The sequence below is a fragment of the Muntiacus reevesi genome, chromosome 2 (assembly GCF_963930625.1).
Source record: "Muntiacus reevesi chromosome 2, mMunRee1.1, whole genome shotgun sequence".
Lineage (NCBI taxonomy): Eukaryota > Metazoa > Chordata > Mammalia > Artiodactyla > Cervidae > Muntiacus > Muntiacus reevesi.
Genome location: NC_089250.1, coordinates 261,621,645 through 261,899,190, shown reverse-complemented (window position 1 = coordinate 261,899,190; position 277,546 = coordinate 261,621,645). Strand labels below are relative to the sequence as shown.

At 51.5% G+C, this 277,546-nt stretch overlaps 14 protein-coding genes and 1 long non-coding RNA gene across 36 annotated transcripts in view; 6 read left to right on the top strand and 9 right to left on the bottom strand.

Moving 5' to 3' along the window:
- RAB4B (RAB4B, member RAS oncogene family) overlaps positions 1-10,284 on the bottom strand; it is an 11,744-nt gene extending 1,460 nt beyond the window's left edge. Inside the window, exons 1-8 of one of the 4 annotated variants that reach the window (XM_065926153.1) lie at positions 10,111-10,284; positions 8,837-8,917; positions 8,459-8,573; positions 6,876-6,938; positions 6,639-6,793; positions 4,926-5,021; positions 4,703-4,833; positions 1,321-1,721 (exon numbers count right to left, since the gene is read on the bottom strand). In XM_065926153.1, the coding sequence (XP_065782225.1) occupies positions 4,718-4,833; positions 4,926-5,021; positions 6,639-6,793; positions 6,876-6,938; positions 8,459-8,573; positions 8,837-8,917; positions 10,111-10,126 (642 nt within the window). In that variant the 5' untranslated portion in view covers positions 10,127-10,284 and the 3' untranslated portion in view covers positions 1,321-1,721; positions 4,703-4,717. The other 3 variants (XM_065926155.1, XM_065926154.1, XM_065926156.1) reach the window with 3 other exon arrangements.
- Positions 10,285-11,017: 733 nt separating this feature from the next.
- Positions 11,018-14,752, bottom strand: MIA (MIA SH3 domain containing). 2 transcript variants are annotated; one of them, XM_065926159.1, is made up of 4 exons: positions 12,252-14,752; positions 12,027-12,160; positions 11,437-11,547; positions 11,018-11,098 (listed from the first exon to the last, which is right to left on the bottom strand). In XM_065926159.1, the coding sequence occupies exons 1-4, from the start codon at positions 12,376-12,378 to the stop codon at positions 11,075-11,077; spliced, it is 396 nt and encodes a 131-aa protein (XP_065782231.1). In that variant the 5' UTR covers positions 12,379-14,752; the 3' UTR covers positions 11,018-11,074. The 2 variants fall into 2 exon arrangements, with proteins under 2 accessions (XP_065782231.1, XP_065782230.1); XM_065926158.1 differs by lacking the exon at positions 11,018-11,098 and having other exon boundaries at positions 11,228-11,547.
- Positions 14,753-14,949: 197 nt separating this feature from the next.
- Positions 14,950-25,630, bottom strand: SNRPA (small nuclear ribonucleoprotein polypeptide A). The gene is made up of 7 exons (XM_065926152.1): positions 25,503-25,630; positions 24,936-25,030; positions 21,876-22,048; positions 19,438-19,617; positions 17,171-17,344; positions 16,657-16,745; positions 14,950-15,287 (listed from the first exon to the last, which is right to left on the bottom strand). The coding sequence occupies exons 2-7, from the start codon at positions 25,006-25,008 to the stop codon at positions 15,128-15,130; spliced, it is 849 nt and encodes a 282-aa protein (XP_065782224.1). The 5' UTR covers positions 25,009-25,030; positions 25,503-25,630; the 3' UTR covers positions 14,950-15,127.
- A 259-nt stretch (positions 25,631-25,889) lies between these two features.
- Positions 25,890-33,426, top strand: ACTMAP (actin maturation protease). Of its 4 annotated transcripts, XM_065926149.1 has the most exons (7): positions 25,890-25,917; positions 26,785-26,881; positions 29,119-29,187; positions 29,710-29,834; positions 30,604-30,733; positions 30,840-30,910; positions 31,643-33,426. In XM_065926149.1, exons 4-7 carry the CDS (start codon positions 29,732-29,734, stop codon positions 31,978-31,980), a joined length of 642 nt encoding a protein of 213 aa, XP_065782221.1. In that variant the 5' UTR covers positions 25,890-25,917; positions 26,785-26,881; positions 29,119-29,187; positions 29,710-29,731; the 3' UTR covers positions 31,981-33,426. The 4 variants fall into 4 exon arrangements, with proteins under 4 accessions (XP_065782221.1, XP_065782219.1, XP_065782220.1 ...); XM_065926147.1 differs by having other exon boundaries at positions 25,904-26,881; XM_065926148.1 differs by having other exon boundaries at positions 25,904-26,881; positions 30,835-30,910; positions 31,643-31,775.
- ITPKC (inositol-trisphosphate 3-kinase C) lies at positions 33,339-50,896 on the bottom strand. Its single transcript, XM_065926132.1, has 7 exons — positions 49,376-50,896; positions 45,025-45,124; positions 42,287-42,500; positions 40,653-40,857; positions 38,360-38,461; positions 37,676-37,747; positions 33,339-34,672 (listed from the first exon to the last, which is right to left on the bottom strand). Exons 1-7 carry the CDS (start codon positions 50,507-50,509, stop codon positions 34,469-34,471), a joined length of 2,031 nt encoding a protein of 676 aa, XP_065782204.1. The 5' UTR covers positions 50,510-50,896; the 3' UTR covers positions 33,339-34,468.
- Positions 50,897-52,276: 1,380 nt separating this feature from the next.
- COQ8B (coenzyme Q8B) lies at positions 52,277-71,106 on the top strand. Of its 10 annotated transcripts, none has more exons than XM_065926137.1 (15): positions 52,277-52,289; positions 54,295-54,399; positions 54,536-54,655; positions 54,800-54,866; positions 56,608-56,685; positions 59,765-59,887; positions 60,037-60,122; positions 61,350-61,490; positions 61,590-61,671; positions 62,638-62,731; positions 64,969-65,110; positions 65,259-65,366; positions 67,671-67,736; positions 69,854-69,940; positions 70,378-71,106. In XM_065926137.1, exons 1-15 carry the CDS (start codon positions 52,287-52,289, stop codon positions 70,657-70,659), a joined length of 1,584 nt encoding a protein of 527 aa, XP_065782209.1. In that variant the 5' UTR covers positions 52,277-52,286; the 3' UTR covers positions 70,660-71,106. The 10 variants fall into 10 exon arrangements, with proteins under 10 accessions (XP_065782209.1, XP_065782216.1, XP_065782213.1 ...); XM_065926144.1 differs by lacking the exon at positions 52,277-52,289 and adding an exon at positions 52,960-53,028; XM_065926141.1 differs by lacking the exon at positions 52,277-52,289 and adding an exon at positions 53,176-53,230.
- LOC136161350 (uncharacterized) lies at positions 65,104-71,046 on the bottom strand. The gene is made up of 3 exons (XR_010661708.1): positions 70,973-71,046; positions 68,840-68,921; positions 65,104-65,402 (listed from the first exon to the last, which is right to left on the bottom strand). It is a non-coding gene; the product is annotated as an uncharacterized lncRNA (long non-coding RNA).
- A 637-nt stretch (positions 71,107-71,743) lies between the features above and the next one.
- Positions 71,744-96,147, top strand: NUMBL (NUMB like endocytic adaptor protein). Of its 3 annotated transcripts, none has more exons than XM_065926136.1 (10): positions 71,744-71,880; positions 76,027-76,111; positions 77,954-78,093; positions 79,825-79,899; positions 79,986-80,060; positions 80,993-81,133; positions 86,291-86,480; positions 91,191-91,496; positions 93,557-93,679; positions 94,740-96,147. In XM_065926136.1, exons 3-10 carry the CDS (start codon positions 77,968-77,970, stop codon positions 95,384-95,386), a joined length of 1,683 nt encoding a protein of 560 aa, XP_065782208.1. In that variant the 5' UTR covers positions 71,744-71,880; positions 76,027-76,111; positions 77,954-77,967; the 3' UTR covers positions 95,387-96,147. The 3 variants fall into 3 exon arrangements, with proteins under 3 accessions (XP_065782208.1, XP_065782206.1, XP_065782205.1); XM_065926134.1 differs by lacking the exon at positions 71,744-71,880 and adding an exon at positions 72,083-72,276 and having other exon boundaries at positions 91,194-91,496; XM_065926133.1 differs by lacking the exon at positions 71,744-71,880 and adding an exon at positions 72,083-72,276.
- A 2,216-nt stretch (positions 96,148-98,363) lies between these two features.
- On the bottom strand, positions 98,364-104,511 carry LOC136157497 (uncharacterized). The gene is given in 4 exon segments (XM_065919365.1): positions 98,364-98,651; positions 101,669-101,739; positions 101,742-102,126; positions 104,368-104,511. Coding segments are annotated over 4 exon segments (888 nt in total).
- Positions 104,512-117,555: 13,044 nt separating this feature from the next.
- On the bottom strand, positions 117,556-144,078 carry LTBP4 (latent transforming growth factor beta binding protein 4). Of its 2 annotated transcripts, XM_065926130.1 has the most exons (33): positions 143,915-144,078; positions 142,049-142,107; positions 141,746-141,884; positions 141,132-141,241; positions 136,076-136,267; positions 135,674-135,921; positions 135,495-135,597; positions 135,066-135,140; positions 134,848-134,970; positions 134,155-134,319; positions 132,853-133,002; positions 132,620-132,727; positions 131,918-132,049; positions 131,707-131,832; positions 130,813-130,938; positions 130,070-130,312; positions 129,268-129,393; positions 129,060-129,179; positions 128,081-128,209; positions 127,736-127,861; positions 127,321-127,443; positions 126,962-127,093; positions 125,690-125,821; positions 125,485-125,610; positions 124,134-124,280; positions 123,093-123,359; positions 122,715-122,786; positions 122,323-122,451; positions 121,961-122,107; positions 120,857-121,009; positions 119,514-119,894; positions 118,977-119,129; positions 117,556-117,967 (listed from the first exon to the last, which is right to left on the bottom strand). In XM_065926130.1, exons 1-33 carry the CDS (start codon positions 144,061-144,063, stop codon positions 117,813-117,815), a joined length of 4,866 nt encoding a protein of 1,621 aa, XP_065782202.1. In that variant the 5' UTR covers positions 144,064-144,078; the 3' UTR covers positions 117,556-117,812. The 2 variants fall into 2 exon arrangements, with proteins under 2 accessions (XP_065782202.1, XP_065782203.1); XM_065926131.1 differs by lacking the exons at positions 141,132-141,241; positions 141,746-141,884; positions 142,049-142,107; positions 143,915-144,078 and adding an exon at positions 139,654-139,951.
- Positions 144,079-148,483: 4,405 nt separating this feature from the next.
- On the bottom strand, positions 148,484-160,859 carry SHKBP1 (SH3KBP1 binding protein 1). Of its 3 annotated transcripts, none has more exons than XM_065926127.1 (18): positions 160,731-160,859; positions 160,443-160,496; positions 160,281-160,326; positions 160,101-160,174; positions 159,496-159,554; positions 159,187-159,267; positions 158,058-158,219; positions 157,888-157,978; positions 157,601-157,791; positions 156,630-156,745; positions 155,527-155,614; positions 155,295-155,411; positions 152,777-152,947; positions 151,467-151,622; positions 150,952-151,048; positions 149,720-149,898; positions 148,984-149,098; positions 148,484-148,881 (listed from the first exon to the last, which is right to left on the bottom strand). In XM_065926127.1, exons 1-18 carry the CDS (start codon positions 160,814-160,816, stop codon positions 148,650-148,652), a joined length of 2,115 nt encoding a protein of 704 aa, XP_065782199.1. In that variant the 5' UTR covers positions 160,817-160,859; the 3' UTR covers positions 148,484-148,649. The 3 variants fall into 3 exon arrangements, with proteins under 3 accessions (XP_065782199.1, XP_065782200.1, XP_065782201.1); XM_065926128.1 differs by having other exon boundaries at positions 148,984-149,095; XM_065926129.1 differs by lacking the exon at positions 159,187-159,267.
- Positions 160,860-161,927: 1,068 nt separating this feature from the next.
- SPTBN4 (spectrin beta, non-erythrocytic 4) lies at positions 161,928-237,283 on the bottom strand. The gene is made up of 35 exons (XM_065920595.1): positions 237,112-237,283; positions 226,758-226,909; positions 225,469-225,642; positions 224,241-224,332; positions 223,102-223,182; positions 221,472-221,587; positions 218,668-218,780; positions 218,382-218,569; positions 218,187-218,304; positions 217,577-217,735; positions 216,539-216,841; positions 215,602-215,752; positions 210,921-211,860; positions 209,266-209,403; positions 205,277-206,027; positions 203,866-204,068; positions 200,083-200,173; positions 196,204-196,350; positions 194,375-194,638; positions 180,361-180,585; positions 179,371-179,460; positions 177,002-177,280; positions 176,767-176,897; positions 175,704-175,908; positions 174,551-174,931; positions 173,025-173,269; positions 169,368-169,506; positions 169,191-169,275; positions 168,642-168,838; positions 167,444-168,069; positions 166,311-166,380; positions 165,389-165,681; positions 164,057-164,230; positions 163,860-163,902; positions 161,928-162,269 (listed from the first exon to the last, which is right to left on the bottom strand). Exons 1-35 carry the CDS (start codon positions 237,281-237,283, stop codon positions 162,111-162,113), a joined length of 7,695 nt encoding a protein of 2,564 aa, XP_065776667.1. The 3' UTR covers positions 161,928-162,110.
- Positions 237,284-241,274: 3,991 nt separating this feature from the next.
- On the top strand, positions 241,275-257,331 carry BLVRB (biliverdin reductase B). The gene is made up of 5 exons (XM_065920594.1): positions 241,275-241,457; positions 251,189-251,353; positions 251,490-251,579; positions 252,832-252,960; positions 257,065-257,331. The coding sequence occupies exons 1-5, from the start codon at positions 241,379-241,381 to the stop codon at positions 257,220-257,222; spliced, it is 621 nt and encodes a 206-aa protein (XP_065776666.1). The 5' UTR covers positions 241,275-241,378; the 3' UTR covers positions 257,223-257,331.
- A 2,639-nt stretch (positions 257,332-259,970) lies between these two features.
- On the top strand, positions 259,971-263,432 carry SERTAD3 (SERTA domain containing 3). The gene is made up of 2 exons (XM_065926126.1): positions 259,971-260,126; positions 262,171-263,432. Exon 2 carries the CDS (start codon positions 262,177-262,179, stop codon positions 262,771-262,773), a length of 597 nt encoding a protein of 198 aa, XP_065782198.1. The 5' UTR covers positions 259,971-260,126; positions 262,171-262,176; the 3' UTR covers positions 262,774-263,432.
- A 6,964-nt stretch (positions 263,433-270,396) lies between these two features.
- Positions 270,397-273,313, top strand: SERTAD1 (SERTA domain containing 1). The gene is made up of 2 exons (XM_065920593.1): positions 270,397-270,554; positions 272,258-273,313. Exon 2 carries the CDS (start codon positions 272,258-272,260, stop codon positions 272,978-272,980), a length of 723 nt encoding a protein of 240 aa, XP_065776665.1. The 5' UTR covers positions 270,397-270,554; the 3' UTR covers positions 272,981-273,313.
- Positions 273,314-277,546: the final 4,233 nt, after the last annotated feature.

The window sequence follows — 277,546 nt, the reverse complement described above, 5'->3', positions numbered from 1 at the left end:
CCCCGCCCCTTTTGTGCGAGAGGAGGAACGCTGTTAGGAAGGGCTGGATCGGGCCGGGGGTGGGGGTGGGGGTGGGGTGGTGCTCGTATATGTTGTGAAGCGGGTGGGAGGGGCATGCAAATTACTCCATTTACATAGACAGGCCCGTCTCCTTAGAGCGGAGAACGCTGCGGGAGGACGTGAAGCGGGGTCGGGGAGTGGCATGTAGATCATCATATTATTTACATGAACAGCTCCGCCTTCTCACAGCCCAAGATTAGGATTACTGAGAAGAGTCTGGGCAAATAGTTGGGAAATGTATGTAAATTTGCACGACAGCAAGTAATTTACATAGGGACAGTTTATAAAGGAGAAGAAAAAAGCGGAACGTCTTTGACAGAAGGGAGAGAGGACTAGAAGGGATGTGCAGATTCTGACCCGCTCTGCTCTGCCCCTTCGGGACAACTGTGTGCAGTCCAAATAAAACCAGCTAGGAAAGCCAGTCAAAGAAGACGTTTTCATGATTGTCTCGAGTCTTTTGAACATTCTGGACGACCTGACTTGGGGGGGATAAAATGCAGATGAGATCATTTAAATGCCCCGCCCCCTCCACCAGCCCCCAGGCTGAGCAGGGCCTCGGGCCTCCCTTGAGGACGGTTTAAGGCCAGCCTGGGGGAGAGAGAGTCACTGGGAGTGTCCTCAGTGGGCTGCACCAGTCCCTGGCAGAGCACGTGCAGGTGTCAGCGGTCCACCTGGACACTGGAGGTAACATACTGATCTTAAGTATGCATGGGGGTCAAGGTAGTATAAAAGCCCACACAGTCCTCAGGGGCACACACAGGATTCATGATCACATACAGGTGTGTCAGCAGAGCCAAATACACACCAAAACACACACAGATCTAAGGGGCACATATACACAGTCAAGCAGTAACTAGACACTGCCTCAGACTTTCAGGCATCAGAAATGCCTAAGTATCACCCACTGGGCTGACCCAGGGCTCACCCACAGGCCTGAATTCTCATTTCCTAGCCTCGGTGTCCCAGACAACACCACCCTTGTAGACACAATCACCAAAGGCACAGAGCACTCACAAGCAAAGTGTCACATACACACACAAGCAGCACCCATTCCTACAGATCCCATCACACCCATCACAAACAGAAGGACCTTCATGTTACATATGTGGGCAAAATTCCTCCACAACAGACACCTGAGCCATGGAGTCATGGTGGACCCCCACATCATGTCCAACCCTAAAACATGGACTCCAAACATAATCAGGGACCTCGTCTGCCTCCCTTCCCTCCCCACCACCCCAAAATGACAGAGGCTATGACACAGGTGTAAACAATGCTTTATGGGGGGGAGGGGCGTTGGGACAGGACAGGCCTCCAGGTAATAAATAACACGTACTCGCAATGGCAGGGCCAGGGATACTGAGGCCAAATGGCCCTGGTCTCAGGCTTTGTGAACTCTCTGAGTATGTTCAAAGAGGAGTTAGGGGTTCAGGGGAAACAGGGGTTAGCCAAGACAGAGGAAGCAGCAGCAGGTACGGAGAGATTCCCCCTTCCCCATGGCTCAGTCTTGCCCCTCAGCCAGGCCCCACCAGGCCAGGGAAGGGAGGCCGGTGGCAGGGCAGCTTCTCTGGGCAGGTGGGGCAGGTGAGGGGCTCGGCCTCCCAGGGCCTGGGTCTGGGCCCCAGACGGAAGGACAGGGCTGGTCCTGGAGAGCAGGTGAGCTGTAAGAAAAGTGTGCGGTGAACTGGGGGGTCCCAGGTCTGTCAGCTGCAGCTTTGTCGCCTTTCTGGGTATCTTCGTGCCCTCCTATCTGTGCCCTTCTGTCTATACTTTTTCTCCCTAACTTGCTACATTTTCTGACTTTCTATTTCTTGTCTGCAGGTAATGTGCGGCTGTCACTCTGAGGGCACCCACATTCCCCTGTGTATTTGCCTCAGAGAGCTGTCTCCTTGAGTCTGTAGAGGGGCGTCTTGGTGTCTACATTCTGTATCCCCACATTTGTATCTCTGTGTTCCTCTGTGTTCCTGGACTACCTAAACTCTAGGTCTCATTCCAGTGTTTTCCAAGTCAGAGATATATTGGACAATCGGTTCTTGCTTTGTGGTTATCTGAAGACAGCATTACCTGTGAGCTTTTAGAAATACCCAGATCACTTCAGAATCTCTGGGGTAAGGCCCAGGCATCAGTAGCTTTTAAAGCTCTCCAGGTGATCCCAATGTGCACAACTGCATTAGTGGGGAGGGAAATCAGTTTGGTGGGCCTTGAGCAATTTTTCACTGAAATAGAATAAAATAAAAAATACCAGAGTGCTTCATACATAATAATGTTGGTCCATAGACACAGAAAGCAAGTGGGTGTAGGTCAGAAGCTGGAGGGGGAACAGAGAGTGAATGTTTAATGGGTATGGGGTTTCCTTATAAAATGATGAAAATGCTTTGAAACTAGACAGAGGTGATGGTTGCATAACCTTGTGAGTGTACTAAATGCCACTGAATTGTACACTTTAAAATAGCTAAATTTATGTGAATTTCACCTCTGTTTTAAGAATATTAGTATGAGGAAAATGTGTGTTTTAGTTTTCTATGTGGGTGACTGCATTAGACCAACATACAAAGTGTATTTCCTCCTGTATTGCAATCGACAGTTTCAAAATGCACTCATTAGATTTGATTCACTGAGAAAACCCTGAAACAGACTCAAAACTATGTCCTGAGGTGAAACCCATCTGTTTCTACACAGCCCAGAGTCTTTAAATTGGATATGAAGAAAAATAATAAACAGTCTTTAGTTTATTGAGTCTTAGTTTACTGACTGTCAGGCCCTGTTCTCAGCACTTTACATGACTTAATTAATCTTCTCAACACTCACTTGAGGTAGGTACTATTATTAGCCCCACTTACAGATGAGGAAACCAAGGCCCAGGGACGTTAAATAATTTGCCAACAGTCACGCAACTATGCAGTGAGAGTCGGAGTATAAGTGCAGGCAGTCCAGCTCTGGAATCTGTGATGAGTCACCTTCTCAGATGGGGGAGCCAAACACCACACAATGTAAGTAATGATGGAGGGGACAGAGTTGAACACTTTAAAAAGGAGGGACAGGGGCTTCCCTGGTGGTCCAGTGGTTAGGACTCTGCGCTTTCACTGCCGAGGGCGAGAGTTCCATCCTTGGTTGGAGGACTATGATCCCACAAGCCATTCAGCACAGCCAAAAAAGGGAAATAATAATAAAAAGGAGGGGCAGTGGTCAGACTGCCCATCTAGATAGAGTGACCCCTGTTGAGAAGAGACATTTTAGCAGAGACCTGATGATGAATGGGAGTTGGCCTGAGAAGGGAGGTAGGAAGACAGGCATGGCTGATGCAGAGGCCTGGAAGGAAAGGAGCCCCGCCCCAAGAGCTCGCCCTTGACTCATCTCTCTCAAATCCATTCACCTGGAAATTATGTTGGCCCTGCTGTCAAAGTACTGTGTCCAAGGTCTAACCACTTTGCTCCAAGGCCATCCTGGAGCTGCCAATGGCTGGGGGGCATGGGGGGGGGGCGCGGCAAGTGGGTTTGAAGCAGAGAGATAAGAACTGTCAAGACGTAGTCACCCACAGAGAGGTGAGGATGGGACCAAGTCTTTCAAGCCTGCCAAGGACTCTGAACCAAGCATAGGGGAAGCAAGGCTTCCTGGAGGAGGCAGGGGAGGGTACCAGAAGAACAGAGGGAAAGAAGCAGATTTGTGCTTTAGGAAGACCCAGTGATTACATCAAGAGGGGACATGCCTGGATGCAAAGATGATCAAACCTAACTCACCTTTCAACCCCTCCTCTGCCCCCACCCTGGTCCTGTCCACCACAGTCTTGACTTTGCAGTAGCCTCCTCACTGGTTTCTGGGCAACCACCCCTGCCCACCCCATCCCCACCCCACCCCCGCAGTCTGTCTGTTTGCAGCCAAAGGGGCCCTATGAACACCTGAATCAGATCCTGTCCCTTCTCTGCTGGTATAAGCCAGAGCCTTCCCCGTGGCCCACGAGGCCCTCACTCATCTGCTTCTCCCACCCCAACCTCATCTTTTGCTCACCTACCCCCCCAACACACTCACACACACACATCCACTCACTCTACTGCAGCCACACTGGCCGCCTTGACTTCCTCACCCAGGGGAGGCAGGACCCTACCACAGGGCCTTTGCACTGGCTCTTCTTTCTGCTTATAACACTCTTCCCCCAGGTCCCCACACGACCCCCTCCCTCACCTCCTTCAGGTCTTTGCTCAAATGTCACCTTCTCAGTGAGCCCTCCCCTCATCATCCCATTTGACCGTCCACTCCTCCACCTCCCCACCCTGCTTGATTCTTCTCCATAGCTTTTATCTCTCTGGCTGTTATACAGTTTGCTCCTGGGTCTTGTTTATTGTCTGTCTCTTCCACAAAGGCAGGGATTCTTGCCTGTTTTCCCCACTGCTGTTATCCCCCATGCTGTGAACAGGGTCTGGTGCGTAGTAGGTGCTCAACAGACATTTGAGGAAGTATGAATGGGAGGGTCGGAGATGCAGGGCAGAGAGCTGGCAGTGGGATGAGAAGAATGGGTGGATCTCCCGTGTCTGGGAAGACAGCCCCTTTTCCTGATTGTGTCTCCTTTTCTATGTCGCTGTCTCTGCTCTGTCCTCCCCATTGCTGGGAGACCAGCCCTGCAGCTCCCGGGTCCCCAGAATCCCACCTGACTCTGCAGGTCTCAGCAGCCACAGGGCTGAGGGGCCACGGCCTGGGCACTCCGAGGCTGCCGCAACTGGCGAAGGGAGGCATCACCGTACTGAATGCCGGAGCCCATCCTCTCGGGGTCCAGCTCACCTTGGGGGAGGGAGGGGAGAGGTCAGGACCAGTCCCTGGAAACCTCTGGGCTCTGCCTTCCACTCCCAGGCCGGTCAGGTGGGGGGTCTCACCTGAGTCGATCTTGTTCAGAATGGTGCGGGCACACTTCAGGAATGCCTCCTCCACATTCTCACCCGTGAGAGCACTTGTTTCCAGGAACATTAGCTCTGGTGGGGGCAGGGGGACAGACACTCAAGACGGTCAGGGCCTCAGTCAGTCTCCAACCTCCACTGCTACCTGCTCTGACCTGCTACCTCTCATTCTGTCCCCCAAGCCTTCACTTCGGGCCTCCGTACAATATGTTCCCCTGCCATGAATGCCCCCTTCCCCAGGTACCCACCGGGCTCTTCCTTCAGAACTCAGCTCCTATCTCCTCCTCCAGGAGGCCGTCCTGACTTCCCAGGGTGAATCAGGTGCCTCCCTGGGGCTCTCATTGACCTGTTCGCCTCCCCCTTCCCAGCCCTGACCTCTTTGCGCTGTCTCTCTCTGGAAATGGTCCTCCTCCCTCCGTCCCGGGCTGTGAGACCATGGGAGCTGGGCCCAGGGCTGCTTTCATCACTGTGTCCCCAGTACCGTCCTGCACAGGCCCCGTTCAGTCCACCCACTAGCCGTGTGGCAAGGCCTCCCAGTGAGTCAGAGCCAGCATGCAAACCCACGTCTTTCTGATAGCAAATCCTCTAAACCTGGAGGTTACAAAGTGAAGGCACATGGACAGACCCTAATTCAGCAGATGTGGGCCAACACAATGTTTTCAAATGAGTTTAGACCTGCATACCTCTTGTTGTAGTCACTAGTTTAGTTTTTGGATTCCACATATAAGTGATAACAAGCAGTATTTATCTTTCTCTGACTTACTTCACTTAGTGATATGTTCCAAGTCCATCTATGTTGCTGCAAATGGCATTATTTCATTCTTTTTTATGGCTGAATAGTATTCCGTTGTGTATATATACCACTTTATCCATTCACCCGTCAATAAGACACTGAGGTTGCTTCCATATCTTGGCAATTATAAATAATACTGCTATGAACATTGGGGTATCTTTTTGAATTCGTTTTTTGGTGTTTTTTCTTTTAAGATACATACCTAGGAGTGGGATTGCTGTGTCACATGGTAGTTCAATTTTAGTTTTCTGAGAAACTGCCATACTGTTTTCAAAAGTGTTGCGCCAGTGTACATTCCCAACAACAGCGTGCCAGGGGCTCATTTCCTCTAAATCCTCGCCAACATTTGTTATTTGTGGTCTTTATGATGATAGCGTACTTGCATACCTTTCAGTGTGGCTGTCAGTCTTGTCCATTCCCCTAACATCAGTGTCTGCTAACCTGAGGGTCTCCCCTGCCCTTCTCCCTTATTCACAAAATGTGCCTGTCCTCTATGGCATCAGGGTTTGCACTCTCCACCTTATACCAATATTCTATGCTGCCTCCCCATGGTGGCTGAAACCTTAGCAGCCAACATTCATCAAGCACCCATTCATCCAAGCCGTGCCAAGAGTTCCCCTGGACCAGCTCCCTTTAACCATCATACGCCATGTGAAGCAGAGTGTGTGATAGTTAAGGGAGATAGTCCAGGGGGGCACCTATTTTTCCAGATGGGGAAACGGAGTGGTCATATAGCCCGCTCATGGCCAACACCCAGATCTGAATGCAGACCTCTAAAGTTGCACATTGCCCTGCTAAGCAGAGCCACAGAGAGCTAGGGGGCTCTCCCAGGCTCCCCCTGAATGGCCCCCATTCCTCTGCTGGTCCCCTGCCCCACCGATCCGCCACCAAGACCTCACCGTTCTCCTGGGCAAAGCGGGAGGCCTCCAGGAAAGTGACCTCACGCTCCGGATCCAGGTCCTTCTTGTTGCCACAGAGAATGACCACGATGTTGGGGCTGGCCAGTGTGCGCGCATCCGTCAGCCAGGCAGCCAGCGAGTTGTAAGTCTCCCGGCTATGGAAAAGGGAGCCAGGAGGCAGGCAGGTGCAGCGGCAGGGGGCAGCCCGCGCCCACCCCACCCGCTCCGTGCACCCACCTGGTGATGTCATATACCAGCAGGGCTCCGGCTGCCCCTCGGTAATAACTCCGTGTCACCGACCTGTGGGGCCAGGGGGACCCAGTCACCCCCGAGGCTGGGGTCTGCCCCAAGACTGCCCCCCTCTGCGGAGAGAGACTGGTGGTTCGGAGGCCCCCCTGCACTGCTGGCCCCTCCTCCTAAACTTGGCCATGGTCTGGGTCTCACTACAGTTTCTCCCACTGGTAGCCTACTTCCCTCAATCTTTATCTTGGCTACCTGCCTCTGTCACAGTCTCTCCCTACCATTTGTTTGTCTTTGGCCACACCATGTGGCTTGTAGGATCTTGACCAGGGATGGAACCTGGGGACCTCGACAGTGAAAGTGCCAATCCTCACCACTGGACCACCAGGGAATCCCCTCTCCCCACTTCTGACTCTCTCTGTGTCCCTGTCTTCTGCATCTCTTCCTTGGTATGTACCGTTCTATGTCTTGTATGTGTATCTATCTTTAATTCTCTATTTCGCTCCATCTCTGTTGCTCTGGCTCTGTCACCCTTTCCCTTTCATTCATCGTTTCCCATTCATTCAACATTTTCTGTCATCCCCCCTTTGCCCAGTTTTGGGCAAGCACTACGCAACTACATCTGCTCAGCTCTCTCCTGCTGTTTGGGGAGGCCCCGTTCCCAGGGTGGTTAACTGTCTGCTTCTCGCTGTGTCACCAGGCTGAATCCCTCTGGAACTCGTGCAATCACACTACAACCATTTACAGAACACTTACTGCCATCTTGGAGCAGTCGCACACCTCTCTCCTGCATCCTCTCTGTGTCTCTGGGCAGCTCACAGAATGAACTCTCACGTGAATATTAACTCAGAAGCTACTCAGTGCTGACCAGGGACCACCCTTTCCCAGGAGCTGGATTCCCTTGTTTCTCTCTGCTGGCTATTTCCCACTCAGGGTTTCCATGTGTCTATCACTTTTTCTGCAGACATTTCCTGAAGACATACTGTGTGCTGAGCCCTCCACATTGGCCTGTGCCCCAGAAACATCCATTTCTCCATCTCTCTGGCCACACCTGTCCCATTCTCCCTGTCTTTGTCTCTCACCTCTATTTGAGTGTCCTAATCTCCCTCTTCTCTCTCAGTCTGCCTCTTCTTCTCCCTTCCTGAGTGTCTGTCCTCTCAACTTTCCTTTTCTGTTTCAGTCATTTTCAGTTACTCTCTGCTGCTTGCCCCACCTCAAGCATCTCCTCCTCTCCAGGCCTTACTGCTCCCTGGAAATAAGTCTCCATCCTTCCAGCCAAATGGGTCTATCCCACAGGGTCTCGCTAGGGTTGGTCATCCCTCCCTGGCCCTCCCACTCTTAATCATGCTTCCTTCTCAATCTTTTTGTCTATCTGCCATCCTCTCTCCAAGATACCTTCTTTCTTTGACTACATGGACCTGCTCATCACAGTCTCTCTTGCCCTCTCTCTCTACCTTGCCCACCCTCTCAGTGTGCCCTTGCTCCTGTCATTATGTTTCCAGGTAACTCTGCATGCCTCTTTCCCTTCTCTCTCCTCCCCTCTCCCCCACGCTTTCTCACTGGGAGCCCAGCCCACCTACCGAAACCGCTCCTGGCCAGCTGTGTCCCAAATCTGTAGCTTCACGGTCTTCCCACCCACGTTGACCACCCGAGATCCAAACTCCACGCCAATTGTGTGGTTGGAGTCCTGTTTGACTGGGAGTGGGAGGGAGAGAAGAGACAGGAGGGCGCTCAGAGGATTCCCCGTCCCTGAGGCCTGTGCAAACCCATTCTCATTGCTGGGTTGACTGAGGCTCAAGGAGGACCTGGCAAAGAGTGTATATCAAAGGACGGACCTGGCAGCCAGCACTGAAGTTGTACCTAAGGCCAGCCCCACCCCTGCCCAACAGCTGCCTACTTGCCCCCACCATGGCCCTGTGCATGGTTTAGTGCACCCAGAACCACTCCCAGAAACTCACATTTATTCTCAATGAACTGATGAAGGAGACATGATTTGCCTGTTCCTGCACTGCCAATCACCAGGAATTTGAAGAGGAAATCTGAGCGGATGGAGCCAAATTCAAGAAAAACCCATTCGGAGAGAAAGACATGGAAAGATGGAAACCAGGAGAACATCACAATTACAGGGAGAGAAACAGACACAAGCAGATACAGAACTGTGGGTAACAACCATTACAGATAATTCTTGCAGAGTGCTTACCACATACCCAGCACAAGTAAAAGTCTTTTCTTACATCAACAACTCACTTAATCCTCAGGAAAGCTCTGTGAAGGAGGTATACTAATAATTATCCCCATTTTCCAGATGAGAAAACGGAGGTCTTGAAAGGTTAACTGACTTGCCCAAGATCCCACTGCTAGGTACAGCCGGGATTCAAATTCAGACCAACTGGCTCCAGGGTCCAAGTAACTATTACTTTGCTAAAGCCTCTTGAAAACCATTTTATCAAGGACTACAGTCTTGTCCTTGCGCCCCCGCCGCCCCACAACTTCGCTTCCTACCACTTTCTGATTCATTCACCGCACTCCAGCCTCTGGCCTTGTCTACTCCGTGAAGACGACAAGCTGTTTCCTACCTCAGCCTCTTTGCATTGTTCCCTCAGCTTTTCTCTATTCGTTGAATGAATGCAGCTCCCTCTGACTCCTAATCCATTGTTCTTTCTATCGAACCCTGTTCTCCCACTTTCTACCCATCCATACATCCGGATTTTCCAATTCTGTCCCTTCTTCCCTCCCGCAGTCGGAGGCACTACAGCTAGTCTCAAGCTTAAGCCCCGCCCCTTGCCGCTAGTCCCACCCCCTAATTAAAGAACAACGCACCCGCAACCGCATTCCAGCCCTCTCCCAGGGTAATCCCTGGGTCCAGAGCATCCCTTCAGTATCCCCCAGCCCATCAAGCTTGATCTTTGCCATTCACAGTCAGCTCCGCCCCATCCACTCAGGCTCCGCCCAGACACAGTAAGGATCATCCTTTCCTTCAAGGTCTACCATGACCCATCCTCACTGCATCCCTTAAATCCCGCTCCAGATTTCGCCCACACCCCAGACCCTCAGACTCCGCCCAAATTAACTAAACTCAGCCTCACACCCACTAAACCCCTCCCAGCAGCCTCTAGGCTCTGCCCCATAATACCAGGCCCCGCCCCCTGACATATAAGGCCCCGCCCCATACACAGGCCGCATCCTTCCTGGGCCCAGACCCCAGACCCCAGCGTCCGCCCACCACCCTCACCGTAGGTCTCAGCCATGACTCGGTGGCGGCCGCTTAGGGCCGCAAAATGGCGACACGGCCGCGCCTGCTCCTCGGCTGGCAGCCGCTCTGCTCGGGGTGCAGCCCCGGCTCCTTCCTACTCCCGGGGCCGGCGCCGCCACTTCCGCCTCCACCCCCCTCCGGCGCGACCCGCTAACGCTGCGGGATACTAGGGAACGCTTCCCCAAGGCCGGGATTGGAGGACTCGGCAGGTAAGGGGCGGGACAAAGGCGCAGATTGGTGGTGAGAGGAGCAGGGTCTAAAGGGGCGGGACCAAGACGAGCTATTGGTGGTGCCACAGATGCTTCGCCCAGCTCAGAAACGGATTTGGTCAGGAGCCCAGGGGCAGAGTCGAGATTCCAGATTGGGTAGGAGCGGACTTGGGGGCGGGGATAAGGATGCAAAGAAGGGAATAAGTGTAAGATTGACAGAGCCTAGAAGAGGAACTACCTTGAGCTGGAAGTACTGATCTGAAAGGCAGGAAGGATGAAAACTGGGATGGTACGCACAAATTAACCTCCTACCTCCCTTTGCGGAAAATCTTACAAGAGAACCCAGAAAACCTCTGCTTTATGATTTGTGTCTTGCTCATGGTCCCATTGGCTCATTCGCAACAGTTCAATAGTTCTCCTATTGGTCTAGAGGACACTATAATTCCCCAATTTGGCTGTTCAGTTATTCCATCTTCTCATTTATTTGTCTGTAATAGCTAAGATTAGGAGCCCACCTCGACCGAGCTTAGAGCAGAGCCTTCAGTCCATGAAACTCTGCCTAGCAACCACTTCTGTCACCACAGTTGTGGGTTGATTGGCTAGATTCAGAAACCTGGGGGAAACATTTTTTTCTAGATCCCCACCACAAAGACCACAGAGACCCAGTTTGCACTTGGCTGATGTATTTGCATAAAGTCGGGGAGAAACAACAGCACTGACAGCATAGACTGAGCTCACTGGCAGTAGAAATCCCATATCTGAAAAAGAGAAAGGGGAAACAGTGGGGAGAAAACCAGTGGTCACACCACAAAGGATCTAGTGGTTTTAGCAAATGCTGCAGCCTCAGGGACCAGGTTTGGCTGCACAAGTGCTATGCAAATTAGCCTAGAGCGTTCAACTCTGCAGCTCTCAATTGAACTTGGATTTAGAAATCACTCATCTTTCAAATAAGAAAAGGCAGGGAGTCTGTTCCAGCGCACGCAGCGAGGCTGCCAGGGCGCCGAGGTTGCTAGGGTGCTGAGGTTAGGAGCATCTTTGCCTGTCACTGCAACCCAATAGTCCTCCCTCGATTCCTGCCAGCCCCCAAGATACTCACATCTGTCTTGACATCGGTTTTGGCAGGTTTCAGGGTCTGGTCTTCACGTACGATGCTACTTGGGAAATAGCCCAGGCGAGCAGCTCCGTCTCCATAGTAATCTCCCTGAACCTGGGGAAGAGGAGTTAAAAGCCGGGGTCTGGGAACATGGCAAGCTCATTCCTGCTCAAGTCCTGTGCACACTTGCTCCTCCCTGATCATCTAGCTGGCTCCATCCTTGTCAGTCCAATCTCAGCTTAAAGTCGCCTGCTGCAAGGTCCTCCCTGACCACCCCATGTGAATTAGTCACCCAGTCACTTTATACTAATTCTCAAAGCAGCACACACGAGTTGGTATTTTTGATGGCTTGTCTCCTTCATCAGAATAAAAGGCATCATTCTTTCTTGTACCTTCGGTGTCTATAGAAATTTGGCACTACAGGACATGCCCTAATAATTGCTAAAGAAAGAAAAACAGAGTGGATCACAGCAGCCACCCCCTGCCGACTGTATTTCAGTTCACTCTCTGGGATGTGCCCTGTAGGTAAAAAAGTAGGGTATGCTCCCACCCCAGCTCTCTACCCTTTCCTCCTCTGTTCTCCCAAGACTCACGCTGCCTCCCCAGAAGAGCCGCCCTCGGCCCTTGAGCTTGGAGAAGACATACACCACTTGGCCCTGGTGTATGGTCAAGAAACGGCAGTCAGGGGCCACGTAGTCCTGAAGGGCCACGGCCATGGAGATGGGGTCTGGAGAAGGAATATAGAAGGGAGTGAAAGCACCCTCCACACAGGCTAGCAACCAAAGCCCTCCACACACCCCGGGACCCCTAACGCTCACAGCTGCATTCCTCATCGGCACACATCTTCCGGTCAGCCAGCTTGGGCATGGGGCGGCCACCGGCACCAGGCCCCGGGAAGGCAGACAGCAAGACAACACCGAGAAACACCAAGGACCAAGCCATCATGGACTCTGGGCAAGACAGTGGCTAAGGCAGGAATGGGGTCTCCAGTTTCCTCCCGCCCTCCCTCGGCAGTAGCATAAGGAAACCTGTGTTCTGGGACTGGTCCCCTCCTTAAACCAGCCCCAGATTTTGCCCACACCACCTCGAGCCTGCTACCCAGGCAGAACCATTTCAAGGACAGGGTGAGGGTTGCCAGCACAAGGAAATACCCAGAGAGGCCCAAGGCAGCCCAGGCCACTCCAAGTAACAAGTCACCCCCCTCAACAGAGAGGCTCAGACAGGCAGGTTAAAATATCCAATTCCATCTTTTCTGAGTTGGCTTGGAGAACTAGGCCCCTCAGCTGTGCCCCCGGAGACAGAACAAGAGGAGCCAGTATGGAAAAACCACCTTGGAATTTCCTGTGCTGAGGGGCAGCAGAACAAGGCAGCCCTTTGATTGCCAGAAATAGCCCCAGCTCTCAAGTACGGAGTGAATATTATATGTTGGGCCTTAGGCTAGGCGATGTCCAACCATGATCACTATTTCTTCTCAGAAACCACTTCCTGACTGCCCTAAACTACTCTCAGAGCCTCACCTTTCTCATCTGGGATACTAGTTATTTAATAAAGAATTCACCATGCATATTTTTGTTTATTAGTTCAAATGCATATCCTGCACTACCTTGAAGGGGGACCATTATAATCCCATTCTAGGTAGAAATGGAAGCACAGAGCCTTAAGGAACTTGTCCAAGGTTAGTGTCAATAAGTGGAGAAGCTAGATCTGGCTGTAGGCCCATACCCATCACTACTGGGCTTGGAGCTGTCAGTTGCCCAAGGCCAGAATGAAACAGTGGCAGAGGATGTGAACTCAAGTTTCCTATCTAAAACCACGCTTCACAGAGATCCACTTGCCTGAAGACCCATCTCTTTCCTCAGGTATTCTCACCTCTGGCCAGCAAGTCCAAACTTTAGTTTTAGGGGAAGAAGATGGGACACACACAGGCTTGGGGTGGGGAAGGATTCCTCCTGGTCAAAGACTGGGCCTAAGCCATCTCCACACACACAACACCCAGCACCAACTACCATACAAGCATCAAATAGCTCTATTCATGTCACCTCCCAGAGGCTTCCCTTGATCACCCATTACTGCTCCCCAGCTCCACCACCCCATCACCCCATCATGTCAGTTCTATCAGAATTCAGCGTCTAAAATTAGCTTGTCTATTTCATTCACTACTGCATATTTTATGCCACAACAGTACCTGGTGTGTATTAGGTACTTGGCAAGTTATCTGTGGAATTTACTGAGTGCTTGCTAAGTACCTGGGGTGGGGTGCACAGCTCAGGAAGAAAGATGAAACTCAGAGTGGGGACATCAGTTGTCTATCGTGGGGGTCGGGAGAGACTGTCCAGAGACCCCACGTTCCCACGTGCTGTCTGCAATAACTTTATGTGGTGAAGATGACAATCACCCTCCCGCTTCCATCGTTTAGATCCTACAAGGAGGAAGTGTGCATGTGGTGCCCTAAGTCTTCAGCGTTTCCAACACCGTCGTTCCTCTTTAATGGAGAGAGCAGAGCAGGTGCAAGCTGGGGCTCAGAGCCTTAACACGGGAAAAGACATCCAGGGAGAATTTAACACTGTGCCTCATTGTATTTATTTTTGTGGTAATTTTCTATTTCTGGCAAGGGATCTCATTTTGCTATCTATATGGTGTGAGAAAGGGTTTTAAGCTATATATATATATATTTATACACACACACACATTTAGTCAACTTAAAAATTGTCAAGTCAGATCTGTGACAGACTGCTAAGCTTCAAACGTCCCCCATTTCATCTCCCCTTCTTATCCAGCTTCAGCTGTTCAGCCAGAAACCACATCTAGCTTCCACTGCAGCTGCAGCACTGGAGGGAGAATGAATCAGTCACCTGCCCGAAGCTCCTGGCTGGTGTCTCCCATGTGTGACCAAGTCAGCATGGACCTTCCCCACAGCAGCAGCAGGGACCTCTTCCTGAATTCCAGAGACTGCAGCTCAATCGGGGGCTGCAAAGTTGAACTCAGCATCTCCAACCCAAACTGCCATTCCTACCATCCTTTCAATGATTTCGTGAATACTTGTTTTCCTTCCATTTCTTTCGGAAGTAGCTATAGTGGTTTCTATGAGACTCCTGCTATGAGAGAAAGCATTTTTGTCTAGAAAAAGGTAAAGAAAAACCTCTTTCTTAACACTCTATCATGTCAGAAAATTATTGCAATCAACATACGAGTCTATAGTGAATGGTGTGCCATTAAAAGCAGCATCCTTGTGCAGTACAGAACCTGCCCAACTGTACTTGGCAGCCTGGGTTTTAACTTCTTGCCCTGAATTCTGATTTGAGACAAAACAGAAATCTGCCAAAAATAGTAAAAGCAACTTAAGTTTGCACAGTGTTGCTACACTATTCTGTATTTTCCCAAAGTTGCAATCCCCAATGTGCTGAGCTTCTCAAACACCAAGAATATTCTGGTGTGCAGGGAAGGGAAACACGGAGGACAAGAAAATAAAAACAAATGGTTGTGAAAAAACAAACCGCAAAAAACACTTTAATTCCAGCCTAACAGCACCAGGTGCAATGTCTGGGGACAGACTCTGGGTACAATGCTGTGTGGAGACCACTCACTCACACTCGGCTCCAAGGCCCCCAAGGGGGACTTACCTTCAGGGGGCTGAACCAAGGGGGGAGGGGGTGGCCCCAGAACAGGGGGCCGGGACAGGCATGGGGAAAGGGTGCTACTTCTTGGCAAAAGAGATCTTCATGGCATTGTTCTGGGTGATCTTGAAGCCCTGCAGGGCGTCTCGAGCGGCCCCTGCCTGCACCTCATTGTCAAACTCCACGAAGGCGATGTCGTGCCGCCCAGGAACCAGCCGGACCTCCTTGAACCCAGGGAACCTGAGAGAAAAGGCAGAGACCTCAGGGATCCGGCCTCAGCACTGCCCTCGAACATTCAAGAATCCAGTGAGTAGGGGCCAGGAATGCTGCTAAACACCCCATGATGCAGAAGACAGCCCCAATAACAAAGGATCATCCAGCCCAAAATGGGGACAATGCTAAGTTGATGTGCTCAGTTGAATCTGACTCTCTGCAACCCCGCGGACTGTAGCCCACCAGGCTCCTCTGTCCATGGAGATTCTCCAGGCAAGAATACTGAAGTGGGTTGCCATGCCCTTCTCCAAGGGATCTTCCCAACCCAGGGATCGAACCTGCATCTTCTGCACTGGCAGACAAGTTCTTCACCAACGAGCCACCTGGGAAGCCCCAGAATAACCACTACCCTCTACTTTTATGGTCTGCTGTTTCTTTCATTTCCCTCTTCTCATTCCTTACTTCCTTCCCCATTAGGCAACCATCCTCAGGATTACCGGGTATCCTTTATTCCATCAGCATTCTTAGAAACTATACACTGTTTTGTGAACATGGTATAAAACTGAATGGTATGATTTTTGTTTCATTCAGTTTCTCAAAATTTCCTCTCGACCCTGGTATAAAGAACCACGCAGCATGCTCTTCCTGTCCCCTCTAGCTGCGAGCACCTGCACTTGACCTCGCCTTTCTCCCAGGCTGCCTCCAGCTCCCAACCACACCATGAGGAATGCCCCACCCAGTCCCTTGGGCATGTTAGAATTTCATATAAACAGGAGCAGTCATCAAGTGTTGTTCTTTAGTCACTAAGTTATGTCTAACTGTGTGACCCTAGGCTCCACTGTCCATGGGATTTCCTAGGCAAGAATGCTGGAGTGGGTTGTCATTTCCTTTTCAAAGGGATTGAACCTGCGTCTCCTGGATTAGCAGTGGATTCTTTACCGTTGAGCCACCAGAGAAGTCTAGGTGAGCACTTGACTAAACAGTGGACAGTTACCCCACGCAATGGCCCGCACCCACCCACATCCCTGAGGGGTCGAGCACCCCCCACTCCCACACCTGCAGTCTGAACAGGCTGCCTTCTTCCAGTCTAGCCAGCATTCAGTGACATCTCCCTGTTGCTGGACTTGCACCTTGCCTTTGTCTAAGTTACAGACTGGAAAGATGAGATCCAGAGTCATCTCCCTAAAGGCAGAGGACAGCCTGCCCATCCTGGCCACTGCTGCCGTCCACGCCTGGCCGCTGCAGGGCTGGCCTCAGCCTCCTCCTTCTGACCTCCAGGCGCTGTCCCCGCCTGCACAGGCTCAGGCTCCACCAGCAGAACTATGAGGCTTGTCCCTGTGGTGCCACCTCGCGGCCACCACCCTCCGGGCCCAGCCCAGCCAACGGCCCCACTTACTGGTTGAAAAGCATGGAAAGCATGAGCTCGTTGGTCTCCTCCGGCAGGTTGGTGAGGAACAAGATGTGATTTGGTGGATTTTCTGAAAGCTGCAGGAGAGCGACGGGAGACCTTAAGTCTGGTCGGGGATCTATGGCCCTCCTGCCCTCCAGCCCCGCCCTACTTGAATTCTTTCTAGTCTTTCACCTAACAGACCCCGTGTTGTTGCCAGTCTACCCGACGGTGCCCTAGACTATAAGCCACAAGGGACCACAGTTGCATCCATAAGGGGGTGCTCAGCAGAAGTTCACAGAGTGAAGCGAGCTGCAGCCCACCCCCGTTCCAGCCTCCCCTTGACCTGCTCCAGCAAACACACCAACTCCTCTGTCCCAGGGCCTGACGCCACTGCTAAATCTTCATCCTCCAACAGCACCTCCTCAGGGAGGCCTGCCCAGACCACCCAACCTAAAACAGCGCCCTGCCTGCCATTCCTGTCTCCTGACTATACTAGACCCTGGGAGGACCAGACACTTACAGGCTGAGCAGGTGGCATCTGCCCCGGCATAAGCTGCTGTGGTGGCATGGCCCCCGGCGGGAGCTGGCCGGGCGCTAGTCCTGGAGGTGGGATCATGCCCGGCGGCGGCATGTAAGGGGGCTGGCCCGGCATGTGGTGCATGATGCGGGGCGCCTGAGTCATCGGCGGCATGCCCTGCAGGGAGAGGAGGGCAGGGCTGAGAGGGCACCAGCAGGTGGGAAGAGGTGTGATTTCAGTGTTGGGAGGAAACAGGAGAAAAGGTTGTTACAGGAAACCCCGGGTGTGAGACACAGAGAAAAGATCCAGACTTGGAAAAGGCAAGAAAGGCATTCAAAGAGGGATGGATGGAGCAGATCAGGCCCATGGTCACAGGGGACATCAAATTAGAAAGAGATAAAAATAAATAGAAACTTTTTTTTAACATATAAAAATTGGTTAGGGGAAATCCCTAGCCATCCAGTGGTTAGAACTTGGTGCTTCCACTGCAGGGGGAACAGGTTCAATCCCTGGTCAGGGAACTAAGATCCCACACGTCACTCAGTATGGCCCCCCAAAAAAAGAAAAGATAAATTGGTCAGAATGGCCTAACTTTGCTTGTGGACATATGAACAAATTTGGGGGCCTACTGGGGAAAAAAAAAAAGACTAGAAGAAAAATAAAAACATTATCAACTAAAAGGGGTGGAAATAAACACTATAAGCAGCATGGTACTGCTTTAAAACTTTATGGGGACTTTCCTGGTCTAGTGTTTAAGAATCTGCCTTGCAATGCAGGGGACCTGGGTTTGATCCCTTGTCTGGGAACTAAGATCACACATGCTGCCGAGCAGCTAAGGCCGCATACCACAACTGGAAAGTTGGTGCATCAAAATAGAAGGATCCCGCATGCCGCAACTAAGACCCGACACGACCAAATAAATAAATAGAGTGTATGGAGAAAGAAACAGGCCCAGAGAACAGACAGTGGAAGGCAGATAGATGGGGATGGTCAGGGCTGATGCAGAAAGACATGGTAAGGGATGACAGCAAGGGGAAGGGAAAGGCTGAAGGCAAAGAGCACGTGCTCCCAGGGGAGACAGGAGCTGAACCTCATGTGAACAGTCTAAGCTGGATGGAAAGCTGGGCACAGCAAGAGCAGAGGGTAAAGATGGGGCAGTTTAACCCAAGACACGGACACCGACACAAGACGACCCATCAGAAGGTTCAGAGGTTCGGAGACCAGAGTGGGTCCAATTCATTCATCTTTTCTTTAGTACTTTATGCTTTCTGTATCTTGTTTAGAAAACAGGATGTTTCTACTCTTATAGTCTCACCAAGGTCATAAAGACATTTTTGTTTTCTTCAAGAACTTTGATTACTGGAGCTGATACACTCAAGTCTACTGTTTATCTCAAATTAACTTATATGTAGTCAAGGCAGGGCTTAACTTTCCCCTCTTGCAAAATTCCAATTGGTCCAGTATGATTTATTAGGGGAAAAAGCCCTTTCACCCCTGGAGAGCAGTGGTACCTCAGTCACATACAGAGCAACCACATACACACGTGCAGGTTTCTGGACTCTACTCTGCCCCACTGGTCCATCTTCCCATCCTCAGGAAACCATACCATTCCTCAACAACAGGCCACTGCTTTGCCATCACAGGCATTTATAGACAGCCGGTCTGTGCCCACAAATACCTCTCGGGATTCTGATTGGGACAGAGCTGACTCTTAAACCAGTTTGGAAAGAAATGGCATCTTAATAGCACTGAGTCTTCCAATTTCTCTCAGCCGTGTTCTATCGTTTCAGTGGGCGGCCTTGCACACTTTTCTTGGAGGTGTTTTTCAATCTGAAGTATCCTTGTTTGTTGCTAATGTACAGAAATAAAACTGACTTTTCCATATTGATCTGGTGACCTTGTTAAATGAAATTCTTTTAATCCTAATAGCTGGTTAGTGGTTTCCTCTGGATTTGCTTCATCGACACTGACTTTAGAAGACACAGCAAAACCAAGGTCAAGGAGAGAAAAAACAAAAAGACTGAGACACACAGAAAAAGATCCCGAGAAATTGGCAGGGAGGCGTAGACATTAGACCTTTCCAAGTGGAGATACCATCATTCACATGCTCACCCCCCTATAGACAGGCACACAATCTCACAAGAAAAATGGAAGTGGGGGGAATGTCTGAATCCCCAAGGAGGTACCTCTCCCTACCCCACCCCGCGCCAGCCCACAAGGCCAAGGGAGACCTGGTGGTGAGAGGGCCGCGTCTGCGGGCCCTGGCTTACCGGGACAGGCCCTTGCACGGCGCCCACCACAGGGGCGGCCGCCCCTCCCTGCACGGCTTTTTTGGCAGCTGGGGTCTCCTGGCTCTTGGGCTTCCTCTTCTCCCGCTTGCGGTCCCGCTCCACGAAGGTGCCCTTCATCTTGGCAATGATATCCGAGTCGGTCTTGGCGTACTGGATGCGCTGCCCAACAGAGAGCAGAGAGGGTGAAGGAGACTGGACTTAGGAGCCAAAATGAGACCTTGCTTGGAGCTTGGTGGGAAACATCATCGAAATCCCTTGGCCTCAATGTCCCCACCTGTGAAATGGGTACTGAGGTATTTCCCACTTCAAAGGACGATCAGGACTAGTACCTAAAAAGTGCTCTAAACAGTGCCTGGCATGTAGCAAGCTCTCAGGAAGTGGTTGTTGGGATTTTTTGATAGGAAAATGGGATAGCTCCAAGCATCAGCTCAAGGTAGAAGGAAACAAGGCCAGGATAGGAGCACTATGCAGGGAGGTTTCCATCATACCTTCTCCAAACTCAATCTCATTCAGCGGTTTACAGAGCACCCAAATTTGCCCCGAGGATTCAGCAATGAGCCAATCACACAAAAGCCCTGCTCTTGTGGAATTAGTTCTCTGGGGAAGATATGACAGAGATTAAAAAGTGAACCAACAGGAGAAGGGGAGGTGAAGAGTTGAGAAGTACTGAAATTTTCAGAGTGCAGCCAGAAAGACCTCAGAGAGATAATGCTGGTGTAGAGACAGGGTGGGAGGGAGGCACGCAGGCATCGAGGGAAAAAAGCGTTCTAGCAAAGGAAGAGCCACTGAAGAGCTAGAGTATGGGGTGTGCTCAAGGAACAGCAGGGAGGACTACGTGGATGAGGAGGCAGGCGACATCACAGAGGCAACAGGGGGCCTAGGGACTTTGTCTTTTCCTGAGCAAGCCAGGAGTCACAGAGTGTTATAAGCAGGGGAATGACGAGCTCTCACTTGTGACTCCCAAGGAGCGCTGTGGCCACGGGATGGAGAGGCCTGGGAGGAGCAGGGGGTCAAAACAGGGAGAAGGGTCGAAGCTGGGACTAGGTGGGTACCAGGGGAGTGGGAAGAATCAGTGGAGGGTTTTTTTGGAGTGGAAGTTTGGTCGTTTTTTTTTTTAATTTTATGTTTTCAGCAGGTTTTCCAGGTAGAGTTGACAGGATTCCCTGACAGAACTCACAGTGGCTCAGTGCTTTCTACGGTTCAAGCACTGATGTCAGAGAAAAGCAGGGAAGGAAGGTCCACACAAAGTTATTTATGATTTTTAGTCCTCAAAAGGGAATTTCCAGATACTCCAGAAAAGCAATGGAAGACGTGGCAACTGTGGTCTCACACACCCACAACAGGAGACAACAGGCAGGAGTCAGAAAGCAGCCCCATCCAGAAAGAGGTGAGAGCACCAGGCCGCCTGTGCCCCTGGGGCCAATGTGTTCCACGTGAAATGACATGCCTGGAGCCTGCAGGCACTGACACTTGCTGTCACCACCCTGCTGGTTCAGGGAGCCATATTCCAAACAGGTGAAACTCAGAAGAACTGACAGAGGGAGAGAGAACTGACTGATATGGCAGGAATTCTGGATCAGGGCAGGGACTCTGAATAACAGAACCCCTGTCTGTTCAAGGCCTACTGAACATCTGTAACCCACTTCCTCCCATCCCATGGCCCATGTAACCATGATTTATACATGAGCACCTGGTACCCAGTGTTAGCCATCACCGTAACCCCTGATCCTAGATGAACTCTCCCCTTATCCCAGACCTGGGATCCTGACCCAGCCTCACCATCACAACTGAACCCCATCTCCCACAACTGAACTGTTGGGGAAGATCCCCAACAGCCACAGGCATTTCCCTAACCCTTGCATGGTTGGCCAGCAACCTTGGAATCAAATTCACCACCAGGATCAGCTCCTTAGCCTGACTTCTGACAACTCTCCAGGCCATGCCCACCCCACCATCTCCCACCCTCCACTTCTGCGGAATGAATTTGACTCACTCCCTCAGTTACACAGGTTCTTGCTTATCTCCCATTCTTAGTTCATTTGTCTTTCTCAGCTACTCTTCTCCAACTCTTACTCATCCAAAAAGGCTCCCCTGCGAACTCCCAGACGGGGTGAGAGTAAGCTCCCTGAGTTCTGTGCACTCGCTCGTCCCAGCCCTGAGCCCTCGGGTCGTCGCCACCTGGAGACAGGCATGTCTCTCCAGTGGCACTGTGGGTCTACAAGGGCAGAGCTGGGACTTCCCTTGATTGCTGTGTGTCCCCACATCCCCAGTACAGTGAACAGTGGATGCCGAGGACCAACAGGAGGAACTCCCATCCTTAAGGCTCTGATCTACAGGCGACAGTAGTCCAGACCCATCCAGCCTGCAACAGCACTTGGCACAAGCACATGCCCATACCCTCCACCCCCGGTGCTCACCATGGGCTTGTCGTAGAAGGGGAAGCCCTGCATGGAACGCAGGGCGTTGGTGGCGCTGCTGACCTCCTTGAAAATGACAAAGGCCTGGCCTCTCATCTTCAGGCTTCGTGACACCAGGATATCCAGGATCTGGCCAAACTGGGAGAAGATGGCGTACAGGGACTTCTTCAGCTCTGCAGTGGGGAGAGGAAAGACCCAGCGGTGACTGTAGGCTGGGGTATCGTGTCCTGGGGCTGGAGCTCCGCTTTTCAGAAGGGACACCATCAGCCCCCTGACAGAGTACTGAGCAATACCATCAGCAGCCTAGAACCACTCAGGTGGTCGTGTGCATTGACTCTGTAGTAGGTCAACAATCAAGATACCTACAAGGTCGCTGCAGGGGAACACGAGTCACACATACAGAGGGCACACAGTAAATACTCGATAAATGCAAGCACTTCTCCTCACTGTCTCCAGCACCTTGACATGAGCCCCTCTGATCTGGCCCTGGCTGACTTCTCCCACCTCATCTCTCCCCATGCCCCATCTTCACTCCTATAGCTCCAGCCACACTGGCCTCCCAGCACTTTCTCAGGCCCGTCACAGCAACCTTGCCTCAGGACCTTTGCACTGACTGCTCCCTCTACTAGGAGCAACCTTCTGATGTGCACATGGCTGCTTCCTTCCAGTCACCCAGGACTCAGCAGAGATGTTACCACCTGAGGCCTTCCATGACCACCCTGGTGAAATAAGAGCCCCCTCATGTCATTCCCCCCACTGTGAGAACCTACTTGCTTTTCTTTCAAGGCATTTCCCACCTCCTGACATTATGTTTGTTTCCTTTTTGTTTGGTCCTCTTTCTGAAGAGGTACAAGTCTATCCTATTTGTTTATCACAATATCCCCACAGGGAACTCCCTGGTGGTCAAGTGGTTAGGACTCTGTGCTCTTATTGACAAGGGTCCAGGTTTGATCCCTGGTCAGGGAACTAAAATTCTGTAAGCCCCTTGGTGTGAGCCAAAAAAAAAAAAAAAAAAAAAAACCTAAAGAATAGTGTAGTTGCCAGCACACAAATCTCTAAATACATTTGCCTGAAGAAACATAGCAATAAGTGATTTCTGGGAATAACTTCACCGAATTTTCACCTCTACTCTATGAGGTAGCAATTATAACTGCCCCAATTTTACTAATGTGGATAGAGGCTCTCAGAGGATCTGTCACTGGCTCGGGACCCAAGTCCATCTGAACCCAGGACCACCAAACCTCCCTAGCAAATGGACAGCCAGGAAAGGGTATCAGCCTTATGCAAAGAAGGTACCTGAGCTCAAGATACCCGGCCGAAGGGACATTAGGAAAGAAAAGGGGGATCAGGTAAAGAGGAAAGCAAATAGCCAAAAATCCTGATGACATTTCCGAGATTTGTCTCCACCTGCCATCCCCATGAACTCAGTGTGGGCCTTAGTCATTCCCCTAGGTGCCGGGCCTCTCCCCAGTCTTCTTTCTTGCCCACGCAAGTTCACCCTCCACAGTTGGAAAGATCTTCCACAATTAACTGCATCCCTTGCCTGGCTCCCCAAAGCCCTCAGGATGAAGTAAAACACCCCACCCAGCCCTCAAGGCCTCAGGAGCCAGCGCGCACTGCTTGCCTGAATGTTCTCCATGAATCACCAGCCTCTAGGTCTCAGGCACCCAAAACAGTACATGTGGTTCCCAGGATGCCCTGGGCTCTTTTGCCCCTGGACATTTGCACATGCTAGTCCAGGTTAGTCACTCTTCTGCCTCATTGTAATACAAATGCTGCTTCCTCTACCTGGTAGGCTTTCCCAAAATGTCTCCTGTTCTATGAACCTGAATACCTCTTTCCAAGTGCCCAATCCCAGCCTTGACTACTATGCCTCAACTTCCCCCTATTATGGCCATGGCTACTCTGGGCTATCACTGTCTGGGAGCAGGTCTGTCATCTCTACTAGACTGTGGTTCCATGAAGTCAGGACTAGGACTGTCTCAGTCACCATGTCCACAGCTCCCACAGAGAACTGGCTGGGCACAATGCTCTAATAGTATATGAGGAATTTACATGGCTTGTTTATTATCTTCAATAGCAACTTTATCGGTAACTTCAACTTAATGCCAGCAAGCTTCTTCAGTTCTCCTTACAGTTTTCTCGAGCAGATAATAAGAGCTAACACTTATATCCAACCCTTACTAACTGCTAAGTACCATAATAAAAAAAAAGCATGGAAGTTCAGTTCATATATTCCCCATAACACCTGCACAAAGATTTTGCCCAGTTTTCCTATATGATTTTGCCCAGCTTTCCTATATATAAAAAAAATGAAAAAAAAAAAAAAAAAAAAAAATGAGGTTCAATAAAAAGTGACAACTTGCTCAAGAAAAAAGAAAAGTATGTCACATCTAGAATCGAGTTCTTAACCAGAATTCCATATAGTGGTCTCAGCACTATTTCCGTGCTGTATGCCTTGGGCAAACCATATCCCTCTGCAGTCGCAGTTTCCTTATCTGAGAAATGGGAACAATAGGTCCTTCCTGCAGGGTTGCTGTGAAAGTTAAATGTAACCATTATTTATACATCAGCACCTGGTACCCTGTGTTACCCACCATCATGGTTCATTTCACTTTATTTTGAAATGAAACGTTTTCACTGTGGGCTAATCACTTGAGGGCATGACAGTGGCCAACAATTGCAGTTCTTACCCTCCTGGAGCTCAAAGGCCAGGAAAGAGACAGCCCCCTGATAGCCACATCAGGACTTGACTGGGGAGGTTAAGGGTTTTAGGAAGTCGGAGGCAGGCACGTGGGTGGTAAAGGGAAGGGGGAGGCATCCTGGAGGAGGGGGGGTCTTAAAGCTGAAACCGTGAAAGACCTTGAAAGACCAGGTTAACGGGAAAAGTGTAAGAGAAAATGAGGAAATACCAAACGCACTGCCTGTGCAAAGGCTGAAGGGTGAACTCTTAAAGAGTTTGGCGGGAGAAGGCTGAGGAACAGACATGGATGCTGGGGACAGAAGAGGGGACAGGCTCGTGTGGGATAGCCTGGTGTCCGGACTATCCCTAAAACTCACCATCCTTCTTGATCTTCTCATTGAGATTGTTGATATAAATAGTGTGGTTGGGGCGGGTCTCGGGAACTGCCATGGAGTAAGTTGCTGAGGTAGGTCTGAAAGAACGAAAAAGTACCACTCAGTCCTGGGTTTCGGAAAATCCTTTTGTCCCAACGCGGGCTGCTTAAGGATCTTCCTTCCAAGAGAAAGTCAAGTAAGGTAAAGAGGAGGGAAGAGGGAAGCACGGTTCGGAAAACAAAGCAAACGCAGAACACAGCTTCTCCTCCCCGCGTGGTGAGGGAAGTCTCGTGAGGTTAACTACGAGTCCCAGGATGCTCTACTCGACTTAGTAGGCGGAGCGGCCTAGGCTCCGCCTAGGTAGCAATTCCCACTGGCCCACGCGCTCAAAGGCCGGCCCAGGAGAAAAGGCCCGGATGTAAGAGCCAGTTAAAGCAGGCGGCACGCTTTTCCAAACACCCCCCTCCTCACGCAGAAAAAAAATAGTTCCCGCTACACAAGGCGTAGGAAAGCCCGGGCGCCAAGCGCTCCGCCGCCAGGCGCCCACGGCCGCTTCTGCCCAATGCTCACCGGAACAGTCTCAGATCCCGCAAGCGGTGCCTCCTACGCTGCTGAGCGCCGACCACAAAAACTTCCTCCTGTGGACCCGCCTTTGTCTGTCTACAAGCCAATCTCTGCGCTGAAACTTGGTAGCTTGGCCAATCAGAGTAAGGCTCGCTCCCGGATCCAGATTTTGCCAATAAAAACGGCAATTGGGTTCCCGCCTCAGCAGAGGCGCACGCGACTACGGACCAATCAGTGAAGGCCGCGCCCCCTCACCCGCTTCCTGCCAATCAGGACTCGGTTCTCGCGGCAGTCTCTTCCAAGGCCTTTCTTTGGCAGCCCGTCTCTGTCACGTGATCGTTAAAGGGGCGGACTTGAGTTGCGAGTTTTACCGCGGGATTTGGGAAAGGCTGTTCGCTGCGGCAGCCATTTTGCGGGAAGGGTAGGCGCGTTTTACAGCCCGACCCTGTTACCACAGCCGTTTAGGGGCTCCCAACGACCTGCAATCTGTGAGCCTTTTCCAGCCCACAAGACTTCCTGCTGCGCCCCGATTTCAGGACTTCCTCCACAATTAGGCTATTTTCCCTGCCAAGTGTCCTTTTGACCTCTTGACTCAAAGGTCAGCTCTAAGGTTCCAAACTCGGGTCTGAGATGCGAGGGGGTGGGATCTATTCTAAATTCTCCCAGTTTTTATCCCAGGGGTCCTAAATCCCACGCTTTAGGTGCCTTGCCCCAGGCCTGGGCTTTCGTGTCCCATAATTTCCCAAGTTTCTAAACTATCCCATAATAAGAAGTTAACTCCTACTAAGCCTCACTCCTTGAGCTCTGCATCCCAACTCTGTACCACAGATCTGTTTGCACATTAAAGGACCCCTTAACCCTCAGATTCCTTGTGATTTGCGTCAGCTTCAATCCCTGCTCCCAAGGTTCCAGATTTTAGCCCTGTTTTTTTTTTTGCAATCCTAACTTCAGCTCCCAGATCAGGAGCTCAGCTCTAAGACCGTCAGATTCTCCATCCCTGTGACCACATTTTGGAGGATCTGTCCCCTCTCTCCCATCCTCGATCTTTCAGCTTAAGTCACAGACCCCAAAATGATTTCTCCATGTTCTCCTCCTCTAGAGCCACCAATTCCTCCTCCCGAAACCCCTGCATCCCAGGCCCTTAATATCCCACTTCCTCCTCTTACCCCAAACCTCCCCGAATTAGCTTTTCCACCCTCGAGTTTCCAGGCCTCTGTTCCCCCACCACCTCCATTGCCGCCTCCGCCCCCCACCACCGGGTTTGCTCCCCCTCATGTCTTCGGCCTAGAGAAGAGTCAACTCCTGAAGGAGGCCTTGGAGAGGGCCGGCCCAGTCCCCGGGACCAGAGAGGATGTGAAGAGGCTCCTGAAGCTGCACAAGGACCGGTAGTGTACCAGGGCCCATCCTTCCCACCCGTGGTCTCACCCAACCACCTCTCCCCACATCACTTCATTCATCTTCTTTTGGTGTTTCCCATTTCCTCAAGGGCAAACAGTCTGCTTCAGCTCCCTATTTAGAGGCCTTCAGTGGCTGTGTGCCTTCAGCAATGAAGAAAGCTCCTGCTCCTTGAGAGCACCTCGTCCAGTGGGAGAAACCGATCGCTCCCTCCACCAGACAGCGACAGCCCCGAGAGGAGAGGTCCGACCCATCCCATCGGGAGGGCGTCCAGAGGGAGTGCCCCAGGAGTGGGGGGTCCCAGAGACTTGCCTGGAGGAGGGAACCCCCTGAGTGCTGTCGAGGAAGTTACTATTTATTTTTTTAATTGAAGTATAGTTGATTTATAATGTCATATTTTCAGGTGTACAGTACAGTGATTCAGATACACATACACATACATATATGTATGTGTGTATATTCATGCATGCATACATGCTAAGTCGCTTCAGTCACGTCCAACTCTTTGTGACCCCATGGACTGTAGCCCGCCAGGCTCCTCTGTCCATGGGGATTCTCAAGGCAAGAATACTGAAGTAGGTTGCCATGCCCTCCTCCAGGTACATAATAGTGTATCTGTGTTAAACTCAACCTTCTAATTTATCTCTCCCCGCTCAGGGCAGGAACTATTGTTACCCCATTTTTCAGATGAGGAAGCTGAGATTCACATTGGTTAAGTCACTTGGCCACAGTGCTTAGAAGAGGAAGGGCCTGGCGTTGGGGCTCGCTGCTTTTTGCCGGCGGGTGGGGTGGCGGTGGCCACGCCTTGCTTTTAACCTCTGTGCTGTGATATCTCCTCTCACCAGGAGGATGCCTCCCAGCCTTCCCCTTTCATTGGCTTTGGGATAGAGATGTAAGCACATTGCCCAGCTCTTCCTGAGCCCCAGCTGGGAGGGGGGAAGGACTGGAATCACCAAAATATTCTGAGTGGCTTCCCCTAGGATGGGGCTGGGCCTGACTCTATCGGTGATCTCTTAGGCCTGGAGCTATCACTTGGTTTTGCTCAAGGCTGAGTAAAGGGATTTCTATCCTGTCCAACTGCATGAAAAACAGGCTTGAGAGTGGAAAACATGCGGAGTTTAGGCATTGATGAAATTAAATTCTTGTTTTATGGCAAGACAAGAGAAAAATTTCTTTTTTTTTTTTTTTTTTGTTGTGGATCGTTTTTAAAGTCTTTATTGAATTTGTTACAGTATTGCTTCTGTTTTTTATGTTTTGGCTTTTTGGTTATTGAGGCTTGTGGGATCTTAGTTCCCCGACCAGGGATCAAACCTGCGTTTCCTGCTTTTGGAAGGCAAAGTCTTATCACTGGACCACCAGGGAAGTCCCAGCAAGATAAAATTTAAATGTAAAATATTTCTTTGCCTGTTTGGGCCTCCTCCCTCCTTAGTGTGCATTTATCAGACTTCCTTACAGAGTAACATTCCTTCTTAATCTCATCAGAAGACTTTCCTTCTTAATCTTGTTAAGTGGTCAAAATGACCCATGTCCCACAACTTGCTTTGTACTCAATCTGGATTGAGTAAACTGTCAATAATATTTTGACAACCCTTTGTCTCAAAAACTTAACACATGACTGTGTTTTTGACATCTGATGGGTGGAGAAGTCCTCAGAGCGTTCTGAAAGGCTATCTCCCAGGTTATAATCCTCAGGTTGGCTCCAATAAAGTTTTCCCTTTCTTTCTTTCGTTAATTTTTTAATCCATGGTGTAGAGCATGCATGTGTGCTCAGTCGCTAAATCCTGTCAAGCTCCTTGCAACTGTTGCCCACCAGGCTCCTCTCTCCATGGGATTTTCCAGGCAACAATACTGGAGTGGATTCCCATTCCCTTTGCTGGAGGATCTTCTCAACTGAGGGATCAAACCTGAGTCTCCTGCGTTGGCAGGCTGGTTCTTTACCACTGAGCCACTAAGACTCAGCATGATGTAGAGACATCCCTGCAAATAACTTCCTCTGACTCCTAGTTGCAAAGCTTTTGCACATTTGCTCTTTACCCCTTCAATAGCTGAGAAAAAGCAGGGAGTAGAAGGCAGAAGAATGATTCCCATTGAACAGATGAGAAAACAGAGGTGGGGAAGGGAAGTGTCTCATCAGGGATGAAGGCAGTCTGACCCAGCCAAGAGCAGCCCTCGAGGGTGAGACCCTAGGAACTGGTTGCCTCATGACCTGAATGCGCCTCTGATTCAGTTTCAGAAGTGACCTACAGTGGATCCTCTTCTGTGCTGACCTGCCCTCCCTCATCCAAGAAGGCCCTCAGTACGTACCCTGATTTGGGACCCCAGCCCCTTGGCCGGCTGTGCCCTCAAGCCTTTGCCCTCACCAGCCTCTGTGAGGATTGACCGGGGAGTGTGGGAAGAGTGGGTTCATCCCAGGCAGCCTAGGAGGAAGGAGGAGGGGAGGGAGAAGGGGAACTTACCCAGGTCAGGGTCCTGGGAGCATGCCCAGTAAACAGTTGAAACAAACAAGCAAGTGAACAAATGAATCTGGTCCCTTATCTCTGACTCCCCGTTGGCACCTGCTCCTCCTGGAAGCCCAGGTGGACATGTCTGCCTAACCTCCCACCCTCTCACCCCACCACAGCCCTCCAGCCTTGGGTTTAGGCCTTGGCCATCCTCTCTCCTAGGAGGAGGAAGTCAGGTCTCCCCACTCGCCCTGGGAGACAAGAAGGGAAATCCCCCAGGGCGGCAAACTGTTCCCCACACTCCACAGCTTCCAGGGCCGAGGGGGCCAGGAAAGACTCAAATTAGAGGTTGGGGGACTGGGCCTGTCTCTCCCCAGGTGTGGGCTGGTGGCCTTGTGGATGGCAGGCACCCTCCTGGCACCCCCCGGCAGCACCTCTCTGGAGAGACTCGTGCAGGTGGCCATCGAGAGAGGATACACGGCCCAGGGAGAAATGTTTTCAGGTAGGTTGGGTGTGGAAGGGTGTCACCCAGATGTCCTGCAGGAGGTGACTGGAGAGCTTGGCTGGTACACATCAGGCACATGGGGGACTTTGTTCCATTCTTTGTGCCCTTCACCCCCCCCCTCCCCCCCGCCGAAGTAGAGCAGAGTGTTACGAGGTGGACTCTGGAACCAGGCCACCTGGGTTCCCAGCCCAGCTCTGCCGCTTCCTGCTGTGTCACCATAGACAAGCAACTTATCCTCTCTGTGCCTCATGTTTTTTTTAAAATTTTTATTGCAATAGAGTTGCTTCACAATGCTGTGTCAGTTTCTGCTGGACGGCAGGATCGGTCAGCCATACACAGACATGTATCTCCTCTCTTTAGGACTTCCTTGTCATTCAGGTCACCATAGTGCATTGAGTTGAGTTCCCTGTTCTATACAGTAGATTCTCATTAGTTGTCTGTTTCACACATAGTATCAATAGTATACACTTGTCAATTGTGATCTCCCAGTTCCTCCCACCCCCGCCCCCTGGGTACCCACACATTTATTCTCTGCATCTGTGTGTCAGTGCCTCTGTTTTGCCAATATGATCGTGTGTACCAGTTTTCTAAATCCCACACACATGCATTAATACAGGATCTGTGTCTTTCTCTGTGGCTCATTTTCCACATTTGTACAGAGAGATGATGGTCAAGGTGAGGGTTATAGGCATTGATTCCTAAAAGCCTTTTTCCCAGTGCCTGGTGCACAGTGACTGCTCCTCGTGTGTCTGCTCTGTCCCTGCAGTGGCTGACATGGGAAGGCTGGCCCAAGAGGCACTGGGCTGCCAGGCAGAGGTGCTCTGCGGTGGCCTGGGCAGTCCCAACAGAGACCACGTCCTGCAGCACATTGTCGCCGGACACCCCCTCCTTATCCCGTATCCCAGGGTCAGGGAGGGAGTCGGGCTGGGAAGGGGGGAGTCGGCGAGGGGGGGGCAGGTGTCCCAGGGCCGCCCCGCAGCATTAGCCTTGACTGCAGTGCAGCTACGACGAGGACTTCAACCACGAGCCATGTCAGAGGAAGGGCCACAAGGCCCACTGGGCTGTGAGCGCAGGTGAGTTCCCCCGCCCCTGCCCTGGACCCTCACCGTGGGCCTCCCTGATCCCCAGTCTCCCCTCCTCACATGCTCACCCTCGTGCCAGCCCCTCCACGGTACTTCAGGCGGGAGCCAGGGTTGGACCACCTTTGTCCCTGCAGGGTGGTTAGCAGGGTCCTGGCCGGCAGCAGGTACTTCAGCATCTGTCAATCAGGGTTTTTCCCAAACAAGAAACTCAGAGCACAGAGGAGGATCAAACTGGACTGCAAACCTGGCCCAAACACTCCCAGGCTCTGTGACTCTGAGCCTCCAGGTCCCCAGCTGGAAATCAGGGTGACAACAGTCCCCAGGACAGAGGGCTGTTTGAATGTTCAAACTGTTTAAATGGTGCCTGGTATGTTCCACGTCTGTTGCTGTTAGCTATAGTCAGCACCTTTGTCTCTCCACCTGCCTGCTAAAAGGCGGCGCCCTGGTGTGCTCACCTCGGAGCACAGCTCTCCGGGACAGCTTGCACCGACTAGGCGGTGACGTCTGCTCTGTTCGCTGCTGCCAGGCTGTCGGCAGGATGTAAAATGCCTGCAGTTCTCTAGCCCAGCACCGTGGGTTCAGATCCATGCCCAGCTGTGCCCCTGCTGTGCACAGTGCAGGGATCTCGGCAGCGCCCCCCCTGAGGGCTGTGGTGGGACTCCAGGAGCCCCAGCCCCTCGTCAGGATTTAGCTCCTCCTCACAGCCTCCCCCTCTCCCCCCAGGGGTCCTGCTGGGTGTGCAGCGTGTGCCCAGCCTTGGCTACTCAGAGGATCCCGAGCTGCCAGGCCTGTTCCACCCAGTGCCCGGTACACCCCACCAGCCACCATCCCTGCCGGAAGAAGGCTCCCCGGGGGCTGTCTACCTGCTCGCCAAGCAGGGCAAGAGTTGGCACCACCAGCTGTGGGACTATGACCAGGTCCGGGACAGCAACCTGCAGCTGACGGACTTCTCGCCCTCTCGGGCTGCGGATGGCCGGGAGTACGTGGTACCTGCCGGCGGGGTGCGGGCCGGCCTCTGTGGCCAGGCCCTGCTCCTCCGACCGCACAACTCCAGCCATTAGGCTACTGCGGCCCCAGCTCAGCTGTGTCACCAGACAGCGTGCCTCAGCTTCTCCTGAGCGGCAGCCCAAGGGGTTGGACTGGACCTCCAACCAGAGATTCTTCATGCAGGGTCCCGCCGAATCCATCCTGGGCATCACCCCAACTCCCCCAAGCCCATCTGCCAGTATTGAGCACCTACTCTGGACTGGGGTTATAGCCAGGAGCCACACAGACCGGCTGCCTCTCTGCAGGGGAGAGACTGACAACCTCTGAGACCCCAGGACTTATCCACCCCCACCATCAGTGCTGCACCCACCCATTTCTGGATGCCAACCACCCTTTCCCTGCACCCCTCGCTGCCTCCCAGTGTCTTCAGGTCGAGCCGGGGAAGCCTTTTAAAACACAAACCATGGACTTGCTGGCGATTCAGTGGCCGAGACTCCGTGCTTCCACTGCAGGGGGCACGGGTTCTGATCCCTGGTTGGGAACTAAGATCCTGCATGCCACATGGTGTGGCCAGAAACAAAACCCAAACACAAACCACATTTCACCACTGCCTTCCAGAGAAGCTTCCAGCACCTCTTGTATGCTCCTCATGCAGCATCCTCCTGGATACTAAACTCCCCCCAGGCTCTTCCGTCTCACACTTTCTGCCACCACTGCCTGTGGTCTCAGGTGCCTGTGGTGTCCGGTCCCTGCACCCATCCTCTGGTACAATTCCTGAACTCCTCAGTCCTGGCTGCTTATCACTCTCTCAGGGAAGAGGCCCTCAAGCTCAGCACCTCTCCCACCTGTGTTCTCTCCTGATTTAAAAAGCAAAAGCTCCCACTGCTAGTATTTGTGCCAACCCTTTCACAACCCCATTAACTCATGTAAGGAGGGTACTAGGTCCTCCCAGTTTGAGAGAAAAACAGGCTGGAGAAGTGCCGTCACTGGCCTGAGGTCACAGGGCTGGCCAGTGGCAGGGACAGAGAGATTACCATTTAATGACTGCCTGCTGCATCCACTGAGAAAGGGGAGGAACAGGTCTGTCTCGGCCCATGCTGTGTCCCAGGGCCCGACAGGGTTTTATTAGACACTGTACAGTGGAGTGTTTCTTACCCATCCCACCCTGACACCCAGGTTGGCAGTGTCTGGTGCACCGTCCTGGGAGCCCTTGAACTCTGAGCTGTCTCGGTCACCCCTTTGTCCCCTGCACAGAGCCAGGCACAGGAGTAGCGACTCAGTGAAGCTGATGAATGAATCACCAGCTCTGAGCCCACTTCTACCTGAGACCTGTCATTATCCCCTCACCCCGTGCAGCGCTAATGCTCAAATTATGAGCTTTGAGCCCATAAGCTCCAGATACAAAAAAAAAAGAAAAAAACAGACCACAAAGTGGACTATGAATGTGTTTATTGGGGTGTTGTCACAGGAGGAAGGCAGTGAAGCGATGTTGCCTCCTGATCCCTAGCGCGGCCCCATCTAACAACTACCTCTCTCGTATAAATAAGTATAAAGATGGTCAGTAGAAAAGGAGCAACCCTCAGCCTGGAAGACCATGCAGAGCTTTGGCTAAGGGGGAGGGGGAGGGGCTCCACCCACCCTGCACCTCAGGCCCAGTCAAGCAGGGCATCTCAGCAGAGGCCGGAGAGGGGGCACTCCCGAGGAAAGTGGCTGGGTCCCAAGCCAGGCCCAAGTCTGCCTGGCGTCTGAAAGCCCTTCCTGTGACCGCAGCCCGCGAGGAGGAAGGAGACAGAAGAGGGCAGAGGGCAGGAGGAAGTCCCCAGGCTGAGGCTGGTGCCTGAGGGTCGAGGTGGTGCTGTCACGGTGGCGGCACGGGATGTGGCTGTGGTTTTGGTTGGCAGGGGGTCAGCAGTTCTCCCAGGAGCAGGGGAGGAACTCGTGGGGCCAAGGGCAGGTAGGACAGGGTGAACTGAGCCCTGCCCAGCAGTGTCAGCTCTCAGGCCCGACCCCCAGCGCCACACCCTCAGAGCCTCTGCCAGCCTTGGCAGCCCCCAGATGAAGAGTGGGGGCTATAACTGCTGGGTGGGAGGAGAGCTGCTGCGTTTGTTCACTAATGAGGTCTGGTTCTCCCGCCCGCCAGCAGCCAGCCCGCAGAGGGAGGGGCTGTGGTTACAGTCACTCATGTGGTGACAGGCCCGAGGTCACGCCTGTACCGTGCAATCATGTGCACTGTGTTCTTTCAGGGCGCGTGGTTTAGCTGCAGCCTCTGCATTCCCTCCTGGCTGGTCAGGGGCCCAGTCTGGTTCTGACTCAACTGCGGACCCCAGCCAGGTCACACTGCCTCTCCAGCTCTTAATAACCTCCCATCTCGTGGAAGGGTGGGGCGGGCATCTCCAGGGCCCTTCGGATCTTCCGCACTGGTCCTGCGTGGTGTGCAATGCAACCTCTCCCATCCCTGGACTTCAGCTCCCCTGTGGCTGACCTCAGGCCCCCTTGTATCTCAGGGCCCCTCCAGTCAGATGGGCACCATCCAGTAAATGAACCTGGTTGTGGACGAGCAGGTCAACTTCGGGCCAGGCCCTGGAGGAGGCAGATCATGTTGTCCAGGCCCCAGAGGTAGCCATCCTCACGGTTGCCCTCAGCCCAGGGCAGCCGATGGCTGAGCGTCTGGTGGTCAGGCAGGGCCACAGTCTTGCCGAAGTCAATCATCCAGACCTTGGCCAGGCCGGTGTGGTCGTGAACAAAGAGGAGGGAACTGCCTACCACCTGCAGAGGGAGAGACGAGGTTAAAGGGAGGGGCAGGCACGGCCAAGGTCCCTGACCCAGCAGACAGCTGAGAAGGTGGTTGATAGCATGGACTTTGGAGCCAGGCTGCCTGGGTTCAAGCCTCAGCTCTGCCACTTACAGGCTGCAGGGCTCTGGGCAGGGGACTTTTAACTCTCCTTATCTCTATATCATCACATACAAAGGGAATAATGGAAAAAGTACTATTTACATTGAAGACTGCTATGCATATTATATATAGGAAGTAATCCACATAAAGCTCTTAGAAGACAGGCCTGTATAAACAAATGCAAAATAGGGATTTCCCTGGTGGTCCAGTGGTTAAGAATCCACATTGCAATGTAAGGGACAAGGACTCGGGCAACTAAGCCCCAGTGCTGCAACTCCTAAGCCTGTGCACTGCAACTAGAAAGAAGTCAGTGGCTAGAGAAGCCCGAGAGCTGTAATTGAGACCTGACACAGCTAAAATAAAAAAATTTTAATGTAAAACAGTGTTAGCTGTTACCCCTTTTCAAACTGGGGTACAAAATTCAATGCCTGCAGGATCCTAAATGGGTCAGAGGAGCCTGGTGGGGACTGAGGGTGTGGATAATGCCTCCTCACGGTAAGAGGCAGCAGCTGCTCAGCCCCAGGGAATTGCTACTGGTGACCCAAGGCAAGGGGCTTCCTTTTTTCCAGGCTGTTTCCTCATCTGTAGAATGAGGATGATGGTAAGAGCCCCTCCCTCCTAGGATCATTGCAGACTGCCTTGTGGAGCTGGGCACACCGCCCTAGGGAGATACTGGGCTGTTTTTTCTTTTTTAAATTAGAAATACAGGGCTTCCCTGGAGACTAAGTGGTAAACAATCTGCCTGCCAATGCAGGAAACATGGGCTCGATCCCTGGTCCAGGAAGATCTCACATGCTGTGGACCAGCTAAGCCGGTGCGCCGCAACTAATGATCCTGTGCAGTAAAGCCCGGGAACCACAACTACTGAAGCACACGTGCCCTACAGCCTGTGCTCTACAACAAGAGAAGCCACTGCAATGAGAAGCCTGCACACCGCAACGAAGGGTAGCCCCTGCTTTCTGCAACTAGAGAAAGCTCGAGCAGCAGCTGTGAAGACCCAGCACAGCCAAAAATAAATAGATAAAACAATTTTCTTTTTTTAATTAGCAACACATTCCTTCCTCTTGTCTAACCAGGTTTGCAAGCCCCTCCCTTCTTCTAGTTGGGTTTCAAACATCAGTTCTTCCAGAGAACCCAGATGATGGGGCAGCTGAGCAGGTGGCTGTCAGGAGAGGCGCCGCCGCCCAGGTGTCGACGGCTGTTGGCATATAGGGAGGGGCCCAGGACTGCCACGTCTCCTGTGGTCCAAAGGAAGCTAGAAATCCCGGTTTTGGTGTGAAGTCTCAGATTTTAAATCTTGGCAACTCGTTTTTTTTCAGATTCTAGTCACCAGGCAAGTGAAACCAAACACGAGGATAGAAGAGACAGAGTCCCCAAGCCTCCTCTTTGTGCCTCACATGTGAAGCTCAAAGGCAGTGACGATGATGAGGGTGATGGTCACTGATGACAAATGTGACAGTAAAAACTGGCACACACTGAGGCTTTCCTGTGGGCTGGGCTTTACCTAAGTTAATCCACTTAACCTTCACAACACCCAGGAGGCAGGTGCTACTGGTACCCTGTCCTACGGGTCAGGAGACAGGCCTGCAGAGCCACTGCCCAGGCAGCTGGGCTTCAAACACGGGCCCACCCGACTCCCAGATGTGGCTCTTTCGGCAGTCAGTGACAACAGGAGAAAGAGGAGAGAGGGACTTGGATGAGAGAGATGGAAGAGCATGGAGATACACCTGGTGACATCACCACAGACTTCCTGAGACAGCCCCAGAGAGGTGACAGCTTCCAAAGAGACACAGGCTGTGAAAGGGAGGGGAAAGGGAGGGGGAGAGCTGCCAAAGGAGGAATGCAGGGAACAATAACTGTAAGTAATCATGGAGACTCCCCTGGCAATGCAGTGGTTAAGAATCCTCATTCCAGATCCCACATGCAGTGAAGCAGCTAAGCCCATGCATGTGCAACGATTAAGCCTGTGCACTAGAGCCCAGGAACTGTACTGACTGAGCCCACATGCCGCAGAGCCCACGCTCCGCAACAAGAGAGGCCACTGCAATGAGAAGCCCTTGCACCACAACTAGAGAGTAGCCCCTGCTCTCCACAGCTAAAGGCCCAGGGCAGCCAAAGATACAAAAATACATAAAATTATTTCTTCAGTGAGAGAAGAATCTGCCTTCCAATGCAGGGAACTTAGGTTCAATCTGTAGTTGGGGAACTAAGATTCCACATGCCACAGAGCAACTAAGCCTGAGCACCACCATCCCTGAGCCTGAGCACCACAACGAAGATCTCGCGTGCCACAGCTAAGACCTGATGCAGCCAAAAATAAAGAAAAATTATGTTAAATAATAATTATGGCTACAAAATCATCACAAGAGCTGGGAACTTTTCTGCACTCTGAACAGCACTCTGTATTCGCTCAGGTCCACCTCAGCAGCTCCATAAGGAAGGTACTATTTTCCCTTCCTGTATCAGGAGGAAACCAAGGCCCAAGGGGGGCAGGTCACATGCCCCAGGTCACATGGCCGGGCCAGCCTTCATCCCAGGCCAGCTGTCTGCAGTTCATGCTCCTAACTGGCCCCCTCCCTGAAATTCCTGATGCTGCTTACCCTAAAGAAGCAAACCCCCCAAACCTGGGGGAGGGGCCTCTTGTTTTTTTTGGATGTGCCACAAGGCTTGTGGGATCTTAGTTCCCCAACTGGGGGTTGAACCCAGGCCCTCAGCAGTGAGAGTCCTTACCACCAGACCGCCAGGGAACTCCCTCAGGGTCTCCTTCTATAGCTGTGGCAGGTGACCCTGTCAGCGGTTTCTCCTGAGGCCACCTGGACCCAGACGCCCTACACACACACACGGCCCTCTGTTCCCATGGCAGCTGGGGCTCGCACCTCGTGGGTCCTGAAGAAGGGGGAGCTCTCCAGAGCTTCACGAAGTTCTTCTAGGCGTGCCACGTACTTTCTCTGTGGGTGAGAGGGAAGATTTCTTATCAGTTCATGGACTTCGTGGGTCCTTACCCACCTTGAGATCTGACTCCATCTCATTCCCCCAAAGGAGTGGTTAGACCCCAGCCAGGATGGGGTAAGAGGAGCCATGGGGAAATGGGGGGGGGACAGGATTGGAGGCATCAGGGTGGCACAGACAAGAGTGTAGCTGGTAGATTATATGAATGCCCACAATTCCTAGCAGCTTTTCCTACCAAGAGGCAGAGTCTTTCCTTTATAATGTAGGCTTGGTCATATGAGTTGCTTTGGTCAATAGAACCTTGCAGGTATGAAGGTGGCCATTCTGAGCCCAGTCATTGAGAGAGCTTGCTTTTTCACTTGCTCTCTTGGCCTGCTGCTTCCACTGTGAGAACAAGCCCAGGCCAGCCTGCCGGGCGATCAAGCCAGGAGCTGAGACAGTGAGGCAGCCACCAGACATGACAGCAGGGTGCTCCTGGCCCTGCCAACCCTGACAAGACAGTGAGCAATGCCAGCCCAGTGTCAGCTGAAGCAAAAGATGGTTAACATGGGAGGAACAAAGATGTGGCAGTCCTACGCTTCTAAGTATGGGGGCATGGGTGTCCTGCTCACCAGGATTGTGTGGTTCCCGTCCACAAAATCCTCCAACACCTTTGTCACCTGCTCCAGCTTCTGCGTCTTCTTAAAGTTAGTGTTGCAGGTTCCATCGGCTTTCTGCAAGACGAGGGGTATCATGGCTTTTCCTTCCCACACCCAACACCAAGCAGCTCAGACACCTCTGGGGGGCAACTACCTGCCTCCAGGCTTACTTGCTGTTCAGGGGAAGCCAGCCCACCTGGTCATACTCCTGAGCAACCAGTCCTTTGGCTATGACCTTGAACCCCCTGGTTGAACTGGTCTAGCCAAGTGGGCTTTGGAGAGGCTTGGATGTGGCTTTGAATCATGGCTCTGATACTCCCTAACTCAGTGGTCTTGAGCAAGTCATTTCACCTGCCTCAACTTTGATTTCCTCATCTGGAAAATGGGATTGTGTTAATATCCACCTCCTAAAGCTGGTATAAGGATTAGGAGAGCCTGAGTGTGTAGGATCCATAGCACAGTGCTGGGCACCACTCAATAAAGTGCTCAGTCACTGAGTTGTGTCTGACTCTCTATGACCCCATGGACTGTAGCCCGTCAGGCTCCTCTGTTCATGGAAATTTTCAGGCAAGAATATTGGAGATGCTTTCTAACTGTGATGCTAGAGAAAACTCTTGAGAGTCCCTTGGACTTCAAGGAGCTCAAACTAGTCAATCCTAAAGGAAATCAACCCTGAATATTCATTAGGAAGGACTGATACTGAAGCTGAAGCTCCAATACTGTGACCACCTAAAGCGAAGAGCCAACTCATTGGAAAAGACCCTGATGCTGAAGAAGACTGAGGGCAGGAGAAGAAGGGGGCGACAGAGGATGAGATGGTTGGATGGCATCACCAACTCAATGGATGTGAGTTTAAGCAAGCTCTGAAAGATGGCGAAGGAGAAGGAAGCCTAGAGTGCTGCAGTCCATGGGGTCGCAAAGAGTCGGACACGACTTAGCGACTCAACAGCTCTAGGGGATCTTCCCTACCCAGGGATCGAACCTGCATGTCTTGCATCTCCTGCATTGGCAGGTGGATTCTTTACCACTGGGCCATCTGAGAAGCTCCCATGCTACACTTGATCTTAGTCAAAAGGCAGAGAAGCAATAAAATAAAGGAGAATAATGTTATTTGTTACGTCTGAGAGAGGTACAAAGGGCCCCCTGAGTCATCCTACCAGGCTATGCCAGGTGCCCTGTGGGCAATGGTAACATAGAGGTAACAGCACAGCTATAATCAGATGAGGGAGGCAGACGCTGAATAAGATCATCATAAAGGGAGATAAGATAAGGGAGTGTAGGAAGTTATAAGGAGGTAAAGAGAGGCCAGAAATCAAGGAGGGCTTCCCGGAGGGAGTGGAATTTGGAAGGAGACTGGAAAATAACTGAGAGTCAGTCAACCAGGGGAAAGGGGAAGAGTAGCCCTAGCACAGGAAACAGCAAGTGCAGAGGGCCTGTGGCAGGAGACAGGAGGACCCTTTCAAAGAAATGAAAGTACTTCACTGAGCCATCTATAGGGGCTTGTGGCACACCCAGAGAGAGCTAACACAGCGGGAAAAGAAAGGAAGGAACGAGGGAAGGAGGAAAATCTCTCTCTCTCTGCAGTGATAAGGAAAACTCTCCAGGACCATGCCATCTTTTTAAAAAAGGGAGGAAAATATAGGATACACAACTGCATTTGTTTGTATATACAGGAAGAAATATAAGAAACTGATCAAGTGGTTCCCCATGAGCAGGTGTGGGGCTGGGGGCGGGGGGCAGGCACAGAACAGGAAGGAGAGCAACAGGGTTGGGAGAGAGATTTCTTTTACATTATTTTGACTTTCAAACTGTGGTGGATAGCTATAGATTTAATTTACAAAAAGAAAAAAAAGAAGAAGAAGAAAGAGAAAACTTTTCTGCATAAGGAGGAAAAAGCCCATCCAGCTGCTGTGTTGGATGATGGATCAGAGTGGGTGAGTTCAGCATCCGGGAGCCCAGAGGGGCTGGGGTACGAGAAGATGGGGCTGGACTCGGACAGGGCCTCGGGGAGGGGGAAAGAAGATGGAATCAAGAGACTTTCAGGCGGGTGGATAAACAAAACTTGGTCTGTGACAGACATGGCAGGAACAGAGAAGCGGATCTCTCCCAGCCTGTTTTTCCATCCTCTGCATTCTCCTGCTCGCTCTCCAAATTGGGCATCTTTCCAGTTTTTTTCTGACATCCTAGTTGATTGGTTTTTCTGTCACTCTGTCTCAGACCTAGCTCTTAGCCCTCTGGAAACAGGCCAGCAGCTCCTGGGCCTCACCTTGATGCCCTCGATCCGGAAGCCCAGGGTGGACGTCGAGCTCACAGTCTCTCTCCACTGCATGTAGCGGGGCTTGGTGACCGCACACTGGGCATGCTCCTCGGGGGTGGGGGCCCCGGGGTCCACAGCCACCATCTTCTCATACATGTCCTTCCGGGGCCGGGGCCGTTCTCGCGCCTTCACCAGCTCCTCCTCCAGGTAGGTCCTGGGACACAAAGGATGTAACAAGGGAAACTATGAGGAACAAACCTGGAGGACTTTTACTCCCTGATATCAAGGAGTGTTATAAAACTACAGTGTGGCACAAGAATAGACAAATAGATCAATGGACTGGGACAGAGTCCACAAACAGACACACAAGTGCATTCACCCGATTTATGGCAAGGAAGGCACTGCAATTCAGTGGGGAAAGAGTAGTCTTTTCAATCAATGATACTGGGTCAACAGGATATCCCTATGGAAAGGGAAAATGAACCTCGATTCCTGCCTCACACCATATATAAAAATTACATCTAGATGGATTGCAGATCTAAATGTGAAAGTTAAAACAAAGCATGTAGGGGCTTCCCTGGTAGCTCAGTGGTAAAGAATCTGCCTGCCAATGCAGGAGATACAGGTTTGATCCCTGGTCCAGGAAGATCCCACATGCCACAGAGCAACTAAGCCCATATGCCACAACTATTGAACCTGTGCTCTAGAGCCCAGGAACCACAACTACTACTGAGCCTGCACAGCCTAGAACCTGTGCTCTGCAACAAAGAGAAGCCACTGCAATAAGAAGCCTGTGCACCACAACTAGAGAGTAGCCCCTACTCGCTGCAACTAGAGAAAAGCCCCCACGGCAACAAAGACCCAGCACAGTCAAAAATAAATAAATATTTTTTTTTTTAAAACAAAGCTTATAGAAGAAAACACAGGAGATCATTGTGATCTTAAAGTAGGCAGATTTCTTTAAAAGCTACTAACCATAATGAAATAAACTGATAAACTGTACTACATTAAAAGTACTTCTATTTATCAAAAGACATTAAGAGAGTAAAATGGGAGAGTTGGAGAGAGAGAGAATGGTGTGTGTGTGTGTGTGTGTGTGTATCTCCAGCAAAGGACCTGTATCCAGAATATATAAAGAATTACAAATCTTTATAACAAGAAGAGAGCCTGGTCAAAAAATGGGCAAAACGAAATAGTAAAATGGGCATTTTTCAAAAGAGAATATCCAAATGGCTAGTCAATGCTTAACTTCTTTGGTCATCAGAGAAACAGAAATTAAAAAAATAAAGAGATATTCACCAAGATAGCTAAAAGTAGTAAAACAGGAACTGGAATTCTCATACACTGCTGGCGGGAAAGGATGCTACTACAACCACTTTGAAGACTGGCTTAAGACTTCCCTGGTGGTCCAGTGACTAAGACTCTGTGCTCCCAGTACTGGGGGCCCAGTTTGACCCTTGATTAAGGAACTAAATCCCACAGGCCACAACTAAAGATTCCACATGCCACAAGTTGGACCACGTATGGCGAAATAAATAATTAAGTATTGTTTAAAAAGAAAAAGAAGAAGATCAGTTTGGTGCTATCTTGAAAAACATCCACCCAACCCTTCACCTCTGCCCCATGGCTGCCCCTGAACCTACCTGCTGCCCATCTTGCAGTCCATGATGGAGGGGTTCTCAAAGTCTGCCAGGAGATCTTCCATCTGATTGAAGGTCTGGCCATCCCGCTGCACCACACCATAGTAGGCTGGCACAAAAGGCCGCAGGGGGTCACGCATCAGCTGCTCCAGGCTGTGCTGCTCATACTGACAAAAACGCTTCAGAATCCAACCATCTTCTCCTGCCTGAAAGTTCCCTATGAGTAGCCATCAACAAGAGGGTCAGAAACTGGATGAGCCACCTCCCCGTGTGTCTCAGATCCTGGCCACCATCATCTTGCCTGTCCCGTCTACAATACTTTCTCTCCCTCCCTGCAGCTCTCAAAATCTTGGCCAGGGGAACGTATCTGAATCAGTTCTAATGAGGTGGACGAACCTAGAGCCTATTATATTGAAGTAAGTCAGAAAGAGAAATATAAATATTGTATACGGATGCATATATATGGAATCTAAAAAGACGGATTTATTTTCAGGGAGGCAATGGAGAAACAGACATAGAGAAGGGACCTATGAACATGGGGGGAGGGGAGAGGGTGAGATGTATCCATAGAGTAGCATGGAAACTTACAATACCATATGTAAAATAGGTAGCCAGTGGGAATCTGCTGTAGCACTCAGGGAACTCAAGCAGGTGTTCTGTGACAATCTAAAAGGGTGGAATGGGGAGGGAGATAGGAGAGAGTTTTGGGAGGAAGGGGACATGGCTGACTCTTGTTGATGTATGACAGAAAACCACAAAATACTGTAAAGCAATTATCCTTCAATTAAAAAAAAATCTTGGCCAGAGTTGGTAAAGGAAGGGCCTAGTTCTGCATTTTTGTTTAAACAGAGTCGGGTTCCCAGCACACTATGTCCTCATTTGTTTTGTAATTTTGGATTATGAGCTCACAATCAGCGGTGAGAACTTTTGTGAGAGCTGAGTCAAGAGCATGACTCTCCAGAGCACATTCGCATTTGTTTCAGCTTGGAGTCCCAGAGTGCTAACAAACGGACCTGGTCAATTCACAAATCTGGCATTTCCTGGGCCATGCAGATAGTGTAGATTAGAATGACAAATTTTTACAGAGGCAGATAGTATTTTCATATTATATTTTCCAAAATGTCTGTAACGGTAATCACAAACCCTTTTCCTGGGGCATTTGTTTTGTTTTCATCATATATATATGATGAGTAAAGAGTAACTCATGTACACATGCTCGTCTAGAATTTTGCCACTCCAATCAGGAAGTAGAATCTAATTCTTTAATTCTTTTCCCCTTGATTTTGACAGAATCTTGCTTCTTATGGCAGAAGCAACACTACGACTTCAGAGTCTGAGACGCAGTCTCCACTTTGTTGTCACAGACCCTTGCCTTTCAGTCCTCAGCTACCAAGTAAGAAATCTGACTGCTGAGGCCACCATACTGTGAGGAAGCCCAAGCAGCCACACAGAGAAGTCACATATGGACTTTCCAGCTGGCAGCCCCAATGGAGAACCAGCCAACAGCCAGCATCAACTACCTGGTGTGTGAATGAATGAATCTCCAAAGGTTTCTAGCCTGCAGCCTTTGACTGTCCTAGCTGAATTCCCAGGTATCATGGTGCAGCAATAAGTCATCCCTGCTATGCTCTGTCTGAATTCCCAGGTATCAACCCAAACTTACGAGTGTAATAATATGGTTGTTTTATTCCACTAAGTTTTTTTTTTAAACCACTAAGTTTTGAATTTTCTGTTTTCAGTTTTTTAAAACTCAGCAATAGTAACTAAGATACATACAGATGGCAGGCCTGTGTTGACAGTTTTGCAGGGCAGTGGCGGGGTGGGGGGTGGGGGGTGGAGATTTTGCCTTTCTCTGACTCAGATCTGAGGATGAACAGGAAGATAAGTTCCCTTCCCTTTGTTGATGGGAACAATTTGTCTAGCCCAGCCCACTGCCTATTTTTGTAAAAAGAAAAAAACAAAAAGCTTTATTGGAACACATTATCTATGTCTGCTTACGTGTTGCAACAACAGAGTTGAGTACTTTGCATTTATTATCTAGCCCTTTACCAAAAATGCTAGATGCTTGGCCTCATGCTGCTATGTGTTTAAGACACTGTGCTAGGTCCTGGGGGGGAAAAAACATTAAAGCTGTTGTTTTTTGTTGTTTAGCCACTAAACTGAGTCCAACTCTTTTCAACCCCATGGACTGTAGCCTGCCAGGCTCCTCTGTCCATGGAATTTCCCAAGCAGGAATACTGAAGTGACTTGCTATTTCCTTCTCCAGAGGATCTTCCCCACCCAGGAACTGAACCCCATCTTTTGCATCAGCAGGCGGGTTCTTTACCACTGAGCCAACAGGGAAGCCCCAAAGTTGTTGTTTCCTGGGGGCATACTCTGCTCCACGCACAGGATGGGGACAGGGGCTGGGACCTGCCATTTAGGAGGGAAAGTAACTTGCCCAGAGCCATCCACAAATAAAGATTGGGATTCGAGCTCAGGGCCCTCTGTCTCCGTGGTCAGAGATTTGCCCCCCACCACCCTGACGCCAGGCTAACAGGAAACAGCCCTCCATCCTGAGGGTTGGATGGCCCAGCCCAGGCCTAAGCACGTGCCACAACAGTCCCAGGAACTGGAGTCTGTCACTGAGCCCATTTTACAGATGGGGGACCTAAAGTACAAAGAACGGTTCCTTCCCCGCCCAGGCTTCTCTGCCCAGCCCGGCCTACCCCCCAGTCACCCTTCTCCCCACCCGCTCTCACCAGAGTGTCCAGACAGCTGGACCCAAGGGTAGTGTTTTCGGAAGGAGACCACAAAGGGTGAATACTTCAGAACCGTCTTCAGCTTCTTCCACGGCTTGTTCTGTGTAGGGCAGACAGGGTGGGGTCAGGGCTGAGGCCAGGTAGGGAGGGGGATGAGGTGAGTGCCCTGAGAAGGAGCCAAGGGGCAGCCTGGGGTCTTTCCAAGGGCCAGGGGGGCTTCCTGGGATCACTGGGCTTAAGTTCATTGGGGTGGGCAAAGCTCACTTACTTTAGTAATCATGAGCACCCCCAAAGCCTCAGCAAAGGTGAGAAGAGTCCCTTTCCATTTATCTCAGTGTCATCACTTTTTGGTTGCACAGCATAAGGGATCTCCCCCAGTCAGGGATCAAACCCTATATTGGGAGCACAGAGTCTTAACCACTGGACCACCAGGGAAGTCCCTCAGTGGGATCACTTTGTATCTGTGTCTCTCTGTCCTTCTCAAAGGAGTAAAGATAGGCTAGGTTTTATTGTAGTCACCAGCAACCCCCGCAAATCTTTCCACGACATACACACACCAAAAATGGGGAAGCCTGCTGTTCCTGAATGAAGGCAGATCTTCCAGGGAAAATGACAAAGGAGCTGATGGATAGAAGCCGAACAACAGAGAGAGAAATAGAGACAGGGGACAAAGTGATGACAGGGACAGAGACAGAGGCTGTGGCAGCGCCAACAGCTGCCCACCGAAGGCCAAAGGCCTGTCTCCCCGCCACGAGTACCCCTGCCCCCGTGAACTGAGCTTTGGCCAATGAAATGTGACTGCAAGTGTCACTGTTAGGTGGAGTCTTAAAGCCAGTGAGTGACTCCATGTTCTTTTTCCTATTAAAGAAGGAAGGGGGGCAGGGCACTGTGGGAAGAGAAACAGAAGCTGAGTGAAGACAGCATGGAGCAGGGGCCCCTCACCTCACCCATCACTGCTGAGGGCCTGTGTTCAATCCCTGGTCAGGGAACTAAGATCTCACAAGCAACACAGCCAAAAAAGAAAAAAGAAAAATCCTTTGTTGCTCCAAGTCACTAAGTTTGGGTGCTGTTTGTTACTACAGCAGTCCTGACCTCTTCCCACTGACACAGAGTTACTAGAAGAGAAAGAAACAGAAACAGAATGGGAGACACATGGATGACAGAGAAAGAAAATGAAACATAGATGCAGAGAAAAAGTGGTCACAGCAAATAAAAGAGAAGCAAACAGAAAACAAGGATTTAGTTGTATCCTATTGACTCAACCAAGAGCATCTTGAGAACTGGTTAGTGCCTGAGTTCACTGCATATGCACACACACGCCCATGTGCGTACACACACACATTCAGAGAAAAAAACCTACATGGCTCATCTCCCTCCACCTGAGGGTCAAAGCCATGTTATCTCCTATACCCTGAAGCTCCGTTACCTAGCAGACATCTAATGGATGGCGGGAAGGTCAAACACAGACCAGGGAGTGGGACTGCACGACTCAGGAAGGGCTCTTCCCTCCCCTCTCCAGCTGCCAGCCATGGAGAGGAGGTGATGAATGAAGGTTCCTGTTTACTAAGCACCTGGAACATTCCAGGCACAATGACAAAGGCTCGGCGTGGCATAACCCACCTAATCCTAAAAACACCACCCCAGGAGGATTGTTGACTGTGTTACAGGGGCAGAAACAGACCCAGAGGGGTGAAGTCACCTGCCTAAATCACACAGTGTAGTGTTGGGGTTCTACTTCTGGTCTGCCTTCACTGCCCTGGGCTTATCCACCACAGCCCTGCCAGATTACAAGCCTTGATTGAGGGCAGAACTGAGGTTGCCATGGTTACAAGCATGTCCTCAGTCATGGCCTGACACAGAATAAGTACTCCAAAAATATAGTTTGGGTTGAAGGAAGTTGATTGAAAGTGTGTTTCTCTTTCTTTTAATCATAAGCAGTATGGGAAGTTCTACACATACACTGAATCATAAGCAGATTCAGTATCTTCTTTATCTCTCTCTTTTTTTCTTAGATCTGATGGTTAATCTGGGCTGTCTCAGATATCATGCCCTCAGCTCACATGCCCCCCGCCCCACCTCCAGGAAGCCCTCTCTGATACCCTAGGTCTGGCCAGTCACCTTCTCTGGACTCCCATAACCCTGTGGACTCCCCCATCCCAGCCCTGACCCCTCCGAGCTATCACTACCTGGTGATGGATCTGTCTCCTCCCAGTGACCTGGGAGCTCCATGAAGGTAGCATCTGGGTCACTGCTGTGTTCCTGGCAAAACCAACATGGAGCCAAACACATAGCAGGGACTTGGGGACTGTCTGTTGCCTGATTAGGAGGATGCACGTGAGAAGGAAGGAAGCGGGGAGGAAAGGAAGAAAGTAGCTGGGTCTTTAAGGTCATATGGGATTTCAAAATGAAGGGAGCAGGGGTATTCAGGGCAGTGGGAATGGCTTGAGCAACAATCGGAGGCAGGATGGCAGCAGTGTGTTCGGGGAACAGCTCGTACTTAGGCTCCATTGCAACAGCAGAAGGCGTCAGGAGGGGAGAAGGGAAGCTGAACAGAGGAAGGAGCCTGGAGACAGGAAGCTCTGAACTCAGGACCAAACTCCTGATTGCTATCAGGAAAGCCCTGGGGAGCCATGGAAGACTCTGGAGCTGGGCACCTTCAAATGTTGGTCACAGCTGGGCCCTGGAGGCAGATTCTAGAGGATGAAGAAACACTGAAGACAGAAAGGCTCCAGAGGAAGGCAGATAAGGAGGAATAGATCCACACATTATGGGGTGAAAATGCCTGGGTTTTCAACTCAGTCAGAACTGAGTTAGAATCTAGGCTCCGACTGGACGAGGCCGACTCTAAGCAAGTGATCTCACCTCTCTAGGCCTTAGTGTCCCCTCTGTAAAATGGAGATAATAATCCCAAACTTACAGCACCGTTATAAAAATTGAACAAGTTAAGACATATACAGCACTGAGAAAAAGTGCCTAGCGTTCAGTAAAAGTTGGAATCTGTGTCTTCCAAGGTCTGTGACTTTGAATGAGTCTCTGTGCTTCAGTCTCCTCATCTGTAAAATGGGGATAATAGTATCTACCTCACAGGGCTGCTGTGAAGTTTAAATGAGTTGATACAAGCAAAGAGCTCAGCACAGAGACTTCCCTGGTAGACCAGTGGTTTGGACTCTGCACTCCCAGTGCAGGGGGAGCTGGTTTGATCTCTGATTGAGGACCTTAAATCCCTTGTGCAGCAAGCTGCAACCAAAAAATAAATAAATCAGTGAAAGAGCTTGGCACAGGGCTGGGCATGAGCGAGTGAGAGCTGTTGCTTTTTTTTTTTTTTTTTTTTGAGAGTTGTTATTTTTTTCCTTTTCTTCATTCGCTTCAGCTCAGCTGCTCTGAGATGGCAAGGAGGTGAGGGAATAGGGAGAGGGAACAGCAACAGCAGAGCCCCAGAGGGTCAGCACAGGCAAGCTGGGGCAGGTCTATCTCTTACATCTGCGGCCACATGTGTGAGCACGTTCAGAGAGTGAAGCATGTGGGGTGAGCAGGGCTCAGGGCAGACTCCAACCAGGGGCCCCAGGACAATGGGAGGGTCCAGCAGGTTGACCCATGGGAGGCTCTCATACCTGCCTCTGCACTGACCCTCCCTTCCTGAACCTGCCCTGCCAGCCCTCCTGATTCACCGGCAGAGAACCGCACCCAAGCTGAGGATGGAGAATGTAAACAAGAGATTGCAGGAGCACCCTGGGGAGCTGGGGCAATGCAGTGGGGAGATTGGAGAGTCCTTGGCTGGGGTCCCTTAGCGTTTGGGGTTCACATAGCCCTTTGAGAATGATAAGAAAAAAATACTGGGCGCTTGCTGCCTACAGAAGTGAATGAGCTTAGGGGTGTTGAAGGCTGATGATCCCTTAAGGCAGCTACGGGCCCCAGACTAAGCAAAGTGGGGTAGAAAGTGCACCCTTTCTGTCTCCCTAAACTAGTATTCTTTAAAGTCTGGGGGGATCACACACTGTCTAGAGGATCCAACAGAAGTCACAGACCCTTGCTGCAAAAGCATGTGTATATACTCACAGGACTCCCACAACTTTTAGGGGTTCCTGTGTGCCATGAAGTCAGCCAGCAGCCATCCATTTTAGACCCCAGGACTGGAGGCGGGGGAAAGGAGAGAATGAAGAGGAAGGCACCTGGAGAGCTAGGAACCCTGACATCAGAGGGAAGAGGTAGGTGGGTGGAAGAGGTGCCTGGAGATAAAACTGCTGGTGGAGTTCTAGAGAACTTCTCAAAGGAAAGGCGGGGGTAGGGGAGTCGGGGGTGGGCTATGGGCCCTGTGGGGGTCTGGTTCAAGGGCGGGGTGGGTCCCACTCACCCCAGACCTGTCCTCGGGGTCGCTGGCACCTCCGCCCCCAGCCACCACGTCATCCTCAGACTCGTCGAAAGAGGAGGCAGAGGAGAAGCCACCACTGCCCGCCTCAAGCTGGGAGGGAGGTCCCCCTGGCTGAGCCTCAGGCTCAGGGGTCTCCGGAGTGATAATGAGGCGGGGCACAGGGGTCAGGGGGCTACCCGCCAGGTGAGGGTACAGGTGAGTCACCAACTCCCTGTGTTCTGGTTCCTCTAATGAGTCATCTTGGTTGGGCTCCCCCAAAAGGCAGTCTGTCCTAGGCTCTGTCTGGGGTCCGTCAGCGCCGGGCTGTGACCACAAGCCATCGGTCTCTTGTGTTGGGAAACCACCGGGGTCAAGCTGCTTCCAGGCTGTTTCAGTGTCCTGTTGTGTCTGGGAGCCAACAGCGTGAAGCTCCGTCCAGGAGTCTTCGGTACCTTTTTGCGTCCTGGAGCCCTCGGTGAACGGTTCTTTCCAAGAGCTGTCAGCACCCGGCTCTGTTGAGAGAGGGACCCCCTCTGGCTGGGTCCGGACGCTTGACCTGTTCCGGTGGGTGCATAGGTTATCAGCCCTGGGCTTGGCCCTCTCTGGCTGGGTCTGTGACCCATGTATTTCTAGTTCTGTCCAGGGCCCGTCAACCCCTGGCTGTGCCCAGAGGTTAGCCCTATGGGGCTGAGACTGGAGGTCAGTCCTGTGTGGATCAGCCCAAAAGCCATCTGTCCCGGTCTCCGTCCAGTCACCGGCTGTCTCCAGCTCTGACCAGTGGCTGCTCCCTCCTGGATGTGTCCGGAGAATGAACTTGCCTGGCTCCGTCGTTGGATTGGGCCGCTCCGTCTCCGCTCCGAGGCCAGCTGCTTCAGGCTCAGCCCGTCCGTCGGCCCTCGACTCAAACCCGAGGCTGGCCCTCTGGGGCTCAGTGTGGAGGTTGGACTCCTCGGTCCGGGCCCGGGACCCGCCCCCTTCCGGCCGCCCCACCGAGCCCCCAGCTCCGGGCCCAGGTCGTTGCTGCCCTGGCTGCCGCCGCCGCCCCCCTCGCGGCGCCGCCAGTCCCATGCGGGCTGCCGCCGGCAGCGCCTGGGCCTCCGCCTCGCTCAGGCTTCCCCGGCACGGGCAGCGCCTCATGCCCGTTCGCAAGGTTCGGGCTTCGACCGGGCCCAGCCCCTCCTGTCCCTTTAAATCCCACGAGGGGTGTGGCTGGGGAGCCCCAATTCGTGGGTTCCGGCCCTCGGAGCTCCAGCCCTCCCAGCCACGGAGGGGTTAACCGATACTCCCTCCTCCATCCCGGGGAAAGCCCCGAAGCCCCGCCTCGCCGGACGTGACGTAAGGGACGAGCCTTGTCTGGCTCCTCCTACCTCCTTTGGCTGGGAGGACTGAGAGTCCCTGTCAGGTCGTGTTTGTGGTGCTGGTGTCCTGATCGCCGGCGAGTAGACCCCTCGCTACACCCCGCAACTAGTCCAAACTCGCCACGCCCTCGACTGGCTAGTTTAATCTCCCTGTAACCCCCTGCGACGAGTCCAGCAGCCCGCTCGTTCTTCACGCTGCGCCGGGAAGGACTTTCAGAAACTTGGGAATTCCATTTGCGTTGGTTGGGACCCGCCTCTGCTAGTTCCTAGCCGCGTCCCCTTGAGGGAGTAACTTCCGCTCCCAACCCCCAGTCTGAGCCCCAGACTCAGTTTTCTCATCTGTAAAATGAGGATCTGTTACTTTATTGTTTGGAAAAAGGTGTGTTCAGTGTCACAGGAGCCAATTACTTTTACCAATTGGGAAATTGTGGCCCAGAGCAGTGAAAGAAATTGTCTTAAGGTCAAATCCTGGTTCCAACACTGACTTCCAGGATGACCTTTCCCAACAGACTTGTCTCTTCTGAGCCTCAGTTTCCCCATCTGTAAAAAGGGTTGTTATGAGGATTTTTTATTTATTTACAATGACACATTTGTGTACTTGCTTTGTCCCAGGAGCTGCACTTACCATTTTATACCCAAAATCTTAAAAGGTGGGATCATCGTCATCCCCATTGCACCATCAAGGAAACAGAGGCACAGAAAGGCAAAGCAGTGAGTCCAGATCACACATCTGAGAATTCCCAATTTAGGGGACTCAGGCTTGATCCCTGGTCAGGGAACTAGATCCCACATGCCACAACTAATGAGTTCACCTGATGCAAAGAAGATGGAAGATCTTGTGTGCTGCAACTAAGATCCTGTGCAGCCAAAGAGGTTAAAAAAAAAACGGATCATACATATAAATTGTATAGATTTGAACCTTCAGTTCAGTTCAGTCATTCAGTCCTGTCCAACTCTTGAGTGACTCGTGAGTGCCTCCTTGTAGCATACCTGAGCTGGCTCCGTTTACCTCCCAGACCTCATTTTATCCTTTTCGCCCCTTTCACTCTGCCATTTAACCTCTTTCCTATTTTACTTCCATCGCAGGGACTTTGGACTGGTTGTTCCCTCTGCCTGAAACATTCTTCCCTCAGCTATTTCAATAGTTCCTTCCCTTACCTCCATCAGATCTTTACTCAAATGATGTCTGCTCAATAAGGCCTTTCCTGACCGCCCTATTTATTTATTTTTGGTCCACACCAAGTGGCACGTGGGATCTTAGATCCCAACCAGGGATCAAAGAATGAGTGGCCCCTGCAGTGGAAGTGAGGAGTCTTAACCACTGTACCATCAGAGAAGTTCCCTGAACCACCCTGTTTAAATGTACAGTCTTCCCTCCTCTCCCTGCCCTTCCCAGGTTTATTTTTCTCTTTAACAAGTGTCACCTAATTACATATGCTCATTTATTTATTTATTACATATACTTATTTATTGTGCCCCTCACCAGAAGCCAGTACCAAGAAGGCAAAGATTGTCTGTATTGTTTCTTGCTGTGTCCCCAGAGCCTAGAAAAGCATATGGTAAGCACTTCACAGAAATTTTGAAAAGAATGGTTTTACTATAAGAAATTTCTCTCATGTATAGAGCTCTTGTTCTGTACTGGCTCTGTGCCAAGCTCTTTACAGACACTATTTCACTGCATTTCTCTCTCACTAACCCTAGAGGGAATGCCATGACCCCACTTTACAAATGGGGATACTGAGGCTCAGAGCTCTGCCAACTTGTAGCCTTTGCTTGTGGTCACCAGGCTAGCTGATATGATCTCATGTACATGAGGCATGTGGTACCCAGCTTGGTACCATCAGTCACAGCTTTGTAGGATGAGTAATTGTCACAGGTGCTTTTTATGTATTTTGCCCCTCTGGGTGAGCTGCCACCTAGCTCCTGAGTCAGACCCTTGTGTCTGGTACAGTACAGGGGGTGGTTTCTGTCTTGAAACTGAATCACCTGGAAAGGGTGTTGGGCACAGACCTAGGGCTCTAAAATGAGTCATCTCTTTACAGACCAATGAGAATTCATAGCAGGGTCCCCCTAGTGCATTATACAGGCTGGGAAGTTGAAATTCAGAAAAGTCTAAGGCTCTTCTGAGGTCAAATAGCACAGAGACAGAGACTGGGAGGTCTGATTCCTGACCAAGGAGGATAGACACGGTTGTGGGGGGAGGGGGGGGGATTGTTCTGTTCGGTGTCTTATCCCTTCTACAAGTGGTAGGAGAGATGCCCCAGCCACCTCCTTCTTTTCCAGACTGTGAGAAGAGGGGTGAGTCAGCCCATTGTGGGGGGAGCATGCTTGAAGCCTGTCCTCCTTCCACCATCAACAACACACACGCCCAGATGGGCTGGGAGCTGGTTTTCTGGGATGCCGGGGCTCCTGAGTCAGCACAGGGAATCTTGGCTGAGTGTGTTCTGGGAAATGTCAGGCCTACAGGAAACAAACGGCTCCCACTCACACCATCCTGCAGGTGGGTGGGGAGCCAAGAGAGCAGGGTGTATGGGGAACGGGGGGCCCAAGTGTGCAAAGAGCTGAATGTGAGGGAGTTTTCACATGGGGCGGTGGCGGGGGGAGTCCGGGGGGGGGGGGCGGTGGCGGCGGCCGGTAGGCGGGAAGTTGGTGAGCAAGGAAGGGAGATTTTATGTGCAAGGGAGGCTGGGTACCAGGATATGGCTATTTGAAACAGAGAGTGAACTTGCAAAGTGGAAGGACTCCATGTGCAAGGGAAATGTTTGCTGGGGACATATGTGTTCAAAGGAGAGATGCGTTGAACCTACTGGGAGTACAAATAAGAGGTTGCCAAAATGTTCACGCAACGGAGAAGTGAGTTTCTACAGGAGAGGAAAGTTTGCAAAAAAGACGTGTAGAAAACTGAAAGGTTAAAAAAAAAAAAACTGAAAGGTCTGCTGCATACAAGGTTCTTTGAGGTGAGTGGAAGGCATAAAATGGCACGTGTGAGCTCCTGTAGTGCCCCTAACCACCCTTAGGCCCCGCCCCGTCACGCACAGCGGGGCGTATTTTGTGCCAGTCAGTGACCTACTCCTCCATCATTGGCTAACTGACCGGACGGGGCGGGCGTGAGGAGACTCCCGGAAGCGCAAGAGGCCCCCCCCAGCGCGTAGCTGACCCCGAGCGAGTGGGTGCTTAGCAACCAGGGGAGGTGCCCAGTAACGGGGTGGGGGGAAGACAGGAGGAATTGTGGGTGCCTAGCAACAGAGAGGAAGGCGGTGCCCAGCTACGAGGGGGTACTCAGAGCAGTGGAGAGGTAGCCCTGGAGGATCTGTGGGTGTCTAGCAACGGGGGAGGACCCTAGCAACGGCGGAGATGGGACTGGGGAAAGTGGTTCGGAGAGGTGCGCGGGAAGAGCCATGGGTTCTTAGCAATGAGAGGAGGAACCAGGTGTAACTGGGGTCCTATTAACAGGGAAGGAAGTCGGGCGGGTGAGGGCCTTAGGGTAGACACGGAGGAACGTGAGGCAAAGGAGAGATCAGTCCTACAACTCCTACTCATATAGTCCCTCCTCTTCTCCCCCAGACAATGTGGCAGGAGGTGGGGGGCCTACTGCGTGCGACCTGTGGACAGCTGGGCCGGACTATTGGTCTGCTTTATGGGGCCCTGCGGCCGGGGCCCCGCTGCTGGGTAAGAGTCTGGGGAGGGGTTTCCAAGGGGAAGAGGCTGAAGGCGGCTTCAGGGGGCCAAAGGACAGGGAGGGGTCTAAAAGGGCCATGCAGATACCATGTCCTCCACTCCTTACCAGTGTTCACGTCTCTTGCAGGGGCCATGTAGGGGTTCTTGGGGCCAAAAACTTCATCAAGATGGGCCTGGCAGGGGCCTGGGTGAGGAGGACATTCGCAAGGCCCGGGAGGCCCGGATCAGAAAGACGCCCCGGCCCCAGGTATCATTGGTACCAGTCAGCAACACCCCCATGAAGGCACCTGGCCTCCGGAACTTGGGGAAGGGTGTGGGGGCAGGTTTGTTGGAATGCCTGGGTGCTCTGTCCATCTTTTCCCTCTCAGACCTTCTTCTCCCCACTTCCCAGCTGAGTGACCGTTCTCGAGAACGCAAGGTGCCCGCCTCCCGCATCAGCCGCTTGGCCAACTTTGGGGGTAGGTGTGACTGTGGGAGACCGTGACCTAGATCAGAAGAGGTGACATTTACAGAATGAAGCAAGGGAGAGAGTGAATCAGAGAGAGAAGAGAGAGAGATGGAAAGAGAATGAAGGCAAAGGCCTGTAAAACCAAGAGGAACAGAGAGGAATGTTGTGTTTATTGAGAACCTGGAATGTGCGGGGGCCCCCTACACGTGGTCTGTGCAGTGAATCAGTGAGTGAGTGTTTCCATTCTATAGAGGAATCGGAGGCTAAGGGAAGTAAACAGGACTAAACCCTGGGTCCTGCACCAGGATTATTCAGACTTCAGGTCACAACCTGCATGAAATAATTTAGTAGGTTGCAACAAGCATTTAAAAGAAGAATGGAAAATATGAGTGCAGATGTAGAGTCAGGGAGAAGTCTTGTTTCATGAAACATTATGTATCACTGGTCTCTATCGGTTATAATGCAAATGTCTTCTTGACTATGAATCATGGTTCAAGTTTTAAAGATACTGATTCACAGTGTAAAGAAGGAGTCAAATGCACTGCTTAGAGCTTTGGCACCAGGCTGCCTGGGGTTCAAGGGGGTGATTCTTATGCATCCTCACTTTGTGAGTCTGGATAAGTTACTTCTCTGAGCCTCAATTTCCTTTTCTGTAGAATGGAAGTGTTTCTGTAAAGTTTCTCTCATGAGGGTGTGAGGACAAAATGAGTCAGTGCATAAAAGACACTGGGAATGGTTTTTGGCATGGAGAAAGTGCTCAGAAAATGCGAACTATGATTATTTATGGAAATGGTGAGAGTACAAGAGGCAGAGTGACTTTAAGATGTCTTTGAGGACAAGGAGACAGAGGAGGCAAAGGAAATCAGAGCTGGAGAGATAACATCAGAAGAAGGAACTGAGAGGAGGCCTAGACAGACATACTGGGTGGAGGGAAGGGCAGAGATGGAGAAAAAACTGACTTAGAAAAGGAGAGGTGAGCATGAAGAGAAACAGGAGTCATACGAAGACAGAGCGACCTGGGGGGAGAAGGGGATCGTTTCCAGGCCTTCTTACTCTTGGCTGTATGCTGGAATCATCTGGGATGGATGCCCAAAAGAAAAAGAATTCTGAGGGACTTCCCTAGCAATCCAGTGGTTAGGACCTTGCCTTTCAATGCAGAAAGTTTGGATCTAATCCCTGGTCTAGGAGCTAAGATCCCACATGTCTTGTGACAAAAAACACCTGAAACATAAAACAGGAGCAATATTGTAACAAATTCAATAAAGACTTTAAAACTGATCCACATCAAAAAATCTTAAAAAAAAAAAAAAAGCACTGGAGACGTCCCTGGTGGTCCAGTGGTTAAGAATCCAATGCAGGGGACTTAACGTTTGATCCCTGGTCGGGAAACTGAGATCCCACATACCGAGGGCTCGTCTCAGGCCAGTTTAGCCAGTACCTCAGTGGTGGGGACTGGGCATCATATTTATAAAAGTGCCTCACATGAGTCTGGGTGCAGCCAGGGGTGAGAAACACTGACCTGGGAGACAGAGACAAGGAGAGAGGGATGAAAACAGAACAGGAACCTCAAGCAGGGAGACAGTAAGAAACTGATGTAGAGTCAGAGGGATGCAGAGAGTTGACTACAAAGAGATGGGAGACAGGGGTACATAGAGGCAGACAGGAAAGAGGGTCAGGGAGGTGGTGAGAGGGTGGGGAAGGAGATCGCCCCAGGGCAAGCGAGCACTCAGGCCCTCCTCTCCCTTCCCCAGGACTGGCTGTGAGCTTGGGGCTGGGAGCACTGGCTGAGATGGCCAAGAAGTCCCTGCCCGGAGGAGGTGTACAGTCAGGTAAGTGAGCCATGTGCCCGGGTCCACACCCTGGCCTTGCTGTGTGTCCTGGGGCAAGTGGCTTCACATCTCTGAGCCCCCATTTCCTCATCCAGAGAATGGAGCCAATGATGACACAGCCACCTCTTTGGGTCATGGTGGAGTGCTCAGAGCAGGTGAAGCTGCTGTCAGGGTGGTGATGGGTAGAAACAGGTCATGGGAGAGAAAAATGTAAGCCATCCACAGTGGAGTTGCTAACTGTAAGCAGAAGAGGAAGCACAAAAATAGGAGAGCTGCTGAGGGTCTGCGGCCAATAGAGATGGACTGGGTAGTGTAGAGATCAGCATTTGTGGGTATGATTACCCAGCATGTCGATGTCTTGAAACAAAAACAGGGGTGGATATTCTAAATGCAAAAGAGACTAGAGAGACAATAATTGACAAAGGGAATGTGTGAGCCATGATTGAATGTTTGAAAAAAATGACTATAAAAGACTTTGGGAAAAAATAAAAAGACTTTGGGGGACAATTGGGAAAACCAGAATATGACTGGGTAGTAGATAGTTGAGAATTAGTGTTAGTTTTCTTTTTTTTAATGTCAAATTTATTGACTCTATTATTAATTTTGTATTTTTTGGTCACGTGGCATGTGGAACTTCTCTGGCCAGGGATCAAACCCATGAACCCTGCACTGGAAGCATGGAATCTTAGCCACTGGACCATCAGGGCAGTCCCAGTGTTAATTTTCTTGGCTGTGATTTTGGCATGGTGATTGTGTAGGGGATTATTCTTATTCTTAGCACAGGTTGAGTGCAGATCAGTCAGCAAAAATAATGGTCGGTGTCTGGGTACAGTTAAAGCAGGTAAAGGAGCATGTCAAAACTTTGAATCAGGTGTGTAGGTATTCACAGGATTGAATGCATCCTTTATGTCTGTTTGGATCTTTTTCAAAGCAAAAAGTTGGGAGTAGGTGGAGGAACAGTCTGGCTTTAACGTGAGCCCAGACTGAATTTACAACCTGCTTTGCCACTTCTGTGCTGTGTGACCTACAGCCAGGCAAGGTACCTTTCTGAATCTCTGGCTTCCTCACCTTGACATTTAAGGCATTGGCTTTTCTTACTTCCTGGGGTGATTGTAGAGATTCAGTCAAAGAATCCATAGGAACACTTAAAATTCTGCCTGGCACAAGGTGAGCCCTCAATTAAGAGCTCAATAACTGTTATGAAATAAGTAAAAGCTTAATAAGCACTTTATTGAATAATAGAATTTGCATATAGAACCACACACATTTAATTGTACAGCATGGGTCATTTTCACAATGTGGATACATCTGTGCACCCGTATAAAAAAACCCTAAAACAAGCAGTTCTCAAACTTTTTAATCTTAAGATCCATTTACACCTTTAAACCTGAAGAATGGATAGACCAAATGTGTTATATCCATACAATGGGATTTTATTCAGCCATGAAAAGGAATGAAGGACTGATCCAGGCTATTTGTGTGGTTGAATCTTGAAATACTATCCTAAGTGAAAGAAGCCAGACACAAAAGGCCACATGTTTTATGATTCCATTTATCTAAAATGTCCAGAGGAGGGAAATCTACAGAGATAGAAAGTAGATTAGTGGTTTCCAGGGGCTCAAGGGCAGGTGGGGTGAGGGAAATGGGAGGGAGTAACAGCTCACAGGCTTCCCTGGTGGCCCAGTGGTAAAGAATCCACCTTCCAATGCAAGAGCCACGGGTTCGATCCCTGGGAAGACCCCCTGGAGAAGGAAATGGCACCCCACTCCAGTATTCTTGCCTGGAAAATCCCATAGACAGAGGAACCTGGCGGGCTACAGTCCATGGGATCATAAAAGAGTCAGACACAACTTAGCGAGTAAACAACTGCTAATAGGTATGGGTGTCCTTTTGGGGGGTGAGGAAAAATGTTCTGTAATTGATCATGGTGATAGTTGCACAACTGAAAACACTAGAAGTCACTGAACTGTGTGCTTTAAATGGGTAAATTATATCATGTGTGAATTATATCTCAGTAAAACCATTAAAAAATAGAATGAGAACCCCAAGAACTTGTTTATGTGGGTTATATTTACTATATGTGCTGTATTGGAGATTAAAACTGAAAAATTTGGGAAGATTCCCCAGTAGTCCAATGGTTAAGACTCTGCGCTTTCACCACCAGTGACTTGGGTTCAATTCCTGGTTGGTGAACTAAGATCCCATTTTTTTTGGCACAGTTTTGCCAAAAAAAAAAAATTGAAATTTAAAAACTGAAAAATGTTGTAAACAAGAATATGCACACTCACTCAATCTGTCATCAGAGCAATTACAGCATCACAAGTCACAGAACTTCTAGAAAGCTCCACTGAACATTTATAGGCTATTAAGGGTAAAAAAGAGCAAATAATGTATTGGTATAATTATGAAAGTTCTGTTCTCACAGACTCTCCTAGAGGGTTTCAGGACCCCCAGACCACACTTGGAGAATTGCTGCGCTGGTTCTCCAGAAGCTCTTCTGTACCCATTCTGGCACGTCCTCCCCACATCAGGGGTCCCCACTGTCTTGGCTTCTGACCCTTGAGATTAGTTGTGTCTATTTTTGCTCCTTACACCCGTGTCATCGGACAGTGTATCCTTGCGTGTGTCTGGCCTGTTTTGCTCAGCATTCTGTTTAAGAGGTGCGTCCGTGTTACTGTGAGCTGTCATAGGTTGTTTATTCAACACTGTCCTCATCACCCTATGACTCTTCCACAGTCCCTTTGTTGGTTCTACTGATGATCCTTTGGGTTGTTTCCATTTTGAGACTGTTACGAACAGTGTTGCCGTGAACCTTCTTGGGGCATCTGTTGGTGGACACATTTATGCATTCTCTTGGGGATATACCTCAGAGGGAAATTGGGTACAGTTGTATGCTTCAGTGGAAACTTCCCAACTGTTTCCCAAAGGACTTGGGCTGTGGCACAGTCACCAGCAGTGTCAGCGCTCCAGTGTTCTATATCTTTGCCAACACTTGGTATTGTCATCTTTTTTTTAGCCATTCTGGTCATAATGATCTTTTTTGTGGTTGTCGAACTAACGATGATTCTCTCCACCCCAGAGGGAGGCTCCCAGCCAGGCTCCAGCCTTTTCCTGTCAGAGGCCAACGCAGAGAGGATTGTGCAGACCTTGTGTACAGTTCGGGGGGCCGCCCTCAAGGTTGGCCAAATGCTCAGCATCCAGGGTACAGCAGCATGATGACTCTCGACTCCTGACCCCTGACCTCAGCCTCACCCCACCCCACCTACCACCAAGCCCTGGCTTCAGATACTCCCACAGGGCCCCTCGTGGCCTCTCCTCTCACTGGCTTCCTTCTCCCCGCTTTCCCCCAAGACAACAGCTTCATCAGCCCCCAGCTGCAGCGCATCTTCGAGCGGGTTCGTCAGAGCGCCGACTTCATGCCACGCTGGCAGATGCTGGTGAGTGCTCCGAGCGGGAAAGACTGGTGAGGGAGGCCTGCCCTACCTGCCTGGCCCTCCTAGCTTCATGGCTCAGCTCCCTGTCTGACTCAGTGTTCCATTCGTTAAATGGGAATCACTAAAGCCCACATCTCGGAGGATGGTGGTGATGAGTCAGTGAGAAGAAGGCACAGAGCACTTCGTCCGGTTCCTGGCAGGCTCAGGGCTCTGAAAGAGGCTGTGAAGCACTGTGGTCAGAGGCCAGACTTTGGGAGTTCAGACCCCAGGTCTGCCACTTGCTACCTGTGCGGTCAGACACGTGGCCTGCCCTTTCTGCTTCAGTGACCTCATCTATGATTGGTGGTAGTTCTAACAATGCCCACATCATGGGGTTACAGGAACCAGTGTGTGCAAAGCACCTGGGAGGGCCCCTGACGCACCACGAGTGACATGCAAATGTTAGCTGTTCTTATTACCATTTTTTTAATTAAAGGAGAGTGTGTCTGTAAATAGGTTGGCACAGCGCCTGGCACTGAGTAACTGTCCAGGATATGAGCTGTTCTAATCACTGGGGCAAGGGTGTGGAGTCCAGGATCCAGTCGCCTGCCTTCTGAGCACTGGTGTCTCCCTCTCCATATGACTCTGGGCAATTACTGCCCATCTCTGAGCCACTCTGCACAGGGCCCAGCCCACAGGAAGAGCTCTGTAATTTTAGCTCTTTTTCATGTTAACTGTAGAGTTAATAAAACAATATATGGGTATATGGGTATAATGGAGGACAATTATCAATCTTGAGGTGAAGAAGTGTTAGTTGCTCAGTTGTATCCGACTCTGTGACCCCATAGATTATAGCCTGTCAGGCTCCTATGTTCGTGGAATTCTCCAGGCAAGAATACTGGAGTGGGTTGCCATTCCCTTCTCCAGGGGATCTTCCCGACCCAGTGAGCAAACCTGGGTCTCCCACATTGCAGATGGATTAACCATACATAATAGCATTCCCCACAGTAGCACACACAGCCTCGGGAGTGTGGGCCTTCCAGTCTGTCAGTGCCTGGCTTATCACCTTGGGCCAGGAGGCCTCTCTTTGAGCCTCAGTTTCCTCATCTGTAAAGTGGGGTAGCAGCCAAGAGCTTGGCATGGGGCCCTGCATGTGGCGAGTGGGGTTATTAACACATGAAGCACCCAGCACAGGGCGCGGACCCAGCTGCCTAAAACCACGATGACGAGTGTCATGACCACTCTCCCCAGAGAGTTCTCGAAGAGGAGCTCGGCGGGGACTGGCAGGCCAAAGTGGCCTCTCTGGAGGAGGTACCCTTTGCAGCTGCTTCCATTGGGCAGGTGCACCAGGGCATGCTGAGGGACGGTACAGAGGTGGCCGTGAAGATCCAGGTGAGAGGGGAGGCAGGGTGGGAGTGGGGTGGGCACCTGGCCACCCCAGGGGGTGACTCCCATCCTCCATCCCTCCTCCCCTCCCTTCTCCCCTCCCAGTACCCAGGCGTTGCCCAGAGCATCCAGAGCGATGTCCAGAACCTGCTGGCAGTGCTCAAGATGAGTGTGGCCCTGCCAGAGGGTGAGGCACCCAGTACCCCCGTCACCCCGACCCCGACTGTGGGGAGTGGCGCCCTGAAGAGATAAAGGAGGTGGGGGCTGGATGCAGCAGGGGTGGCCAGCAGCTCAGGGCAGGGTGTTTCACATGTGTGAGCCCGAGTGAGCACCCAAGTCTGGGTGTTTGAGACAGAATGAAGGGACACCAAGGTGGGGAGAGCCCAGGGTACAGGCGTGTGACAAAGTCAAGCTTGGACATGCCAACAGAGATCCTGAGAGACAGAAGCCCAGACAGAAATCCAGAAACAGACACATGGGATGTGCAGAGCGGGACAGGAGGCCTGAGAACGAGCCACAGAAACAGGAAGGGGTGTCAGTGGGGCCTCCCGAGTGTGTTGCAGTATGTAAGAGAGCACCTGAGGGAGATGGAGCAGAGTGTGTGTGAGAGAGGTGGGGGGAGGGGAGAGCGAGAATGAGACAGTCATGCCCAGAAGGAAGCTTCAGAGACACTGGAAGCAGCGTGAGAGTAAGAAATAGGGACAGAGCGGGACTTCCCTGGCCATCCAGTGGCTAAGACTCTGCGCTTCCACTGCAGGGGGCACAGGTTCGATCCCTGGTCGGGGAACTAAGATCCCACATGCCATGGTGTGTGCAGCGTGGCCAAAAAAGGGACAGAGAATAGGTGGCAGATGTGACTGTGAAAGGGGCCCAAGGACCGGTGTGTGTGCCTAAGAAAGAGACCCCAGCCGAGAGGCTTCCACAGAGCCCGCAGCTGTGTGAAGGGCTGAGGGGAGTGTGTACCCAGACCGTGTGGGTGAAAACATGGAGCAGAAAGAATGAGGGCTGGGGAGACAGAGTGACAGACACGACTGGCAAGAGAAGATGTCCCTCAGTGGGAGCCTGAGGGGTCAGGCAGGGGGCAGGAGGCAGGCTGTGGCCTTCGCTGCCTGACACGGCTGCACCGCCCCCCGCCCCCACTCCCCACCCCCAGGCCTGTTTGCTGAGCAGAGCCTGCAGGCCTTGCAGCAGGAGCTGGCGTGGGAGTGTGACTATCGTCGTGAGGCGGCCTGTGCCCAGAACTTCAGGTGAGCTGACGCCCCTACAGGCCCCTGAACAGGCTTCCCTGGTGGCAGTAAAGAATCTGCCAGCAACGCAGGAGACCTGGGTTCAATCCCTTGGTGGGGAAGATCGCCTGGAGAAGGGAATGGCTACCCACTCCAGTATTCTTGCTTGGGAAATCCCAAGGATAGAGGAGCCTGGCAGACTGCAGTCCATGAGGTTGCAAAGAGTCGGACACGATTGAGTGACTAACACACACACACACAGGCCCCTGGAGGCCCCCTTCCTCCCTCCAGATTCCTTCATGGGCTGAGAGGGAAGTGGGTACCTCCACAGCTTCTGGCAGCTGGAGTCCTAGGGTGGGGCTGGGAGACTGTTTCTCTCTTCATTCATTTGATCATCCATCCAGCCCTTCACTCATTACTTCATTCACACCCTGTGTCCTCTGTGCGCATTCTAAATTCCTCTCTCTAAACGTCTCTACTTTCTCATCTGTCAAATGGGACACTGAACCACTGCAGTCTGATGCAGAAGACAGACTTATCAACAGGCACTCAGTCACACGAGACACCATCACACCCACTGGACTAACAGCGATGATGCCGTCTGTGTGTGTCTGTGTGTCAAGAGCTGGGGGCTCCAGGGCATCCCTTATGCTCTGTGGGCAGGAGGAACAATGGATAGAAGCATTTTGGAGAATGGTTCGGCATCATCAAGGCTCAGGATCCACATCTAACCCAACAGTTGCCCTCCTGGCTAAATACTCTAGGGACACTTAGGGCAGTACACACCATCAGACTTTTCCAGAATACTCAGAACACTCATAGCCTCAAGTTGGAAACAACCCAAATCTATCAAACTTATCCAGCAGGGCAGATAAATAAATTATGGTATATTCATCAACACAGTATCACATAGCATCGAAAAGGAATGAACTACAGCTCCGTGGAACAGTGGTTGTATCTTAGGGGCATCGTGATAAACTGCAATTAATTACATCTCAGTGAGACCCTCCACAGTGCGAAGCATGGCCCACATGTTTACTGAGCCCAGCTCTGTAGATACGAAGGCAGTAGAAGGCAGTGGTTAGGGGCCTGGGCTCAGATGTGGGATCCAGTTTCAGGATTCAGTCCTGGGTCAGTCCTTAATGGACTGGGTAGCTTTAATCCACCTGGTGGCCTCGAGAGAGCATCCTCCTCAGGGGAAGTGAGGATAAAGGGGAATTATGCTGGGACTTCCCTGGTGGTCCAGTGGCTAAGACTCCCTGCTCCCAATGTAGGGGGCCTGGGGTTGGATCCCTGGTCAGGAAACTAGATCCCACACACCACATCTAAGGGTTCACAGGCCACAACTAAAATGTTCCGTGTGCTGGAACTAAGACCCAGCGCAACCAAATAAATATTTTTTTTAAAAAGAGGGAATTGTTGTGCTGACTAAATGCTCAGCAGAAGCCTGGCCCATGAGGAGCAGTTCAAACATCAGAGATCTAATCAACAGGCACAAAATACCAGTCCCCAAAGCAGAATGTCAATGCAGGAGACCTGGGTTAGATCCCTGGGCGGGGAAGATCCCCTGGAGGAGGGCCTGGCAACCCATTCCAGTATACTTGCCTGGAGAATCCCCATGGACAGAGGAGCCTAGAGGGTTACAGTCCATGGGGTCACAAAGAGTCAGATACGACTGAGTGACTAAGCATAGCACAGCCAAGTAGGACCTGGAGAAGGAGAGTGTCAAGTGGGCTGGGCCAGAGCACCCCTGTGTGGGGTATGGGGAGACCACCCCCTCCCAGAATTTCCCAGTGCTCTTAGGAGAAAACCCACATCATTTCCCCAGCTCCCTGTCCCCCCACCCTCAATGCCAGCCTTCCCACAGTGGGTCCTGTATATCAGTGACTTTTTCAGATAGATGAATTAATAAGTTGATGAGAAAGTAATGCTCATTGAGTTTAATACACTGAGCTCATCCTGGGGTGAGAAGTGTTTCCAGTAGGGAAGTGGTCCCTGGGTCTCCAGCCACACTTAGGGGCAGGCACAGAGATATTTGTTGAATGAATGCATGAGTGAATGAAGGAAATGTCTGAATGGGTGTCAGTCCAGCCAGGTATTGGCCATCACTCAGGGCAGAGAGGGAAGAAGAGGGCAGGAAAGAAGACGAGACACAGACTTTCCCGTGAAAGACTTCTCAGAGGAGGGGGAGGACTCACGCCAGGGCCACAGGGGCCTGAAGAGTGAGGTCCCCACCCCTACCCTCCCATCTGCCCCAGGCAGCTGTTGGCAGATGACCCCTTCTTTCGGGTGCCGGCCGTGATTCAGGAGCTGTGCACGACGCGGGTGCTGGGCATGGAGCTGGCTGGAGGGGTCCCCCTGGACCAGTGCCAGGGCTTGAGCCAGGACATCCGGAACCAGGTAATGGACTCATGGGGCAGTCAGAAGGGTGCTGCCCTGGGGCAGGGCTGGCCGGGTGGGGGAGATCAGAGCCACAGTCCCCCTCCAGGCTCCAGAGGGCTTTACAGGGGCACATGACTGAGATTTCTGTTACTCCTCTCCACCCCAGATCTGCTTCCAGCTCCTGAGGCTTTGTCTTCGGGAGCTCTTTGAGTTCCGATTCATGCAGACGGACCCCAACTGGGCCAACTTCCTGTATGATGCCTCCAGTCACCAGGTGGGTTTCTTGTGATGTGTCAGGGTGCGTCAGCTGCTGTAACAGATATTTCCCAGTGTGTCAGTAGCTCAGCACAATAGCTCCAATAGCTATTGTAGCAGGCTGGAGTGGCCTCCTCCATGCAGTGATTCAGGGACCCAGGCTCCTTCCCTTTTATGAGTGTGCCACCCCACCCCCCAACCCCGACCCCAGGCCTTGAAAGGCTCTCCTTCCAGTGCAAGGGGAAAGAGAGGTTGAGAAGGTAACCCCTGCCTAACTGCTTTGGCCAGAAATGACCCATCATTCTCTTCACCATTCTGTTGCTAGGAACCGGACACATGACTTATCTAGGTGCAAGGGATGCTGGGAAATCTCTGGCTAGGCAGTGACTCCTTAGTGGCAATGGAGAAGAGTCATTACCTCACCTGTCATTCATTTAGAACATCCCAAGTATTAACACCTACTGCCTCTTGACAGTGATGCCAAGACAGCGCCGACCTTTGCCTTCCCAGAGTTCCTCACCCAACACAGGGCCCCATCACCAGACAATGTGACCTGCAGTTAGTACCTTGGCAGGGAAGCACAGGCCACAGAGGGGTCAAGTGATGGGGGAGGCTCAGAGGTTGGTGGGAAGCCAGGAGAAGTGGCTAACCTGCCTGATGTGAGTGGGGCCAAGGAAACTGAAGCCAGAAAGACGGGAGAGGCACAGCCATTTAAGGAGCAAGGAATAAAGAGCTTTCCTGGTAAAGGACACAGGCCATCCAAAGGCCTGGGAGTGACAGGTTGCACTGAAAGGCTCTCGGTTGCTCAGTAACTTTCCACAGTGATCTGTGCCATTCTGTCTGCAGTGGGGTCCTTCTAAAACACAAGTCCCTTCCACAGCTTCCAGCACCATCCCATGTGCTAAGGATGACGTGGCCCCACTGTATCCAGCCTCTGTCCCTTGCCACCTTCTTCCCCCAAGTGCACAGACACCCTGCATCCCTCCAAGGCTCCCACGGCAGGGAGGGCAGTTTTCCCAACTTGGGGGCCAGGGTGGGGGTGGAGGGTGGGTGATCTGAGTCCTGACATCAATTTGTTGGGTCTCAGAAGCAGTTTTATTTTAAAGACATAGACTATGTTGCCAGTGGGAGGGATCATATTGTTTCGGGACACTTGTGTTTGATGTTTATGTGTGCATTCGCACTGGAGCCCAGAATAATCTGCATTTTCTTTTCTCTTTTTTTTTTTTTTTTTAAGTTGGAGTATAGAGTTTCCCTGGTGGCTCAATAGTAAAGAGTCCGCCTGCCAATGCAGGAGACGTGGGTTCCATCCCTGGGTTTCGGAAGATCCCCTGGAGGAGGAAATAGCAACCCACTGTAGTATTCTTGCCTGGAAAAATCCCATGGACAAAACAGCCTGGCAGGCTACAGTCCATGGGGTCTCAAAGGAGTCAGACACAACTTAGCGACTAAACAACAACAAATAGTTGCTTTACACTGATGTGTCAGTTTTTGCTCTAGAGCACAATGAATCAGCCATGCATATCCTTATATCCCCTCATTTTTGAATCTGCATTTTCTTATTGTGGATTGTGATCAATAGTTTGAACTCCACTGTTACAGAGAAATTTACACATGTGTTCATTCACTAGCAAAACCCCAAAATAACCACAGTGCCCATCAAGCAGATAAACGTGATATATTCACCCAACAGGATCTTAACTGGGCAGTGAAAAAATGAATGAAAGAGCTAGAACAGTGGGGGTGAATTGCAAAACCATGTTAAACACAAAGAATTTGCAGAATAACTATCGTAAATGCCATGTATGTGAAGTTTTAAAATATGCAAAACATGACTATGTATTGTTCATGGGTCCACATATATGTAGAAAATGTAGCAATGCATGCATGGGAATTTCAGGAAACAATAATAATTTCAGGAAAGTACCCTCTCTGAAAGAGAGGGTAGGGACTGGAGGAGGTAGAATCAGGCCCCACTTTGATTGATAGTAATTTTAAACTGGGTAGTAGGATTTGTGAGCATTGATTTTACTTTTCCGTGTATTTTCTTATTCTCTGGATGTTTTTTTTTTCTTCTGTGCCTAAAACATGTTATCAAAAAAACAACTAGAACCCCCAAAATAAAAACCAGGTCCCTTCAGCTTCATGTGAGGATGGATTGAAGTGTGGAGACCAGAGCCAGGAGTCCGGGAGGGGGCTGGTCAGGGACTCGGGCCGGAGGTGGTGGGGGTGGGGGACAGAGGGATGGGCCCTGGCACCCCCCACAGACAATGGGGAGCATTGGTGGACTCCCAGCATCACTTTCACCATCCCTCAATCCCAGGTGACCTTGCTGGACTTCGGGGCAAGCCGGGAATTTGGGACCGAATTCACAGACCATTACATTGAGGTGAGTGCCCCTCAGCCCTGGGGTCTCTGAAGGGCCAAGCCTCAAGCCAGATACTAAGGCTTGCAGAGAAGGAGAAATACAATATCTGGCATTAAGAAATAAATAATAAGGCTCTGGATCTCTGAAGCCAGGCTTTGCAGCTTGTACGGAGCAGGGGAGGGACATAGAATTAGGAAACTCCTGAATAACAAGTGGTTTTTTAAACCCTAGGAGGCTGGAATAGGGTGGGGGAACTGGCAGAAGAGAGGTGTCAGAGACAAGGCCCAGGGCTGTGACTTGAGGAGCTGGGCCTTGTGGTGTGGGGGTCCCCTTTGGATGGGGACAGGAAGGAGTTGGTTACCCCCCCCCAAACGCACACACACAGAGGCTCCCTGGGGTTCTCTCTGCAGGCCACTCTTGAGGCACAAAGCTGAGGCCTCTCTGGGTAGCTGAGACATCCCCTCCCCACCCCCACAGTCCTGTTTAGCATGACCCTCCTGCCACCTCCCCAGCCTTTTCCAATTTAAAAAAGCCCTGTCACACGGGTCCCCCGAGGACCACAGGCGTGACAGATGGCCAGACAGGCTGGGGCAAGGGGAGCCAGGACAGACCAGAACTGCCAAATTTAATCCTATATCCCCCTTCCTCCCAAGAAGGGGCAACCCAGTGGTGAAGGGTTCGTCTCCCTTCCCCTCCTCACCGTGCCGTTCCCCATTCTGAGCCTGGTTCCTCTTCTGGGAAGCAGGGACCCTCCTATCTACCTTTAATACAGTAAGTCCCCTACACACGAAACTTCAAGTTGCAAACTTTCAAAGATGCGAACCTGTGTTCACATGTCCGGTCACGTAAGTTAGTTCACGTGTCTGGTGTATACTGTCACCTCTATTGTCACCTGCGTGCATCCTCTACAAGGTTCTATGCTTTTGTTATACTGTACAGTATGGAGTACAGTAGTACAACATCTTTCTTTCAAGCCCAAGATGTCCAGAAGCAAGCGTAAAAGCAGCAGTATATAACTGATTGTGTTAACTGGGTACCCAGGCTAACTTTGTTGGACTTAGGAACAGAACTGAAGTTAGGAATGTGCTCTCAGAAGGGAACTCGTTTGTATGTAGGGCACTTACTGTAGTGATAGGAATTCATGATATTTACGGTGTTTCCTTCATGTGGGCAACTTCCCTGGTGGCTCAGTGGTAAAGAATCCACCTGCAATGCAAGAGACACGGGTAGACATGGGTTCAATCCCTGGGTCAGGAAGATCCCTTGAAGGAGGCAATGGCAACCCACTCCAGTATTCTTGCCAGGAAAATCCCATGGACATTGGAGCCTGGAGGGCTACAGTCCATAGAGTCACAAAAAGTCGGACACAACTGAGTACACACGCACACGCGTAGGCACCATGCGAAGCACTCCACAGATACACCTCCTTCATCCTCCCAGAGCCCCATGAGGAATACGCTTTCATCATCCCCACTTCACAGATGAGAAAGCAGAGGCCCCCAAAGCAAAGCAACTTGCCCAGAATCAGCCAGTGAGTGGCAGAGCTGGGATGGAGCCCAAGCAGGCTGGCTCCCGGTTCTGTCTGTCTGTCTCTGTGCCCTCAACTCCTGCCCATCCTACATGGTTGGAGAGCTGCTTAGCTCCAAACACTGATTTACTAAACAAGGGTTTTCACCAAGGGCCTCCTGAGTGAGTGCCAGACCCTGTGCCACTTGGAACTACACCCAACTGGGATCCCTGCCCTCTTGGGGCTCCAAATCCAGTATGGAAGCCAGACATCAAGTGATCCCAGAGATGGCAACCTCAGAGGCAGTTCTGGGTCATGGTCACACCCTTTAGCAACTAAGTGTTTGGACCCGTGGGCATCACTTGGCATCTGCTTTCCTCTGTCCTGCTTCCAGGCAGCCGCTGCCTTCCCAGCCAAGTGGGCGGGATGCCTGACCACCCCAACCCCCAGGCTCAGGAACAGTCTTGAGAGAGGCACAGACAGGGGTAAGGTGGGGAGGGAGAGGCTTCCAGGTGAGTGGGCTTAGGTGGAAGAGAACGGAAGTGGATCCGGGCAGGGCCAGGCTTCCAGCTCCCATCTCCAGACCCATCCTTGAACCCCTCTGCCTCTGTGCCCACATCCGCCTGTGCAGGTGGTGATGGCTGCAGCCAATGGAGATAAAGACCGGGTCCTGCAGAAATCAAGAGATCTCAAATTTCTCACAGGCTTTGAGACCAAGGTGGGGAGAGTTGGAGCTGGTGTCTCCTTGCGGGGAGTAAAAGCGCTTCTCTCTACTGGGGGAACTGTGGATGAGTGGGGGACTCTAGGGGGACTGCTTCTCTGTACTGGGGGCTCTGGGGAGGAGGGGTAAATGGGGTACCACTCATCTATTCTAGAGAGGGAGTGGGGGGCTGCTTGTGGATCCGGTGGGGCAGGGAGTTGAGGAACAGAAGCTGCACCTCTGTCCAAGAGAGTGAAGGCTATATGTCTACTGGAGGCCCTGAGAGGACAGGAAGAGTGCTTTGGGGAGTAGAGGAGGGCTGCTTGTCTCTTAGGGGCTCCGGAAGGAGTGGAGGCTGCCTGTTACTCTCTGGGGAATTGAGGGCTTGTGTTTGTCCTTGAGACTCTGAGGGCTATATATACACACTGGGTGCCTCTGGTCTCCCCGACCCCTAGGCATTCTCGGACGCCCACGTGGAGGCCGTGATGATCCTGGGGGAGCCCTTCGCCACCCAGGGCCCCTATGACTTTGGGGCGGGTGACACTGCCCGCCGTGTGCAGGGCCTCATCCCTGTGCTACTGCGGCACCGGCTTCGCCCACCACCCGAGGAGACCTATGCCCTGCACCGAAAGCTGGCCGGGGCTTTCCTGGCCTGTGCCCGCCTCCGTGCCCACATCGCCTGCCGGGACCTCTTCCAGGACACCTACCACCGCTACTGGGCTAGTCGCCAGGCATAGCCACGGCCCATAGTCTCCTAACCAGAGGACCCGTCAGAGACACTCCATCTCAGGACTCCAGCCCCATAGCAGGCCATCCCCTGCTACGAGGCCTCTTTCCCCTCTCTGCTCTAGGCCTGGGGACCCACCTTGGGCTTAGGAGTAGGACACTCCCAGCTTCATATCCCCGTGTCCTGCCCTCCCCACTCCAAAGGGAGCATCCAGGAATTCTACCTTGGTATTAATTTATTTCTGGAAACATTTGAGAGAGTCTTAGGCCCCTCTGCACTGCCATCATGGAGATGCAGAGGCAGCTAGAGGGGGAGCCCCTCACCTGCCTCAGGTCCTCCATAGATGTGGTCCGTGAAAGAGGAGGGGGTGGTGGTTGGTGGTGGCAGCCCTCACCTTTGCCTTGCTTACCCCTGCACCAAATGCCTTCTCCCTGGTGGCATCCCCTGTGTGTTTGGGGAGGGCATGGCGGGGGTGGGGGGTGGGGTGGGGGTGAATCTTCAGTCTTAATAAAAGTGACCCTCCCATTCCCCCAGTTCTTTTCTCTGCTAGGGGCGGGGCGGGGGCGGTCCGCAGGCTGCTTCCAGGTGCAGATGGCCAGCCGCCTCCCACCCTCTTGTCTGAAAGCCCCAGTCCTGCCTGGGCCATCTGTTGCCAGGAACCTCCTTCTCTCCTTTCCCTACCGCCCCCCACCCCCGCCCCTCCCGCACGTGCTGACCACCTGCTCCGAAGGCTGCGGCAGCTGAGAAGGCCTTCCTCCCCACCCCCCAGAACACATACACACACCACCTCCCAGCCTCCTGGCTCCCTCCGCTCGGCTCCCAGCAACCTCGCTTTTTTGCTAATGGGCCTTAATGCCCCTGCCAGCTGCTTTGCCAAACCCACAGGACTGGGCGGGAGCAGAGGCGCTTGGGCGGCCAGAAGCCGCTCCCCCGTCCCAGCCTGGCGCCCCCGCCCCCAAAGCTGAACCGACCGCGCACCACGACGTCGGGGTCTGTTCACTCCCCCTCCCCTTCCCAGCAAAAAGTGCCTCGTCACCGCTTCTGCCCGCCCCCGCTGGGCCGGGAGATCCGTGGGGTTAGCTGAAAGATTTGGGTATGTGGGGCGGCGAGGCGCCTCCCGAGGCAAATCTTTCGGACGCAAAACTTAAGGGGATCTGAGGTCAGGGGTCACTGAAGGGAAGGGAGCCCACGCCTGGATGGACCGAGAGGAACCAGTGTCCGCGAGATTCACGTGCGTGTTTAGCCCAGGACGGACCAATGGGCGTGACGGGGCGGTGGCCACACAGAAGTGGGCGGGGTCACATTTGCGTATAGGCGGGGCCTGCTGCTCAAGGGGCGGGGTCTCTCTGCATATCCAGCAGGCGGCGGGCCAATGGGCGGGGCTAGGGCGGGGAGCCGAAGCGGGAGGGGCGCTCCTCCGCCGCTGGAACGGAATCCTCCAGGGAGCGGAGCAGGCTAGTGAGCGTGCATCCCGCACCAACCCCCGGCCCCCATCCCCGGCCCGCGTCAGACAGAACTGCCGCCGCCGCCGCTAGAGCAGCAGCAGCACTCGGGGATCCGGGCCCAGCCAGGGCCGCGGGAGGCGTGGGCGCCCAAGCCCTGGATGTCCCGCAGCGCGGCGGCCAGAGTGAGAAGGGCGGGAGAGGGGGGCTGGGGTGGGGGGCGGCGCCGCTGCTGATGTGGCTGAGGGTGGGAGGTGGCCGCGGCACCCGGATGGAGAGGGTGCCAAGGCTGGAGAGGGTGGTCCTGGTTGGGGGGTGGTCCAGGAATACGCTCCGCTCCAAGCCGAATCTTGGGAGACAGGGGTCTCGGGCACAGGCCCTCTCTTGCCCAGGTTCTGAAGATAGGGATCCCAGAAAGAGATCTCCCCCTCCAAAAAATCAAGGACAGGGGGACAGCTTCTAGGTACAACTTCCTAGGCAAGATTTTGGGGATGGGGTCTAAGACACAACCTCCGTAGGAAGCCAAGGCCTCTAGGAGGGGATTCCACACCAGACACAATCCTTACCCCTCCCTGCCTGAAGGGGTCTCTGAACACAACAACCCTCTAGGCAAGGTCTTGAGAATGGGGTCCCTGAGCACAGCTCCCCCACCGAGGCACGGCCTGGGGGGATTCCAAGCACAGTCTGTCCCCAGGCCTCAGAGGCATCCCGGGCAGAGCATCGCCCCCACACTTGGGCGCTGTCCCAGGAACATCCCTTTCTCAAAACAAGGTCTCTGTGCCTGGGACCCCATCCCCCTCAAGCCTGAATAAAATAATGGGAATTTCAGGCAACCCCCCCCCACACACACACAAAAAGGCTTGGTCAAGGGTCCCAGGGCACAGGTCTCCTGGGCCACCCTCTTTGTCCCGTGGGCTGCCCAGCTGTCTGGGAGGGGCCCGAACCGCAGACAATCCACCACCTCCCTCTTCAGTTCTGGCCCCCCAGGCTCCAGGATTCAGGCTGGGCCAGGGGGCGGCTCCCCAGGGACCTGATACAGCCCTGTCTGTCTGCAGTGTCTGCCGTGCCGGTGACGGCGGCTTTGTGTGTGGTACCTGGGGGGAAGGGGGGGAAGCTAGCGATGGGGAGGTGGCTAAGAGTGTGACCCTGTGTTTTTGTGACTGTGGCTGCCTGTGTGTGTCTGTGTGAGCTGCTGCTGGGGACTGTGAGGAATCGTGTGTGTGTGTGTGTGTTTCATGCTTGTGGTTGTGTCTGATAGTGCCTGTGATTGTATTTGTGTGTGACCCCAGCATTTGTGTGACTGTGTTTGTATGTATGACAGCTGCTTGCTCCATGTGCAGAACCCTGTACTTTTCAGTTTGTCTCTGTTTGTGTGCGTAGTTGTGACTCTGGTTGTATCTTTGATTACATCTTTTGTGACCCTCACATATGTACCTTGGTAACTCTAACTGGGTATGTGACAGTATATCCATTGAGTCTGGGGTTGGGCATGTGTATGGCTGACTGAAGATGTGGGTGGAGTTGTGACTGGAAGTGGAGTTGTGTCTATGACTCTGTGTCCATGTGCGACTGTTCTAATGATTCTAGTCTTTGTGGTTGTGTCTCTAGCTGATTTTATATGTGTGTCACCCATGTGTTTGTCACAAACACATGGGTGACACAACTCTGCCTGCAGTTTGGGGTGTATGACTGCCTTTGTATATGAAGTCACATGGTGCTTATGTGACAGGTTGTGTTCTGGCACTGTGACTTGTATATTTCTGTTCACAACCACATCCATGTATGTGATCGGGGTTGTATAAATGACTACATTTAGGTCTGTGTGTTGATACTGACTCTGCATTGGTAGTTGTGTATGTGTGATTTGGGTTATGTATTTGACTTAAGAGTCTGGAACCCTGACTATTAATAGTGAGTTATTTAATTGCATGTGACTCAACCTATAGGTGGGTCTGTATGTGCTGGCACCAGGGGATTGTGTGTGTTTGTGGGGGTGTGTGTATGAGACTGTGACTTCTATATTTGTGTGTGACCTGCATGTCTGTGACCCTGGGTGACTCTGCCTGCTTGTGTCTGTGTCATGGTCTGTAAGATTGTGAGTCTGTAGCAGTGTGGCTGTTTGGGGTGGGTGAGTGTGTGTCCCTGCAGGCATGCTAGGCTGCTTTGTTGAATTTGTGTGATTTGGTGACAGAGTGAATGTCTCCTGACAGCACACATGTCTCCATCCGGAACCATGTCTTCTGTGTAAATGTAGCTATAACTGCTCCATCTGGGTGTGTGAGATGGAAGTTGTGTGCTGATGTTTCTGTGTGTGAGATATGGTGTGTCTGTCCACATGGGGCTGTGATTGTACATGGTCCTATACTTGTCTGTGTGACTTACGTGTTTGCAGGAACAGACTGTTTGTTTTTCTGGGATGATGTGACATAGTACAGCTGGGAGTTGGATGGTGGATAACTGCAATAGATGTACCATGAGTGTGATACATGGCTGGGTAATGGGGACACTCCTGGGGTGGGATTTTGGATACATGACCATTTCTGAAATGCCTGTGACTGACTCTGAGCCACCAACTGTCTGGCTGTGTCTGAGTGGGGCTCGGGGAGATCTTTCTCTGGATGGTTGTATGCTTGTCTTGAGTTTGTGTGTCTGTTTCTCTCTAATGCATGGGCCATGGCCATCAGGGTCCCTGTTTGTGGTTGCGTATGGAGGACCATCCATAGAAGTGTGGCTGATACTGTGACCAAAGGTATGTCTCTGACTGGGATGTATGACTGTGTAACAGTGTGTGACTAAAAAGGTGTGTTGGTGTGACCGATACAGTTGGGGTTAGGTGTCCTTGTACAGCCATGTGCTGGTCAATGACTAGACACATGTGGCTGCAGCTGGGTGTGACCAAATGTGTGTCAGTATGTCTACATGCGTCCCTGACCGGATGTCAACAGGCAGCAGGGGAGCTGTGTGTGAACACTGTGTGTGCCCCGGTGCTAATAGGTGACCTCCAGTAGGGTGTGATTCTTCATGGGTGGGTCTGTGACATGAATATCTTGGATGGGTGCCTGAGGAAACAGCTCTCGTTGGGTGTGGTTGTTCACGGGCTGCTCTGGTGAGTGTGCCTGGACCCGGCTCTTTGTATGTGGCGGAGAAAAGAGAAGTGACCGAGCATCAGTTGCTGGTATGACCAGACATTTGTGGCGCTGCCGAAGCAGCCTGGCACTCTGTATGTGTGTGTGTGCCTCGTTGCTCAGTCATGTCCGACTCTTTGTGACCCCATGGACTGTAGCTGCCCTCCCAGTCTCCTCTGTCCATGGGATTTTCCTGGCAAGAATACTGGAGTGGGTTGCCATTTCCTTCTCCAGGGGATCTTCCTGACCCAGGGATTGAACCCACGTCTCCTGCATTGCAGGCAGATTCTTTACCCGCGGACAAATGGTCTGTAGCAGAGACTGTGTGTCTGTGAACATGGATATGTGGCCAGATACTTACAGTGGCTGTAACTGTCGATGTCTATCTGTGTGATCCCATGTGTGTAGCTGTGGTTGTGTCGGTATGTAACTAATTGTGCAAAGCTATAACCAGGTGCTGGAAACAACTGGAGACCAGAGTTGCATGTATACCTGTGACTATGTGTGTGAGCAGCCCTGGACATGTGTCTAGAGGGCAGGGCCACTCCCACTCCGCACCAGTCCCTTGGGTACGGACGGCTTTCTGAGGCCAGGACACACCCAACGGATGCCCCCAAACACACCTACTCATTCCTAGGTCCTTGCAACCAGGTGGCTGATTGCCTTAGTAACAGTTGCTATAGCAACCAGGACTCTCATCAGGGATCCTGAGATGAAGGGGGGTTGGCTGATATCCAAAGAAGGGGTGAGGTAGAGGACTGAGCCCCACCCCAAGCCAGCTTCTCAACTTTCCCTCCCTTCCTCGGGCAGGGCGGACCCAGGAGGCCTGAGCAGCATCTGCCCCCTGCCCCCTGTGGGGCCCTGGGGCCCCCTGAAATCTCCAGGACGGAGCCAGGTGAGTGGCCAACTGGGGACTGGGTGAAGGATGACTGAGGGGATGGGTCTGCCTAGCACAGCCAGAGGAAATATCCCTGCAGTCACACAGGCTTAATCACACTTATGAGTGGACATCATCGAATGACTTTTGTCACATTCAAGTGACCTCCTTCACAGACTCACCTACCTAGACTGTGTCTCACACACACACACACACATTCAGACACACAGCAACATCTCTGCACGCACTGGTGTAGGGTCACACAAACATGCAGACACAATCCTGAACAACATCCAGACTCCCTCCCAGGTGAGTGCTACAGACTTGGGACTCTCAAGAAATGTCCTCTTATCCAATTTCTCCAACAACACGCACAGACCCACACTTTACAGACCACAGCCACACTTTCACAAGCAGATCCAGCCTCAGAGACAGCACCCATGTGCTCGTGCCTTTATAAGAGCTACACTTGCACACACAGTCTCACAAATAATAGTCAGCACTGTTATAGATAGTAGCCACATTCTCACACCATCACACCTTCATAAATAACACTCATAATGTCAAAGACAACAGCCTTATGTCCTCACATACCCTCACAGACACATGGCTGCATACAGACACACTCCCAGAACAACACTCACAGACCCACACTCTCTGTAACAACATGTGATCTGACCCAGACACACTGTCACAAACAACAGCCATGGAAACACAGCCTCACCACCAACAGCTTCACTCTTAGACAGACATGGTGTTTTGAGTATCTCTCACAGACACACATTGTCATGGGCAACAGTCATCAAAGACAACAGCCACATCCTCACACAGACACACAGCATCAAAGATGACAGTCATAGACATGGCCTTTCAAAGAAAACAGCTTCATGCTCAAACACAGACCCATCCTCACAGGCAACATTCCCTGACACACACTTACTGCCACTCTCTTTAGCCATGAGCTTCAGGGACATTCAGACAACAACCACAATCTTGGCCACAGACATCCCCTCAGACAGCATTCACACACACACTCTCATAGACTCATAGACACAACCATTCTCAGACCTGCATCCTTCCACACAAGCTTCAGCTTACACACACTCACAGACAGTAGTCGTCTGAGCGGTTATATCTGCATCAGAGACCAGCCCATCCTCAACACTCTTCTGGCCTGGGCTCTGAATCTCAACCCCTGGACCTTCTGTGTCCCCCAACCCCCATTTGGACCCATGCAACTCTCAACTCTTGTGCCCTCTGACCACCTCTGACCTTTTACCCCTAAACCCCCTGACCTCAGGGCCCCTGACTGCTATGCCCTCTACCTCCCAGGTCCCCCACTGCCTTAACTTCCCATCACTTTGGATCATCATGCCTCTTGACTGTCACATCTCCAAGCTCCAGACCCCTAAAAGCTGTGATTCAGGACACCCCATCCCAGTACTCCACGCCCCTTAGCCCGATGCCTTTTTTTTGGCCTCACCACAGGGCATCTGGGATCTTGGTTCCCCGACCAGGGGGAACCTGTGCCCCCTGTACCCTCTACGTTGGAAGCACCCAGTCTTAACCACTCACCACTGGACAGTCAGGGAAGTCCCTAGCCCCATGTCTTTTGAATCCCTGCTGCCAATTCTCTCACTCCCCTGCCTTCCAGGTGCCCCCTTGCCAGGATCCCCTAACCGCTGCTGACCCATGTCCCCCAAATGTCAGATCCTCTGACCCAGTGACCCCCTAACCCTGTAACCCTACTGCCATGTTACCTGACCTGCGCGTTACAATCCCTGCGCGTGGTTTTCCCCTCCTTGAGCCCCATGCCTCTGACCCTCGCCCTTGACCTGCACCCCTGTTTTGTGTCAGCAGACGGGGTGGGCACCATGAACAAGCTAAGGCAGAGCCTGCGGCGGAGGAAGCCAGCCTACGTGCCTGAAGCGTCGCGCCCACACCAGTGGCAGGCGGACGAGGACGCGGTGCGCAAGGGCACGTGCAGCTTCCCGGTCAGGGTGAGTGGGCGGGGCTCGGCTGGGCGTGGCTGCAGCTGTATGCCCGCGGTTTGATGTGCGCATGCGTTCCAGTGCCCAGGGAGGTGACTGAGACAGCCTGTGTGGAAGAGATTTGACACCCGCAAAGAACTGTGGATCCTGCAACATTAGCGCCCCCCTCCCCCACCTGGGTCCTTCACAGTTGGGATTAAAACCAAAGATACATTCTCTTGTGCCAGGAAAATATTACCTGCAGTGTGTGTTGGGGGGCGCGTCCCGCCTGGAGTCACGCTGTTCTGTGGGAGCTCACAGTTTCCAGGGGGGGCACCAGAAGGTCACAAAGATTCTGTAGCATTTGCAAAGCCCTCTACTGTTAAGTGGGCTTCCCCGATACCTCAGTTGGCAAAGGATCCGCCTTCAATGCAGAAGCCCCCGGTTCGATTCCTGAGTTGGGAAGATCTGCTGGAGAAGGGATAGGCTACCCACTCCAGTATTCCTGGACATCCCTTATGGCTCAGCTGGTAAAGAATCCGCCTGCAATGCGGGAGACCTGGGTTCTATCCCTGGGTTGGGAAGATCCCCTGGAGAAGGGAAAAGCTTTCTACTCCAGTATTGTGGCCTGAGAATTCCATGGAGGGTATAGTCCATGGGGGTCACAAAGAGTCCGATACTACTGAGCGACTTTCACTTTCACTACTGTTAGGTACTTTCTGGTTTGGACCACCACGACCCTTTACAACAAACACTAAAATTTATAAGGGAGATGGCAAGATTCAGGTTCAAATCTCCACTCAGTCTCTTCCTGGTTAGGAGACAACAGATGCTGGTCACAGAATGGGGGGTCCCCCACCCCACACACACATACTCGCCTCTCCTCCCCACCCTGCCTTATTTTCCCTTCCCCTAGAAGTGGATCTTGTGTGAGGGGCTATTGAGAGGTGCAGGAAATGCTGGAGAGAATGAGGACTGGAAGGCGGCCAATAAAGGGTGTTTTACTAAACTACAGTTGTGAGCGACTGAGTTTGATGCCACTGGGGAACTCTGGGAAATGGAACCATCCCACCCGGGGGTGAGGGAGCTGGAGCATGTGTACCCCAGCTCCCATCAGCCATTGCATGAGGCCAGTCCTCAGGCGCAGAGGCAGACAGTGTCACTCAGAAGGACACCGAGATGTGTTAAGAAAGCCCAGGGATACAAGAAGAGAGGTGCACACGTAGAGAATGGACTTGTGGACATAGCGGGGGAAGGAGAAGGGACCAATTTGGGAGAGTAATATTGACATACGTATACTACCATGAATAAAATAGATAGCTATTGGGAAGCTACCGTATAACCCAGGGAGACCAGCTTGGTGCTCTGTGATGACCGAGAGGGGCGGAATGGGGGGTAGGGGGTGGGTGGGAGACTCAAGAGGGAGGGGATATATGTACAGCTGATATATGTTGTTGTACAGCAGAAACTAACACAACATTATAAAGCAATTATATTACACACACACACACACACACACACACAAGCCCAGGGATAGAGGCAGAGTGAGAATCACTAGTGCGAGCTGTGCTTCAGTTTTCTCACTTGTATATCTGGGAGGAGAATGGAGCTCCCCACCTTGTAGGTCTGAGATGCAGAGTAATGAGTTAATACACACGATGTGCTTAGGACATTGCCTGATAGGACATTGCAGCGCAGTGAACACTAGGAATCATTGACGACTGTGCTTATTTCGTGTCCTCCCTTCCCTTCCCCACCAAGTACCTGGGCCACGTGGAGGTGGAGGAGTCCCGGGGGATGCACGTGTGTGAAGATGCTGTGAAGAAGTTGAAGGCGGTGAGTGAGGGGCTGGAGCAGGGAGGGAGCAAGGTCAGAGCAGGAGAGGCAGCCCTGACCACGCCCTCTGTCTGCCTGCATTTCAGATGGGGCGGAAGTCCGTGAAGTCTGTCCTGTGGGTGTCAGCCGATGGGCTCCGGGTGGTGGATGACAAGACCAAGGTAGGAGACCTGTGGGCCTGGGAGTGGGCACCAGCGGGCCCCCCTCCCCTCAGCCTGCTCGAATGGGGCCATCTCACCCACCGCTGGGGTGTCCCTCCCTCGGAGACCTTCGAGATTCAGCTGTGTGCTCCTGTAATACATCGGCACACCTCACAGTCACAATTCAGGATTGAGTCCTGTGGCTCTCTGTGAACTGGCATGGACTGGGTGAGAGCACAGGCTCTAGAGCAGTTGCCTCAGCTGGTCTTCCAGCCCACCCACTTTCCAGCTGGGTGACCCTGGGCATGAAGGGAGCGCAGGGTAAGGTATAACCCTTGTCATGCCTCACTTGCCTCGTCTGCAAAAATGGGGATAAAAGTGGAGCCTACCATTCAACGAGAATGTATGTGCAAATAGTTTAAAACCATGCCCGGTATAGCAGAAGTGTTCCGATCAATAAATGTTAGCTGTTATGTGCTTGTTGTCCATCTGCCTGGCCAGATGGAAGCACCGTGGACCAGGACCTGGGTCTCTGCTTACCATTGAATTCCCTGCCCCTAGCCCAGAGACTGCCCGGGAAGCCAGCCAGCACGTGATGACAATTAGGTTAATGACTGAAAAAGATTCACCCCCTCCAGGAAGCTTTGCCGGACTCCCGTCCGGCTTGGGTCAGGCACCTCATCTTGCTCCCAAAAGCCCCTGCACTTGCCGAATCCAGCCCTGAGCCCTCTGCCTATCAAGAACAGCATGGCTGGGACTCTGGCCTGTCTCCCTTGGGTGATGAGTCTGACTCCCGCCCTAAACTTGGGAGCCCCATGTAAACAGGGCCCACAGCCGTTTCAACAAATGCAGGGTCCCCAAGCCATTTGGGACGGACACAGTGCAGACACGAAGGGAATACTGAATGAATACACAGGAGACAGTTCATATTCCTTTCCTGGCCTCCCTCCCAGGACCTGCTGGTGGACCAGACCATCGAAAAAGTCTCCTTCTGTGCTCCTGACCGCAACCTGGACAAGGCTTTCTCCTACATCTGCCGTGATGGGACCACCCGTCGCTGGATCTGCCACTGTTTCCTGGCGCTCAAGGATTCAGTGAGTACCACCGAAGCCCAAAGCCACCTGACTCTTTGACTCCCATGCCCTGGTATTCCCAACTTCAGCCCTCTGTGTGCTATCAGGCAAGTCACTCATTTTACCTCTCCTCTGTCCTCATCTGGAAAAGGGGGTGTGTTCACAGTCCCTGAGTGCGTGCGTGCTATGTCGCTTCAGTCGTGTCTGATTCTGTGCGACCCTATGGACTGTAAGCCCGCCAGGCTTCTCTGTCCATGGGATTCTCCAGGCAAAGTACTGGAGTGGGTTGCCATGCCCTCCTTCAGAGGATCTTCCTGACCCGGGGATCAAACCCACAGCTCTTATGCCGCCTTCATTGGCAGGCAGGTTCTTTACCACTAGTGCCACCTGGGAAACCCATTCACAGACCCTAACAGAGGATTGTTGTGAGACTTGACGGGTTTGATACAGAACAAATTTGGAACAGGAATTTGGAACAATACCTGGCATATAGGAAGCACTCAGAAAAACATTATTTATCATCATCCTCCTCATTGTCAATAATTATTCATGTTTCTCTAGCTTTTCTCATTTGAGGAGCATATACATACAGTAACATGTACAGATGACCCAGGCACAGCTCCATGAATTTTTACTTATTTTGAAATTTTACTTATTTATGTATTTTTGTCTGCACCACGGGGCATATGGGATCCTAGTTCCCCAACCAGGGATGGAACCTGTGCCCCCTGCAATGGGAGCATGGAGACTTAACCACTGAACCACCAGGGAAGTCCCAGAGTAATTAAAGTGTACGATTTAGTGACATGTATATTCACAATGCTGTTTACACAATTCCATCACCTCTATCTAGTTCCAGACATTTTATTACTTCTAGAAGACACCTCATACCCATTAAGAAGTCACTACCTGCTTACTATCTCTATGGAGTTGTCTATTGGAGACAGTGTGTACAAACTGAGTCATATAGTATATGATCTTTTATGACTGGCTTCTTTCACTTAGCATAATGTTTTTAAGATTCATTCTTGTTGTAACATGACTCAGTATTTCATTCCTTTTATTTTTTATTTTTATTTTTTTATTTCATTCCTTTTAATGGACAAATAATATTCCCTTGTATGGACATACCACATTTTACTTTATTTACCCATTGATGAACATTTGATTTGTTTCTACCTTTTGGCTATTATGACTCATGCTTCTATGGACATTGGTATACAAGTATTTGTTTGAATACCTGTTTTTAATTCTTCTGGGTATGTACTTAGGAGTGGAATTGCTGGGGCACATAGTAAATTTCATTGTTTTAAACTGGGGTGTGGTTGCTTTACAACGTTGTATTAGTTTCTGTTGTACAGTGAAGTGAATCAGCTATATGCATACATATATCCCCTCTCTCTGGGACCTGCCTCTAACCTCTCATCCATCTAGGTCACTGCAGAGCGCTGAGCTGGGCTCCCTATGCTATACGGCAAGTTCCCACTAGCTATCTGTTTTACACATAGCAGTGTGCATGTTTTGAGTAATTGCCACATTGTTTTCCTTGGTGGCAGCACCATTTTACATTCCTACTCACACTGTATGAGGGTTCCAAGTTCTCCATATCCTTGTCAACACTTTTTTTTATTATAGCCATCCTATAGCTGTGAGGGGTATCTCATTGTTCTATTTCCCTGATGACTAATGATGTTGGGCATCTTTTCATTGCTTATTGGCCAACTGTACATCTTTTTCAGAGAAATATCTATTCAAATCCTTTACCCATTTTTAATTGGGTTGTTTGACTTTTTACTGTTGTGAGAGCTCTTTATATATTCTGGATAACCAGGAACTTAGCAGTTGTGTGATTTGCAAAACTTTCCCCTCATTCTGTGGAGTGTCTTTTCACTTTCTTGATAGTGTCCCTTGATGTACAAATGTACACATTTTGATGAAGTTTAATCTCTCAATTTTTTTCTTTTGTTATTTCTGTTTTGGGTGTCATCTATCATATCTAAGAATTCATTGCCAAATCCAAGGTCATAGAGATTTACCAAATGTCTTATTCTAAGAGTTTTATAGTCTTCTTGTTCAGTCACTCAGTTGTGTCTGACTTTGCGACCCCATGGACTACAGCACGCAAGACTTCCCTGTCCTTCATCTCCTGGAGCTAGCTCAAACTCATGTTCATTGAGTTGGTGATGCCATCCAACCATCCAACCATTTATAGCCTTAGCTCTGATGTTTAGGTCTTTGATCCATTTTGAGTTAATTTTTATAAATGATGTGAGGTAGGAGTCAGCCTTCATTTATTTTTCATGTGAATATCCAGTTGTTCCAGGATCTGAGCTCTCAGTTTTCTGGTCTATATGTCTGTCCTTACACTAGTATCACACTGTTTTGCAGTGACTGCTTTAGCTTTGGGTAAGTTTTTAAGCCGGAAAGTGTGAGTTCTTCTACTTTATTCTTTTTCCAAATTGTTTTGGCTGTCGTGAGTCCCTTGCAATTCCATAAGAATTTCAGGATCAGCTTTTCCATCTGTGGAAGAGCCCATTGAGATTTTAAAAGGGATTGCATTCAATCTGCAGAATGCTTTGGAAAATATTGCCCTTTTAACAATATTAGTCTTCCAATCCACAAACAGAAGGATGCATTTCCATTTATTTAAATCTTCTTAAATTTTTTTCAACAATGTTGTGTAGTTTTCAATGTTTACATCTTTTATTTCCTTGGTTAAATTTATTCTTAACTATTTTATTATTCTAATGGCACTGTAAATGGAGTTGTCTTAATTTCATTTTTTAATTGTTTACTGCCTATGTATACAGATATAACTGATTTTTTCATGTGTTGACTTTGTATCCTACAACTGTGCTGAATTTGTTTATTTGCACTAACTGTGACTCCTTTATGATATTCTAAGTATATGATCATGCTCTCTGCAGACAGAAGTAATTTTACTTCTCTCTTTCCAACTTGGGATGCCTTTTATTTCTTTTCCTTGTCTAGTTACTCTAGATAGAACTTCCATTACAGTGTTGAATAGAAATGATGAAAATGGCATCCTCATCTTGTTCCTGATCTAGGGGAAAGCTTTGTCTTTTACCACTGAGGATAATGTTAAGTGTGTTTTTCATAAATGTCCTTTATAAGGTTGAAGAAATTCCCTTATATTCCAACTTTTGTCATATGCTTTTCCTGTGAGAATCAAGAGAGTCATGTGGGTTGTTTTTTTTTTTTTTTCTTTCATTCTATTAATGTGGTTGATTGATTTTCATATGTTAAACCAACCTTGCATTCTGGAATAACTCTCACTTGATCATGGTGCATAACCCTTTTAATGTGCTGTTGGATTCAGATTGCTGGCATTGGGTTGAGGATGTTTGTCCTCAAATTTAAGAGGCAACTGAGCATCTTGTTTCTGGGAGAAGGAAATGGCAACCCATTCCAGTATTCTTGCCTGGAGAATCCTGTGGACAGAGGAGCCTGGTGGGCTGCTGTCTGTGGGGTCGCACAGAGTTGGACACGACTGAAGTGACTTAGCAGCAGCTGCAGCAGAGCATCTTGTTTAGGGAACAGAAGTCAGACATACCTCATCATACCAAACTCTGCCATTCACTTGTTATAATGGGCAGGTTGACCGAACCTTAGTTTCTTCATCTGTACAATAGGTTCACAAGGTTGTCCACCTCCTGGCACTCTTGTGAGGATTCTGTAAAAAGATGCGAACCAGGGCTCAACCCAGGGCTACACAAGATTTTTGCTGACATATATGTGGGTTTCCCTGTGCTTGGCTTTGTGCCACATGCCCTGCATAGATTCATTCACCTTTCTTGCAACAACCCGACGAAGCGGGTGCTATTACAGCCCTCATTTTACAGATGCGGAGGCTTGGATACTGGAAGTGATTTTCCTGAGGTCACACAGCTGAGAAATGGGAATCCAGCATCAATCTCAGGCTCTCTGGCCTTTGTTGTTGTTGTTCAGTTGCTTAGTCATGTCCAATTCTTTGCAACCCCATCAACTGCAGCACACCAGGCTTCCCTGTCCTTCACTATCTCCTGGAGTTTGCTCAAACTCACGTCCATTTGAGTCAGTGACACTGTCTCTGGCTTTGGAGCCTCTCAAGTAGGCAAACTTGAAAGACTTGTACGGTCACCGGTCACTTGTACACCCCTCTACCCAGATCCAGCAATTAACATTTGTCTGGACTTATATCACTTACCTGGAGATCAGTCCTGGGTTTTCATTGGAAGGACTGATGTTGAAGCTGAAACTCCAGTACTTTGGCCACCTGATGTGAAGAGCTGACTCACTGGAAAAGACCCTGATGCTGGGAAAGATTGAGGACAGAAGGGGACGACAGAGGATGAGATGGTTGGATGGCATCATCCACTCAATGGACATGGGTTTGGGTGGACTCTGGGAGTTGGTGATGGACAGGGAGGCCTGGCGTGCTGCGGTTCATGGGATTGCAAAGAATCGGACACGACTGAGCGACTGAACTGAACTGAACTGATATCACTTAACTACACATCTTATTTTTTGATGCATTTCAAAGTTGCAGACATCAGAATACTTCCCCCAAACACTTCAGCTTGCATACCAGTAAGCAGAATTCGTATTTGTTTCCAGCTTTCTTTTTTGACTTCAAGTTGAGGCACATGGGATCTTAGTTCCCTGGCCAGGGTTTGAACCTATGCCTGCTGCAGTGGAAGCATGGAGTCCTAACCACTGGACCACCAGGGAAGTCCCTCCAGCTCGTCTTCTTTTGAAGTGAAATTCATGCTGCCAACAAACCTTAAGTATACTTTTGTCGAGTTTTGACAACTGTGTACACTGTATAACGAAACTGTGTAACATCAAGATCTAGAACATCGCCACCAACCCAGATTGGCCCCCTCGTGCTCCATCAGTACCCATCCCACTCTGTAAGAAACAACCACTGTTCTGATGGTTTTTCATCACAGGCTAGTTTTGCCCATTCTGTAAGTTCACAGAGAGTAATACAGCTCAACAGAGCCATACAGTTACTACGCTCTTGTCTGCGGCTTTTGTCCCTCCTCGTGCAGTTGTGCCCGGAGGCGCAAGAGAGGTGAAGGGACTCGGGGTCACCCAGCTGCTGGAACCCGGGGATCCCGGCGTCCGGTCTGCACCACACAGAGTCGCTAAGCCCAACTCCACCTCTTCCCTCAGGGCGAGAGGCTGAGCCACGCGGTGGGCTGTGCTTTTGCGGCCTGCCTGGAGCGGAAACAGCGGCGGGAGAAGGAATGCGGGGTCACGGCTGCCTTCGACGCCAGCCGCACCAGCTTCGCCCGCGAGGGCTCCTTCCGCCTGTCTGGGGGCGGGCGGCCGGCGGAGCGAGAGGCCCAGGACAAAAAGAAAGGTGGGTGCTGCCCGGCGGGCGGGGGGCGGGGCGTCGGGTGGGGCGGGGCGTCGGATGGGCCGGGGGTGTGGCTAAGGGATGGCCGGGGGTGTGGCTAAGGGATGGCCGGGGGGTCTGCCTAAGGGATCCGGTTTGGGTGAGGAGAGCAGGGTTGCAGGGGCTCTACAGTTTACAAAGCAGAGGAGAAAACATACACAAAACAAACCCCAAAACAAGCCACCCCAAAAAAGAAAAATAAAAACAAAGCAAGGCACCGACCACCAAGTCTGGTTACAGTTTCTGCAGCGTTCTTGGGTTTAAGGAGTCCTTTGGGCAATATTCTACCGGCCACAAACCCTGGCAAAGCTCACCGAGCGCTTTATTATCTGCTAACCCAGGGAGGTTCCCAGGCTTTTCAAACTGTGTATCCACCCTGTTAATGGGTTGTCGAAGTCAAATTGCTGGGTTGTGGTTGGCATTTTAAGAAATAAAATGGAAAACGACAGAAAAATATCGGCGTAGGGGAATGTAGTAAGGGTAAGTGTAGATGGACTTTTATGTCAGTGGGTCTATGTGCGTGGTGGGGGAGGGGGGCGGGTTGCCAGGTAAAAAGTATTTCTTATTGTGGATTGCTGTCATGAAAGTTGGAAAAATATCTGGCAGGCTCTAACATTCTAGGTCACAGGCAAACAGTTTGTAAGTTCTCAAACTGTGTTTTTTAAATATTTGAGTGTATTATGTGTTGGGTCAAAACATAATTTTTTATTTTTATTTTTTACTGTGGATTTTAGTTTTTAAATTTTTAGAAAACACTGCTTAGAATTACAAAGAATTTACCATTGGGATTCAGGATAAAGGAGACTGAAGAGATCTGACATATATTATTAATAAAAAATGCAATGTTCGATCGTGTATTGGATCCTGGATATTATATAAATGTGTGTATTCAATGTTCAATTCAATATATATATTTTGAATATATATATATGTTGAAATATATATTAATATCCATAGAGAATATGAGTAGAAAGAAGTTGGAATATGGACTCTAGGTTACCGAATGGTATCATATCCATGTTTAATTCCCGAAGTGAGAAATTATACTGTGATAAAATTCTTTACAAATTATCTATTTTACATATAGTAGAGTGTATCTGTTAGTCTCAAACTCCTAATTTATCCCGCCTCCCACTTCCCCTTTGGTAACTATAGGCTTGTTTTCTGTCTGTGAGTCTATTTCGATGTCTGTTTGTTTGTGTTTTTTCCTAATTTTACTTATTTATTTATATTTGGCTGTGCTGTCTTCTTTGTTACCTGGGCTTTTCTCTAGTTGCAGCAAGTGGGGGCTTCAGATTGTGGTGGCTTCTCTTGCTGCAGAGTGCAGGCTCTAAAGCTTGAGGGCTTCAGTATTTGGAGCAAGAGGGCTCAGTAGTTTCTGCTCCTGGGGTCTAGAACACAGGCTCAACAGTTGTGGCACATGGACTTAGCTGCTCTGTGGCATGTGGGATCTTCCCAGATCAGGGATGGAAACTCTGTCTCCCGCATTGGCAGGCAGATTCACTGAGCCACAGGGGAAGTCCTAGTTCTGTTTTGTAAATAAGTTCATTTGTATCATTTTTTTAGATCCCACATATAAGTGACATCTTTAATATTTGTCTTTCTCTGTCTGACTTGCCTCACTTAATATGATCATCTCTAAGGCCATTCATGTTGCTATAAATGGCATTATTTCATTCCTTTTTATGGCCGAGTAATATTCCATTATATATATATATATATATACATACATACACCACATATTCTTTATCCATTCATCTGTCAATGGACAGATGGTTGTTTCCATGTCTTGGCTGTTGTGTGCAACTTAAATGTTACAGAAAGACAATTATGGAAGGAGAGACAGATCAAATACTGTAACAAGTTAATGCTGGGGAACATTGGTTAAGAGAACCTGTGTTCTCTGTGTTCCATTTTTACATCTTTTCTGTAAGCTTAAAACATTTCTAGCTAAAAAGTTTAGAAAAAGTTAGGAAAACAAGTTTTTATCACTTGCTATAATATTCAGGTTTACAACATCTGTTTTTCTTGGTAAATTATGGGACTGCTTACAAACCTCTTGACAAATTTAAAGATTTCTTCACAGCTTACAAAATATTTTCTGTTTACATCACCTATCAGAATTTGTAAAGAACTTTATCAGTGGCAAAACAGATTACAAAGTATAGTTAACAGAGGGCCTGAATATAGATATTTTATTGTTTACAAAAGAACACACGGGGTGGGTAAGTTTACTACTTATATAGGATATTAAATTTACCAAGAATATCATGTGCTTTAGAGTTTGCAATGGATTTTGCTGTTACCATCCAAAGGATACTATAATTTCCAGGTAGAAAGCATTTTATAGAGTTTGCACCGCAGAAATGAGAGTTTACAAAGTGTGGTATATGATTTGCTGAACACATCACCATATTTTGCCCAATGATGCACTGATTCACAGTCTGGAGGCACTGCAGATCTACAAAAGAGCTCTCTTCAGTTTAGGAGATAGGGAACAGTGCCCTTTCCACAAAGTTGTTTACCAAGCTTTTGTGGGATTCCAGAGCAATTGAACATTGACTGTCTCAACTGAGGCTCTCAGGAGGCCTGGGGAGGCAGCAGGGAGATATTTACTCCAGGTTCAGTTGGGGAACCTGCAGCCCAGGGATAGGAGACTTTCTGAGGCCCCAGGTGGTGGGGGCAGAAGTGGTTTAGTGGTTCTAACGCATCCCAGCCTGGTTCCACTGCCCCAAGTCTGACCTGGGGGAGGGCCTCATCGCCCCCTCGTGGACGATGGGAGAAGCGCTGGGCGGCCTCCCTGCCTTCCTTGTGCTTAGTCACTTCAGTCGTGTTGACTGCGACCCCATGGACGGTGGCCCTGATGCTGGGGTTCCAGCGCTGGGGAACGACGAGCTGATCTGCACGCACAGGGCACTGATGCTGTCGCTGTCGCTGGCACCAGGCGGCTCCATCCCAGGCTCTGGGAAGTCAGGGAACAGGCCCAGGCTCTGCCCTTGACCCTCACAAGGTGTGTGGGTCACTCTGCAGTAACGATATGGCCATGGCTGCAAAAATAACTGTGCGTGTGTGTGTGTCACACCTGAGTGGTACAAGAGCCAAGCAGTGTGTGACTTGGACCTCCGTGCACAACTGCACGATGGGGGATAAAACCCACAGGCAAGAGCATAATACCCTATGGCTCTGTTGAACTGTATACTCTGTGGGAACTTACAGAATGGGCAAAAGTAGTCTGTGATGAAAAAATACCAGAACGGTGGTTGTTTCTTAGGGAGAGGGGACTGACTGAGCATGAGGGGATGGTCTGGGTTGGTGGCAATGTTCTAGATCTTGATGTTACACAGTTTCGTTACACAGTGTATACAGTTGTCAAAACTCGACAAATGTAAACTTAAGGTTTGTAGCCAGCATGGGGCTCCTCTGTCTGTGGAATTCTCCAGGAGTGGGTTGTCATGCCCTCTTCCAGGGGATCTTCCAACCCAGGGATCAAACCCGCGACTCATATCTCCTGCATTGGCAGGCAGGTTTTTTACCACTAGTGCTGCCTGGGAAGCCCCTGAGTTTAACCTCACTAGCACTCATCTTCCCTGGTCCTCAGACAGTAAAGAATCTGCCTACAATGCGGGAGACCTAGGTTCAATTCCTGGGTCTGGAAGATCCCCTGGAGGAGGGCATGGCAACCCACTCCAGTGTTCTTACCTGGAGAATCTCCATGGACAGAGGAGCCTGGCAGGCTACAGTCCGTGGGGTCACAAAGAGTCAGACATAACAGTGACTAAGCACACACACATAGCACTCAGGCTGTGGCTCAGGTGGGGCCACGTGGGAGGGTGGTTGTGTGTTTGTGTATAGGCAGCCATTTTGTGCTGAGTGGGGAGACTGGGTACCCACAGAGGACAAAGAGCAGCCCCAGAGAGGAGCGATCCCAAGCTGAGGGATTGAAACAATCTGGAAAACTCCTCAGAGGAAATGTGCCAAGCTGGGTCTAGAACAATGGGTAGCAACTGAAGGAATGGAGGAGGTACTTGAGGCGGGAAGAATGGTGGGAGGCAGACAAAGAACAGAGCAGATGGAATGACGGAGGATGACAGCATCACATGGAGAGATGGAGCAGGCCAGAGGAAGAGGCAGTTTAGCAGAGTTGTTTGGAGCTCAGATTGTGGAATCAGCCTGCCCCTTCCTTCTCAGTGTAGCTCAGGCAAGTCTCTTGCCATTGCTGGTCCTCAGTTACCACGTCTGTAAAATGGGGTAAAATAGTTTCAACCTCTTTGGGTGGTGGTGAGGATTGAATGAGTTCATCCTTTCAAGGTACTTGGAACAGTGCCTGATACATTGGTCATGCACCAAAGAAGTGTTTGTTAAATTGATTAGAAAGGGAGACAGGAGATCTCAGAGGGAGAAATAGCAGAAGCAGCAGAGGAAGATGGATGGAGGACAGAAAGCTTGAGACACACAGCAGGTCAGGTTGGGTGATGACTCCCCATGGGCCTCCTGGGGAAAGTGGTCTTGGCTTGAGTGGGGACGAGGGACATTTCAGGGCTCTGACAAGCTTGTCTTAAGGCCAGAGCACATGGGGTGAGGAAGGCAGCATTGGAAAACAATCAAGGGGACTGAGGAGAGGCCCCCATGCCTAGGGGAAGTATCTAACCATCTCTCTCTCCCCCATGTCTCTAGCAGAAGCAGCAGCTGCCCCAACCGCGGCTCCTGGCCCTGCCCAGCCTGGGCACGTGTCCCCAACACCGGCCACCACATCGCCTGGTGAGAAGGGTGAAGCAGGCACCCCAGTGGCTGCAGGCACCTCTGCAGCTGCCATCCCCCGGCGCCACGCCCCCCTGGAGCAGCTGGTTCGCCAGGGTTCCTTCCGTGGGTTCCCAGCACTCAGCCAGAAGAACTCGCCTTTCAAACGGCAGCTGAGCCTACGGCTGAATGAGCTGCCATCCACGCTGCAGCGCCGCACTGACTTCCAGGTGAAGGGCACAGGTGAGCCCAGGACTCAGCAAGAAGGAACATTGGGATCAATGCCCCTGACTGTTCTGAGCAAGAGATAGGGAAGAGGTGGTACACATCATGATTGATTAGCACAGTCTGCCACAGGCAAAGGAAAGGTGGAACGCATCGTGATCAATTAGCAATGTCTGCCATCAATCTGGGCGAGGAGAGAGGTTGTGTAAGCTGTGATCCATTAGCAATGTCTGCTCCGGGTAAGGGATCGCACAAAGGTGGCTCAAGTGATGATCAATTAGTACTGTCTGCTGTAGTTAGGGACAGGAGAGAGGTGGCGTACATCATGATTGACAAGCAAAACTCCCGTGGGCAGGGCAGAGGAGAGCAGCTGGGCCCGGATGCCATGCTGTTGCTCAGGAGGAGACTGAAGCACCATAGGCTAATGCTCCCTTCCAAGCTTTTGACCAGTAGAGCCATGAGATACAGGTGAAGGATACAGGTCCAGAGCAATGTCTGTTTAGGGCAGGGAGAACTGAGTGATGATGGACATTACGGTCTCCTTACAGTGTCTGGCATGAACAAGAAAAGAGAGTAAGGTGGCACACCACGTGATTAATTACCAAAATTTGCTGTGGGTAAGCAAGAAGAGAGAGCAGGAGTACTACATTTTGCTCAAGAGATGACTCCCAGAATTTGGCTTATGGAAGCAGGAGACGAAGGGCACAAGTAGTCTGGGGATAATGGAATCAGGGAGCACGGTGACAGATTCGCCATGTTGCTTGTGGATAAAGGACTGTGGGAGGCAGCACCCATGTATTGATTAGACATGCCTTCCTAGGAGAGTGACAAGGCAAAAGGAAGTATGTCACCATTGATTAGCAATGTCTGCCACGCTGGTGATAGAAGAGAGCCAGTAAAAATGCCCTTTTGTGTTGGAGGAAAGATGGCATTACCAGTCCTTTCTTCCAGCATTTGGCCAGTAGAGCCACGAGGTCTGGCCGGGTGAGGGGTAAAGTGAGCAAAGAGTTTCACGGGAGAAAAGCATCGTGTTTGATTACTAACGTCTGCCGTGAACCAGGAAGGGGAGAGACATGGCATATGTCATGATTTAAAAACAACGTCTGCCATGGGGAAGAGAGAAGAGAGGCGGCGTGGAACTATGTTTTGCCCGAGGGAGACAGGCAGGAGGGCTGCCTTTCCTCCCAGCTGTCAGTGAAGTCATGCGGTCTGGCTCGCTCTCCTGTTCCCAAATGCCAGATCTGTGACACCTCCCCCTTATGCCCCGGGGATTGGTGTGGGAGGTGTTGATCTGTATCCAGGAGGCTGGGCTAGTCCAAAAGGTGACTGCAGAGCAGGTGCCAACGCTTGTTGGGAATGACGCATGCTCACTCCATATCCTGCAGCTCACTCCCGTGTCCTGCACACACCCTCGCATTTGCTGTCCTCATTAAGCAGCCTGCCAGTAAGCACACCCCCAGGGCTCTCACATCTGCTCTCTGAGGGGGCAAACACCCCAGACTTTATGTGGAGGCCTCGCGCGCCTGTAGCCACTTGCTTGGATGTGACTTGCCACCCAGAAATTTCATAGACTCACACAGATGTCCCAGTCTGCTGTGGGTGTCACGGTCGGAAGTCACACAGTGAGAGAGAGGAGCAACCGAAAATCACATACACACACAGAAGTTGCAGAACCAGGTGTGACCATTACACACACTTAGAAAACACATACCCAATACAAACTATTATATATAAAATAGGTAACCAAGGCCCTACTGCATAGCACAGGGAACTATTAATATATTCAATATCCGGTAATAAACCATAATGGAAAAGAATATGAAAGCGAATACACACACACACATATATATGTACAGATGTATGTATAACTGAATCACTTTGCTGTCACATACTCCTGGCTCTTGTACCACTCAGGTGTGACACACACACGCATGTAGTTATTTTTGTGGCCATGGCCACTTAGTTACAGCAGAGTAAATCCACCGATGCACACACCTTGTGAGGGCCACCCACAGGGCTGGGGTCAAGGGCAGAGCCTGGGCCTGTTCGCTGACCTCCACCCTTTCCTGACTTCCCAGTGCCTGAGATGGAGCCACCTGGTGCCGGCGACAGCGACAGCATCAGTGCCCTGTGCACGCAGATCAGCTCATCGTTCGCCAGTGCTGGAGCCCCAGCATCAGGGCCACCGCCAGCCTCGACAGGTAAATTCTGCCCTTCTCCTGAGGTGCCCTTCTCCCTGCAGTGCTGCTCCTGCATCCCCCCCTGCTCCTTTCAGGCCCACTGCAGAGACTCTGGGAATCTTGGAATCCCACAAGCTTGGATGGAACTCTGGGTCATCTAAGAGCTGTGAGATTACCACAGAAACATGGATCATTCAATATCATCCTAAAATCGTGGAATCAATCACTGTAGAACCATGGAATCATCTTAGAACCATGGATCATTTAAGAGCTATGAATCATCGTAGAATCATGGAATCTACCACTTTAGAACCATGCACCATCTTAGAACCACAAGGTCATCTCAGGGGCATGAATTCATCCTAGAACCATGAAATAACATAAGAATTATGGGATTAGAGCTTTAGAAGCGTGGGATCAATGTTTCAACCTTCCTGTCTTAGAACTGTAATCTAGACACCTACAGTCTTTGAATCACAAGATATTAGAGCCTAATAGATTTGGAGCCACAAAACCTTGGAATCTCACAGCCTTGAAAGCCAGCTCTCTGAGAAAATAATGCCTCGCAATCTCCCTCAAGCCACATGCTTATTCCAGAACTGGGGAAGCACCTTGGAATTCCAAACAATGTAAATCTCTAGAATCTTCAAAAACACAAACTTAAAACTACTGAAACTTACCCACCATGTTAGGATAGTACATTCTGAGAAAGAGTCATGCGATCTTAGAATCTTAGCCTTCTAAAACAATACTGTCAAAATATTAGAGCCAAGGGTAATATTGGAAAGTATTTAATAACAGATTTGTTACTGACCAACCAGAAGGGAAGCCAGCCTGTGTGATTGTCACCATTGCCTATATTTTTCCATCTCAGGACCTTAGAATCTCAGAACTGAATTTTCTGAGCGCTGTATGACCTTATGTGGTTCAGGAGGGGTCAAGTCATTTGTCCAAAGTCCGTGAGGTTAATGAGGGGCCAGGCTAGAGGCAAGGCAAGCAGCCTGGTGCAGAGTCTGGTCAACAACCTGGGGTTCTGTCTGCTGCAGCCCACGCCCGCTAACTGCCCCTCTTCTCTCTCCAGGGACTTCTGCCTGGGGTGAGCCCTCCGTGCCCCCTGCAGCTGCCTTCCAGCCTGGACACAAGCGGACCCCTTCGGAGGCTGAGAGGTGGCTGGAGGAAGTGTCTCAAGTGGCAAAGGCGCAGCAGCAGCAGCAGCAGCAGCAGCAGCAGCAGCAGCAGCAGCAGGCGGCCCCTGTGCCCACTGTGCACCCCGGCCTGCAGCCCTTCCCTGCCCCCGTGGGGCCATTCGACGCCACACCTGCCCAGGTGGCCGTGTTCCTGCCGGCCCCGCACATGCAGCCCCCTTTTGTGCCCGCCTACCCAGGCTTGGGCTACCCGCCCATGCCCCGTGTGCCCGTGGTGGGCATCACCCCCTCACAGATGGTGGCCAACGCCTTCTGCTCAGCCGCTCAGCTCCAGCCCCAGCCCGCCACCCTGCTCGGGAAAGCTGGGGCCTTCCCACCCCCTGCCACCCCCAGCGCCCCTGGGGGCCAGGCCCGTCCACGGCCCAATGGGGCGCCCTGGCCCCCAGAGCCAGCACCGGCCCCGGCCCCTGAGTTGGACCCCTTTGAGGCCCAGTGGGCAGCGTTAGAAGGCAAACCTGCTGTGGAGAAGCCTTCCAACCCCTTCTCGGGCGACCTGCAGAAGACCTTTGAGATTGAACTGTAGCCCGAGCCGCCCTGCCCACCCCCTCATCTCCAGGAACCTCTCCCCTAGTCCTGCTCCCTCCCATGGCCCCTCTAACCCCTTCTCTCGACCACCTCCCACAACCACTACGGAACTGACATTGTGATGCCCAGGTTGCAACGGGATGGAATTCAGGGACGGACCCAGCCTGGCTAAGGGACCCATTTCTCTGCCAGACTTAGGCTGACACAACCTCCTCTCCCCTCACTCCAGACACAGGGGGATGGCCACAGTCCCACTGAACGCCTTGGTTCGAGCTACATTTCCCTGTTTCTGTTGTTGACCTTCTCTACCTTCCAGTGTTGGGTGGGATGGAGGTGGGATACCCACCTCGGGGCCCTCCCGGGCCCCACACGAGTGCCCACACCCAGGTCTGATCATCCCACCCCGGTACACAGCACAAGCGAAGGGCTCCCTTCTGCCCACCCTCTGCGTTCACTGCCAATGCTGTGCTCACCCCCCACCCCTCCCCTCCCCTCGGGGCCCACCTCTTCTTTGGACCAAGGTCTCAAGGGGATAGGGGGCCAAGTCGGGGGGGCCAGGAGGTGGGGTAGGGGGAAGGGGAAAGGGAAGAAGAAGAAGCTCAGTTACCTCACGTCGGTGCCCGCTGGGGAGGGGTTCCAGGAAGAAGGAAGGGGTGCCTGGCGGGTACTTTTCTATCTTTTATTTCCAGATTTTTTTGTATCTAAACTTGCAGATTTGTATTATACAAGGACAACCAATAAAGGAAGAATATAATGGTGCCCCTCGAGAAAGCAGGGTGTGTATCCAGGGGAGACGGTGTGGAGACCGAGCCTTTCCTCCCAGTCATCTAAAACCAAAGGGAGTAAAAAGGATCTCCCTGTGTACTAACCTCTGAGTCATAGCATGGTGGCAGGTAACCTAGGACTCAGGAAGTGGATATTAGTGGGCACCCCAAATTAATCACCCCATTTCTAATTCTTACAGATTTTGAACCAAGGAATTATGTATATATATATATGTGTGTGTGTGTGTGTGTGTGTGTGTATAATCTGCTGCTAATAAGTTTAGTATTAATATTTTAAATAATTAGGTTTGGAATAGCACAACTTTGAGCTGACTTCTTGTTCCACCAATTGCATTTTCCGTAACAGGCCAAAGTGTCATTTGACATGGCAGCACGTTTTTAAGTTTCTCTGTTGTTTCCTGGGTTCCTTGATAACAATCTACAAAGTCATACATTTAAAAATACACACTATATAGATGACATGTTTAATCCTTTATAGCTCTTTAAAATGAGGAGGCTGGTCTCAAGAAACCCAACCCCATATCCCCATTTGATAAATCAGGAAATTGAGTCACTTACCCAAGGTCACACATCTGACTAGTGGGGAGCTGGGATTCAAGTCCAGCTTCTGGTTGACCTCAAGGCCAGTCATTCAACCACCAGGCTGTGAGGGGAGAAGCCTAGGATCTGCCCTCAAGGGTTTACATTACAGCCCATCAACCAGCTGGATCCTGGACTAGGGGACCTGTGACAGATGGTCTTCCTGGGCACCAAAGAGGGTTCCTAGGGAGCAAGCAAAGGACTCTGCTTGGAAGGAGCTGTGCTTCAAGCCTTTGTAAATGCCATTTCTTCTGCCTGCAATATCCTTTCCTGACACTGCACCTTCTCCAGGAAGAATGCTACTCATTCCTTTTAAAAACTTTTTTGTACTGCAGCTTGCTTTATTTTGGGGCTTCCCTGGTGGATCAGACAGTAAAGAATCTGCCTGTAATACAAGAAACCTGGGTTCAACCCTTGGGTCTGGAAGACTTCCTGGAGAAGGGAATGGCCACCCACTCCAATATCCTTGCCTGGGAAATCCCACGGACAGAGGAGCCTGGCGGGCTACAGTCCATGGGGTCACAAAGAGTCGGACACGACTGAGTGACTAACACTTGCTTTATTTTCCCCTAATAATAAAATGTCCTGGATATGCCATTTCACATCGATGAATCAGATATAGATCCTTGTCAGCTCTCGGTTAACAGTTCACAGGACGCTACTCATTCTTCAGGCCTCAGTTCAAAGATCTCCGTTTTTGTAGAGGTGGAGCCTCTTCAAGACCCCGCCCCCATCCAATCCTTCCAAAACTCTATCACCCTCCAGGGCAAGTCTGGAGCGCTCAGTCTCCAGTTGGGTCCTCCAGGGCCCTGAGCGTCTCCCCTCCTGGCCCTAACTCCTCTCTGTTTCTCCCAGACCAGGCCCGACCCGCTCTGCGCTGTCACTATCTGATCTCCCACTGGACTATGGGTGAGGGATGGGTCTGGGGCTGTTTTGGTGATTTTGACGTCCGGGCACAAGGCCAGGCCCAGAAGAGGCCATTTCAGCAATTCACCTCTACAAACCACGGGCGAGTGAGAGGGGCAGAAAGAGCCTAGGACTCGGAGGTGATTCAAATTATTGGTATGATGGGGAAACAGGCCACTCAGCACACAGAAAATCAAGGACAGAGTCAAGACCGTCGTCTCCCGTTTACAGAAAACCATTCTCCGCTGTGCCCAAAGCAGTCTTTCTCAGACGCCCTCCCTCTGCACGCGCGCGCTCGCGCGCACACACATGCGCGCACACACGAACCCCCTCCCCCCAATCCCCGTTGAAGCAGATGTGGAGTTCCACAGACCCGTTATCTCCCAAAGACCTCCCACGGCCTCCTCTTTGCCAGTTTCCCCAAGGAAGACTCTCAGAATAGACCCAGGGACGCGGAGTTAGCGCCACCGCCCTCCCCAGTGACCTCGTCCCACCTAACACCACGTGATACATCCCCCCCACCCCACGCCCGCATCGAGGTCATCTTTGGGGAGACGTGCAGCTCAGGCTGCTTGAGCGCCCCCTTCCCTGTTCTCTTTGGAAAACTCCGCCCCCCCAAACCCAAACCCCCGCCCCGGCGCCTCCTCTCCAGGAACCGTCGGCGGCGGCCAGATCTATTTTGGGAAATTCCACGCCAGACTGCGCTTAGCGCTGGGCCGCCCCCTTCTCGGAGCGCCTCCGAAAGCCGCTCGCTGCGCCGCGGGCTCCGGCGCAGGACCGAGAGCGGCCCTCCGCTCCGCTGACGATCAGCGGCTGCTTCCGCCACCCTACGAAGGGGACACGCGTCGCCCTTCGGAAACCTTTCCCCCAACACACAACCCCCATCTCCCCGCTCCGCCCTGAACGCGCCGCTCGGGTCTCCGGCTCCTGCAAGGCCAAGGCGATCACGGTAGATTCTCCCAGAGCGCAGTAGAACAGCGCCCCCTTGTGGCCCTGTCCTGCGGAACTCGCGGAAGGGCCGGATTAGTGGAGAGACCCGCCCGACCCGTGCTAAGGTTTTAATAGGAAAAGTGTTTAAGGAAAACAGCAAAACCCAAAAAATTAGTGTCACGGTCACGGACAACATGATCCTTTAGGGTCTGACTCAGTCGTTCATTCCGCCAGGAAGTCGTCTCTGACTTCTCATCTGAATCTCCTGCAGTCACTTAGGCTTCCCCCATCCCTGCCCTGACCCCTGTGCCTATGTCTCCCACCTCCCGGCCCCGAGCTCTGGGTGGTCTTAGTCAGCACCGTGTCCCCAGCATCGTCCAGGGCAGTACAGCGAAAGGCTCAGACGCCCTGCACCTCCTAGGGTGCCCATTCATCTGCTCCCCCACTCAGACGGTGCTTAGTTTTGGTGACGTGTGATCTACAGATCATAAAATCCACCTGTTTTAAGTGGGTGATGATTGTTTTCTACAGACTTATACAGCCATCGCCACAATCCAATTTTAGAACATTTCTGTCAGCCAAAAAGGATCTCTCCTCTCATGCCCTCTTTCAGTCCATTCCCATTCTGGCTCCCAGCCTCCGCCCCAGGCAACCACTGATTACTTCCCATCATTATGTATTCTTCTCTTCATTTTACAAGCATTTTCGAAATGCTTGCTTCTATTAGGTATTGAGTGTTGAGGATAACTTAATGACACACACAGGCCCTGCCCTCAGGGACCTCAGAGTCTTGTTGGGTCCCACGGCTAATGGGAAAATAGGTCTGGTCCCTCATTTCTTCCTTCAAAAATGTGAATTGAACACTTATGCCAGCTACTGTTCTAGACCCTGGGGATATAGCACTGGGGGTGAGGGGGAGGAAAAACCTTGTTTTGCTGGAGCTGATATTCTAATGAGAGGATTTTAAAAATAAGTATATATGTGATATAATGGCTGGTGATGAAAAGCATTGTGAAGACAATAAACCAGGGGAGGAGGTAGCGAATTTTTTTTTTTTTTTTGACCCACCGCAAGGCTTGTGGGATCTTAGTTCCCTGACCAGGGATAGAACCTGGGTCCCACGCAGTGGAAGTGCAGAGTCCTAAACACTGGACTGATTGCCAGGGAACTTCCAGTGGTTCAGTTTTACTTATTTATCGGCCCCCCTGCATGACATGTGGGATCTAGTTCCCTGACCAGGGATTGAACCAGAACCCCCTGCATTGGAAGCATGGAGTCTTAACCACTGGAGCACCAGAAAAGTCCCCCCAGGGGTTCAGTTTTACTTATTTATTGGCCCCCCTGCATGACATGTGGGATCTAGTTCCCTGACCAGGGATTGAACCAGAACCCCCTGCATTGGAAGCATGGAGTCTTAACCACTGGAGCACCAGAAAAGTCCCCCCAGGGGTTCAGTTTTAAGAGTGATCAGGGAGCACCTCTCTAAGAAGAAAACATTTGATCAGGGACCTGACTGAAATGAAGGAGTCAAGCCTGTATCTGAGGGAACAATGTATAAACACTCCACCAACACTGTTTATATGCAAGAGACCCCCTCCAAGTCACAGAAAACTGGGTGAAAGGGATAGCAATCCATCCAAAGGGGCACTTTGGACATTTGGGGCTGAATTGTCCTGTACTTTGCAGTCCATTTGGCATACCTAACCATACCAGGTTTATAAATGCCTTTAGAACAGGTCTCAAAGTTTGGTCCAGGGTACCCTGGGAGCTCCCCAGACCTTTTGTCCACAAAGTTAACATTATTTTGGTAATAATGCCAGGATGTTTTTTGGCCGGCCCACTATCTTTTTTCTCTTTAGTGTACAGTGGAGTTTTTCAGAAGCTCCGGGACATGTGATGATGTCATTGCTCTGCCAACTAATGGAATATGTGTTTGTGGATTCCTATATGTTCAAAGTATCAGCTCTAAGTTCTAATACAGTGACTTGACATTCACAATAGTAAATATCAATAGTTATAACTTTTTTGGCAGAGCCATGTGGCATGTGGGATCTTGGTTCTCTGACTATGGATCAAACTCTCGCCCCCTGCAATGGAAGCACAGAGTCTTAACCACTGGACTGTCAGGGACATCCTAGCCCATATAAATAAAAGCTCTTTGGGGTCCTCAACACTTTTAAGAGTGTAAAAGGGGCTTTGACATCAAAATTCCAGAACAGGGAAAGATGGGGGGAAGGAATAGTTCGGGAGTTTGGGATGGACATGTATACGCTGCTTCATTTAAAATGGATAACCAATAAAGACCTATTGTATAGCACATGGAACTCTGCTCAATGTTACATGGCTGCCTGGATAGGAGGGGAGTTTGGGGGAGAATGGATATATGTATAAGTATGGTTGAGTCTCTTCTCTGTTCACCTGAAACAATCAGCTATAGCCTAATAAAAAATAAAAAGTTTAAAGTTTGAAAAAAATCAAAAGATAGAAAGTGAAAAAAATAAAATGGATAGCCAATAAGGACCTACTGTAAAGCACATGGAATTCTGCTCAATGTTACATGACAGCCTGGATGGGAGGGGATCTGGGGGAGAATGGATACATGTATATGTATGGCTGGGTCCCTTCTCTGTTCACCTGAAACTCACACATTGTTAATTGGCTATGCATGTGTGCATACTAAGTCACTTTTTGAGTCCAGTTCAGTTGCTCAGTCGTGTCCAACTCTCTGCAACCCCATGAACCACAGCACGCCAGGCTTCCCTGTCCATCACCAACTCCCGGAGTTTACCCAAACTCATGTCCTTTGAATCAGTGATGCCATCAAACCATCTCATCCTCTTTGGTCCCCTTCTCCTCCTGCACTCAATCTTTCCCAGCATCAGGGTCTTTTCAAATGAGTCAGCTCTTCACATCAGGTGGCCAAAGTATTGGAGTTTCAGCTTCAACATCAGTCTTTCCAATGAACACCCAGGACTGATCTCCTTTAGGATGGACTGGCTGGATCTCCTTGCAGTCCAAGGGACTCTCAAAAGTCTTCTCCAACACTACATTTCAAAAGCACCAATTCTTTGGCGCTCAGCTTTCTTTATAGTCCAACTCTCACATCCATACATGACTACTGGAAAAACCATAGCCTTAACTAGACGGACAAAGTAATGTCTCTGCTTTATAATATGCTGTCTAGGTTGGTCATAACTTTCCTTCCAAGGAGTAAGCATCCTTTAATTTCATGGCAGCAGTCACCCTCTGCAGTGATTTTGGAACCCCAAAAAATAAAATTAGCTATTGTTTCCACCGTTTCCCCATCTATTTGCCATGAAGTGATGGGACCGGATGCCATGATCTTAGTTTTCTGACTGTTGAGCTTTAAGCCAACTTTTTCACTCTCCTCTTTCACTTTCGTCAAGAGGCTCTTTAGTTCTTCTTCACTTTCTGCCATAAGGGTGGTGTCATCCACATATCTGAGGTTATTTATATTTCTCCCAGCAATCTTGATTCCAGCTTGTGCTTCTTCCAGCCCAGCGTTTCTCATTATGTACTCTGCATATAAGTTAATAAGCAGGGTGACAATATACAGCCTTGACGTACTCCTTTTCCTTTTTGGAACCAGTCCTTTGGAATAAGTCGCTTCAGTCATGTCCAACTCTTTGCAACCCTATGGACTGTAGCCTGCCAGGCTCCTCTGCCCACGGGATTCTCCAGGCAAGAATACTGGAGTGCCATGCCCTCCTCCAGGGGATCTTCCCTACCCAGGAATCAAACCCATGTCTCCAGTGGCCCCTGCAATGCAGGCAGATTCTTTACCACTGAGCCACCAGGGAAGCCCCTAATTGACCCAATACAAAATAAAAAGGTTTTTACAAAATCCAGAACAGCTGCCCTTAGCAACCCTTTCCCAAGTCACTGTGACAATCACCAAATATCCCACACATTTTGAAAAGGCCCCCAGGCACTGCTCCTGGGTGAAAATCACAGCTATCAGTTGTTGAAAGCCACTTCAAGTCTCTGCCTTTAGGCTTCTGTCAGAGGATGTTAAATTGAACTTTCCCAGGATCTCCAGAATTGGTACTAGGTCCAAAGATGGGAACAAAAGCAGCCAACTACCCCACTGCCTCAGTTCAAGATCACCACAACAGGAACCAGTCACCTGCCCTGAAAACTCGACACAGGGTTAGCCTAACCTCTGTCATCTCCCCCAGAAAACGATGGAAGAGGGAAAGGAAGTGTCATCCTCTTTGGAGGGAAATGAAAGGGTAGAGTCCTCGGGAGAAGCTGGAACTTCCCTCACCTGTGAAATTTGAATCTGGTTTCAGCTGAAGTTTTCTTCCCCTCAAATACTTGTTAGGAAAAACAAATCTATGAAAGAGCTGAGAGAACGGTACAACGAACTCCAGCATACCCTCTGCTTTAGCAGGTACGCGTGCTGATTCAGCTGGTCTGACTCTTGGTGACCCGATGGACTGTAGCGCACCAGGCTCCTCTGTCCGTGGGATTCTCCAGGCAAGAGTACTGGTGTGGGTTGCCATTTCCTTCTCCAGGGGATCTCCCCAACCCAGGGATGGAACTCCCATCTCTTACATCTCCTGCCTCAGCAGGCAGGTTCTTTACCACTAGCTCCACCTGGGAAACCCAAGAATAAGCAGTTAACATTTCATGCTGTTCCCCTTCTTTCTCTGTATAGCCACACGTGCTCACACATATGTGAACATTTGCTGAACCATACTGAGGCTTGGCTGCTAAATACTTCAGCCCATATCCTCTAAGAATGAGGCCATTCTCTTAGAGAGTGAAAGTAAAAGTTGATAGAACCATGCTACTATTACACCTAAAAAACGGGAGCAATTGTTTCATAAAATAATCTAGTGTTCAAGACTGTGTTTTAAAATGAATGAAAATGAGAGAAACAGGGACTTCCCTGGTGGTCCAGTGGTTAAGAATCTGCCTTCCAATGGAGAGGACATGGGATTGATCCCCGGTCAGTGAAGTAAGATCCCACATGACCCAGGGAAACTTAACCCAGGGGCCAGACCTAGAGAGTCTGAGCCCTGAAACTCCTGAAGCCCGCACTCCCACAACAAGGGAAGCCCACACACCAAACTAGAGGAACCCTTCACGCTGCAATGAAGAAGCCACACGCCACAGCAAGGACCCAGCCCAGCCAAAAGCAGAAAGAAAATATGGGAAACATTAGAGAATCTGGTGACATTGTCATTAAGGTTCCCTATAGCCTTTGTGTTAGTCACTAAGTCATGTCCGACTCTTTGCGACCCCATGTTCTGTAGCCCACCAGGCTCCTCTGTCCATGGAATTCTCCCAGGCAAGAATACTGGAGTGGGTTGCCATTTTCTTCTCCAGGAGATCTTCCCAATCCAAGGATTGACCCAGGTCTCCTGTATTACGGGCAAATTCTTTACCATCTGAGCCACCCATAGCCTTTCTCTGGCAGGAAAAAGTAAATTAACAGAGCAAAGGTGGAGGCAGTCACTAAAAAACAAAAGGAAATGATAAGTGTTTTTGATGCCGAGGAGTTGAGACTTCTCAATAAACTATTTCCATTTAGAATTGGGGTTGGGAGAATGTGACCCACCTTGGGCACTGATTGTACCAAGGTGGGACTTAAGTTAGTACTAAAAGAAGCCAGACTGTAATTTCCAAAGAGGGCTGCAATGACGTTTCCCATCCCGCAGATTTTTCTAGAACCTTGACACTCCTCCCATTGAGAAGTGGGGTTTGCCTGCCCTCTGTTTGAACCTGAGCAGGCTTGTGAGTTGCTTATAACCAGTAGCACGTGCTGGAAGTGATGCCGCTTGGTCTCTGAAGCTAGATCGGAAGAGGTGAGGCTGTTTCCGCCTCCTGGGTGAGACACTGACACCTGAAGACCGGAGCTGCTATGCAGGAAGTCTGACTGCTGGAGGCCATTCATGATTTGAGGAAGCCCAAACCAGCCCACGTGGAGAGACCACTTGGAGAAACCCTGAGACAACAACGAAAGAGAGAGCTGCCCACCCACCTCCGGCTTTGTCACCGTCCCAATTTCAGCCACCAACTATTTACATCCATATGGGATCCCACGGCAGAACTGCCCGGCAGAACTGCCCAAAAATCTGATCACAGACATGGTGAGAGATAAAAAGCTGATTGTTGCTTTAAGCCAACCATGTTTTGGAGGGATCTGTTACCCAGCAATAGCAACAAGAAAGAGGGTGGAGTACAAAAATAAGAAACTGGCAGAGAATGGCAGCCTGGAACGCTGAAAATAATCGCCTAATGACAGTAATAGCAGCTAGCATTTAAGCGCTTTCTGTCTATGAGCACCATTCTAAGTGCTCAGCATTAATGAACTCATTTAATCCTTACAGCAATCCTAGAAAGTGAGTGTCATTATTATCTCTGTTTTACTGGAAACTGAGCAGAGAGGACAGTGGGGAATGGGATAAAGATGGATACAGATGGAATTTGAACCTCTGTTGTGGCTTCAAATAAAGGGTGTTACCTTTGAGGAACAGGTGACTTGGCTCAGCCAATCTGGGCATTTGGGTCCACCCCAGGCCACAGTGATTGGCCCTGGCACAGCATGTGACCTCAGCTGGCCAATCAGAGTCAGTCTTATTACTTTGCGTGTGGGGGAACCTGAGACAAAGGTGCTTCCCTTTAGCTGGCAGATATGAATGAGGGTCCCTGTGGCCCAAAGGCTGCTGGGGGCTCTCTTGGGAGATGCACCCTGGAAAAGGTGGGGTAGAGGGGTGAAAAGATATAGGGTCCTTGGTGACACTGCTGAACACATGTGTCAATTTTAGCTCAAGTCAGCAAGTGTGGAATTTCGACTTACAAATTTCCTGTACCCTTTAAGCCATCTGAGTCAGCTTTTCTGTTCTAGTATCCAAGATTAATCAAAATGTTTAACAACCAGTAATTTGGGCACTGAGCGATCAGAATGCTTTAATGTGCCTCATCGTAAGGTTCTTTTTCCCCTCTGCATTGTGGGAGGTCTGGGAAGTGGGGGAACTTGGAGTGGTCATAGTAGGGGAAATGTGCAGGTCTTGAGGCAGCACGATTTACCAACCAATTCAGAAATAATCTAGTATCTCAACATTCAACAGAGCAGGATAGCTTGTCCAAGCTGTGAAAATTAATAAACAGAAGCCTCACTTAAAATGAAGACAGGGAAAAAAAAAAAAAAATGAAGACAGGGTTCCATCCCTGGTCTGAGAAGCCGCCACATGCTGCAGAACAGGTAAGTCCCGTGAGCCACACCTACTGAAGCCTGGGAGGCTATGTTGGGCAAGGAAGAGGAGTCCTCCACTTGCCGCAACTACAGAAAGCCTGCAAAAAGCAGCAAAGATCCTGTGCTGCCAAAAATAATATTTAATTAAAAGTATGAAGTGGAGAGGCCAGAAGGGGGAGCTGTTATGCTCCACCTCTCTGGGGCAATTATAGACTGAACAGGAAGAGATGTAACTTTCTACTTCCAACAGGAAGAAGGTTACTGCTTTACTACCCAGTAGGAGGAAGGAAGAGTTTCTTCTTGCCTGGCAACTCCGTGGCCAGTGAGAGAAAGTTACAACTCAGCCAATGAAAAGCCGCTAAACTTCAAGCTCCCAAGTTTCCTCCAATGGACTTCCTCCAAGAGCTCCGCCCCTCTATAAAAGAATGCTCTTCTCCTTTGTTCTCACCACTTGCTTGTTCGTTGCTGTGGACTGCGTTTCCTAAGTTATAATTTCCTGTTCCCAAGCAAACCCAATTTTGCTGGTAAAATACCTGGCTTATTGTTTCAGGCCAACAAAACTGAATATTAGCTTTACTTGCTGGCTGACACAACCCTCTTCTGACATGAGCTGGTGTGAATGGATTTCTGTTTCCTGCAACTGGGGGAAAAAATAATACACCCTCTTGTGAACTCGAGTCATGAATCAAACTTTTAGGAAATAACAAATAGCAGTGAAATCTCACTTTAACCGTATGAGGTCATTTCAGCTTCGGGTCAGGCAGAAACACTATGGAGATTTTGCCAAGGGATCCGCACCCTTTGGCCCAGCAATTCCACCTCTGGGACGCACAAGGATGTGCATCGAGGCATTATTTATAATGGGAGGAAATTGGAAACAGCTTCAATGTCTGGCAACACTGCCCTGTTGAGTAAACACCATACAAACATTAGAGATTGTGTTTACACAAAGATGTTTTAACAAGGGAACAGCTTACGTTTTAAGAAGGGAAAAAGCAGGACTGTGTAAACAGTTTGCTCACACAGTTAAGTAAAACACACACACACATACCACTTTTAAAGCCTGAATAAAATAGAAAACGCTGAAAGGAAATACATCAAAATCTTAATTACAATAGTGATGTGGGATTAGGGAAGTAGTGTCTTTTTCTAGTTTTCTCTCTTTTTCAAATTGTGCTTAACCAACAATGAACTCTTCTTTTTAATTTAATTTTCAAAAATTTTAACTTAGGTCGTGAACATTTCCAAACAAATACCAAAAGCAGAGAGACAATAAAGCCACATAGGCCCATCAACCAACCTCAAGAAATACTAACATTTTGCCATTTTGTCTTCTTTCCCCTCTATTTGGGACCATTAAAAAAAAAAATACAAGTGATGGACATGCTCGTTCTTAAATACAACAGTAAACCTCAAAATAAAGAAGGGGTGCATATTTTTATATAACTACAATGCTTTATCAGAGCTAACAAAATTTAAAATATCACCCCTTGTGCATGCTAAGTCGTTTCAGCTGTGTCCGACTCTTTGTGACCCTATGGACTGTAGCCCTCCAGATTTTTCTGTCCATAGGATTCTCCAGGCAAGAATACTGGAATACGTTGCCATGCCCTCCTCTAGGAGATCTTTCTCACCCAGGGATCAAACCTGCTTCTCCTGTGGCTCCTGCATCACAGGTGAATTCTTTACCACAGAGGCAACGGAGAAGGACTTGTCATCTCCTAATTATTCTTTATTCAAGTTTTCCCCCACTGTTCCCAAAACATCGTTTTACAGTTGTTCTGTTTGAATTGGGATCCAGACAAAGTACATTCACTTTTAAAAATATTCTTGTTTACAAACAATATAAGTCATCAATGGCTAGGTATCTGTGTGTATTCCATTTTGACAAATGCATAGAATTGTATAACCACCACCGCAAGCAGGATTCATGGCAGTTCTGTCACTCCAAAAATTCCCTCAGGCTTTGTAATCAAACATGTTTGCTTTTTATGTTTCTGTATTTTTTTCCCCTAATGGAGAAAAAGCAGTAATCGGAGGTGATTGAAGCCCTGAAGTTAAGATTTCAAAGCACAAGATTAAGTAGGAGACCAGAGCTCAAGTCCTGCTCTGCAGCTTGGGGTCTTCCTCTCTTGGAGCCTCAGTTTTCTCATCTGTATAATGGGCACTGTGAGGACCCAGGTTGTAAGGAGGGGCGCCCTTCCTTACAATTATAGGAAGCACTCAATGATGGCAGCAGTTAGTCTGACCTGCCCTTCCTTCTTTATTCACAGCCCCGAAGGTTGAGCCATCTCCTGGTGTGGGGACCAGGTCGGCACAGAGCAGCCATGTCCTCCTTTTACTCTCTCCCCCGTTGCAACCGACATGACATTGTGTTCTGTGGTTTCTACTTTCAATGGGACTGGGATTCATCGCCTCCTCCAGCCCAGAGTCCCCAAGGCCTGTCCCACCAGGGGTCCCTGCCTGACCGCCTGTCTTCCCTTAAGTCATCTGGGCCCCCTCAGCACCCCACTCCCAGCCCCCCCCCCCCCCCCCCCCCCCCCCCGCTTCCTAAATGTCACCACACCCTCTGGCATGCTGCTTGGCTATCACAGAGACCGGCCAAGCACTTCCATTTGCTATACAAGATAATTTCCCATAATAATTGGGAAATGAATAATATTAATGGCCAGAAAAGAAATATGAAGGCTGAACTATTCTTGAACCTCATCTATATAAAATCGTGCCAGTAAAAAAGAATTTAAAAATAAACTTTACAGTACAAAAAAGAAAATAAAAAGCCCTGCTATTTATTCAAAGTTTATTGAAAGATTTAGAGTTGGAACGTGGTTCCTTTGGTTACAGTCTGATGTAATAAAAGTTTATGTAAATAGTTGTGAGTTTTTTTTCTTCTTGAGGAGAGAGAAATTGTGAAGGAGGAAGGGAAACAGGGAGGAAGACAGAGAGAGAAAGAGACACAGAAAGAGATCGAGAGAGAGTGTGCAAACAAGGAGGTTGCATTTCCAGTGTCTACTTAGCAGGAAGGGTCAGTGCTGAGTCCCACCTCCCAGACACTGGCCCTGAGCACTTGGGGGCCCCCTGCAAAGTGTCCCCCCATCAGTACTCAGGGCAAGGGCATCTCAGGAGCATTAACTTCCGGCTGCCTGGATGGGACCCGGAAATCCCATCCCTCTTCCCCCACCCCCAAGACCTCCCCATACACTCCCTCCCCGCTAGCTGCCAGAGTGGGGAGATGTGCTGAGTAAACTGGGGAAAGTAACTGGGGCGGAGGGGCTGGGTGTGTGGCTATAAAAGCCTATTGTGTAGGGAGAGCAGGGCCCTGAGGGCTGGAAATGTTTCTTAAGCCGAGTGGTGGGAACAGGGAGGGTTCATTGCATTTTGTGTTCTTTTGTTTCCTTCCTTGAAGTTGTTTATTGAAGTCGTCGCACATGCAACACAGGACAGACCATCAGTGCTCAGTAGAGTGAATTTTCACCAACTGAACACACTTCTGTCACCAGCTCTCCAACCAAGGTGGGCTCTTTTCAGCCCATCTGCCCTCCCATCAGAGTCGCCCTCATTCTGACTTCACAACATGGACTGGTTTTTCCTGTGTTGAAGTTGATGTAAATGGAATCAGAAAATGTATTATCTCAAATGTCTGGCTTTTCCCACTCAACACAATGTGGGACTCATTCTTGTAATCATGAGTGGTTATAGGTTATTCTGGTGGATCCTGCTGTGTGGCTGTACCCAGTTCATTTATCTGGTCTCTGTTGGTGAGGGAGTGAGCCAAGTGGAGAGTCCTCGAGGCAGAAGGAACAGCCAGTTCAAAGGTCCTGAGGTGAGAACACATCTGGTTTCTTAGAAACAGAAACAAGGAGATCCATGTGCCTGGAGAAGAATAAGCAGGGAGGGGAAGGAGGTGTGGAATGGAACCAGAAGCAGATGGTCCGATGGTCCTTCTAAAACTAGAAGCAGCGTCCTGTGGGCTGCAGTGGGGGCCCCAGCTTTTACGAGTGAGATACAGCAGGGGAGGGACTGGATCTGACTTAGGTGTTTATAGAGTCCTTCTAGCTCAGCGGTCAAAACACCAGGGACCGGTTTCATGGAAGACGATTTTTTCCACGGATGGTGTGGGGATGGTTTCAGGATGATTCAAGCACATCACGTTTTACATTGCGCACCTTACATTGTGCACTTTATTTCTATTATTATTACATCAGCTCCACCTCAGATCAGGCATTAGATCCGAGAGGTTGGGGACCCCTGCTCTGGCTGCTTGAGAAAGGGACTCAGGGGCAAGGGTGGGAGCAGGAAGTCTGGGTAGGAGGGTGGGACACAGGTGGAAGCAGTGAAGTAAACCAGAAGTGTCTTGACCCAGAACACACTTCTTCTCTGTGTGATTAGTGATGTATTTCATTCACTTCTACCATCTTTGTGGTTTTTAAAAAATATTTATTTATTTATTTGGCTGTGCCAGGTCATGCGCGCGCGCGTGTGTGTGTGTGTGTGTGTGTGTGTGTGTGTGTGCGTGCGCGCTCAGTCGTGTCCAACTCTTCACAACCCCTTGGGCTGTAGCCCACCACACTCCTTTATCCATGGAATTTTCCAGGCAAGAATACTGGAATGGGTTGCTATTTCCTACTCTAAGGGTTCTTCCAGACCCAGGGACTGAAACCGCATCTTCTGAATCTCCTGCAATGGCAGGCAGATTCATTACCACTAGCACCACCTGGGAAGCCCAAGTCAGGTCTTAGTGGGATCTAGTTCCCTAACCAGGGATTAAACCAGAGCCCCTTGCATTGGGAGCTCAGAGTCTCAACCACTGGATCACCAGGGAGGTCCCATTCCTTTGTGATTTTACTGTCCTCATTTTTTTTCTATGCTTCCTGCCACCCTTGCTCTTATTAAGACTTCTTTGAAGTGATTGTGCTTTTTGTGTACTATGTCATATTTTCTTACTCTTCCTTTTCCCTCTACTAATTTGGGATCTAGGTACCACTTGTATTCTTTTAGCAGTAATCCTTGAAACTTTACCATACACACTGTAAAGAAAATCAGATCTGAAGTTTAAGTAAAAGGTTAATCTTCAGACCAAATACTACCTGGAACGTAGAGCATTTTATCTTTAATCTCCTCAGTTCTACTTATATTGATATTGTTGTCCAGAATTTTAGATCTCTCATTTCTCAAAACATGTTTTTAACTTTTTTTTTTGAGATAAATTCACATTTACCAAACAAAAAGTTGCCAGACTAAGAATAGTATAAAGAACATTCATATACTTTTTACTCAGGTTCACCTCTTGTTAATATTTTTACTCTCTTTTAAAAATAATTGTATTTATGTATTTTTCAGGAGTACTGGGTCTTCGTTGCTGCATGGGCTTTTCTCTAGTTGTAGTGAGCAGAGGCTGCTCTTCGTTGCATTGTGTTGCTTCTCTTGGTGCAGAGCACCAGGTCTGGGGCAGCAGGCTTGAGTACTTGTGGCATATGAGCTCAGTAGTTTCAGTCCCCTTGCTCTAGACCACAGGGTCAATAGCTGTGGTGCACGGGCTTAGTTGCTCCAGGGAATATGCAATCTTCTCCATCCAGGGATCGTTGGAACTGGGTCTGCTGCATTGGCAGGCGGATTCTTTACCACTAAACCACCAGGGAAACCCCATTTTTACCCTCTTTAACATTTGCTCTGTGTGTGTGTGTCGGGGGGGGGGGAGTTGTATAATTTGAAGTTAAGATACACCATGGCCTTTCACTCCTAAATAATTCAGTGTGCATTTCCTAAGAATATCAATATTCTCTTACATAACCACAGTACAATGACTAACTTTCATAATTTAACATTAATATGCAAAAGTTTCCTACTCTAATATTTGTATTCCAATTTTGTCATTGACCCAATAATGTTTTAATTTATATCAAGAACCTAACTTTTCTTCCAGTACAGGGCAGGAAAATATATTGTACGACACAGGGAATACAGTCAATATTTTATAATAATGATAAATGAAGTGTAACCTTTAAAAATTTTGAATCACTATTGTACACCTGTAACATATAATACTGTATACATAACTATATTTCAATTAGGGCCTTCCCGGGTGGTTCAGCGGTAAAGAATCTGCCTGGAACGCAGGGAACGCAGGAGAAACCGGTTCAATCCCTGGGTGGGGAAGATTCCCTGGAGAAGGGCATGGAAACCCACTCCAGTGGTCTTGCCTGGGAAAATCCCACGGACAGAGGAACCTGGAGGGCTACAGTCTATAGGGTTGCAAAGAGTCAGACACGACTGGCGCGACTTAGCAAGCATGCACATACTTCAGTTAAAAAATACAGGATGGAATATCTTTTAGGGGTAGACCTGACAGAATTTGCTTATAGATTTGATGTGGGATATGAAGGAAAATGTCCAATTCCTGAAACATTCTGGGGATTCACTGGACCCAGAGGCACATATGTCAGGAACAGTGTTTCTATTCATCTCCCAGCCCTGCTTTCGCCTGTGTTGGCTTCACTTCCAGACTAGCTTTCCCTCAGGGAAGCCCCCAACTCTCCACGCCATCCCGCACAGCAAGTCTAGGAGGCCCCTCCCCGACAATCCCGCAATACTCGGAGGACTGACTCTCATTGGTCCGACTTCAGGGCCACGCCCACTTCTGAACCAATTGCAAAGGCTAAGGGGAGGGATTCACTTATTGGCCAGGCCGGGAGTCTTCCAGTGGGGTCAGCCTTATGGACTCAGAGTGAAAAAGGTAATTCTCCCAAAGAGAGAGATGAGCAATAGGCATACAAAACATCTGGTAAGGACCTGTATTCCTGAGGGCAGTGGTTCTCGGAGTCTGGTCCCCAGATCAGCAGCAGTCCCTGAGAACTTATTTGAAATCCAAATTATAGGTCCCTATTCCAGACTTACTGGGAGTGGAACCCAGGATTCTGCCTTTTAACAAGCCCTTCAGGTGATTCTGGTGCCCTAGTTTTAGGATCAAAGCGAAGTCACTACAACAAAGAGACTTCAAAATTGTTGTTCAAACAACAACAAAAGTTATTCTTCAGTTGCTAAATTGTGTCCGATTCTTTGTGACCCCATGAACTGCAGCAAGCCAAGCTTCCCTGTCCTTCACTATCTGCCTGAGTTTGCTCAAACTCATGTCCATTGAGTCGGTTATGCCATCCAACCATCTCATCCTCTGTCATCCCCTTCTTCTCCTGCCCTCAATCTTTCCAGCATCAGGGTCTTTTTCAATAAGTCAGCTCTTTGCATCAGGTGGCCAAAGTATTGGAGTTTCAGCTTCATCATCGGTCCTTTCAATGAATATTCGGGGTTGATTGCCTTTAGGATTGACTGGTTTGATCTCCTTGCAGTCCAAGGGACTCTCAAGGGTCTTCTTCAGCACCACAGTTCGAAAGCATCAATTCTTTGGCACTCAGCCTTCTTTATGGTCCAACTCTCACATTCGTAATGACTACCGGGAAAACCATAGCTAAGAAGTTTATTCTCACTGAATAGCCACAGATTAAATAATCCAAGCTAGCAACATGGTGATTCCGGGACCCAGGCTCTTTCCACTCTGACACACAGCTGTTCTGTGGAATTAATGTGAAGTAATCCCCAACCATCCTATTACTTCATGATTATTTTTGAACGGTTCAGAAAAGTGGCCTTCGGAGACAAGCTGCCTAGGTTCAACCCAGACTCAGCCACTTAGTAGCTGTGTGATCTTGGGTAAGTAGTTTCCTTATCTCTCTGTGCTTCAAATGAGGAAAACGGAGATGGTAACAGAACCCGTTTCACAGGGCTGATGTGAGGATTAAATGAGGTGATATAGCGCCAGGTACATACGATGCATTATTTATGTATTAGCTATGATGATGGTGGTGATGAAGAAGGAAATGACATTGACGACGGCGACGAGGATGACTCTAGCCAGCCGACCAAAGGTTGAAAAGGAGCGGTCGATGCTAGCTGATGACTGTGTACATTCTGAATAAGCATTGGCCACTAGGAGGCGAGGGCAGTTTGGGACGCGCTTGCTCGGTGACCGTCAGGGGGCGCTGCGGCGCTTGTCTGGCGAGAGTTGGGACAGTCTGGACCATTTCCCTCTGGACATTCCAGAGGAGAACGCGCTGGTCTCTGCACGTGCCAACGGCCCCGCAGCGCTGGAGCTAGAGGTTACTGTGGAGAATGTAGGCAGGAAAAAAAATAGATGTTCGGCACACCCTCCCTTCTCGGCGGTGGATGAGAGGGATATTTGGGTCTCTCAAAACCCCACCCCACACCCAGGATGCTGAAATTTCATCTCAAAGTTTTCCAGCACTATTGGCCATCCCCCAGACCCATTCTTGGGACATTTAGATAGCAAGGCGGTCGTGAGGGGGTCATCGGATAATTATGGGCTGCCTAGGCACAGGCGCTTGAGGGAATGATAGTATTTGGGAATTGCCCACAGCGTTTGTGTGTTTTTTCTTCTGTGAATGTCCAGAGTGTTCAACAGATTCTCAAACGGATCTTTGAACAGAGACTGTTCAGAACTCTATCTCTTCCTCCAGGAAGCCTTCCCTGATGTCTTCTCAGACCAGGTCAGGTGTCATCTCCCCTGAGAACCTACAGCCTCTAATCTTCCTTATCCCAGCCCTGACCCCTCACCTGTGACTCTCCCATCCCAGCACAAATGGTCACGTCTGACGATGCACTGTCTTTGTCTCCGACTGGAGCTCAGTGAAGGCAGAGACCAGGGATTGCTTGGGCACTGAAATTGTCACCAGCATCATCCAAACCAGCACTGTCCAACGCAAGGAGGGACATACAGAAGAAAGGGGAGGGACTTCTCTGGTGCTCCAGTGGTTAAGAATCTGCTGTGCAATGCAGGGGACACTGGTTTGATCTCTGGTCCAGGAAGATCCCATATGTCTCAGGGCAACTAAGCCCGTAGGCCACAGCTACTGAAGCCCAGTGCCTAGAGCCTGTGCTCCGAAACAAGAGGAGCCACCGCAGTGAGAAGCCCACTCTCGCTGCAACTAAAAAAGGCCTGCGAGCAGCAGCGAAGACCCAACACAGCCAATAAATAAATAAATATTTAATTTTTTTTTTTAAAGAAAGGAGAGGACATTTAAAAGACATTGCCTTCGTGACCTTTAGGCCTTTGCAGAAGCTGTTCCCTCCACCTGGAACACCCCCCTGCACTGCTTGGTCTGGCTCATTTCCCGATATTGTTCAGGTCTTAGCTCAGACGACTGCTCCAAGGAACCTCCCTAGATCCTACCTCCTAGGGCTGGGCTAAAGTTTGTGTTCTCAACACTCGCTTTTTACAAAGTAGGTATTATATAGAACATATTTGTTGAATGAATGAATGACAAGTCAGTGTCTGGGCTAGGTTCCCTGTGTCAACTAACAGGTCACTTCTTGACTCCTTCTGTGGAGTTTTCTTTTTAACTACTTTATTGAACTGCATCCCATGCAACTCACCCATTTAAAGTGTACGATTCAGGGCTTCCCTGGGGGCTCAGTGGTAAAGAATCTGTGTGCCAATGCAGGAGACACCAGTTCGATCCCTGGTCTGGGAAGATCCCACATTCCTCAGAGCAACTAAGCCCATGTGCCACAATTACTGAGCCCTGAAGCCCTCTTGCCTAGAGCCCATGCTTGGCAACAAGAAAAGCTGCTGCAATGAGAAGCCCGCACACCGCAAGGAAGAGTAGCCTCCACTCACGGCCACTAGAGAAAAACCCGCGCAATGGTGAAGACTCAGCACAGCCAAAAATAAATAAAATTATAAAAGAAATAAAGTGTACAGTTCAGTGGGTTTCAGTACAAAATTGTGCGACCATCACTGCCTTTGTTGGAGCTTTGAGCCCCTCCCAGCTAAGGTCCCTCTACTAGGTTTCTCACTGTCCCAGGTGTTTCTCACTGTCCCCCTAGAGGGGAAAGAGTCTGGCCTCAGGTGAGGGAGACTGAGTGAAGAACAAGATCTGGCCACCTGCGCTCACCATCTGATCCGGTTTATGATAACAATCACTGAGCACTTGCCAGATGCCAGGTGCAGTTGGAAGCACTTGACAGATGGCTCACGTGACTGCCGCCAGCACTCCTGTAGATCAGGCGCTATCTGTATGATCCTCTATGTGGCACCAGGGAGAAAGCGACCCTTCCTGAAGCTCATGTGGGGTCAGGTCAAGAAGGTGCCCCTGTTCCCCATTTACACAACTTGAGCTGAACCTGAAAGATCGAAACTGGTCTCTCATGGAGCAAATCCACAGAGTGGTTATAACAAGTATTTTTATTTAAAATAAGGAGGGAATTCCTTGGTGGTCCAGTGGTTAGAACTCTGTGCTTTCACTGCTGAGGGCCCAGGTTCAATCCTTAGTTGGGGAACTAAGATCTGGCAAGCTGCAGAGAATGGCCCCCAAAAAAAAAAATTTTTTTTTTTTTTTAATGGGGAGATTTCCCTATCTGTTCCATCCAGCCCTTAAGTAGAGTGTCCCTGGTTGTGTGTCCTTACCCTTGTACTTTGACTTTATTATCCTGCACCAGCTTCCATTTCACCTGGTCCCTGAAGCATTTGAGACCCTCACACTAACAGGTGGGTGAAGAATGACTCAGGTGCAATCTTTTATTCTTTTGAATCTATGTATTTATTTTGATTGTGCTGGGCCTTCGTTGCTTCATGGGCTTTCTCTAGTTGTGGTGCATTTGTGCACGGGGTTCTCATTAGGGTGCTTCTCTTGGTGTGAAGCATGGGTTCTAGGATGTGTGGAGGCTTCAGTAGTTGCAGCTCCCAGGCTCTAGAGCATGGGCTCAGTAGTTGTGGCCCAGGGCTTTTGTTGCTCTGTGGCATGTGGGATCTTCCTGGGCCAGGGACTGAACCTGTGTCTCCTGCACTGGCAGGGGAATTCTTTTTCTTTTTTTTGGGGGGGGTGGAATTCTTATTCACTGTACCACCAGGGAAGTCCAAATACAATCTTTCGTTGTTTTTTTTTTTTCAGTGTCAAAGAGTTCCCCCACTCCCAACTGTCCTCAATCCACTGAGCTTACTTCCATTCAGACCGTTTTTTGTTCTTTCAGAGAGAACTTTGGATTCCACATGTCCAGGAAGCAGGCAGGGACCAACGCAGAGGGGTTGTCTATACTAGGCTCTTTACCACCACACACAGAGTTCATCCCGGCTTCCACATGTCCTTGCACAGGCCACCCACCAAGAGTGCCACTCCCTGCCTACCACAGCCAAATTCCAGCTGGAGGCCTGGGTCTGGACATCCCCCTCCAGAGACTCCTGCTCCCACCTCCTCCCCATGGCCCACTTGCACCAGAGAAGCTTGAAACTTCTTTGGGAAGTAGAGGAAATCTGGGGTTCCCTCTAGCTGAGTAAAGAGGGACCACTCTGATCAGGGGTTAGGCTACCCTATCCCACCCCTTCTTGAGGCCTAAGGCAGGGGGAAGTTGAGGCTATGGATAGGATTATCGGGAAGGGCAGGAGTGCTAAAAATCCAGAGGTATGACCTCACCTCGAGATTAGAGAGAGAATGAAACAGAGAGGGAAACAGAAAAACACAGAAACAAAGAGAGACACAGAGAATTAGGCAAAGAAGCAGAAAGACAAGAGCCCGAAGGCAGAGACAAAGAAACCGACACAGGAGAAAAGCAGGGACCAAAGGAGGCAGAGATAGAGCAAGCGACAGAGGCGCAGGAAAGGGGAGAGGATGTAATTTAGTGGTTCAAAGAACAAACTGGAGCCAAACTTTGAGAAACATCAGGCAGACAGAGGTGGAAGGTACAAAATAGGTGTTTTTTAATTGAACATTTTTATAAAAAGGAGCAGGAATGTGAAGGGGACCGTGGGCTAAGCCTGGGCCCGTGGCGTCGGTAGGAAGGCTGCTCCTTCTGTCCATCTGTCCCACCGACCCGCCTCTCCGCCGGGTCCGACATCCCTGTGCGCATGCGCGCAAGCGGGCGGGTGGCAGGGTTGCGCGGCAGGGACCCCGCGTGCGCAAGCGCGGAGTTTGTGGCCCAGGGCCGCTGGGGACTCAGGCCCGGGGTCTGGCGGGCGTGCAGTGATGCGGCTCGTGTGAGGGTGCGAATCCTGGGCGGCAGATACAGCGGAACGAGCCATCGGTGTTGACGCAGCGCGCGTTGACACAGCGCGGGGCGGCCGCCTGGGCCTCATCACATTCGTTGATGTCTGGGGAGAGGGGATACCAGGAGTGCTATTCAGGGCTGGGGACCCAGGAGCCCGCCTCGCTGGCCCCTGAGGGTTGTGGATGCTGAGTCTCCTGTTGGAGTGGAGACTGTTGGCTGTGTGAGTCTGGACAGGTGACTTAACCTCTCTGCGCTTCAGCTCTGTGTTCTGTGAGATGGGTATGGTAGCCCCTAGGACACTGGGGTTTTGTTAGGAAATCAATACTGATGATGATATTAACAACCACAAACGCTTGTTGTGCCAGACACTGTTTTGAACATATTACCTGTATTAACTATCCTCCTAATAACCCTATGAGGTAGGTACTGGGCAAACTGAGGCTCAGCATGGGGAAGCCTCTCGCCCCCTGTCACACAAAAAGCCCAGGAAATTCTCAGACCAGCTCGAAAAGACTCTCGAGTGCCCAGCCCCCTGCTGTTTCTTAGCTCTTTGGGAAAGTCAGTTCCCTTCGCTGAGCTTTGGTTTGCACTGTCATTGCAAATCTATGTTCTCGGCTCTGTGAAATGACTTATGTAAGATATGCTCATTTTTCAGATGAGAAAAACTAAGCAAGGGACAGTGACCTGTCTGGGATCACATATCACGCTGCTGGACAGAGCCTGAGGTCTATCCAACTGCCCAGAGTCCTGGCTTGTAACCACTCCGCTTTCCTGCTGTCTAAACTAGGCAGACATGATTCATATTCCCATTTTACAGATGGGAAGACTGAAGGTTCTTCAAAGAAGTCAAGCAAATCGCTCAAAGTGGCCCTGGGAGTCCTTAGCAATCACGCCTGCAGGATTCTATTCTCTCCATCCAGCTTCAAGCCCAGCCCTGGCCCTGTGGTCACAGCCTGGCTTTCCTCCCAACCTGATCTTCAGGCATGCCCCATCCCTGTTCCCCTGCTTAGCCGTTTGGCCGGTCTTCCTGACGACCCTGATTACCCACCGCTAGTAAAGGTTTTCCACCCTATTTCCAAACCCTCGATGCTGGCCCTGGCCCACGCCCTCACCAACGCAGGACATGCGAGTCATGTCCAGGCGGTAGCCATCGAAGCAGTCGCAGGTGAAGCCCTCGGGGACGCGCACGCAGCGGCCGTGGGCGCAGCCATCCAGGATCCCGCATTCCTCTGCCTCCAGGCCCTCGTAGCGCCCAGCCTGGGCGCCTGCGGAGAGTGTGGGGATTCGGGGGTTCAAGTGGGGCCCTGCCCCTGATTCCCGGGGTCCCCTTCTAAACTGTCCATCCCGCTCCAGGGCTGTGGGCGGCGCTGTGGGGCTGGGATGTTTACGTTGCTCTGTTCTCTCTAGCTTTTCCCTCTGTCCGCATCGTTTTCTCGGTTCATCTACTGAGACGGCTCTGTTCCTCTTCATCTCTGCTCTCTTTAGCTCTCTCCAACAATATCTCTGTTTCCCTGTCTCTCTCAGCCTGTGTCTGCCCCGACTTCTCTTTGTTTCTATCTCTGTCTCTCCCTGTCCCTCCCTCCTTCCCTTCTCCTATCTATCGCCATCTCTGTACACTTGGCGCTCATCACTCGGGCCTCAGTACTCACCAGCATAGCTTCCACCTTCAGGCGACTCCTCAGGCTCTGGGAAGGAGCCACGGGTGTCACGGGACCGGTAGCGCCAGCGGGTGCCCGGGCCGGATGGAGCAGGAGCCTCGGATTCACCGTAGGGGCCACCATCGTCCTCAAAGTCCGGCATGTCGAAGGGTGGCGTCCCGTAAGGGGCCTCCCGTCGGGCGAAGGGCCCAGGTGGCGGTGGGTAGGGGTCATACGGTAGGACGGGTGGTGGGTACAACTCAGGCCCATAGGGAAGGCCCTGGTAAGGTGGACCTAGGTCTGGGCCATACTCGTAGGGGAGTCCAAAGCCACCTGGCCCCGGGGGTCCATATGCAGGGGGGCGCAGCACGTTGCACAGGGCCTCAAAGTCATCTGCGAATAGGAGCCAAGCCTAACAATCAGCTCGGGCTTCCCCGGCACCGGCTATTTATGTCCCCCCTCAGGGAAGAGGAGCCTGGAGGAGAGGGTGGGAGGGGCTTGGGCTGAGACATTAGATGGGTGTCAAAGGAGTGGGTTGGGGTTGCAGGGTTGGGATCAGGGGTTCTGGAGCCAGGTCCGAAGGTCTGAGGACTGAAACTGGGATTCCAAGGCACTGAGGTCAGGAGTACTGAGGACTACAGCTAGAAGTCAGGATCCAAGTGATGGAATTTGGGGACCCATGAGATCTGGGGCTAGGGGCCTATGAAGGTGGGATGGAGGTATTTTAGGACTGGTAAGTATCAGGGACCTGAGGGGTCAGGATGCATGGGAGTGGATCTGAGCCATGGGACCTGGAAGTCAGAGGACCAAGGACCTGGGGCTGGCACTGGTTTCCCAAGGACTGAGAAATGGGGGACTCTGGGCTTTTAAGAGACAGGGCAAGCGGGATCACTGTTGCTGTGGGCTGGCCTCTTAGGCACTTGGATGTGAATATCCAAGCCAGTGGAACTTGGAGGTTTGTGAGCTATGACCAGAGTCTGGGGGCTAGGATGGCAGGATCTGAGCAACTGGCATTTGAGTTCTAAAGGTCCAGGCTTTGGGGGAGGGTTCTCATGGGTTGTCTTGGGGTTCCAGAGACCAGGGGTTGAGGGTCTGAGAGCCCAGACCTCAGGGTCATATGGGACTAGAACTATGACACCTGCTGAGTCAGGCCTTGGGTTTTCTGTGGTTGAGGCTTGGAGGTCTTTGGGTTGTGACCTGGGGCCTAAGAAACCAAGATTTAGGAATGGGCTGGGACACAGGGGTCTGAGGGGCTGAGTTTGGGGGTGTCTTGAAGTCTAACACTGGGAGTCAAGGACTGGATTTGGAGCCTGAGGGGCAGAGTCTCTGCATGTGGCCCAGGCCGGTGGTGGTACCTGAGTCCTGTGCCGGGCAGAGGGCACAGTCCATGCCCCAGGCTTCGCCATAGAGGCAGCAGCATTCTGTGTAGGTGGCCTGGCGGTCCAGCCGAGGGCGACTGCACACGAGGTCAGCCCCCACTTCCTGCCAGCACACTCCCAGATTGTCATCTGCGGGCAGAGACAGCATGCAACAAGGCAGGAAGAAGACACTCAAGTCTTCCCAAGTTGCTCAATCTCCTTCAGCCCAGCCAGCCCCTTCCTATCATTCAGTCCTTCTCATCAGCTGTGATGGGCTTCTGGAAGTCCTCTGAAGTAGCTCCAGGTGAGTTCTGGGCTCGGCCTGGCATGAAGTCATCAAATAGGAGGGAGATAGGGTCTGGAGAGGAGGAATCTGGCCTCTGGAAGGCTCTGTGACCCCGGGGCAGTTGCTTTTCCTCTCTGAGCACTGTTGTTTGAATGACATCTTAGATAGAGTGTGGGAGGATGTTGTAGGAACAGGAAGCAAAAGAAGAGAGTTTGGCTCAATGGGCAAAAAGAGAGAAAGGACCCAGAGAAATAAAGACAAACACATCAAGAGAGATTCAACGAAACACAGGAAAGCGAAGGTGCAGAGAGAAAGACCTAAAAGCGAAGACAGATGCAAAGAGGGTCAGAAATTTAGAGAAAAGCCTAAAGACAGAAACTCATAGAGAGGTGCAAAGAGACAGAGACACACAGGGAAATAACAGAAAGCATGCTTTTAGCACTTAGTGAGACCAGGTCCTCCTTCTGTTCTTGAAAACAGAATTCTTTAGAACCACCCTCTTAAAGTACGGGCTACTGCCAATCTACCCAATGTGCTGGGGGTCCAAGAGCAAACGTGCTTGTGTACACGGGACCAGCAAGTGGCAGGGAGGTTCCTCTGAAACCTTCGTCTTTAACCACGCCAGCTGGCCTCTAGTTCTGAGAAGCAAATGCCAAGACCAGAGGCTAAATGGGGCGTTAAGGGGCGTGACCGAGCCACGCGCGAGGGGCGTGGCCCGGGTGTAGGCGTGAGGCTGAGCGGAGGTTAAGGGGCTGGACGGCGTGGGCGGGACTGGGGCGTGGTAATTGACGGGGCGGGGCGCAGGAAGACTTTACCGAGGCTCTGGCTCTCGTTGGAGACGCAGCGGCGCCGCGAGCCGTCCAGCACAAGTGGGGGTTCGCACGTGCAGTGATAAGAGCCGATAGTGTTGACGCAGCGGCCGCCCTCACAAGCTGGCTCCTCGTCCGCGCACTCGTCATTATCTAGGGAGGCATGGAGGGAGTGATTAAGAAGTAGCCTCCTCCCCTTTGCCCTTTCCCCAGTGCATTGACAATCTGATAAATGGAGTCTAGACTTCAGGAACGACTTCCTGCTGGTGGTGGTCACATTCCAGAGAGGCGCTGGCGTGACCAAGGGTTGGAAAGAGTCCCAGGCGAGGGTGGGGGTGATGGTGGAGGTGGGGGGGGGGGGCTCTTACCGATGCACTCCAGTCGCTGGGCGTGATAGTAGTAGCCATTGCTGCAATAACACGAGTAGCCTGGGGCTGTGTTCACGCACACGCCGCTCTTGCACACCTGATCTCGGAAGAGCTGGCACTCGTCCACGTCTGCGGGAAAGATGATCAGAGGCACGCGCCTCACCAGAGATGGGGGAGGGCCAGGTGGTGGGATGGGCTGGATGGGGGGAGGGGAGTGTGTGGCTGCAGGGCAAGATCAGGAAAGAGAAGGAGGAAGAGATGGTGACAAAGACCCAGAGACAGAGAGAAGATAGGGGTGGGAAGGGGAAAGACAGGAGACAGGAGAGAGAGAGAGGAAGAAAACAGACATGGTGAGACAGCTGGGCTGGAGACTGAGGGCGGGTGAGCCTTACCTCTCCTGAAGCTCAGATCTCCGCTGGGCGCCAGGTAGCCCCGGCCATGGGGGCACAATGACTGGTACTCAGCTGCACACAGAGACAAGGCTGAGCCCCCACACGCTGGCCCTGACACTGCCTTGGGCCTGCTTGTGCCCACTTGCCTCAGTGCTTACTCTTGCCCCATGCTTGCCCTTCACCGCCCAAGACTTCAGCCCCTGTGCCTATTTGTATCCACCTCCCAGCCTGATGCCCACCTGGCTGGCAAGTCACCCTTGCCCATGCGATACCAGCACCTCTGCCCCCTGTCCAAGTGTGTCCCCTTGTCCCCGTCCCATGTCCACCTATCTCTACCCAAACCCTCAGCCCTGCGTGCACCCCAAGGCCCATGCCCACCTGTCTCGGGGCTCGGGCACTGCTGGATGCGGCAGCCATTGCCCCAGCCCTCACCCGCGGTGCAGCAGCATTCCTGCCACGTCACGTTCCGAGCCAGGATGTTGTCACAGGCATCTGGAGCCGCCGTGTCAAAGTAGCACTCCCTGCGCCCGCTGCTCACAGGGCCCGGCCTAGGTGGGCTGGGCCGGCGAGGCGGGGGCGGGGGCGGGGGCCTGGCCGGCAGACTGGGGCTGGCAGGTGCATGGGGCTGTGCACCTGGGAATGTACCTGGGGAAACAAGGGGCTTTAGCCCATTAAGGACGGGGAAACTGAGGCCCCCGTGTGGCAGAACCTGGCTCCACACCCCTCACCATCGGCCATGGTCTCTTCCATTCTTGCCTCCTCTCATTTCTTTACCTCTTGCCTCCCTACCTCCCTCTCCCAAGCATCTGGCCCCTCATCCCACCTGCAGTTCAGGTAGGAGAAGAGGGCATTTCCCTGGCCTCCTAGAGGCCTCCCTGAGGCCTCCTAATCAACACATCCCAAACCGGCCTGGGAATCTTCATACTCAAACCCAGACCTAGGCCTAGACGCTGCTCCCCGACCTAGGCAGCCCCACAACCTGTCCACGTGGAGCTGCTAGAGCCCCTCTCTCACCTGCCCTCTCCTCCCCACCTACCCCATGGCCCGTGCCTCCATCACAGTCCTGATTTCTCTAGATGATCACTGTCAGGCTATATTGCTACCTGTCCCCATGGAATTGTGAGCTCCTTGGAGACAGGGTGGTCTTTTCTGGTCACTATAGTGTTCTCAGTGCCCAGAAAAGGGCCTAAACACAGTGAACATTTGTTGAATGGAGGAATCTGGTCAAGTCAGAACCATGATCTACTTCTCCTGACACTGAGTCCCACACCTAGGTTAACTCCTGTGTTTTGCAGATTTTTTCATGTTTAAAACAGCATCTAACTGATGGCAGCTGTCCACATCAGGAATGGTTAGAGCTCATGACTTTTCTGCAGGGCCAACAGCCATCAGTTAAGTAGACTTTGATCTCAGTCTCACCAGCAGAGGTCCGAGGGGGAACACAGCGCCCAGTCATAGGGTCAAACTCCTCAGGGCTGTTGGGGCAGACACAGAGGAAGGAGCCTTCCACATTCTCACACAGGGCAGCTCCACACACGCCCTGTAGTGTCTCACATTCATTCACATCTGTGAGCAGGAGACAACAGGAAAGAGGGAGTCAACTGTGGTAAACTTCTGGAATTCCATAAAAGTCTGAGCTTTCAAGTATTTTAATGGCTCAGATCCCATCCTCTATTTATGTTCCAGTGACAAACCCTGATTTCCCCACGGGAGCCCTCTGCTCCTCCATTTTTCAACCCATGTGTTTTGAGCAGATCAAGCAGCTTGATGCATTTCTCTGGTTCAGAGACAGGCAGTGACCCGGCTGGGCCAATCAAAGCCAGTCCTGGGACTTGTTCTAGAAATACGCAGAGCCTCCCTCTGTAGCTAGGGATGGCAAGCTGAGGATGTCAGCCAGAGGTGCGAGGGCCCCTTTCGTTATTGTGAAAAGAGAATCTGCCTGAAGATAAATGCAATAGAGGATAGCAGAGCTGGGAGACAGCAAGCCTCGTTAACTCCTATATTCACATATCCCCGAAGTTCAAATATTTCCCTGAACTTCACAGTTTTGATTCCCTTTAAAGAAATGAAGCCTGATGTGTTCATATTTGTCAAAAGTAAGCAAATGTATAATTAAGACTCATGCATTGCACTGTACGTAAGTTGAACCTCAAAAATATCTGTGAACACATATTGATCTCTGGTTAATGACATGCATTATGCACGAAACATTTGGGGGAGGGATATAGTGATGCCTGCAATTTAATTTTAAATCTCTCCAAAAAATTAGGTGGATGAGTGGAGAGACATGTGAGGAAGCAAGTATAATGATAACAGAATGCAGGTCATGGCTGTGCAGAGATTCACTCTACAGGCCTTTTAACGTGCCGTATGTTTGGAAGATTTTCTCATAAAATGTTGACAGACTTCCCTGGTGTCCAGTGGTTAAGACTCTGCCTTCCAATGCGGGGGACAGGGTTTCAATCCCTGGTTGGGGAACTAAGGTCCCATGTGCTGCCAAACATTTTTTTGTAAATGTTGGAGGAAAAAATTGTTTACATACACTTAAGGTTACTGCACTTCTACTCCCTTATGCATGAATTTTTTAAGCATACCCCAAATAAAATCTGAGTTAATAAGGGCTCCTGACTGACATGAAGATGATCTTATATTCCAAGATCTAAATTCCATACCCCTAAAGGTTACATGCACTCAGATCTATGGAGAAGAGCAGGGCTTGACCAGCCTCTTCCCCACCCTCTGGCCCCACCCTCCCCCAGGAGCCCCGTACCCACGCAGTGACGCCCGTCCCGCGCCCCCTCGTAGCCCTGGTCACAGAGGCACTGGAAGGAGCCAGGCAGGTTCTGGCACACGGCATGGGCCCCACAGAAGGACCGGTTCCGGCATTCGTCCACATCTGCAACCACCAGACAGTCAGATCGCGGCTGGAACTTCTGTCCCCTCCGCATCTCACCCATGGCCCCAGGGACACGCACCCTGGCATCCGCCCCCTGGCGTGGGCTGGTAGCCGGGGTCACAGGCTGGCGTGCAGCGGTAGGAGCCAGGGGTATTCTCACAGCGCTGGGCTCCACAAATCGCTGGGCCGTATTCCTGGCACTCATCTATGTCTGCAAAAGCGTGGGGAGGGCATAGGGGAAAGAGAGGGGGGTCACAGGCCTGGAGTCACAGGCTCTTGGTGCTGCTTCCAGTTCCTGTGCCTGAGAGGTCTCTGAATCTGGTATTCTACAAGTCTGACCAACAACCATTGATACCTCTTAAGGCAGGCAAAGCCTCATTACCATTTCTCAAATAGCCTAAACATGGCCCCACCTCAGGACCTTTGCACTTGCTGTTCCCTTTGTCAGGAACACTCTCCCCTCAGCTATCTGCATGGCTCCCACTCTTGCTTCACTCCACAGTCTAAGTCAAGCCCCCCTAAACCAGCCCCCCCACCCTTATCTAACGTGTCCTCTGTGTCCATTTATCCTGCCTTACTTTCCTTCTTAAACTTCTTATATCCATGTATTTATTAGCATGCTAATTGTCACCTCCCTAGAATCCAAGCTCCATGTTGGCAGGGGTTTGTGTCTGTCCTGTTCCTCACTGTATCCTCAGGTGTAGGTGCCCCTAAATCATTTGCTGAATGAATCAGAGTTATTTACATATTTATTGTCTGTCTCTCACCCCTAAAACATCAGCTCCATGAGGACAGAGATTTGTTTGTTTCTTTGTTTTCTTTTGGTTGTTTGGGGTCTTCATTGTGGCATGTGGGATCTAGTTCCCTGACCACAGATCGAACCTGGGCCTCCTACATTGGGACCGCAGAGTCTAACCCGCAGGGCCACCAGGGAAGTCCCATGGACAGGGATTTATTGTTGGACTTATTGCCTGTTCTGCCACCAGTGTCCCACACAGTAGGGCTTAATGAATTCTTGTGAAATTAGTGAATCCATGAAACTAGGTTTCCATGAATCAGGGGTCTGGCAACCCAAGAACCCAAGGCAGTCCACAGTCATTTCATCTGTTCCACAAAATGTTGACCTGCACATCATCCCCCCCACCCCCAAATCTGTGCTGCTTCTGGAAGCGAGGTTTGGTCTGTTTCCCGATAGAAGCGTCTTCCCTCAGCCTCCTGTCTCCCCACTACAGACGATGTAAGGACGCACTAGTAGCTTGTTTGCACCGATGGGGAGAGAGGTAAGTGAAGCCTGGAGCCCCTCCTTGGTCATCAAGAAAGCTCTTCGTGGGGGCGGGGGCAGTGGTCTCACCGTCACAGGTGCCCTCGGGGCCCGCGTGGTAGCCGGGGTCGCAGTCTCGGACACAGCGGTAGGAGCCCGGGGAATTTTCACAACGCTGGGACCCGCACAAGGCCGGGCCCCGCTCCCGACATTCGTCAATATCTGAGGGAGGAGGGGGGGGGCAGTCAGATGGGTGAAGCGGCGCGGGGGAAGAGGGGGGCAAGGAGGGAAAGGAGAGCGGGTGGGGGAGTCAAGGAGGGCAGAGCAGAGTCAGAAGGGGGAGGCGGGAGACGCAGGAAAGGGGAAAGGAGGAAGCAGCAGAGGGGAGGCAGATAGGGAGACAAATAGGGGAGAGGGATCTGGACGGGGGAGTGGGGGGGGCCTCGCACCGAGACAGGAGGCGAGGTCTGGGCCGGCGCGGTGTCCCGGAGGACAGATGCACTCGAAAGAGCCGTCGGTGTTGGTACAGATGCCGCTCTGGCAGAGGTCCTCCTCGCTGCATTCGTCCACGTCTGCGGGACAGTGTCGGCAACCGCAAGCCACTCTCCTTCCCTGCCTGACATTCCAGACCACGCCCCTCCACCGCCTTTTCCCCGCCCCTATGGCTCCGAGACTCTAACGCCTTCCCCCACCTGCCTTAGGCTCCTCCCTTTCCTGCAAGCCCCACCTTCCCGACGAGCTTGGCTCGAGCCTTTCCATTCACTGCCCAATTTATCCAGACTCCGCCTTTTCGCCCTTTCCTCTCCAACTCCGCCCCTCCCTTTCCCCACCCTTTCCCGGTCCAGGCCCAGCCTGGGTACCGACCGAGGCAAGAGGCTCCGCGGGGTCCGGGCCGGTAGCCGGGGGCACAAGTACAGGCGAAGGAGCCGTCGGTGTTGAGGCATTCACCGTGGGGGAAGCAAAAGTCGCCCTCCAGGCACTCGTTCACGTCTAGGGTACCCAGAGTTCAGACTGGGTCACCAGACCCGCCCCCGGTACCCAAGCCCCGCCTACAAAGCCGCAACCCTGCTCGCCAGGCACGCCCCAGACGGTCAATCTCTAAATTCCACCTATACAGTCCCTGAGTCCAACTCCCACCTCCCCCCAGGCTTTGCCCAGGAAGCCAGGGCCCACCCCAAGGCTGTCCAGTCCTTTCCCCACCCAGCCCACCTGCGCAGGGCCCGGGCCGACCAGCTGGCGCCCGGTAGCCTGGCTCGCAGCTGCAGTGGAAGGAGCCTTCGGTGTTAGTGCAGTGTCCATGGGGGCCGCAGGAGGCGCCCGAACTGCATTCGTCCACATCTGCGGGAATGGAGACTTCAGAAGAGGTTCTGCTTAGGGACAGATGGATGAGGGTCAGAAGGAAATGATGGGAAGTGTCTTGGGTTGGATGTGAGGTGAAGAGTCAACAGCAGAACTGGGTAAGGGAGACCAGGGCTCCCTAATCCTGGAGACTATCATTGGGGGATCCTGTGTCTGGGTTTCTGGGAACTTCCCGTGCCAGGATCCCAGGGGCAGGTGAAGGGACTGGGACAGGGGTCAGACATTAGTTAGGGTAAGGGGTCAGGTATTATAAAGCAGGATAATTGGATGCCATTCTGATGAGTCAGGGGTCCGAGTCTCTGGTCAGGGGTTGGGATCCAGGATCATGAACCCAATCAGGTTCCAGAGAAGGGACCCTGAGAAAGGGCAGGGGAAGTGATAAAGACAGGGTCAAGCATCACACAGAGTCAGGGGTTATGGTCAGGGTTACGGTTGGCAGTTATGGTTAGATCAGATGTCACAGTCAAGTTTAGGGGTCACAGGTCGAATACAGGGCCAGAGGACAGGAGCGGCACAACTGCTACCAGGGTTGGGGTCCCAAGGTTATCAGCAGGGTTCACGGCTAAGGTCAAATGTCACAGTCAAGTTGAAGGTCATTAATCACAGAGGCAGAAATCACATTCAGGGTCAAGGGTCATTGTCCAGATCAGAAACTGCACTCTGATCGGGGGTCAAGTCTAGGTCAAGAATCGCAGTCATGCTCTGTGTGTTGTGGTCCAGGTAAGGGGACTGAGATCCAGGTTAGAAGGCTGCAGGTCAGGTCAGAGGTCACGATCTCGGTCAGGAGTCATGCGGCAGGTTCAAGGTCACACCCAGGACCTGATCTTACCAGTACATCGGCCATGGTGCAGGTGGTGACCAGCAGGACAGGCCCTGCACTGGAAGGATCCTGGTGAGTTCACACACTCTTGCCCAGGACACGCCAGGTGGTTCTCACACTCGTCCACATCTGAGGAGCAGATAAGAGTGCGGCTTTGAAGGAGTGGCCCAATGCCCCCCTCATCCATCCATATTCCTCCCTCCCTCCCCGGCCTCACCCTCGCACTCGGAGCCAGCAGCATTGGGTTGGAAGCCTGTGGGGCAGACGCACTGGAAGCCACCTTCCGTGTTCTCACACCGGCCATAGGCGCAGGGCGGGGGACTACGGGCACACTCGTCCACATCTGGGGCAGAGGAGGCCAGTGGGGCTGAAGAAGGGGCCTGGACCCCCTACCATCACCACCCACCCCAACATTCCATTCTGGAGGCAGTGTCCTGGATCTTGCTCAGGCTGCCCCCTCCTGCCAGAAGGCTTTGCATTGCTTCCCCATTAATGGTCTCTCCAACTGCCACGAAGTAGCCAGGATACCACCTCCTGCATGATGCCTTCTGTGCCTCAACCCTGTCCCTTCCTCAGAGTTCCCACAAGCACAAGGTGGTGCTGTAACCCGCCGGACTCCTCTTTTCATGGGGTAGCAAGAATTCTCGGGACTGGATTGCCATTTCCTTCTCCAGGGGATCTTCCTGGCCCTGGGATCTAACCCATATCTTCTGCATTGTACATGATCTTCTGCATTGCAGATGGATGCTTTACTGCTGAGCCAGTGGGAAGGCCCACAAGCACAAGAGCATCATCCAGAAAAGGGGGGAGGAGTGGAGAGCACCCTCATATTTGGAGAAAGGGGAAAGACTCTGGAGCCAGACCCTCCCCACCCCCTCATTTTCCCCAGGCCTCTGTCCCTGTCCTCCTCCACTGCGTCTCATCCCTTTGCCTCTCTGCTACCCCCTCCCAAACCTGTCTGTCTCCAGTCCCCACAGCAAAGGGGGGAGGCGGAGTGACTTTAGACCTGGCCCCCTCACCTTGGCAGGGGGCCCCAGGCCCTCGGGAGCGGAAGCCAGCAGGGCAGGCACAGTGAAAAGAGCCCACTGTGTTGTCACAGCGGCCCGGCCCACAGGGCGGTGGCTCCTGGGCACACTCATCCACGTCTTCTTCACATGCCGAGCCTCGGAAGCCAGCCGGGCACACACACCGGAAAGAGCCAGGCAGGTTCTCACAGACCCCTCGGCCACACAGACCCGGGCTCTGGATACATTCATCTACATCTGCTCAGAACAAGGGACCCAGGTCATACCTCCTTTATGCCCCTCCCCCCATACTCTATTCTGCCTCCCTGACCTCCATCGCTCTGACCTTTCACCCTGCACCATCCTGCCACCCTGTCCTAATGCCCCTGCTCTCCATCCTCCTCACTCTGCCATCCTATCCCTCATCATCCTACCTCCATCTTCTATCCCTCTATTTTTTCAATCCCTATGAAGCTGCTTGTCTGCTTCCTAGAACTCTTTCTAGTCCATATCAGTCAGCCTCCTTAAACTCTGTCCTTCATAACTCTACCCTTTCATCTCCACCCACCTCCCTCTGTTTCTCCAACCTCCATGACTCAGCCTTTCTGTTTTCCATCACTTGGCCTCTTCGTCCCCAACCAAGCTGCCTGTCTGGTTCTCAGAGCCTGGCCTCTGTCTCGATTCAGCCTCCTGGCTCGGTCTCAGCATCCTGCACCGCTGCTGCTCTTCCCTTCCCCCCTACATGCCCAGTCCCTCACCCTGGCAGCTGGCTCCGTGGGGCGCAGCCTGGTACCCCGCGGGGCACACGCACAGGAAGCTGCCAGGCGTGTTCTCGCAGCGCCCACGGTCACACGGTGGCGGCACCCGGTGGCACTCGTCCACGTCTGCGGGCACAAACAGGGTGGCCGTGGCTGGGGCAGACACTCAGCCTCCTCCCCTCCCCCAGACGGCTTGGTGTGGGGGGGGGGTGGGTGTTGTGGGGACGGCAGGGGCGGAGTCAAGTTGGGGCAGGGACCAGGCTGAAGCGGGAGCCAGGGGCGGTAGAGGGGCTCAGAGTGCGTCGGTTTAAGGCTGCAGCGGAGCTTTAGCCCGGAGGACAAGACCTGAGTTGGGAACCCAGCTTGGGCAGAGGCAGAGAGGGGAATCGTGAGGGGGACCATTTGGGGGAGGGTAAGGACTGGGGAAGGGCAGCTTTGCAGACCCAGAAAAGGGAAGGCAGGAGCGGGGCAAGGGGTGAATTGGGGATGGGGCAATGGTGTGACAGGGCGGAAATCAGGAGTCATGGTGAGGAGGTGGATTACAGCAGTTGAGGGTCAGGGGAGGGGCCTTGGAGAGGGCAGGCACTAGTCTGGAACATAGAAGGGGCGGGGCTACGTGAGGGCGGGGCCAACGAAAGGGCGGGGCCAGGACCCAGCACCATAGAGAGGGCCAGGCTGTAGAAGGCAGGGACCCGCCCCGACCGGAAGGGCGGGCAGGTTGCGAAAGAGGCAGTGGTGGGGCCGGAATCGGTCTGGAGATTGGAGACGGGGCCGGGGGCCAGGCCAAGGCAGTAGTTGGGCTGAAGGGACGTGGGAAAGCGTGCGAGGGCGGGGACTGCACCAGAGGGAGAGCTGGAGCGAGACCCCGGCTGGGGTGGGGCCTGGATTTCTCACCCAAACACTCCGTACCCCGCGGGCCGGCTCGGAAGCCCGGCCCGCACACGCAACGGAAGCTGCCTGGCGTGTTTTCGCAGCGCCCGGGAGCACAAGGCGTGGGGACGCGGCGACATTCGTCCATGTCTGAGGGTACAGAAGGGCCTGGTCAGGAGGTGACAGCGTACAGCCTCCCGCCCCGCCTCCATGCTCCCCCCTCAGCCTGGCTCACCGATGCAGTGTGTGCCCTGCGGACTGAGTCGGAAACCGGAGTCGCACACGCAGGTGTGGCCACTGGGCCGGGGGATGCACCGTCCGCGGCCGCAGACCTGGGGGTTGCGCTGACACTCGCCTGCAGAGTGACCTGCGGGGGTCCAGTGAGCCAGGGTTCCCCACGTACGAATCCCGTCCCTTTCATCCCAGTGCAATTCCCTCAGATCCTCCACCTAAAACACCCTCCTGGGTGTCCCTCCTCAAACCCAGTCTTCTCCCTCTGACGCCCTTCTCTATCATGCGATGTTCTCATCAGATCTTCTGCCTGAATCCTCCCATACTGCCACCCCCAAGTCTCCATTTTTTTATTTTACTCTCCAGTCAGTCCTCTGTCTGAAATATGTTCTTAGTGTCCTCCACGAAAATTACTTATTTGTCTCACATTAACTGAGAACTTACTATCTCCTAGATACTTCACAGACAGGTTGCTTAATCCCCATAGTAATAACAGAGAACTTGTACCCAGGCCTGTCTGACTCCAGCCCCTGATGTAAACAACACCCCACCCAGCAAACCTTGATCTTTTCCCCCTCATTTCTTAACTCCTCTGGCTGTCACATTCCTATTTGTTCTATTCTAGAGTCTTCACAGTGGAGCCTCCCTCCCTGGAACTCTTGCCCATAATACCCTCCATCAGTGCCCTCACTTTCCTCTACCACACCTGATTCAGGGATCTCAGGACCAGTCCAGGCAGGGATGCTGGGCAGAGGAAGCTCAGGGCCTGGACGGGGCTCAGGCCGAGGTTCTGGGCGATGAGTGGGCAAAAAGCCTGGTAAAGAAGGGGTGTCAGCAGTGGAGACCTGGATTTGGGTGTCCCTGATCATTCCCCCTTTTCTTGGTGAGCTTCAGGCAGCCCCTTGGAGACAAAGCCCCCTCCTCCAGAAACCAGCTCACCTGAGAGTGGTCGAGAGGTGGAGGGTGGGGCACGGGGTTGGCTGAGGGACACCCGGGGTGGTTCCTGGCCCAGGGGTCTGGTGTTGTAGCGGAGGTCGGAGGCCGAGTAATGGTAGCCAGGGCCGGCTGGGCAGATCTCCCGAAATCCCTCTGGTAACAGGAGAGGGAGAAAGATGGGCAGAGAAAGGGCAAGAGAGTAGGGGGAATGAGACGGAAGGGCGGTGAAGGAGAAAGAGAAGAGGGAGTTGAGGGTCTGGACTTGATCGTGGGGAAGGCTTGGCCTGGGGGTGTGTAAGGGGTTTGGTTTGGATGCTGTGATGGGGTGGTACCCTGGCCAAAGAATGGGACATCTCAGAGGCTAAGGGTGGGACCAAGGACGTTTTTCCCTCTTTGGGATGATGGCAGGGACAGGAGTTGAAGGCGGGGTCTAGTTTGGGGTACACAGGGACAGGGTTGAAGGGCAGGAAACAATCAGGTCCATTGTGGGGTCTGGTTTTATGCAGAAAAAGATTGCCTGGGAGGTGTCTCGGAGAGGGGTGTCTTGGGCGGGGCCCAAAACTGAACTTGGATAGGAGTCGGTGTCTCAGGAGCTGGGGACTTGACCAAGCCTCGAGACAAGGTTGGGTAAGCAGCGTATCTCAAGGGCTATGAGAGGCTGAGACTGCGGGTGCGCTCCTGGGCCGCAGGTGTGGGTGTGGCCCAAGACGGGGTGGGGGCCCAGGCGGAGTCCACTCTGATGATAGGTTGCCTCAAAGGCTGGGGGTGTGGCTAAGAGTAGGGTCCAACCTGATTGGAGAGTCTGGGGGCGGAGCCTAGAAGGCCTGTGGGCGTCAACTCTGAAGAAAGGCGGGAGAGAGTGAAGGCAGGAGAAGGGGACGACAGAGGATGAGATGGTTGGATGGCATCACCAACTCAATGGACATGAGTTTGAGTAAACTCCAGGAGTTGGTGATGGACAGGGAGGCCTGGTGTGCTGCAGTCCATGGGGTCGCAAAGAGTCGGACAGGACTGAGCAACTGAACTGAACTGAACTGAAAGAAAAGGCTTCCAAGGTGGCCCAAGTGGTAAAGAATCCACTTTACCAACGAAGGAGATGCAAGAGACGCGGGCTCGTCCATGGGTCGGGAAGAACCCCTGGAGTAGGAAATGGCAATCTACTCCAGTATTCTTGCCTGGGAAATTCCACGGACAGGGAAGCCTGGCGGGCTACAATCCAAGGGGATGCAAAGAGTCGAACAGAGAGCACGCACGCAAAAAAAAAAAAAAAAAAAAGCTAGAGAAAGGTAGGCAGGAGGCACTCACCTGAGCCGAAGGGTGGGCAGAGCTGGCAACCCCGGCCCCAGGCTTTGCCTACACGGCTGCAGCAGCAGATCTGTTTGGTGATGTTGCGTAGAATGGGCAGAGAGCAGCCGCCGTCTCGAAGCACGCGGAAGCACGGCCCCTTAGCCTCTGAGATCACGTGCTGGGCTGGGGAGGTCGGGGAGGAAATTCTTCAGGGAAGGGTTAGCAGTGTAATGGACTAGGGGATCTGGAAGGTAGGGGAATGGTCCCAAGGAGGGCTCGGTGGGTGTGAAGGGCATCTGGGAAATCTCTGAGAGAGTCTGAAGAAGAGCTGGGGCGGGGGGCCTGGAGGTCTGAGAAGGGTTCTGGGCTTGGGGAGAGTCTGAGGGGGTGAAAGGGGGTCTGGGAAGAATCTCAGCATCTGAAGTATCGCGAGACATGAGGAAATATCGGGGCTTGAGAGGAGCTGATGAAAGTCTGTAGATCTGAGTTCAAAAGGTTTGAGGGGTTCTTAGAGGAGCCGAAGAGGCTCCAGAGAGTCGTCTGAGATGTGCGGAAGGGGAGGTACCAGTGACTTGGGGGGGTGGGGGGTGGGGCGGGACCAGGGAATCTGGGAGGATCTGGGAGGGTGTGGTCTAAGGGAATTAGACCTAGGGATGCTTGGCCATGAGGATAGGGTGGACACGGGACCAGCCTCAGACCCCGGCGGCTCACAGATGCAGCTGCTGCGGGACGAGTCAAGCAGAAAGCCGTCGGGGCAAACGCAAGTGTACCCGCCATGCGTGTTCGCACACTGTCCGTGCTGGCAGCGCCCCCCAGTCGCGCACTCATCCACATCTACGAGGAATGGGGTGATCCCAGAGGCGTCAGGGCCAGCTCCCCGCCAGCCCCTTTCCTAGACCCGAGCTCTTCCAACCCCTGCCCCAGCTCACCTTCGCAGGACCCATTAACCCTTTCAAAACCAGCTGGACACGGCCCATCTGGGGCGCCCCCCTGGCGGGTGTTACCTGTGGAGAGAGGAGAAGGGTGGGCCAGGGGCGGCAGGAGCGAGAATGGAGTGGGCGGGGGCGAAAATGGGGAGGCAGGAACTAAAAGGTGTTGAGTGTGGTTTGAGCGCAAGGTCAGCCTTAGGTTGGCGAATGGCGTGAAGGTCGGGTAAGAAGAGCGTAGCTAGCCAAAGTCAGAAAGTGGGATGGATGGTCCCAGCCGGTATGGGTGGGTCTAGACTGGAAACGATCCCCACAATGGGATAGGCGTGGCTAGAATTCGTGTAAGGGTGCATCTACGGGCAGAGTACAGGGAGCGGAAGGGTTCTCAGTCCTCCCCGGCTCCGAGCACCTTGGGGACATCCTGGGGCTTACCCAGGAGCTCCGAGCACGACTGACAGTCGTGAACGCCCCAGGCCAAGCCGGCCCCTCGGCAGCACACCTCCTGAGTCCGGAGCCCAGGCAGCGGGGACGCACACTGTAGGGAAGTGTAGGGTGAGCGCGCCCCCGCGCGGTGGCACGCTCCGGGCCCCTCCCCACCGGCCTCTTCTCACTTCGCCTCCGCGCAGCTCCCGAAAGCAGTAACCGAAGCCCGAAGCGTCCGAGTAGCCGTCCTCGCGCGGCGCGCTCTGTGCCAACACTGTGTAGGGCGCTGCCGCCTCCGATCGTGCCGCCGCCTCCGCTCGCGCCACTGCCTCGGCGTCCGCCTCCTCCCAAGGGCCGGACACACGCTCCACCTGGTGCACCACCACCGACGCCTCCTGCGGGTGCTCCACATGGACGCTCACCATAGACGCCACGCCTGGAGAGAGGCACCGCGGGGCAAAGCGCGAGTAGGAATGAGGGGAAAGGGCGCCATGGAGAAGGGTACTCAGGAGAAGGAAGGAAACACGGGAGTCAGAGGGACGACGAGGTGGCGGAGGGTACGGAGGGAACTCTGGCCGCACTCTCCTCACCATGTTCATCATCGCGGTGGTTGGCCAGCGGCATGGTGTACACAGACCGGGTGAAGCCTGGCATGGCCGGGGCCGGGGGTCGGGCGCCCGATGAATGCAATTGGCAGAACTTGCCAGCGAAGTCCGGGGGACAGAGGCAGCGATCAGGCTTCACGCACACTCCTCCATTGTGGCAGATCAAGGGACACAGGACTGGGGAGAGAGCGAGGACACTCAGGGTCGGCAACCCTCCTTGCAGCCTCCCTTGGGACGAGAGCACCCTCACTTAGCTCAGCCCCTAACGTTATAACTACAACTCCTCAGTAGCTCAACCCGTAACGTTATAACAACAGCCTCAAAGGTATCACTCAGTTCTAAGTCATTCAGCCTTAAGCCGTCTTGTGTCATCTCCCCACTAACCCTGGCCACTGGCATTGGCTGGGTCCAGCCCCTGGAGGTGTAGCTCCGCCCCCTGAGTCCACTCGCCACGCCCCCAAGCTCCTCCTTCACTTTCATATCGCCCCGCCCTCCCTCTCAAGTCCCACTTTCCGGCGGAGTCCGAGGCTTACTAGCCCCGCCCAGATAGCGTTGGCCCCGCCTATAGGCTCAGTCACGCCCGCTCTAACTCGTGCCTTCGCGTTTAGTCCTGCCCATATTTGGCTGGTCCAGTCCCGTCAGACCCAGCGCTTGTCACTTCCATTGACTAAACCTACACTTCAGTCACTCCTTGGCACCATCCCGTGCTCGCAACTCTGTCTCCTTACCGTTCTAGGCACGTTCGCACCCCTTGAGGCCGGTTCAAGCTCCACCCACAGGCTGTGCGTTTCTCCCCGCCCCCGCTTCTATGCGCCCCGCCCACATCGCGTTCTTCTACCCTAGGGATTGCAAACCCCTCCCATCGAAGCGTCTAACCTGCTGCGTTTAGCCCCACCCACCTTCCCTTCCTCACGTTAGTTTGCCCTGGCCCGCTCGCCCGCGCTCCTCTCATCCCACCTCCCCGCTATCTGCGCGTCCTAGCCCCACATCCCCGCGCTTTATCTCCGCCCACCTCCCCTCTGGCTCCCGCTCCGGGGTTCCAGCTCTGACTTCCCGCCTCCGGTAGCCCCCGGGCGGGGCCAGCGGGAACGCGCCTGCTCTCCCCTGTGCGCGTCCTCGCTGGGCCTCGGGCCACCTTGGGGCGGGGCGCTGCCAGCTGTGCGGCGGGGTAAACAAAGAGAGGGGTGCGGCGGGGGCAGGGCGGCGGCTCCTCGTTCTGGACCCTTGGGGGAGCCTCGGGCCCGCTGAGCCAAAGAAGGCCGAACACATCCTGCGAGGGCACCCCCTCCCTTTCTCCCCTGGGGCTGCCGAGAACAGCTGGAGACAGCTGTGCGGAGGGGAGGATGGGGCAGGCGGCCGGGGCCGTCCAGAAAGGCGTGTGGGATTCTGAGCCACACACTGGAGACAGGAAAACATAGAGGGAGCCCCCTCAACTTTATACGGGTACGGAGACTGGACTCCTGGGAGGAGATCAGTTAGAAGGCAGCACTCCGCCGTTTGAAGACCTCAGGAGGTTTCTGGAACAGAAACAGAGCCCATCCCAGAGGAAACGGAGGCAGAAGGAACCTCTTTAGTCCTTTTGGGGAGAGCTACCTACTAACGGAACTCTAGTGACTTCGAAAGAACGGCCAATTTGAGGGTGCTGAGAGCAAGGTGGAGATGGAGTAGTGGGATTCTTGGGAGTCCCCGGCCTCAGCTGTCTGGGAAAGTTCTAAGATATTGTGGAATGCTCCCTTCCCTCTCAGCTAAGGGATAAGGGACCCACGTCTTTAGATTAATGGCTGGTGGAGGGGAGCACCGTATCTGGAGTCCTCTTGGGAGAATCAGCTGATCAAGACCAACTTTGGGTTTCTCTGAAAATAGAGGGATCAGAAGTTTCTGGGGGAGGGTGTCAGCTGGGAGAGAAGGACTTGGATACCCAGCAATCGGGGATCTCTGACAGGATTCAGTTGGAAATAGAAGAAAATGGGAAACTTTTTCAGGAAGGGAATTTGGCTAGAGAGTAGAGTTATCACTGTACAGCCTTTGTAATCTGGGGTTTCCCCTGGAAGTGGGGAGGAGTAGCTGAGGGACAAAACTAGATTTCTCTGGTGAGGGGTGCAGTTTGGGGCGATTACATCAGAAGAGTGGGCGGGAACTTCACTGAAGGGGCTGGTCTCTGGAGTCTGTTGATAGCAGTGCGGAGGGGCATGGGGACTGGGGGCAGAGATTCTTAGTTCCTCTAGTTAGGGGGCTCAGGCCAGGACTCTAGGGTGCTCTAAGAGGGGTCCTTAACTAAGTGGCAGGCTTAGGAGAGGCTTAACTAGGAATCAAGATTCCAAAATAGGAAGAGTCTGTTGGGGGGCAGCTGTCGCGGGAGGGGGCATTTTCGAGCCATCAAAGACACTGCTTTGTCTTCTCTTGTCCTGAATGTAGGCCCCCCGGCCCAGCTCCCTGAGGGCAGGGCGGGCCGCTAGATGGGCACAGGCAACTCCATGTCCCACACCCCTGGAGGGGTGAGGAGCTGAGGACATCGAGGTCCTCCCGAGGTCAGCACCCACCCCCCCGCCCCTCGCAGTCCCCTCCTTGTGCCTCCAGGGGCTTGGCACCCGCCTGGGCACGGCGCCTGGCACAGGCCCGTTGAGGCTGGGCCGGGAGGGAGTGAGGGAAAGAGGGAGGAAGGGGTGGAGAGAGGGAGTGGCAGCGGGCGGGGGCTCCTGCGAGAGATGAGCTCACGCCGGCCAGGGCTGGGTTGGCCGGGGGCCAGGCTGGGCGAGTTCTCGGCGCCAGGGGCCCCCACTCCCCACTGCAGAGGGCCTCCGGGACTGGGGGCAGGTAGGCCCAGCCCCTGGGAGCCCACCCACCACCACGCCCTGGAGCCAACAGGTGGCCCACCACCCCTACCTCACCTGGTTCCCCCCGCCCCCGCCAGGGCTCTCCGTCTCCAGAGGAGCCTGGTGCGCAGACCCTCCTGTCCCCTCTGCCCCCAGGGGGCGCCTTTCCCCCCAGACCGCCTATTGGATTGCTCGTCCACGTGCGACCCTTGCAACTCGGGGTCTGGCAGAGACCCTCCTATGAACACCTTTCCTCTCAGCTCTCAGGATCGACTTTCCACACCCCAATCCCCCTCCTCACAGGCACTCCCATCCTAGACTTTCCTAATGCCTCCCACCCAAAGAAGCAGAAACGGGAAACCGCTTCTCAAGGCCCTGGAACTCTCCCTTGGGCTCTGGGGACCCCTGCTCACAATCACAGGATTCAAACCCCTTTCCCCCAAGCTCCAGAGCCTCTCAATTCTGAGATTCCCCACTTTGACTCAAAGGCAGGAAAGTCAGCCCCGGTCACCTCACATGGGACACCACAGGTCCCTGAGAACCTTCATTGCTTGCAGAATCAGAACTCTCAGGATCCAACCCCAAAAGTCAGGAATTTGAGGTTCTCTTCCTTAAATAAGCCGGGGATCCCCCAGCACTCTGGCACAAGGAATCTGGGATCCCTCTTCCTGGGGACTGTCTCCCTCATTCCCAGGGATCCTCCTCCTCCCCCCGGGAACCCCTCCCTCGGGACCACCACCCCGCACTCACAGGCGCGGAAGCCGGGTCCCCCCGGGGCCGCCCCGCCGGGCGCGCCGCTGTCCACGCTGGTGGTGTTGCGGGGCGCGCAGGTCGGGGTGCAGCGGGGGCCGGTGGGCCCATGGACGCAGCTCAGGCCGCACACGGCCGGGGTGAAGCGCACGCGGAGGCGCTCTCGGGGTCGACCTAGCCCGGGCTGCGGCCGGAGCAGCGCCAGCAGCACCAATAGCGACACCCAGAGCAGCCGCGCGCCGCCCGCCATGGCTGCAGCGCCGCGCTCCGCCGCGCCGCCGCCCCAGCCCGCCCGAGGGGCCCGGCCGCGCCCGCCCGCCCGCGGGGGAGGGCGGCCGCGCCCCCGCTCAGGCCCCCCCTCCCCACCACTCCCTCCCCGGCGGCCGCGCGGGGGCGCGTGGGGCTGGGCGCGCAGCCAGAGGCGCGCAGGCTGGGCGCTAGACTCGGAGCGGGGAGGGGGGCGCCCCCTCTGCTCCCGCCCCGCACCAACAAGTGAATGGGGCCCGCAGGGGAGCGGCGGGGAAGGCAACAGGTGGGGGCGGGCCGGTCCCCCCACACCCCACCCCAGACCAGGCTGTCCTTAAGGAGGAAAGAGGAGTGGGGGCCGCATTTGGGGAGAAGACTAAAGGCTGCCTCCGCCTCAGTCACAGAGACAGGGGCTTCATCTGGATAGGCGATTGTCATGGCACATCTGGGCAGCCAGGTGGCACATCTTGGGGGGGAGGAGAAGGGTCGGTGCACCTGGGCACACGAAGGGACTGGGGGTCTGCCCGGTGGGCAGGACGCTGGAGGGGCCCACTTGAGGATGCAGTCACGTCTGACCGGGACCCTCACTCCTGGGAGGAGAAGTCAGAATGGATTAGGGGAAACGGTGGAGGGAGATGGTGGGCGGGGGTCCTCACATCTGGCGGAAGGCCCACATCTGGAAGACTTTAGGGAGGAGGGGACACATCTGGGCTGAAGGCCACAGCAGGAGGGAGACTTTTGAGGGTAGCGGAGACTAGGGGGTGTGCTAGCCCAGGGGCTGAAAGCTGGAGCAGGAGGAGGGCGGGAGGAGGGTCGGAAGAGCAGTGGGAGGCCTTTGGCCCCTAGCCGCCCCGCAATTGGGGGCATTCGGTGACCTGGCAGGCGCCAACCCGCACAATCGCTTTTGTTGTCTGGGCTAGTTCGGGCGCTCTCGGCCGGGACAGCGCCCCCCTCTTCGGTCGCGGGGAGCCCGGACGCTTGGCTTCCTGGCCCCACCCCCGCGGGTCAGCGCCTCTGGCCCGCGCCTGGTCCTGTCCCGGACTCACCTCTCGCAGCCGGACGCCGGGGTCCCTAGAGGAGGCTGAGTCCTGGGGAGGGGTGCTGAGCTACAGTGGGGGGCGGCTAGGCGGCGGCTGCACCGTGGGAACCAGACGGCTTTATCTGGCCCGGAACCCCCCCATCCCCCCTCACCGCCCCCCCCAACCCGGCGGAGGAAGGGCGGATGTTCTTACCCCGGGACTGGCCGGCAGGGGCGCGCTCTGGGGGCCTCCTTCTCAGCAATGCCCGGGCCCCCGGCCCGCGGGGCCGCCGTCGCCTCAGCAGGGCTCGGGCCTCCTGCAGCCTGGGTGGGAGGGGGCAGAGAAGGAGTTGTCACCACGGTTAGGCTGACCCCCTCCCCCCAGCTCCCGCAGCTGGAAGGGACCTCCTACATCAGGAGGTCTTCCAGTAGAGGCTCTGCATCCCCCTTCCATCTCTTTCTGGGGATCAGGCCTGGAACATTCTTTAGAGGCTAGGAAGAACAAAGTCAGTGGGATAAACCGGGATGAGGGAGGGAGAGAGAGAGAAGACAGAGGAAAGAGGCAGGTAACTATGAGAGAAAGAGACAGAGGCAAAGAACCAATAGAGAGAGACAGATGCAAGGGACCAATAAGGACACGGAGACAGAGACAGAGAGAGAGAAACGGAAGGCCTAGAGACAGCAATAGGCAAGAAAAGGAGAAATAGAAAACAGAGACATAAGTTGGTAGAAAGAGAGAGCAAGGAAAAGGAGACCCAGGGAGCAGAGGGATATGTGCTGGAAATGGCGGGGTTGGGAGCATCTAGCAGGAGAGGGTCACACACTCACGTCAGTGGCTGCCAGTTAAGGGACACCTGTCTCTTCCTCACGCTGGGGCTGGGGCTCGGCAGCTCTGGGGGCCCTGGAGCCAGGCACCGCTGAGGGCCTGCACACTTTTCGGGCCGGCAGCTCCGGATCCTGCAGGAGGCTTCAGAGACAGCCAGGGACTAAGTGGAAAAGGAGGCAACCGAGTTCTTCTTTCATCCAGCTCTCCAGCTGGGGTGAGGGATGAGGAAGGGACCCCCCCACCCCCAGCTCCTCTGCTTCTACCATCTTTCCCCTCCAACCTATACTCCGCCTACAAGAACCCACCTCTAAAGCAGCGGCTCCTCCTGGGCGATCGGCTTGGGCAGCAGCGACAAGCAAGAACACTATAAATAGAGGGATGGAAGTCACTAAGCCCCTAGCACTATAGACCTCCCCAAAGGACAGCGGTGAGGGATAGGGGAGGGGAAGCCAAGATAAGGCTGGAGGGTGCTTGGGGTTGTTATGTGACCAATTTGAGGCACGTCGCTCGATGCCTCAGTTTCCCCATCTGTACAATGGGAGGCAAATTGGTTTGGGTAAAGGTCACAGCAACCTCACGTTTGTTTTTCTTCTGAAGTGTTTGTGGGTAAGGAATTATTGGAAAAGACATTTTAATGTCTTTTTTAAAAATGATTTTTTTTTTTAAAGAGAGAGAGACTCAGAGAAGGTTTCTAAGCGCACTTCCAAGCCGGCTCTGGGAATCTAGAACCCCGCCCTCCCCGCACGTCCCTGTCCTGGACTCAGCCGTCATCCCGCAGTTTGCCGGCAGATGGCGCCACGTCCACAGGCCTCAACGGCTGGGGAGGGAAGTCCTCTTTTGACTGTGGGTCCAGCGGGGTGCAGAGGTGGACAGGGATACAGGAGCCACAGCCCAGCACTGAGAATCCCGAGGCCTGAGTTCTAGCCCGTTCCTGCCCTTCCACGCTGTGTGTCCTGGAGCCAGAGTCTCCTGGTCCCTGGGCCTCAGTTTCCCGCCTGACCACGAGGAAGGAGTCGTTCTTCGGAGGAATCTCCGCGCCGGGAGGGTCTCCGATTCTGGCCGGCGGAGCCCTCAGCTTGGGCGCAAGTGTGTCGCAACCCAGGGGCCCCCCAGACAAATCCATTATTCCCAGGCTAAGGGGGACGAGGGCCGTGGGCGCGTGCGCAGGGCAGGAGAGAGGAGCAGCGGGGGATGCTGCGAAGGGGACGTCGGCCGTATGGACTCTTTTTAGACGGGTGGGGCCCGGTAGAGAAGGGGGCGGCCAGGGTGGGAGCCTCCCTGACCCCCGATCCTGCCGTCATTCCCTCCCGCCTTTTCTCCGGGTTAACCCCTTCCCAGCCCCGCCCCCGGCGCGGCTCGGGTTACTAAACGTATTCGCAGAGACCGAGGCGGGAGCGGAGCCCGGGGCCTTTGTAACGGAGCGCTGGGCCGCAGGGCGGGGGGTGGGGGTACTGGGCAGACTGTTTCCTCCGATCTCGTCACCCGTAGACAGGAAGAGTGGCTATAACTCCCAAATCTATACGAAATTCTGGATCTCTTGCCGCGAAATCACTGGTACCTCATTCAAGCCCGGAATCCTCTAATTCTAGGCAACTAAAGCATCCTTAACCCTCATGAAATCTGAGCACCCCCTCACCACACCTCCGCACAATTTCCCACAAGCCCCTCCGCCATCAACACCAAACTCCAAGTCTTATAGGAAAAGGTCTCTATTAATTAATTCAAGCATTCCCAAACCCCAGAAAACCAGGACGTCTCAACTCCTGCTTAAAGCGCCAAGATAACCTCCCATACTCTTTCTCCTTAAGCATCCCAGAAACCTGGGGACCCCATCCCAGCTCGGCCCCACCCATCTATCATCCTAGGAGAACCCAAAGCCCCATCCCCATACAAACTGGGACCCTGCTCCAAATAAACTCTAGAATTTCCTGGAGCCACATCCGTCTCTACCGCACCGGAGGGGAGTCCCACCGCTTAGAACCCCAATACACCTCGGATTCTAACCCCTACAAAATAGAGGGCCCTAATAAATCCAAGAGCCCTGGTTCTTCATCCCTATCACGAAGCAGTGGGTACATGTTCCCCTAAATCCGAAAGTCCTGGTCTTCCTGGACCGCCAGACTTATTGGGTGGAGGGGGCACAAGGACGAAGGGGCCGCAGCGGGGCTTACCCGGCCGGACGGCCCGGGATCGCCGCGACCTCGACGGCCTGGCTGGGGCTGGGGCCGGCGGCGGAGGCGGCGGTGGCGGCGGCTGCAAGGAGCGGCAGCAGCAGCACCAGCAGGAGGGGGCGGCGGCCGCTGGGGCCAGGCAGCCGCATCGTGTCCGGCGTGGAGTCGGGCTCCAGGCGGCCCGTCTGTCCAGCGGGTCCGGCTCGGCGCTGCCCCGCCTCCCGCCCCCGCCGGAGGTCGACTCATTTTCTCCACAATCCCCCTGTCGCGGGCTGCGAACTTCCCGCCAATCAGAGCCCGGTGCCGCTAGGGGGCGCTGCCTACACGGCCAATCAGGAGACGCCAGGGGTGGGGCTACGTGGACAGGTGCCGGGCGGGGGGCGCTGGGGCCCGAAGTTTTCAATGCCGAGGTGGGTAGTGGCTCAGTGAATCCTGCCTTAAAGGAGAGGCCACAAGTGTGGAGCTGCTGGGGCTCCTCTTAGTCGATGCGTAGGTGGCAGGCGTGAAAGCTTGCTAAGTCGCTTCAGTCGTGTCCGACTCTGTGAGACTTTATGGGCTGTAGCCCGCCAGTCTCCTCTGTCCATGGGATTCTCCAGGCAACAATACTGAAGTGGGTTGCCATGCCCTCCTCCAAGGGATCTTCCCCACCCAGGGATAGAACCTGCGTCTCCTGCATTTCCTGGTTTGCAGGCAGATTCTTTACCGTTGAGACACCTGGGAAGCCGGGTTCCCTTAAACTAGACTCCCTCTGGAAGACCTTATCTCTCGGCTCACAGTCCTGGGAGAAATCCATCAGAATTTGCTCCCCGACGAGGGTAGATTCCGGAAGACCCCACGGGTGCCCACTTCTTACGCGAGAGACTCAGGATTCTGGGGGCTAATTCTAATGCTGCACTGAGCTCCAGGTCCCGCCCCCCGGACAGTACCCCGACTCTACATCCTCCCACAGGATTGGTCCTTTCTCAAGGCCCTGTATTTCAGGGGTTCCAGACTTGACAAACAATAGCTTGTTCCTAGGAAGGTTGTAGCTTCTGCCCCTAATTCTCTGCTCCCCTATTTGCACCCCTCTCCACTCCCCCCCAGAGGGTACCACACCTGCTTCCCTGATTGAATTTTTAAAAGCTGAGAGCACGCTCCCAGAATTGCAGACTTTTTCTCCTTAAAGGATTCTAGTCCCAGGCCTTCTCTGGTGGCTCAGTGGTAAAGAATTCGCCTGCCAAAGCAGGAGACATGGATTTTATCCCCGATCCAGGAAAATCCCACATGCCTCGGAGCAACGAAGCCTGTGCACAACTATTGAGCCTGTGCTCTAGAGTTTGGGAGCTGCAGCTATTGAGTTCACATCCTGCAACTACTGAAGTTCGCATGCTATAGACCCTGTGCCTCACTAGAGAAAAGCCCATGCAGCAATGGAGACCCAGCACAGTCAAAACTAAATATAATTGAAAGGAAAAAAAAAAAAAAAAGAATTCCAGTCCCCTCCCTTTCTAGGGACCTCTACCACTGGGAGCACCAAGTCACAAGGGGCCTTAGTCCCCACCTGCTCCCACTTTAGTGGGTTTAGGGCTCCAAGCCTTGCTCACAACCCTGCAACACAGAGGGTGTCAAGTCCAGCCCAGTCCTTTCATTATAAATTCAAGGCTCCACTTTTCTTGGAATTAAAAACCCCGTCTCTCTTCTTCCAAAGGCATCAGCGCTTTAGAGCCTGAACCCCAGTTCCCCATCCCTTCTCCTTTGAGTTTCAGATCAAATCCTTTCCCACAAGAATTAGGCTGAGGCTCCACACTTAGGGTGCCAAACCCTACCCTCTTCTTGTTCCCCCTCCAGGGGTTCCAAACCCTAAGGTTTCCAGTTCTGTAAGCTTTGCCCCACCCTGAGTAGATCCCAGGCTCCACCCACACAGGGTACCAGGCCTGAGCAAAGGGCTGACCTCAGACTAAGAACAGCAATCAATTCAGCTTTGACCTCATCCCCAACTCCTTCTTCCAAGGGGTGTGCGAGGGGGACAGAGGGTCTCTTCACCCTCCCTCCTTACCTTGAGGCATACGGGCTGACTCACACAGCCACACGCACACAATCACCGCCACCCACAGTCTCCACCCAACACTGCCACCCAGAAGTCTGGACGCACACACACTGTCCAGGACACACAGCCTCTTGTAGCAGTAATGATGGCACTCAGGCCCCACTCAGGGACATCCGTGGGCTGCCCCTGCTCAATGATGGAGTGCCCGGCTCTGCCCACTGAATGTGCTGTGTCCCTGTCTTCGTGTGGCTCCCACGATCCCTGCTAACATGGCCCTGCAGGACGATGTGGCCCTGCTCCCGTTGCCCCCCTCCCCATCTCCTACCCTGTAGCTGGAGCATTTGCTGGGGGCGCTGCCGAAATTTCTCCCTTCTGCTTGGGATTCAGGGCATCTTCAATGCTCGTTGCTAGGCAACAGCCTCTGGCTCACCACTGCAACTTCCGGGGATGGCTTTGGCTTCCCCTCCCCCCAGAATTTGGAGTTCCCAGCTCCCAGTCCCTCCCTATCACTGCTACTATCCCCCAGGGTTGTTTCTATGTCGCTCCTGGATCCTGATCTGATCTCAATCCTTCAGAATCTCTCAGAGTTCTAGAGTCCTGGCATTCCAGAAGCTTCCTCCATTGTATGTGCTCACACACAGGGTTTTACCTTGGTATTAAAAACAAAAACAAACAAATCTCTTTTGTATTCTAGATTTTCTGACATTCTCACCTTCAATTCTAGGATCACTAGTATCCCAAAGCAGTGTTCTGGGTTCCCTGGCATGGAAAAAACTATCTCAATATTCCAGCTCTAAGAGCATCACAAAATACCCGCATATTCTAGAGCACAGACATTCCAGAACACTCATGTTTTAGACTCACTCCCCTTTTAGGGCTCCTCTTCATGTTCTAGATTCTCTGGAAATCCAGAGCCCATTGACGTTATGGATTTCTTAGAATGCAAACCAATCCTCTAGTGATCTAGAAGGGTTGACATTCCAGAATACCCCTATGCTCTAGATTTCCTAGTAATCCAGATTTTTTTCTGTGTCCTATAATTCTCAGCGTTCTAGAATCTCTGGCTTGTAAGACATTCCTACTGGGATAGGCATTCTAGAACACACTTCTGTTCTAGAATCATCAAATTTCCTGGTCTTTTTTCAGAAACTTCTGCAGTCTGGATTCTTTGATAGGCAGGGGAAAAGCCTAACATTATTCATCCACTAACACTATAGAATCTTCTTATGTTCTAGATCCTCTAACATTCTGCCAAGTTACATAAGTTCTGGCATCCCAGAAACTCTGGAATTCTAGAACTAGCACACTCTAAAATCCCTTGTTCTTAGTTGACCCACTTTCTCTTTTTTTCATTGACCCAAGGAAAAGATGCAGAAAACTTTCCTGAGGAGCTGCCAGAGGAATAGGTATTATCTGGAGGAAAACCTCAAGGATGTCAGGCTGGGGCGAGCTGATGCCATCACACCCTCTCTGTTATGAGCAAGACAGGGGTGAAAAACTGGGCAGCCGGGGATATGGATGGGCAAGGTGTTTGCAGCGGTGAGGTTTGGGGCACAAATGTCACCTAGTTGACAGTTTGTGTTTCTGCCAGCCTGTACCTATTCATCCCCGTTTGTGGTAATAGTATCCTGATTCACCTTTAAGGAACTCTTCCTTCACTCTGTCAGCATGGGGCTGACCTCACTGCCTGGCTTGTGAGGATACATGATCCCTGGAAGGACATAATGATTGCTTCAAGAATGGCCAGCTGATTCAGTTTAAACCAATAAGAATCAATCCTGTGATTTTGCTGCTACAAGGAGACACGACAGTCATCATGTACGGATATGAGAGCTGGATCATAATGAAGGTTGAGTGCTGCAGAATTGAGGCTTTTGAACTGTGGTGCCGGAGAAGACTCTTGATAGTCCCTTAAACAGCAAGGAGATCAAACCAGTCAATCTTAAAGGAAATCAACCCTGAATACTCATTGGAAGGACTGATGCTGAAGCTGAAACTCCAATACTTTGGCCACTTGATGTGAACAGCTGACTCATTGGAAAAGACCCTGACGCTGGGAAAGATTGAAGACAGAAGGAGAAGAGGGTGACAGAGGATGAGATGGTTGGATAGCATCATCGATTCAATGGACATGAGTTTGGGCAAATTCTGGGAGATGGTGAGGGATAGGGAAGCCTGGCGTGCTGCAGTCCATGGGGTCATGAAGAGCTGGACACGACTTGGAGACACAACAACAACAGAGACAAAAAGTTGCTAAGGAGCTATGTGGAGTCATCTTGGCACAGAGCGGGGAAAACCTGACTGAGAATGATCTCAGAGGAGACCAAAGTCAAAGGATGGAAAGACATTCCGGATGAGTATTTGAGCCCTGGATCCAGCCATGCCTGAAGCCAGAGTGTAAACCAATTCCCCCTCTTCACTTAAAGTGAGAGAGACAGATATCCCTGAATCTACAGCCAAGGACCTGATGGGGTACTGCTTCTCTCTTGCCCTTTCCCTAGGGGTCCCCAAACCCTCTAAGAATGTAACCAAAGCAATGGCAGTGAGAACTTTATTAAGGAAGGGTGACTTTGGCTCCAGACAAGGGAGATGGTGGAGATCTTGTAACAGAGGAGGCCCTGGCCCTCAACCCAGGGCTCTGACAGGAAGTGAGGGAGGCACCCGAGTCCCCCAGGACCTGGATATCCCAAGGCACCATGGCAGCTGTGTTCAGAAGGAAGTTTCATTCAGCTTCATCTTGGGGGGCGCGAGGGGAGTTCCCAGACCCGAGGAGGGCCGCGGGGCTGGTGTTGGTGGCCGCCGGGGCTCCGGTCCGCTCCGCACCAGTTCCTGGCAGCGTTCCACGAAGCTGCCTCCCCCGCGGCGCTGGGCCTCAGCCTGTGGGGGGCTTGGGCTCCCCCGACGGCTGGACAGGGAGGTGTTGCTGAAGGCCGAGTGGAGACTGAGGGGGTGATGAGGGTCAATGAAGGGCATCAGGGTGGAGCTGGCTCCCCCTCCCCTAAGGCCACCATGTTCTGCCCTCTCCCCCATTGGTCATGCTTACCTGGTGAGAGAGGTCCGGGGTGAAGGGCTGGGGAGAGAGCCCCTGGAGGAAGCCAGTGGGGCTAGGTCACACTGTTCCAGCTGTTCCATCAGCTCTTCCTCTGTCAGGCCCCCTGCTGGGGGGCAAGGAAGCAGGGTCAGGGGCAAGACAGGGGTCACAGGCCAAGGGACAAAGGTCATGTGCAAAGACTGAGGTCGGGATAGGAAAAAAAGTCAAGGAACAAGGGTCAAAAGGTCAAGGAACAAGGGTCAGAAGCTAAGACAGGTTAGAAAGCAAGGGCAAGGGGACTTCCTGGTGGCTCAGTGATAAAGAATCCGTCTGCCAACGCAGGAGACACAGGTTCGATCCCTGACCCGGCAAGATCCCACATGCCACGGAACAACTAAGCCCCTGCACCACAACTATTCAGCCTGAGCTCTAGAGCCCAAGAGGCTCAATGGCTGAAACCAGTACACCCTAGAGCCTGTGCTCTGCAACAGAGAGAAGCCACTGCAATGAGAAGCCAGAGCACCGCAACTGGAGAGCAGCCCCTGCTCATAGAAACTAGAGAAATCCTGCTCGAAGCACCGAAGACCCAGCACAGCCAAAACTAACCAACTAAATAAAAGTATATTTTAAAAGCAAGGGTAAGGAGAGGTTGAGGGTAAGGGGTCACAGGGCCAGGGCTTGGGGAGGGCAGTCATGGCGAAGGAGGTTGTGGAGAGGGGTTCAGGGTGAACCTATGCGGTGGGAGTACCAGGGGCCTGGCCGAGGCCGTCCATGGCGGTGGTCAGGTCCCACATGGCCAGGCTGCCGTTGGCCTGGCCGGTGAGCAGGTAGCGCCGGGGCCGGGAGCCAAGCCTCCGGGAGCCCTCACACTCCAGCACTGTGAAGGCGGTGGTGGGTGAGCCATCCACGGACCTCACGGAACACACCCTGAGAGGGGAGGGCGCAGCGGTTACCTCGGTCACACCAGAGCCTGGCCTGCTCCCTCCTCTCATCCTTGTTCCCTCCCCAGGCCTCAGGTCCCACCACTGTGACTTCCCCTCCTGCCTCTCCGATGAGCACCCAAGCTTCTCCATCGCTCCCAGGTCTTGGGTTCCAGCCCTGCGGGTCCAGTGGCCTCGTGGATGTCCCCAGCCCCACACACTCATCATGGGGCCTAAATGGGATTCTCCCCCAGACCTGCTGCCCTCCCTGTTCCTGATCCAGGAGAACGGTGCTCCCTCACTTGCCAGCATTACCTACGGTCGGCCCACTCAGCCTCCTGCCTCTCTCCTTTGGCTCTGCCTCCCCTCCCTATCTGGCCCTGGTCAAGCCCTGCCCTCTCCAGCCAGCCGTCTGTCCGAGCCTCCTCCCTGGGCTCTTGGCCTCCTCTCTTCCAACCTCCAGTTCATCCCCCCCGAGCGCACCCTTGGCTCCCAGACCACGCAGGACAGTCTTGTCTCTTCCCTACGATTAGCAAGGCTCCGCCCCACTGCAGCCTCAATGCTTACCTCCAGTTCTGTGCTCCAGGCCCCCAGAGACTACGAGCACATCTCTGGTTACCCTCTTTGGCCATTCCAGCCTTGGCACACGCTGCCTATTCAGCCAGGAACACCTGTCCCCTCCCTCCTTTCTTCTCTTTGCTCCTATTTATCCTCAAGGTCTTTGTTCAGAGGCCCCTCTTCAAGAGACCCCCGTTCCCAGGCTGACGCAAGCACCGCCTCTGGGATCCCATGGTTTCCCACCCTTCCCCCATCCCAGCCCTCACCACCCCCGGGCCCCATCCAGGCCACAACTACACAGGTACCTGGGGTTGTTCCAGCTTCACTCCCATTCACACCTGTCACACCTTTGATACCCCCCGGTTCCACACCTAGGGCCAGGCTTGCGCTCCTTCCCAGCCTCAGCTCCTGCTGTGCCCCCTTGGCTGAGATGCCCTTCTGACCTCTGTGCATCCCGCCTGTGGCTCTGACCACCCTCCCTGTTTGACGGGATGGTCCTCACCGCTGACCAGTGGATGAAAGACGCACGAACAGCTGGCTGGCACTTGGCACCACCTTCTGAATGAACACTTGCTGGTCATCTCGCTCGCCGTAGGGTCCTGGGCCAGGTAGACGGGGGCTGTCAGGGCCAGTTGGGGTCTCTGGGACCTCCAGACCCTAAGACTCTGCCCCTTTCCCCACAGCTGAATCTCCCAACCCAGGACTAGGTCTCCATCCCCAGGATGCTGGAGCTGGGCCAGGTCAGAGAGGGTCGAGGGTCAGCAAGAGTCAGTGGAGTTCAGGCACATCAGGGGGAGCGTCCTGGGTTGGCAGGGATCAGTGGGGGTAACAGAATCCAACTGTGGGGTGGCTGGGAGTAAGTGGCGGTCAGGAGGGGTCAGGTGGTGGTCGGTGGAGGTCAACTCCATCAGTTGGGTGGGTCAAGAGAGGTGTCCAGGGGTGAGGAAAGGAATCAGTGGAGGCGGGTGGAGGTCCGGCAGGGTCTCTGGGGGTGGGGGGCCAGGGGCTAGGAGGTACCGATGTCATTGCCAGCACTGCAGCCGCCATGCCCGTCGGCCGACTCCAACGCCAGGATCTTGAAGGAAGCGAGCGGGGTGGAACCAGGCTGGGTGGAAATCATGCCACGGAAGCGAGTCACAGACCATGTCCGCACGTGGTTGCTATCGGCACAAACTGGAGAGCCAGAGGGCAGCAGCTGGTCAGGCCTGGCGGGGGAATGGCCACTGCCCGACCTTCGACCTTCCTGAGCCCCGAGATGACCTCCTTTCCTTTCCAAGGTGTCAGGATTCCAGCCCCTGTGAATTCTTCCCTTTCTTCATCCTCTCTTCCCCAGAATTCTAAAGAGTTACCAATCCTGTTGGCTCTGCCTCCAAGTCATTCCAGAGGCTGATCTTACTTTTCTCTGCCCACTGACCCCAACCCACCCCCATCCTGGTCATGTCTGCCTCATCTTCTGCCTGGACCATCACAACAGCCTCCTCCCTGGCCTTCCTGCCCCCCAGCCTGTCCCCATGTGCAGTCAGAGGGACCCTGTGAACACCTGCATTGGGTCACAGCCCTCCTCTGCTGGGACCCCTCCTGCGGGGCCATCTCACTCAGGCTTAAGGGCCAAGTCTTCTCCACGGGTTACAAGGTCCCCCTGACCTACCCCATCACCTCCATCCTCTTCCTCGCCCACTCTACTCTGGGCTTCCTTAGGTATGTCGATCGTTCTCCCATCTGAGAGCCTTTGCAGTGCCTGTTCCCTCTGCCAGGAATGCCTGTCCCCACTGATCTGCGCTGCTCATTTCTGTTCAAAGCGCCTTCATCAGGAAGGCATTCCCGAACCATGCCCTCTCATGACCCTGGTGCTCTCTAGTCTCTCACACAGCCTTGTTTTTATTCGTGGCCCCCATCACTGTCAGATAGCGATTTATATTTGTATTGATTTATCATCTGCTGCCCCAACTAGGGGGCTTCCCTGGTGGCTTACAGGGTAAAGCATCTGCCTGCAATGCGGGAGACCCAGGTTCGATCCCTGGGTCGGGAAGATCCCCTGGAGAAGGAAATGGCAACCCACTCCAGTACTCTTGCCTATCAGCTCCACAGGGTAGGGACTTGGCCTGTCTTGCTTATCACGGTATCCCGTGCCTGGCAATAGTGAAATTGATGAATTCTCCCCTCTCCTGGCAATTCACTCTCCCCTAGACTGCTCCCCTTCTCTGGAGGCTACTCCCCACACCATGTCCCTCCCGAGTGGAGACCCTCATCTGCCTGGCCTCATGCTCCCGGCGGAGCCATCCATCTTGCAGGGACAAAGATGCCCGGGGCAGCTGGGTGAGACTCACCCGAGATGAGGTGCTTCTCCGAGAGCATGATCTTGGTGACAGGGCTGCGGTGCACAGTGAAGGTCTGGAAGAGCTGAGGTCCCGAGCCCACCGTCTCGGGGTGCTGCACAATGACCCGCACGCCCCCTGAGCTGGTGCCGTAGGCGATCTCAATCCAGTTTCCACTGTCGCCTGGTGAGGAGCCGGGGAGGAAGAGAGGGACGGGGTCACAGACAGACAGAAACTGGGGCAGACAGAAAGAGTCAGCAAGGAACAGACACGGAGTCAGAAAGTAAAGAAGAGGGGAGAGAACAAGGTGGCAAGACATGGGAAATGGAGGAACAGGAAGGGAAGACAGAGGGAAGGAGCAGACAAAGAGAACCAGAGATGGAAATGAAGACAGAGACAGAGCTAAGAGGAGTCGGGAGAGAGAGAAAAACAGAGAAAGAGGTAGACAAACAGAAACAGGGAGGGTTATAGAGACAGAGACTGGCAGAGAGAAAGACGGAACTTGAGAAAAACAGAGAAACATGGCAAGGGACATACAAACAGACAGATAGCAGTGAGAATTCCCTGGCAATGCAGTGGTTAGGACTCAGCACTTTCACTACCGTGGCCATGTTTCCATCCTTGGTTAGGGAACTAGGATCCTATAAGCTGCACAGTGGGGAAAAAAGAAAAAAAAGACAGCAAGACAAGAAAATGCAACCCAGTGTGCCTGAGGGACTCCTCCCCCATTGCCAACTTTCCACAGGGGAAAAGGTATGTTGTAATGTCACAAACTTAATGGGCCATCTTAAGGAATGTGGGTAAAAGGTGGTTTTAATATTTTGTGCAAGAGTTAAAAGCCATGACTTCAGGTGATGCGCAGCAACATGGATGGACATTTAATTTAAGGCAGGATAAGTGAAGTGAAAATCGCTCAGTCATGACCCCATGGACTATACAGTCCACGGAATTCTCCAGGCCAGAATACTGGAGTGGGTAGCTTTTCCCTTCTCTAGGGGATCTTCCCAATCCAGGGATCAAACTCAGGTCTCCTGCATTGCAGGTGGATTGAGTCACAAGGGAAGCTAAGGCAGGATGGATCAAAGTAAAATATATAAACTGAGATATATACTCAATACTATTTATGCAAATTCAAAAACATGTCCATAATGTGCATCTTTTAAGTGCATATACAAATGAAAAGATAAATGTTAAACATGCATGACAGAATAGTGGCATGTGGTGAGGAGAAAAGGAGTAAGTCAATGAAATAAGAAAAGGCCCTTGGGAATTCCCTGGCAGTCCAGTGGCTGGGGTTCCACATGCTCACTGCCAAGGACCTGGGTTTGATCCCTAGTGGGGAATTAAGATCCCACAAATTGTGAGGCATGGTCAAAAGTAAATAAATAAAGTTTAAAAAGAAAGAAAGGGGATTTATGTGATGCAGGCTGTGAAGTTAAGTGTATTATTAGTTTACTGCCACTAGAAAAAATGTACTGTGACCTCTACCTCACACCGCACATAAAAGTTAATCTGAAATGGAACAGAGACCTATGTGTAAAAGCGAAATATACAAAGCTTCTAGAAGAAAATATAGGAAAAAAATCTTTGCAACTTGCGGGGAGGGAAAGACATCTTAAGCTCCAGAAAGCACTAACCATAAAATAAGATTAATCATTATGCAAAGTGAAAAAAGTCAGACACAAAAAGCCACATACTGTATGATTTCCTTTACATGAAACATCTAGAACAGGCAAATCCATAGAGACAGAAAGTGGGTTAGCGGGCAGTCAGGAGGGAGAACTGGGGTGTGACTGCTAATGAGCATGGGGCTTCTCTTTCAGTGCTAAAAACATCCTGGAATTACATAGTGGTTATGGCGGCACAACTTTGTGAATCTACTAAAAATTACTGAATTGTGGACTTTATGGGATGGAGGTTATATCTCAACAAAAACAAATAAGAAATTAATCTATTTCTCTGCATTTGCGATCAAGAAAACAAAACACAAAGACCGTTCCAAGTGAGAGAACTCAGCTTCACCCCGTGGAAGACACATATCCTCTTTTTGTTTGTTGTTATTTTGGACTTTTTTTTGAGGGGGGGAGTAGAGTTTGGCCACACCCTGAGGCTAATGGGATTTTAGTTCCCTGACCAGGAATCGAACCCAGATCCTCCGCACTGAGAGCATGGAGTCCTAACAACTGGACGGCTAGGGAATTCCCAAGTGACACATCCTCTGTTTTAGTAGCATGCAAGCATCATGCCCTAATCACAAAGATGGGAAAGAAACACAAAGAACTACAAGAGGTCAGCTTTGCCCTTGGTGGAGAAGCCTGCCATGGCTAGCACCTAGCACTGTGCTTACATATAAATGGTGCTCAGTAACTGTGGAATGACTGAATGAGCTGAATCTGTCTCCCTCTCAATAAATCTCACTGGCCCATGCTACGCAAGTGTCAAGTGGTGGGGAGACTGCGTGGACTGGGGACGGGGCTGGCGCCGGGGCTGGCTGCTTGTGGCAGAGGGGCGAGGCTGAGCCATAGCTTACTGGTCTTGGGGGTGAGGTAGACGCTCAGGGCTGTGACCCCGTCCTCCGCCGGGTCCCGGTAGAGCTCGCTGACCAGGAGGTCGTTGTCCTTCATGCGCAGGGGGAATTTCTGCACATCTGTGGGCGGTGGGGCACGGAAGATAAACAGGTCGGTTCAAGGCAGCCCAGCCTTTCCCCTCCTCTCCCACCTCTGAGGGGAGGCTCTCTAGCTGGGGTGCTGGCCGCTGCTCACCCACGTAGTAGATGGAGCCGTTGTTGCAGCCCAGGAGGAGGAAGGAGCCTGCAGCATCGTAACTGGTGATGGGTTGCACCTCCTGGACCTGGGGGCGGGGAGGGCTGTGGCCATGGTGGCCCTCCCTGCGGCGCCCCTCCTGGCAGGCCTTCGCCTCTCTGCTCCAGCACCACCCCCAGACAGGGTTTCTAGGTCCACTCTCCCCTAGCCTTGCCAGATCCAGGTCTGCATCCCTGACGTCTGTCTCTGAACGGCTCTTGCTGGGCACTATCTCTTAGCCTCTCGTTGACTTTGTACTTCTGACATCCCAACATTTCTTTTTGTTTTGGCCAGGCTGTGCATCTTGCAGGATCGTAGTTCCCCAACCAGGGATCGAACTTGGACCACAGCACTGAAAGCTCACAGTCCTAACCCCTGGACCGCCAGGGTATTCCCTGACATTTCTTTTTCTGTTTAGTTGTTTTTTCTTTTATTTATTACCCCTGGCATTTCCTTATTCATCTCCATCTCTCTGTGGTCCCTTCATCTACCACAATCATTCAGTCCTGGTGTCTCTCCATCCACCCTCTTTCTCGCTCTCTCTCTTGCCTCTGACTTCCTGTTTCTATTTATTTCTCTCCATTTCTTTCTCTCTCATTTCTTTGCTTGTCCATCTATCTCACCCAACTCACACTTTAGAAAACAACACTGTAGGTGTATATATATGTTGTACACACACACACACACACACACACACATTTTACACACTGTCAGAGCTTGGGGTGAGTGCAAAGAGAATGACAGACGCTTGCACATCTGTCCCTGGGTCTCAGCCTCCTACAGTATCTCCCCTTACCCGCTTGGCCACCCCAGTGCCTGGAGATCCCTCTCTTCCTTTCCAAACCCACCCATCCTTCATGTCAGCTCAGCAGCCCCTCTTCCAGGAAGGCCTCCCAGATCCTCAATAGGCCTTTACCATACTGCACCTCGCTGTGACACTGCATCTGGCCCACTGCTAGATTCTTTGGTTCTTTGGGTCAGGTGGGCCAGAAAGGAGCCCCTCCTTGGGTCTGACTGGCCTGGACCCCTGGGAAAGAGGCGGCCAGGCTGGCCAGCTCCCTGACCTGCCAGTGCTTGGTGACAGCATTCCACACGCCGATGCGCCCTGTGTGGCTTGTGGCGATGAGCTGGTTCCCAACGAAGAACAAGGCCTCCACAGGCACCCCCAGGTGGAAGACTCCTGCAGAGGGTGAGAAGGGCTCAGCCAGGACCCCCTCTCACGGCGGGAGAAGTGGGGTGGCAGTGAGAACTTGAGAACTTGAGAACTCCGAGGGCCAGAGGATTCAATTCAGTCATAGAGTCTTTACAGACTAGAGGATTCCAGCAGGAATTAGAGAGGATTACGATGGGCTGGATTCCTGCTGGGGTGTGGGACTCTAACAGAGTGTGGAATTCAGCTGAGATTTTCAACAAAGGCAAAAAACCCTATGGGTGGCAGAGGATTCTCACGAGGATTAAGATTGGTCAGGGAACAGATTAGTCTAAGGAGTCAGATTTCTAACAGGAACAGAGTCTAACAGTTTCGGGGATTCTACTAGCATGAAGAATTCGACCAAAGCAAAGAGATCGAACAGGACCGTGAATTCTGACAGAGGAGAGAACTGTATGTGGGTGGATTTTTCTACCAGACCAAGGAATGCTAATGGGATACAGAATTTCAAAGGGTTGGCACATTGTAACAACACAAAGTCTTACAGGTATGAGAATTGTGTAGGGTGGCTGTTTCAACAAGCCACAGGTTGGAGCAGGATTATCAAGGGTGAAAGGGTTCTAGAAAAAGCCTGGGGCCATACCTATCTCAGAAAGAAAGTGAAAGTGTTAGTTGCTCAGTTGTGCCCGACTCTTTGGGACCCCATGGACTGCAGCCCGCCAGGCTCCTCTGTTCGTGAAATTCTCCAGGCAAGAATACTGGAGTGGGTTGCCCTTCCCTTCTCTGGGGGATCTTCCCGACCCAAGGATCGAATCTGGGTCTCCTCCATCGCAGGCAGATTCTTTACCGCTGAGCCACTGGGGAAGCCCAGGCTCCCTCTCGTACCTATCTCAGAGCCGCCGCCTTCCGGCTGCAGGGCCCACAGCAGGATCTCGCTGCCCGTGGCCGCTGCCACCATCTTGTCATGCTCTCCCAAGGCCCCACCAAGCACCCGGGCTGTGAGTGCCAGGCGCTCAATGGGCCAGTCCAGGCGGGGACTGGAGAACACCAGCTGCCAGCCGGAGGCTTCCTTCAGCCTGGAGGATTGGGGGACATCATCAACCTTCACCCTGAGCATCCCCTACCCGCATCAACAGGGCTCAAGGCCTCCTCCTACCACCCTCCCTGAGCACCTATAGCAGACAAGAAACTGGGCATAGGCCACGGCAATCCAGTTGTGGTGTCCACACACCAGGCGCACCATCCCCGGCTCCTCAGGTAGCCCTTAGGGGGAAAGGCAGGGATCAGGGCAGGGTCACAGGGCCCACTGGCCACCCCGATCTCCCATGAGGCAGAAATGTACCCGACGGGGAGGGAGGGGATTTCTCATCCAGCATTCGGCCCAGCAGCCCTGCATTGCCCAGGTTGGGGGGCATCGTGTTGCTCCGTCGGACAGGGGCTGGGCGACCCCCTGCTTGCTGGGGCCCCACCAGGCTGTGCCGGTTCCGCCGCTTCACCGGGAACACTATGGCAGAAAGAAGGGGCAGAGCAACAATCACTGTAATAACTGTAAAAACTGTCACAGAGCAAACACTTAAAATGTGCCAGATATTGGTTTTCCCACACAGGTAGCATCATCTCCTAGAGAAAAGATTTTTGGTGGTGCAAGGACATGGCATTAAGTGATACTGAATCACATAGTGAGCTGTTCCCTCATCAGTTCCTTTGAGCCCATCACAAAGAATCAGTTTGGGGCTGCGATGATAATGATACCTCTTCAATATTTGCTAATCTTTCCTTTTAAGAAATGGAAGCCTGTTCCCTTGGCTGGCAACAGCATCTAACCAGAGTTTAATTACACTCTTATGTTTCACATCCACTTATTTATGACATAAAAGACAGTGATATAAAGCTTCTATTTAAAATAATAATAAAAAAATATAGGATCAAACTAGGTTAAGAGAACAGTAGGTCTTCATATTTGGCAAACTTCATGAAGGTGACAGGTACTGACTGAAGTTAGGAAAATAAGTCATAAATTGAGCTCCCCAACTCTGTTCCTCCTACCAATCAGCAAAGCATAGTAGACTACAGTTCCCAATAACCACTGGGGCATATTTTCCATGACCAGTGGGCTGGTTGCTCCATGGGGATTACAGTCAATAACTCTCCTTTAATATTTCTCCCCTCCATGCAAAGGACACCAGTTCTCCCTAAGACTCTCTACAAGGAAATCAAAACTGGACTACAACTTCCACTGGGCTCCAAGGCAAGCTTGAGCCTCAAGGGGACTAGATTGGCCCACTGCCTCGTTGGAAACACAGTTTCCTACTTCCTTTCCAAGCATTAGTCAAAGCATCTGATATAGAACTACAATTCCCATAGTGTCTCAGGGATCACAGCTGAGGCTTGCAAGGGCTGCAGCCTTATGGGAAATGTAGTCTTTAATCCCCCACCTCCATTCCCACCCTATATTCCTTAGTAGTTCCCACCTGGTGGAGGCAGGTAACCATTAAAGAGGACGTTTCCACAAGAAGATCGATCCAACTCTTCAAGAAGCTGTAGACGACGAACTGAGGCAGAAGGACTCACAGGCTGGGACTTGGAGAAGGCTGAGGCAGAACCTTTCCCCCTCCCCCATCTCTTTCTCCACAGAATACCGCCCATCCCCTGAGACCAAGGACCACCAAATCCAGTGCTCTCAGCTCTAACCCCACCTTCTCTCAGAAGTGAGGAGAAAGAGGGAGCATCGTTAGAGGGCTGGCTTTCTATGAGGATGCTAAGCGGTTTGGGCCACTTACCCAGAGGAGTCAGCCCATAGAACTGGGCTTCGTGGAGGAGACTGGAACCGTGGACACCCCTGGGTAGTAGAATTGACTAGGTGTCAGGATCTGGGGAGTGGGAGTGGGCAGAGAATTCTGGGGACCAAGTTTTTGAAACTGCAGAGAGAATCTCAAGAGGTAGCAAATGTTGATAGTATCAAGATTCTAAAGAAGTAATGATCTGGGTGAAAGTGTGTGTGTGTGTGTGTGTGTGTGTGTGTTGGGGAGGGATATTCTAAAGGACTTAAGTGAACATGATCTGGGTGGTGAAAGTGTGTGTGTGTGTGTGTGTGTGTGTGTGTGTGTGTGTGTTGGGGAGGGATATTCTAAAGGACTTAAGTGAACATGATCTGGGTGGTGAAAGTGTGTGTGTGTGTGTGTGTGTGTGTGTGTGTGTGTTGGGGAGGGATATTCTAAAGGACTTAAGTGAACATGATCTGGGTGGTGAAAGTGTGTGTGTGTGTGTGTGTGTGTGTGTGTTGGGGAGGGATATTCTAAAGGACTTAAGTGAACATTCCGAGAGGAAGAAGAGACTTCTCAAGGGGTAAAGAAGTGAGGGACTCCCCATTATCTTCCATGCCCACCTAGGGTCCAACTCTTTGGTGCGCAGGAAGTTGAGGATGGGAGCGAAGACGGTGGGGTCCCTGTCGATGAAGATCTGCGGGGAAGGGAGGCATAGAATTGATGGGGCAAAGAGCGGGGCTGAGTGGGGCTCCTGTCCCTCCTCCTACTAGCCGCCCCGTTTCAGCTCTCGCTCTACTCACGGCTCCGGTCTCATCTTTCAGTGTCGAGATGCGTCCGCTCAGAAGACTGCAGGGAGGGGACGCAGAGCAGGTGTCACGGGCCGGAGTGTGTGTAACGGGGAGATGAGGTCTCCCCATACCCAACCCTCCCGTCCCCCACGCTAAACTCGCTTCCTCAATCACCTGGAGAAGAAGGAGTCTGGGATCCAGGTGAGAGTCTGGCGAGAGGTACTGAATCTGTGCGGGAACGGTGAGCGGACGCAAGATGACGGAGGGAAGATGAAGAATGCGGCCCCCAATCTCAGGACCCGGTAAGTTTCCCTCCCTCCCCCAGCATCCAGCCAGGCTCCCGCGCCTCCAGCAGGGGGCGGAGCAATCCTTGATGGACAGAATACCCCCCTGGGAGAGGCGGGTACTCCCAGCCCGGTCCCCGGTCCCGAGAGTAGTGACTCAAGAAACTCTTACACTCACCTCTTGCCTCCCACATTCAAATGAATCACCTCTCCAGGAGGCCCTCGACCTGGGATCCCGTCGACTGCAGGGGCCGCGGCCGCCATGGCCCCCGGGCTAGCCGGCCGGCCTGCACCCGCTTCCGGGTGTGCATCCCGCCCCCGCCCCCACCGCGTGCTCATTGGGCTGCGAACTCCCAGAGCAGCTAGCGATTGGGCAAAACGCTCGCCCATCGCGGTTCATTTCTCCGCCTCCTTAAAGGGTCCCGCCTTTCCTGTCCTGGACGGGGCGGACCGAGCGGCTCCTTTGGGGAAGTTTAGTTACCACGGATAGCAGACCGTTCCTCCATTCCTCCGGGGTTCCCAATTTAGGAGTGGCATCTAGGTGCTTAATCGGGAACACGAGTTTAGACCTCGAAACTAGTCCACACCAAGAGGGACATCTAAATGTCCGCTGTAAGACAGTTTCTTCCTGTCGTTCCACCCAATCCTCCTGGGTGCAGCCCATGAAACGGGAACAAACTCGCATAGACCGTCAAAGCCAAAAGATTTATTATAGGTACATAGAGTGTGCGCCTGCCACACCTCTCCTCACCCCTGGACCAGCGGCTTCTCCAAGTGGCCATGGGGGCTGCCCACAACCCAGTTCCCCCACTCCCCAGGGAGGTGCTCTAGCCAGAAGCATGCGGGGGGGGGGGGGGGGGAGGGCTTCCCCTCGCCCCTCCCCTCACCATGTCGTATTTACAACTGGAGGGGGGAGGAGAGAGGAAGACAGTTTTGAGCTTTGACGCCCCTCCCATTAAAAGCCTTCGCGGATGCGGGGCGGGGGAGGAGGAGGTCGACGTTTTGCAAAAATAAACTAAGGAATTACCGCATGGCTCTGAGACAGCGGAGTGCGGAGGCTAGGGCCCCTTTCACGCCCCCTTCCCAGACAGAGATCAAGGCAGCATTGGAAGTGAGGTAAAGGCGGGGAGGGGGCGTCCCCTCCCCACCCCCTAGCACCCTGGATGGTCCAGGGGACCTCACCAGCGCCCCCATGCCCGTCCCTAGGGCGGAGGGTGGGGACGGGAATTATCGCCCCTACCACCCCAGCTTCGTGGGGCAGGGGGCTTGGCTCAGCTGGCCCCTTACCCGCCCCCCGCCCCCCCAAGCTCAGTTATTGCATAAAAATAATAGAGCCCCAGCACCTGGGGTGGGGGTGGCGAGCGGGAAGGGGCCGAGATATGGCTATAGGGGCAGCAATCCCCCCACCATTTCTTAGGGGTGCAGGAGAAGTCCCCTCCTTTCCAGTGCCGGTCATGGCGCATCCTCAGTGTTGGTGGGACTAGGGGCTCCCGCCCCTACGGAAGAGAAAGTGTCTTTGTGCCCACGGTGCGGGGAGGAGGGTCGAGGAGGTGGAAAGTCACTTCCGGCGCCCGCTGGCCCTGCGCTCCCCTGCCTCCCGCTTGGGGTTGCCCTCATCTGTGGACGACGTGGTGGGCTGTGTCTGGCCCCAGCGGGCGATCTCGGCGTGTTCCCCAACGGAGGCAGCCACAGCCTCCAGCCAGCCGTTCATCTCCTCCTGGAGAGAGAAATAGGGCATATAGACTATATTTGGAAGAGAGGAGACTGAGTAATAGATGAGTCTGGAATCTGACTGCCCACTCTGAACCTCAGCTTCCTCATCTATTAAACGGAGTAATAATAAAAATAACAACAACGATGATGAAGTAAATAGTTACTTAGTACTTATTTTGTGCCTAGCTCTTCCCTAGTGGCTCAGACAGTAAAGAATCCCTCTGCAATGCAGGAGACCTGGGTTCGATCCCTTGGGTTGGGAAGATCCCCTGGAGAAGGGAATGGCAACCCACTCCAATATTCTTGCCTGGAGAATTTCATGGACAGAGCAGCCTAGCAGGGGACAGTCAGTCCATGGGGTCACAAAAGAGTCGGACACGACGGAGTGACTAACATACACACACTGTTCTAAGCACTTCTGTGGATCAACTCACTTAATCCAATGCAACTGGATTATATCTAACTCCCACTATAGAGATAAACAACAAGAAGCAATAATATCCGCAGACACTAAATTTCCCATCTTAGTAAGTATTCTACTTGTATCAACTTACTTAATTCTCACAATAGCCCTATGATGGAAAACTATTTTTACTTCCATTTTAAAGATAAGTAAAAGAGAATAAAGGCCTACTTCATAGCCTCTTGGGAAGATGAATGGGTAGCAAGTGTTACTATTTTCAACATCTCTTCAAACCAGCTCTGTGCCTGTTCCTCCTCCCCTTGCCTTTCCCCTTAGCCCCAGTCCCAAGGCCCGCTCACATTCCCCGCTCTCACCTGCCTCCTCGACCCCTCCCCACAGGCCTGTCCTGGTCCAGCCTGTGCTCTCCCGCCCAGGCCCCTGCCCTGCCCACCACCTGAGCCTCACTCCTCCATTCACCCTCTCCAATCTACCCTGCACACTGGTAGCCAACGGGGTCTTTCTTACGCAGCACTGCAACCTTCCCTTGCTCAAAACTCTGCCACGGCCTCCTCATGCCCTTAGAATTGTTTTTTTGTTTGTTCTGTTTTTGCTGTGCTGCACAGCTTGTGGGATCTTAGTTCCCTGACCAGGGATTGAACCCCAGCCCTCAGCAGTGAAAGCAGAGTTCTAACCACTTGATTGCCAGGGAAGTCCCTCTCTAGTGTACTTAGAATAAATGCCAGACTTCCCTGAATGACCCGCAGTGTCCTTAGAGATCCAGCCTCAGGGAACCTTTCTAAGAACTTTCTTCCTTGAACTGTCCTTCAGCACACTTAACCTTTTGCAATTCTGTACCTCTGTTTCCTTGTACTTGCAGTTCATCTTTCTTTCTTTCTTTTTTTTTTTTTTTTTAAGCTAATGCCCTCCTAACTTTTTAGTCTCATCTCAGAAGCCAAAGCAAGGAGGTTGGACTTTATCCTGGGGCCTCCAGGCAGCGCTTCTGATTTCTCCATCTCCCACAGTTAGGCTAGGAACTTCTGAAATCTCGTTGCCATGGGCTTGCCCATTCAGCTCAGGTAACTCTGGCTTGCACTTTCCCTCTTCATAGCCCCATCACTCAGGGCCAGGAGCCAGCCAGCCAGCCAGCTGACTCCTGAGGTTGGAATAAGGAGAGAAATGATCGGATCTCACCTCATCTTTAGCCTGGAGCAAAAACTCGCTGCCGTCCTGGGTCCTGTGGGAGAGGACACAAGACTTGGGGGCTCCAGGCCCGGGGGCACAGCCCACCCATCCACCCATCTACTGATTGTCCTCCAGGGGTGCAGGGTATTGTTGGGAGGGGGAAGCTGGGTCTGGGACCCTCCCGCTCGCCCATTGACGGGGCTCACTGGAGCTTGAAGACGTGCTTCTTTTTCTTGTAGTCACTAGCCACCTCGCTGGTGGCCTTGTGCAGGCTGAGCAGTGGCTCCCCGCCGTGTGTGCCCCCGGATGCCGGGCCCTTGGCGTCCTTGTAGAAACCCAGCTCCCCCTTGCTGAGCACGCAGTACAGGCTCACCCATGACCTGGGGCAATGAGATGGGGCTCAAGGCAGAGTCGAAGCACTCTGCCTGGGTATTCTTCATTAATACCCTTCGGGGGCTGAATATGCCTGAGTCTACCTCCCTCCGGGCCTTTCCCCTAGTTGAGCCACACGCTGGGAGTACGCTTCCTTAAGGCAATTGTGAAGCTGAGAGGAGTGTCCCAGTCTCTGGGAACCAAGCCTTTGCCCAGACTGGCCCCTGCTGGAACTGCTCTTCCTCATCCCCTCCCACACTGAAGTTCCTGAAGGCAACACTTAAGCTGTCTCCTCCACAAGCCTTTGCTTGGGCATGTTCCTTGCTACTCCTCCACCCCTGTTCACCCTCATCCCCAAATCCCCTGAAGGGCTGATCTACTAGCCTATGTCTGAAAAGAGGAATTCTATCTCCCCATTCAACCAAAGCCCCAACCAAGGAGGAAGTGTCCCACAAGCAAAATACCCGAAAGGTGCCCCTTGGTCTCAGCACAAGGAGGAAAGACTAACTCCAGACCCCACAGACAAAACCTCAATCTGTTCCGCCCAACTCATTCTGCTTGTTCAACTCTTCCCTTTTGGGCTCCACCTCTCCCTAGATTCTGACTCCCAGTTGAACAAAAAAGGGTTGGACAACCCCGAGCTGGACTCCCAAGAGTAGACACATCACTGTCAGGCCCCCCATCCGGAAGGAAACCTATATGAGGTACCCCCACTCCTTAGTTTGGGATCAGTCCCTTATCAGACCCTTCCACAATCTGAACTGAAATAAATTAACCCACCCTACTCATTGGCTGAAGGACCTCTCCAGGTTCCACCTCACAGATCTTGAGAACCCTCTTGATTAGACCCCACATCTAGTTTTCTGTTAGCTCTAGTTAACTCCTGGGTTGGTTGATCTGAGACTTGAGTAGCAATAACGTCTTCTTCAGGTCCCGTCCCATCTAAGCTCCGCCGGCTCACCCATTGGTCACACTAACCTTAAGCCCCGCTTCTCCGGTTCCTTGCTTGACTCTTTGAAGTTAAGGCCCCCTTCTCAGGCCCCGCCTACCCCACCACGGGTTGGGCGCCCTAGAGTTTGGCCCCACCCCCCTCTCCAGGCCCACCTATTCATTCATTGGACACTGCGCTTGGGACCCGCCTTCCAAAGCCCCGCCCACACGCTCACCGGTTGGATGACTTGCGGTTAGCGTCGAGCTCGCGCTTGCGCAGCAGGAAGCCCTCGTGCTGCACTGTATGAGTGGGCGGTGGTGGAGGCGCGGGGGCGGAGCCACCCTGGGCTGGGGCGGAGCGCGAGCGCCGGCTTCCCCCGCCCTCACCACCCTCTCGGGGCCGCGGCCGCCGTCTCGGCTTGGGCCGGTCCCGCGCCCGCGGCCGGTCCGGCCGAGGTGTCCGCTCGGGCGGCTCAAGCCCGTTGGGCAGGCGGCCGGGGGGAAGTTCGCGAGGCTGAGGCAGCGAAGGCTGTGTGAAGGGAGGGGGAAGAGGGGTGCTGTCCATAGTGGGGCGTGGGGGGCCATCTATCTGGGGGAACTCACAGGCCTGAGGGGTCCCATCTGTCTGCAGGGCCATCTGTCTTGGAGGCGAGTCTGGGAGGACCTCAGGGTTGGAGTCCCAATGCTTAAGGGCTCCCCGGATCTTGGGAGTGGGCCTGTCAGGACTCTTATGTTTGGAATCCCTCTAGATCTTGGGGGTAAGGGCTCTGGTCCTATGGAGGTGGGGATACGGGCAGGTGGGTGTCCCATCTATCTGTAGGAGGAATCTGGGGCCTTCTTTGTTTGTGTATTGTTGTCAGTAAGGAATATTGAGGCCCCTGCTGTGCTTAGAGAAAGGGTCTAGGACAAATGTGGAAAGTCTGGAATCTGTGTGTTTGTGTGTGTGTGTAGGGTGGTAGGAATCTCTTAGGTTGGTGGCCTCATCTTGCTAAGGGAGAAAATTTCAGATTTTGGTAGGTGTTTCAGGGCCGCTGCCCATCCCAAGAATCTCTGCACAGTTCAGATAGGGGGCAGGGCTAGGCTCCTGTGTTTCTGGAATCCTAATTCCTGCTCTGAGAGGGGCCCCCATACCCCCACCCATGCCGAGGCTCAACTTACCCCAACAGGGAGCCCTGGACCTGCCTCTTTCTCCTGCAGTTGCTCCACAATGTCAGCCAGGGTGGCCTTCCTGGGGGCAGGGTGCAGAAAGATTCACTGGGACTGGGATGCCTTCTCCCAGAGACCAGCCTGGCTGGCTGGAGGAGCCTCCACATCTTAGCCTGAGAGGCCAGGTCCCTGTCCACTTCCGCAGCTGCCTGTCTTGGCTGTCTGCCTTACACACCACGCGTGCTCAGCACTGTGTCTGCAAAGTGGACGAAGGAACCTCTCCGCCCTCTTGAGTTTTAAGCAACACAAAGACCAAAATGCAAACCGGTGCCTTCAAGCCTTTGAACACACTGTTGCCTTTTTCCACCCATCCCCTAAGCTTTCAGGCTCCCTGGATTTGCCCCCTCCCAGCCCCTGGTCACTCTGCGTCATACTCTCTGGTGACAAATCTGTTTCTCCCACTGGACTGTGAGCCACATGAAAGCAGGGCTGGAGCTGGTTGGGTCATCGCTCTCCCTAGCACATACCACACACAGAGTGGGTGCTTGGCCAGTGTTCATGAAATACAAAATTTAAAAGAGGTCTGGAAATCACTGTCACTGAAACGTCTTTGACCAAAGGCCTCTTTCTGGGGACACGGCTGATTGAAGTGATCCACATGACACATTCTCATTAATTCTGGATTCTGAAAGCTCTGGGTTCCGGTCCTGTTTCACCCAAACTGAGTGAATTGCCCTCTCTGAGCCTCAATTGCTCCATCCATAAAATCCCCCAGTTTATAAGGTGGAGATGGTGATGAAGGATCTTAACTCCAATCAGAGATGTGATGGTTCCACCGTTAGCCCCGTGGAGAAACTGAGATGCAGAGAGGATGAAATCCTTGCTCAGGGTCACCCAGGGGATTGGATGCAGGAGTCAGGACCCGGTACCTGACAACCTACACCTGAAGGAAGCCACTGCCACTGTGGGTTGTTAGGCAGGACTCCTACCCTCTTTCAGCCTCTTTCAGTTTACATCTCTGTACAATGGGTACCATGAATGTATCCGGGGAGCTAGGCAATTCTGAACCTGGAAACCCTCGCCTCTGGGCCTGCGCGACTCCAGGAGCTCTCCTTGTCCCCCTTCCTCCACTCCCTAGGCCTCACCCCTTGGCCAGGTCTCCTCTGATGGGCATCTCCTGTTCGCTAGACTCCTGCCGCTCCAACCGCCGCTCCCGCCGCTCCCGCCGCCTCTCCATCTGCTCGTAGCGGCCCAGGGTAAGGCTGTGTGCCACCTCGTGCTCCGTTGACTCCTGCCGCTCTGGTCGCCGCCTCCGCGCAGCCTCCTCAGCTTGATCGGCCGATTCCTGCCGCTCGGGCCGCCGCCTCCTGGGCAGCTCCTCCGCGCGATCAGCTGACTCCTGCCGCTCGGGCCGCGGCCGGACCTGCTCCGCTGCGACTACCGCAGGGGTCCCGGGGGTCTCAGCGGCGTCCTCTGGTGCCGCCGGCTGGGCCGTAGGCTCCACCCTCCCCGGGACCTCGGGCAGCCTGTCGATGCGCGGCTGGAGGCGCTCCGGCTTGAGCTCCTGCCGCACGTACCCCACCCGGGTCCGTACCTCGGCCGAGAGCGTGTCCGAGGCCCGGCGGGCCAGGGGCTCCAAGCCCCTCTCATAGCCCCCTGGCCGCCGCAGGGGCGCGGCCTTGGCCGCCAGTTCCGTAGGGTCTCCAAAGAACTTGCGCCCCAGGAGTGGGGTGGGCGGCTGCTTGCTCTGTTCTGCCTTGAGTTTCTCAATCTGGGGACAGAGGAGCAAGGCTCCAGTGGAGGGCCAGGGTGGAGGTGGGGACTGGGAAGGTGGCTCTGGGTCGTGTGCCTCACCGCCCAGTTTATTGGTTCTTATCAGTGAAAAAGCAGGGTTGGCTAGAAGCTTAATTCCTATTTTCTCCAGCAAGCACCTAGCGCTCTTTTAGTAACTGGTTAAATCATCGCTTTCTGTAGGTGCCTTTTCGCTCCCGCCCACTGCCTCCTTCCTTCAGGATCTTGAGACTTTTATTACAATGATCTCGTCATTCTTCAAGTATCAGATCAGACTCCTCCCAGGCCAGGACAAGTGCTTCTGGGCTCTCAAGCTCCCCTGTGCTTCCCCCATCCTAGCCCAGGACTGTCACTGGTGACAGGTGACAGTCTGTCCCCTCTCCCTTCAAAGCTCCCCTTGCCCCCAGGACTGGAAACACAGTGATGGTCTGTCTCAGCCCTCATTCAACACAGTGTGGAGGCCGTGTATTGGCCCATGTGTTTGTCTCATATAGAGAGATGGATGTGGGACCGTGGGGGGGTGGGGTCTGGGGCAGGAAATGGGGTGCTGACCGTGGTCAGGCGCCTCAGAGAGCTGAACCTTTCTTCCCAGGCTGCGGCCGCTTTGCGGAAAGCCTCGTGTCGCCGGATAAGCTGTTCCACTTCGTCCACGCTGCTGCCCAGCTCCCGGCTCTGCAAAAGTGGCTCCTGGGCCGTCAGCCAGGCATCGGCCACCACTGCCTCTTGGGCAAACTGGTGCACTTCCAGCACTGAGGAGAGACATTCAGGGGAAGGGTGCTGGGGGCAGCCGGGGGCCCTACCTGGGGGCTGTTTTCTCTGGCCTTCCACACCCGCTCTGGCTTCCTCCATCCCAGCCCTGGCCACTTTGGGCTTTGCAGGAAGGTGAAGGGCTGGGCTATTTCTGAGGACACCAGCTTCTCCCCTAGGTGTTGGGAGTCAGTGCCAGGGCAGCCCCCTTGTCCACTTGCCCAGGCCTTCATGTTTGCCGCTGGGGACCCCTGGGGTATGCAAGCATGACTGTCACCCTCTGGGCATTTCCTGACACGCTGGGGCATGATGTCCTTGTGCCCTTGAGCCGCGTGTGTCTGGGCCCACACTCACTCTGCTGCAGCCACTCCCAGTGGCGGTCCCACTTATCCGACACTTCCTCCTTCCTGGTCACCAGCTTGTCCAGCTGCGCCTGGATCTGGGAGTGGCAGGTGGTTGGGAGACGCATCAGGGCTGGCCCGCCACGCTGATGGGCACAGAGGACAAAGGGGAAGCCCCGGCCCCTCCCACCTCGTCAGCCACGGCACTCTTGTTGAGCAGCAGAGAGTGCCCCAGCTCCTGGCATGCTGTCAGCTCTGGCATCCGGGCCTCCAGTTCAGTCTTCAGGCCCTGGTGGTAGTTCATGAGCACCTCCACCGATGACACGTCCCTACAGTGGGTGGCGGGTAGGGATCTGAGCCACGGGCTGCCTCCCTCAACCCACCCCACATACACTTCTTGTGATGAGCCCAGATCCCTCAGGCTGTTGCTCCCCCTGCCCACCTCCCACAACCAGGTTCTGAGGGGCCAACCTTCACTGATTCAATGATTCCGACTTCTCCCAGAGTGCTAAAATGTCCCACTTTGGTGATTCTGAGAATTTCAAGATCCAATTTTTCTAACACTCTAAAGCTATACTTCTGAAGCTTCCACTAACCCGTGCTGTCCCAGAGGGTAAACATTAGACATGTGGCAGTCAAGCACTTGAAATGTGGCTACTCTGACTTGAGATGTGTTCAAGGGTCAAGCAGACACCATACTTTGAAGATTTAGTATAAAAAAAGAAGGAAAAATATCTCAATAATTTTAATATTCACTTCATGCTCAAGCAATCATATTTAGAGTATCCTTGGTTAAGTAAAGGGCTTCCCAGGTGGTGCTAGTGGTAAAGAATCTGCCTGTTAATGCAGGAAACTTAAGAAACATGGGTGATCCCTGAGTTGGGAAGATCCCCTGGAGGAGGGCATGGCAACCCACTCCAGTATTCTTGCCTGGAGAATCCCATGGACAGAGGAGCCTGGTGGGCTATAGTCCATAGGATCGCAAAGAGTCGGACATGACTGAAGCAACTTAGCACACACGCACGCATGAACGGGTTAAATAAAATGAATTACTAAAATGAATTTTCACTTGCTTCTTTTTACTGTTTCTAATGTGGTTACAAGAAAATCTTAAATTATATATGTGCATCACATTTGTGGCATGTGTTGTATAATTATTGGCCATTCTGAACTGTTATATGGCCAAAACAAATTCCAAATTTCTGAAAGTTCCATCAGTCAACAAGTATAGCCCTATAAGACTTAGTATGTCCGGGGACTTTCCTGGCATCCCAGTGGTTAGGATTCCACACTCTCACTGCTGAGGACCTGTGTTCAATCCCTGGTCAGGGAACTAGGATCCCAGAAGCCATGCAGTGTGACCAAAAAAAAAAAAAAAATTAATGTTGAATATGTTCAAATTTATTTCTGATCATCCACATTGTAACAATTCCTACCTAAGACTTAGTATGCCTAGAAGAGTCTCCCTGATCCTCCCGTCTCCTGAACGTACCCTCCCCGAAATTCTCTACCTCAATAAATTCACCCATTATTCATCTATAACTCCCTTTTCCCCCCTCAGCTCCAGAACCTAATCCATCAGTCAAGACTGGACATTTATAACTTTAAAACATACTCTGTGAAATGGGCTTCCCTGATGGTCCAGTGGTGAAGAATCTGCCTGCCAATGCAGGGGATACAGGTTCGATCCTCAGTCCAGGAAGATCTCACATGTCTTTGGGCAAATAAGCCTGTGTGCCAGAACTACAGAGCTAGATTTCTAGAGCCCATGAGCTGCAGCTACTGAACCATGCGCCTACAGCCCATGCTCTGCAATGAGAGAAGCCCCTGCAATGAGAAGCCTGCACACTGCAGCTAGAGAGTAGCCCCTGCTCGCTACAATTAGAGAAAGCCTGCAGTAACGAAGACCCAGTGCAGCCATAAATAAATTTTCTAAAAAAATCTTTAAAAAATGTTTAAGAATATACTCTGTGAAATGATATGAAATCTGGTATTTGTTTTAAAATAGCTTAGGGTGGAGGGGGCGGAGGGGAGTACATAGACGAAGACTGGCTGGGTATTCACTGTACACCCGTGGGTTCCCTCTGTTACTGTTACTTCACTGGAGAGTTGAAATTTCTCATAATAAAAAGTTTTTCCATTTTTTCCTAAAATCAATCTCTTCTTCCTATTTCTTCAGCCGCCACCCTGGGTCAAGCCAACGTCACCTTGTGCCCTGGAAGGCAGGAGCCTCCTGAGCAGCCTGCCTGCTTCGACCCTGGCTCGCCACACTCTCACTTCCCACAAGCACCTGGATTGATCTTTCTCAAATATACACCATATCACATCACCCTCTCCTCCTGCTCTAAACTCTCTGGTGGCTCCCATTTCACGCCAAAAAAAGGCAAACTCCTCACCACGCCCAGCACTCAGTCATGTCTCTTTGAGGCCCCATGGACTGCAGTCTGTCAGGCTCCTCTGCCCACGGAATTTTCTAGGCCAGATTACTGGAATGGGGTGCCAGCTCCTACTCTGGGGATCTTCCTGACCCAGGGATCCAGCCCATGTCTTCTGCAACTCCTGCACTGGCAGGTGGATTCTTTAACCACCATATGGGAAGCCCTCATCAGGCTATTGTCCCTCTAAGCTCATTTCCTACTACCTTCCACTCTCCCGCTTACTCACTCTGTCCAGCCACAATGATCATCTAGCTTTTCCGCAAACATATCTAACTACAACCTACCTCAGGGCCTTTGCACTTGCTGATCCTTTCACCTGGAAGATCCTTCCCCCAAAACTTTACCCAACTCACCATCACTGCACTCAAGTCCCCTTACTTTGCTTTATTTTTCTTTTATTACTATCTGGAATAATATTAAGTGTTTCTTTATTGACTTATCTGTTGCTTGATTCCTCCTTCAGAATGTAAGCTGCACTGGTCAGGGGTTTGAGCTTGCATGCATACAGTGCATGCGTGCATGTGCGCTAAGTCGTTTCTGTCGTGTCTGACTCAGCTACCCTATGGACTGTAGCCCACCTGGTTCCTCTGTCCGTAGGATTCTCCAGGTAAGAATACTGGAGTGGGCTGCCATGCCCTCCTCCAGGGGACCTTCCTAACCCAGGGATCAAACCCACATCTCTTACGTCTCCAGAGTTGGCAGGCGGGCTCTTTCACCACTAGCACCGCCTGGGAAGCCCTCTGGCATATGGTAGGCATCAATAAATATTTGCTGAGTAAATGAATGCAGACTCCAGTCCTCACAGTCACAGAAACAATGCTATGTATCCACTACTCTCTACGTCCTTGTTTTCCCGGACACACTGCTGGACTACATTTCTCAGAGCCCCTAGCAGACAGGTTTGGACCACTGAGCCAAAGGGATGCGAGTACAGGTTTAGTCTCTAAAACCTCCGGTTGTATCCTCAGCTCTCTTTTCCTCATCTGTAGCTGGATGCAGAAGGCCCAGCAACTCATGTCAGGGCTGATGATAGAAGGACACTGGTTCCCAACCACTGTGGGAGAGGCTTCTGCTGCATACTCACATCAAGCCATGATGTGAGCAGTAAGTCAGTGCCTACTAGGTCAAGCCCCACATACACCTCCCCATCCCTATCCTGGCTTTAATTCATCCCATGCTGTGACACCCCTACAGAGGCAGAGGAGGCCCTGTGCTCTGAGCTCAATGGCAGGCGTGACAAGGGGTCTTCACACATGAGGAGCCTGTAGAACAATGCATGGCAGGCAGAGGAGCCACGCAGGTGTTGGCTATGGTGATTTTTTTTTTTTTTTTATGGGAAGGGGACTGTGGAGGGGCTGAGGGTGGCTGCCTGGAGGCAGGGAGGAAACCCGAGGTGGGAAGAGGGGCACCTGGGCTTGTCAGCTGCCCCAATCTGGCCAGCGATGCCATCCATCCAGGAGAGCAGGTCTCGGGCCTGGCTGTGGAATCGCAGGGTGTCGGCCGTGGAGCTCACGTGCAGGCGGGCGTCCTCGCAGGCTGCCAGCAGCTCCTTCCAGCCTTGCAGCACCTCCTGCTCCCGGCTGGCGATGGCCTCCGCGTGCTCGCCTGCGTACACCGTCCGCAGCTGGGCTGCCCCCTCCTGCAGTTGCCGTACCTGAGGAGCACACGGACCAGACCTCCATGGGGATCCAGGCTCCACCCTCGCCCCCACCCCCCGTCTGTGGACTGGGTGCAGAGCCTGAAGAAGTAAGGAGCCTGCACCCTTGATATTCCAGTGGGTTCCATTCTTAGCCACTGCCTGCTTTCTTTTTGACCTTCGCACTCTCTGACTTCTTTTTGACCCACTACCGTATTTCTCTCATGTCTGCTGCCTAATGTTTCTGTGACTGACCTGCATTCTGACTTGTTTTACATCTACCGTCAGGTTTCTTTCAGTCCACTGTCTGACTTCTAGTCTGAGAGCTCCATTTCTACTGGGTCTGCCACCTCGCTTTTTCAGCCCCCCCTCTCCATCTTGTTTCAGACCCATGCAATTTCTTTCAGGAAACCCTTCCTCACCCTGACATCTATTAGACGTGCTGTCCAATTTTTTCAGACCACTGCCTATCACCCAATGTCCTTCAGGATCGCTATTCAATTACTAGCAGGTCTCCCATCCAATTTCCACTAGCTCTGCTGTGTGAGTTAGGGTCACTGCTCACTCTCCATGGTTTCAGCCACTTGACTTTCAGAGGACCATCATATTTGTGTCAGATCCACCACATAATCACTATCAATCTCTGCTTGACTTCTAATGATCTTTCATATCATATATATAAAACAATTGTCCAATTTCTACCTTCCACAAGACCTACAACCCTATTTCCTTCAGTTCTGTGGCTTGCATCCTGTGAGGCCCACAGCTTCATTTTCATCTGGTTTCTCAGATCTACCTCCTAATTCTTATCAAACCCACTCCCTGATTCCTATTAGCCCTGATTTCCATTCATGAGATCCAACCCCATCAAATTTCTTCAGGGAAAATCATGTGATTTCTATCAGAGACCTGCGGTCTAATTTCTATTTGCTTTGCAGCCAAATTTCTCTCAACTTCCTTGCAATTCATTTTAGATTCTCCATCGGGCTTTTAAGATTCACTCTGCAGTTTTCACAAGAACCCCTGCCCAACCTCCCTTGGAAACACTGTCTGATTTCTATCAGGCATATTATACTGCTTTTTTCTTGTCATTGTTTGATTCTGCGCCCCATGCAATCAGTCCATTTTCTACCTGCTCCATCATATAACTTCTCCCTGTTCTGTGGTCTGTTTTCTGTCTATTCCACCGTCTAATTTCAACGTGGTCCACAGCCCGATTTTTGCCAGGACTGCTGCCCCCGTCCTTTGGCCATGCTGACAGGCCCTTCCACCAGCCCCTCCTGGCCACCACCCCCTGACCTGGGACACAAGGAGCTGCAGGTCATGTTCAAAGGCACGCAGGGTCCGTTGCATGGAGCTGGCACTGGGTCTCGGCTCCGGTGGGGTGGTCAGGCGAGGCAGTCGCCTCCGCTTCTCCTCGATCTGACCTTGGAGTTCTCGGGCATCACTGAAGAACTTATGCAGCTCCCGAGAGGCAGCCAGCAGTTGGGCCCGCGTGCCCATGAGTTCCAGCAGCTCGGCCCAGGCCTCGTTCAGCCCGTCCTTCCACTCGGCCATGGTGGCTGCCGCCGTGTGGCCACACTCGATCAGCTCATCCACCATCTGGTTCACGGCTGCCAGCCGCTCCCGCCCGGCCGTGCCAGTCTCGCTGGCGAACTCTGAGAATTTCTCCTGCAGCACCTACCACCGGGGGGTGCCAGCATGGGCAAAGTGCCGTAGACACGAGCCCTCTCCAACCCACCATCTTGTGGCAGAATAACAACACTAATGGTGACCAGCAGAACGAAATATAACATCCCACACTCACTGAGAACTCACTCTGTAGCAATAATAGTAACAATAATAAAATAAGGTAGCTCAGATGGTAAAGAATCTGCCTGCAACGCAGGAGATCCAGGTTCAATCCCTGGGTCAGGCAGACTCCTTGGAGAAGGAAATGGCAATCCACTCCAGTATTCTTGCCTGGGAAATCCCATGAACGGAGGAGCCTGGCAGGCTACAGTCCATGGGGTCGTAAAAAGTTGGACCTGACTGAGCAACTAACAAGACCCTAAGAATAGTAACTAACACTGTGTTAGGCTCTGTGGGTGTTCAGTACTGTCCTAAGTGCTTTTTTGGGGTCCCCAACCTCTGGAATCTAATGATGATCTGCGGTGTATCTGATGCAATAAAAATAAAGTACACGATAAATGTAATGTGCTTGAAACATCCTGAAACCCTCCCCTCGTCCCCATCCGTGGAAAAATCATGCAACTCTCATGCAACTGAACCCTGGTGCCAAAAAGGGTGAGGACCACGGCTTCAGGTTATATTAATCCATCAGTGACTCAGCAGAGCCATGAGTTGGTGCTATTACAATCGCCCTATTATGGATGGAGAAACTGAGGCCCGGAGAACCTTAGTAGCAGACACAGTGGCCCCTGGATCGCTGTTTATTCCTAGTGCTGCTCACCGTGACATGCTCAAAGTCCTGGCCGAGCTCAGGGGAGCCGGCCACCACCTCCTTCTCGGCGATCCAGTGCTCGAGCTCGTCCACCTGGCGGCTCAGCTGGTACAGCCAGTACTGTTGCTCCAGGCCCACCCGGCGCTCCTCGCCCAGCTCCTTGAGTGCCACGTACAGGCGGTCCACCTGAGACTGCCTCCGGCTGATCTGCTCGCTGAAGGCGACAGGGAGGGGGCAGGGAAGGGCAGAGACTTCCAGGACCGAGCTCTGAGCCCCTGCCACCCCCTCCCCTCAGGGCAGGGCTGTGTTTCCTCTGAACCTTCAGGCAATACTGAGTCTCCCCCCTCCCCCCAGACTCCTTCATGCAGGACTCTGTTTTCTCAAGTCTTGGATACAGTCAACTCAGCACTTGCATCTCAGGGCTCAAGGAAAATTCTGCTTCCCTAAGCTTGATAAGCTCATCACTCCCTCTCATCCCTTCGCGTGCGCCCAGTCTTCCAGGCTGCGGTCCCACACCTGGCCCTTCTAGCGACTTCGGGGGGACTGCAGACCCCTTACTTGGTTCCCCAGCCAACCCACCTCACCTCCAGTCAGGATCTCCAGGCTCAGGAGGACAGAGGTTGAGCCTTGCTCCTCTGTCTCAGATTTCACCCCTGGGCCAAGGCTCCTAGATGTGGCCCCTACACTTAACCTCAGAGAGGCCACATGACCCGCAGTCCAGGAGGTCTCAGGCCACATCCACTCACTGTGCTCCAGGCTTTTCTGTCCTCCCAAACACTGGATAGGAACAGAACCCTTCCTGACCTGAGCTCTTACTTCTCCCCCTCAGTCCTAGACAACTCACCTTACACACTCAAATCCTAGTGCTCCTGGCCCCATACCTTCAAACATCCTTGCACAGCGCTCCTCCATGCGGGGACCCCAACCACTTGCCAAAATCCTAAAGCACCAGCACGGGGCCAAAAGGGACCCACCCCTCCCACCCCAACGTCCAGTCCTGACCCTGCCCCAATTTCCAACCGGGAAACTCCAGATCCTGCTGGACCATTCCCTAAGAACTGGCCCCGCCCACCTGTCCGGGTGCCCCATCTCCAGCAGCGCCCGGCACTGGCGCGACAGCTGCGCGATGCTTTCCTCGTAGTTCTCCACGCCCTGCTCCAGCTGCAGGTGCTTCTTGAGCAGCTGCAGGGTGCTCTGTTCGTCCTGGGGACACACGGCGCCCGCGATGAGGCTGCAGCGGCCGACCCCCCGGCTCGAGCGCACCGCCCCCCACCTCCGACCCCAACGCACCGCCAGCCCGGGCGCACCTTGCCCTTGTCCTCACTCATCATGAGCAGCTCCTGCTCGCCCAGCCACGCCTCCACCTCGGCCACGTCGAAGTAGTACTGTTCCACCTGGAAGGCGGCGTCGAGCACCTGCTGCCGCCGCTCGGCCGCCTCCCGCAGCCCGACCCAGGCGCCCTGCAGCTGCTCCTGGCCGCGGCGCACGGCCTCAGCCTCGGGGCTGCGCAGCGACGCCAGGGCGCCCGCGCGCTCCAGCACCTCCTCCAGGCGCGGCCCGTGCGCCTGGATCTCCCGCCGCAGGCCCTGCGGGTGGGAGAGGAGAGGGGCGTTCAGAGGCCCGGTGCCTGCACGACTGGCACCGCCCAGGAGAGAGTGACAAACAGCCGCAGATCGCTGGCCACGGACCGGATACCACATTTCGCGATTCCTCCTCACTCATCCTCCCCTTGTTGCAGGTGGGAAAATAGGCAGCAGAGGTGAAGTACGTTGGGAGAACAAGCAGCTAGTAAGGGCTGACAGGATTTGAACACAAGAAGCTGGATCCAGAGACTCTGCTTTTAAACAAGATCCCTGGTGATCCATGATACCTGCCTAATGATCCCGACAAAGGCCTAAACACAAATTGGGGTATAATTTACTCCAACAGTGCACACATCTTAGGAATACAGCTGGACACGTTTTACACATTATTACACCTGTGTACCCAGATCGGGATACAGAATACTTCCATCACCCCCAGAAGGTTCTCTCAACCAGCTCTGTACTTGCTGAGTTCTTTAGCTAACCTCTCCTTTGCCTCTGTTTCCCCAACTGGTAAATGGAGATATTAAATAATAACAAAACAACAACAGTCAACACCCAGTGCCTGCCAGGCACTTTGCTAAGTAAGGGCTTTGCATAATGTAGTCACTTTCTTTTTCTTTTTGCCACACTGTGTGGCATGTGGGACCTTAGTTCCCCAACCAGGGATGGAACCCGTGCCCCCTGCAGTGGAAGGGCAGTGTCTTAACCACTGGACCACCAGGGAAAGCCCTGTAGCCACTCATTTAGTCCTCACTCCAACTCCAGGAGCCAAGCATCATTCTCATGTTACAGATGGGGAAACTGAGGCATGGGGAGGTTGAAGAACTTGCCAAAGGCACATGGCTAGTGGTGGCCCCCTAATATTTACCTTGTGGGGTTGCTGTACCGTGGAGCACTGACAACTGTGCCTGGCATGCAGTAGGTGCTCAATCAACATTAGCCGCTATTATTTGTTTCCCAGCCCCTGTGTATCTAGCAATCTCTCACACACACAGCTCGAGCATCTCCAATTTTAAATATTAAATGCGCTTGACTGATTTCCTCAACTGTGAAAATGATGGGCCAGTTTGTTTGTTCCTAGCATGGTCCACCACCAGCAGTATTTTCATCAAGATAGAAAAACAAAATCGAAGAAAACCCCCAGCCTCTTAAAGAACTTCACCTAGTAGTGCATGATCACAAATCTTTCCGAAATAATTTGTGTGCCCACCTCCCTATCATTCTTCAGTGCCCTATTCTCCCAAACTATACATATATTTTTATAAAAGGAGGTAATGACAATATCTACATCAGAGGGTTATTGCAGAGATTAAATATCTGACATAACCCCCAGGACAGTATTTGATACATAGTAAATCTTTAATCAATGTATTATTATTATTATTACTATTATATTATTATTTTCCAGCTGCACTGCATGCAGTATCTTAGTTCCCTGACCAGGGATCAAACCCATGACCCCTGCAGTGCAAGTGTGGAGTCTTAACCATCAGACCACCAGGGAAGTCCCTGGAGTTCTTGTTTGTCTGTTGTTTTCTTTTTTCATGGCCCAATAGCCATTTTCCTTACTTCCAATCACAGGACCCTGATTTTCTTCTGGGGAACCGCCTTGCCTCCATCTCAGCCCAGATAATTAAGGCTGATCTCACCTGCAGGTTCCAAGGCTGAGCCCTCAGCCCAGACCAGGTCATTCAGAGCAGTCTAAATCCCTGGCCATCACGATTAGTTCAGAGTGGACATGTGACTCAAGTTGAGCCAAAAAGAGTTATTCCTGGGACTACTACTGAAATTACTGAGAGCGAGTCTCTTTAGTTTTCCTGGTGGGATGTAAACTTGAATCTGTTGTGAGTTCTTTTACCAGCAGGAGAGAAGAGCTGGCCTGCGAACACAGCTAAGAAGAAGGAAAAAAATGGAAATGAGAGATTCATGACCTCTTGGAAGCACCTGGACACCTCTGTATCTGCTGTTCATGGTCTCCTCAATTACAAGAGCCTATAAATTCCCCTCTTCGGCTTTAACCACCTTGAGAATTTTCTGTCATTTGTATCCAAATGTGTCCAGACCCACTCCATTGCCCTGGCTCTGCTCACCTGGTTCTTTTTGATGTACTGCTGGACGGCCTGCAAACCACTGCCTCGCTCTGTCTGCATGGCCAGTGGCAGTCGCTCCTGGACCCATGCCTGGAAAGGAATCAGGGAACGGGTCAAGGGAAGGACACAGTGGGCAGGGCAAGGACCCCTCCATCTCAACTAAACTGCAAGCATCCAAGCCTCCATACCAACCAAGGGCCTCCCTCAACTAAACGCCTGCTCCCGTCTTCCACCTCCTCCCTAGACACGCTCTAACTGGCTCTCTGCACTTGAGTCAGGTTCCTGCCTACCTCTGGCCTCTGCACAGGCAGGTTGTGCTTCCTGGAATTCCCCTCCCAACCTGTTAGCAGGCTCAGCTCTTGTTTGACGTCTCAGCTTAGACACTCCCTCCTCCAGGGAAGTCTCTCTGACTTTGACACTTGGCCAGTTGCCTCCTCTGGGCTCCCACAGTCCCCTAGCTTCCCCCATCACATTCCTAACCATCTTGACTTAGGATAAGTCTGTTTTCCCCTTTGGAGGAACGGGATTTGCTGTGGTCACTCCTGCGACCCTAGCGTCATGTAAAAAGGGGCCGGGCCCAGAACGATCAAGTGAATGAGCAAATTAGTGAATGACTGAATGAGGAGCTAAATGGATGAGTGATAAATGAAAAATAAATGCATGAAGGAAGGAATAAAGGATGAGGGGGGTGAATAAATCAATGACTTCATGAATAAATCAACGAGTCAAAGTGTTAATGAAATGTGAGAGTGAATGAATGAGTGAGTGAATAAGCGAGCGAGTAAATGAAAAACTTAAGGGTCGAATGACTGAGTCTATCAGCGTATTAGTGGATAGGTCCCTCCGCCATCTCCACCTTTGAACCCTCCTAAGACCCATGGCCCCGCCCCCACCCCAGTCTCCACCCCCTTTGCCCGCTGGCCCCGCCCCACCATCGCATGCCCCGCCTCTCATCCGGGCCCCGCCCCAGATCCCCGCGCGGATCCTCACCAGCTCGTCCTCGAGGTCGTGCGCCACCTGGTGCAGCTCCTTGGAGGCCAGCAGCAGGCGGCGGCGCTCCTGCAGCGGCTCGAGCAGGCGCACCAGGCGCTCGCCCACCGCGTTCTGCCGCTCGCCCACCAGCTCCTTGCTCGCCGGCTCCAGGGGCAGCGCTGCCGTCTGCGCCTGCAACTCCCCCACCTCGCGGTACCACTCCTCCACCTGCGACTCCATCGACTGAAGGGAGAAGGGCAGGGTCAGCAGGACCCGGCCTCCCTCCCGATCCCGCTGTGGCTCCCCAGTACCTTTATGATGACCGCCAACCCCCTGGTCGAGGCCCACTGTTCCACCCTCCCCTTGCTCAATTCCTTCCAGAAGCGCTGTCCTCCTCTCAGATCCCTGCAACCCACTAAGCTAGCTCCCGCCTCAGGGCCTCTGCTGTTGCTATTTCCTCAGCCAGACATGCTCTTCCCCGTCAATCAGATTTCAGTTCAACTACTTATTACCTTTTCAATGAGGCTTGCCTGAGTCCCTGGACTAAAGCAGCCCATCAGTTCTCACAAAAAACCTTCAAGGTTGGTGGTATCCCTGTTTTATAGAGGAGCAAACTGACGCCCAGAAAAGTTAGGTAATTTATCCAAAGAATCAATCTTTTCAAATATTGAAAATATATACAGGGACTTTCCTGGTGGTCCAGCGACTAAGACCAAGCGCCCAATGCAGGGGGCCGGGGTTCAATCCCTGGTCAGGGAACTAAATCCCACATGCCGCAACTCAAGAGTTGGCATGCCACAAATAAAGATCCCACATGTACAACTAAGACCTGGAGAAGCCAAATAAATAAATAATTTAAATAATTTTAAATAAATACAGCTATAGTGATTCAAATGGTTGATGGCCCACAGGGACAGAAAAGCAGACCCAAATACACAGGAGAATTCATATAGTTTATAGATGCCATTTCCAATCTCCAAGGAGATGGATTAGTCAATGAATGGTCATGGGCCAAGTTGCTGACCAATTTCACTGGATCCCTTCCTCACTCTTTATGCTGAAAACAATTCCAGATGGATTAAAGACTTAAGTAGAATAAGTAAATCCATAAGGCATACCAAGAAAATCTGGGCAAATGTTTTTACAATCTTGGGATGGAGAAAATGTTTCCAAGCATATAAACCGTAAAGGGAAAGATTTATAAACTTGGCCACAAAGAATAGTTTTGTGTCAACCAAAGTTTCTAGATTTGAAGGCAAATGACAAACTGGAAAAATATTTAAAATGTGTTAGAGCAAGGAACTAGTTTCTTTAACAGTAAAAGACTGCTTTTAACAGTAAAAGAATTCCCTTTTATCCAGCTCCCTTTGTCTTCTCAGCACTTAAATACCATTGGATAACTCTCTTTACTCATGAGGCTTTTGTTTTTTATCTGCTTCTAGACTATAAGCTTCATGAGGGCAGAGGCTATGTCTCTCTTCACCTATGTATTCCCTTGTGCCTAGAACCATGTCTGGCAAGTAATAGGCCTTCTACTGTGGTTTGCCCAATGCACAAATGAATGACATCAGCAAAGAGAGATTGCCCAAAAGAGAAATGGGCAACAGATGTGAACAGGCAACACAAAGAAGAAAAAATGAGCACAGGAAATGATGCCCAATCTAACTAATCATTGGGATAATACAGATTAAAACAAGGTATTCTTTTCTATTCATCAAACTGGCAAAATTGTGAAAGACGGATAACATCTAGTGTTGGCAAAGATACAGGGAGATGGGCACACTCAGCCTCTGTCAGTGGTGGTGTAAATTAGTAAGAGCCTTTTTGGAAGGCAGTTTGGCAGGTACTATCAAAATGCAGTATGTGTCAAAATGCTTTGACCCAGCACTTGCACTTCCAGGAACGTATTTAAAGAAACAGTGGCATGTATGCACAAAGATGTTCGTACAAAGATTTTCATCATAGCAGAGATGTTTGTCCAGAGATCTCATCATGGGGACTTCCCTGGTGGTCCAGTGGTTAAGAATCTACCTTGCAAGGCAGCAGACATGGTTCAATCCCTGATCGGGGAAGTAAGATCCCAAATGCAACTAAGCCCTCATGCCACTGCTAGAGAGCCCTTGAGCCGCAAGAAAAGATCCCACATGGTGTAACAAAGATCCCATGTGCCACAGTTAAGACTGAACACAACCAAATAAATAAATAAAACAAAGATCTCATCATAGCAGAGCTTATAATGGGAAAAAAATGGAAAAACTAACCTCCATGTCCATCAAGAGTGAAATGATTAAACAAATCCTCAACAATATGGAATAATACCCAAGACTTACTGTTAAGAGGAAAAAAAAATTAGAACATACTTATGAACAGATATTTGTATTTATGAATACTATATGAATACTATGAATAGATATTTGCGGTGAATTGCAAATGCATAAAACTTCCCTGGAATAAAGAAGAAATTAATCACAGATGTTACCTACTGGGGGCATGAGAATTTAGTGAATGGGGACAGGGATGAAGGAGAGACTTTTCACATAAGATTTTTTTATACAGTTTTTGATGTCTGAATCATTATATTTATTTATTCAAGAATTTCAATTAGGACTTCCCTGGTGGTCCAGTGGTTAAGAATCTGCCTGCCAATGCAGGGGACACGGGTTTAACTCCACATGCTGGGGGCAATTAAGCCCATGGGTCACAATTGCTGAGCCATGTGCTGCAACTACTGAAGCCGGAACCCCTTAGAACCCATGCTCTGCAACAACAGAATGAGAAGCCCATGCACCACAACTAGAGAATAGCCCCCCACTCACAGTAATGAAGATCCAGTGCAGCCAATAAATTAATTAATTAAAAAAGAATTGAAGCATGAAGAAAATAAAACCATTAGTAATCCATATAGGTACCTCTATTAACACATAAAGAGAGGTCTAGAAGGATGCATACCAAATAATAATTGAGGTTCTCTCTGGATTGTGGGATCCAGAGGCATGTTGAAGGGAGACTTTATGTTTTACTGAAGATTTCTAAGATAGCAGTAGCTTTTAACAAAAGAATATATTTATGTATTACTTGTGTGATTCTAAACAGATGGGGGAAATATAGAAAACAAAATAACAGGAATGAAATTAAGTGGTAACAGATTAAAGCAAAAGACTGCAACCCAAAGCTGGAATCTTAAGAACAAAGTCAAGACTTTTGTTGCAAGGTTCTGTAGTGCGGAGTTGTTGCTTTTGCCTCCCCAAAACTGGTCGTTTCTTTCCTAGCACCTCAAATCCCACTCTCAGATCCTCAACTTCTTGTTGTTGTGTAGTAGCTAAGTCCAGTCCAACTCTTTGTGACCCCAAGGACTGCAGCCCTCCAGGCTTCTCTGTCCATGGAATTTCCCAGGCAAGGATACTGGAATGGGTTGCCATTTCCTTCTCCAGGGGATCTTCCCTATCCAGGGATCAAACCTGCATCTCTTATGTCTCTGGCATTGGTAGGCAGATTCTTTACCGCTGAGCCACCAAAGAGCTTCTTGAGCGGTCTTCTACTAAAACCTAGAGGGCCTAAGGGGGCCACATGATCCAAACCTGGCCAATCAAAATACTGAAACCACTGTGGCCACGAGGACCGATCAAGGACGGCCTTATTACCTAAGCTGGGTGGATGAAAACTCTTTCAGCTTCCTGAGGGGATGATGAAACCCATCAGTCCGAGAATGGCCATGTGACTCAGGCCTGGCCAATAAGAACACTGGCCACAAGGATTGGGTAGGAGATGCCATGTGACCTAAGATCAGCCAATGAAAACTCTTCACACTTCTTCTGGAAAAGCATGTGAGCTGAAAAGGGGTGGTCTCCTCCTCAACCTGTTTCTAAAGCTTGAAGAACACAGACCTGAGATAATTGGGACAATTTTGCCACCAAGAGAGAACAGGTACCCCAATGATGAGACCAACACAGAGGAAAGCAGGGTGCAGAAACAAAGAGAAACTCCAAAGTACAGAATTTGTGGGACTGATCCAGCCATGCCCCAAGCTCCTACCCCAGGCCCTTACCCCTGGTTTTTCCAGCTATATGAGCCAACAACTTTCAGCTCCTTTTAGCCTAAGTCCTAGGAACCGCACCTCAAAGAGTCCTAGCTGATACAGTTCACAATCTGTAGGAGTCAGAAAAATGGGTAAAAAATCAAACCTTATGACAAATCAAAGTCATGTCCAATGGACATTTTTTACCATTTGAGCTACCCGGGACACTCCTAATGGACATTTTTTAAAGACACACAAGTGGCAGAAATCAAAGAAAAATGAAATAGTCATTCCCCAAAACTTTTAAGAAAATCATTGTAGTGATATGTAGAAAATAAAAATACATTAGAATTGAGGAAACTTTTTAATATAGCCTGAAATATTAAGGTTATAAGTTCCAGTTCCCCATGAAATGAAAACCCCTTCATCCCTCTGCAGCAAGTGGCCATGTAGCCTGAGATGGAATTATTCCAGGGACGGTCATGTTTCTACTTCTAGTAGAACTACTACTTCTACTTCTAATGCCAAGTATTTCAAACACCTATTTAATGTGTAACCTTTCTTGCAAACATGGGCAAAGGATACAGAAGTACCTGGTCATTAAACACGAGAAAAGGTGTTCAGTCTCCTTCAGCGTCATCTTGTCGTTTAGTCGCTCAGTCGTGTCTGACTCTTTGCCACCCCAAGGACTGTAGCCCACGAGGCTCCTCTGTCCATGGAATTATTCAGGCAAGAATACTGGAGTGGGTTGCCATTTCCTTCTCCAGGGGATCTTCCCACCCCAGGAATTGAACTTGTGTCTCCTGCACTGGCAGGAGGACCCTTTACCACTGAGCCACCTAGGAAGTCCCCTCTTCAATGTTTAGGAAAATGCAAATTAACATAGCACAAACCAATTATCTTTCACTTCTCAGGTTAGCAGAGATAAAAGACTTGCTAACGGCTGATGAAGGTGGCCATGTGGGGAGATGGATGCCTGTCATACTGCAAGTGTGTCCACTGCCTTTTCAGGAGGATATTTGGTAATATTTATCAAAAAGTTTAGAGAATTCTCTGGAGGTCCAATGGTTAGGACTCTTCATTTTCACTGTAGACGGCACAGGTTGGGGAACTAAGATTTCGTAAGCTGCGTGGCCAAAAAAAAGGGAAAGAAACAAAGAAATGAGGGGAAAAGTTTAATGCATAAATCTTCTGGTACCAAAATTTTACTTTGATAATTCTTTTCTAATATATATTTCTTATAATACACACATACTTATACATATATAAGAAAAGAATATATATTCTCTATATATTATATACATATATAATATAAATATGTAAATATAAAACCATCCATCTCCTCACATGGCCACCATCATTAGGTATTTGCAAGCTTTTTATCTCTGCTAATCTGAGAAGTGAGAGATACTGTTTTGTAGTTATTTTAATTTGCATTTTCCTAAACCCTGAAGGGGGGCTGCCCAGGTGGTTCAGTGGTAAACATATATACCTTTGTCTGGCTGTGTCATGTCTTACTTGCAGCATGCAAGAGCTTTACTTTTTGGCATGTATGATCTTTAGTTGTGGCATGCAGGATCTAGCTCCCTGAGCAGGGACTCAACCCAGGCGCCCTGCATTGGGAACACGGAGTCTTAGCCACTGGACCACCAGGGAAGTCCTGAGGATTATTTCTCAAATATTTGTACACAGGCTTAAATACACACAGACAGGGATGTCTGTTGTGACATTATTTATACTAGCAGAAGTTCAGAAACGGCCTTAAAGGTTTCGCAACAGAAGACTGGTCAATGACATTGTCAAACTATCCGCTGGAATATCACGCAACAGTTTAAAAGGACAGGGTAAAAATAAATAAATAAAATAATAAAAGGACAGGGTATGTCCTACAAGGAGGGATGCCTAGGGTGTTCGGCCAAGGGAAAAGGCAAGCTTCACTGTGGTCTGTATGTCATCTGTACATGTGGGAGTATGCATAGAATATTTCTAGAAGAATAGAGAACAGTTGAGAGCACTTACACCCCTGGGGAGTGGGACTTGCATGTGGAGGAGAAAGGTTTTTTACTTTTCACATCATACCCTTCTGTCTGAACTTCTTACCATAACAGCAATAATGGGTAACACACCCATGTGTGCTCTCAGCACTTGACAAGAATGAATTAAGTTAATCCTCACAACAGCCCATGAGGTCAGGGAAGATGGGGATGTTCATACTGCTCACAACTGGAGCCCAGCTCCTGGCTCCATGCCTGGCACAGAGAAAATCTCCATAAATGTGTGTTGCTTTTGCTTGTTGGATTGGTCGCCATGTTCTTCTGCTTCTCTTGGTATTAAAGGCTAACATTAAAAAAAAAAATTAAACCAGCTTGAAGTGTTACAACCAAAGGAACGACATGGATGACTCTTGAAAACTTTAAGTGAAAGAAGCCAGGAAACAAAGACAGCCATATATTGTATGATTCCATTTATATGAAATGTCTAAAATGGGCAAATCTGTAGAGACAGAAAGCAGACTAGTAGAGAGAGTGAGTAAATATGGGGTTTCTCTTTGTGTGCTCAATTGCTTGGTCATGTCCAACTCTTTTGTGACCCCATGGCCTGTAGCTCACCAGGCTCTTCTGCCCTGGGATTTCCCAAGCAAGAATACTGGAGTGGGTCGCCATTTCTTCCTCCAGGGGATCTTCCCAACCCAAGGATCCATCCCGCATCTCTTGAGTCTCCTGCACTGGCAGGCAGATTTATGCCACTGAGCCACCTGGGAAGCCCCGCAGGGTTTCTCTTCAGGGTGATGAAACTGTGCAGGAATTAGTGGTGAGAGTTGCTCAACTTTGCAAATACACTAAAAACCACTGAACTATACACTTTAAAAAAGTATATTTTGTGGTATGGAATCATATCTCATTTTTAAAGAGACATTCAAATTCAAGGTAAAAACCAAACCAAATCAACAAAACACAGAGGCACCTAGTTCCAAAAGAACCTCAGGTGCTTTGCCACCTGGTGACATGCAAACCCAGATCCCCTATATCAACCTGATTCCTACTCAGACCCGCCTGCTGCCTTGAAAGTGAAAGTGACAGTCAGGTCTAACTCTTTGTGACCACATGGACTACACAGTCCATGGGATTCTCCAGGCCAGAATACTGGAGTGGGTAGTCTTTCCCTTCTCCAGGGGATCTTCTCAACCCAGGGATCGAACCCAGGTTTCCCACATTGCAGGCAGATTCTTTACCAGCTGAGCCACAAGGGAAGCCCAAGAATACTGGAGTGGGTAGCCAAAGATTCTCCAGTGGATCTTTCCAACCCAGGAATCGAACCCGAATCTCCTGCATTGCAAGCGGATTCTTTACCAACAGAGCTATCAGAGAAGCCCTATCTGCTGCCTTCCCATACTCCAAATGGGGAAACTGAGGCTCAGAGAAGATTAGTGCCTGGTCTAGAGTGAAAACTGCCAGGACCAGAGTTTGAAGCCAGGATCATGTGACCACAAAACCCTCGTAGCCCTGGGCCACTCTGCTTCTCTGCAGTCCGAGATGATGAGGTCCAGAAAGGTGGGGTTAGTCACCCTCAGTCACACAGTAGACAGTAGTAGAATGGGGGTTCAAACCCTGGATGGTGTGGCTCCCGACTCTGGGCCATGCTGAGCTAGATGAAGAAATGGGGGACAAAGACTGAAAAGGGGCAAAGAAAAAAAATTTCTTTTTTCAATTAATTAATTGGAGGATAATTACTTTACAATATTGTGATTTTTTTTGCCAGACATCAACATGAATTAGCCACAGGTATACATATGTCTGTGCCCCCCCATCCTAAACCCCCCTCCCACCTCCCTCCCCACCCTATCCCTCTGGGTTAAAGAGGGTGTTTCCTTGGCCAGAGTGTTTTCTGGCTCAGGGTGGCGTGGGTAAGGAGTCTCTGGGGACTCAGCCCAGCAGCTGCAAAGCCTCCAGTGCCTTTTGCCCTGTCTGGTCCCCCTCAGATGGCAGGAGACCAGCTCCCCCCTTCCCTCCTGGAGCGAGAGCCCGAGGCTGAGCCAGACCAGCTGGCCTGGCCCCTGGGGACTGGGAAAGTAGGGGTTTGGGACTCCACCATATGGCCCCTCAGTTGGGAAGGACAGTTGGAGGAGGCCCCAAAGGAGGACTGGGGGGAGGGTGCCATGTGGCCTTGACCTGGGAGCTGGGGTTCCAGAAAGGCTGCTGCAGAGGCTGAGATGGAGGGACAAGGGGAAGGACACGCGGAGGACGCAGGGATGAGGAGCGGTCAAGGGAGAGGGGCAGAGAGGGAGAACTGAAGTGAAGAGAGAGAGCGAGCAAGATGGAGATACGGAGAAAGACAGGTGAGAGAGACAGATGAGAGAGGGAAAAAAGAAGAGAATCAGAGACACAGAGGAACTGGGGGAGCAGGACTGGGAGACAGGCCCAGAGCGAGGCAGAGAGGGGAGACGGGGAACTCGCGTATCTACACCCCTCAGACCCGGGGCCCCACCTTCCCCAGCCAGCCTGGCTCGGGTGCCCTGAGGGGTGGGGCAGCCGGGAAATGTGCCCCATTGGACCGTCCCCTCTGCTGCACAAGCCCAGTGTCTGGGATCGCAGGCAGGCCCCAGGGGTCAGCAGGGGCCTCGGGAGTTCCCTCCCCCAGGGGCAGCTCCTGAGGCCCAGCTGGACTCCATCCGGCTCGGCCCACTGAGTCACTCCCCGCCTCGGGCGCCCTCTGCTGAAGAAAGGGCCCAGGAGTCCTGCGCTGGATTCTGCTCATCGCCATGTGACCGCCGCCCCCCCCCCCCCCCCCCCCCCGCAGCCGGGCCCTCATCCCCGCCAGGTCTCAGTCTCTCCCTTAAACAACGGGGACCCCACATCACGCTCTCCAGGGTGTGGGGGGCTGAACCCGCCGCCCTGTGAACCTGCCACCCTGTGGAGGGTCAAGCCAAGTCCTCACCTGTCCTGGGCAGAGGGCCCCAAACCCTCCCTCTGAAACCTAAATGGTCAGAAAGGGAGACAGGAGTGCTCAAGGTCGCCAGGTCCCCCGTCTGATTGCAGATGCAAATCCCTCAGTGAGAAATGCTTCCCATCCCCCAGACTGGGGAAAAATCTGAACGTCTGATAATACCAAGTGCTGGCAAGTATGGCTGGAAAAAGGAGCTCTCGTTTAATGCATCAAACGGCATCAGGACTTAGGTGAGCTATCTGTCACAACCGGGTGAACTGCAAATGCCTCTGACTTCTCACACTATATTAATGTTTCATATAGTACGTCCCCATCCAAAGACATTATTTTTCTAACTGAATTTTCTTTTTTGGATGCACTGCCCGGCTTGTGAGGTTTTAGTTCCCTGACCAGGGATTGAACCCAGGCCCTCGGCAATGAGAGCCTGGAATCCTACCTACTGGACCACCAGGAAGTAACCCCTGCCCGACCCCTGCCAAATACATTTTTAAAAAGCTACATGGATGGGGGAGAGGGAAAATGCCAAAATGGACTATAATCAGAAACAAATGAAACAACTATTTCACATAGTCAACAACATCTATGGAAGACAGAGAAATAACCCAACTTTCTAACACAGTAGAGTGATGATGTACCCTTTGGTTGAAGACGATTAAAAATTTAAAACCTGTAAACAAGTATTGCCTCTTAGATTTGCTGGGTCAGCAATTCTGAAACTACATTATGCATCATTTTTTAATCTTTACATTGTTCACATGAAGTTGCTAATATTATTATGTCCATTTTATTGAAGAAGAAACTGATGCACAAAAAGAGAAATAATTCCAGATGACGCACTTAATAAATCACAGAGCTGGGCTTGACCCCAGGCAGCCAGACTCCAGCATACACAGCCTCAACCTTGGCATAGCCTCTCATAGCCCTGTCCCCACCGAGTGGCTTAGTATTAGGGTCCTCTTCGTTGGACGGAAGAGGTACCAGAGGCTCAGACCAGAGGGAAAGCCATGCATCTAACATCACACACCAAGTAAGTGGCAGAGCTCTGATTCAAACCCATACCACTGAGAGCTGAGTCTGCTTTTATCCACTGCAGTAAGCTGCCAGGAAAGAGTTAGCCAATGTTGTAAGACAATGAATAATCCTAGTTGTAGTCGTTACTGTGCTGGAGGTCTTGGTTTGCCCCTCCTGACCACAGTCTAAGCTTCTCCATCCTGCTCTGTGCCCTGGGTGGGTGAGGTGCCTTGTAAGGACCACAGCAATTGGTTCCCCTGCCTTTTGGCTTCCAGCTGGGCTGGGCTTAGGACCAGATACATAATTTGCAGGGCCCAGTGCAAAATTAAAATGCAGGTCCTTTGATTCAAATGCTAAGAATTTCAAAATCAGTAGAGGTTAAGATTCTGTGCTTCCACAGCAAGGGGCGAGGGTTCGATCCCTGGTCGGGGAACTAAGATCTGACATGCCCTGAAGCATGGCCAAAAAAAAATTAATTTCAAAACTAAGGGGGCGGGGGTAGATGTATTACTTCCCAGCTCCTCCCTGCAGTAGCAGCCATTTTGTGTGTGTTTTTGATTTTCTTTTTTGTAGTCATTCTTAGAAATATATATATGCACATATGTGTATAATTTTATTTATTGATTTTTATTTTTGACTGTGCCAGGTCTTCATTGCTACATGGGCTTTTCTATAGCTGTGGTGAGCAGGGGCTATTCTCTAGTTGGGGGCACGGGCTCCAGCAGTTGCAGCTCCCGGGCCCCAGAGCACAGGCTCAACAGTTGTGGCACATTGGCTGAGTTGCTCCTCAGCACATGGAATCTTCCTGGATCAGGGATCGAACCTGGGTCACCTGGAAAGCCCCTGTAGCCATTCTTGACTAAGGGTTCCTGCTCTTGTCTGAAGACTCCATGCCTCCCCTCACCCTCCCCACCACCCCCCCCCCCAGAAGTGAAGGCTCCCTGCTGCTGGCCTCAAGGCTTCCCCATCGCCTGCTCACACCTTGGACAATACTCTCAATAAGCCCTCTTCAAAGTGTCCTCAGTGGAGGATGCCTTCTGTTTTCAGTCGCAGAGCCCCATTTGTTGGGAACTCACCACGCCCTGGTGCACGACTTTCACTTGGGGCCCTAGGGGGCCTGTGTTGAGGCAGGGATGGGAGGACAGAAGCTCAGAGCAGGACTACACTTAGGCCCTGGCTGGGATGTGAACCCAGGTCTATCTGCCTCCCCTGCCCAAGATTTCATCTTGCTCTCTCTTCTGTCTGACCATCCAGGCCACCACTTGTCTCTGCCAGTACTCTGGGCGATCCCTCAGAGCAGACCTGGGGCCAGGCCATCGCCGCCTGCCCACTGCCTGCCCAGCCAACACAGTGTGGACCTCAGACAGTGATGGATTTTTCAGAGACCAGTGAGGGGGTCACCTTCCCCCACTGCGGTATGGGAGTATCAGGGAGGAAGGCGATTGGGAACTAAGCGTGGCCCTGAATGGCCACGGTGTGGCTGTGTGGCTTCGGGAGAGTCACAGACCCTGTCTGTGCTGTGGGCTCCTCACATGTCCAGTGACGAGGACCAGGGCCCCTCCTGGTAGGGCTGCTGGAGAGGAGGGCTGGGTTATCTGTGGCGGGCACAGAGCACAGATCAGTGGTTCTCAAAGTGTGGTCTGGGGACTCTTGGGGATTCCCAAGATCTTTTCAAGGCATCTGCAAGGTTTCAACTATTTTAAAAAAATATTTATTTGTTTATTTGGCTGCGCCAGGTCTTAGTCGCGGCACTTGCGATCTTCTGTCCTCATTACGGCATGCAGAATCTCTAACTGTGGCATGCAAGCTCTTAGTTGCAGCATGTGGGATCTAGTTCCCTGACCAGGGATGGAACCCAGGCCCCCTACATTGGGAGCATGACGTCTTAGCCACTGGACCACCAGGGAAGTCCCTAGGTTACAACTATTATTTTTTAAAAAATACTAAGGTGTTATTTGCCTTCCTCACTCTCATTCTCTCCCAGGGGCACAGCGGGGTTCTGCAGGGACTGTAGGACCTGTGCTATTGGAAGAGATGGAATGCAGAAGCAATAAGAATCCAGTACCTTTTTCATGGCATGCAAGATCTTAGTTCTCCACCCAGGGATCAAACCCATGCCCCCTGCAGGGGAAGCATAGAGCCACTGGACGGCCAGAGAAGTCCCTCCAGTGCTCTTTTAAGCCAGGCATGAAACACTGAGAATGAAGACACTCTTCTGCCTCCATTGTTTTGGAAATTATAGCTATTCTTCAAAAAGAATGCTTTGGGGATAATATGTGATTGACTGATTCCTTACTGTTGTTTTAAAATGAACCGATCATTTAAATATGTCTCAGTTTTAGGGATTCAGCTCAGCTGATAAAGAACCTGCCTCCATTGCAGGAGACACTGATTTGATTCCTGGGTCAGGAAGATCTCTTGGAGAAGGGAAGAGTTACCCACTCCAGTATTCTGGCCTGAAGAATTCCATGGACAGAGGAGCCTGGTGGGCTACAGTCCCGCCAGGGGTCACAGAGAGTCGAACATGACTGAGCGACTTTCACTTTCACTGGTGGTCCAGTAGCTAAGATTCTGTGCTCCCAATGCAGGAGGCCCAGGTTCGATCCCTGTTCAGGGAACTAGATCCCATATGTTGCAACTAAGAGCCTGCATGCCACAACTAAAGATGCTGCATGCTGCAACTAACACCTGTACAGCCAAATAAATAAAAATATATTTTAAAAATATGTCTCATTTTTAATATAGTAAACATCAGCAGACATAACCCACACAAACCAGTTCTTTGGGATTCTCAGGGATTTGTAAGAGGTAAAGGGATCCTGGAGACAAGGCAGTTGAGAACCACTGGGGTGGAGAAAGCGATGACGACCCTGGCAACTCATGTAGGTCTGTGTTTCTCTCTGCTCATTTGCCCATCTCTCCACAAGAATGGGAGCCCCACGGGGGCTGCGATTTTTCATCTGTTTTGCTTACTGCTGTATTCTAGAAAAGTGCCTGGCATGCTGACATAAGTGCTCCGTAAAGATTTGCTGCATAGATAACTGAATAAATACTAACCAGTGTCATGGGCTTTTATTATCAGTCGACTTTTTTTTTTTTTTTTGCCAGACACCATGTCAAGCACTCTAGAAGCATAATTATGCAGGAGCAGTGAAGAGTTGAGGGACCTGGATTTGAATCCAGGCTCAGCCACTTGCTACCCTGGGCCATAAACTCACCCCCCAGAGCCTCAGGCATTGTTCCTAAGATGTATGGGCAGGAGTTGTCACACCTTGGGAGGTGAGACGGACTCAACACCTATATTCGCACCTTCAGTCAGCACATCAGTCAGATAATGAGCATCTACTGGCTGCCAGGCTAGAAGCAGAGATAAAGCAGACGTGGTCTGTCTTCTAAGAGCCCCTGCTTTGCGACGGAGATGCTGACTGGCTGTGTGACTCTGGGCCAGGCGCTCTACCTTCTGTGTCTGTTTCCTTGTTGGTCAAATGGGAGATAACAATAGTACTGATCTTTCAGGATTGCTGGCGGGAGTCAGTGAGAGCTCAGCAAGGAGGCTTTCTCAGTAAGGGGAAGCACTCCATGAACGCCGTTGGTTCTTGTTGTTGTTCGTTTGTACATGGCATGGCATGAAGGATCTTAGTTTCATGACCAGGGATCAAACCCATGCCCTCTGCACTGGGAGCACAGAGCTGTGACCACTGGACCACCAGGAAAGTCCCATGAGTGCTGTTATTATTCTGTGTAAAGCCATCCCCCTACCCCGGGTCTTGGTTTCTCTATCCAGGGAAACAGATGTCAGGGTTCTGAGAAGCCCTCAGGTGTGCCTGTAATCCACCTTCTTGGCTCTAAATCTTTCCTCTCCCTTTCCTCTCCTTCCCTAGGGGCGATGGCTGCTTCCCGTAACTAACTAGCTGGACTGCCTCATGTTCTCTTTCCGCTTCCAGCCCTTCTAACACATAACTCCTATCTTAGCCTCTGTCTGAAATACCTCCAGTGGGATCTGACTCTGACTGGGGCCCTACTGTGTTTAGAAAGCCCCCATTCACATCAGCCAGGCCATACCTGCAGCTTCTTCAGCTGGCTGTTGACAGTGGCCAGGTCCCCACCAGGGTCCACGTCTTGCAGCTGGCTTTCCATGTGAAGGAGTTTCTTGTCCAGCTCCGCGAAGCTCTGCACCAGCTGGTCGGCCTTGCTGGCCTCAAAGAGCTGCCTCGCCTTGGCCTGGGTGGTGCTCTCCAGCTCCGCCCAGCACTGCCGAATCTCGCCCAGCTTCTTCCGCACCGAGGCCGCCAGCTCTGGTTTCTCCTGCATCAGTTGCTGGCCCTCCTGCCCCAGACGATGGGAGGTAGGAAATCAGAGTGAGGGAGTGGATGGTGGGGAGGGACAGAGAAATACGAGGGCAGCAAATCACAGGGAGAGATACGGAGAGAGAGATGGAAGCAAGGAGTTGAGGGCACACAGAGAGACAAAGACATGGGGGTCGATGCAGAGAAAGCACCAAGCGTGTATGAAGAGAGACGGACAGACAGACAACAGACAGAGGTGTGGGGAGGAGACAGACAGAGACACAGAGGCATGGGAAGGAGACAGGGAGAAAATAAAGTGATGGACACAGAGATATGTACCAAGTTACAAACATGGCAAGAGAACCACAAGACAGAGAGAGGCAGAAGGAAGAAAGAGAGGGGGAGAGAGGCAGAGAGAACAAACCTCTGTTAAATTGAAAGTCAAGGAGCGTGGCTTTGCCTCGTGCCACCATTTATGGGGCACCAGTGACCATTTAAGGGTTTAAGACCCACCTGGGTGTTTGAGTTAGAATGGTGGGGGGATACAGGGCTGCAGGTTTAGGGGCAGTTTTGGGGGTTGATGTTTACAGCAAAAATCTTCCTGGGTCCCCCCAAGACTGAAGTCAAGCTCTCATATATGTTGGCCTAGAGCCACATATATCATATTACATATTAAAAATAGTAACACCAAAAAAAAAAAAGTAACACCATAGCAATGACAGCTCTTAGGTGCCTGGCCTTGTGTTAAGTACTTTACACATACAAGAGCCCAGGGAAGTAGTTACAGTTATTATTTCCTTAATTTTAAAGTAGAGCATAATATATATGGTTGAGCCCCTTCATTGTTCACCTGAAACTATCACAATATTGTTAATTGGCTACACCCCAATACAAAATGTTTTTGGTGTTAAAAAAAATAAAATTAAAAAAATAAATTAGAGCGAGATCTATTGGATAGAACAGGGTACTATATTCAATATCCCATAACAAACCATAAGAAAAAATATATATACATCTATATATGTATATACATATACATAACTGAATCACCTTCCTGTACCGCAGAAACTAAGACACTATTGTAAATCAATCATACTTCAGTAAAAAATTAAAAGTAAAAAATAATAAAAAATTAAAATACAGCAGGGCAAACTGAGGCCCAAAGATGTTAACACAATTCCCTCAAGGCCCCAGAGCTGGTAACAGGCATAGACAGAATGAGAACCCTAGGTTGTCCCTGGAAGTTCAGTGTTCACTTTAACCCTAGCTTCCTGGGGCTGCCTCACCCCAACTACCTGACTTCTTATTGCAAATGCTCCAAATGGTGTGGAAGGAAGCCTAGAGAAGAGATTATAGGAAGGGGTGAAATATTTAACAGTCATTCAGAAGAGATGCTGGCCATTTTACAGACAGGCAAACTAAGACTCAAAGAGGTTACATGAATTACTCAAGGCCACAGAGCTAGGAATGGGCATGGAAATGATCTGAAGCAGTTCACAGGTACGAGAAATGCAGGCTGGCAGTGGAGTGTGAAGGAGATGAGACGTGAGTTCCCTAGAGGCCCCTGACCCTGGGTGGGGGCAGAGGGGCTTTCTGCATCCTCACCCTCTCAATCTTCTCCAGCCACTCCTTATTCTGAGCCAGCTCGGCCATGAATGCCTGGTGCCGGAGCCATCTCTTATGCAGTTTGTGGCCGTCCTCTCGTGTGCCGTCCCGCGCCATCAGCATCTTCTCATGGATCCAGCCATCCAGCTGTGTGGGACATGGGGAGGGGCTCAGCCAACTCTCCACAACCTAGCATAGCCCCCCATCCCCTCCATGGTGTCCCCCGTTTGGGGCCTAGGCTTCCAGGACTGGGGACGGAGAAAACGGTGGGATGGAAGAACCTTTGCAAGTAAGGCCTTCATGGGTGGGGAGGCGGTGGTGAGGGCAGCTTAAGCCCTCTTCTAGGAAGTAGAGGATGGATGAAAGGCTTTCCAGATTGCCTCATCCCTTAGCCCCTGTCCTCAGGACAGCCCTTCTCAACTCCCCATAAGCCCTAAGCTGCAAGGCAAGGTTCCTGGACCTGTCTTCCTACCCATAGCCAAATCAAACCTCCAAACAAGCCCTCCAACCTAATTCAGTTCATTCCCAATTCATCCTTGCACCCCACCCCCAGAAATACTTAGATCCTTCGATTCCTCTCACCAACTCTAATAAGGACCAATTCAAGATATCCAAATCATTCCCAAAGGTATCAAATGAAGGCCCCATATCTAAACCCAGACCCCCGATATGGCTAGATGAACCCCTAAAAAAACTTCCAACTAGTGCCAAGTCTTCGTGCTTGTGTTCAGTCGTGTCTGACTCTTTACGGCTCCCACAGACTGTAGCCCGCCAGGTTCCTCTGCCCATGGGATTTCCCAGGCGAAAATACTGGAGTTGCCACTTCCTGCTCCAGAGGATCTTCCCAACCCAGAGATGGAACCTGCGTCTCTTGCATCTCCTGAATTGGCAGGCGGATTCTTTACCAGTAGCATCACCTGGGCAGCCCCAGGGCCAAATCTAGTTCCCTCCAAACCATCCCTCCCATCTGGGGTAGACCTGTGTCCTGCAACCCAGATCCAGCCTCACTAATGAGCCCACAGGACTCCCCAGATCCAGCCTTAAGGATTCAGGCCAAGACTACAGTTTCCCAAGACTATGATGAGTCCTAGCCCCCAACCAAAGCCAACCCCCCAAATGCAAGCATCAGGGCTACCTTCTGGCTCCTGAAATGAGTCTGCCCCAAAGGAGATACTCCAAATCTAGGATCAGACTCTCCAACACGGACCAGAGAGAACTTCTGTAGCCAACCCCTGTCCCAAACCAAAGCCTGTTCTAGTGCCCCCACTCCCCAACAAAATCAGTCATCCAAACGCAAGCAACAGGAGTGGGCCCTTCTCACTACCCTCAGCAGGACCAATCACGAGGCTGCTTTCTGAGCCACCCTTCCCTTCCAATAAGACTTGTCCCTCAAGCAGGAACCTCCCCACTCATGACCAAACCTGGCACCTGGACAGTTTGCTCCTCCCCTTTCTCCTCCCCCCCTCAGTCACAAGATCCTCCTCCTCCCTCTTGGAAAAAAAGAAAAAAACAACCCATGGACTCTAGCTTGCAGTCATAGCCAAGGACAAATTCCCAGTCGGCCAAACACCACTCTGTCCCCTGGGCATGTGCTCCCCAGGGGTCCAGGACAGTTTCAGACTCCTTCATACACACACATACACACACACACACACACACACACACAAGCCAAGTCAAATGCTGAATCCTCCAACGCTATTCACAGATTCCCGACATAAGCAGGGAAGAGTTTGCCAATGGCAGTCACAGCTCACAGGGAAAGCAAAGACCCTGAAGGAGAGGTACTCCGTCATCAAAGTAAAGCCCCCCAAAAGTGACTAACCCCCCATCACTGAAGGCAAAGCCAGAGTCCCAAACAACCTGGGGGGGAAGCCCCCAAAGTCGGAGCACTCCAAACCCAGAGCAAGTCCAAGACCCTCATCGCCCAAGGCAGATCCCGGCAAAAGTGACTCGCCCCCATCATCTAAGGCTAATTCAGATTCCACAAGAACCAGGGAAGAATCCCTTCAAAGGTTGAGAGTCCCCCAACCTCAGCGAAAATCTCAGATGCCCTACTACCCAGAGAAGAGGCCCCTAGAGAGGCTGGGACCCCCTTAATCCCCAGGGCAAACCCCAGGAGTAGCCTTAGAAGTCCCCTGTCTCCGATACTATCCCTTGGGACCTGTCCCCTCAGTCCCACCCGCAGCAGCACCGCGGACAGCTCCCGGCATCTGGGCCCCTCCCCGGGGCTGGGGTCCCAGAGCCCAGCCGACCCACCCCCGCGCCGCCGACGCCCCTCCCTCCCTCCCGCGGCGGGCGGGCGGGCACGCGCCCAAGCCCCCTCCCCCCCGCCCGCCTCAGCGGGGGCGCGCACCAGCCCCCTCCCCCGGGCGCCCCCGAGACCTGAAGTGGCGGAGGCGTTGATGGGGCGTCCCTGCGGCGGGCGGGCGGGTTCTCGCCCCTCCACTGCGACGGCGGCGGCAGCGGTGGTGACGGCTGAGTCTCCGGCGGACGCGCGCCCCCTCCCCCGCCCCCGCGCCGCGGCAGCGCGCCCGCCCGCGCGCGCCCCCTGCCTGCCTCGGTGCCCGCCTCCCTGCCGGGCCCCAGATGCGGGTGGAGAAGAAATCATCACCCTCCCTAAAGTGTGGGGTGGGGGGGCGGGGGTTCTGCGCCATCTCAGATGATTGGGCTTGGTCCAGAACAATCTAACGAGAGGGGGAAGGGACTCCAGGACCAAATAGCGGCGGAGAGGGGCTGGGGGCTAGGCTGAAGCCTGGCCTACCCCAGCGATGTGAGGGGGGTGAGGTGGGGTGGGCTTCTGAATCACCTCTGATGGGAAGGGGCTCAGATTCCTGGCTACCTCAGCTATACAGGAGTGGAAAATGTGGGAGGGGGCCTGGACTCTTCAGTCCCAAATCTCCCTGTGGGAAAAAGGCAGGGGACAGGGGGTTCCTAAATCTATCTCTAGTGGGTTCGAGTCCCAGACCCATCTCTAATGAACTTGAGTTGGGAGGAGAGGATGGAAGCCCTTAACCATTTTATGGGGGGTGGGAGTGGGGAGTTCCACGGGGGTTCACTATGGGGGAATCAAATCATCTTTAACTGAGGGGACTGGAACCTGGTTTCTGAACCATCTTTGGTTGCAGGAAACTTGTTCTGTGTCTTCGTGGAGGGGCTGCTAATTATCCCGGGTCAGGTAGATAGGTGAGGCCAGGATCATTTCTGTTTGGGTTTAGGAAAATGTTTACTTGGCCATCTCTCATGGGGCCATCTCTTATGGGGTCAGAGTCCAGCATAGTTTCTATGGAATGCAAGGGAAGGAGAGAAAGGCAACATTATCTCCTGAGTCGTCTCTAATGAAGAAGGGGATCTAGACCACCTCTGTTTTGGGGAGATCCTAACGGGTGTGCAGATCATCTCCAAAGGGTCCGAGTTTGATTCCTGGACACTTTAAAGGGGTGAAGTCTTAGTCCTGGGCCATCTCTGACCGAAGCTGCGCTCTGGATTTCTGGTCCACCCGCGCCTTCCCGCATACCCCTCTCCTTGTCTCTGGTCCCCCTCCCCAGCAAAGCACTTCTCACGAATCTCCTGCAGGAAAGGTGAGATCAGCGCGCGTCCCCGTGGGAGTCTTAGGCGCGGACGCGCGTCGTTGCCAGGGGCGCCCAAGGCCCCTCCCTCCACCACCCCCCCCCTCGCGCCCGCGTGGGCGGAGGGAGCTGAGGAGCATGCGCACTGAGGCCAGGATGCGCACGCCTCCTGGCGGTGCCAGGTGAACATCGCTCCGCGACCCACTTAGACGGGGCGTCCCTGCCCCCACCGCGCCTCTGCCCTGGAGCACTTCCCTCTGTAGCGAAGAAGTCCCGTGCCCAGCACAGCTTGGAGTTCAGCTAGAGTTCCTACCTCGTGGCAGTCTCGGAGGAAATGCTGCAGCCCAAGCTGGTCGTGTAGCTTCTGCATCCATTGCTGGGCCCGTAGTTGATTTTCTTGGCTCCTGGGGATGAGATAAGAGTTGGGGGAAGCCTGAGTTTGGGGGCGCTAGCAGCAGGGCTGTGAAGGCATCGAACTTGGCAGGGCTAGGAACTTGGGGCATATGTACGAGCGAGGAAGAGGAGAGAGCAAAGTGGGGATGTGAGGAAAGGCAAAGAAACATCAGTGGGGGCAAAGCCAGAGACAGCTAGAGAGGACAGAGGGGAGGGAGAGAGGGACAGAGACAGGTAGATATCTGGAAAGAAAGAAATAGAGACACTTAGAGAGACACAGATGCAGCCCCATAGAGAGAGAGAACAGAGATCTACAGACAGAGTAGGAAATACCGAGGGAGACAAAAACTTAGAGAACAGGAGACACCTAGAGAGAAAGACAGATCAGGAGAAAGAGGTAGATTGACTCAGAGAGACAGAGAAGAATGCAAGGACCTAGAGAGATAAACAGAAACACACACAAGACCAGAGACATAGAGTGATTTCTTGAGAAAGAGTGATTAACAGAGATTCAGGAAAGAATGAGAAAGAGGCCCAGAGATAGAGAAAATAGGAAAAGATAGAGAAAAAGGAAACAAATGAAGCAGGGGTAGTGCCAGAGAGACAGAGAGGAAGAGAACACCATAGACAAGGAAGCAGAGGGGAAGAAAGTGGCTGAGGGAGTCTTGGGAGGGAGAGCCCAGAAAGGGACAGGTAGAGAAGTGGCAAGATGCCACCAGTAAGACACAGCCAGCCAGCCAGAAGGCTGCAACAGAGCTGGAAAGAGGGATGAAAGCAGAGCATGGATAGAACAGGGCTGGAGCCATAGGGAGGCAAAGTGAGGCAGGCCCTTGGTCTAAGTGAACTGGCCAGGCTGGACCCAGGCCCCGCCAACCCGGAGCCAGCAGGCATCACAGCCCCAGGCAGCCTGGCCTCCTGCCTGCACTGCAGGCAGTGCCCAAGAGGCCTGGCAGAGAGGGCTGAAAGGGTCCCACTTTGCTGTGCCTTGAACAAACAACTCCCAGCTCAGAGCGTTGGCTGGCATTGGCTGTTTCCTCTGCCTGGAACGCTCTTCCCCTCAAAGTGTACTTAAATGTCACCTTCTTAGCAAGACCCCTCCTGACCACTGCCCAACACTTTCTGGCTTTCTTTTCTTCTTTAACATTCTCCTTTGCACTTAACACTATCCAACACACTGTATATACCCCCTATTTATCTTGTCTGTCTCCCCCATAGGATGTCATTCCACGAGGGCAGGAATTTTTATCTGTTTTGCTCACCCCTGTATTCCCCAATACCTAAAAAAGGGGCCTGGCACACAGTAGGTGCTCAATACATATTTGATGAGTGAAAGAAAGCAAGAGAGACATAGAGGGGACTTCTCTGGTGGCCCAGTGGTTAAGAATCGGCCTGCTAATGCAGGGGACACAGCTTTGATCCCTGGAACAGAAAGATCCCACATACCACGGAGCAGCTAAGCCCATGCGCCGAAACGACTGAGGCCTCTATCTAGAGCTTATGCTCTGCAATAAGAGAAGCCCATGAGCAGCAATGAAGACCTGGCACAGCCAAAAATTAATTAATTTTAAAAGACAGAGAAAGAGAGGCAGAGAGAAAGAGAGAGGGCAGAAACAGAAGTAAAATGTCTGAGAAAAAGAGAGAGGCAGCAGAAAAGACAGATGTAGATGTAAGTAGAAAAAACAGGGAGAGAGACGGAAACAGAGATACATAGACGTACAGAGAGATGGAGGCAAAGAGATGGAGAGTGTGAGGAAGTTACAAAGAGATCAAGCACAGAGCTGAATGGAGGAACATGAAGGGCCAGAGACAAGCAGAATATGGACTCCCTCCTGCCCAGATTCAGCTCAGGAAACAGGAAATGCCTCTGAAATGGAACTGAATTCAGTCCCTCCAGGCCTTCACCAGCCAACTTGTCCCAGGGATGAGAGAAACCCTTTGTCTCCTGGAGGGTGAGAAAACAGCTGTGACCTCTGGCCAGTCTGTTCCCCTCTCTGAGCCTCATGTGCCAAATGCAGACAAAACGCAAGAACATCTTTTCACGCAGGGCAGGGCCAGGTTCCAGGCGAGGTGAGCCCCGTGGGGAGAGAGAAGTGACTTGCCCTGACTCTCACAGGCTGAGAGGCAGAGCTGGGACTGGGACCCGGCCCTGTCTGACCCCAGGGCTCCCTCAGACCCCTGCACCTCTTTCACCCCAGACCTGCCCATTCTGCCTATGCTTCTCCCAGCCCGGCCCTGACCATTCTTGGTCATCCTTGCCAGATGGCATGAGAGCTCTGTGAGGGATGGAATTGTGTTCTGACCCGGTTACCAGGGCATGCCCGGCACTGCCCCTCATGGAGCCAGGAACACAGCATGGACTCAGTCCCTGTTTAATTGGCTGAAGAATAAATGAATAAACAATAGAAAGAAAGGAGCAAGTAATGACTGCAAAGGAAGAAAGGTGTGACTCAAAAGAACAGCCCTCCAGGTTCCTCCTCCTCCTGATTCTGCAGAGCCTGGAGAGTAGATACTCAAGAAGTGTGAAGGACTTCCCTGGTGATCCAGCAGTTAGGAGTCTGCCCTGCAATGCAGGGGATTTGAGTCTGATCCGTGGTTAGGGAACTAAGATTCCACATGCCTTGGAGCAACTAAGCCTGTATGCCACAACTGCAGTCCGTGCCACGCAGCGAAGGTCCTGTGTGTGGCAACTAAGACACGATACAGCCAAATAAATAAATAAAGCCAATACAATTTTTTTTAAAGGAAACATGGAATAAAAGAAAGAAGGTGCCAGGCCTGGAGTTGGGGACACTAGATCATGAATTCGCTTCCTCAGGATGAGAATCCCCATACAAGTTTCCTTTAGGAAACTCCACCATCCATTTCCCAAAGGGATTTAGGGGGAAAGGATGCCAGAGCCAGAGAGATGAGGGGCGCGGGTCTCAGGATTCTGGATGGTGGTGGAGGGACGGGTTATGATTTCCATCAAGAGACAGAAGACAGGGCAGTATTAGGCTCTCCTCCTGCCTCACTCATGCCAGAGAGGAGAAAGCTGGGGTCCCGAGGACGAGTAGAAACAGCGAGGACAGACAGAAGGAAGCAGGCCTGAAGGAAATCCTATAAAGGACTCTGCTTGGTGCTGCTGTTGTTCAGTCGCTAAGTGGTGTTCCATTCTCTGCAACCCCATGGTGACTCTTCGACCCCACGGACTGCAGCACGGCCAGGTTTCCCTGTCACTGCTTGTGGGCTGGAATATTTCTTGGGAAAGGGAGGGGTTGCCTGTTTTGCCCAGGTTCTAGAACAGTGCTTGACACACAGTAGATGTTAACATTGTAACAACCAGTCCTGCTAGTCCAGGCTGAAGGCAGGCTTGGGAGAGAAACTTTTCATTGTATATACTTCTGAAGCTTTGGGGTTATCAACCGCAAGTTACCTTTTCACCAATATCAATTTAAATCAAATCTAAGGCAATATGGAATTAAGTCGAAATTGGAGAGAGACACAGAGAGAATTCCCTGGAGGTCCAGTGGTTAGGACTCAGTTCTTCCATTGCAGGGAGCATGGGTTCGATCCCTGGTCAGGGAACCAAGATCCCACAAGCCTCATGGCTCAGCCAAAAAAAAAAGAAGCAGAAATGTGATGGAAGGAAAGGGAATCCTGGCCTCATCACCCCTCCTCTGTGCTGAATCCCAGCCCCTGGGCCCCTGGGGTCTGAGGGACCTACTTCTCCAGCAGCCGAGTCACAGCCTCCTGGGCCTGCTCCCCGTAGGCGTTGCCCTGTCTCAGCAGGCCCTCGGCAGCCTGCACGGCCAGCTGCATCTTCTGCTGGTTCAGTTCCATCGTGGTGAGGAAATCGCGGTGCTGTTTCAGCGCCTCCTCCACCGACTCCACGGTGCCCGGCAGCTCCTGACCCGACAATGCCATCTCCTGGGGACGGAGGACAGGGAGGCTCCGATCGGCCCTGCTCCATCCAGGACCTCGGGGTGCTGCCAGCCTGCCCAGCTACCACTTTGCTCTTGCCTGCTCACTAGGTTCTAGCATTGAACGTGCCAGGCGTGGCCCCACATCAGGTCCTTGTCCCACGCTGTTCCCTCCAGATATCCCCATGGCTGGCTCTTTCACTTTCCTCAGGTCTCTGACCTCTCCACCCCCCTAGGTATCCCTTTACCCTGCCTTATTATTTTTCACAGCATATTTGTTGTTCTTTAATCCCCAAATTGTGTCTGACTCTTTGTGACCCCATGGACTGTAGCCCGCCAGGCTCGTCTGTCCATGGGATTTCCCAGGCAAGAATACTGGAGTGGGTTGCCATTTCCTCCTCCAGGAGGTCTTCCCAACCCAGGGATTGAACTTGTGTCTCGCATCTCCTGCGTTGGCAGGTAGATTCTTCACCAGTAGCACCTCCTGGGAAGCCCCTGTTATCTAAAACGATTCCTAAAAGCTGGTATCTACTCTTGGACTATCTGAAAACCAGGTGTTTTATCTTGTCCAAATCCTCAAACTTGGTCCCCATCTCAGAAAGATCCTTGAATTGGATCAGCTGTTCCCAGATAACCATGACACTTGATTCCTCAAGCCATAATAAACGCAGTGACGCTCTGCAGACAATCTGCCATTCCCAAGAAGAAGATAGTCTGCTAATTTAGGCCCCTACAGCCACATAATCCACAATCATTTACTGACCACAAGAATCCCTCAGCTACCTCCTGCCATAAACTTCATCCTCTGTTATCCACCCCAAGAGTTTCTTTAAACCCCATTAACCATCACCAATCAAACCCATACTCTTCCTTCCTTCCAGATAACCCACAAACCCAGGAAGTCACTCCAAAGAACCTCCAAGTGCATTACTCACTCAGAACAGTCCACAAACTCTTAGTCACCTCTAAGAGACTAAGACACCTACCCCATCGTAATACTCAAATTCTGTTACACACACACCCACACTTGTTCACACCGGATTATTCACAAACCCAGTTATTCATATCAGATACCCGTGCCCCCCCGCCCCCCGCAGCATGAGATACGCCAGGAACCCAGTGGTCCCCGCAAACACACTCCTCCATACAGTTTTCTGTTCCTGAAATCCCCTGCGGCCTCAGACCCCCACCCGTGCCAGCCCCCGAAGCGGGCACCTGGTTGCGTAGCACCGCATGCGCCTGGCGTAGGTCGCGCAGAAAGAGCTGGTAGACGTGCGCCTGAACCAGCGCCTCCCTGCGCGCCTCCCACAAGCCGAGCAGCTTGTGCCAACCAAGTTCGAGGTGTGGCAGCCACTCGTCGAGCGCCAGGCCCGGGCCCAGCTCCGCGCCGTCGCCCGCCAGCAGCGCCTCGCTGGCGGCCACGATGCGCGCGTAGTCCTCCTCTCGCTGGTCCACTTCCTCCTTGAGCGCCGCGTGGCGCGCCAACAGCGCGTCTGCCTCTTCCAGGCTGCGGGGCAGGGGCCCCTCGCCGCCGCCCGCTGTCTCCTGGGCGCGCACCAGCCAGTCCAGGAAGGCGTCTAGGTCGTGCAGAAAGCGCTGCAGGCGTCCGGCCGCCGCCACCGCCTCGCCACAGGCCTGAGCCGCGCTGGCCAGCGCGCCCCACTCGGCGCCCAGTTCCTCCGCACCCTGGTGCAGCCGCGCAGCCTGAGCCGGGAAGCGCACAGCCAGCAGGGCCGCCTCCTCCAGGAGGGCCGCCTGGCGCGGCTCTAGCGCTTGCAGAGCCGCCTCCAGGCCGCTAAGGCGCCACTGCAGGGCGCCGCCCGCCCGGGGCGCGCTCTCCACAGCCCTCCGCTTCTCGCGCACCTGGGCGCGCACCTCCGCCACCTCCAGCACGTGGTTCTCCACCAGCAGCACCGCGCTCACCTCTTCTTTGCGCTGTTCCACCAGCTCCACAATGCGGTTCCACCTGCCCAGGAGAAGCAGGGCGGCGTAAGGAAGAGAGAGACACTCCCTTGGGTGCAGAGGGCCCATCGACCCTGGGAGGAGCCCAGCCACTGTGTGACCTTGGAATGTCATCCTTATCTTCCCGAGCCCCAGTTCCTGCCTGTGTAAAATGGACTCTGCCAGGCACATTTGCTTAGAACAGCGGTTCTCAAAATGTAACCTGAGCGAGGGCAAAGCTATCTTCATCAAAATGCTAAGACGCTATTTGCCTTTTCACTTTCATTCTGTGCCGAGTGTACTGTGGAGATTTCCAGAAGCTACAGGAAAAAGACTGATTGCAGAAGCAGACCTGAGTACTCAGCTGCCTTCTCTTATACCAGACGTTAAAGAGATGTGCAAAAATGCAAAACAGGGGCTTCCCTGCTGGTCTAATGGATAAGACTCCCAGCCCCCAATGCAGGGGGCCGGTTCCATCTCTGGTGGGGGAACGAAGATCCCACATAGGCAACTAGAAAAGCTCTCACCTCAGCAAAGACTCAGCACAGCCAAAGTAAATAATTTTTTTAAATGCAAAACAACACCATTCCTCTTGCTGCATTTTTTTTGTTGTTTTGAAAAATAGTCACTTTTCCATTTAAAAAGTTATGTTACCATAGTAAGTTTATTATTGTTATTTTAACGACTTGCTATTTTACATTACTAAGTATTAATTTCTAATATAGTAAATATTGACAGACATAACCCATTAAAACAAGCTCTTTGGGGGGGTCCTTAACTGCTTTTAAGCGTGCAAAGGGTTCTGGAACCAAAGAGTGTGAAATCTGTTGGCTTGTGACGTCAGATAATATGTTGGATGCAATAAATAGTAGTTGAGCATGTACTATAAGCCACGTGCTGAGTCAAACCTATTTTATCCTAAAATAAATTTATGAACTTCCCTGGTGGTCCAGTAGTTAAGACTCCACACTGCCAATGCAGTGGGCACAGTTTTGATCCCTGGTCAGGGAACTAAGATCTATAGGCACATGAAAAGATTTCTTTTTTTTTAAATTTATTCTGTGCCCTCAAGCAAGTGATGATACTGCCTGACAGTGTCAAGCTCAGAGTCAGGTCTGAGCTCTGTACCCTTTGGTTGGCAACATTCTCTGTGCCTCATTTCCCCACCAGCAAAACGTATACAATCATAGCACAGTACCGACCTCACAGGGGTGCAGTGAGAGTCAAATGAGTTATTAATATGATTCATGAAGCACTTCAAACAGTACCTGCTATCGAGGAGTGGGGACTTCCGCTTCAGGACCACATCAAGCCCCTTTATGCCTCAGGGCCTTTGCCTTGGCTGTGCTCCTGGCCTGGAATGCTTTGTACCCTCCCTCCCCTCCCCCATATATACTCTTGGCTAGATCTTTTTCATCCCCTTTGAGGGCCCAGTTCATGTCATGGTGCACACCAGCCCATGACAAGATCTAAAATCACCCCCAAGCCCCAGTTATGCCCTACCAGATCACTCTTATTTCCTGCATTGTTTTGTTGTTCAGTCGTTAAGTTGTGTCCGACTCTTTGTGACCCCCTGGACTGCAGGGGGTCACAAAGAGGGACAGGCTTCCCTGTCCTTCACTATCTCCCAGAGTTTGCTCAAACTCATGTTCGTTGGGTCGGTGATGCCATCCGACCATCTCATCCTCTGTCATCCCCTTTTCCTCCTGCCCTCAATCTTTCCCAGCATCAGGGTCCTTTCCAGTGAGTCGGCTCTTTGCATCAGGTGGCCAAAGCATTGGAGCTTCAGCTTCAGCATCAGTCCTTCCAATGAATATTCAAGGTTGACTTCCTTTAGGTTTGACTGGTTTGGTTTCCTTGCATGAATCTTTACATTTCTCCAAATATCTTGTTCTTTTATTGTTTATTTCTTTACTCTCTCTCTGACCCCTCTAGAATGGACACAGCATAAGGGCAGAGATTAGGACTCTGAAATCAGAAGGGCTCAAGTTCAAATTCTGCTCTGGCTAGATTCACCATGTGAACTTGGGCAAATCATTTTTGTCTCTTTTTTCTCATTTGAAAAAAGACAGATAATTATGCCCATTTCACTGGGTGTTTAATGAGTTTTGTGGCTAAAGTACTTGGCGCATCATCTCACTAACTGCCCATAAATCACTAGCTGTCATTATCTTTTTAGGACCTGGTACCCTGGGATTGTTGAGGATACAGAGGCTTGGAAATCACTGGATATTGGGATCTCACAGCACAGCTGTTAAGGGCACAAATTCAACTTTAAATTCAGGCTTGAGCCCCACCTAATTTCCCATGGGACCTTAGACCACCTTTACCTCTCTGAGCTCCTGTTTCCTCCTTTCTTTTCTTTTCTTTTTTTTTTTTCTGTTTCCTCCTTTCTTATATGGGTATTTACACCCCCACAGAGTTGCTGGGAAGACTGCATATATGTGGTCAAGGGCCTCAGCTCTGGATTCAGGCAGAACTGGGTTTGACTCCTGCTTACTTGATTGAGTAATCCTGGATAAGGAATTCACCTCTTTGGATCTGTGTGTTCATTTGTGAATCCTACCTTGCAAGAACTACTTGTAGTAGTCTAGGGGGAAAGATTTAATTGGTTATTATTCTTAAAGAGTTCTGAATGCTGGGAACTTTACTATGGCAATTGGGATATTGGGAGATTTAAAAAAGTGCTTGAAAAATTCCTGGCAGCTAGTGGATTCTCAATAAATCATTTCTTAACAAGTAAATTAAGAGCCCATTGACATGTACTCTGTTCTCATTTTACCACATCATAACTAACCCTGGGTATTATCATTTTTTTTTTCAAGATTTTGCGAATTTACTAGGCAGCCTGAAGCCTTTATTCACTAGAAGGACTGATGCTGAAGCCGAAGTTCCAACACTTTGACCACCTGATTCGAAGAGCTGACTCATTGGAAAAAGACTCTGATACTGCGAAAGATGGAGGGCAGGAAAGGAAGGGGGCAACAGAGGATGAGATGGTTGGATGGCATCACCAACTCAATGGACATGAGTTTGAGCAAACTCTGGGAGATAGTGAAGGACAGGGAAGCCTAGTGTGCTGCAGTCCAGGGATCGCAAAGAGTTGGACACAGCTTAGTGACTGAACAACAATAACAACCTTATCATCTCAAGAATTTGAAAGGACACATTCTCGACCTCTATAGTTGAGTGACTGAGGAAAAGAATGATAGGAAGAACTGGCCTGGGACCCAGAAGGGCTTCCAGCCCCAGGCTTCACTTACCTGCTGTTGAGGTGGTCCTGGCAGGAGCGCACCTCATCTGAGCTGGGGTGACCTCCTTCCACCAGTTCCTGAACTGTGTGGTTCACATCCAGGACACGGCCCATCAGACTGTTCATCTCCTGGTCGAGACTCTCAAATCTGCAGAAGAAGATGGACACAATCAGTGAGGCCTGGATCCTGGGGACCTGTTCACTGGCTTCTGTGAAACTGCCTTCTCCTGGTTCTCCTCTGAACTCTCAACCTCATCTCAGGCTCCTCTGCTGGCTTCTCTTCTTCTGCCTGTCACTTAAGCATTAGGTCCCTCAGGGCTCTGCCCTGGGCCCTCTCAGCTTTGCCTCTCATCCTGCCTCATCCATCTCACCCACCCGCACAGCTTCCGCCCTTGCCCCTGAGCCCGTCAGCTCCACATCTGTCTCCAGCCTCAACATTATCCCTTTCGAGCCTGTCCCCCACCTTAAAGCCCATTGTGCTCTTTCTCCAGGCTCTTTGCCATGACTGACACTCGCTTCAACATCTCCCGCAGTTTGTTCTTCCTCTGGGTCTCCGTCCCAGGGACAGCTCCCCTCCCTTCCCACCCCACCAACCCCGGCCAATCCCTAGGCCAGAGCCTTGGGCTTTGTTTTGGAGAAATACTCCCCCCAAGTCTGTCTGCCCCCACGGCCTGTCCACTTGGGTTCCTGCCCTGGTCCAGTCCTGTCGTCTCCTACCTGAGCCCCCACACTAGCTGCCTCTCTAGGCTCCCAGCCACCGTTCTCACCCCTTTCAGCCCACCCTCTACATGGCAGCCAGGGAGAACTGTTTTAAGCTGGCTATGGCCTTCCCTTGTTTAAAACAATGCTCAAGGCTGTGGTTTGGGTAACTGTGGGCACAGCAACAGCAGGGACCAGGCCTGTGTTTCCAGCAATGCCCAGCCCAAGGCTTGGAACAGAGCAGGGGCTCAGTGAGTATCCACTGAATGAGTGGATGGATGAACATGCTCAGAGAGAGAGATGCAGAGGGTCTATCCACTAACTTAATGACCCATCTCTAAGTCTGCCAACAGATAAATCAGTATCTAGTATGTCCCAGGGTGGTAACTGCTATGAAGAAATGTAAAGTGGGGTGAGGGAAGAGAAAGTGACAAGGGTCAGAACGGTTTTATTAGTTGGGGAGGTAACATCTATGCAAGGGGTAACATCCTTCCCATCTAGGGATGGGAGTCCCAGGGGAGGCATCATGCTGGGCCATCTCTGGAGGTTAATTTCTGGAGGTTAATATAGCCAGGTGACTATAAGTCTCACAGGAATAGCAGGAAACGCCCCTGGAATGCTCCCTGGACCCAGGCATTTGCTAACTACTTTGCACATATGAATTCATTTACTGTTCTCCAGGAGACCAAGAGGTTGGGACCAGTATCATTCCCATTTTGCTGGGAAGATCCCCTGGAGAAGGTAATTGCAATCGCACTCCAGTATTCCTGCCTGGGAAACCCCATGGACAGAGGAGCCTGGTGGGCTGTACAGTCCAATGGGGTTGCAAAGAGTCGGACCCGACTGAGCGGCTAAGCGCACACACGCTGGTTCCGAGTGAGTGAACATGGAAAAATTGTTGAATCAAGGAAATCAAGACTGCATGCGGGACGAAGGGGACCGGGAGTCCCACCGGTGCGCGCTCACCGGTGCTGCACCACCTCGACGTCGTCCAGTGAATCGGGCACGCGCATGGCCAGCAACCACTGCTCCTTCTCCCCGATCCACAGCTCGCACGCGTGCACCTCGCCGAACATGCGGTAGACAGCGAGGGCATCGCGTAGCCACTGGCGCCGCAGCGCAGCCACCTCGGTCACCTCGGCGAACAGCTGCTCGGCTTCCACCACGCGCACCTGCAGTGCCACCACCAGGGGCCCGGCGCCGCTGGCGCCCCCCAGTGTCGCCAGCTGACGCCGCAGGCCGCCCACGGGCCCGCGATGCGCCTCCACCTCCCCAGTGAGCGCGCGGTGCTGGCGGGCCAGGCGGCGGCTGGACGCTTCGTCGTGGCCGAAGTCGCCCGCGGCTGCCAGGCGGTAGGCGTCGCGAAGCCAGTCCAGGAGCCCGTCTAGGTCCGCGCCGAACTGGTGCAGCGCCCGCGCCTCCTGCAGCCGCCGCTCGCGCCTCGCCGCCGCCTCCTCCAGCCGCTGCCAGCGGCGCCGCGCGCTTGCCGCGCGCTCCGCCAGGCCCGCCAGGTGCACGGTCTCGGCGCCCGGACCCACGGCGCCACCGGCCGCGACCAACTCCTCGCCCCGCCGCAGGGCCTGCTGCAGCAGCGCCCTGCGCCCGCCCAGCTCGCCTTGCAGGATCTTGTGCTGCGCCAAGAGGCGTGCGGTGCTGGACAGGTCGTGTGCGCCGCCCGCTGCGCCCGCTGCGCCCGCCGCGCCGCCGCCGCCCGCCGCCTCCAGGAGGCGCTCCTTGTCGCGGGCCCAGCTCTCGGCTTCCTCCAGCTCCTGCAGCAGCGCCCACAGGCTCCGCGAGGCCTCCAGCTCCGCGCGCCGCCTGGCCGCCTGCTCCTGCAGCTCCGCCAGACAGCCGTGCACGTGGTTCACGCGGTTGCAGATGACCTGCGGATCGCAGGGCTGGTAACCTGGACCACGGAAAGGGGAAGATCCCAGGTTGGGCACGGACCAGGAGCCGCCCAAGAGAGGGTGGTACAGGCTATCTGCCGAGTCCTTGGCCCGACTTCATCAGATGTCAGGTTATGCGTCCCCTCCTCCTGGCAGCCTTCCCCAACACCTCAAATCTGGAGCAGGCACCTTACCAGGCTCTCCCAGGCTTCTTTGTTTCCCCCATCCCAGCGCAGGCCACTCTGCCTGTGACTCCCTCATCCTACCTCTGACCCCCCTGGGCTGTGGCAAACAGTCTGTCTCTCCCATTGGAGTGGGAGCCCCATAAGGACAAGACCTGGGGCTGTCTCCATCAGACCATGTTCGCACCACTGCCCAGCACATGGTGGAGCCCAGAGCAGTAGCTTAGTGAAAATGGTGACTTACTGACTGAATGAAGGATGCAAATGGAGACTCAGAGAATCCTAGAATCTTTATATTTTAGTGTAAGTGCACAGTGTCTTTCCTTCAGAAACTGACAAAATGAAGCCTCTCTATTCTTAACCTATGTATTTGACTCCCTTTTCTCATCCTCTGTCATCTTATCTCTTAACCCAGTGATGACCTAAACTCCTCTTTATCTTCAAATATTTCCTCCTGGACCTCTTAAAGAACCTGCCTGCAATGGAGGAGCAGCAGGAGATGTGGTTTCAGTCCCTGGGTTGGGAAGATCTGCTGGAGGAGGAAATAGAAACCCACTCCAGTATTCTTACCTGGAGAATCCCACAGACAGAGGAGCCTGGCAGGCTACAGCCCATGGGGTTGTAAAGAGTTGGACATGACTGAAGTGACTTAGCACACATGCACACACCTGGATCTCTAGTTTGAGAACTTCGAGATTAACTTAATGGGTGGCAGTCAGCATTTCTTTAATGGAATGGAGTATAATGAATAGAAAATATGAGAAGTAAGGGGAAGCATTGTTTTCCAAAGGCTTTGTGTCTCTGTGTGTCTCTCTGTGTGTCTGCACATGTGCCTGTGCACTGTGGGTCATGAGGTAAATGTATTTCTTACTGGGTCAAAACAGTGGGAGGGACACTGCCCTAGATGGCTTGTGGGGTTTATGCATTGCTGGACATTCACTGAAATTGACCCAAATTCCAAGGCACCCAACTGATAAACATCAATGGCGTCCATGTATCCAGCACTTACTCTGACCCAATGTCACTGAGTTCTCACAACCATCCTATGAGGCCAGTATCCTCCTTAGCTCCATCTTGCCGATGGAGAAACTCACACTCAGGGAGGAAAGCTGCTTGCTCAGGATCAGCTAAGAAGTGGTACATCAGGAGGCCAACTCTGGACCACTTCGCAGGCAGAGCTGCCTCCCATCACCATGACAACACACACTGCTGCCTCCCGTCACCATGACAACACACACCCCATACTAGCCTCTTTGCTGTTTCCACGGCACTGCTGGCGCATTATCACTGGGCGCTGAGATCTCACAAGGAAAAGACAGGGGGACCCTCCTGGACAAACATCCATAAGAACGAAGCGTGAAGGATGACGAATGAATGATGTCTCTTGGGGTTGTGAGGTTGGTGATGGACTGAGCTAGGATGGGGATGCCTGCACCGGGGCTTGGAAGGAGACCTCAACATTTGCTCTTAGGACATGACCCAGCCCATGAGAGTGAGAAACTCCCCCGACCATCCTGCAAGCTGGAGTGTGTGTGCATGCTGGGCTCCTCTGTCTGTGGAAATTTCCAAGCAAGAATATTGGAGTGGGTTGTCATTTCCTCCTCAAGGGGATCTTCCCAACCCAGGGATCGAACCCACATCTCCTGCAGTGGCAGGAGGATTCTTAACCACTATACCACCTGGGTAGCCCCTGAAAGCTGGAGAGCCTCTTCATATTCTAACAATGCACCAGGATTCCCAAGGGCCTTAGCTCCTGATAAAGGAATAAGATAGATCAGCCTCCAAACCCTCTTATCAGTTCTGCACCTCTGAACCTCAGTTTCCTCATCAGTGAGAAAGAAAAAAGCAATATTGATGCTGTCAGCACTCATACACAGTTGCACAAGACAAAACATCAGATAAGACCACTCAGCAGGGCTTCCCTGGTGGCTCAGTGGTAAAGAATCCACCTGCCAATCCAGGAGACACGGGTTCGATCCCTGCTCCGGGAAGATCCCACATGTCACAGAACAGCTAAGTGCATGGGCCACAACTATTGAGCTTGTGCTCCAGAGCCAGGGAACTACAACTAATGAAGCCCATGCGCCCTAGAGCCCATGCTCAGCAACAAGAGAAGTCACCACAATGAGAAGCCCATGCACCACAATGAGAGAGTTGCCCCCATTCGCCACAACTAAAGAAAAGCCCACACAGCAACCCAATACAACCAAAAAATAAATAGATAAAACCATTTTTTTTAAAAAGACCACTCCACAATCATGATGGAGACAAGACCATTCCACAATCATGTCTGAGTGCACACAAAACAAGGTCACTGTGCAAACCACAAAATAGTCACCTGCCTGCCCACCCACGCCTGGCCAAGGTGAACCACTCCTGCCAATCATGCTCCTCCCACCACCTGGTTAAAAATGATTAAGATGCACAATCATCTAATTACTCAACTTCCTGACAGCATCCAACCTGCAGCAAAATACACTACATTAAATCATCCCAAATCACCTAACACAAGCCCACGTCCTACAATAAGTCTCTCTTAACATCCTCTTACTAAGATGCCCCATGGTCCCCACACTCCCATGCATGCAAATTAAGCTTGATTTGACTACAGCAGGGTTCCTAGTGGTCTTTAGCTGGAGGGTGTTGACATTACTAAAATGAGAAACTTTCTAGAGACAGTCTAAGTTTTTCCCTATTGGCATCATGGCCCTGCTTCTGCTAATGGCATCCCATCCCTGCCCCCTTCTCAGTTCATGTCTTTGGAGGGAGCTGATCCCACTCTTAGCCCTGGGTGAGCATGTCACATAGATGTGGCCAATTAGATCATGTATATAGCCCTGGGCCATAATGCTTGGCTGAGTGGTGGGAATGGAACCCACCATGGGCTAATGAAAGCTTTCCTTGGGCTTTTTGCCAGAATATTGGGAGAAAGGGGCCTGTCTCTTGCTGGATCTATGAAGCTGCTGGGATGTAAATGTGGGCTGGATGGTCCCCAATTTACACCACAAGGGGAGGGACTGTCCAATAGTGACACAAACATAAACACGAGAGTTGGAGAGAGGTGGAGTCTTAAAAGCATCATTGAACTATCCCTGGATCCAGCCATACCTGAAGCAAAACTCAACCCTTCTTACACATTTAGTTGCATCAGCCAATTCCTTCCCTTGTTCTCCTTAAGTTAATTGAAATTGAGTTTCTATCACCTAATGCTGAGCAGGCCTTGACAATAACTGCGTTACCCAGAATTTTTTATGGTATTCACTGAGACCCCGCTGTGAAAGGCTTAGCACATAAAAAATGCTCAAAAAATGTGAACTATTACTGCAGAATCTCAAAGCAGGAAGAAGTCATGTGGGCCAGCCTTGCACCCAAGGCACTAATTTCCCATGTGATGTCCCTGATGGAGTATGATCCTAGTTGGTGTTTGGATGCCTCCAAAGATGGGGAGCTCACTTCTTCCTCTGTATCTCAGGAAATGTTCTGCTTCTTTTTTATTTTTTTGACATTCTGCTTCTATTAGCACAAGCCCTGAAAGTCTCCACCCCAGTCCTCAACCCCAGACCTCAACCCCAGACTCACCCTGCAGCTGTGAGAAACGCAGGGCAGCGGCATTGAGGGCCTCCACCCGCTCACTCTGGGCCGCGATGTCCCCCTCCAGCAGTCCATGCTTCTGCAACAGGTCCTCGGCCTCCACCAGGTGCTGCCCACACTCCCGGGACAGCAGCTGAGCCTACAAGTAAGAGCTGCCCTGAGTGTAGCTTTGGCACCAGCCCTCAGGCCACTCTCCCTTCCACCCACGGCCCACGCCAGCCTTCACTCCTCTACTCCATCACTTGAACTCTGATCTCTGTTTCAGACTCCTTGTCTCTGTCATCACCTCTCTCCATCTCTGTCTCTCTGGATGTTCCGTCTCTCATCGTCTCCATAGTTCTGGGCTCCGTCTCTCTCTCTGCCTTCATCCCTTCCTTGTTTATATTTCTCTGCCTCCATCCTGATTCTTATCTCTTTCTCCGCATGTCTTGTGTCTGTATATCTCTCTCTGCTTCCATCATCTTATCTGCATCTCACTCTGTATCCATCTATCTCTCTCTCATAGGTCTCTCTTTTTCGCAAATGGATTCCATCTTCCTGTGTGTCCTTCTCTGTAGCCATTTTTAAATAGATTCCTGGCAATACCTTTGGGTCTGCTTCTCCAGGTCTTTCTCTGATTTCTTTCTCTGAAAGCATCTAAATCTTCCTCCGACTTAACCTCCGTCTCTGTCTGTCCTTGCTTGTCTCTGTACGACTGTGTCTTTTTTCTCTCTATTTCTCCAGATATTTTTCTGTCTTTCATACATTCTTCCTCTGCCTCTGTGTCTCTCTCTGTATCTTTCACTCTTTTCATCTCCCTTTCTCTTTATCTCTTTCTGTCTCTCTCCTCTTCTCTCTCCATCTTTGACAACTTCTTCAGGGTAAAGATCCCTCCCTCCCCTCCAGGTAGGCCACCCCCAGCACTGGTCCCCGATCTGGCCCCTACCTGCATCTCCTCCATCCAGTCCACCATGTACACCATCTCCTGGAAGACCTTCTGCAGAGCCAGGTTCTGCTCGAGCCGTGTCCGCCGGGCACCTACCAGCCCAGTCAGCAGGGCCCACTGGCGCAGGACACTGTCGCGCTGGGCTGCCACCCGGCGGGCATCATAGTAACCTTCAGTTGCCAAGGCCTGGGCCAGCTCTGCCACGCCCTGCACCCGCTCCTCATAGGCTGCTATGTCTGCCTCGATGGCTTCGTGCTTCTTCATGGCTGCCTCCACCGCCGGCAGCTCATACCCAAAGTTGTCCTGGGGCAAGGCAGGCCAGAGATGCTCATCCATAATGACTCAGCAGTTAACCTGTTACCTTGACCCTGTGTGACCCTGGAAACTCCCCTACCTGCTCTTGTTACCCTGGAGACCAGTCCCATCCTTCCCTGTTACCCTGGAGATCAACCCCATCACCCCAAGTTACCCTGGAGACCATCTCCAATCTTCCCTGTCACCCTGGAGACCAGCCCTACCATCCCCAGTAACCCTAGAGACCAGTCTCATCATCCCCCAGTTACCCTGGAGACCAGCCCCACCATTCCCTGTTACATCTCTAACCCTAAATTTGTTACCCAGGAAACAAGCCCCATCCTTCCATTTCCTTAGAGACTGGGGACCAGGCCTACCGTATCCTGTTGCTTAGGAGACCAATTGTAGCCTTCTGAGTTACACTGGACACCTGATAACAACCTCCTTTGTCACTTAAGAGATAATTAACTACTCTCCCTATTTCTGAAGAGACTAATTCTGTCCTCTCTAGTTACTCTGGAGACCTGCCTCACTCTCCTATTACCCTGGAGAGCAGGCCCACATCCCTCCCCCACCAGTCACTTAGGAAGACAATTCTCCCACCCCACCTTCATTTGTCACCTAGGAGACTAATCCAACACTTCTCTGTTGCTTAGGAAATCAAGAAGTCTCCCTTTCTGGTCCCAGGGCCGTCAGCCCCACCCTTTCTCCCTTTCCCCCGGAGCCAAGCCCTTCGCCCCATACCTGGGAGACCAGGCGCTGGTTCTCATTCAGCCAGCTCTCCCGCATGGCCACCTTGTGGTCAAACCTCTGGGCCAGCAGTTCCAGCTTCTCCTGCCGGATCAGCTCGGCCCGGAGGGCAGCCTCTCGCTCATGTTCTGCCTTCTCCAGCTGTCCCCACGCCTAGAGAGGCAGTCAGATTCCGACAACTCAGAACTTCCCTGGTAGTCCAGTGACTGAGACTGTGTCCTCCCAATGCAGGGACCCTGGGTTCCATCCCTGGTCAGGCAACTAGATCCCACATACCGAAACTGAGTTCACAAGCCACAAGTAAGATCCCACATGCTGCCATGAAGACCTGGGGCAGCCAAATAAATAAATAAGATTCCAATAATTCCCCACAGTTTAATGGCCTTGGCTTCTCCGTTTGAGGTCATGCTCAGCACTTGTGGCACCTTTGCACACACTGGAAAAAAAAAAATCTTGCTTCCTTGTGACCCTTTACTGCTGGAAAAACCATTAGAATGGATGTCAGATCCATGACATCTACAATGTGAAGGGCTCCCTTGAGCAGTGCACAACCTATACAACCTCACAGGGCAACCCTTCCTCTGCCCTACATCCTCAGCCTCACCTTGTCAATATCCCAGATGCCACAGCCCTCCCGGGGCACGTAGAGACGACGGTTGCAGGCCCGCAGTTTGCTCTGGATGCTGAAGAGCAGCACCTCCAGGTTTCCCTTCTCCTGAAACCTGAAGGGGCCTGAGCTCAGGAACCCTGCCTCCACACCTCCACCTGCCACCCTCCCTGCTGAACCAGGCCTCCTCACTTGACAGGCTTCTCCAGCGTGCAGTAGGCCGTGAAAGCCTGAAGCTGCTGCTGCACCCCACTTAATGAGTTAGCAAACTTCTGGTTGCTGATGAGGCCCACGGTGCGGTGGATCCAAGCCAGCAGCTCGGTCGCCAGCTCCTCGTAGCGCTCAATGATCTTCCCCACTTCCAGCACCTGGTCCAGGACCTGACCCGGCAGAGGAAGGGAGGGGGGCCAGTCTTATCCCAGATACACCCCTGTATGGTTCCCAGGCTCCCACCCACCCCATTCCTGGGCTCCTGTACCTTTCCAATCCGTTTCCCCTCCACAGCCAGAGCCTTCATCTTGGAGAAATAATGGTAGAAAGAGACCACATAGGTGATGATGGACTTCTCATCTGGAGCCTCCATGTTCACATCTGAGGGGTAAAGGAGAGAGAGAGTATGACGATGAGCACTCTGACAGAGAGATCAAACATACTGAGGAGAGGTTGGGAGAACTCAGTCTTCCTAGCTGTGTGACCTTGGACAAGATAACTAACCTCTCTGTTCCTTAGTTTGTCTTTTTTTTTTTTTTTTGGACCACACCAAGCAGCATGTGGGGTCTTAGTTCCCTGACCAGGGGTCAAACATGTAATCCTGCAGCAGAAGTGTTGAGTCCTAACCACTGGACCACCAGGGAAGTCTGCTGTTGTTCCTCAGTTTTTTTGTCTGCCCAGTGAGGATCCATTTCATGGATTAAATAGTGCCTGACACATATACACCCCCATGGAGAAATTATCTATAGTGATTTCTTGGACACACCATTCATTCTACTATCCACCTCAGGACCTTTGCACATGCTGTTCTCACTGTCTGGAACACTGTTCCCTTTTCCATGTGCCAAACTCCCACTCCCCCTTCAGGGCTCCACTCAAGTTTCCTCAAATCAGCCTTCCTTTCATCCTGTCTAGACATGATCTCCTCCTGTTATTCTTCCTTGTGGCCTCTTATCATTTCCTCCTAGAATATACCACAATTTATAATTGTGTGTGTGTGTGTGTTAGTAGCTCAGTAGTGTCTGACTCTTTGCAACCCACTAAGCTCCTCTGTCCATGAAATTCTCCAGGCAAGAATACTGGAGTGAGTTCCCTTCCTTAGAGGATCAAACCCAGGTCTCCCACATTGCAGGCAGATTCTTTACCATCTGAACCACGAGGGAAGCCCAATTTCTAATTACATATTGCCTTATGTGATTGTGTCTTTATCGAGTTTGAGCTCCATGAGGACAAGGGCTATGCCTGTCTTTTACCACTGTCCCTGCCATGCCCAGCACACAGCAGAAGCTCAATAAATACATAAACTAAGTATATGAGTGGTATATGAAGTTTGAGGTCAAGGACATGGACTTTGAAGGCAGCCTGAGCTTGAATCCTAACTCAACCACTTACTCACTCAATATCCTAATAAAATAGATTGAACTGCTCTGAGTTCAGTTTCCGCATGGTTACAGTAAGGATAGTCACAGTGCCTGCCACCTAAGAACACTGTGAGTATGAGAGAGAATACTCATAGTGGAGAATACTCATAGTGGCATAAAGGAGAAACTCAATAAATCCTGATTATCATTTCAGTTTACCCACTGAATGCATAGCATCATACTTGGCCCTTATTCTTCTTCACCTCATAAAACTGACATCCAATAAACACCCACTATGTGCCAGGCACTGTAAGAGGCAGGGCAGAGGAATGACTAAGTCCATGAATTCTGGAATCAGAAAGTACTGTTTACTGGGTTTTCAGTGTGATGCTAGATGAGTGATTCCACATCTCTGAGCCTTCCTTTCCATCAGTTTAAGACAGGATTGATGACTTCTTTCCAACTGAATCAGTGTGAGCATGAAAGGGAACAGTGTTGATACAATTTCCAGCCATGTGCCTGGCACACCATAGGTGTTCAGAAAAAGGAAGCAACCATTATTCCAGATACAGAGAATTGGTGGGGTATGATCATGGCCATTACCCTAGAGATGGGGGCCTGGTATTGGGTGTGACCATGAATTTGGAATGAGGCTGAAGTCAGGGGTGGGGTTGGGGACAGACTGAAAACGGGAAGGGGTTGGGAATGAGGGCAGAGCTGTGCATGCGGGCAGAAATATGGATGGGCTGGGGATGGGAATGAAGGTGGTGCTGGAGATTGGGTTGGGGTGGTGCTGGCTTTAGGGATGGGGCTGGGGTTGGGGGTTGGGTTTGGCAGGGAGGTGATTAAGGATGGGGTTGAAAGTGAAAACTGCTCAGTCATGTCCAGTCAAGTCCAACTCTTTGGGATCTCATGGACTATACAGTCCATGGAATTCTCCAGGCCAGAATACTGAAGTGGAGAGCCTTTCCCTTCTCCAGGGGATCTTCCCAGCTCAGAGATCAAACCCAGGTCTCCCACATTGCAGGTGAATTCTTTACCAGCTGAGCCACAAGGGAAGCCCAAGGATGGGGTTGGGACTGCTATATTTAAAATAGATAACCAACAAAGACCTACTGCATAGCACATGGGACTCCACTCAATGTTTGTGGCAGCCTGGATAGGAGCGGAGGATGGGAGCGGAGTCTGGAGGAGAAGGGATACATGTATTTGTATGGCTGAGTCCCTTTCTGTGAACAGAAACTCTTATTATCACAACATTGTTAATCGCCTATACCTCAATACAAAAGTAAAAAGTTAAAAAAAAAAAAAGGATGGAGTTGGGGAAGGAGGGGTAAGTTGAACATAGGAATGGAGATAGGGTTGGGTTTGAGACAGAGATGAACAGGAATTCCTTGGCAGTCCAGTGGTTAAGACTACAGGCTTTCATTGCCAAGGGCACAGGTTCAATCCCTGACTGGGGAACTAAGATCCAGCCAGGCCCACAGCATGGCCAAAAAAAAAAAAAAAAAAACAGGTAGAGATGGAGAAAGTAGAAGATATGGGGCCCGGAAGAGGGTAGGCTTGGTGATGAACAAGAGGTGGGGACAGGAGGGAGTTGAATTAGAAATGATCTTGGGCTTTGGGCGGGTGTTGCCATTGAGTTTGGGGGCAGGACTGGATTTGGGAGTCCCCCAGGAGGAAATCCAGGCTGGGGCCGTGCAGGGCTCACCCTCAGGGTCCAGAAGACGTGCCAACCCCAAGTGCTGCTCAGCCGTGCGGAAGGCTCTCTGCAGGTTGTAGTTGGCATTGGACTTGGTGAGCTTGCTGAAGTCCACGAGATCGGGCCTGGGCAGGGGCACAGAGCGGGCAGGCAGCAGGCAGGCTCCAAAGCCGGTGGGCAAACAGGTGAAAAGACATCCTTGTCTGAGTCCCACCCAGGGCGAGGGCAGGAGGAGCACAACCCGGCCAAGGGGAAAGCCGTGTGCACTGCTGCGTGTCTGTGCGCCATGTAGCTGTGGGGCGAGCGCTGCGTGAGGGCACGTGTAAAGAAAAGTGAAGTCGCTCAGTCGTGTCCGACTCTTTGCGATCCCATGGACTATAGCCTACCAGGCTCCTTTGTCCATGGAATTTTCCAGGCAAGAGTACTGGAGTGGGTTGCCATTTCCTTCTCCAGGGGATCTTCCCGACCCAGGGATCGAACCCAGGTCTCCCACATTGCAGGCAGATGTTTTCCCTTCTGAGTCACCAGGAAAGCCCACATGTACGTCTGACTTTATGACTCACATGTGTCTGTGTGGGTGGGTTCTGTACTGTATTGTGTAGCACTTGGAAATGTGAGGTCCAGAGCCCGCCCTCTTGACTCAAACCCCAGCCCAGCCTTCTCCTGGCTGTCACTCCGAGTGAGCTACTGTCTTGCTCTGTGCCTCCGTTTCCTTGTTTGTAAAAAGCGGAGAATAACAGGCTCTGCCTATAGGCTCACTGAATATTAAATGCTTACTGGAAAGCACTTAGAACATGCTGGGGACACTCAGTGATGTTCCCCTTGTTAGCAGGACTCCAGTTAGAGCTTGTGGGTTGATGGGCATGAAGGTGGGGCTGGGTCTCCCCATATATATGAGTGTGTACATGTGGGTTCTGGCTTCCTTCACACTGGAAGCAAGTCCCTTCCAGTCTCAGGCCTCAGTTTCCCCATGTGTCATATGAACAGACCCGTGATTATGGATCACGTGCGTGTGTGCTCGGTGGCTTTAGTCGTGTCCGACTCTTTGCAACCCCATGGACTGTAGCTGGCCAGGTTTCTCTGTCCATGAGATTCTCCAGGCAAAAATACTGGAGTGGGTTGCCATGCCCTCCTCCAGGTTATCGATCATGATGTGGGTGTAATTTACCTGGGAACCCTTCAGTCAGCTCAGCACCAGACCCTAAAGCAGGAATAGGTGGGTGAGCAGGGAGCCAGAAGGAGGACTTGGGGGCTCACTGTGAGGAAGAACTTTCTGAAAGGAGGAGGTGCTGTGCACACACCGGAGTGGACCATCCATAGCGAGTGAGCTGCCCGTCCTGGGAGCATCCAAGCAGCAGGTCCATGTAGAAGTTGTATATGTGCATGAGTGTATGCAGGTGTGCACATCTATGGGTGGGCATACGGGTCTCCATGAGTGCACAGGGTCTGTGTGTGCATCTCTGTGTAAATGTGTAAGAGCACGTGTGTGACTGGAAATGTGTATGTAAGCAGAGAGGTGAAGGGAGTGGGTCCTGTGTCCGTGAGTGGCATCTATACACATCCGTGTACAGGTGAGTACCCGAGGGACAGGGTGGGGGTAGGGTGCAGGGCAGAGCTGCCCCAGGAGGCCAGGTGGTACCTGTGTCGGTGAATGAGGGCATTGAAGGCCAAGCCGTCACGCCAGCTGGTGGTGAAATTCTGGATGTTTACTTCAGGGTAACTGGCAGCGTGGAAAGGAGAGACAGAGGCAGAGATAGAGAAAGTCCAGAGAAAGAGGGAGGGAGGAAGAGAAACAGAGATGGATAGATAGATGATAAAAGATAGATGATAGAAAAGTAGGTAGGTAGACAGATGGGTAGACAGACACAGATGATACATAGATATATGAGGACAGAAAGGAAGGAAGGAGGGAACAGAGAGATGGAGAGAGCATGGGGAGAAGGAGGGAGAGAGATTGAGAGGGATGGGAGATGAGCAAGAGAGAGAAACAAAGGGAAGAAGGAAAAGGGAGGGACAGAGAGAGAGAGATACAGGCAGAGGTGGCGAAAGGAAGAAGGGAGAAGAGAGAAAGGCGGGGGGAGGCAGAGATCAGAACAAGGAAAAGCAGATATCGAGGTAAAGACAGACACACGGAAGAACCGATAGCACTGCAAGACAGACAGGCAGCCCCAGGAGGACGAGAGACAGAGAATGTCCAGTCTCCATCCATGCCTGCCCCTACCTCTTTCCTCCCCAGGCTGCTCTCCAGAGGGCACTTGAGTTTCAGGCCAGGCCCTTCCCAGCAGAGCAGAGAGCTGGGGGACCAGGGGGCATGCCCAGCGGTGTCTGTGTGCCCCTCTTCCCAAACCCACTGAAGATACCAGGACCCTGAACTTCCCACCCCAGCTGCCTGAGCCCTGGGTGTGCCCTCCTAGGCTGAGCGGGTTACTCTCAAGGGTGTGGGGTGGGGGAGAGATCAGGAATAGGGCCCAGGGGTCCACACAGGTGCACCTGAGGCCTCTAGAGGTGCAGGACCAGGTGGGAGGAAAGAAGGGGGCAGGCTGGGGACAGCCCCCCACCTCCCGGCATTGTTCCCCTGAGGAGTCTGAGTTCTTCCAGATTGTGATACGGGTTACGCTGCGATACGTATGGGATTGTGATACACCAAGGTTGGAAGAGCTTGGTAACTTAAGATGTAGCTTTTGACACTGAGGACTTGAGCTGCCCCTTGCACCCCCGTCCCGGGGGGAAGCCCAGAGGTGAGGGCCTGGCTCCCCTGAGGACGGACGGAGGACTTACCCAGCTGTCTTCATCTGACACCACAGGAGCAGCGCGTCCTTGGCTGAGCGTGTCTCTCTGTTGTCCTCAGTCTCAATTTTGATGACTTGAATCTGTGAGGGTACAAAACATGGCTGCTGGGGTCTGGAGGGCTTGAGGCTGGGAGACACCCCCACACACACCCTGGGGGGACAGAGGAGATGGGAGAGCAGCTTCAGGCTCGGGGTGGGGGCACCAACTCTCTCCCCCTCCCCTTCCCCTATGGCATGTCCACTGCCCCCTACCAAGTCTTTTCTACCTGGCCCCTTCACCTGCCTACGCCCCACCCCGGTCCAGCTCCAGCCTCTTCCTTGGGCTTCCAGCTCCCAATCTTGCTGATGACCCCCAATCCAGAGGGACAGTTCTAAGTCTGATGATGCCTTTTCTCTTGATAAAACTCTAATTTCTCCCCATCTCAGACAGAATAAGATTAAATTGTTAATCACAGATCACCTAGGCCCTGCCGACACTTCTGACTCATCTCCTCCCTGTCTCCCCTTTGCTTCCTAGTCTAATCATACTGGTCTTTCTGTTCCTGCAACCTGCCAAGTTCATTCCCACCCCAGGGACTTTGCATCTGCTGTGCCCTCTGCCTGGAATGCTCTTCCCTTTCATCTTCATAATCATTCAGCCATCAGCCTCTCTCAGAGTCCTTCTCTGGTCCTTATGATCAACTAGATATTTTATACCCCTATTACTGGTTTATCATAATCTATTGTTTTCTGCATAGCTCTTTTTTTTCTTCTCTACTTAGAATTGGTCCTTTCCCCACATGTCTTGTTTGCATATTGATGGGTTTATTTATTATCGGTCTACTGCTGCCCCCCATGTCTTGCTCCATAAAGACAGAAAATTTGTCTCTTTTGTTTCTGAACTGGAGAAAGACTGCCTGGATGGCCATTCCAGCTCCACTACTCAGCTGTGTGACCTTCAGCATATTACTTCACCTCTCAGGGCTTCAGTTTCCTCGTTGGTAAAATGGGATAATGGGTAATATTGAATTTATGGGGTTATTGTGCATATTAAATGCCAAGTGCTTAGAGCAGAGTAAAATCTATATGCATGATGATTGTAATGATGGTGTTGTTTCCTGGAGCCTGTTAGGAATATTTCTGGAATGACTGGATGAGTGGGTGAGGGACAGCCTCTTAAGGCCTCCCTCGGGGTGGGGGCGTGGGGGTTGGGCTGGGCTGGGGTCACTTGGGATCACCTGGAAGCGCAGGATGATGGTCCAGACCAGCCCCAAGGTCAGTCGGTGGTTCCCATCCACGATGTCATGTGACCCCACATTCTCCAGGTGCACACGCTGCTCCTTCAGGAACTGCAGGGCCTTGTCCACGTTTTCCAGTGAGTGGATCCTCATGCGACCACGCGTGGGCCTCGGCTAGGGCGGCAGGGGCATTAGGAGAGCCAGGGCCTGGCCAAGAGCACGTGCCCTCGATCCCATCTCTTCCAAAGAAGGTCATCTGCATAAATATGCCCCTCTACCCCTGGCCCAGGCCACGCCCCCTCAGCCTTATCAAAGCCCCAGGATGCAATCCTTCTAAAGAAGATCTGCCTCACTCACAGCTAGGCCCTTTGTAAGCCTTGTCCTTTCAGGGCTTATTCTAGTTCCTGGCCCCGCCCCCTTCAAGTTAAGCTCCACCTCTAAACTGATAGCCACACCTTTTATCATGAAGCCCTGCCCCCTGCCCATAGTCTTACTCCCGCTCCTTCCATTGGATCTCTGTTCCAGGCCACCACTGTTTTGCCACTAGTCCCATGACCACACCCCTTACTTCCTCCTCTTAAGATTGCTGCCTAGAGCCACGCTCACACCTTTCAAGCCCCACCCCACTCCAGGATTCTCCTCTTGTTTATGTTGCTGTTCAGTTGCTTTATTCCTTCCAAGGGTGCTCCTGTTCTATATCTTGTACCCTTCACGACTTCCAGAGCTCTGGTCCTTTCATCAATCTCTAGCTCCATCAGAACCCTACCCTTTGCAATGAAGTCCCACCCAAGCCCAGAAATACAACTGCAAACCATACAATATGCCATATACATACAAGAGTTCCTTTAATCCCCAGACTCCCACGACCTCGGCCTCACTTTTCGGATGACAACCACATCCTCTACCATAGACCCCTGAAACAGAGTTCCGCCCCAATTTTATAGCCATGCCTCCTGCTACTGCATATCCAAGCCAAGCCCTTCTAATAAAGCTACATCCTTCTCCATTAGCCCCCGCCCCACTTCCAACAGAGCCCCACCCAAGCCCAGAGTCCCTCCCCGAAGGACAGCCTGCTGCTTAGACAGAATCCCACCTCTGTTCCAAGCCAGACCCCCAGTCTCTCCCCAGCTAAGCTCCACCCTGTGCCATGGCTCCGCCCACCCGAATGAGGTGTCTAACCCACCCAGCCTTTCTAGTAAGCTCCATCCATCCATTAGCCTGGCCCTGTAGTAGCCCAGCCCGAGACCCCCAGGGCGGCCCCCTTTCCCCAGCCCTACTGGCCCCCTCACCAGCTGCTCCCCGGACAGCACTTCCAGCAGCCGCGTGAGCACGAAGCCGTCCCTGAGGTCCGTATAGAGGTCCCCGATGTGGCAGCCAACGCGGGCGAGGTGCGAGTTCACCCACTTGGTGAAGGTTTTCTTCTGCACGGCCTCCCGCTCATCTGAAGGACAGGTACTGATGAGCCCCCAACTCCTCCAGGAACTCCGCCTTCCAGCTTCACCCCAGCCCTCCAAGGCCCAGGCAGTTCTTGCCCAAGCCCAGCTCTCTGCAACTATCAAGTCTGTGCAGGTGCTTCCTCCTATCTGGGACGCCCTTCCCTCACTCCCCTGTCCTTTAAAATTTTCCTGAGCTATCAGTTCCACAGGAAAGCTGTCTTGTTTCTTACCCTAGTCAGCTCTGTTCATTCGTTCAGTAAGTATTCGAGCGCCCACTATGCGCCTGGCACTGTTCTAGGCTCTGAATTCAGCCAGAGCCCTTTCCTGGCAGAGCTCAGTTTAGTGGGGGCACAGGTAATAAGCTGGGGCTTCCCCGGTGGTTCTGCTGTAGAGAATCCGCCTGCCAATGCAGGAGAAGCATGTTCGATCCCTGGGTGGAGAAGATCCCGTGGAGGAGGAAATGGCAACCCACTCCAGTATTCTTGCCTGGGAAAATCCCATGAACAGAGGCACCTGGTGGGCTACAGTCCTAGGGTTGCAAAGAGTCGGACATGACTGAGTGCCTAAGCACACAGATAATAGTCTAGGGAGTCGTTGAGGGTTAAGGAGGGAGGAGAGGATGAGAGTTGGGTCTCAGGACTATCCCTGGCTGCTGTGGGGATGGTACATCTGAGAGGGCAAGAATGGCAGCCTGGAGCCCAGGGAGGAGATTGGGGAAAGGACTCAGGAGAGACAGGAAGAGGCTGGACCAGGGCCGACACTGAGGGGATGGGAGAGGGGGCATCTTGGAGTTATTTCGAGATGAAAAAGTAAGGGCTAGCCACTGACAGGCTGTGGGGGAAAGAAGAGGAAGGACTGTGCTAGACTGCATGCTCCCTGAGGGCAGGAACCACAGCTTCCCCTCCGTGCTAGCTAGATTGTCAGGTTTCCCCCATCCCTGGGGCAAGGAGTAAGGCTTGGGATGACTTAAGGGGGAGGTGCAAGGTGGGGAGGATGTGTGCGACTTCCCCTTGCTGCTTACAAAGAAATTGTTTGGGACCTCTCTTCCTGTCATTTCTTTTTTAAATAATAGACTTAGTATGAGCTATAATTCCCATACTATAGAATTTGTCCTTTTAAGTTGTAAATTCAGTAGTTTTTAGCATATTCACAGTTATACGACCATCACCTCTATCTAATATCAGAACACTTTTAACATCCCAGAAAAGAAACCCCATACCTGTTAACAGCCACTCCCCATTCCACCTTTTCCTAACTCTAGGCAACCATTCATCCATTTTCTGTCTCCAAGGATTTTGCTACTCTGGACACTTCACATAAATGGGATCGTACAACATGTGGCCTTTTGTGTCCGACTTCTTTCACTCAGCATAACGTTTTCAAGGTTCATCCATGTTGTGGTATGTAGCAGTTTTTTATTCCTTTTTACAGCTAAGTGATATTCCATTGTGCATGCATGGGTGCTAAGTCACTCAGCTGTGTCCCATTCTGTGTGACCCTACGGATTGTAGCTCCCCAGGATCCTCTGTTCATGGAGGTTCTCCAGCCAAGAATCCTGGAGTGGGTTGCCTTGCCTTCCTCCAACTGATCTTCCTGACCCAGGGATTGAACCCATGTCTCTGATGCCTCCTGCACTGTCAGGTGGGTTCTTTACCGTTAGCACCACCTGGGAAGCCCCAGTAGTCCACTGTATGGATATGCCATATCCTACCTGGTCAGGGAACTAGATCCCACATAACTAAGACCAAGCTCAGCCAAATAAATAATAGATAAAATTTAAAAATAAATGTTTTCTGAATATACAGAAACAACCCAGTGAATCCAAATGGCATACCTTGTTTGTTTAAATGTGGGTTGTGTGCTTTTGGATGGGATGGGGGACCTGTGTGAACACATGATCACTGATCACACATAAGGAAGTGATGACGGAAAACATGTAAATGGGGTGTTTGCTTATCCTGCTTTCTGACAGCCAATGCCCATAGCAGATTGCGGTTCATGCTGAGGCCCTAGTGGAACTTGAGTGCATCCCCTGAGGGGGTCAGAATGAGGGCAGCTGGATTCAGCTCTACCTTTACTAACGACAGGCTATGTTGGGAAAAGCCCAAAGCCCATCCCTCCTCTTTGGGCCTCTGTTTTCCCATTTCCAAAATGAGGGGTTTAGACTAGGTCAGGGTTACTTCAGTGGGCTCTGGGGGACCCTGGGTGTTTGGGAATGCATGCTTGGAAAACAAGGACTCGGGAGAATAGTTTTTAATTTTGTAACTTCATTTCCGTGATCTGCAAAGAAAATTAATAGTAACGCATCCTGGATGGACTTCCCTGGTAGTCCAACAGAGGTGACACGGGTTTGATCCTTGGTCCAAGAAGTTTCCACATGCTGCAGGGCACCTAAGCCCACGAGCTGCCATTAGGGAAGCCCCCTCTCCTAGAGCCTGTGCTGCGCAACAAGAGAGGCCACTGCAGTGAGAAGCCTGTGCACCAAAGTAGCCTCCGCTCACCGCAACTAGAGAAAGCCTGAGCTCAGCAATGAAGACACAGCAGTGCAGCCAATAAATAAATACTCTTTTAAAAAAGAAAGAGAAGAAACACATCCTGGACTGTCTATGATGGTGACTTTATAGAGAACGATGCAGTGAGATTTGGGAGTTTGTGATTACAGTCTCATTAGCAAGGAGCTGGGGTCCAGAACTGAAATACCCACCGAGGCCAGGCAGGCTCCACAAGGGAGAAAGAGGCCCAGGTAAAAGGGAGCAGCAGCCACACAGCCCCACACGACTGGAGCCTCACGGGAGTGAAGGCCCGGTGCTGCCATACCACGAGATAGCCCACGAGGTGCCAGAAATCTGGAGACAAGAATCTCCCTATTTTTAAATGCTGGCAACTGATTTACGTTTTTACAAAACACAGTGGGGTTGAAACCAAATGTGTCCTAGAGTGCCAGTTCTGGCCTAAGTTGACATTGAACGTTGACTGTGCCAGTGAGCGCGTGCGGCTACCTCGCCGGGTGCCTTCCATCTGCCCCTCTGGTGCCACCTCCTCTCTGGTGCACCTGCTCTGAGCCCAGGGAGGCTGGCCAGGGTGGACCGTGGGAATGGGCTCTCGGGTCATTAGAGGCCTCAGACTTCTGGTTGGGTTTGGCTAGCAGGAGATGAGAGGAGAGAGGGATTTGTTTCCTCCCCAGGGTTTCCTAGTGGTAAAGAACCCGTCTGCCAATGCAGGAGACCTAAGAGACACCAGTTCGATCCCTGGATCAGGAAGATCCCCTGGAGGAGGGCATGGCTTCCCTGGTAGCTCAGAGGGTAAGGAATCTACCTGCAATGCAGGAGACCTGGGTTCGATCCCCAGGTCGAGAAGATCCCCTGGAGGAGGAAATGGCAACCCACTCCAGTATTCTTGCCTGGGAAATCCTCTGGACGGAGGAGCCTGGTGGGCTACAGTCCATGGAGTTGCAAAGAGCTGGACAGGACTGAACAATGACTAACACTTTCACTTTCTTTGCTTGACTAGGCTTCCCCCAGGGCCTGGTGGCGCTTCCTACAGCCCCCGCTCCTGCTGGGGGCACCTCTCTCCCCTCTCAGCACTCCCCGGGATCTCTCCCAGTCCCCGGGATCTCCACACGTCTGTAAATAGTCCCTTCATTGAATTCTCCTCAATTTTACCCTTTTGAGGGGCCCATCTGCTTCCTCCTGGTCCTCTAGCTGCCACACACATCTTTGGGTTGTCAAGACTCTAAGTCAAATTACAATTGTTCTTTGTCTGCCATTGTGCTCATACTATTTTGCCATTTATATATTCTTCCCCACTGTGGTAGTCACCAATCTCAAGTGAAATGCAAGCCTGGGACTTCCCTGACAGTCTCGTGGTTAAGACTCTGCATTTCCAATGCAGGGGGTGAGGGTTCCGTCCCTGGTCAGGGAACTAGGTCCCACATGCTATGCAGTGTGGCCAAAAATAAATTTTTTAAGTGAAATGCATGTCTTTAGAATAAGACTTTAATCTTTTCACATATTTAATACATCAAGATTTTCATAGAGCAGGGACTAACTACTCCCTTAACTATACTGGTTTCCAAGAAAGGATAGAGACAATATGTAAACGATACATTGGATATTAGTCTGGGAAAAGTGAGGAAGTCGGAGATGCCAGGTATTGATGGAAAAGTGGGAATATCATAATCCTCATGCCAGCTGGTGGGGCAGCCATTGTGCTAGTCACTCAGTCGTGTCTGACTCTTTGGGACCCCAGGGGTTTTAACCAACAGACTCCTCTGTGCATGGAATTCTCCAGGCAAGAATACTAGAGTGGGTAGCCATTCCCTTCTCCAGGGGAGTCTTCCAGACCCAGGAATCAAACCTAGGTCTCCTGCATCGCAGGCAGATTCTTACCATCTCAGCCACCAGGGAAGCCCACTCTGAAGACAATCTGAGTCAAATTAAATTAGTGCGTTCCCTCTGTGGGCCAGTAATTCTTTCCCTACGTATATGTTCTGTAAACTTTCCCACGTGTTTTTTTTTTTTTTTAATGCTTATTATTTATTTATTTGGCTTCACCAGGTCCTAGTTGCAGCATGTGGGATCTAGTTTCCTGACCAGGGACTGAACCCAGGTCCCCTGCATTGGGAGGGCAGGGTCTCAGCCACTGGAGACCACCAGGGAAGTCCCTCCACACTGGTTTATAAGGAGCACACCTGACGATGCCTCAGCGCAGTGCTGTTTGGCGGGAGGGGGCAGGGACAGGTTGAGGGCTGGAGACAGCCTGGTTGTCCATCACTGGGAACGTGGAGCATGGCGGATACACACCATCAACTCCCCGCAGCAGTCAGACTAGAGGCACACAGAGCCACATGGATGAGTCCTGAGGCTCTACGGCATAGCGCTGAATGAGAACATAATGCCAAAAATGCAATCGAGACCATGATAAAACATGCACTGATTAGCCATACCTGTATGTACAAACCCACACATACAGGGCTCCCAGATTTACAACAGAGTGAAATGGCAGTTCAGTAGGGAAAGGAAAGTCTCTTCATTAAATGGAGCTGAGTCAACTGGACATTCATGGGGAGGGGGGAGAAAAGAACTTTGACCCACACTGTATACAATAATAAATATACTAAATACCATTTGGCTTAGAAATCTCAATGTGAAATGAATGCAATAACGCTTTCAGAGGAAAACATCAAAGAATATCTCCATGACCTTGGTGCAGGCAAAGGCTTCTTACACAAGACACAGTGTGAGCCATATAGGAAATCATGATTAAATAATTATCAAATTAAACTGCCTTTAAATTAAGAAACACTGTTCACCAAAAGCAACATTACGGGCTTCCCTAGTGGCTCAGTGGTAAAGAATCCGCCTGCCAATATAGGAGACACGGGCTTGACCCCTGATCTGGGGAGATCCCAGAGCCGCGGAGCAACGAAGCACCATAACTACTGAGCCCACGCGCTGGAGTCCAGGCTCCACAATAAGAGAAGCCATCGCAGTGAGAAGCCCGAGCGCTGCAAGAAAGAGAAGCCCCTGTTCCCCACAACTAGAGAAAGCCCTCGAAGCAACGAAGACCCAGCACAGACAAAAACAATAAATCAAATTATTTTTTTAAAGGCAACATTAAGAGAATGAAAAGACAAGCCACATAGTGGGAGAAAATATTCAGAAGACATATATCAGACAAAGGATTTGTACCCAAAGTATATAAGAATCCCCACAAAACAGAAAAAAGGCAGGAAGGGGTTTCTGTGGCCATCAAGTGGTTAGAACTCTGTGCTTTGAATGGAGGGGGTGTGGGTTTGATCCCTGGTTGGGGAATTAAGCTTTCATACACAGCCTGCAGAGCAGCCAAAAAAAAAAAAAAAGGCAAGAAAATTAATAAGAAAGTAGATAAAAGACTTGAATGGGCACTTCACAGGACCATATCCACAGAGTAAATCTTTGAAGAGGCGCTCCACTTCATTAGTTGCTTTTAGTCATCAGGGAAATGCAAATTAAAACCACAATAGAATGCACATCCATCAGAATGGTTAAAATTACAAAGACTGACCACACCAAGGGTTGGATGTACAGCAACTGAATCATTCAGACACTACTGGTGGGAATGTAAAATTATTCAAAGCAAAAGTTTCTTCTAAAGTTTAGATATACACATACCAAATGGCACAACAATTTCACTCCTGGGTGGGTATAAGCTGTCAGAAATGAGTGCCTGTATCCTACACAGTTTAGAGCAGCAATAATCTGTAATCGCTTGTGATACCACTAGTCTCTAGTTTGTAATCATCTGGTTTGTGATAGTCCCAAAGTAGAAGCAACTCAAATGCTCATCAACAGATGAAGCGATAAGCTATGCCATAATCACATTGTGGAATACTATACAACAATGAAAAGGAACAGCCTACAAGTATAGGTAGACATGGATGAATTTCATGAGCCGAGTGCTGAGTGAATCAAACCAAACACAGAAGGGTACCCACTACATGATCCTATTTATATAAAGTTCAAATGCCAGCAAACTCAATGTACACCGTTAGAAGCTAAGACAGTGTTTACTCTCAGGATGATATAGAGGCAGCCTGAGGGGGGCTTCTCTGGGGCTGTCAGAGTCTGTTTCCCAATCTAGTTATAAGGGGTTACTCATTGTGGAAATGCTGGCCACACAATATATCTGCCTTTGTGCATGTGATATTTTAATAAAGAGTTTAAAAATATGGATGCATGCACAGGAATTAGCAATGCATGTTGCAAAGTTATCCACATGCAGAGAAAAAATTTGCATTAAAACAATCAGAATGCTCTATGACTGATTCATGTCAATGTATGACAAAACCCACTGAAATGTGAAGTAATTAGCCTCCAACTAATAAAAAAAATTTTTTTTTAAATCAGAATGATTGCCTATAAGAGAGAAGGCATTGCTGTGAGATTTGGGAATAGAAGAGAATAAAAGAGTAGATCAAGAGAATAGGGGCCTCTGGGCCTTCCCTGGCAATCCAGTGGCTAAGACTCTGAGCTCCCAATGCAGGGGGCCCCGGTTCCATCCCTGGTCAGGGAACTAGATCCCACACGTTGCAACTAGGAGTTCAAATGCTGCAACTAAAAGACCCTGCATGCTGCAACTAAGACCCGAAGCAGAAAAATAAATACATAATTTTTTTTTAAGAGAGAGAATGGGGCCTCAAACAGACACATGAGACCAGTGAACCACAAATTCTCTGAGCACGGGATCCAGACAATTTTTTAAATAAATTCATGCAATAACATTTACAGAGGACTCTGCTCAAAGATTTAGCTTTAGTTTGGATAAAGAAAACCATGAGAGAAGTGGGCAAAGAGATGCAAAAGAAAATGCACGGTAGCTGTCTATGTCATAATAGCATTTTGCGCAGTAGGATAGCAGCATCTGGACGTCATTGTTAAGCTGAAGTTACTGGTTTTGTGGTTTGAGTCTCAATCCAACTTATGTGTTTTAGTTCCAGAACAAGCATAAGAGATATAAACAGAGCTGTGTGTTTTTGTACATTTAAGAAAACCATAGTTCAATGATAATAGTTATATGTGGAATCTAAAATATGACACAAATGAAGGAGAAACAGACTCACAGACACAGAAAACACAGGGGTTGGAGAGGGATGGATTGGGAGTTTGGGATTAGCAGATGCCAACTATTATAAATGTATAGAATGGATAAACAACAAGGTCCTACTGTATAGCACAAGGAGCTATATTCAATATCCTTTAATAAACCATAATGGAAAAGAAAAAAGACAAGAGAAAACCACAGTTGTAATAATTTAAGTAGACACAGGGAGTGTATGAGAAAGCTTTTTTCCTTAAAGGAGGCCCCTACATTTCTCTGGACTGGATGCTATCTGAAGTGTCTGGGGCTGGTGTTTTCGAATCAGTGGTTCTTAAAGTTGTACAGTCCTTGATCCACACATAGACACATCCCACCTCTGCATAAAATCTCCCCATAGTCCCAGGTGCCCTCAGACTCTTCAGAATGGCCAACAAGGCTCCCCAAGATCTGGCTGCCACTGCCTCCTCTCCCATCATCATTTACTCACCACCCCGCTCCAGCCACGCTCAACTTCTGGTGGTCTTGCCTATGCTGTTCCCTCCCTCTGGAATATTCTTCCACGAGGTCTTGTCTATGCTGTTCCCTCCCTCTGGAATATTCTTCCACTCTCTTCCCCAGGATTCACTCCTGTTCGTCCTTTGGAGCTCAGCTTAGCCATCTTCTCCTCCATGAAGCACTCTGATCCTCTCTCCTGAATCAGGTCCCTCATCTGGGTTCTTACAGCTCTGAGCTTCCCCATCTGGCCTCTGCCCATGCCTCCCCCATCTCAGCTCTGATCCCTGTGGCTCATCACAGCCAGGCTGGATCTCACTTTCCCACTGGACTGGGAGCCCTGGAGAAGCAGGACCTGGGCTGCCTCAGTCACCACTACGTCCCTCCTATTGTCCAAGCACAGAGCAGGCACTGCCTAAATATTTTGTGGATGAAATAATAAATTCTAGAATTCTAAGAGGATACATGCCCAAGGTTTTAAATCTAAGAGTCTAAAAATACATTTTTGGGACGTCCCTAGTGGTCCTGTGGTTAAGACTCTGCACTTCCAATACGGGGGGCATGGGTTCGATCCCTGATTGGAGACCTAAGATCCTACATGCTGTGTGGTATGACCAAAATAATGAAAAAATAGAATACAGTTTTAAGTTTTCATGAGAATATGTTTATATCCTTCTAGGTGTCGAAACCAGAGGAAGTCAGCAATCCATGGGTTGAATCTGGGTCAGACTTTGTGCACTTACTTACAGTTTCTTTTTTTAATTGGGAAACAACAGATAAACATCAGAGCTAGCAGCTCTGGGCCCACATTTCCTAGGGTTTAGAGCTGGTGACCAGTTGACCAGAGCACCCAGTTGACCACAGCCCCCAGGCCACTCATTTGTGTATGTCACCTGCTTCCCCAGAGGCCCATGAGTTTAACGAGATGCTTAACATCTTATAAAGTTCCAAGAATGTCAGTATTGAAGATCCCATGATTGTCAAATGCTGAGTTACTAACATTCTGAGATTCTGAGGGAACTGATACTGACTTTGGGATTTTAAGATTTCATGACTCTGACAATATATATTTTATGTGTATAACATGCCACATTTCTGAGATATTAACGTTCCAAGGGTCAACATGCTAAAGGTCTAATGTTTTAAAGGCTACAATTATGGAATTGTGTGTCTGAGAAGGGTCTTTGCTCATAAAACTTTAGTATTGAGGATTAAACACTTCTGAGGTTCTAAAACTCCATGAATACAAAGGCCAAAGGTTCAAGAACTTAAAGTTTCAAAGGCCTAAAGTCCTAAGATTCTATACAGTTCTCTGATTTTTGCTTATATTGTCCTAAAACATCAAAGTAGTGTGACCAACCATTCTAGTTGTCCCAAGACTGAGGGTTTCAGTGCAAAAAAACATGAAGGTGTGGTCATTCTTTCTCAAAGTGCTCAGTATCCATGTTTCTAATCTGAAATCCTAAAGCTTTAGGATTATAAAGCCCTAAGGACCTATGTGTATTAGAGTCTAGATTTCTGAGGCTTTAAGATTCTAAGACCCAACAGTTAAAATGTCTAAGATCGGTAATTACAAAGTTCTGTTTATAAGAGTCGCCATTTCTAAAGGTCTTGGATTCAAAGAATCTCTGAGTATGACATTCCATGGTCCTAAGATCCTAGATGTCAGCATTTTGGGATTCTAAGGAAGCACACTTAGAAAGTCCCACGTTTCTGGGATTGTACATTTCTAAGGTTCTGTGAGAGGTTTCCCAGGTGGCTCAGTGGTAAGAATCTGCCTGCCAATGCAGGAGACATGGGTTCGATCCCTGGATCAGGAAGATCCCCTGGAGAAGGAAATGGCAACCCACTCTAGTATTTTTGCCTGAAGAATCCCATGGACAGAGGAGCCTGGTGGGCTAATAGTCCATGGGGTCACAAAGGAGTTGGACGTGCTTAGCAACTAAACAACAATACTGGAAATCACAGATAGAGAACAATTTTCCATTATCGTGGAAAGTTCTACTGGAGAGTGCTGGTCTAAAAGTGTCTGTAACCCTCTTCCCATCCTCCAGGTCATCAAGGTATACAGACACCACCCCAGCAGTGCCTTCCCTTCCTTCTCTTCCACCCCCAACCCCAGCCCTCTTCCAGGTACCTGCCAAGGCCTTGATCCGGGAGCACTCAAAGAGTGAGGCTGCTGCAGTGGAGGCGGCTGGTTGCTCCCGCTCCCAGCCCCGATCGGGACTGTCCCAGCGGGCTGCAGGGTTGTTGTTATTGGGGGCTGGCAGCCCCTCCATGTTGTCCACTTCCCCTGGTACCTGCGCCATTGGGGGAGATGAGGCCTGGGGATGAGGAGAGGCAGGTTAGGGACAGGGACTGAGTTCAGAAATCCCACTTCTTTTTAAAAAATTTATTTATTTGGCTGTGCCAGGTCTTAGATGCAGCATGTAGGATCTTCAATCTTCATTGTGGCAAGCGGGATATTTACTTGTAGCACATGGGCTCTGTTTCCCTGACCAGGGATCGAACCCAGGCCCCCTGCATCGGGAGCATAGAGTCTTAGCCACTGGACCACCAGTAAAGTCTAGAGATCTCACCTCTAACAGGGACGAACTGTGAGTTCTGTCCCCTCTCTCACTTTCAGTTTCTCTGTCTTTAGAAGGGAGGGACACGCTAATAATGACAATAATTTTCACCCTAACCACATCACAGGGATGTGGTCAAACACCCACCTTAACACCAAGCAAAGGGTAAGGGCTCAGCAAATTGTCACTGTTAGGACTCCATGGTGGTCCAGTGGTTAAGACTCGGCACTTCCACTGCAGGGGTCATAGGTTCAATCTCTAGTTGGGGAACTAGAGATTGAACCTATAAGATCCTGCACGCCACATGGCTTCGCCCCTAAAAAACTGTCACTGTTATTGTTAGAATTATAGCATGTTATCAGTAGAACTCTATAAGGCATAACAACAATAATTTTTATTGAGCACTTGCACTGTGCTCAGTACTTTATATGTATTATATCTTATTTAATTCCCACAAATTTAACACTCTAAAGAAAGGTATTATTAGGCCTGTTTTACAGAGGAGGAAGCTAAGGCACAGAGGGGTTAATTCACTTGCCCAAAGTCACACAGCTAGTGAGTAACCAGGATTGAAACTTCGTCACTGTGACTGAATAACTACATTAACAGTCTCAATTCTTCATCCGTATAGCCACGTCCTCTGCCATATAGCTCCTCAGTGTTCTCCCACTCGGGATGGGAGGAATGAAAGAGTGGGGTTGAGTGCGGGGAAGCCCTACCCCCTGACTCTTGGTTTGGCCACACGACTTGCTGTGACCAACAGAATTAGGTAGAAGCGCTAGTGAGTTCTGAGCCCAGGACTCAGGAGATCTTGCATGTTTTTGCTTGTGTTTGACTGTGGCCATGAGAAAAGCATTGCTGGGTTAGTCCAAGTCCAAGGCCCTCATCACAGTCAAGGCCAGCCTCAGCAACCAACAGTCAACATCCCTACCCATCCTAACTGGGAAATAAGCGCAGATGAGCCCAAGTCACTGACCTCAGATTAACTCAAGGCTAAATAAATGCCTAGTGTTTTAAGACACTGAGTCTGGAGGTGGTTTCTTATGTAGCATTTTTGTGGCACTAGCTGACTGACATATTGTCTGACTCTAGAGTGATGTTCTAGAACACTGCCAGATTGTAAATATGAAATTTAAGGGTGTGGGAGATATTAGATACACCTCCTCCATTCTCTAGAACCCCAGGCCTGGTTCTAAGACTAAGAAAAGAGGCAGCTGCGAGGAGCTCAATGTCCCATTCTCAAAATATTCAGACAGTAGCCCACAAATCAGATTCTAGGGAGGCAGGGTCTAGGTTTTGGTCAATGTAGTAGAGACTGTCCCTTTCCTTAGACACTCAAAAATTCATGATTATCTTTCCCTTCTTCCATGGAAAGCTTTAAGTGGGCACCTGTGTGACCTTGGCCAAGTCACCTTTTCTAGGGCTCAGTTTGTTCATCTGTAAAATGGTAACAATAATAATAGTATCCATTTCCCAGGGGTGTTTGAAGATGAGAGAATTAATGATGTGGGGAACATGGTATCTAGTACACCGTAAGCCCTCAATACACGGGCCTTGCTATTACTATTCACCCTCCAGTCACATATCTTAGAAAATCAAAGTGCCTGTGCTGAAGTCAGACAAAAATGAGTTCAAGTCCTGCTTTATTCTTGCTCTATCTTTAAACCCGATTACCTTTAACTTGGCTTCTCCGTGCCTCAGTGTCCCTCCCTGTTAAACGATGAACACAACTGTTTCCTCAATGGAGGATACTTGGAGATGGAAAGGCACTTAGCACTTGGTGAGCTCTCGGTCAGGCTGGAGGTGGAACAGCCCTGTCTATTACGTGATTCAACGGGGAAGGGAGAAGGCGGTGGGGGAGGTGAAAAGGGGTGTCCTGAGGGCCCCAGGAAACGTTGGTCGGGCGAGGCTGGGGATACGAGCTGAGAGCCGATGCTTTAACCCTTCCAAGGCCGCGCCTCTCTCTCCCTACAGTCTAGTCACCGTTCCCGAGGAGGGGGGCCTGGGAAGGACAAGGCTTGGGTGGAAGACTCACGTATGGCGCCGAGGTTGGACTGGGGTGAGGGACTGGGGACTCATTCTGCCCTCGACCCTCTGCCTCCCCCAGCCGGGGAGACCCTCGGGGCTCAGGCCATGCCCACGGGGCGCGGAGGAGGGATGCTCAGGCAGGTGGGAAGATGCTGGAGGGAGGGGCTATCCGCCCCCACGCCGCTCACCTGGGCCCGCGGCCGCCGGTGCCACTGTCCCCGCTGCTCGCCGTGGCCGACCGCCCTCCCTGTCGGTGTCCTCGGCCCGGCCCGGCCCAGCCGGCTCGGCTCGGCCCCACCGGCCCCGCCGCTCGGCCAGATCCGCATGCGCCGCTGCCGCCGGCGCGCCTCCTCCCGCTCGCGCGGCCGCCGCGCTCCGCGCGCCCCCGGGACCCTCTCCCGCCCGCGGGTCCCCCGCCACCCCCTGCCGCCTGCAGCGCCTGCCCACGCGCGGCCACACACCCGGCCAAAGCGTGCGAGACACAGCTGCGGGGGCCGGAGGCAGCGTCACACACAGTGCACACTCCCACGGGGTCACACACTCCCGCACTGCCACACACACACACGCGGGGTCGCATACAGCGTCACAAGGACTATCCACATACACACGCTCACACTGTCTCCCCCTTATACGGGGTCACGCAGGGTCAAATATTCAAAGTGTGTCCCGCAGTCACAAGCTTGCACGAGGTCCCGCGCTGAAACGGTGCCCGACAGCGTCACACACCGTGAAACACTCAAATTGTGTCACCAGCATTCACGTGGAGTCATATACGAGCACGCATGTGCCGCACACCGTTGCACACGTCCGTGGGATCACAGAGTGTCATCGACTCGCATGTCACACACGGCTTCACCATCACACAGCTCACACACTTTTACACACTCAAACTTGTTACACACTCACATGGGAGTCACACATCCTGCACTGTCACACACACGTTACACAGTCACAGGTCACAAATAACATCACAGCAGTAACACCCACAGCCACACTCAAATGATGTCACAGAGTCACACACGAAGAGTCACACACTCCCGTATATCACAACTCACGCATGTCCCACACTCACACCGTATGCCCCAGCGTCATGGATGCATGTAGTATCACAAACGGTCACACCATCCACCGGTGTCGCCACAAGGTCAAAGAGGAAGAGCATCAGTGCCTTCCACACGTGGTGTCACACACAGTCTCACGCCGTAATACAGTGTGTTACACAGAGGGCACAAGTGTCTTCCACGATCATGCTCTCCCTTGGGGTTATTCGCAGAGTCACACGGGGTCAACACGGGCACATAGACACGCAGCTACAGTGTCACCCTCACGCACCCACAGTGTCCTGCCTCACTTTCTCCCCTTGTAGCCTCGGGAAGGCCGTGGGGCGTTCTGTGAGCCCCAGATCAGACTCACGGCCGTGAGAAAGGAGGCGTGAACGAGCAGAGAACTGTGGGCGTGGCCCGCGCTCGCCCCGCCCCACCCCGGGAGGCTGGAGAGCGGAGGCGGTGCTCTGCGTCCACCTTCGCGGACAGCCCGATACGCCTTCCGGGCTAAGTGGCGGGCGGAGGGGGCGGTGCTGGGCCTCAGGAGAGCTGTCTCCAGCTCCGCCCTCTCTGTCCTCAGCTGGAGGCGTGGCCTTTGGCCCCTCCCCTTGACCGTACTGTGGGGCTGGAGGCGGGCTGTGGGTTGGTCCTCTAGGCGGCCCCGCCCCGTCCCTCCCTTTAGGAAAGGACGCGAGGGGAACCAGCAGCCAGTCGGTTCCCGCGTGTCCTGCGACTCCGCGGCCTCGCGCCCCCACGATCCCGCAGCATGGTCGTCAAGAAGATTGCCCTTTTCGGCGCCACCGGCAACACCGGGCTCACCACGCTGGCGCAGGCGGTGCAAGCAGGCATGAGCTGGGACGGGCAGGGAATGTCGCGGGTGCACAGCTGGAACTTAGGCATCGTGGGATTGGGCCCAGGGAGGTTGGAGCCATCGTGCCTTGGTGTGCGAGGACCTAGAGGGCAAAACCGGTGGCCACGGGGGCAGAAATGGGGGACGCTATGACGTCCAGTTTTATCTTGAGTCCCAAGGGAAACGAAATGGCCCTGGGAGGCTGGGGGACTGTTTTACAGTGACAGATTTACATCCATTGCTCTTATGAAAGGAAGTTGGTGTGCTGGTGGTAGTGGTGGTGGTGATGGTGGTGGGTGGTTGCACACCCAGCAAGGGCGTCACTAAGCCAGGCATGAGGCATCTTCCCTGCACTGCCCTCTCGCCATATGTGTTGAATCCTCATAGCACTCATGTGAGGTGGGAACTAGTATCACCTCACCTGACAAATGAGAGAAAACCGAGTCTCACTGAGTGACTTGCCCAGTGTCACATAACTGGAAAGGGACAGTGCTGGAATTTGTTACCTGACACTTGCTCTTAACTGCTGAGAGCCCTCCAGCACTTGGTTTGAGCACCAAGGATTTCAAAATTGAAAAACTGAGGGGTGGGTTGCTATGAGTACCTAATGGAAAGAAGATCATGGAGACAAGGGTGAAGACTTGGGGAAACGGACCCCAGGAAAGTCAATGAGGGCTGAAAATTCAGAGTTGCCCCCCAGGAAAGGGGATAAGTATCATGCAGCAGGACCCAGCCCCCACCATCCCAACTTCACCAACCCCCAGCAGAGTCTGGCCTGTCCAGATATACAGCCCCACCCTTGCTGGCCTGAGTGACTCTGAAGATATTGACTATCTGGGTGCCCCCAAAGGGTGGAGGCCGCCAGGATCCCACTCTCAGCTGCCTCCTAGCCCAACTTTCCCTGGGAGGGATTGTGACTCAAAAGTTCCCCATTAGCCCCACTTCTCTCCACCTCCTCAGGGAAGACCTAGTGAGGATGTTGACTTGTGGGAACAGGAGAAACAAATTTGCTGATAAACATTTCTCGAGGAGGAAGTAAGAGGGAGAATTTGAGAGATGCTGAGTCACTGTGAGTTTTGGATTCCCAGATTACTACTACCTTTCTCTTAATCTTGGATTCTGTAAAATTTCACTTAGCCTCCCTGCTGGTTACAGCTGGGACTGCACCTGGGAGTATGGGTTGTACCTGAGGCCTAGGGGAGCCCTTGCCTTCTTAGAGTGGCTCTGAGACGTCTCTTCAGAGCCACAGTGAGCCTGAGCCTCCCTGTCCCCATCAGAAAAAGGCAGGGCTTGGGTGAACTAGGCTCTTATTGACCTCAGTGGTTCTGTAGGACTGAGTCCTGAAGGCACAGACTCTGGTGGCCATGTGGTCGCTCAGCAGCGTCTGACGCATTTCGACCCCATAGACTGTAGTCCGCCAGGGTCCTCTGACCATAGGATTTCCTAGATGAGAATACTGGAGTGGGTTGCTATTTCCTTCTCCAGGGATCTTCCCTACCCAGGGATTGAACCCTCATCTCCTGCATTAGCAGGCAGATTCTTTATCCCTGAGCCACCTGGGAAGCCCGTCCAGCATAGAGCTGGTGCTCAGTAGACACTCCTTGGCTGAGTGAATATAGATTATAGCTGTGTGATCCTGGCCCACTTACCTAAACTTGCCTTACTTTCCCCAGCCTCCAAATGGGCATATAATACAACCTACTTTGTGAGGTTGTTGCAATCTGAGGGCTGTTTTCAAACTGTGGATCATAGAGAGTTCTGAAATATATTTAATGGGTCATAACAGTGTCGGAATGGATCACACGTTAAATACTGGTTTTATGAAACTATTGTCTCAGTTATACATGTATAAGTTTGTGTATACGGGGTTAGTGAAATCAACTTTGAATGGAGGGCTGAGATCAAAAAAGCTTAAAAGGGGCATGATTTCTGCAACTTACTCTCACATAGTTAGGAAAAAACTTTATACATATACCTATAATTATACATGTTACATGTATGTGTTGTGTATACATGCAGAGAGAAAGATAAAACAAATATGAGAATCTAGATCTTGCAACTTTCCTATAGGTCTGAATTTATTTCAAAATAAAATTTAATGGAAAAAAATTAAAAAAAAAATTTAATGGAAAAAAATAGAGATTCGTTTTAAACAAAAAAGGAAGAAAGAAAAAAAATTTTTTAAGTTTGGAAATAGCCTTACAAGTGCTTGTATTCTTTGTAAAGGGCAAAATCTATGAATTCTAAAACTATAGTTTGACATAGTAGCCATAAGCCACTTGTGGCTATTTAAATTTAATGTGAGTTGTGTTAAAAAAAAATTTTTTTTAAGTCACTCGTCAGTGGAAGGAGCTTAGCACAGCCCTTGGCACATACGAAACTTTTTTTTTTTTTTTGGCTGGGCCCTGAAGCTTGTGGGATCTTAGTTCCCCAACCAGGGGTTGAATCTGTGCCTTCAGCAGTGAGAACATGCAGTCTGAACCACTGGACCGCCAGGGAATTCTCTAGGAGGCTCTCAGTAAATGTCTCTAATCACCAGTAAGGCTTCCCAGGTGGCTCTAGTGATAAAGAATCCACTTGCAATGCAGGAAACATAAGAGACACCCGGTCGATCCCTGGGTTGGGAAGATCCACTGGAGGGAGGGCATGGCAACCCACTTCAGTATTTTGCCTAGAGAATCCATGGACAGAGGAGCCTGGCAGAGTACCGTCTATAGGGTCACAGAAAGTCGGATACGACCGAAGTGACTTGGCACCAGCGCAATTACCAATAATGTCCCACTGATGGGCACTCTCGTGCTGAGCCTGTGTCAGAGCTCTCATGTTGGTGAGACGTTTCTCCTCCAAAACGCCCACAATTTACTAGGGTCCGTTTTACTAATACGGTGGTAGTTAACCAGTGACTCCATTGACACCCTGAAAGCCCCCTGTTGCTGCCCAATGTGTCTGAGACCAGCATTCCATATGAAAGGAATGGGCATGCTAGAGACTATCATCTTCATTTTAGTTTTTTTTAGTTTTTTTTTAATATTAGTTTTTTATTTAGTTTTTTTTGTTTTTTTTTTTTGACTGCACTGGGTCTTCATGGCTGCTTTCTCTAATTGCGGCCAGCAGGGGCTACTCTCTAGTTTCAGGGCATGCACTTCTCATTGCGGTGGGTTCTCTTGTTGTGGAGCACAGGCTCTAGGGCACTCTGGCTTCAGTAGCTGCGACACTTGGGCTCAGTTATTGGGGCTCCCGGGCTCTAGAGCACAGGCTCAACAGCTGTGGCTTGAGGCCTTAGCTGCTCTGAGGCATGTGGGGGTCTTCCCAGACCAGGGATCGAACCCGTGTCTCCTGCATTAGCAGTCGGATTCTTTACCACTGAGCCACCGGGAGAGCCCCGATCTTCACTTTAGAGAAGAGACTGGGGACCAATCAGGAAAGGTGTTTTCTGAGGTTCCTCCGCCGGTAAGAGGTGGAGCGAGGAATGCCCTGGGAGTCCAGTGGTTAAAACTCCAAGCCTCTACTGCAAGTGGCTTGAGGTTCCCCCTGGTCAGGGAACTAAAATCCTGGGAGTCCAGTGGTTAAAACTCCAAGCCTCTACTGCAAGTGGCTTGAGGTTCCCCCTGGTCAGGGAACTAAAATCCTGTAGGCCGTGCAGTCAAAAAAAAAAAAAAAAAAAAAAAGGAGAGGTGGAGCTGGAGTACGAACTGAGGTCCCTGGGGCAGTATAGCCTGTGCTTTTGTGTTGATGTAATAGTCAGGGGAGGGACTTCTCTGATGATCCACTGGTTAAGGCTCCATGCTTCCACTGCCAAGGGCACAAGTTCGATTCCTGGTTGGGGAACTAACATCCCACATGTTACCTGGCAGGGCCATTAAAAAATGATAATAAAATCCAGGAGATGGTGTTGAGTATGTCACAGCCCCTGCACTCACAGGGCCGTTGGTTGGTCAGCATAAATAGGGCCATGACAGAGGAAGCACAGTTGGCTGGAGAAAGAGGGTAAGGGTGCTCCAGGCAGAGGGGCATGTGCGAAGGCCGGGAGGCAGGAGACAGCATGGTGCGTTTGAGGAACTGAAAGACATGCAGTGAGTGAAGACGGCTTTGGCTCCAGTACAGTCTGGAGAGGAGAGGTCACATGGAGGGGCCCTGTAGAGGGCAGGCTTGAAGGCTATCATAAGAAACACGACTATCTTAAGGCACTGGGGTGGGGGGTGAATAGGGAGAGATCTGAACCAAGGGCACTTTGTTTTGGGTTTTTTTTTTTTAATTAATTAATTTATTTATGTTGGCTGCACCGGGCCTTAATTGCAACAGGCAGGATCTTGTGGTACAGCGTGTGGGATCTAATTCCCTGAACAGGGATCAAACCTGGGCCCCTTGCCCTGGGAGTATGGAGTCTTAGCTACTGGACCCCCAAGGGCAGTTGTAGGGCACTTTGATGTAATTGTGGAAAGCTCTATCTGGCTACCATATGCAGTGTAGGTTGGAGGGGTTGAGACAGGCCAGGAGCCGCCTCAGGACTAGACCAGGCCAGGAAATACAATTGTGAGATGACGGAAAGGCCTGGTCACAGCCAACACTCATAGAGCCCTCTTTTCTGTGCCAGACACTCCTCTAAGCTTTTCATTTGTTTTCATTTTGCATCTTTTCAATAGCTACTTTAAGTTATCATTCACATACAATACCATTCACCCATTTAAAGAATGTAATTCAGTGGGTTTTAGCATATTCACAGACTCATGCAAACATCATCACAATCAATTTAGAACATTTCATCACTACAAAAAGAAACCCCTAGAAGTCACTCCCCATTTTCCTGCTCAACCACTTCCCCAGCCCTAGGCAATCATTCATCTACTTTTTGTTTATATGGATTTGCGTGTTCCAGACTTTTCTTGTAAATGGAAACATACATCATGTGACTCTTTATGACTGGCTTCTTTCACTTAACAAAAAGAATTTTTTCAAAGTTCATCTATATTGTAGCATATGTGTCATTTCTTTTTATTGTTGAATACCATTGCATTGGGCTTCTCTGGTAGCTTAGACGGTAAAGAATCTGCCTGCAATGCAGGAGACCCCGGTTCGATTCCTGGGTTGGGAAGATCTCCTGGAGAAGGGATAGGCCACCCACACCAGTATTCATGGGCTTCCCTGGTGGCTCAGACGGTAAAGAATTTGCCTGCAATGCGGGAGATCTGGGCTCGATCCCTAGGAAGATCCTCTGGAGGAGGGCATGCATGGAAACCCACTCCAGTTTTCTCGCCTGGAGAATCCCCATGGACAAAAGAACCTGGTGGGCCATGGGGTTGCAGAGAGTCGGACACAACTGAGCGACTAAGCACAGAACACCACCATTACATTATTTGCCTACACCACTTTTCTTTCTTTCTTTTTTACTTTTTGGCTGTGCCGTGTGGCATATGGGATCCTAGTTCCCTGACCAGGGATCAAACCTGCACCCTCTGCACTGGAAGTGTGACGTCTTAACCACTGGACTGCCAAGAAGTTCCTATACCACTTAAAAAAATTTTTTTTTATTTCTTTGGCTGTGCTGGGTCTTAGCTGAGGCATGTGGGATCTAATTCCCTGACTAGAATCAAACCCAGGCCCCTTGCACTGGGATCGCAGAGTCTTAGCCACTGGACCACCAGAGAAGTTCCTCCCTATACCACTTTTATTTATCCATTCCGTTGATGGGAACTTGGGTTGTTTCCACTTTGGGGCTATGATGAGTAATGCCTCTATAAACATTCATGTACAGGTTTTGTGTGAACACAAGTTTTCATTTCTGTAAGGCATATACCTACGAGTCGAATTACTGGGTCGTTGGGGTAACAATGGTGGTGTAGTAGTAAAGAATCCGTCTGCCAGCGCGTGAGACACGCAGGGGATGTGGGTTCCGTCCCTGGATTGGGAAGATCCCTTGGGAAAGGGAATGGCAACCCACTTCACTATTCTTACTTGGAAAATCCCATGGACAGAGGAGCCTGGTGGGCTACAGTCCATGGGGTCACAAAGAGTCAGACGCAACTGATCACAGGGGTAACAATACGTTTAACCTGAGGAACTGCCAGATTGTCTTCCAAAGCAACTGCATCATTCAACATCATCAGCAGTGTATGAAGGTTCCAATTCCCCTACAGGCACGCAGACAGTCATTGTGTCTTTTTGATTATAGTCCTCCTGGTGGGCATGAAATCGTATCTCACTAGGGTTTTGATTTGTATGATATTGAGTATCTTTTCATACGTTTATTGGCCATTTGTGTATCTTCTTTGGAGAAATGTCTATTCAGATCTTTTGCTCAGTTTTTAATATTCATCTTTTACTATCAAGTTGTATGAGTTCTTTATGTATTCTAAATACAAGTCTCTCATCAGATATATGATTTGCAAAAGTTTTCTCCCATTCTGTGGGTTGTCTTTTCACTTTCTTGGTAGTGTCCTTGGAAGTTTTTTTTTTTTTCATTTCATTTTTCATTTTTTCAGCAGTTTTTATTTTTCATTTTGATGATGTCCAGTGAATCTGTTTTCTTTTCCCTTTTGTCACTTGTGGTTTTGGTGTCACTGCTAGGAAACCACTGCCTAATCAAATGGCACAGAGATTTATGCTTATGTTTCCTTCTAGGAAAAGGAAAAGAAAATGGCAACCCACTCCAGTACTCTTGCCTAGAAAATTCCATGGATGGAGGAGCCTGATGGGCTACAGTCCATGGGGTCGCAAAGAGTCCGACATGACTGAGCAATTTCACTTTCCTTCTAGAATTTTTATAGTTTTCAGTTCAGTTCAGTCACTCAGTCGTGTCCAACTCTTCGCGACCCCATGGACTGCAGTTTTAGCTCCTACCTTTTAGATCTTTGATAATTTTGAGCTAATTTTCATATACGATGTGAGGTAGGGATCCAACTTTATTCTTTTACACATGGATATCCAGTTGTCCCTGCACCATTTGTTGAAAAGACTCTTCATTTCCCATTGAATTAATTGTCTTGGCACCCTTGTCAAAAATCAACCAACCACTTTAAACTTTTGGGAATACTATTTAAACCTACAGCAACCCTATAACGCAGAGACTATTATTGGTGTCATTTTACAAATGAAGGCTCTAAGGCCAGACAGGTTAAGTGGCCTGCCCAGTGTCATGCAGCTAGCTAGCGGTAGGGACAGATAGAATTCAAAATCCGGGTTGCTTTGACAATTAGATAAGATGATAAATATAAAGTACTTGGCACCTGGCATATAGTGAGTGCTCTATAAATATTATGTATCTTTATTTTTTAATTTTATTTATTTCTGACTGTACTGGATCTTCGTTGCTCCAACAACTTCTTTTTCCCCTCTCATTGTGGCAAGAGGGTGCTACTCTAGTTGCTGTGAATGGGCTTCTCATGGAGGCGGCTTCTCTTGTCGCAGAGCACGGGCTCCAGAGCGCGCAGGCTTCAGAGATTGCGGCGCCGGGGCTCAGCAGTTGTGGCTACCTGGCTCTAGAGCACAGGCTCAATAGTTGTGGCACATGGACTTGCTTGCTTCAGAGCATGTGGGATCTTCCCAGATCAGGGATCAAACCCATGTCTCCTGCATTGGCTGGCGGATTCTTTACCACTGAGCCACCAGGGAAGCCACTAAGTACTATTATCATCGTTGCCCCAGAGTATACAGATTTTTAATTATTTGTTTTTTAAATATGTGATGACAAGTATCAAGGAAACTGGGACAATTTTGTGGTTTTGCTTTTCCTTTATCATTTTCAGAACAATAGATTAATCCTCTGATAGCTACCAGTGATGACCAATGAACTTTCTTAGTTATCATTATGAATTCACATATTTTTATATATTTGATGTGCTTCCATTCTTTGCCATCTGTATTCTTTGGGACAAATCAAACTGTCCCTGATTGGTCCTGAGAACCCCTTCAAGTGGCTTCTGTGTCCTCTTGACCTCACTTCACCATTCTTTAAACTTCTCAAAGCTGGTGGTACAAGATGGTCCAGGCTCGTCTTGTCTTCTCCCTGCCCGGGCCCAACAAGCAGCCATTTCTTCAAGGAGCTCTGGTTCATTTTTCATGAGAATGCTGTTTAGAGGCTGTGTTAATCAGCTCAGGCTGCTATAACAAAAATACCACAGACCAAGTGGCTTAATCAACACTCATTTCTCAGAGTTCCAGAGACTAGGAAGGTCAAGATCAAGGTACCAGCTGGTTTGGTTTCTAGTGAGGGCCTGCTTCCTGGCTTGCAGATGGCTGCCTTCATGCTGTGTCCTCACACTGTAAAGACAGAGTACCTTGGTCTTCCTCTTCTTGCGTGCAAGCATGCTAAGTTGCTTCAGTCATCTCTGACTCTGTGCGACCCCATGGACTGCAGCTTGCCAGGCTCCTCTGTTCATGGGATTCTCCAGGCAAGAATACTGGAGGGGGTTGCCATGCCCTCCTCCAGGAGATCTTCCTGACCCAGAGATGGAACCTGTCGCTCCTGCATTGCAGGCAGATTCTTTACCACTGAGCAACCACGGAAGCCCCTTCCTCTTCTTAGGACACTAATCTCATTATGGGGACCCTACTCTCTATCTACCTTCATGACCTCATCTAAACCTAATTACCTCCCAAAGGCTGCATCTCCAAATACCATTCCATTGGGAGTTAGGGTTTCAGCATATGACACAAGCATTCAGCCCATGACAGAGACTACAACTACTGTTTTTTTTTTTTTTCAATATGCATAAACATTAATATATTTTGCCATTGTCTAAAACAAAGAAAGAAATATGTTGCTGGTAAACTTGATTTAAAAAATTTGATTGTACCAGGTCTTAGTTGGGGCATGTGAACTCTTAGCTGCCTCACCTGGGATCTAGTTCCTTGACCAGGAACTGAACCCAGGTGCCTGCAGTGGGAGCACGGAGTCTTAGCCACTGGACCACTAGGCAAGTCCCTGTTGGTTATAAACTTTAAAAAAGGAGTATTTGTGTGTGTGATGGTGGGGCCAAGGAACACGGAGTTATCCAAAATTCCTTTGGGAGATGACATGCCAAAACAATATTCAAAATAAATGACCACTAAGACAGGACCCAGGGCTTCTCAGATGGCACCAGTTGTAAAGAACTTACCTGCCAATGCAGGAGATGTAAGAGATGCTGGTTCGATCCCTAGGTCGGGAAGATCCCCTGGAGGAGGGCATGGCAACCCACTCCAGTATTATTGCCTGAAGAATCTCATGGACAGAGGAGCCTGGTGGGCTACAGCCCATGGGGTCACAAAGAGTTGGACACGACTTAACGACTTAGCACGTACATGTGCATGCAAGACAGGACCCAGCCCTTCAGAAGTAAGGCCTGGAGGACCAAACCCAATGATGAACATACTTGAAGGTGCCTCAGCTTCCTCCAGGATCATGGACGGGGGACATAGGCCAGTGTGATGATGAGCATTAACCCTTTAGTTGTTGGAAGGAGGAGGGAGTGGAGAAGTCAAGGAGATGAGAGGCAGAGAAAGGCATCAGGGTGGATTATTTATGAACTGGCAGGGAGGTATCACCCTATTTTAACAATCAAGTGTATGTATATCAACTGTGAGTTGATGTGAGTTGATGCCAGCAAAAATGTTTGAAGATCGTGGTCTCAGAACAGGGGACCTGGGGGATGGATTTGGGGGTTCATGGCACCCTCCAGGACCAGCCCCTGGAGCCTAGGAATGCCAGCCAGCAAGCCGACTGACCTGCCTCTCTGCCCTTCTTTGCAGGCTATGAGGTGACGGTGCTGGTGCGGGACCCCTCCAGGCTGCCCTCAGAGGGGCCCCAGCCGGCCCACGTGGTGGTGGGCGACGTCCGGGAGCCGGCCGACGTGGACAAGACTGTGGCTGGGCAGGATGCTGTCGTCGTGCTCCTGGGCACCCGCAATGACCTCAGTACTGAGCCCCCGCTCTGCCCGCGGCCCACCCCTGCACCTCGGCCCCCGGCGCCGCCCCCGCCCCCAGCCCCTCCCCTGCCGCCCCTGCCACCGCCACCGCCCACCAGTGACAGCCACTCTCTGTCTCCTCTAAGGTCCGACCACAATGATGTCCGAGGGTGCCCAGAACATCGTGGCGGCCATGAAGGCCCATGGCGTGGACAAGGTCGTGGCCTGCACCTCGGGTGGGTGGCAGGATCCTAGGGGTTGGGGCTGAGGAGTGGGAGCTGGGTACTGCACAGGCAGCCCCGGGGTTTCTACAAGGTGGCCTTGGAGCTACTGCAAGTTGCTGTGCATTTATGCATTTATTGAGCACCAATTCTGCATCTGAACCTTGCTGAATGGTACCTGGGCCCTGCACTCACGGGTCTCATGAATAGAAGGGAAGTGGTAACAGCGTGATCATCAAACCACGACAGGCCAGAGGAGTCAGGGCCAGGATGGGGGTGCAGAGCACAGGCAGAGGGGTCAAGGCCAGGACCTGGGGGGAGCATGGGGAAAGGGATCAGAGCTGGGATGGGGGAAGCCTAGAGGACGCTGGGGATTCAGAGGAGGCGTCTGACCCAGCCTAAGAAGGGGTCAGGGAGAGCATGGAAGAGGAAGTGACAGAGCCTTAGATACATGGGCCCGGTCTTTACTCTCAAAGAGCTCCCAATTTACGAAGAGATGCCCTTCCTGAATAATCTGAAAAGAAGGCTGCAGGGTGTGTAACAGGAGCAGTTAATGCTAGCAGTGTTTGTTGAGCACTCACTCTGTGCTTGGCACCATCTGAGCACCTTACAGACGAATGCCACTGAATCCTCTCAGAATTCCTTTGATAATGCTTCCATTCAGGGCAGCACATCGTAGGTGCTCAGTGAATTGCAGCTGTTCTTACCGCCTCCCATCAAGGGAGTGGAGGCCCAGAGAGGCCCATCACCTTACCCGAGATCACACAGCCTGTAGCTGGCAGAGCTGGGGTGTGGAGTTAGGCTGTCTGTCTCCATCGCCCACATCCCTCACCTCTGTCCCATCATACCTGTTGTCTCCCAGGGAAGGGAGACGGCAAGAGGGGGAAGTGAGGAGAGGAAGGGACTGTGAGGCAGGGGCGTGGCTGCACAGGAGCGAGTGAAGGGGAGAGTGTTGGGCGGTGAGGCCAGGGGGCTGATGCTATCAGATCAAGTGGGGCCCTGATGGGGCCTCTGCTCTCTCTCTGAGTGAGGTGGGGTCGGGGTAGGGTCCCAGATGTGCAGGGGTAGGGTCAGGAGAACAGGGAGGAGGCTCTGCCATGGTCTAGGCAGGAGGTAACAGCGGACAGGAGCAGGTGGGATGAGAAGCCTGGAACAACTGAAGGGCAGTAATGAGTTCCTGCAGGGAGATGTTCTGGCAGACCTGCGGAGTATGGGCCTGGCCAGGCTGTCCTCAAGTCTTGTCTGATCTTGCCCTGTGTCCCCCCAGCCTTCCTACTGTGGGACCCTTCCAAGGTGCCCCCAAGACTGCAGGATGTGACTGATGACCATGTCCGGATGCACAAGGTACTGCAGCAGTCGGGCCTGAAGTACGTGGCCGTGATGCCGCCACATATAGGTGAGTGGACAGAGAGCCAACTGCAGGGTCAGCACCAGCCTGCCCCCTCCAATCCTCTGGGGACGTTCTCTGGGCCTTCCCTATTGTTCAGTCACTCAGTTGTGACCCCATGTCCTGCAGCACACCAGGCTTCCCTGTCCTTCAAACTCATTTGCTCAAGCTCATGTGATGTTATCCAACCATCTCATCCTTATCCCTTCTCCTCCAGCCTTCAATCTTTCCCAGCATCAGGGTCTTTTCCATGAGTCGGCTCTTCACATCAGGTGGCCAAAGTATTGAAGCTTCAGCTTCAGCCTCAGTCCTTCCAGTGAATATTCAGGGCTGATTTCTTTTAGAATTGACTGGTTTGGTCTCCTTGCAGTCCAAGAGACTCTCAAGAGTCTTCTCCAGCACCAGAGTTCAAAAGCATCAATCAATTCTTTGGCGCTCAACCTTCTTTAAGGTTCAACTCTCACATCTGTACATGACTACTGGTAAAACCATAGCTTTGACTATACAGCTTTGTAGACAAACTGATGTCTCTGCTTTTTAATATGCTGTCTAGGTTTCTTGAAACTGCAATCTCTCAGGACTTCTTCCACTGTACTCTCTTTATTAGAAGGAAGTTATACTGAGGCTGCCCCACATTCAAGGAATGGGAAATTATGCTTCACATCGGTTCTTTCTTTTTAAAACCCATGTATTAATTTGGCTGTGCCGCACGTCTTGTGGGATCTTAGTTACTCTGAAAGTGAAAGAAATTGTTAATGCTCAGTCATGTCCGACTCTGCGACCCCATGGACTGTAGCCTGCCAGGCTCTCCTGTCCATGATATTCTCCAGGCAGGAATGCTGGAGTGGGTTGCCATTCCCTTCTCCAAGGGGTCTTCCTGATCCAGGGATCGAAACCAGGTCTCCTGCATTGCGGGCAGATTCTTTACTGTTTGAGCCTCTACCAGATATCAAACCCCTGCCCTATGCAGTGGAAGTGCGAAGTGGTCACCCTGGACCACCAGGGAATTCCCTTGTTTTTTAATCTTATTTAGTGTGTGTCTCCCTCACTAGAATTGTGAAGTATGAAGCTTTGTTTGAAGGCACGGATTTTGTCTTGTTTTGATTACTGCTGTGCTCCTAGGGCCTAGAAAGGGCTTGGCACACACATTGTAAAACAATGTGCATGCTCAGTCGCTCAGTCCTGTCCTACTCTTGGCTCAGACCCCAGGGACTGTAGCCCGCCAGGCTCCTCTGTCCATGAGATTCTCCAGGCAAGAATACTGGAGTGGGTTGCCATGCCCTTCTCCAGGAGATCTTTCCAACCCAGGGGTTGAACCCACATCTCCTGCGTTTCTGGCATTGCAGGCGGATTCTTTTCAGCTGAGCCATTGGTTTGTAATAAGTGCTCAGTAAATATTTGTCAACTGAACTAATACCAGGGAAGATGCCTTGCCTCCAGGTGGTGCTGTGGAAGGAACCACACCCTCTTTACCTCTCCCTGGTCTGGAATTCACAGTGAGAGACCCGAAGTCAGAGGGAGAGATTTGTTCACTTACAAATGTCTCTTGCACAGGAAGTGTGCGCCTAGCCACCATTACAAGTACCAATGGGAATTCTCGGGGATTCCAGTGGTTAGGACTCCAAGCTTTCACTGGCTTTGACTACCCAGGGCCCAGAGTTTGATCCCTGGTTGGGGAACAGAGATCCCACAAACTGCGTGATGAGGCCAAAAAAATAAAGCAAGTATCTCTGACATAGTCTCTGATCTCACGAGGCTTACATTTCTAGCAGGGGAGACAAAAGAAAGATGTGAAAGAGCAAGTGTTAGTCACTCAGTCATGTCCAAGTCTTTGGAACCCATGGACTGTAGCCCACCAGGCTTCTCTGTTCATGGAATTCTCCAGGCAAGAATACTGGAGTGGGTAGCTCTTCCCTTCTTCAGGGGATCTTCTCAACCCCAGGACTGAACCCAGGTCTCCTGCATTGCAGGCAGATTCTTTACCATCTGAGCCACCAGGGAAGCCCAAACAAAAGATAGATGGGTGGTGCTATGCTGAATGAAGAAACAAACGTTAATAGTTCAGTGAAGAGAGTAATGAGGTGCTGCTTAGAGCAGAGGCTTTCTAAGGACACAGCTTCGTGCCCTGAGGGAGGGAAGCAGGTGAGTGTCTGGGGGGAGGGAGGACATTCTAGGATGAGGGAACAGCAGTGCCCAGGCCTGAGTCGGGAACTGTTATCTCCTTCCTGTGTGCCTGCCTGTGTGCCTTCTGCCTGGAGGAGGAGGTGGCTTGTATACCACCCTCCAGAGGTTCAGATAAGCTTCGATGCTGAGGTTCAGTTCAGGGACCCTATTGGGATGAGAATCCTGAGCTGTGAATCAGCAGTGAGGCTACATGGTGGAGAAGCCAAGGAGAGCTCCAGCCCCAGCGCTGTGACCTGTGACCTCTGAGCCTCAGTTTCCTCATCTCAAAACAGGGCTCATATTACTTCTAGACCTCCCAGGTTTAAAGTGAATATTCAGAGAGATTAAGCCTAAAAATTATTTAACATGAAGTTGTGGGGATTTTTTTTTTTAGTTCTTTTTTTGTGTGAGTATGAAAACTTTGAAACTTCTAGAAAAGTTAAAGAAATTCAAGGTTTAAGAATTACCCATAAACCCTTCATCTGGGTTCACTTGTTAACATTTTAGCTTGTTTCTTTTCCCCATCTATCTGTTTATCATTTATACGTGCAGCTAATGTGTATGTGTGTTTGTGTGAATACATGTGTAGGGGCTTCCCAGGTGGCGCCAGTCATAAAGAATCCACCTGCCAATGCAGGCAGATGTAGAGACATGAGTTTGACCCCTGGGTTGGGAAGATTCCCCTGAAAGAGGGTATGGCAAACCACTCCAGCATTCTTGCCTGGAGAATCCCATGGGCAGAGGAGTCTGGGCTACAATCCATGGGGCTGCAAAGAATTGGACATGACTTAAACGACTTAGCACCCAATGTACATGTGTGATTATGTGAATATATATGTAGTGTATATACATACATTTTTTAAAATGTGTGTGTCTACATTGGCACACTCTACTCCTAGAACCTCTTGGTAGGCATCTTCCAAGAAGAAGTATTTGGAAACAAACCCCAGTACGGTTATTGCACTAAGGGAATTGACATTCACTCTATCACATCATTTAGTATCCACTCCGTACTCAGACATACCCAATTGCCAAAATATATCTCCCAACCTTCCCCTCCCCTCAAAATCAGGATCCAGGCCAGGATCACGTGTTGTGTTCAGTTGGCATGTCACGTTCAATCTAGAACAATCCTCCATATCATTTTTTTTAAATTATTTTTTAACATGAAACATAACAGGCAAGGTGTCTTTTCCTTTTACATATATATCCATTCTTTAAATTTATTTTTAATTGAGGGATAATTGCTTTAAAATATTGATTTCTGCCGTACATCAACATGAATTAGCCATAGGTGTGCATGTGTCCCCTCCCTCTCGAATCCATTTTTTTAAATATTATTTTCTATTATGGTTTATCCCAGGACATTGAATGTAGTCCCCTGTGCTAAATAGTAGGATTTTGTTGTCCCAGATATCTTTTAAAATGTTCCACATTCTGGATTTCTGTAATTACACAAATTCCTGTCTTACGGGCTCAGATTAAATATTTTTGGCAGGAATGCCACATGGGTGACAGTGTATGTTTCTTTCCTCTTTTTTTTTTCTCCAATTTATTTATTTGCTTGCTCTGGGTCTTCCTTTCTGTGATCTGGCTTTCTCTAGTTGCAGCAAGCAGGAGGTACTCTTCAGTGCTTGCGCTTCTCATTGCAGTGGCTTCTCTTGTTGTGGAGCATGGGCTCTAGGCTTTTGGGCTCCGTAGCTGTGACCACGGGCTTAGTAGCTCTGAGATATGTGGGATCTTCCCGGACCAGGGATTGAACCCGAGTCCCCTGCATTGACAAGCAGATTCTGAACCACCAGACAGCCAGGGAAGCCCAGCTCTTATACCATCTTCTACCATCTGAGCTAGGCACTCTGTAGACACTCTGGGATGTCACTGGGGTGATTACAAGTTGGGGGAGAGGAAAGGTCATCTGCTTTACCTGGCCCCTCTGTCTTTACCTTGCAGGAGACCACCCGTTGACTGGGGCCTACACAGTGACCCTGGATGGACGAGGGCCCTCAAGGGTCATCTCCAAACACGACCTGGGCCACTTCATGCTGCGCTGCCTCACCACCGATGAGTACGATGGGCACAGCACCTACCCCTCCCATGTGTATGAATAGGGCTCTGACCCTGTCCAGGAGGACAGCATCCTGTGAAACAGAGAACAAAGGAAGGGGGCAATAAATCTAGAGCCAAGAGCTTCAAATTACTCTAGAGGATCCACATCTATCTGAGTGTCTCAGTGTCTCTGTCTGCCTCTGTGAGATTTTTCTGGGTATTCATTCATTCACTTCCTCTCTTGGTTCTGTGCGAGGGACCCAGGGGTGACTGTGTGGACCTAGCAGTGACACTGCCCTCATAGATCTCACAGTCCAGGGGGAAGACAGTCCTGCCCCTGCCAGTGACAACAGAGTGACCAGAACTCTGATGGAGGAAGCACAGAGGGCTGAGGGACCCAGCTTGAGGTGCAGACAGGGTTCTGTGGAAGAGCAGATTCCCACCTGAAACCTGATTTAGTGAGAATGAGCCGGAGAAGGTTCTAAGACATTATGACATTCTAGGCAGAAGATACCACTTGAGCCAGGTGACTGGAGAGCACATGGCACCTTTGAAGAACTCAGATCTATCCCCTACAGTTGATAACACTTTGCTTGGAGGAGAGGGCTTCCCTGGTGCCTCAGACGGTAAAGAATCCACCTGTAATGCAGGAGACCCAGGTTCCATCCCTGGGTTGGGAAGATCCCCTGGAGAAGGGAATGGCAATCCACTCCAGTATTGCCTGGAGAATCCCATGGACAGAGGAGCCTGGTGAGCTACAGTCCATGGGCTTGCAAAGAGTTGGACACCACTGAGTAACAGACTCTTTTAACTTTCGCTTGGAGGAGAAGAGTGATCAGTCCCAAAAGAGCCTGTTCAAAGGACACGAAACTATTCGGAATCATTGTAAAAAGTCTAAACTTCAGTCTAAGGTGTTGTGCAAGGAGTGGAGCAGGGGAGACACAGGGAGGGGGCTCAGTCAGATTTGTATTTTATAAAGCTTCCCTTGGCAACTGTGTGAAGATGGATCAGAGGATGAAAGAGCAGAGGCTGTGAACCCAGGTGCCCAGAGGTAGAGAAGGGAGAGTGGGTGGGAGAGAGTCTTGAGTGGACAGTTCTCTGGTGAGGGGAAGGAGGCATCTAGGAAGAAGCCTGGGGCTATATAATGGAGATGGGGTTGTAGCGTCACCCTGTGAAGGGAATCCTGGAGGCGCAAGTTTGAGAGGAGGAAGGGGAAGAATTGCCCCCCCCCCCCCTTTCCTAAACATGTCCCTCTTTGGAATCTACTCTCCCCAACCTTTGTTCCCCAGAGACACCTCTCCCAGGCCTGAGAAAGACACTCCTCTCTCCCTACCTCCAGCCTCCTCTCACCTAACTCCCAAATCTCTCTCCCATCCATACCCCACCCTCAATGCATTCTAATCCTGCACTTCTGCAAACAGCTGGACAACTTGGTTAATAAATTCCAGCCGGTGAGAACTGGCCTGAGGAAACTTAAACCTTCCTTCCCAGGGGTGGCCTGGAGAAAACTGCCTTCTTCCCTTGGTGAGAACGTGTAGGGGTGGGACAAGGCTGGTTCAGGCTTTCCCAGCACTAGCACTGTTATGTTTCTGCCCTCTTATTTCTTTCAATCACATTGTTTGGGCATTTTACAAACTTTCACTGGGTACCTGCTTTGTGTCCAGCCTTGTGGGAGGTGATGCTGTGGCCCAAGCAGTGGGAGTCTGAGATAACCTTGGTATATGTCGTCAGAGGGTCCACAGTCTAGATAGTGACAGCCCAGGGCCAAGATGCAGTGGCAGGGGCAGAAGAGTCAGAGCCGGGATGGGGAAAACACAGGACACCATGGGAGCCCAGAAAGGGCCCCAACCCATCCTGGAGCTTCAATGGGGGGCTTCTGAGAGAAGGAATCCTTTGGAATGAGTTTCTAATGAGAATTTTGGGTTCTGGGGAATGAGGGTGTGTTTTCAGGATGGGGATGCAAGTTTAAAGATCCAGAGGCCTTTTTTTCCCCCTTCCAATTCTGAGTACTTGCTATGTATCTGGGATTGTTGTAGGCGCTGAGGATAAAGCAGGGAAGAAAACAGAATCTCTGTGTTCTTGGTGGTGGAGTGCACTTTAAGCCATTTTAGAAATACAGAAAGTCAAAGGGTGTGGCAGGATTTTAGCGAGCAAGCAGGAGATTGTATCTGGCCAGAAGGGCTTTGAGACAAAAATGAGATTGAACTTTGTCCCCATGACAGTGGGGAGCCATAAACCAGACTCCAGGGGCATTAGGAAGACGCACGAGGCACTAGGAAGACGCACGAGGCACCACCAGAAGACAGGCCGGAGAAGTCCTTATAAGAAGAAGGCTTCGGTTAAAGTGTGAGGGGCAGGACAGGGGAGGCGAGGGGCGGGGCTGCGATCGCCCCGGCAACAGAGGCTGCGCCAAACTATTGGCTGATCGTCAATGCGTCATCCTCCCCGCTGCGTCCGCCCTCTGAATCCAATGGGCGCGGCCTCAGCGAGAGGTTCAGCCACTCCCGCCCCGAAAGCGGGGTGGAGCGGGGAGTGCCAGCCAGTTCTTGCTTTGCAACGCGGTCCTGGCCTGGTATAAAGGGATCGCAGAGAGCAAAGATGGCAATCTTGGAGTGAAGATAGTAGCTAAGTTAAAGGAAAGAGCGTTGATGTGCCCTCCACTCTGTAGAGACGTGGCCCCGGCAGGCTAGTCGAAATCCTTTAATTGGTCCGCGAAGCAAGGGAGGGGAGGGCGGGTGGGGCGTCTCCTGGCGACAAGCGGGTGGACCCGCCCAGCCAATCCGCGCCCCGCGGCCGGCAAGACTCCAGCCAATCGTGACTCGCGGCTCGGCTCCCGGGCGGAGCTGGGTGGGCCTGAGACCAGGGTGAGAGGCCCGGGGGAGGTGAACGGGGCCCCTACCCAACGCTGGAGGGTCGCTAAGCCGCGGGCGTTCCCGGAGGTGGTTGTTGTGAACCTGGCAGCTGAGGTGAGGTGTGGCTACCTGGCTTGGGATCTGCCTTGAGTTGAGGGAAGTGGAGGCGCTCCCTCGAGAGTTGTGGAGGCGGGGTATGAGCGAGAGTAGGGGTCGCAGATTCAGGGTGATAATAGGAGTTGGAGAGAGGGTTTAGGGACTGGGGTTTCGAGACCCTTGCACGGAAGACAGTTTTGGGGGTGGGGGGCAAAATCTTCAAGTGTAGGAAGTTTGAAGCTGGGACATAGGGTGTTTGGAGAAGCGAGAAAACTAGAGAAGGAAATTTTGGGGTAGGAAACTAAAAATTAGGACAGTTTGGGTCTCTGGGACAGGTTGAATTCGGGGCTCTAGTGTTTAGGGAAAGGTGTGAAGGGTTGGGCTGGGATCCTGGACATTTGGAGAAGCGAGAGAAGTAGGGGCAAGGACTCTGGGTCTCCCAGACGCAGTGTAGGAGAGCGGGCTCTGGGGAGAGTTCCCTGGCGGGTCTTGGAAGTCACAGTGGGAGACTGGAGGTGAAGTCGAAAAGACGGGAGAATAGAGGAACGTTGACGGGAGACGGTCTCGTAACTGAGATACTTAGTGTCCCGAACGGAGTGAATCGGAGCGCATTTGTAAGTCTTTGAGCGTCGTGCTGGGGGCCTGGGTCTCTGGGCCCGAGAGTAGCCTGAGCGAAGAATCCAGGACCTTCTGCGGTTCCAAAGGGCCGGGAGAAAGCAGTTTTAGAGCCAAAGCCTGGAGTGGGGGAGGGGTGTTCAGGGCGTGGAGCTCAGACCCGCAGCCCAGGAGGCAGCGGAGGGCGGGGCTTGGCAATCGCCAGGCAGCTGGACGTCCGGGTTCCCTTCCCCCACGTACCCTGGGCCCCTGTGCGCATGCCCCGGGGGGGTAGGGCGGGGAAGGCTAGTCCCTGCGGCGTGCGGAGCCTTCCGGGGGTTGTAGTGCTTGCTCTTTGTCAGTTCGTGTACCTGGTGGCTATTGGCCCACATTTCCCAGAAGCCCCTGGGCCAAATTGGGGCGTGTCTGAAAGCTAAAAGGGGAACCGTAGAGGGGGCGGGGCCTGTAGAGCGCCGAGATCTGGTTGGATGGACTGATGGGGGCGGGGCTTGGCGTGAGTCAGTTCTAGCAAGTTTTCCTCTGGGGCTGGCCCAGGGGGAACCTGAAGGCCTCAACAGAGGGAATGAGGGAGGCCCCATACCTTGTCGTTGGGCGCGCTCCCAGTCAGTTAGGATGAGGGCATGGACAGAAATATCTTCCATGTGAAAGAAGTGTCTTCACAGATAGGTGCCTTAACAGGGCTCCAGGTGGTTGGAATGTAGCAGGCACTCAAAAATATTTCATAATAGCAGTTAACTCTCGTTCATTAAAGTGCGTGATGTCACATTACTTCCCAAGATCACACAACTGAGCAATGTGAAAAAGCAGAATTCAAACCCAGGATTCTCTGCTTCAGGGCCATATCTCTGTGCTCAGCACCTGTCTTGTATTTGTCACACTTGAAGAAAAGAGTATTGTGGAAAGAACAGCTTTAAGATTTAGGGGACTTGAGTTAGGATCCTCATCTTGCAGATGAGGAAATTTGAGTCTCAAGGAGTTAAACTCACTGAGGCAACATGGGCAAGTAAGTGGGATTCAAACCCAGCTATATTTAAGTCCATATTTTGGTGGGGTTTGTATTTTTGTGTTTTTTTATCTGTTTATTTGGCTGCACTGGGTCTTGGTTGAAGCATGTGGATCTTCTGTCTTCCATGCGGCATGCAAACTTTTAGTTGCGGCATTGGGATGTAGTTGCCTGACCAGGGGTCAAACCTGGGCCCCCTACATTGGGAATGTGAAGTCTTAGCCACTGGACCACCAGGGAAGTCCTGGGATCTAATTTTCTTTTGGGGGGGGATCTAATTTTCTTAATCACATACATTGACGACTCTTCTTAGCCTTGTGGGACTCATACTATCTTCATTTTTAGAAGCTGAAGTTTGGATCATTACAAAGCAACAAGTCATACTAGAGATTCGGGATTTGAATTAGCCCTGCTGTGTCTTATTTGCCCCTCTTCTCTCCCTAGGGCATCATGGTAGGAGGCTTGAAGAGGAAGCACTCAGATCTGGAGGAGGAAGAAGAGGATGAGAAGTGGGATTGGAGTCCAGCAGGCCTGCGGAGCTACCAGCAAGCCCTGCTCCGCATCTCCCTAGACAAAGTCCAGAGAAGCCTGGGCCCCCGAGCACCCAGCCTTCGCAGGCACGTCCTCATCCACAACACCCTCCAGCAGCTCCAAGCAGCACTTTGCCTGACTCCTGCACCTGCCCTGCCCCCAGAGCCCCTCTTCCTGGGCGAGGAGGACTTCTCGCTGTCGGCAACCATTGGCTCTATTCTCCGGGAACTGGAGACCTCCATGGATGAGACTGAGCCACCTCAGAATCCAGCAACTCCCCCAAGCCCCCAGAATGAAGTGTTTCCCCAGCCCGATCCAGTCTTTTTAGAAGCTCTGAGCTCCCGGTACCTGGGGGACTCAGGCCTGGATGACTTCTTCCTGGACATCGACACATCCGCAGTGGAAAAGGAGCCTGCAATGGCCCCACCAGAACCTCCTCACAACCTTTTCTGCGCCCCAGGGTCCTGGGAATGGAATGAACTAGATCACATCATGGAAATCATTCTGGGATCCTAAAACTTTGATGGGGGGCAGGGGAGGGCTCCTTCCTCATCCCAGCCTTGGTGGGCTGACTCCCTGGATGCAATTCTGTGTGTGTGTGTGTGTGTGTGTGTGTTGATGGGGCCTCTGAGCAGTGGCCTCCTCTCCTCCCACTTCAGAGTTCCACAAATTGTCTTGCATGTGTGTGTGTGTCTGGTTATCGCAGCCTTCTGTGAAGGTGGGTCTTCCTGAATTAATTTATCTGTTCCAAATGCCTTAATGAGACTCTGTTTCCAGGAGTCTGATTTCCCACTTCCACATTTCTTCTGCCTTTCCCTCTAGTTCCGACTCCCCTTGTGTCCACTGGGGCCTCAGGGAAGATAAGCTGGGCCTGTCAAAGGATGACAAGGATGTGCTACCTGGTTGCTATGGAAACCCAGCCTCTGCCTCGTGGCACCTCCAGGTAGTGGGAGAGGCTGGCCTCCTCCCCCAGGCTGAACCCCACCTCCTTCGCAGGACCCCAGTCCCAGCAGCCTCCTGATTCATGACCAGGCCGGACCACGTGCAATAGGGTGGAAACCAAACTGCTCCATGCCGCATTATTTAAAAGAAAAGCGGGTTTTGTGGTGTTTTTGTTTGTTTGTTTTGGTTGTTTGTAATGATTTTTTTTTTTAATAAAAGTATTTTGGAAGGGGTGATGCCTAAAGCTTCTTCAGTAGGTCAGTGGGAGGGACCTCGTATCCCTTAGGGGCATGTACCCCTTCCCAGTCAAAGTTGGGGCAGGTATATTATTAGATACAATATTTATTGAATGTTAAGACCACTAACATTGAATGCTAAGAGCGCTGTTCTACCTACTTTATTTGAATTAAGTCATCTCATCCTCATGATTAGACTGAAATAGATACTGTTACCGCATTTTACATAGGAAGAGCCTAAGGTTCAGAGAGGCCAAGTCACTTGCTCAGGAAGAGTAAGAACCAAGGAGCTAGAACCCAAATTCAGGCTACCTCCAGAGCCTTCTTGACTATTATATTCATTGCTTCTTTGCAGATTTAGACTCCCCAGACACATGGTGGACACAGGAAGGAGAAAGTGGGTCACATGAATTACATGTCAAAGGATAGGGCTGTCTGGCACTTAAAAGTCAACCCTTTGAGATTTCCCTGGCTGTCGAGTGGCTAAAACTCTGTGCTCGAAAGGCAGGGGACTCAGGTTCAAGCCTGAGTCAGAGAACTAGATCCCACATACCACAAATAAGAGTTAAACGCTGTAACTACAGATCCTGCATGTTACGACTAACACTTGGCACAGCCAGATAGATAAATATTTTTAAACAAAATAATAAAAATCAGCCCTTTTGTAGGAAATGTGCTACAGAGGTCCAGAGGAGAAAGAAAATGCTCAGAGATCCCCAGCACTAACAGCAGATCTTTCTACAAAACTTGGCTAGGAAGTACAGTCCAGGCTAAAGTTAATGGTTCCAATGATTTATTTAGGAGGTGCAAGTCCAGGCTGGCAAGAGTAGGGGAAAAGAAGGGAGGCCAGGGAAGATGTGATATATACTGCTGCACTGGCTAGGCTTCCACAGAGACCTTTGAAAACATGGCAAAAGGTAAGTTTATGCTGCATATAGGGACTTTTCTGAAAAGGATACGAGGAGGAACCACTTGTGGGTATAACATGCAGGGAAAGGAAGGGGATTTTGCTTTTGCTTTCTGGCTCAAAGCCAGATTTCCACCCTGAGAGAGGCATTGCATCTAACTCTGAAAACAGCTGGGTAACTGACAGGTGGGTGCCAATCCAGAGAAAGAAAGGAGGTGGTCAAGGGGATCTCCAGAAGGCACACGAGGCCCACATCTTAATGTGGATGCCCGTGTCTAACTCCTACTTAAATCTCTAGGTGACTTCTTGCTCACTCAGTCGTGTCTGACTCTGCCACCCCATGGACGTAGTTCTTCAGGCTGCTCTGTCCATGGGATTATCCCGGCAAGAATACTGGAGTGGGTTGCCATTTCCTCTTCCAGGGGATCTTCCCAACCCAGGGATCAAACACAACTCTGAGTCTCCCACGTTGGCAGCCAGGTTCTTTACCACTAAGCCATTGGGGAAACCCATGCTTGAAATAAAACCCCAACCCATGCAAGGCCTGACAATCTTGCACCTACCTTACCCAGTTTTAGCTCACATTCTCCCCACCTCACACAACTCCAGTTGACCCCAGGGCTTTTGCACCTGCTGTTAACTGCCCAGAGGACACTTCCTGCATAAGTTCACTCATACAAACGTCTCCTTCTCAGAAAGGTCTTCCCCACCCTTCCTAGCTCAACATGTCCAGGTGCTCCCCTCACCCCAACCCCGCTTTACATTGTTTGACTTTGTTAGTAGTACCTTGTGCTCAGTCACTCAGTCGTGTCCGACTCTTTGTGACCCTTTGGACTGTAGCCTGTCAGGCTCCTCTGTCCAGGATCCTGCCTCTTTCCAGGCAAGGATACTAGAGTGGGTTGCCATTTTCTACTCCAGGGGATCTTCCCAACCCAGGGATGGAACCAGAGCCTTTTGCATCTCCTGCATTGCAGACAGATTCTTTACCACTGAGCCATCAAGGAACCCCTAGTAGTACCTATCCAAGCTCAAGTTATTTATGACCTCTTTATAGTTAGGCTCCAGGTCTGTTGGAGAAATCTCTCAGAGGAAGGGGTTGGATTCTGCACAGAGCTACCCTTGGCACAGGTGGGCAGTCAAATTATTTCTTTTTTTTCTTTTTGCTGTTGTTAAGAAGATGAACTCCCAATCTTGAGATAGCCATACGTCCCTGCCACCTCTCTCAACTCACCTCCCCCACACCATTTTCTGATGCTCTTCAAACACACCATGTCCCACCCTCAACACTTGGAGTAGTATCTGCCTCACTGAACGATCATACAAAGTGTGTAAGAGGGCGCTTGCTGCACACCAAAGATTCCACTAATTACTGAAATTTACCGAGTGCCTATGTGGACCTGGCACTCTTCCAAAAACTTGAACAAAATAGAGTTCCTGCTCTCATAAAACATCATCGTGGGAGAGGCTGAAATATACACTGAAATAAACAGTAAAATGTAATCTGTCAAAAAAAAAAAATGTAGTCTGTCAAGTGGTGGCAAATGTTACAAAGACAAAGCAAGAAAGTGATGGGGATGTTGCTATTTTGATGGGAGACCAAAGAAGACCTCACTGACAAGATGAAATTTGAGAGGGACTTGAAAGACGTGAGACATGATCTTTGTTAATCTGTGGGGATACAATCCCAATAACAGGAACAGCCAGTGCAAAGGCCCTGTGGTCAGAGCAATAGTTGAGTGTTTGAAGGACCATTTGAAGGTCAGTGGGGCTTCCCAGGTGGAGTTAGTGGTAAAGAACCCATCTGCCAATGCAGGAGACTCAGATTCAATCCCTGGGTTGGAAAGATCCCCTGGAGAAGGGCATGGCAACCCACTCCAGTATTCTTGCCTGGAGAATCCCATGGACAGAGGAGCCTGGTGGGTTACAGTGCATGGGGTAGCAGAGTCAGACACGACTGAATAACTTAGCAAGCATCCATGTGGCTGGAGTAGAGACAGCAAGGAGGAGAGTATTAGGAGATGAGATGATAGAGTTTGAGGGGGCAAGTCCTGTAGGGTGTTGTGGAGTCCCATAGGGAGGGCTAGAGCTTTACCCTGAGTGAGATGGAAGGCATGGCAGGGTGTGGGGCTGTGCAGGAAGGAGACCTGACTCACTACCCCCCCCCCCAATATTTATTTATTTTATTTATTTGGCTGTGCATGTAGAATCTTTAGTTGTGACACACCAGATCTTTTAGCTGTAGCATGGGAATTCTTGATTCCGGCATTTTGGATCTAATTCCCTGACCAGAGTTTGAACCCTGCCCACCTGCATTGCGAGCAGGCTGTCTTAGCTAGGAACCACCAGGAAGTCCCCTGACTCACTTTTACATGGACTCTGTTTGCCCTAAACATACAGGTGTACGCTTAGTCGCTCAGTCGTGTCTGACTCTGCGACCCCATGGACTGTTGCCCGCCAGGCTCCTCTGTGCATGAGATTCCCCAGGCAAGAATACTGGAGTGGGTTGCTATACCCTCCTCCAGAGGATCTTCCCAAACCAGGGATCGATCCCAGGTCTCCCGCATTGCGGGCGGATTCTTTATCGTCTGAGCCACCAGGGAAGCCCAAAAATACAGGAGTGATGAGGCATCATGGAGTTTGTTAGGACCACGGTGAGGCCAGTATGAGGAGCACGTCCACTTTCCAGATGACCAAACTGAGGCTCAGAGAGGCCCGGCTACAGCCGTCAGAAAACTGGCGAGAGAAGTGGAAGGGCTGGCCCCTCAGAGGGAATCGGGTCCCCGAGGGCAGAGTCCGCGTTCCGCAATCTGCCCTCTCGCCTTGGTCCCGCGTTGGGGGAAGGGCCTCGGCCACCTTGGTCCCTCCCACCTGCCCACTCGGCCCGGGAGCCGGGCGGGCGCCTCCTCTCTCCCCAGGGGCGGGGTGGGGCGGCCGGCTGGAGGCGGGGCGTGCCTCCGAACGCCTCCGCCCCGCTCCCTCCGCTGCGGACGGAGGCTCCTCCCCAGGCCTGCCCGGACGGTGGCTCCGCTTCTGGTTTCATTTCTCGAGGCCTGGACTCTCTGTTTCCCTCTCCCTAGCCCTTTGAATTTCTTCTCCACTTTCTGATTTCAGCTCTTAAGTCACCTCCTCAGGGAGGCTCTTCCGGACCACCCCGGCTGCAGGTACTTCTCCCCTAGCCTCTATATTATCCCGTCCTATTTGTTTGTGTTTGTGTTTTGTTTTTTTTTTAAGTCACTGAACAGAAGCAGAAAGTATCTTCCTCATTTAGTCATTTTCCAGGGTCTTCTCATCCCACTCAATAAAAAACAAAGGTCCGCAGAGTGCTCTGAAGGGCCTGAAAACTTCTCTGACTTCCTCCCTGGCCGCAGAGACGGTATCTCCCCAGCTCAGGGCCTTTGCACTGGCCCTTTGCTCTGATTGGAACGCTTCTTCCAGAGCTTTACCACCTCTCCCACTTCATCAAGTCTCTACTCAATGGATGTCACCTCTTCAGAGAAACCCTCCACCACCAGCTGTTTGTCCAAACTGCACCCTTTTTCATTACTCTTCTGCTCTGCTTTTCCTTTTCACTTATCACCCTCTAAGATACTAAATCATTGCTTTATTCAGCTTGTTGTCCACCTCCCCATATCAGGGATTTTTGTTTATAATGTTCCGGCTATATCTTCAGTGCCTGGCACACAGAAAGTGTTCAATTCATTTTCCTATTTATTTTCTCTTTCCACTCCATCCATCCCCTGTTCCCTGTGAGGTGTATCAAGTGCTGTGCCCCCATTGTCTACAACTGCCCCCCACATACTAGGTGCTCAATGCTGCTGCTGCTAAGTCGCTTCAGTCGTGTCTGACTCTGTGTGACCCCATAGATGGCAGCCCACCAGGCTCCACCACCCCTGGGATTCTCCAGGCAAGGACACTGGAGTGGGTTGCCATTTCCTTCTCCAATGCATGAAAGTGAAAAGTGAAAGTGAAGTCGCTCAGTGTATCTGACTCTTGGCGACCCCATGGACTGCAGCCCACCAGGCTCCTCCATCCATGGGATTTTCCAGGCAAGAGTACTGGAGTGGGTTGCCATTGCCTTCTCCAGGTGCTCAATAAACCCACCCTAATCAGATGCCTATGAGCTCTTCTTCTCTTTATGACCTGGAAAGAGCCACTTGAAGACTGAGTCGCCTTTTTCCAGGCTAAAAAGATAATTATGTGAATTTGCCTAACAGGGGCCTGGTTCTAATTAGCATTTTACCCTTTATTCATTTTGAAAATTTTCAAGCACAGAAAAAAGATGAAAAAAAAAAAAGTATGTCTTCTGAGCACTTGAATACCCTCTAACCTAGATTTAGTTGTTAACATTCTGTTTCCTTTATTTGAATATGTGTATGTATAGACGTATGTTTTTTTTTTCTTTTGCTGAACCACTGGAGAGTATATTGCAGACATTTGAACATTGTACCCCTAATAGCTCAGCAGGCATATTTTAAGATTAAGATTAAGGACGCTCAACTACAAACCACAGTCCTATTGCACATGTGACAGAATTAAGAATTTCATAATATCACCTAGTATCCAGCATATATCCGAATTTGCCCAATTTTCTCAAGAACATCCTTTATAGAGTTTACTGGCAAACTAGAGTCTAAGGGAGGTTCACATGCCTATTTGGTTGTAACAAAGAAATTATACAGCATCTTTTATTCTGAAACATCCTCCCCCTAACCTCACTAATCCCTTTCTGTGGTTTCTTGAAATTAAATTTTTGGAAGAACAACCCAGTTGTGCTGTAGACTTCCCACATTGTGTATCTGTCTGATTGTTTTTGTGTTTAATATTGTCACTGTCTGTTCCCTGTAAGCTGAAGTTTGGGCCTAGATGCTTGAAACTCACTTTATGAAATGTAACAGGGAAACTCCACAACGAATGTTGTGTACTACCTAATGCATCACATCAGGTACCACCCAGTGTCCGGGCATCCCACTGCTGTGGATGCAAAGTTTCATTACATAGCTAAGGTGCTGAGCACCTCGTCTTCCCATCATAAAAGGATATTTCCCCCTTTGCAGTTAGCAAGGAATCTGTGGGATGATGCTTTGGAAACTGTCGAGATCCTGTTCCCCATTAACTTTTCACCCTAAAGGGTGAGCATCCATTGAAAATGGTTGCCTGAATCAAGTAGTTGAGTTAGCATTTTTGATAACTTACTTTGGTCAGAAGATTTATTCACAGTTTTTCCTCTTAGCAAATAAGGTATTTGAAGAAGGTAAGTCCCACTGTCAGTTTATCTGACATGTAGTAAACTTCTGTCCACCTGCACCCCATCCTGAATGTCTCCCCTTGAACTGAGCACCTGTGCTATCACTACAACAGCTATTACTACTGAAAAAAGGACACCTAATACACCACTCAGCATTGTGCAGGAATTGTTTAATCCTCAAAACAATCCTCTGAGCCAGAGGCTATTTCTCTCATTTTAAAAAATAAGGGAGAAAACCTAAAGAATTAAAACACTTGGTCAAGGTCACACAGCTATTGTACTTACGGAATGGAGCCCAGGAAGGGACTCCAGGTCCATTCCACTCCCTACCCCTAACTCCCGTCTGTAACCACGATTGAGTTCAACTACCCAGAATTTGCTTATATAGTGCTCTTGCAGATAATACCTTACTTTAAGTTTCCCAACTCTCAAGAGGTAAGCAAAAAGATCCCCCTTTAACAGACTCTGTGGGCTCAGAAATCAGAATTTGAACCCAGGACTAAGCTGGCCTAGAGTGTAGACCCCTGTTGGGGCTGCTTGCGTAAGCTCAATTATTGGGTTTGACAAGTGCGTGGGCAGGTGTGAGGGGGCCCACAGCTTGAGAGACAAAAGCCCCACCGCGCTACCGTCCTACAGGGCCAAGAGCCACCCTATCTTCCTCCTCCCTTCAAGAAGCCTCCCGGACATGCGCCCTAAAGACAACTCGCCCCTCTTTCTAGCCTGCCTTCTACAGGCTCCGCCCATCACTGTCTAGGACCAATCCCTGGGCGAAGGGCGGGGCTGCCAGCGGAGTGGGCGGTAACTAAGAGGAGTCAGGAGCCGGGAGTCGTGAGCTGGAGTCAGAACTGCGTCTCTCAACCCAGGCGCCGGTTGCTGAAGGAGAGCGGGCGAGCAATGCTGCCGCCACCGCTTCCTGATTGGCTGCGGGTGGCTCCCTCTTCTTTCTGATTGGCAGCTGGTGAACTAGGTATGTAAATGAAGGGAAGAGGCCTGGGGAAAGAGGGGTACTGGCCGCGGGGTCCTTTGGCAGGTTCGATCCCCGGTTCGGCAGGTGCGCGCCAGGACTGCCCGGGATCGAGGCGCACGGGCCTCTCCGTGCCGCCCGCCCCGGCCTGGCGGGTGAATCACACCGCAGCCCGGGAAGGGGGCGGAGGCGCCGGCTCTCTGGCTCCGGCTGCGTGACTCACCCGCCCCCGCCGCCGCCGCCGCCGCCGCTTCGGGAGGAGTAGCCTCCACTGCCTTCCGGAAGCGAGCGGAGGCCGAGAGGGCAGAACGGCCCTCCGGGGATCCCGGGCCGCAAGGTCCCGGGTGGCAAGCAGAAATGACCGCGTCCCGCGGGTCACTGTGAAGAGTGCCGGGGTCTGGGGAGTCGGAATCCCCGGGGGAAGCCGGCCTGGCGCCGCCAGGGGGCGCCGGGACCGGGGGGGCGGAGTCGGGGGTGGCGGCTGAATTCCTGCGGTTCCGGACTCTCGGATCTGCTGGGAAGGAGGCGAGGACCCAGTTTTGAGTAGTGTGAGGGGGTCACTCTTGAAGTCCTTCTGGGCAAGGACTTGGGTCCTGCAGGCTGCCTGGCTTAAAAAAGCAGGTTGGGTCAGGGGCACCCACCCCGGGGAAAGTGTGGGTCTTCAAACTTCTCTCCGTGACCCCCGTGCCCGTGAGGATTTTCCGGCAAACTGTCCGCGCTGCCTCTCAAATAAATCGTGAATCGACCATCTTCCTTCCGTGTCCATTGCCGCCTTATACTTCCAAGTCACCATCTTCGCCCACCCCCAAAGACTGCAGTAGCCTCCGAAAAGATCTCAGAGCCACTCTCCCCGCCCCTCCTCGCTCCCCCTGCCTCTTAGCAGCCAAGGGGATCTTCTGGAAACCTAATCAGTCCACAACACCACTGTCCTCCCTGCTCAAACCCCTTCAATGACTTCCCACCACACCCCCCAATAAAATCCAAGCTCCTTGCCTCTGCCTGCTCTCGAACCCCCCCACATCCTCCCTACTCCATCCTCAACCCCCACGCCCCGCACTGACTAGAGTCCTTTTTTCAGTTCAAACTCATCCAGTCTCTTAGGTTTTTCTTTGCCCTTGCTGTTTTTTATTCCCAGAATGCCTTCCCCCTGGTTCTTCCATGGCTGATTTTTTTCTCGTACTTGAGGGCTCATTTCAAATGTCACCTCCTCAGGGGAGCCTTCCCTGACCACTCTCCAGAAACTTTTAGCACTTTCCTAGCACCATCGGTACATTTCTTGTGTTTGTTTATTGTCTGATGCTGTTAGTAGACAATAAATATTAGATTAAACCATGTGAAACAACTGCTTTTATAGGTTAAAAAAAAGTTGAATATTGGACATTTCACACTGGACATTTTCACATTGAACACTTCACATTAGCCATTTCATATAGTTCATTGAAGAAATAGATAATAATAGTTATTATCAATAGTACTTATTTACAGGAGTAATTGCTATGTACCAGACACTGTCCGAAGTGCTTTTTTAAATCTCATTTGTTCTTTAAAACAACTCTAGGAAGTAGATACAATTATCATTCATGTCTTAAAGCTTCCCCAAGAAAACGTAGGCTCAGAGAGGTTAAGTGCTTTGCCCAAGATCACACAGCAATGGTCAGAACTTCACACTGGCTTTCCATAACTGAATGACTCTTCCCTCCCCACAGATGATGCTGAGCAAGGGCCTGAAGCGAAAGCGGGAGGAGGAGGAGGAGGAGCAGGAGAAGGAAACCCTGGCAGTGGACGCCTGGTGGCTGGATCCCAGCCACTCAGCAGTAGCTCAGGCGCCCCCGGCCGTGGCCTCCAGCTCTCTCTTTGACCTCTCGGTACTCAAGCTCCACCACAGCCTGCGGCAGAGTGAGCCGGACCTGCGGCACCTGGTGCTGGTAGTGAACACGCTGCGGCGAATCCAGGCATCCATGGCACCCACGGCTGCCCTGCCACCTGTGCCCACCCCGCCTACAGCCCCCAGCGTGGCTGACAACCTGCTGGCCAGCTCTGATGCTGCCCTCTCAGCCTCCATGGCCAGCCTCCTGGAGGACCTCAGCCATATTGAGGGCCTGAGCCAGGCCCCACAGCCCCTGGTAGACGAGGGGCCACTGGGCCGCCCCGCCGGGGGAGCCTCACCCAGCCTGGGCGCCTTGGACCTGCTGGGCCCAGCCACTGGCTGTCTGCTGGACGATGGGCTCGAGGGCCTGTTTGAGGACATTGACACATCCATGTATGACAGTGAACTCTGGACACCAGCCTCTGAGAGCCACAAATCCAGCCCTGAAGATGGACCAGGCAAGGAGGTAGGTCCAGATCTGGACGAGGCCGAGCTGGACTACCTCATGGACGTGCTGGTGGGCACACAGGCACTGGAGCGACCCCCGGGGCCCGGGCGTTGACCCCTCTGGGCTGAGATGTTGATCTGATGTCCAAACTGAGCCTGCTGGCTGGACCAACTCTCCTTGGAAAGACACAGCTGGCTTCCTTTGAGAGGGGCTTTGGAGAGAAAGAATCCAGTCCTGGGCAACTTCACCTCCATGCTCTTGTCTCTGACTGATGGGGAGGGGAGTCTGGGATTGGCCCTTGTGATGAAATGACAGGGCCTTGGTGGCTGGAATGTGATTGGACTAGGTCCTGCGCTGAATCCCCAGAGGCACAGCCTGGGATACATTTGCATCGATGTGGGAAGAGACCCCAACCTGTTTTTTGAAATTAAAGCCAGTCCTGGAAAGTCTGAAGTGTGTGTACTGCTTTGTTTCTGGGCCAAGGCAAGGGTGAGGGTGGTAGAAAACCTCTAACATTTATCAAGCGAGGACTGTGCACGCAGCACAGTTCTAAGCACTTGACATGTGCTAACTGATTTAATCCTCATAACAAGATGGGCATGTTAGTATCCCCATTTTACAGTTGAGAAGACTGAGGCTCCAAGAAGTCAACTCTTAGGGAGATAAATTTCAAACTTTACTGCTTTTTGGTCTGAGAAGCAGACCAATTAGGTCTGGAAACTGGCTCTCTAGAAAACTTCTGGAATATACTCAGTCAGGTTTCCCCATGTGCCTGTGTGTGTACCTAATGGTGGTGGTGGGTGGTCGTGGAGGAGGAGGAACCAGGGGCCACTGTTTAAAAGTGAAATCTAGACCTTGCCTGGAGTCCACCTGTGTGTCTTGGAGGGGCGGGGGAGGGGGGCAGAAGGAGATTTCAGAGTGAACCAGAAATAAGAGCACAAAGCTAAAGGCTGGATGGAGCCTCTCCTCTGAGCACAGAGAGCCAGTTCTCCGTGAAAATGATGAAACAAAGACTCCAGCAAGTTTTAAACAAAATCCACTCCGGGTCTCAAATCTCTCTTTGGGCTAGGGATAAGGCAGCTCAGAAGCCGATTCCGAAATAAAGCCACCAAGTGTGGTGGCTTGACAGAAAGGACGGCAAGGGATCCTGCTTTCCTTCTAGAAGAAACTCTGAGCCCAGGCGGGCTGGGGCCACCTGCCTGACAGGCCTGTGCTATAGGGCCGGCCTGAGCGCCGGGTGTCTGCGCCGCCCCCGCCGTCCAGCCGCATTCCTGGCCCGGCTGGGAGGGGCCGCACACTCAGAGGCCTGGCACGGGACCCAGGCGGCGTCCTTCCTGGCGGCCGTGGGGGCAGGGCCGCGCCCCGGGTACCGGAGGGGGGAGGGGCACGGTGAACGCGGCAGCGGGGGAGGGGGGAGGGCGGAGGCGGGCGGGGGGAGGGGCGCAGGGCGACCTGAGCGGACCCGCCGGGCCTCGGATGCGGGAAACCCCGGCAAAGGGACACTTAAAATCGTGGGGCCCGGGTGCCTCCACTCTGGCCGGAAGCTTCGGGGAGGCTGAAGCTGGGGTGGAAACGGAGGAAGGGAGGAGAGTGGGGAGAGGGGGAGAGGGAGGGGGAGAGGCGGGCAGCTTCGGCCGGGCCTGCGGGCCTGGAAGGGGCGGGCACAGGGGAGCTTCCTGGAGGAGCGGAGGAAGTCGTGCCCATTTCTGGAAGTGGATGGGGTGTTCCTGGGAGGGGAGTGGAAATGCCCCAAAGGGAGCTGGTGCCCCAGTTCAGGGTCTTCCGGGTGCCTGACTCCAATACCTGGGGGCTCCAGCCCCTGGGCAGTGGGACTCAGATTCGGTTTTGACCCAGACCCAGACCCTGGGCGTAGGCTGAGCTCAGCAATGCCCCCTGGTGCCCAGTCTGGGGGAGGGGGGGGGGGGTCTGTCCTGTCACTACCGTATGATTCCCTTGTGACCTGACCGGTGGTCAAGGATTTCCCCCGTGTGGGGTCAGCAATGCCTTCTGTTTACAACAGCGTGAGGACCTATTTCTGATGATGTCTGTGAGTGCCAAATCGGGGGATAATCTGTGATACCTATTGATGCAGGCAGTCTGTCAACGATGGTCCCATCTACCCCTGTGCCTGTTTGGTGAGGGATGCTCCCCTCTCCCCAGTCTCCGTGTACAGTTGTTCAGGTTGTGCACTGCACACAGGCTCCGTTTTGAAGGGGCTACCACAAATGTCTCCAGCACCATGTGTTTACATATTTATGAGGACAGTTTCTCAGTAGATGGAGATCAAGTGCCTTGGGGAAGGGGGTGTGCCTTTTGCACAAAAGCAGCATATGGACTAGATCAGTTCTGGTTCCATCCCTCTGCTGCCTTCAGGTTTATGACAGCTCGTGGCTGAGGGCCTGTGCTACTCTCCCTGTGTCTGACCCCTGGTGTGCCCCTCCGCCCTCAGACTCAACCCCAGGAAGCCAGGCTACCTCAGCCAGCAGATTCCAGGGCCCACACCATTCCTCATGGAGCTGCCAGCCCTGCCGCTGTGGCCGCTTTTCACAGAGCCTCTGTGTGTTCCCACTACGACACTCCCCAGGCCCGCTCCCCTCCTTGGGCATTCACGGGGACCCCTACCCATCACACACACACACACACAACCTTCTCTCCTCCAGCACCTGGGAGAACTGTCCTTGGTCTCCTTCTTTCCCCTCCCCCTCCTTCCCTTATTCAGCAAAGATTTACTGGTACCTACCCTACCAGGTTCAGTCTCTGGGTTGGGAAGATTCCCTGGAGGAGGGCATGGCAACCCACTCCAGGAGTCTTGCCTGGAGAAACCCCATGGACAGAGGAGCCTGGCGGGCTACAGTTCATGGGGTTGCAAAGAGTTGGACCTGACTGAGTGACTAAGCACAGCACAGCAGAAGCATCATTAGACTTCTGCACTGGGACCAGTAAATGTTCATTGAATGAATGAGTGGGACTGGGTGGAAGGTGAGCCTTGGAAAGGGCAGGGTTCATATCCCCAAGGAAAGGGATACATTCTGAGGGGCCCAGAGGGTAGGAGAGAAGATGTCAGATTTGCCTTTTACATACAGTCCGGCACCTGGTAGGGTGAAGTGAAGTTGCTCAGTCGTGTCCGACTCTTTGCGACCCTGTGGACTGCAGCCTGCCCGGCTCCTCTGTCCATGGGGTTTCTCCAGGCAAGGCTCCTGGAGTGGGTTGCCATGCCCTCCTCCAGGGAATTTTCCCAACCCAGGGATTGAACCCAGGTCTCCCACATTGCAGACAGGTTCTTTACCATCCGAGCCACCAGGAAAGACCCTAATGGTACTTAATCAATGATTATTGACCCAATAACCTGTACTGGGGGTCTTCCCTGATGGTCCAGGGGTTAAGACTCCATGCTTCTGTTGCGGCCAAAGTCTTGGCTTTCTCTGCCCACAGAAGCTGAATAAAAGATACGGAGACAGAGTCTGGAGGAAATGGAAAAGTATCTTTAATCCTCAGCCAGCAGAGGGGAGAACTCATGCTTCGAGAACTGTGTCCTTGAAGTCCAGATTCCTCTTCCAGGAAGAATCTGGGGAGTTATATAAGGTGAGGGCTCACAGTCAGGGGTCAGTGATGAGAACAAAGGTATAAGGAACTTGTGTTCTTCTTCCTCTTAACATTGTTTCAGAAACAGTCATAGGCTGGCATCAGGTAGCCCAGTAATTGGGTCTGGCAGACCGGTAGTCAGGTCCACTGTCTTTTATGTGTGGCATTCTTTATATAATGCAAAAAGGGAAAAAACTATGAGGGGTGGTCTGTGAAGAAAGTGCTGTAACTGTGAGCACCAGATACAGAATGTAATTAGCAGAGTCAAAGGATAATAGTTGCAAAATGTAGCTCTTGCGGAGTTAGGGAGCAGAAAAGCAAACTTAGTTACAGAATACAGATTAGAACAGTTACAATGAAAACTATGAGTGATCAGGCCTGCTTATTGTTCTCTTTATCTTTGTTCTCAGGAAAGAAGAGAAGCACTCATTCCCCCTTTTTTCCTTTTCACTGCAACACTTCCAACGCAGGGAACACAGGTTTTTGCCCTGGTTGGGGAACAAAGATCCCACATGCTGTGAGGTGCAGCATTTAAAAAAAAAAAAAATTGGGTTGTGTTAAAAGCCCGGCCACCTATATTTTGCCATTCTGTGGCTGTGTGACCCTAGGCAAGGAACTCAACTTCTCTAGGCCTCAGAGTCCTCATCTGTAAGCTGGGACAGTAAGCGTAGCCACCTCGAAGGGCTATTGTTCTGAGGGGAGAGTGTTCTAGGCATAAGGAAGTGCAAGGGTAAGGGAGGGAGGGACCCTACAACCTGTTCAGGGATCTGTAAGCTGCTGAGTTTGATTGGGAAGAAGGGGAAAGCAGTAAGGTAAGTGATGGAGCTGAAGGGGTTGGTAGGGACCAGGGCACAGAGGCCCTGGATGGGAGACTTTACTCTGAAGGCACTAGGGTAAAGGAATCTAGAAATAAATGGATCTGTCTGGCTGCCATGTGTATCTGGTGGTGGGAGGTGATACAGGAGGCCAGGAGTTGAGAGGGGAGGCCAGAGAGGGACAGATCAGCCTTGGAGAGGGGAGGGGAGGGGAAGGGAGAGTTGCAAGAGAGGACAGCCTGTAGGAGTGATGAGCTGCAGTGGAGGAGGGGCCTAGGATGAG

Bases quoted from the DNA above. Each gene is read 5' to 3' on its own strand.
- MIA (XM_065926158.1), bottom strand. From the start codon at position 12,378: ATGATGGCTTGGTCCTTGGTGTTTCTCGGTGTTGTCTTGCTGTCTGCC. The intron at 12,161-12,251 runs GTGAGCGTTAGG...TTCCTTCTCCAG, and splicing joins TGCCGATGAGGAATGCAGCT to ACCCCATCTCCATGGCCGTG. The intron at 11,548-12,026 runs GTGAGTCTTGGG...CCTCTTCCCCAG, and splicing joins GGCTCTTCTGGGGAGGCAGC to GTTCAGGGAGATTACTATGG.
- COQ8B (XM_065926137.1), top strand. The intron at 62,732-64,968 runs GTGAGCTGACGC...CATCTGCCCCAG, and splicing joins GCCTGTGCCCAGAACTTCAG to GCAGCTGTTGGCAGATGACC. The intron at 65,367-67,670 runs GTGGGTTTCTTG...CCTCAATCCCAG, and splicing joins ATGATGCCTCCAGTCACCAG to GTGACCTTGCTGGACTTCGG.
- ITPKC (XM_065926132.1), bottom strand. From the start codon at position 50,509: ATGAGGCGCTGCCCGTGCCGGGGAAGCCTGAGCGAGGCGGAGGCCCAG. The intron at 40,858-42,286 runs GTAGGTTCAGGG...TTTGTGTCCCAG, and splicing joins GACTGCAAGATGGGCAGCAG to GACCTACCTGGAGGAGGAGC. The intron at 34,673-37,675 runs GTGCGAGCCCCA...CTCCCTCTGCAG, and splicing joins CCTTCTTCAGGACCCACGAG to GTGGTAGGCAGTTCCCTCCT.
- ACTMAP (XM_065926147.1), top strand. From the start codon at position 26,568: ATGATTTCTCCATGTTCTCCTCCTCTAGAGCCACCAATTCCTCCTCCC. The intron at 29,188-29,709 runs GTACGTACCCTG...GTCTCTCCCCAG, and splicing joins CTCATCCAAGAAGGCCCTCA to GTGTGGGCTGGTGGCCTTGT. The intron at 30,734-30,839 runs GTATCCCAGGGT...ACTGCAGTGCAG, and splicing joins GGACACCCCCTCCTTATCCC to CTACGACGAGGACTTCAACC.
- NUMBL (XM_065926133.1), top strand. From the start codon at position 72,253: ATGTCCCGCAGCGCGGCGGCCAGA. The intron at 80,061-80,992 runs GTAGGAGACCTG...CCTCCCTCCCAG, and splicing joins TGGTGGATGACAAGACCAAG to GACCTGCTGGTGGACCAGAC. The intron at 86,481-91,190 runs GTGGGTGCTGCC...CCATGTCTCTAG, and splicing joins GGCCCAGGACAAAAAGAAAG to CAGAAGCAGCAGCTGCCCCA.
- LTBP4 (XM_065926130.1), bottom strand. From the start codon at position 144,063: ATGCGGCTGCCTGGCCCCAGCGGCCGCCGCCCCCTCCTGCTGGTGCTG. The intron at 142,108-143,914 runs GTAAGCCCCGCT...CTCTATTTATAG, and splicing joins ATCCCGGGCCGTCCGGCCGG to TGTTCTTGCTTGTCGCTGCT. The intron at 125,611-125,689 runs GTGCGTGTCCCT...TGGTGGTTGCAG, and splicing joins GCCAGGGGGCGGATGCCAGG to ATGTGGACGAATGCCGGAAC.
- SERTAD1 (XM_065920593.1), top strand. From the start codon at position 272,258: ATGATGCTGAGCAAGGGCCTGAAGCGAAAGCGGGAGGAGGAGGAGGAG.
- SHKBP1 (XM_065926127.1), bottom strand. From the start codon at position 160,816: ATGGCGGCCGCGGCCCCTGCAGTCGACGGGATCCCAGGTCGAGGGCCT. The intron at 158,220-159,186 runs GTGGGAACTACT...TTTCTGCCATAG, and splicing joins TGGTTACCTGCCTCCACCAG to TGTTCCCGGTGAAGCGGCGG. The intron at 157,792-157,887 runs GTGCTCAGGGAG...CCAATCCTCCAG, and splicing joins CAGTTTCTTGTCTGCTATAG to GCTGAAGGAAGCCTCCGGCT.
- BLVRB (XM_065920594.1), top strand. From the start codon at position 241,379: ATGGTCGTCAAGAAGATTGCCCTTTTCGGCGCCACCGGCAACACCGGG. The intron at 241,458-251,188 runs GCATGAGCTGGG...CCTTCTTTGCAG, and splicing joins GGCGCAGGCGGTGCAAGCAG to GCTATGAGGTGACGGTGCTG. The intron at 251,354-251,489 runs GTACTGAGCCCC...GTCTCCTCTAAG, and splicing joins GGGCACCCGCAATGACCTCA to GTCCGACCACAATGATGTCC.
- SPTBN4 (XM_065920595.1), bottom strand. From the start codon at position 237,283: ATGGCGCAGGTACCAGGGGAAGTGGACAACATGGAGGGGCTGCCAGCC. The intron at 221,588-223,101 runs GTACCACCTGGC...GCCCCTGCCCAG, and splicing joins GCCCTCATTCACCGACACAG to GCCCGATCTCGTGGACTTCA. The intron at 169,507-173,024 runs GTGCCCCTCTTC...CACCCACTGTAG, and splicing joins GGGGCAGCTGACAAGCCCAG to GGACGTGTCATCGGTGGAGG.
- SERTAD3 (XM_065926126.1), top strand. From the start codon at position 262,177: ATGGTAGGAGGCTTGAAGAGGAAGCACTCAGATCTGGAGGAGGAAGAA.
- SNRPA (XM_065926152.1), bottom strand. From the start codon at position 25,008: ATGGCAGTTCCCGAGACCCGCCCCAACCACACTATTTATATCAACAAT. The intron at 19,618-21,875 runs GTGAGCACCGGG...TCTGTTGGGCAG, and splicing joins CCTTCTACGACAAGCCCATG to CGCATCCAGTACGCCAAGAC. The intron at 15,288-16,656 runs GTAAGTGGGGCC...CTTTTCTCTCAG, and splicing joins CTTTCCATGCTTTTCAACCA to GTTCCCTGGGTTCAAGGAGG.